Source organism: Canis lupus, chromosome 5, assembly GCF_048164855.1.
Source record: "Canis lupus baileyi chromosome 5, mCanLup2.hap1, whole genome shotgun sequence".
NCBI lineage: Eukaryota > Metazoa > Chordata > Mammalia > Carnivora > Canidae > Canis > Canis lupus.
In genome coordinates, this window is record NC_132842.1 from 21,859,340 (window position 1) to 22,089,643 (window position 230,304).

At 43.7% G+C, this 230,304-nt stretch overlaps 1 protein-coding gene and 4 long non-coding RNA genes across 11 annotated transcripts; 3 read left to right on the plus strand and 2 right to left on the minus strand.

Annotated features, from left to right (window-relative positions):
* Positions 1 to 309: 309 nt before the first annotated feature.
* LOC140633329 (uncharacterized) lies at positions 310 to 22,532 on the minus strand. 5 transcript variants are annotated; one of them, XR_012030954.1, is made up of 5 exons: positions 22,375 to 22,532; positions 21,952 to 22,103; positions 14,671 to 14,782; positions 12,145 to 12,247; positions 310 to 567 (listed from the first exon to the last, which is right to left on the minus strand). It is a non-coding gene; the product is annotated as an uncharacterized lncRNA (long non-coding RNA). The 5 variants fall into 5 exon arrangements; XR_012030956.1 differs by lacking the exon at positions 22,375 to 22,532 and adding an exon at positions 22,187 to 22,353 and having other exon boundaries at positions 311 to 567; positions 12,145 to 12,243; XR_012030952.1 differs by lacking the exon at positions 22,375 to 22,532 and adding an exon at positions 22,187 to 22,353 and having other exon boundaries at positions 313 to 567.
* Positions 22,533 to 69,912: 47,380 nt separating this feature from the next.
* FAM171A1 (family with sequence similarity 171 member A1) lies at positions 69,913 to 201,905 on the plus strand. 3 transcript variants are annotated; one of them, XM_072825692.1, is made up of 8 exons: positions 69,915 to 70,075; positions 141,815 to 142,042; positions 152,186 to 152,278; positions 167,045 to 167,203; positions 171,728 to 171,904; positions 194,986 to 195,102; positions 198,140 to 198,254; positions 198,887 to 201,905. In XM_072825692.1, exons 1-8 carry the CDS (start codon positions 69,979 to 69,981, stop codon positions 200,586 to 200,588), a joined length of 2,688 nt encoding a protein of 895 aa, XP_072681793.1. In that variant the 5' UTR covers positions 69,915 to 69,978; the 3' UTR covers positions 200,589 to 201,905. The 3 variants fall into 3 exon arrangements, with proteins under 3 accessions (XP_072681794.1, XP_072681795.1, XP_072681793.1); XM_072825693.1 differs by lacking the exon at positions 171,728 to 171,904 and having other exon boundaries at positions 69,913 to 70,075; XM_072825694.1 differs by lacking the exons at positions 167,045 to 167,203; positions 171,728 to 171,904 and having other exon boundaries at positions 69,913 to 70,075.
* Positions 175,711 to 179,976, minus strand: LOC140633331 (uncharacterized). Its single transcript, XR_012030957.1, has 3 exons — positions 179,878 to 179,976; positions 177,474 to 177,710; positions 175,711 to 176,067 (listed from the first exon to the last, which is right to left on the minus strand). It is a non-coding gene; the product is annotated as an uncharacterized lncRNA (long non-coding RNA).
* On the plus strand, positions 183,965 to 190,917 carry LOC140633333 (uncharacterized). Its single transcript, XR_012030958.1, has 2 exons — positions 183,965 to 187,666; positions 189,133 to 190,917. It is a non-coding gene; the product is annotated as an uncharacterized lncRNA (long non-coding RNA).
* A 4,687-nt stretch (positions 201,906 to 206,592) lies between the features above and the next one.
* On the plus strand, positions 206,593 to 212,648 carry LOC140632901 (uncharacterized). The gene is made up of 3 exons (XR_012030547.1): positions 206,593 to 206,696; positions 206,803 to 206,990; positions 212,034 to 212,648. It is a non-coding gene; the product is annotated as an uncharacterized lncRNA (long non-coding RNA).
* Positions 212,649 to 230,304: the final 17,656 nt, after the last annotated feature.

Below are 230,304 nucleotides of genomic sequence, written 5' to 3' on the forward strand. Positions count from 1 at the left end.
CTGCCTGTGTCTTTGCCTCTCTCTCTCTCTCTGTGTGTGTGTGACTATCATAAATAAATAAAAATTTATTTTAAAAAAAGTTTAGATGTTGACTTCATATCCAGATACTTTTACTTAAAGCAGATAAATGGTCTACAATGGAGATGCAATGAGTGCTAGGTTTGTAATACTTTTTTTTATAGTTACCAAGGATTAAGGAAGAGGGTCACCTAAATGTCTCACCTAAATGTTACACATTTTATCAAGTAAATATTAGATGTAAGATGCACTTATAGAGTACATATATTCATATGTATATTCCATATATTACTCAAATAAAAATGCAACGTTAGGAAGATTTAAATAATAATCATTATTTAAAACTAACAAAATGACCAAAATTTCATCAATAATCCTCCTAAACTCCTGAAATAATTTTACTTACAGGAATCATTCCCTTTACAATTGAAGGATCCCTTCAATTCCAACTGAGGTCAGCTTACTATGTGTTCAGTGATATGCATCTTCTTTGTTCAAGATAGAGAACCACGGGGGACAAATTCATTTAGCTGTATTTGCAGTGTCCACCTGTCAAGACACAGCAAAAGATCACCCAACCAAATTAGATCAGGAAGGGAGCAGCATAGACTTTCAAAGGTGTTTGAAAGGTCTCTAAATTTTATTTTTTTTTAAAGATTTTATTTATTCATGATAGACATAGAGAGGGGCAGAGACACAGGCAGAGGGAGAAGCAGGCTCCATACCAGGAGCCCGACACGGGACTCGATCTGGGACTAGATCCGGGACTAGATCCGGGACTAGATCCCGGGACTCCAGGATCGCGCCCCCGGTGGAAGGCAGGCACTAAACCGCTGAGCCACCCAGGGATCCCCAAGGTCTCTAAATTTTAAATCAGAGGTGAGGGGCAGCCCGGGTGGCTCAGTGGTTTGGCACCTGCCTTTGGCCCAAGGCCTGATCCTGGACCCAGGATCGAGTCCCACATCAGGCTCCCCGCATGGAGCCTGCTTCTCCCTCTGCCTGTGTCTCTGCCTCTCTCTCTCTCTGTCTCTATGAATAAATAAATAAAATCTTTAAATTTAGAAAAATAAATAAATAAATCAGACGTGAATGATGGGATGCAAAAGGCCTGTCCTAACACTATCCTGTGATAGCACGAATTTTCCAAACAAAGACATCATGAACTAGAATTAGGTATTTTGATTAGAATACCTAATCAAGTAGGTATTTGATCTAGAACTACCTAGAATTAGGTAGTTTGATTTCTGTCACAGAGAATGAACGAACAGACCTGGTCTAAAAGCAATGTGTCTGCTGCTCTGTATCCCCCCAAAGAGAAGGCAGTCCCATTCACTAATGAACAGTTGGCTCACTGAAGGCCAGGAGTTGGATTCCTTGATGCACCTGTAGGTGACTTCAGACCTACCCATGAGCAGCAGGTTACAGGGCTACCCTTTGCTCTGGGAGAAAGGCACAGAGGTTTTTCTGCTGATTTATATTAGGTTATGCTCTCAAAACAAGACAGAAGGCAGCTGCTTGGGAGAAAGCCCTATCCGAAGAGCATCCCTGATGCACAGTGTTGGTGTTGGCACTGCAAGGAATAAAACATGAATCCAGCGCAGTTATCATAACAAGCAGAGAATCAGGGACTGGAAACCACGCCAAGAGAAAGGCAAATCCTTTGATATCTGTCCACCCTTCCCCTAGCTGTCGCAAAATCTCATAAAAGTAATTCATCTTGGGTCGTGCAGCCTTCTTGAGAGTGTTTCTGGTCCCTATGAAAGATGACACTTGGGGATTCTGAAGCCTTTCAGAAGTGACTTCTTTTCTCACATGTTTAGATTTCTGCTCTCCTCAGCTCCATGGCATTACCTGCCCGGGTCTCAATGCTCGCCCTACTCCTTTGGGTTCCTCTAAAATAAATATGACTTGTCCTCATTCTGTCCTTCTCCTTCCTCCTGGGATATGGCTGGCTGCCATAAAGTCAAGGGTTGAGATCAAAGGGAGGCTGCTCCTACGCAAGAGAAAACATAGATTGTCAGCTGTACTCTCTCCTGATTTACCAGACCATGTGATTCAGAAGAAGGGGGCAGCGAGGATTTAGGGATATTTCCCACCTCTTAATGGTCTGAGTAAATGAAGCTGGCTGCCAACAGAGGGAAGGAAACTATTTTCTATTGAGATTTATGACCTGAGTCTAGCACAGCTTTCTGGAAAATTACTAAAACACTGGGTGTGAATCTCCCCCTCAGAGATTTCTGTATTTCCTTTTAGATAAGTTTTAAAAAAAATTAGAAATGCAAGCCTATAAAATACCCCTCATTACACCTTTGTAGCAAAACAAGAAGCAATAGAGTCACTCCAAAATAGTCTTTCCCAAAGCCACTGAGATTCCCAAACTTGTGTTTAACTACTAGAAAAAGTTTCCTTGTTTGTAGAAGTCACTTTCTGTAAAAGGACCTCACCCAGAGATCTCTTCTAAATCACATGTGCCTTAATTTGAGGAGCTGGGGAGACCATGCCCATTTTACCGAAAGAATAGTGTCCCCTGTCCTACGTCTAAGGCAAAGCATTTATTTCCCTCCTGCCCTCTTCGTTTCAAGAATCTTGAAGGAGGGAGAGAGAAAATCAGGGACAAAGGGAAGAAGGGAGAGAGATAGATTGTAGACAAATCAATATACAAAAAAAAAAAAAAAGAACAAAGATGATCCATGTCTACTCAAAATTGATCCAAATTTAAGAAGCCATACATGCCCACTGCAGAGAGACCCTGTTAAAACAAAGTACACATTTGAAGGCATGAAACAAAACCAACTCAGCTTCCAGTTCAATCTCTATAAACTACCTTCCTGTCTCTTACTGACTGACTTTATAGTCAATTGCCAAGTGTTTTTTTAAAGAAAAGCTGTGGGGAATCTTCATTGAAAAATAAGGAAGAAATAAGGAAAATAAGGAAGTACTGCTTCAAATAGGTCACTTGTCTCAGCTAAATAACGTAAGGATATCTGAGTATTTTCAATTGTTTAGCAGACAGCTGCCATACTCAGCATATCAGGGATATTGGTAATGCTGCTGTTGCTCTGACACATATGTGAAAGGACAGCTTATTCTCAGCTAAGTATCTCAAGCTATTCCTATCTTGAATAAACATATACAATTGGAATTGAAAATTGAAAATACAGCTTTATGCTAACAGACCAAACAACTATTGGCAACATTGATCCCTATATTCTTTAAAGCTTGAGTATATCAGTCAAAATTTTATATTCACTTCCAATTACGCATAAATATGTTGCTCTGTTCTATGCTCTGGTAACCATTCCTTTTTACATAGGAATGGCTTTTGTCCAGGGGTGCCTGAGTGGCTCAGTCAGTTAAACATCTGCCTTCAGCTCAGGTTGTGATTCCAGAGTCTTGGGATCAAGCCCCATGCCGGGCTCCTTGCTCAGTGGGGAATCTGCTTCTCTCTCTCCCTCTCCCCTGGCTTGTGTTCTCTCTCTCTCTCCCTCTCTAAAATAAATAAATAAAATCTTAAAAAAAAAAAAGGAATGGCTTTTGTCTAGAAAACAGGCTTATTCCACAGAACCAAATTTCTTATTTTCAGGCAAGGTTCTTCTTAAGCCACTCACGGGCTTTGTTTTTTAAGATGTGATTTATTGAGAGAGAGAGAGAGAGAATGCACACGAGCAGAGGGGAGGGGAGAATCTTAAGCAGACTCCATGCTGAGCACAGAGCCTGATGCAGGGCTTGATCCCACAACCCGGGGATCTTGACCTGAGCTGAACTCAAGAGTCAGATGTTTAACTAACTGATTGAGCCACCTAGATGCCCCTATTCATGGACTTCTTATTCTTAGGGCCTACCTTAGTCTTGGTGTATACAGGAAACTAATTTCATAATGACTGGTAGCCCTTGGGGCATAATACTTAAAGAATTGTCCAAAACAAATGGTATATTTGGTTTTTTTTTTATTTTCAGTAAAAAAATATTTTAAGTAAAAATGATCTGGGGGCAACTGAGTGGCTTAGTTGGTTAAGCATCTGCCTTCAGCTCAGGCCATGGTCCTGAGTACCTGGGATTGAGCCCTTATATCCTGCTTAGTGAGGAGTCCACTTCTTCTCCCTCTGCCCTTCCCCCCGCTCATGCTCTCTTTTACTCTCTCTCAAATAAATAAAATCTTTTAAAAAATGATCTGTTAACTGAAAATGTATTTTGTAAATAGCTACCCTTTAACTCATCTTAAAATGTGGAGAAAAACAATATTGAAGTTAAAGAAATTTTCAAATGTAACGAATTTATCTCATGAATAGGAATGCTTCTCTTTATTGCATCACTGCCACAAAATGCTCACTTCAGGTTTCTTTAAAATTTTATTTTGTTGTGATAAAACACATAAAATTTGCCATTTATTCATTATTTTAAGTGTACAATTCAGTGACATTTGGTACATTCACAATGTTGGACGACTATCACCACTATATAGTTCCAGAATATTCTCATCACCTCAAAAGGAAAGCCCATTCTCATTAAACAGTCACTCACCATCTCCTCCCACCCCTCAGGCCCTGGCAAACACTAATATGCTTTCTGTCTCTGTGTACTTGCTTATTCTGGACATTTCATCTAAATTTCATTCATTTTTATGCCTTCTGTGTCTGGCAGAAAAGCAAAATGTGCATATTTCAATCTTGACAGTGAGCATCAATATCATTTGTGCCTTCACATTGAAATTCTAGATTTGACTTCCTCTATGAATTAGTCTTTCCCTGATTCCTGATATTTAATCCAGAACCTAAAATTTTTGAAAAGTTTCCAATTCATACCAGAGCCAAGAACAATCTTGCTCAAGGTTTCAGAGCACCAGTAATATTACACTTAGACCTCGGCTTATATCTATTAGAATGTTTTTCAGTTGAAAGTTACAGAAAACCCAACTATTAGTACATTCAATAATAAGGGGCTTATTATCCTATATAACAAAAAAACTAAAGGGAAGGTAGTTTCAGGACTGTTCAGCACCTCAGTGAATGAGTTTCTTCTAACTTCCTGCTCTGTCCTCCTCAGCTTGTTGGGATGTCCCACCCAACCTTCTTCTCCCACCAATAGTGACCAGATGGCCACAGCAGCTGCCAAGGTCTCCTCTTCACAGAGCTTGTCCAGAAGCAGAAAAGGACAGTGATTCCTCTAGTCTCAATTTCTATTAGGGTGGAAGAACTTCCTCAAAATCTTCCCAGCAGATTCCCTCTCATGTCCCATTGACCAGTTATGTCACAAGACCATATTTATACCTGTGGTGGGCAAGAGCAGTGGACTCGCCATGTCAACACTCACTCCTGGGACAAGAGAGGACCCATGAAGCAAATGGCCACCAAAAACCTCAATATAATGGGGTTCAGTTAGTGAGGAAGGCTAGGGAAATAATAAACCGACAGGCTACCTACATTGTCTGCTTTGGCATTTGTGTTGGTTTTAAAAATTACTAATCTAATTCTAATCTCATAATCTGAATGGTTCCCTGAGGTTATATCATCTATGACATCAGATCTGAGCAACCCCATTAAAAAGGGTTGTTAAGAATGAACTCTTAAAACTCACATTTTACTTAGCCTGGTAGCTGGTTAACAGAAAATAATAGACATTTTGCTATATTGACTTGGCAGAAACAATACTAGAGTTGCTATGTGATAGCACTATATGGTGAAAAGGCAGTATTTTGAAAAGTCTCCTTTCCATGGAACATGTTCCCTGGATTATTTACTCACCATTCAGAGGTTACTCTGACAGGTTGTATTCAACTGATCAACAAATGAATCAATACTTCTCACTGCTCAGTTCACTACTTTTGTCAGGAACTAGAGCAAACCCGCCAGTTAGTGTCATGTACATAGAGTCCTAATTGAACCAATAAATCTAGAGACCCATCAGCTACAGTGATAGCTACGAGGGAGAAGAGCATAGATCACTCAAAACTCAAAGGAAAAAACAAAGCACGACGCAGAATGGGAGTTGTCCTTTTCCTCCTCATCCTGTGGGGAGAGGAAAGCCTTAGGAAATTTGAGGAACTCTTCACTCAGAGAATAATGAGGCATAAATCCTGCCAATAGATAGTGAGAAGCCTGGCTCAGGAAATAATGCCATTAACCAAGGGACCCTCCAGGGATGGGGACAGTGATTAATGGGCTAAACTTGACACCGTGACTTGGAAAGGGTTTGCACCGTTGGTTTCCACTCTTAGGGAGAATGATTTACAGGAATTGGAAACAATTTTGGTGGTCATTGTCACCATCTTGCCAGTTTTCTTTGCACAGCGGCTAGCTCAGGGAGAAAGAATAGAGTTGTTTATAACCTCTTCTCTCCAGGCTTGAGAACCTGAGACTGTTAATCTGTGTAGGTGGTGTGTATGCTGGCTTCTCTCTAAAACTGGAGGCTGGGTTCGTAATGTTACAATTTATGGAGTGCTTATCAACATACTTCAGCCAGCTTGCAGATGGCTCCAGGCAAAGAACTTCACTCTTATCGGAGACAATACTCTTCGGCTGTCCTGTGTTAGTCTTGAATATTAACATGGGCAGAGCACTGTTGTCACACACTTGCACTGAGAACAGCAAAAAATCTTGCTGCCTGCCTTGTGGACGCTGAGCTTCCATCACCTCTTTAGAAGTCTGTCATGTCTCTTTATCACTAAGCTTTACATCTCACATATTTCCCAGAACACAGGAGAATTAAACAGGAAGACCAGTAACTCTTCAAGACTCCCAGAGCCTTCAGTAAGGAATGTGGGAGTTTTTTCCCTCAGTCTAAAATAGAGAAGCACAAAAAGGGCAGGAATCCACTGGTTATTCAGTAACTGATTAGAGTACAGATAGGTAAGTCATTCAGCTGCGAGAAGAAGAAGCAAGAGGGAAAGCTGTCAACTGCTCCAGTGACACTGTCAATGGACACATTTTCTGCATTTTTGTGACTTTTTAAAAATAATCATCACAGACGTCCACTGTGTCCCAATGATTTCTTTAAATAGCTATCAAGGGGCACCTGGGTGACTCAGTAGTTGAGCATCTGCCTTCGGCTCAGGTCATGATCCCAGGGTCCTGGGATTGAGTCCTACATCAGGCTCCCCTCGAGGAGTCTGTTTCTCCCTCTGCCTATGTCTCTGCCTCTCTCTCTGTGTCTCTTACGGATGGATGGATGGATAGATAGATAGATAGATAGATAGATAGATAGATAGATACAAACAAACAAACAAACAAACAAACAACAGGCCCAAAATGCAGTTTCTTGTGCTAAGCCCCATGTCAGCAAACCAAGACTTAAGACTTAACCTCACTGCCCTTTCAGCTTCTCCCAGAGGTGGGACTTTAAACCAGTCTGGAATTTTCTGATCAACACAATAGTGAGATAGTCTACATGATAGACCTCAGCCCTCTCCCCAAAGGAAGGTGACACTGCCTAAAAAAATCCTTTCTTTTGTTTATGACTTCCTTGTCCCTGTCCCCTTCTGCCTATAAAAGCCTTCTATTTTGTACAACTTCTGATAGCTCCTTTCTACTTGCTAAATGAAAAGCCGTCCTGTTCATAAATCTTTGAATAAAGCCAATTAGATCTTCAAATTTACTCAGCTGAATTTTTTAGCAGATTAAAGACAAAGTGTTCATTTTTACATGTATTTTCTTAAAAATATTAATTCATTGCTATATTATGACATGATTAATATACTAATTGCTATTAAAATCACTACATCATACCTTTGAGACTACTATAACACTGTATGTTAACTAGAATTAAAATAAAAACTTTTTAAAAATATTTCTTTCTCACTGCTACCCATCACCAACCCCCCCATCAGAAACAAACCAAAGTCAAATATTTCTACATGTTGATGATACTGATGAAATCATTCTACTATTAGAATTATTCCCAGCTTCCTGCTTGTAGACGTCTTTACATTACTGAGAAACTTGTAAGTGCTAGGTGAAAACAGCATAACAAAGTTGAACCAGAGAAAGAAGTTATTAGGAAAACCACAAAAAGTCCATTGGTTTTAAGCATTTGTGTAAATATGCAGTATAGGCGGGTTGAGCCTTAGGAATCTACAAGTCAGACATTCAGTCCTAACTCTGTCACCTCTAGATGTGTAAACTGTGCCAAGTCACTAAGCCTCTCTAAGTGTTAATTTCCTCACCTACAAAATGGAAATAAAAAGCAAATAGTTCTCCCTATGTCATACTGGGAAGATTATGTGCAATAATGCACGTAGAGCCCCTAATCATCTGAGCACATGAATCCTCAAGAAATCTTAGTCATTATTCTATTGGTCCACAAAAAGCTAAGATTCTGAATGGAATATCCTTCTGATAAGATGACTTTTCCTTACTAACCTTATACTATGGTAAACTGAGTTATAAAATCAAAATTTAAGAAGTCTGGAAAGAGATTTTTGAATCTTGCTTAAGACCCAGTCTATGTTTTCCTCCTAGAAGTTCCCTTTCAACCAACTAAAGTAGTTGCCAGCACAAAACAGTACTTTCCTTGTATGCAATGCACCATTTGTCGTATCCATTTAATCTAAGAATCAGTCTAATTTATAACATGGATGGGTCAAATATCTGAAGATGAATCCATAGATGCATCTAATTTATAATAAAGAAATAGAGACATCACTTACTATGATGAATGGCTGCATAGATGCTACAGAAATCAAATAACACTGAAATAATATGACATTAAAATCTATTTGTGTTGAAATCACCATAGGAATATACATGGAATATGTGTTGCAAAAGAAAAGTGAGAGAGGATATTGTACTCACCAGCCAAAAGAATAACCACAGTATGCATCCATTCTACACCTAAAGTGTGGATATTTGGGTTAGGACATAGCTTTGGCAACAGTAATAAAGAGGTCCAAAACGACTGTGGCTTTAAAAAGCTAGCTTTTTAAAGGACTTTTTAGCTTTTTAAAGCTTTTTAGGACTGCCTGGGTGGCTCAGTAAGCTAAGCGTCCGACTCTTATTTTGGCTCAGGTCATGATCTCAAGGTCTTGAGATCAAACCCTGAGTCAAGATCTGCACTCAGCACTGGAATCAGCTTGGGATTCTTTCCCTTTCCCTGTACCCCTTCCTTGCCCACCTCCACCTCCACTCATGCATGCATTCTCCTCAAAATAATAATAATAATAACAATAATAAAAAGCTAGTAGGTTATTTCTCTCACACAGTGAGAGAAGGTCATCCAGGGCCAGAATCATCAAGGGTCCAACTTATTTCTTGTGCTCTGAGTCCTCAAAATGGTTTCCATCTCATGGTTCAAGTTGGTTGCTCTATCATGTCTACATTTTAGCTTACAGAAAAGAGGGCAAGAAAAGTCCATGCCCTTCCCTTTAAGGGAAAACCCAAGAGGTACAAAGGGGGATGTTGCACACCTGACTTCTATTTGTAAACCACCAGCCTGTACTGGTCACATGGCCACACTAGCTACAAGGTTTTGAGCTCAGCTAATAATTCATCAGCACAAAAGATGAGAAAAATCGGTGTTGGGAGATAACTAGCAGTCCCTGACACACTGGGGTGCACTTACTTAGTTGAGATGGGTTGGAAATTAACCATTCTTTAATGATATCATGAGTCACTGATTAATATGCTACTCTATGTGAAGTCCTATATAGGAAAGTCCCAGGCTTCATCATTTCTGTGCATTCTATAGTTTACCAAGCAGACACTAAACCAGAAATCATCTCTTATTTTAGGATAGTCTGGTTGCTGTGCATCTAGGTTGCATCCACACTTTCAATGCTCCCTCTGCAAATACTTTAACTGGAGCTTAATTTCCTCTGTCTTTTAAGTCAGGAGCCTCCAGGGGCTATTACAGGAAAGTCAACTTTGGCTAGGACAGCCCTCTGGGGTCCATCTGCATTTTTTTCATAGCAATCACTGGATCTTCAATAAAGATATTCATCATTGAATCATCCAAATGTACAAACCGTTCAGCCTTTAAAATCAATATTGAAAATTAAATCAATTTGAGTAATAGGAAGAGAATGCTATACCAAACTCACATGGAAGTTAGCACTTATTCTAGATATACATATACATGTATTCTTATTTTGATTCTTTTTTTGTTTAAACCCTGTTATTGGGATGTCTGAGTGGCAGCGACTGAGCATCAGCCTTCAGCTCAGGGCGTGATCCTGGAGTACTGGGATCAAGTCCTGCATGGGGCTCCCCACAGGGAGCCGGCTTCTCCCTCTGCCTGGGTCTCTGCTTTTCTCTCTGTGTTTCTCATGAATAAATAAATACAATCTTAAAAAAAATAAACTAATAAACCCTGTTATTTCTTTTTAAAACATTGACACCAGGACCCCCAAATACTGGTGAAGCCACAGTCTCACTTGTGAAGCCTCATGTGAGGCTTGCTCTCCTTTTTACCCACCTCAGTGTACCAGCTTATGCCCTGCCCTGGTTTCCATTTAATTTACTGCCCCTTGGGGTACCTGAGTAGCTCAGTGGGTTAAGTGTCCAACTCTTGATTTTGGCTCAGGTCATGATCTCAGGGTCGTGAGTTCAAGCCCCATATCAGGCTCCATGCTGAGTGTGGAGCCTGCTTGAGAATCCCCCCACCTCCTGCAACTCCCACTCACACTTGCTCGTGCATGCTCTCTCTCTCTCTCTCTCTAAAAATGAATTAACTCATTTTTAAAAAAGGATTCAAATCCAAATAACAGAGGCAAGAGATTCAAGGCATTGGAGGGATGTATAGGGATGGTGTGGGGGGGGGTAGATTTGACAGAAGGTAAAGCCTTTGGTAGGGGAGTGTGACCTAATATCCAAGAACAATTGCCTTTTCTAACTGTTATTTGGATAAGGTTGATTTCAAATACAGAAACATGATTCCAGGGAGGACTGACCCTAAGGTGACCTCCTTTTTCCACCCCTTGCCTGGACACTTTGGTCACCTGGGGAAACCCAGATGTCCTACAGACTTTGATGGAGAGAGCTCCTTGCATTCACATCGAAAAAATTACAGCAGTGGAACTAATAACACACCTTAGTACTACTCCAGCCCCGTAGTGCTGGAAAGAAAGGGTGAAGGGTGGCACTAGCCCAGATGCTCACCCTCAAGGGGGGTACAGGAAATCACATGAAATAATCTTTTAAATCCAACTTAAAATTCATGTCATCCTATTCCATAGTCCACAAGGGGAGGAGGGTGATCAGAGGACACCTTTTGTGCCCCCTTTCTCACAAGCTTCCCCTTCCCCCACCTCTTCAGCTGGAGTGCACAGTAAGAGGACTTGTCCCAACTCCCGGGGTACTGGTTCCCTGGGCAGCTCCTCTACCCTAGTAAGAGTATCTGTACCACTGCTATTGTTACTGCCACTGCTACTTCTACTATAAAGACTACTGTCTTCATAATTTACTCATATTCTGGTCCAGTCATGGTGCTAAGCACAGCCCTTACATTACCTCCTTTAATCTCACAAATCTCTGTGAGTTCTGTTAGTACCCCTATTTTTCACTTGAGGATATTGGTGCCAGAGGACCGAATGCACCTGCACCAGGTCATGCAGCTGGTAAGGGGCAGAGCTGGGCTATGGCAAATAGGAAGGGCTCCGGAAGCAGCCTGTAGGAGAGAAGCTGGGCTCACACTTGGCACATCAGATGTGCATTCATGGTTCTGCCATGGAAAACTGGCAGGATCGCCTGTCCCTGGTTTAAAACTCCTCCTTGTCACCAAGGCCTACATGACTGGACCGCTGCGGCTCCCAAACACTCCCTGCCTTGTCCTTGTGCTCTAGCTACGTTTGGGCAAATCTGCCAGAAATCCATTTGCCAGAGGCGCTGGCTGAACAGTTGGCTTTGCACTTTTTTTTTTTTTTTTTTTAAGTAGGCTCCATGCCCAGTGAGGAGCTCAACATGGGGCTTGAACTCACAACCCAGAGATCAAGACCTGGGCTAAGATCAAGAGTCAGATGCTGAACATGGAATGGATTGAGCCACCCAGGTGCCCCAGCTTTGCACTTTTTTTTTAAGATTTCATTATTTCTTTATTCATGAGACACACAGAAAGAGAGGCAGAGACACAGGCAGAGGGATGAGGGACTCGATCCCAAGACCCTGGGGATCACGACCTAAACCGAAGGCTGACACTCACCATAAAAGGAAATTTCATGCACTGTTCTAAAGTAAGGGAGGTATCCTTTTCAAATTGTCATTGTTTTTCTCATTCTGGACTCTCCTACGACAAATTCTTCTCCCTTAAAATGAAAGAACAGCAAGGTGTTATGTTCCTGTAAATGTCGGAACAAAAGAACTGCTCCCAAGAAAACAGAATCCCAATGGAAGAATTGAACCTGAAGTTATTTCTTTTTTTTTTTTTCTGAAGTTATTTCTTCAAGAATGTTCAACATGTGAGCATTCAGAACTCATAGTAAATGGTCAGTACCAAGTCTGAATAATTATCCACAACACGTGCTTTTACCAGGTGCATGTGAATCATGGAACATTTTACGTAACTACAATGTTAATTAAGATAAATTTTTATTTCTGTCGCAAATGTTTTAGGCCAGAATTAAGATAAAATTTTATTTCTATCACAAATATTTTAGGCTAGAATGAACCAAATTATTTGCTCTGATCATCACTTCAGATTCTTATTGTATACTTGAGGAAAGTATTTTAATTCTATTGTTGATATATCAAAAAAAATGCTCAAAAGTCATTTAAGACATTTGAGCATGTTGCCTTGCAATCGTTCTTCTTCCACAAAACTCTTTTTTCTGCATAATAAGCTTTTTGTCAGCAACAGTATCTACTGAGTACCTCTCTATACAGAGCCCCTTACTAAATACTTTCATCCCAGGTAACAATTATTCAGGTCAGGAGCCATGGAAGCCTCAACTTGCCATAAAAACCCCTTATGCATTGGGTTCTCTTGGTTTGTGTCTCAAAATATCTTATTTTGATTTATTTATATTGCACACGTTTGAAACACTAGATTTTCCCCAAAGCTTTAGCATGTCTCCAGTCTGGAATCCTTTCTCTATTTCCAAAGTGTTTTTAAATAACACAATAGAGACCACATTAAGAAATGCTAAAATTGTCAACATCCTTTCAAAATGGAGTAAATATTAAGCAATCATCCTCACCCCGATTCACAATATATAAATATAAAATATGAAAGTAAAAAAAAAAATAAATAAAATATGAAAGTTCCCTCACACTACATTTTTGAAATATCAGCATTTCATGAAAATATGTGTGTCTGGAGATCTTATACAACTGGGGCTTATTTAGATATCGCAATAACTTCACCTTTTCTTCTAAACTCATAGCAGCCTCAGCAAAGCTGCCATGTCAACACACAAGAGAATCATCATTTTGTTCAATCTTAGATTCTTTTCCTACTGAAATCATTTGCCAGCAAGAGATGAAAAGGAGTTGGCTCAGACAAACCATCCTGAAGGTTTCCATTTATCTTCACTTTGCAACCACGTGGCATGAATATTGGACATCTGATTCACCTACCACACTAATTTCTGGCACACATCCTGCACCAGCTGCTCACTGCTGCTTTTGGCGAGTGTACTGATGAGCTCTGTATACCCAGGGTTAAGACAGATACACAGACATATGAACAAATGCTTAACCATGCTTTAGATATGACCTCTTTAAACTCTGATCAGCAGAGTGTTCAAAACTATGATGATCGTAGACCAATTATTTGGAAAATAAAATAATTTTGAACTTTGGGATGAAAGAGGTATTTTAAGTGAGGAAAAAGAAAAACTAAGGAAGTGGAAATAGACACAATAAAATGAGAGATTTTTGCTTGCCATACATAAAATAAGTTTTCTTAGTTCTTTTGTACTATTTGAATTTCTTTGTATCACATGCATGTGTTCTCAGTGAAAAAGAACTAGAACTTTTAAGTCAACAATTTATCAATTTGAATTGTTTTGTTCAAGGTAAGCAAAACAGAGCACGTGTGTCTAAATGGGCCATGAGAAGATGCTGTTGGTGCAACCAAAGACCAGCACTGCCTTGGTTGTGAGGTCTAATTGTGTCACTGGAACCTTCCTAGTGACACTTTGTCCATACACTCCTGTCCTCTCAGGCACCACACCCCCTCACACTCCTCCATCTCTAGCCCAGATCTCCTTCTTGCTCCCAGCTGTCGACCAATCCCCGTAGAGGTGTTCAATGTTTCAAATATGTAAATATACCTTAAAAGCAATAGTTAATTCCAACAGCAAGTCAGGCCACTCCTCAGCCTCATGATCAGAGGCAGGGCAAGGAGAGCCAGGGGCCACACATGCGTGTATCAAAACAGAATAAGGATGACAAATAGAGTTCCTTACTATGATTTTGTTATTCATTTAATCAGCCAACAACATGCTCTGTGTCAGGCTAGCTAGTCAAGGGAAGAAGAAGAAAGAAGAAAGAAGAAGAAAGAAGGAAGAAGGAAGACGGAAGAAGGAAGAAAAGAAATTTTTTTTGAGGCAAGATGCCATCCTAGTGAAGTTCATATGCTTGTGTGAAAGGTAGGCTTATCAATGAATCACTGCTGTCCTGTGTGATAAATTGCTAAAATAGAGGCATGTACAAAATGCCACCAAATCCCTGAAGAGACTATGTCCTTGAAGGATTTTAAACAGGAAAGCTATGTAGTCATAAATACCTGCCTGGCAGCACTGTGGAAGACCAGAAACCAGGAGATCAGAGGGGATGCTGTGACACAGGCCATACCACAGCTGATGAGCACAGTGGGAACCGGCAGAAAAAGGCCAATCCTGCAACAGAGTAAATTATCTCAGGCATATCAAATAATGTCCATCCTGTATCAAGAAAAAGAGAGTGCATGTCACCCTCTGGTGGCTAACCCCCATAATGAAAGAATTCACATGATAAAGTATGTGTGTATTGGTATATCACTAACCACTATTCTAAAAGATGATTCTACTGAAAGTGCTATTAATCTTCCAGCATGCAACTGAAAAAGCAAGAAAACATTATCTTAATGCAAACTTTCATCTGGAATCTGTGTTCTGAGGCCATAAACACACTATCGTATTCATTTACAACCACCATTGTCTGGCTGTGACAAGTGGTTTTACTTGCTGTCCTTAATACTTAGTAAGTCACCAGAATGTATTGAAAAGGGTCTCAGAAGCAAGACTCCTTGGTTCTACTTCCAGCTCTGCCTCTACCGAGGTACCAGATATTAAACTGATCAGTTATCCCCTTACACCCTGGTTTTCCCAATGATAAATGATTCTAGGGTCCCTCTGAGTTCTAACTAGTTATATGTCAGCTGGAACATCCACCTGGTCTTCCTTTTCCTTCACCTAATGGAAATGGCCCACTCAGTAATTGTACCCTGTGTCTTTTTGTTTCTCCACATCTATCAATTGTGTGGAATATGGATTGCTTACAGGCTAGTGAGCCCGTTGTGTTCAAGGATGGTTCACAGCTACTATCTGTGAAGCTCTTCAACAATTTAGCAATTACAGCTTTAGAAAGCCCAACATCTAATTATAAAAAAAAAAAACTAATAATATTTGCTTTGTGTGTCCCCACATACTCTTTTATCAGTCTCAAAGTAAAAGACAGTGTATTTTAATCAATCAACTATCTATTTACTGATCAAAATTTAAATTTTCTGAGTTTTTTTAAGATTTTATTTATTTATTTATTTATTTATTTATTTATTTATTTGAGAGAGAAAGTGTGTGTGTGTGAGCAAGCGAGAAAGAACACAAGCAGGGTGAGGGAAGGAGCAGAGTGAGAAGCAGACTCCTTGCTGAGCAGGAAGCCCCACATGGGGCTTGATCCCAGGACTCCAGGATCATCACCTGAGCTGAAGGCAGACGCCCAATAGATTAAGCCACCCAGATGCCCCTTAAATTTTGTTTTTAATTTTTTAAACTTTTTTTTTTAAGATTTTATTTATTTATTCATGAGAGACACACAGAGAGAGAGGCAGAGACACAGGCAGAGGGAAGCAGGCTCCATGCAGAGAGCCCAATGCGGGACTCCATCCCAGAGTCCCAAATTTTGTTTTTAAAGGATATTTCCATCAACCAAATTTAAACAAGAATAATAAAGACAATCAAAATGATTATTTTTTTAAAGACTATGGCAAACAATGACTCAAATAACACTTGCCAGACCTCCAAAATGTATTTATATATAGGAAAACCTGCCATTATGGGGGCAAAAAACAAGAACTTTGCTGAGATTAACACATACCTCCCCTGATCAACCACACCTGGCTTTATGAAAGCAATTTGTGCTACACTGCGTGTTACTGCCCAAACACCAACCCAATATACATAATAGAAAGTTTTTCAGGACACCTGGGTGGCTCAGTGGTTGAGCGTCTGCCTTTGGCTCAGGGCATGATCCCGGTACCCTGGGATCGAGTCCCATATCAGGCTTCCCATAGGGACCCTGCTTCTCCCTCTGTTCATGTCTCTGTGTCTCTCATGAATAAATAAATAAAATCTAAAAAAAAAAAAAAACAGCTTTTCCCCTTCTCTGTTTCTGTTTGCAATGATCACTTGAAATCCCTTAGACACTTCGACTAAGCATGAAAAATGCCAAATTTCCCTTGAGGTGTATGACTCTGTATCAAATTAAGCCAGAAGCCCTTTCTTTTCTCTTTTTTGTTTTATTCAGTTTCTCAAATTCAGTTCCTCCATCCAGATTTTTTTTTATTTTCATTTTTTTAAGTAAGCTAGTAAGCTCCATGCCCAGCCTGGAGCCCAACCTGGGGCTTGAACTCACCACATGAGATGGAGATTTGAGCTGAGACCAAGAGGCCTGCGCTTAAACCACTGAGTCCCCAGGTGCCACATCTCCTTTCCAGAATTTTTTTTAAGGATTTTATTTATTTATTCATGAAAGACACAGAAAGAAGCAGAGACATAGGCAGAGGGAGAAGCAGGCTCCATGCAGGAAGCCTGATGTAGGACTCGATCCTGGATGCCAGGATCATACCCTGAGCCAAAGGTAGATGCTCAACCCCTGAGCCACCCAGGTGTCCCTCCCATCCAGAATTTAAAGAGAAAGGAGAATAAACAAGAAATTAAATTTCATCAAAATTATAAATCTCTTTTTCTCCCCATAACATAGTTCACCAAGACTGAACTTTAGAGACTAAGAATGCTCTACTCATTTGCTCTACTCATTTACTTTCACTCTACTTGTTTTGCCTTCTACTAACCCAGCCAAATAGCCTAAAAACATGGAAAGATATCTAGTTTACTTTTTAGTAATTAAATAGAACAAGAAAAGAGAATTTTTAAGTTTTTTGAACTCTAACTGAAAATACTGGATGGATGAAAAATAAAATTAGATTACCAATTGGAGGAGCAGGGATATGTAGGATCTGAAGTAAACGGGAAGTTGTTTGGGGTTAGAAGTTATATTTTTTTAAGATTTTATTTATTTATTTGAGAAAGAGAGAGAGGGTGAGCAAACAAGAGAGCAGGAGCAATGACGGGGGCAGGCAGAAAGAGGGAGAGAAGTAGACTCCCCACTGAACAGGGAGCCTAGCATGAGCTCAATCCTGGGACTCCAGGCACATGACCTGACTGAAGGCAGACACTTAACTGACTGAACCACCCAGGTACCCCAGAAATTATTATTTTGATGCAGTGTATGTTTCAATTGAATGACTCCCATCCAAGATTGTCATCAAATTTAGCTAAAGGGAAAAGAGAAAAATCATGTAGACTATGCCCCAGGAATGCTGCTTCTCATTTTGTGAGCTGTGACCTTAGCCTGTGCAAAGAAGCCCAATTCCTTGACTAGAAAGAGATCCTGAAAGGATGTACAGGGGTACTTTGCAAACTATGGGGCCAAAACACTTGAACATAAACCTGATCATGATGTGACATCAGTTTTCAGAAAATATGGAGACAAAGGAGCAAGTGACACAATCAGCAAAATCCAGACTGTGGGAAACTCTCTAAGAAACCCAATCCAATTGGGTGATAAAGACATGAGAAGGAATCCATAGATTAAAAGATATTTAAAAGACACACCAACAATCGAAGCTTATGCCTCTTACTTGGGATGGCAAGTCAAACAAAACATAAAGTAATGAGACAATTGTGAAAATTTGAATCCTGACTGGTTATTGATGTGCTTAAGGAATGGCTATTAATTTTTTTAAGCATAATCATGGTATCAAGATTATGGTCAAAAGAAAGAATCCTTACCTTTCAGAGTAATATTCTGGAATGATAAGATTTGCTTCAAATAATCAGGGAGGAGTGTGTGGGTGGATGAGGGTACAGGATCCAAGATAAACTATGAATTAGTAATTGTTGAAATTGAATGACAGGAACGTAAAAGTTCACTATTCTATTTTTGCAGATTTTTGAAATTTTTGATAAGAAAGTTTTTAAAAATCAACAGCAATGAGATTGATGGTGTTGGAGAGGATGACAAGCAGTTGGCGTTCCTGAACACAGTAGGAGTAGGAATGGTTGCTATGACTTTGAAGAGCTATTTGGCATTCTGAAGTAAAATGCAATGTGTAGCATTTCACACCTAGGTAGTTAGAAAACAAATTCAGAGAAGCTGAGTTACCCTCTAAACGGCTTTCTGATCCCTCATCCATTGCTTTCTAATATTTTTAAATCATTGACTCCTTTAAGAAATCACACAAACTACACTGAATGAGGGAACGTGAAGATCGGTGGGCTGCAATGACTGTAGGTATTCTTTATGTTTCGTTGTTGTTAAGGTGCATAAGACATATAGGTCTATTTTTTTAAGATTTTATTTATTTATTTATTTGAGAGAGAAAGAGAGAGGCAGAGACACAGGCAGAGGGAGACGCAGGCTCCCTGCAGGAATTCTGATGCGGTACTCGATCCCGGGACCGCAGCATCACACCCTGGGTCGAAGGCAGGCACTAAACTGCTGAGCCACCCAGGGATCCCAAACATAAAGGTTTAAAGGAATATCTCACACCTAAACAAGAATGTGTGTTGTCTGTAATAGTGGAAAACTGGCAGTGATATAAATATCATTAGATATTTAAAGCATCTTAAAGCATCGATGGATGGTTCAAACAAAGTGTGGAGAATTCACCCAACGTGTAAATGTAAAAACAAACTAGACATAAGCTTGGATAGTTTTCTAAAATACGGTGTCGAATGGAAAAAAAAGCAAGCTGCAAACAGACAAAGTCAGGATGATAGATGACAAAGACACGAATGGAAAAACAACTGAAGACCAAATACTAGGGAGGAGGGCAGTAAATGCAATTGGGAATAATACATAGAGGGTTCAAGTATGTGTTTGTTGATGATGTGTTGTGTTTGTTCTAAAGCTGATGTGTTTGTTCTAAAGCTGAGTGTAGGTAAATGTATGTTTGTTCTAAAGCTGAGTATAGGTAAATGTATGTTTGTTACATTATTACATATCCTATTTTGTATCCCTGAAATATTTCCAAGAAGAATAAATTGAACAATTGATGCCTATCAGCCAGCTCCAATGATGGGCATAGGGGTGGCAGGAAAGATACTGTAGCCAGTCAGCTTGTCACACATTCATTCATTATAGAGAGTTCATCTTACTTCTTATGGTGTTGGTGATTTTTTTAAAAAATTGAAAAGCAGTTTTCTGGGAGTGAAAGTCTAATTTTCAGGGTAATGTGACTTCTTTTACATATGAAAAGAACAGTAAAAGATTTGCCCTTTAGTGCATCCACACATCTGAATTTTAAGACCTGGAGAGAAGATCCTAGCAGGATATCTTTAGATTCTCAGATGAGTATTAAAGATAAATGCCCAATGAATGGATCTTTTCACAATATCCCTATTTATTCAAAGCACAGAATTTTAAAGGGTTTGAAAAAAATGACACTCAGAATCTTAGTTGGTACCTACCTAGGACTAGCTTAAGAGATCTGGGTTTCCCTCCCAACCTCTTCCATGCACATCACAAGTTTCTGATTAGTGTCCCAGAAATCAACAAGTCTGAAATCTGACTGAAAAGACAGTGTAGCAGCGCCATCTACTGAACCCTAGATCCTCTCACACAGCAACTTGGGAAATGTTCTAAGTGTAGCAAAAGTGGGCTTTAAATCAAACAGGACAACATTATATGGTCTCATTCCTTTGGGAAATATAAAAATTAGTGAAAGGGAAAAAAGGGAAAGGAGAGAAAATGAGTGAAAATATCAGTGAGGGTGACAAAACATGAGAGACACCTAACTCTGGGAAACGAACAAGGGGTAGTGGAAAGGGAGGAGGGCAGGGGGGTTGGGGTGACTGGGTGATGGGCACTGAGGGGGGCATTTGGTGGGATGAGCACTGGGTGTTATGCTATATGTTGGCAAAATGAACTCCAATAAAAAAAATTTTAAGATAAAAGAATGGAGTACCACAAAAGAAAAAAAAAATAGCAAACATGAGGGGCAGCCCAGGTGGCTCAGGGGTTTAGCACCGCCTTCAGCCCAGGGTGTGATCGTGGAGATCGAGTCCCATGTCGGGCTCCCTGCATGGAGTCTGCTTCTCCCTCTGCCTGTCTCTCTTCCCCTCTCTCTCTCTCTCTCTCTGTCTCTGTCTCTCATGAATAAATAAATAAAATCTTTAAAAATAAATAAATAAATAAATAAATAAATAAAACATGAGGTGTAGGGCACTGAGGGGGGCACCTGACCGGATGAGCACTGGGTGTTATGCTATATGTTGGCAAATCGAACTCCAATAAAACATATACAAAAAAATAATAATTAATAAAACATGAAATATATGTGTAATGCCTCAGAAGAACTTTTAAAATTAATGTATTTATTTTATTGTTTAACGCCAGTTGAAGTATTAAAGTGGAGCCTCGGTGTCCATCGAAAGATGAATGGATAAAGAAGATGTGGTCTATGTATACAATGGAATATTCCTCAGCCATCAGAAAGGACAAATACCCACCATTTGCTTCAACGTGGATGGAACTGGATGGACTTTTTTTTTTCTTTTTCTTTTTTTTTCCTAATTTTGAGAAAACCCAGAGGCAGCTAGCTGTCTCAGTTGCTACTTAAAGCTCAAGTGTTCAAAAATCACGTGTAGACACAAGGCTCACTTCATGTCAGGCACAAGACACAGCCAAAGCTGTTTTTTGTCAGGTGGGCTATGACAGGTTGGCTTATCCCTTAGGTAAGGGCACTTTGATCCATCTTTTTTTTTTTTTTCCTAGCAAGCAGTTTAAGAAAAATGGACTGGCCAACAGAATCTTGATGGCCCACGGTACATCTTAACAGACTTATTTTTGTTTTTCTTAATGGCTGCTTTAATCTTTTATGTTAACGCAACTAACATTTTTGACTCCTGCCCCAAACATTCCCTCAAACTCATTGTGTTCCCAGAAACTTGTCCATTTGACCAGTCACATGATTTGTTGGCTTGCAAAGGAAGTGAAATGCTGAGTGAAATGAGTCAATCGGAGAAGGACAAACATTGTATGTTCTCATTCATTTGAGGAATATAAATAATAGTGAAAGGGAATAGAAGGGAAGGGAGAAGAAATGGGTAAGAAATATCAGAAAGGGAGACAGAACATGAAGACTCCTAACTCTGGGAAATGAACTAGGGGTGGTGGAAGGGGAGGAGGGCGGGGGGTGGGGGTGACTGGGTGGGGGGCACTTGACGGGATGAAGCACTGGGTGTTATTCTGTATGTTGGCATATTGAACACCAATAAAAAATAAATTTATTATTTAAAAAAATAAAAATAAAAATAAAAAATAAAGTGGAACATATAACACAGCAAAGCTGTGCAAGTTTGCATTTCAAACGATGAGGGTTGGTCTTGTTTTTACCGACCACTGCTCTACTATTACCCACCAAAGGACGGTCTTAAAATACCTTTCACTGCACAACTGTGCAGCATAAAGTGGGATGTGGGGTGTCAGGTGGGGAGGTTCTGGAAAAGGCTCAACAACCCACCTTGCTGGGAGGAAAGGAGCCCTTGGAGGGTTGGCCCATCCCAGTAGCTCAGCTCTCCACCACAGCCCACGTCAACAGGGCACCGCCGGATGCATCGCAGGTCGGTTCTGGAAGCTGCTGCAGAAGCTCAGGCACCAGCACACCACTTGGTCCTGAAAGAGAAGGCGATGCTGAGGTGCCTCCTGGAAACGCATACCTCGGGATAAAGTTGCCCCAGGCCCTAACCTCTTTATACCTTCAGCCTGTTTCAAAAGGAAAGCTCTCCAAGTATCTACTCGTTTGCAGTGCCCTTTCCCGAGGCTTGCAGCCGCCTCGGGCCCTCGTGGCGCCGCCGCAAGGCCGCATCTCTCCAGAACCAGCTCCCAGGTGCAGGGGCACCCCAGGGCCTGGGGCCACAGGGCCCACCCCAGCTCCAGGACGCACCTCACCAGCGGTCTGCGCCTGCAAAATCCAGCCTAGACCAGTCGGAGCCACCACGGACCCCACCCCTCATCTTCCAGGGACTCTCCCCTTCAGGGCAACGCCCCGACTCACGCCCAGGGGTGGACGGTTCCCGCGCAAGCAAGCTGCAGCCTGGAGGAAGCAGCCTGTGCCGCCCACTGCGCCTGCGCACCTGCCTGTGCTCCCGCCCCCCTCCGCGTGCTTTGACGTCACCGCGCTCCCGCCCCGCCCCTTCCAACACTTTCCCGCGCTCTGCTGGGGACCCCCTGCCACGTCGCTCCCTAGGGCTGTCTCCCTCCGGCCCGGACCCGAGCTGGCAAGAAACGCCGGCCGCACCGCCCTGGGCCTCGCGTCGGTTTCCGCCCAGGGAGCCAAAGGACCCCCGGGTCGGTAACAGTCGTCAATGTGCCCGAGTGGGTCCCCGAACGGCAAGTCGCGTCACCTGTCCAATCAGCAAATCCTCCATCTCTGCGAAGGATGGTGAGGCCTCACGAAGACGTTTTCCGGCTTGCACGCGAGAATTGTAAGAAGGAAAACTCGGGCTCGGAATGTGAAGGCTGGGGGAGCAGCAGCAGCACGTGGTCCTGCACCCCCTTCCTGTCTCTGCCCAGGCCAGGAACAGAGGCTGCTGCTGCCGCTGCTGCGCTGGTGGTGGTGGTGGTGGTGGTGCCACCGCTGCTGTGCTGGTGCTGGTGCTGGTGGCGGTGGTGCTGCTGCTGCCGCTGCTGTGCTGGTGATGGCGTTGGTGGTGGTGGTGCTGCTGCCGCTGCTGTGCTGGTGCTGCTGCTGCTGCTGCGGTGGTGGTGCTGGTGGTGGTGGTGGTGGTGCTGCTGCTGCTGCTGCTGCTGTTGCTGCTGCCACTGCTGTGCTGGTGGCGGTGGTCGTGGTGGTGGTGCTGCTGCTGCTGCTCCTGCTGCTCCTGTTGCTGCTGCTCCTGCTGCTGTTACTGCTGCTGCTGCTGTTGCTTCTGCAGCTGCCGTTGCTGCTGTTGCTGCTGCTGCTGCTGTTGCTGCTGTTGCTGCTGTTGCTGCTGCTGCTGCTCCTACTGCTGCTGTTGCTGCTGCTACTGTTATTCCTGCTGCTGTTGCTGCTGCTGCTGCTGCTGCCGTTACTGCTGCTGCTGCTGCTGTTGCTGCTTACTGCTGTTGTTACTCCTGCTGCTGCTGATGATTTTGTTCCTAGCAAGTATTAGGGAAGGAGTCCTGGCCACAGTTGGGAAAGAGAATAGGAGTCATTTGGTGAGGAACATTTAAGTTGTCCCTTACAAGACTGTCCTGAGCCTTTTATTTACTAAGCTAATCAGTGGGGATACCAAAATGCTAAAAGCACAGCCCCAGCCCTCAGAGGACTGAAGCAGACGGTGACCTGGCCTGAGTCTCTCCAACAGCAGAATCAGAAGACCTGCATGGAGAAGGGAAACCACACCAGTCATTACTCTGAGAATTGTGTTCACCCTCAGCCTCGTGGCTACTGCTGCGTAGCCAGTCTTCAGCAGGAAGAAGAGTCTAGAAGAAGGCCTGGACCTCAGGGTTCTCAAACTGCCCAATAGCAGGTGTCAGCAGTGGGTCTTAGAGACTGAGGGAAGATTCCTTGGAAACGTGGTGATCCTAATATGCAGCCATCAGTAAAACCGTAATCTACTTATCCATTAAGTTTGACTGTTTGGCTGTTCCTAGTTCAGGGTCTTATAAACCATCTCCTATGAACATCTTTGCACATGTCTTATGTTGCTTATATGAACACATTTTGCAAAAAAAAAAAAGAACACATTTTGCATGGAACTATGCCTAGGAGTAGAATCCTGAGTCACAGATAGAGTGACCGTATATTGTGATCATCCAAACTGGGATACATTTGAAAGAAAAGATGATATTTAAAATATTAAAATGTATTTCCTGACCAACAAACTGGTTTAATAAATTGGTAAACCTATAAAAATTTTGATTCAAGGGAGATCCCTGGGTGGCTCAGCAGTTTAGCTCCTGCCTTTGGCCCAGGGTGTGATCCTGGAGTCTCAGGATCGAGTCCCAAGTCGGGCTCCCTGCATGGAGCCTGCTTCTCCCTCTGCCTCTCTCTGTCTCTCATGAATAAATAAAATCTTTTAAAAAAATTTTTTTATTCAAAACTGATTTTCAAAAATAAAGTCCCTTCTAAAATATTAAAATAACTCTAACTATATACATGAAAGTAGAGAATAACTATGCTTGGTAGATATGCACAGATAGAAATTAGCTTTAGCCACATTTAGTATTTTATGTACCAATATTTTTTTTAATTTAATATTTCATTTTTAAGTAATCTTTCCACCCCAGGTGGGGCTCGAATTTATAACCCCAAGATTAAGAGTCACAAACTCTTCCAACTGAACCAGCCAAGCACCACAGAACATTTTATTCTAATGTGGTCTTATTAATACACTTTGTAAAACTGCCTACCAAATTTTAATTGAAGTTGCGTTTAATGCTAAAATAACTGTGATGGTTGATACCTTCAACAGACTCTTCTCCATGGAATGTATCTGTAATGCAAATGATCTCTCTGCACCTTCTGAAGTAACTTGTAAGGTCAGAGCACAGTCTGCTAAATGAAGGATAATCTCAATTCTTGTTCTTGTCGTATTGAGCTGTGTAAATATTTATGCCCAGTATTTCCCACAGATGCTGCCTTTTTGTCTCTATTCAGAATAATTTTCTTCAAATATTTTTACAAGCAAAACTTATAAAGTAAGTTGTCTATTTAAACAATTTTCAGACATTTTGCCACATTTATTTGTTGGAAAATTAGAGGCCTTCTTAATGCCGTTCATTTCCAGTTAGAATGTAAATATATCTACTTAAGAATAAGAACTCTACCAAACATATCAACATGATTCAAAGTATAATTTTATTCTTTTAAAGATTTTATTTACTTATTTGAGAGAGAGAAAGGAAGAGCACAGAGGGAGAGTGAGAAGGAGAAGCAGACTCTCCCGCTGAGCAGGGAGCCCAAAGTGGGTCTTAATCCCAGAACCCTGAGATCATGACCTGAGCCCCAAGTTGGAGAGCTGGATCCTAGGACTCTAAGATCATGACCTGAGCAGAAATGAAGAGCCTGCGATCTAGCCGACTGAACCAGCCAGGTGCCCCTAATTTTTGAACATTATGATTAAGATTTTCAATAGGTTCTGGAAAAATTCAACCAAAATATAGAGGATCATTTTTCAATATCATGGAGGGGCATTGGGCCTATTAATGAAGTAACATTCAAATACTTAAATACTTATAAAACCTGACTAATAGTGGATAACAAATAAAAACAATATATATACACATGCATACAAAATTTAGATAAGCATGGCTTCTATTTAGGTTTGTAGAATAACACCTTTTTTATTGTGGTAAAATACACATAAAATAAAATTTACCATTTTAACTAAACAACTCAGTGGCAGGACACCTGAGTGGCTCAGTCCATTAAGCATCTGACTCTTGATTTCAGATCAGGCCAGGATCTCAGATCTCAAGGTCCTGAGAATGAGCCCTGTGGGGGGCTCCACACTGTGCCAGGAGCCTGCTTAACATTCTCTCTCCTTTTCCCTCTGCCTCTCCCCCCACTTGTGCCTCCTTTCTCTGTCTCTCTCTCTCTCTCTCTCTGTCTCTCTCTCTCTCCCTCCCTCTCTCTCTCAAAAAAAAAAAAAAAAAAAAAACAGTGGCATTAAGTACTTCCATAATGTGCAATCCTCAGGACTGGTCTCAAAACTTTTTCATTAAAAAAAAAAAAAAAAAGAAAAAAGAAAAAAAAAAAAAACCTTTTTCATCATCTCAAATAGAAATTCTGTACCAAAAAAAAAAAAAAAAGAAAGAAATTCTGTACCCATTAAATGATAACTCGCTAATTCTTCTCCCTCTTATACTTGGTAATTACCATTCTACTTTCTATCTATATGACTTTGCCTACTTTAGGTACCTCATATAAGTGGAATCATGCAAGATTTGTCCTTTTGTGTTTGGTTTATCTATGAATTTAATGCTAAGCTAATGTTTTCAAAGTTCATCCATGTTGTAGCATGTATCAAAATGTCATTCCTTTTTAAAGTGGAATAACACTCCATTGGGTATATAGATTAATCTATCTAGAGAGAGATATAGCTATAGATAAATAGATATCACACTTTATTCATCCATCCATCCATCCACTGATGAACATTTGGGTTGTTTCCACCTTTGACTATTATGAGTAATGCTGCTGAGTCCTTGCTTTCAGTTCTTTGGAGTACATACCTAGGAGGAGAATTGTTGGATCAGATGTTAATTGTGTACTTAATTTTTTGAGGAACTGCCATACTGTTTTCCATAGCAGCTGCACCATTTTTCAGGATTCCAATTTCTTCACGTCAACACTTGTTATTTTCTTCTTCTTTTTTCATAATAGCCATTCTAATGGGTGTGAAGTAGATCTCATTGTGGTTTTGATTTCCTTTTTTTAATGACCAGTGGTGTTGAGTATCTTTACATTTGCTTATTTGCCATTTATATACTTTCTTTGGAGAAATGTCAATATAAATCCCATTCTGCCCACTTTTGAATTGGGTTGTTTGTTGTTAAATTGTAAGAATTCTTCACATATTCTGGATATTAATCTTTCATCAGGTATATGATTTGCTCTGTGGGATGTCTTTTCACTCTTCTGATAGTGTCCTCTGATGTGCAAAAGAATAGCACATAAAAAAAAAAGAATAGCACATTTTTTGATATACTAACAAAATGTGTGTGCATCACCACCAATTCCAATTACATTTCTCCTCTTCAGGCTTCTTATTTTAAAAAGAATATTGTTTTAACCTCAACATAATACTCTACCAAAATTCATGTTTCTATCATCACTATAAAAATATTATCTTTGGGGATCCCTGGGTGGTGCAGCGGTTTGGCGCCTGCCTTTGGCCCAGGGCGCGATCCTGGAGACCTGGGATCAAATCCTATATCGGGCTCCCGGTGCATGGAGCCTGCTTCTCCCTCTGCCTATGTCTCTGCCTCTCTCTCTCTCTCTCTCTCTCTTTCTCTGACTATCATAAATAAGTTTTAAAAAATATTATCTTTGTTGAATGTTTTAAGTGAATCATAGTAGCATATACCATCATGTCACACATTTTCCATTTGAAGGAATCACTTTTAAAAGGTTAACTTTCACTCTAAGAATTATGGGTAAAAATTCAGCCATTATTAAAGTGATTTTCTATTTGAGGCATCAATATGCCAATTATGGCTATAAAACCATAATTTAGCTGTTTGAAAGTTCTTGTTCTGCTAATGGAGTGAACACATTGACAGCTATCACTTCACCTTTTGTGTTTGTAAAAAAAATTTGAAATTTAAAAATGAGCAAAATTAATTTTCAATGGTCACTTGAACTTAATAAAAAGGTGTGCTTCATGGAGTAATATGTAAGCCCACCTTTTATGGCTGCTTACAGCCTTCCTAAAGTTGCTATACCTTATTGCTTTGTGGACATTTCTTCAGTTCACTTGTGTCTTCTGCTTTTCAGGCACTTAGTGGTAACACTTTCCCCCATGATGAATAATAGTTCATGCCAAGAAATATTTTGTAAAAATAACACATTTATCATCACCTTCCTTAAGAAAATTAAACAGTAATTTTTCTATATATGAACCTCCAATAATTTCAGCTCATTGCTACTAAGAGAATTTATTGTGAAAAAGAAAAGCATTGCCAAATAATGACATAAATAATAAACAATTGTAGATTTACACCATGTAATACATAACAAAACTACTAAATTAGGAGCATTTAGACTAATCTTAATTCAATCTTTAACAGGACAACCCACCCTTATTTTCTGCACATATTTCAAATACATCTAACCTATAGTTCCTCAGCTTTCTCATTAACCATATCAGCTGGCAGCTTACTGGCTTCTTGCTTCTTGGAGGCCAATGCATAGTGGCCAAGCCACAATCGGCTGGTATTATACCAAATGGCCAGTAGGGGCAGCAGTGTCAAAAATTTCTTTTCAACACCGTTCCAAAACTAGAAAAAACTATCCTTATACTTTTTGTTCCAGAATATTTATTTTTAAATCAGTAAACACTCTGTATGCTCTCTATCAAAAGGAAATTTTAGTTAGGTGGCATCAGGAGATCATTGGGGAAAATGGAGTGTGTAATCTCTGGTTGCCTTTTAAGATTTAACAATTATGTTATGAGCTCATTCTATTTACTGCATATATGTCCCACATTACTTGACATGATCTTGGCAAACGCTGGAAGAATAAAGAAGTCCACCAAAACTTTCCTGCCTTATTTTTTTTTAAGATTCTATTAATTTATTTGAGAGAGCACACAAGCGAGAGAACACAGCGGGGGGAGCAGCAGAGGGAGAGGGAGAAGCAGATGCCCCACAGATCAGGGAGCAGGAAATGGGGCCCCACCTCAAGACCCTGGGATTGGGATCCCTGGGTGGCACAGCGGTTTGGCGCCTGCCTTTGGCCCAGGGCGCGATCCTGGAGATCTGAAATCGAATCCCACATTGGGCTCCCAGTGCATGGAGCCTGCTTCTCCCTCTGCCTGTGTCTCTGCCTCTCTCTCTCTCTCTCTCTCTCTCTCTCTCTGACTATCATAAATAAATTTTAAAAATTTAAAAAAAATTAAAAAAAAAAAGACCCTGGGATCATGACCTGAGCCAGAAGCAGCTGCTTAACAGAATGAGCCACCCAGGTGCCCCTTTTCTGCCTTATTTTCGTGCAACTGTTATGGCAAATTTTTGTTTAAAAGTGGAAAAGTTTAGGACAAGTGCATTTTTAATTAAATTTAAGACTAAAAGCATTTTGAGAAAATATGCATAAGTCAAAACTGTTCAGAGAAAAACAGGACATGGTCGCCTACTCGTAGAGAATGACCATGTTCTACTTTATTATTTTTTTAAAGATTGATTGATTGATTGGTTGATTGATTAGAGAGAGAGAGAGAGAAGCAGACTCCCCACTGAGCAGGGAGCCTGATGCGGGGCTCAATCCCAGGACCCTGAGATCATGACTGAGCTGAAGGCAGATGTTTAACAGACATCTCATTTTTTTTTTTGAGGTGCCTGCTTAAGCCCATTTGTCTTTTGGGTTCTGTGTATATGTGTGGGGTTTTTTTCTCATTGATTTGTAGTAGTTCTTAATATATTTGATATCAAATCACTCATTAGTTACATGTGTTGTAAATACTTGTGCTACTCTCAGGTGGCCTTTTTGGCCTCCAAATGGTTTCTTCTTCTGTCGAATAGATGTTCTTAATTTAAATGTAGGCCAATTTCCTACGTAATCTTTCTTTATTCAGAGATCATGAATATATTACCTTATGTTATTGTCCTAAAGCTTTTTTGTTTTTTAACCTGTCATACTGAGGTCTACAATCCTTCTAGAATTGATTTTGGGTTATAGTAAGAAATAGGGGTAATACCTTCTTATTTCCCATACTCATATCTACTTGATTATCATTTTTACAAAAGAGTTTCCTTTTCCTACTAAGTTTCAGTGAAGGTTCTGTCACAAATCAGAGGACTCTATGTTTAGATCTGTTTCTGGACTCTATTATGCACTCACCTGCTTGACTCTGCCTATGCCAAACGGCTTTCTGTCTCAGTACTATAACCTGGTAATAGTTTAGTTTTTGGTGGTATGAGTATTCATAAATGTATTTCTGTCTCAGTACTATATAACCTGGTGATAGTTTAGTTTTTGGTGGTATGAGTGTTCATAAATGTATTTCTTTTTAAAGACTGGCTTGGTGAGTCTGAGTCTAGGTTCTTTGCATTTCCATATATATGTTAGAATTAGCTTCTTAATTTTATCCAAAACCAAAAAAACTCTGCTCGGATTTTGATTGGGTTGCAGTACAGCTAAGGATTAAGTTGGGATGAATTGACAATAATATTGACTGTTCAAACCAGAACATGGCATATTCCTCTATTATTAAGGTCCTCTTTAATTTCTCTCAGCAATACTTTGTAGTTTTCAGTGCAGACATCTTGCACATCTTTTAGAGTTATTCCGATATATTTTACATTCTTTGTGTTATTATCAATTCTATTTTTAAATTTCATCTTCTAATTGTTCACTGCTAGCATATAGAAATGCAATTGATAGTTATATTCTGAATTTGTATACAGCAACCTTGTTAAAGTCACATAAGACCAATGTTTTGCTTATAGACTTTTAGATGTTTTATACCTGCTATCACATAATATGTGAATAATGGCAGTTTACTTCTTCCTTTATAATCTTTGTACCTGTATTTCTTCTTTATACTTTATATAAAGTATTTTGTTATATTGACCACGACCTCTATAGTACAATGCCAATAGAAATGGTATTAGCAGAAAGGTCACTACAGGGGGAAGACATTCACTATTTCACTGTTAAGTACAATGTTAGCTGTAAGGTTTTGTAGGTACCCTTTACCAAATTAAGGAAGTCTCCTTTTACTCTCGTTTTACTGAGAATTTTTAAATCATAAATGTTATCAAATGTTTTTTCTGCACATATTCAGATAATGATGTAGTTTTTCTATTTAATTCTGTAATGTTAGTGAATTACATAGTTGGATTTTTTTTTTAGTCTTATGCTAATTTTGCATCCAAGAATAAATCTCACTTGGTCAGGACTTATTCTTCTTCTTTCTATAATTGGTTTCAATTTGGATTTTTTCCGTCTATATTCATGAAAAGGATTAGTCTATAATTGTCTTTTCTTCTAATATCCTTGTCATATTTTGTATCAAAGTTATACTAGCCTCATAAAAAAGGCAAAACTCATTCCCTCTTTTTTCTGTTCTCTAATAGAGTTTGTATAACATTAGTATTATCTCTTCCTTAAATGTTTAGAATAAACCACCAGAAAAAAATATATGGCTTAGATTTTTCTTTGTTGGGAGATATTTTTTCAAGATTTTATTTATCTATTTATTTGAGAGAGAAAGAGAGAGCTGAGAGCATGAGCAAGAGGGAGGGCCAAAGAAAGAGAAAGAAGCAGATTCCCCGCTGAGTGGGGAGCATGATGCAGGACTCAATCCCCGGTCCCCAGGATCATGACCTGAGCCAAACGCAGACGCCCAACTGACTGAGCCACCCAGGTGCCCCTGTTGGGAGATTTTAAATGTTTTGTTCCAATCATTTAACATATATAATACTATTTAGTTTTTCTGTTGTTTCTCTGTCAGTTGGAATAAGCAACGTTTATCAAGGTATTTTATTTTATTTGTTGAAGTTTATCAGTAGAAAGTTGTTCATAATGTTCTCTTAGCATCTTTTTATTATTTATAAGACCTAGAGTGATGTTCTCTTTTTATTTCTGATATTGATTGTGCCTTCTCCTTCTCTCTGTCTCTCCCATTTTTACTTTTCTTGATCCATCTTGCCAAGGAGGAATACATTTTATTAGTCTTTTTATTTTAGTGAAGTTTTGCTGGTAATTTTCTATGAAAGTGTCTTTTTTCCTAACAATTTGAGAAGGATATTTTTACTGAATATAGTGTTCTAGGTTTTCAGTTCTTTTCTTTCATCACAAAGATGTCATTCCATTGAATTATGGCTTCATTGTTTCTGCTTTGAGGTCAGCTGTCAATCTTGTTGCTTCTTTGAGGGTATTATGTTTTATCATCCCCCAGCTGTTTTTTGGAATTTCCCTTTGGCTTTGTTTTTTCGGCAGTTTTACTATGTTATGCCTACATGTGGTTTCCTTTATATTTACCCTGATTGGGGATTATAATGCCTCTTGAGTCTTTTTTCAATAGGAACATAGAAATGTGTTTTGTTTTCTTTTAAATTATTGTGGCTTTAAGGGTGATAATTAATTTTTTTTCCATCTGTGAGTTTATAGAAAAATCCTGACTATATACAGTAATTAGAGACATAGAGATTAAATATTAACTTTATTCCTAGTAATTCTGCAATTGAAAAAAAAAAACTAATATCAGATTACAAGCAGATTTCTAATATTCCACCTGAAGTCTAAACCTCAAGGCAACTTTCCCAAGGGAAACTTTTCATTTGGAGACAAGGCAACCTGTGAATTGCTGCCTACCACTTTTTGTAACATAATAGTAAGGAAAGAGGGAAATGATCCTATAATCTGGAAGACAGATCATGTGTGCTTACCTCATAGCAAACTGAACCAGAAACCAATAAACTTACTTTGTAAAAAAAAAAAAAAAAAATACTTTGTGGGCAAATAAGCCAGAGAAAAAGAAGGAACTAAATTCCTACTTCCAGTGTCATCGATTAGATAAGTCACTCCCTCAGGTGAAGGGAGAGGTTCCTCCCATATTTTTTCTCCTAAGGGAGCAAGTTAAAATTCTCCCCACTCTATGGGAACAAACTGCCTGAGATCAACATTTTCCTTAAAGATAGGGAGACTAATGTTTTTTTGTTTTGGGGGGGTTGTTAGTTTTTTGTTTTTTGTTTTTTGTTTTTTGTTTTTTAGTCTGGTTCCCAATCTAAAAATTTAGTGAATTTTTTAGGGTATGCCTTAGATTGTGCAGAAATTCCTAAAGAGGTAAGTACACATACTTCTAAGTTTGTTTGTTTTTTTTTATAGTTTATTTATTTAAGCAATTTCTACTAGACACAACGTGGGGCTCAAACTCATGACCCCAAGATTGAGAGCCACATACTCCACTGACTGAGCCAGCCAGGTGCCCCTTCTTCTAATATATTTTATCTTCACTAAATCTCTATATATTTTCTTATGTATCTAAATTTAAACTTCTATAGACTTCTTCCACTCCTCTACACCTCTCTTTCCATGAGCATAACAAAAAACCATTAGTGAATGCAAGAATCCTTAAATCTTTTCTCCTTAAAAGCCAAGAAAGGATGGAGAATTTCTAACAGGTATAAATTAATATCTTCAATGTTTCTTTTGTTACAAATAAATAAATGTTATATCTTTTATAACAAGCCCATTTCAAACACACTGGAGTTTATGTTAATGTAATGATTTGCTGGTTGCCAGAAAAACCAACCATGAATAGAGGCTTGAAATTTTTCTATCCCATCTTCTGACTTCCAGGAGGGGAAAGGGGCTGAAGGTTGAATCAATCACCAATGGCCAATGATTGAATCAGTCTTGCCTATGTAATTAAGCCTCCATAAAAACCCCAAAGGAGTATGTCTAGAGAGCTTCCAGATTGATGGAGATTCCAGCATAGTGGCGCCCCTGGAGAGGGCATGGAAGCTCCGCACCCCTTCCTACATTCCTCACTCCATGCATCTCTTCTATTTGACTGTTCCTGAGTCCTTATCAGTGATCTAGTAAGTAAAATGTTTCTCTGACTTCTGTGAGCCACTCTAGCAAATTAATCAAACCCAAGGAAGGGGCCATTGGAATTTCCGGTTTATAGCCAATAGTCAATAACACAGGTGACAACCTAGACTTGTGACAGGCATCAAAAGGGGGTGGGGAGCAGTCTTAGAGGACCAAGCCCTTAACCTGTGAGGTCTGATGCTATCTCTAGGTGGGCATCTTCTTAATGCAGTTAAATTGCAGGACATCCAGTTGGTGTCTGAGAATTGTTTGAGAAGGGGACCCCTACATCAGAATTGGGTACAGAAACTTCTTCATGTACCATTTAGGAAAATTCAACATTGTTTGGAAAATTCAATATTGTTTAGAAAGTGAAAATTTCAAGAAACAAGGTTTGGGGGATAGCAGCATAAACTACAAAAAAAAAAAAAAAAAAAAAAAAAAAAAAAAAAAAAAACCTACCAAAACAACCATCTTGTGTTTTTTTGTTTTGTGTTTTCTAATTTGCTTTCTTTTATTCACAAACTACCAGTTGTGTGAGTAACTCAAAATAGGTTATTTTGATTTCATATACAAAGAACTCAATGTAAATATTGAATCATCCAACAACAAAACAGTCAATGCTACATTTTATAGTTAAATTATTCCATGAAAAAACTTGAGTAGGTTATTGTTTTAAGAGAAACACCCATGCTTTAATGTAGGAAATAACAGGAAATTCCCTGAAATAAAAACAGTGTTTTGAGGAGCATACTGAATTCCCATGAGTCAATGGAAACATTTAATGTTTTACAGTTTTCCAAAGATGAATTCTGTGGCAGACCCTGTTCTCTTTCTTAATACGTTGATGCCAAGAAGGAAGAGAATCAGCAATTCCCTTCCAACTGGAATAAAAAATTATTCTAATATTAACAAGTAATTTTGCTTATAGTAGACTCTCCAAAGGAAATAAAGATGGTTTACATAAGGAGAGCCATCAAAACAAAAGCATCCATTCAAGAGGAATCAGCAAGAATTTGAGCAGCTACTGAAAGTATCAGCCAATTCTAGCGGAAAGTGTAAACAGTATTTTCCACTTCAGAAAAATACATCTTATCTCAGTGATTATTCATCAAGACATGAAGCCAGCAACTGTTCAATATTCTGTTTTAGGATAGCACAAGGGAAGTTCCACTTACAAACCTGGACAAGAGACCAGTAATCACTGTCCCTGGCAGTTCAATTAAATGTTTAAACCATCACAGGAGCAATTTTCAGATAATAGAGGAAGTTTATGCACCTGGAAAATATAATATAAAACCTGGAGAGTTGAATGATCCTGTGTATGCCATCCTTAATTCGTTAAATTCCATTTGCATAAGAACCCTGTCAATTAACAATGGGGCAATTGTCTGAATGATTATATAGGGAAATCTAAATCCACATTGCCACCCTGCCAGACTCCTTGAGGACCAGGACCTTGTCTTATTCATCCCCAAGGACTCACACTACTAGGCCTTTCAATGTATTTCAATTAAAGTGCATTAAACCAAAATGGTGTTTATAAGCTAAGTTATGATTTAGAAAAGGACAAATTAATAATGATAATTTTCCAGTACTTTTTATTTGATCAAATTGAGAACCTTTTTTTGCATATTATTCCTTTATTCCTTTATTTACTTATTCCTTGTCTCTGCTTGATGCCAAGCATCTTGAGGAAAAGGAAGCTGTCTTATTTGTCTTCATACTATCAGCCTAGCATAGGAAGAGTTCAATAATTATTTTTTAAATGAATGAATGAGTGAATGAATGATTCTTTAAATTCTCTCATATTAGAAATTACAAATCTATACTCATGCAGAAAATCTGGGTAAAGATATTGTGATAGAGGAACACTGAAAAATACAACCCAAAATAGGATGTGATAACAACAAATAAAATTAACTAAGCATGAACAACTTGTATCCATCCAATATAAAGTTAAAATCTAAAACATAATCAACAAAGTTGCAAAGGACCTACCAATATAATAGTATCATTAGTCAACAACTGTTGCATTGATGCAACAGTATTTGCATCAATATAGGATCCAAACTCCATTAGTTCAAGTGTTAGGGGAAAGCATAAACCAGCTCAGAAAAAGCAGTCTAGATTCTCAGTGCAAAGCAAATGGCAAAGATAAGCAATAATAAAAAGGGACTTAAAATCAAAGTCATGATAATCTTACTATAGCTGCCATGCTACCCTCAATACCTCTCATTTTCATCATTGACTCTTGAATGTCCATCAACTTGGGAAAGATAATAACAAATCTTTTTATTTTCTTTTAAGATTTTATTCCTTTATTTGAAAGAGAGAGAGAAGGGAGGGGGCAGAGGGAGAGTGAGAAGCAGACTCTCCACTGAGCAGGGAGCCAAATGTGGGGCTCTATCCCAGGACCCCAGGATTGTAACCTGAACAGAAGGCAGATGCTTTACCAACTGAGCCACCCAAGTGCCCCCAACAAATCCTTCTTAAAAGTTATTAGCAATTTGGGATTGGATGTGAATCTTCCCAGTACCCTAAAAAAGGATGGTATCATTCAGTTTTACAGAGGAGCAAGTTGATGTTCAGGAATTAAATAACTTGAACCCAGGTCTGTCTGACTCCACAGCCCATGCTCCTTTTTTTTTTTTTTAATGGAGATATAATTACAGATAACATTGTATGAGTTTAAGGTGTACAACATGTTGAATTTATACATTTATATATTGCAATATGATTACCATTGTATTGTTTGCTAACCCCTCTATCACCTCACATAATTATAATTTCTTTTCTGGAGTGGGAACAATTAAGATCTAGTCTCCTAGCAACTTTGAAATTTATGATACAGTATTATTGACTATAATCACTATGCTATGCATTAGCTCTCCAGGACTACTAGTTGCAAGTAAGTACCCTTAAACAACATCTCCCTGATTCCTCCACCCCAAAACCCCTGGTTACCACCATTATACTCTGTTTTTGAGTTCAGCTTTTTAAATGTTCTTCATGTAAGTGATATCATACACTATTTGTCTTCTTCTGACTTATTTCATTTACTATAATGAAGTTCCATCCATGTTATTGAAAATGGCAGGGTTTCCTTTTTTCACATGGCTGAGCAATAGGCCATTATGTGTATATGTGAATATATATATAACATACATAATATACTAATATAATATATAATATATGTAGTAATATATATAGTAATATGCATTACATATATGTATATACACCAGATATTTTTATCCATCATCTCTTGGCAGATATGTAGGTTGTTTGTATATCTTGGCTATTGTGAAAAATACTACAATGAACATAGGAGTGTAGATATCTCTTTAATATTCTGTTTTCCTTTGGATACATACCCAGAAATGGCATTGCTGGATCATATTAAAAATTATATTTTTAATTTTTTGAAGAACCCCCATACTGTGTTCTATAGTTAAAGCCCATGTTCTTGATCACCATCCTAAAGTGCCCTATAGCCTAGGTTGCTTGTTGATATCTCAAGCTCAGTGTGCTTAATCCTATAAAAAATACTAATACCCTAAGAGTCAAAAGATTGGCCTATCTTCTGATACTGATGGCTTGCTTATCTTTGTCTCATTACTAAATCTAAAGAAAGAGAATACTGACAATCACCCTTCATCAAAATGTTGTGAGAGGGATCCCTGGGTGGCGCAGCGGTTTAGTGCCTGCCTTTGGCCCAGGGCACGATCCTGGAGACCTGGGATTGAATCCCACATCGGGCTACTGGTGCATGGATCCTGCTTCTCCCTCTGCCTATGTCTCTGCCTCTCTCTCTCTGTGACTATCATAAATAAATAAAAATTTTTAAAAATGCCCTAAAAAAATGTTGTGAGAGAAAAATGAAATAATATATGAAATTCCATCAGCCTAATTTTTTGTAGGATTTATTTATTTTACAGAGAGCATGCACTCACACACACACACACACACACACGTGGATAGGGGGAGAGGGAGAGGGAGAGAGCATCTCAAGCAGACTCCCCACTGAGCACAGAGCACAAAGTGGCACTCAATCTCAGGACCCTGAGATCATGACCCAAGCCACTGTCAGTAGTCAGATGCCCCCACATCACCCTGATTTTTATGGATACTGACTTAACACCATGGTGCAGGCAACTTGGGCATTACGAGTATGACCCATGACCCCAAATCTTAAAAATCTTTCATTCTAGCTAAGGAGGCCAGAAATCATTTAATAATTGCTAAGCAATTCAGTACAGCCCACAAATACTGTGTTCTTTCACCAGAAAGCCAGATCCATGAAAGCATGTTCACTGTGTATCCCCAACATCTAGAATGGAGCAAGGCATGTAATTAAGTCTCCATAAATATTTGTTAAATGAATAATAGTGAAGTAGCCTATTCATACTTGAGTTAATGCACTTTGGGGACAAAATGCTATTAACATTTATTTTTAGAATCTTAAAAAAAAGACATTCCCCTGTGCTTGACCCTTTCTGACCCAAGTACCCTCCTTGTATATATATATATCCTCAATCTCTAGGTCAGCATGTTAGGAAGTCCATGATGTCTATAATCATGCAACCCTCAGAATTTTATTTTTTTAAGATTTTATTTATTTATTCACGAGAGACACACAGAGAGGCAGAGACATAGGCAGAGGGAAAAGCAGGCTCCCTGCAGGGAGCCCGATGTGGGACTTGATCCTGGGACTCCAGGATCATGCCTTGAGCCTAAGGCAGACGCTCAACCACTGAACCACCCAGCCATCCCAACCCTCAGAATTTTAAAAAGAATATATCTACGGAATAGAATTTCAGCTTCTGGAAATATGATGTGGACAGGATGGCCTGAAACCTTCACACTAAAAATGCTAAGTCAGGAATTTTAAAATCACTCTTTTACGTGTATAAATGAACTTAAAAGATAGTGAAGTAAATTCTAAGACCAAGAACAAAGCAGGGACATAGGCCTATTTAGGGGAGGTGGACGCTGAGCCACCTGTTACCTTAAGGCACCAACTGATAACAGGTAACTCAGAGCATAGCAGATGAGTATCAAAGTCAGGAGCTCATGTAAGTCAGGAAATCAGATCACAACCTCCCCCTGTCCCTGCTTAAAGATTATGCAGTGCTGTAGCCTCAAAGAAAGCATCAGTGAGAAAAGGCATTGTGTTGGCGGGGCAATAGAGAGGAAACGTGACTGGTTGTAAGAAGGGAGATGACCCCCCCCAACCCCCCAGTCTGCCCCGATCATTGTGTCCACAGGAAGCCCTGCACAAAGGTCTGGGACATAAAATCACTCTATTTGCAGTCTGGGAAACCACATGCCAGGAATTTCCTTCTAAAAAGGCACCAGCAGAAGCAAGTGTAATTCCACTTGCTGGAGGGTTGGACCTTCAACCCATTTTGACACCCAAGAGATCACAATCTGAGATTCTATTTTACAAGCAGTTTAACTCATTTGAATGGATTAGGTCTTCCAATATGGCCTGAACCATAGCTGACCTCATTTGCCACGGCTGAGCACTCTAGATATCCTGGAAAAACGTAGAGGCAGTTGTATTCCATGCTGGAATGGATTTTCTTAATTCTTCAATTTCTAGAAGACTTGCTAGTAGCAACTGTTATTTTGGAGGCAAGTTGCTATCTCCTGAGGGATCCATAATTCTCTTCCATCCACAGGCAGATCCATTTACAATGAATGTTTTAAAAATCAAGTTATATCATTAATATGTCTTTTGTTTTAAATGTGTACCCCTCTCAGAGAGAGATTGATAAACCTCTGCTAAAGAGAAATGAGCCAAGGAAAACGCATGCCTTCTTCCTATGTCCTTTATCTTTTTCCTGGAAATCTGGATTGGGAAAGAAATTGTAGTTTTCGCTACATGATTATGATTTGTTATCTTATGCTAGTGAGGTTTTTTTTTTTTTTTACTTTTCCCCTTCATTTATAAGAGTAGATGTATCCTCTGTACAGTATTATAAGCAGGTTGAGCATTGTGATTTGGGATTCAGTAGCATCTGTTCCTCCAAAGGCTCTGACAGGACCTTTCAGGTCGCACATGGGTCAGTGACAATGATAAGCTTGGATACACCCTTGCGGATGGGGGTGGGGGGTGAGGCATGGCTTTAGTGCAGTCAAGTGGAATGAAAGAGCAAGAAGGACCTGGGCTAGTGGCCTGTTACATAACCACATTACAGGTGGGGGCCCAAGGTTTGACAAAATTTCTATGAACTGTGAAACAAAAGGCACAATTTCAAACACCAAATTTTAGATATTAGCTAATAAACATTCCTATATATTATAGGGTTTTTTTTTTTTTAAGTAGACACCACATCCAGCATGGACCCCAATGCAGTGCTCAAACTCATAACTCTGAGATCAAGACCTGAGCTGAGATCAAGAGTTGGATACTGAGCCACCCAGGATCCCCCACAGGATACTTTTTTTAAGATTTTATTTATTTATTCATGAGAGACACAGAGAGAGAGGCAGAGACACAGGCAGAGGGAAAAGCAGGCTTCTAGCAGAGAGTCTGATGTGGGACTCGATCCTAGGACCCCAGAATCACACCTTGAGCTGAAGGCAGATGCTCAACCACTGAATCACCCAGGTGTCCCCCCACAGAATATTTTTTAAAGAAACATCTTAGCGTTTTGTCTGGCTACAAAAGAGATTGGTGCTTACTGTAGAAAATTTAGAAAATTCAGAGAAAATACAAACGAAAATAATTGTGACCTAAGATGTACAGAATGGGATTGATTAATCCTTGGTTCCTGATATAGATACTCATCATTGGTCTAACACAGCCTGCTTATATTTATTATTTTTAATATTTTGTAATAATGTGATAACATGTTATGTGTATTATACATATATGTATATGTAAACATATACATACACACACACATTGTGATGGTTAATTTTATGTGTCAATTTGGCTGGACCACAGAGTGCCCAGATATTTAGTCAAACATTATTCTGGGGTGCTTCTATGAAAGTGTTTTTGGGTGAAATTAACATTTATAGTGGCAGATTTTGAGTAAAGCAGAATGCAATCCCTAATGTGGATGGCCCACATGTAATCAGTTGAGGGCCTGAATAGAACAAAAGCCTCACCCTCCCTCCAGGAAGAGGGAATTCTCCAGCAGACTGTCTTTAGCCTTGAACTTGAATCTTGGCTCTCCTGGGTCTCCAACCTGTGGTCCACCCTCCAGATTTTGAGCTTACTAGCCTTCATGATTACATGAACCAATTTCTTATAAATAAATCTTTTTCTATATATATAGATCTCTTGGTCCTGTAGAACCCTGAATAGATAAAATTATATACCACAGGAAGAATCATTTCCTTCCTTTTCTAAGATTCCTGCTTGTCCATAAAATAGGCAATTATTCCAAGACCCCCCCATCCTCACCAAGCCTCAACTTCCCAGGGAAATGGGGAGAAAGTTCCTGCCTGCTATTCACTTCTCATTGGCGCTTTACTCCGGCTAGTGAGGCAGGAGGAGACTAAGGTATTGCTTCACATTTGTTTCCTGAGGATGGACTCTACGAGTGTAGACCCTCAGAAAAGGCATGTCTCTTTGCCTTTTTCTTGAGCAGCTCTCCTCTGCAAGCTGTACTTAGACACCTATTAGTCCTGACTTTTCCTGATGCAATGCATCTTTGAGTACACCCACCCCTGTGGGCAGCTGCATGTCCCACCCTCTGCCCAGAATCCCATGAGTTTGTTCCACTTAGGGAAGTAACAGCAAGAAGCCCACAAGGCCAAAGGTTCAAGCACAGTGATAAAGCTCATGTACTGAGCCCTGCCCTTCTCATGTATATATTTTTAATTTCAGAACCCAGAGCAGAAACTGACATCATGAATTGGGTTCATCAACCCTATCCAGAGAAATAGCTAGCAACTGTAAATGGCAGAAAACATATGAACAGAATGTTTGTACTATGAGTGGAGGAAGAGGCAAAGCATGAGGGAGAGGAGAACAGTGAGTCCCTCAGGAAGACTGTCTTCTGGTGAATTCTTGTGGCTTTCCCAGGCTGGGCCAGAAGAAACTGCTTTGTGATAATTCGGTTCCTTCCCCCATCTTCCCTGCTTTTTCCCTCCTCCCCCAGATGCACAGAGAATTTCTCGAAGCTCTGGTTGTGATCATTTCTCCCTGGGAGATGCGGAAAGAGAACAAACATCCGTTTTTAAAATGTGTTTATATATTATGAGTCAAAAAGATGAAATTCAACCCAACTTTTCTGGTCATTGCTGACATGTTATATGTGTTAGTTCTCCGAATTATTACAGTCTATCTCTTAGTCAAGGTGAAGCAGGTGTTAAGTTTACTGCTATCAGTATTATTATTAAAGGAAGAGGATGAAGAAGAAGGTAAAAATTAAGTATGCCTTTGTTTTTAATATCGGAGACAAACCAAACTGGTAGCAAGCAGGCCCCAAATTCTGATATCATGGGTGAAATACTCAGAGCTTGAAACTGGTCACAGGCTAAGACTACAGTGGAAGACACACACCAGACTCTGGCTCTTGGTTTTCCCCTATATAACAAGCATGGAGCAGGGCCATCCTGGATACTACTCTGATCTAAACTGCTCATTGAGATCACCATGCTTACGTGGCTCCTGATGGCTACATGCATCCACTTGGCCTCTCTGATGTTTGCATCCCATCATCCCCATCATGTCAGAGAGCCCAGTTATTTTAAACCATCTTCTCCATTTGGCCTACATGTGCCTAAAGAGGACTACCAATCACAGACCTTTACAGTGATGCTGGGGCCACTCTGGGTAGTCAATTTCTTTCCACTTTGTTGAATGGACTGTCCCTCAGAATCTCCTATACAACTGGTTTGTCTGGTAGAGTTTCCATGGAGAAACACCAGAATAGACAGGAGTGGTCCACTTCAAACTCAGAGTGTCCAGAGAAAGATGAGGATTCAAGATTTGCAGGAGCATCAACACAGATGTTCCCATCCTATATGTCAGAGTCCCATTCCTCCACCAGGTAAGATGGTAATGATTCCACCAAAGTTGAGACTGCCACCAGGTGACTGGATTCCTTATGCCTCTGAATCAACAATGATGAAGTGGGTTATTGTTTGTCTGGGGTCATTGATCCTGATTACCAAGGAGAATTGACTTAACACTATGCAATGCAGGTAAAGAAGAGTATATCTAGGAAGAAGAGGTCCCTTAGGGTGTCTCTTAGTATCACCATATTAAGTGACAAAATTCAATTGAAAATTATAACAGTGTTTGTCCTTCTATGATTTTTTTGTTAAAAAAAAAAGGTTAAAAAGTGTGTTAGCTAATGCTAAGGTGGTAATCATATTGCAGTATATGAGTGTAACAAGTCAACATGTAGTGGACCTTAAAACTTATACAATGTTATGTCAAAATATATGTCAATTATAACTCAATAAACCTCAGAAGGGAAAGTGTAATGAGAACCAAAAAAGAAAAAAAAAAGAAAATTACAAAAGGAGGGAAAAGATGGAGGAGTAGAAGGACCCTAAGCTTGCCTCCCCACTTCCCCAGATACAACTGGATGACACTTGTATCGGTGTAAATAACCCAGAAAATGACCCAGTTCTGGTAGAATGAACTCCAGAACCAAAGGTAGAGAAAAGGCCACACTGAGGAAGATAGGAAAAACAGAGACACGGTCTGAGACCTAAATGGACTGTGGTGGTCTGTGGAGAGCAGGGATCCAGGAGTGCAATGAAGGGCAAGAGACAGATGATTGCACTGGGGACCCTACATGGGGAAGACAAACCCCCATAATATTTGAAAGTAAGAAGGGCTGAATTTCACGAAGTCTTACAACCAGCAGGATGTAGGGCCCGGAATTCTAGAGACCAGCAGGCCCTGCTCCAGGAAAGTCCCAAGGGCATTAGGAAGCTGAGTCTCCATCCTTCAAGAGGCAGTATGCCTAACAGCTTGAGCAGATACAGCACAGAAGCAGCAGTTTGGAGGATGCCTGGGGCACACAGAAAGGAGGGTGATTTGCTCATCACAGAGCATGCCCCAGAGAGATAGGGATCTCAGAGACACCTCTCCAGAAATAAAGGAGCTTGCCAGTGCCATTTTCTTCCTCCTAGCAGGAACGCACAACCAAGTATGGGAATCAGCACTGCCTAACTTGCTTACACCAAGCCCCACCCTCCCAGCACTTCAGGGGATCTGCCCTCCCCTGTCCTACTTGCCTTAGTCTCAGCACTATGGGGCCACTCCATGAAGATCAGCACAAATCTTGCCAGCACTGCATTTCCCAACCTGTACCTTTTGCAGGGTCTCCATCCTGGTGGCCAGAGCAGCAGACATTGCAGAAGTCTGAGGTGCATCTTTTAAAAGTACACACCCTGCTGCCACACACACATTGAAGATATACTTAGGCTGGCCCAATCCCGGCAGCAGTGGCTCCAGGTCTCATTTAGTAAGCAGACCAGCATGTATCCTGTTAAAAGGCACCCCACCCCCGCCAGACATCAAACATTGCCCACAACAGGCAGAGACCCACTGCAAAAAAATGGACTGGGTAAAGCAGCAAGACAACAACAGGGCACACACAACACACACAGGAGTCACTCCCTGAAACACCAGATGCTGGGGAACAAGGGACACTGCCCTGCAAGGCATTTCAAAACCTTTTCATAAGACCATTGCCTCCAAGAGCAGGAGATGTAGCTGATTTCCTAACACAGAGAAACAGACACAGAGATTTAGACCAAAGGAGGAGGCAGAGAAACACATCCCAAATGAAAGAACAGGACTAAACCACAGCAAGAGACCTAAGCAAAACAGATATGCCTGATAGAGAATTTAATGATCATAAATAATACTCACTGGACTTGAGAAGAGTGGAGGACATCAGTGAGACCCATAACAAAGAGATTTTTTTTTAAAAAGGAAACAAACAGAAATGAAGAACGCAATAAAGCAAATTAAAAATGCACTTCATGGAATAAATAGCAGGCTAGATGAAGCAGAGAAACAAATTAATGACCTGTAAGACAGAGTAATGGAAAGTAACCAAACTAAGCAAATGAGAGGGAAAAATTATGTAAATTGCGAATAGTCTTAGGGAACTCAGTGACTCCATCAAGCAAAATAACATTTGCATTATAGGAATCCCAGATGAAGGAGAGAGAGAAAAGGGAACAGAAAATTAATTTGAAGAAATAATAACTGAAAACTTACATAATCTGCAGAAGGAAATATATCCAGAACTAGGAGGCACAGAGATCCCCTGAAAAAACAACCAAAGGATTCCACACCAAGACATATAGTAATTAAAGTGGAAAAAAAAATTGGTTAAGAAAAACTTTAAAAGCACCAAAAGAAAACAGTTACATAGAAGGGAAAACCCCATAAAGCTATCAGTGGATTTTTCAGCAGAAACTTTGCAGGCTAGAAGAGACTGACATGATATATTCAAAGTGCTGAGAGGGAAAAATCTGCAGCCACAAATACTCTATCCAGCAAGGGTACCATTCACAATTGAAGGAGAGACAAATAGTTTCTTAGACAAAAAAAAAAAAAAAAAAACTAAAGGAATTAATGACCACTAAACCAGCCCTACAAGAAATATTAAAGGGGACTCTGAGTGGAAGAGAAAGACCATAAATGAGAATATGAAAAATAAGCATACCTGTAAAAATCAGCCAAGAGATTCATAAAATAAAAGGATGTAAAATATGACACCATATACCTAAAACATAGCAGCAAGAAGAGCAAAGAATCAGTTTAAACTTAAGTGACCATCAAATTAATATAGATGGTTGTATGCAGATGTTATATACAAACCTAATGGCAACCAAAAATTAAAAGTCAGTAATAGGTAGGCAAAGAATAAAGAGAAAGGAATCCAAGTATGTCACTAAAGAAAACCAGTAAGCCATAAAAGAAAGCAAGAGAAGAAAGAATCAGAGAGAAAACTATAGAAACAACCACAAAACAAGTAATAAAATGGCCATAAATACATATCCATCAATAATTACTTTGAATGTAAATGGATTAACACTCCAATCAAAGCACATAGGATTACAGAGTAGATAAAAAACAAGTTCCATCTATATGCTGCCTACAAGAGACTCATGTTAGACCTAAAGATACTTGCAGATTGAAAGTAAGGGGATAGAGAAATATTTATCTTGCAAATGGATGTCAAAAGAGAGCCAGGGTAGCAATATTTATGTTAGACAAAAGAGACTTTAAAACAAAGACTGTAACAAGAGACAAAGAAAGACATTACATAATAACAAAGTGGACAATCTAACAATAAGGTAATAATAATTGTAAATATTTGTGCATTCAACATGGGAGCACCCAAATTTATAAAGCAGTTAATAAGAAACATAAAGAAAATAATTGATAATAATACATTAATAGTAGAGAACTTTAATACCCCACTTACATCAATGGACAGGTTATCCAAACAGAAAGTCAACAAGGAAACAGTGACTTTGAATGATGCACTACACCAGACAGATTCAATGGTATTGAGAATATGCCATCCTAAAACAACAGAATAAATGTTCTTTTCAAGTACACATGGGAACATTCTCTAGACTAGATCACATACTGGCCACAAATCAGGTCTTAGAAACTTCAAAAAGATCAAAGTCATACCATGAATCTTTTCTGACCACAATGCTATAAAACTAGAAAAAGACCACAAGAAAAATCTGGAGAGATCACAGATACATGGAGGTTAAATAACGTACTACTAAACAATGAGTGGGTCAACAAAGAAATCAAAGAAGAAATAAAAAATTACATGGAAATAAGTGAAAATGAAAACACAGTGGTCCAAAAGCTTTGGGATGCAGCAAAAGCATTCTAATAGGGACGTTTGTAGCAATAGAGAACTGTCTCAAGAAGCAAGAAAAACTCCAATAAACAACCTAAACTTACAACTAAAGGGGCTAGAAAGAAACAACAAACAAAACCCAGCAGAAGAAAGGAAATAATAAAGAACAGAGGAGAAATAAATCATATAAAAATGAAAAACAAACAAAATAAAACAAAAACAATAGAAGAGATCAATGAAACCAGGAGCCTGTTATTTTTAAAAACCAACAAAATTGATAATCCTCCAGCCATATTCATGAAGAAAGATAAAGATCTCAAATAAACAAAAATCACAAATGAGAGAGGAAAATAACAACCAATACAATACCACAGAAATACAAATAATTGTAAGAGAATATTATGAAAACTTGAATGTCAACAAGTTAAACAACCTAGAGGAAATGGATAAATTCCTAGAAACATATAAATAATCAAAACTGAAGCAAGAACGAATAGAAAATTTGGACAGACAGATAACCAAAATGAAATTTAATTATTAATCAAAAAACTCCCAACAAACAAAAGTTCACAACCAGATGGCTTCACAGGCAAAGTCTGCCAAACATTTAAAGAAGAGTTAATACCTGTTCTTCTCAAACCATCGCAAAAAATAGAAGAGGGAAGAAACCTTCCAAATTCATTCTATGAAGCCAGCATTATCCTGATGCCAACACCAGATAAAAACACTCCACAGAAAGAGAACAAACCAATACCTCTGATGAACATAGATGCCAAAATCCTCAACAAAATACTAGCAAACCAAATCCAACAATACATTAAAAAAAAAAATCATTCACCACAGAGCACCAGGTGGCTCAGTTGGTTACACATCCAACTCTTGATCTCAGCTCAGGTCTTGATCTCAGGGCCGTGAGTTCAAGACCTGTGTTGGGCTCTGAGCCTACTTGAAAAAAATGATCATGGTGATCATTCACCACAATCAAGTGGGATTTATTCCCAGGATTGAAGGGTAGTTCAGAATTCACAAGTCAGTCAACATGATACATCACAAAAATAAGGGGATAAAAACCATAAGATTTCAATAGATGCCGAAAAAGCATATGACAAATACATCAACCATTTGTGATAAAAACCTCATCAAAATAGGTTTACACCAAAAAAAAAAAAAAATAGGTTTACAGGGAACATACCTCAATGTAATAAAGGCCAAATATGAAAAAAAGCTAACATCATCCTCAGTGGGAAAAACTGAGAGTTTTCCCCAGGTTGGGAACAAGACAAGGATATCTACTCTTATGACTTTTATTCAACATAGCACTGGCCACAGCAGTCAGACAACAAAAAGAAATAAAAGGCATCCAAACTAGTAAGGAAGAAGTAAAACTTTCACTATTTGCACAGGACATGATACTATATATAGAAAACCCTAAAGACCTCACGGAAAAACTACTAGAATTGGTAACAAATTCAGTAAGGTTGTAAGATACAAAATCAATATAGAGAAATCCATTGCATTTCTATACACTAATAATGAAGCAGCAGAAAGAGAAATTAAGATAACAATCCCATTTACAATTGCACCAAAAATAATAAAATACCTAGGAATAAATTTAATTAAGGAGGTGAAAGACCTGTACTCTGAAAACTATAAAACATTGATGAAAGAAATTGAAGATGACACAAAGAAATGAGAAAACATTCCATGCTCATGGATTGGAAGAGCAAATGTTAAAATGTCTATACTACCCAAAGCAATCTACATATTTAGTGCAATCCCTATCAAAATACCAACAGCATTTTTCACAGAGTTGGAACAAGCAATCCTAAAAATTGCGTGGAGCCACGAAAGACCCCAAGTAGCAAAAGACATCTGGAAAAAGAAAAAAACTGGAGGTATAACAATTCCAAACTTTAAGTTATACCACAAGGTGTTGTAATCAAAACAGTATGATACTGGCACAAAAACAGACATGTAGATCAATGGAACAAAATAGGGAGCCCGGAAATAAACATGATTATATGGTCAATTAATCTTCAACAAAGGGGGCAAGAATATACAATCTGAAAAAAACAGTCTTTTCAACAAATGGTGCTGGGAAAACTGGACAGCTACATGCAAAAGAATGAAACTAGACCCCTTTCGTATACAATACACAAAAATAAATTCTAAATGGATTAAAGAGTTAAATGTGAGACCTGAAACCATAAAAATTATAGAAGAGAGCACAGGTAGTAATTTCTCTGACATGGGTCTTAGCAACATTTTTATAAATTTATCTCCGAAGGCAAGGTAAATAAAAACAAAAATAAATTATTGGGACTACATCAAAAGAAAACCTTTTGCACAGTGAAGGAAATAATCAACAAAACTAAAAGGCAACCTATTGAATGGGAGAAGATATTTGCGAATGATATATCTGATCAAGGGTTAGTACCCAAAATATATAAAGAACTGATAAAACAACACCCAAACAATAAATAATCCAATTAAAAACTGGCAAAAGACAAGAACAGATATTTCTCCAAAGAAGACATCCAGTGGCCACAGACACAAGAAGAGATGCTCAACACTACTCATCATCAGGGAAATGTAAAACCACAACAAGGTATCACCTCACACCTGTAAGAATGGCTAAAATTAAAACACACACACACACACAAGAAACAATAAGTATTGGCAAGGATGTGGATAAAAAGGAACTCTTGTACACTTTTGCAAATCAGTACAACCTCTGTTGAAAACAGTATGGAAGGTCCTCAAACAGTTAAAAATAAAACTACCTTATAATCCAGTAATTGCCTTACTAGATATTTACCCCCCAAATATAAAAACATTAATTAGGGGATCCCTGGGTGGCGCAGCGGTTTGGCGCCTGCCTTTGGCCCAGGGTGCGATCCTAGAGACCCGGGATCGAATCCCATGTCAGGCTCCCGGTGCATGGAGCCTGCTTCTCCCTCTGCCTATGTCTCTGCCCCGCCCCCCTCTCTGTGACTATCATAAATAAAAAAATAAATAAATAAATAATGAAAAAAACATTAATTAAAAGGGATACATGCACCCCTATGTTTATAGCGGCATTATTTACAATAGCCAAATTATGGAAGCAATCCAAGTGTCCATGGATAGGTGAATGGATAAAGATGATGTGCTATATATATATATATATATATATATATATATATATATATTCAATGAAATATTATTCAGCCATAAAAAGAATGAAATCTTGCTGTTCACAACATGGGTGGAGCTAGAGAGTATAACCTGAAGCGAAATAAGTCAGTCAGAGAAAGATAAATACCATACGATTTAACTCATATGTGGGATTTAAGAAACAACAAATAAGCAAAGGAAAAAAAAAGAGAAAGACAAACCAATAAACAGACTCTTAACTATAGAGAACAAACTGATGGTTACCAGAGGGGAGGTGAGTGGGGGGGATGGGTAAAATAGATGATGAGGATGAAGGAGTGCAATTGTCATGAGCCCTGGCTGATGTATGGAAGTGTTGAATCCCTATATTGCACACCTGAAACTAATATAACACTATGTCAACTATACTGGAATTAAAAATAAAAAAATTTTTAAAAGATAAATTAAAAAAAATACAATTAAATTTTTTAAAATTAGAAATAGACATATTATACAATCCAGTAATTCCACTTCTGGATACTTACGCAAAAACAAAAATGCTAATTCAGAAAGATATGCATCCCTATGTTTATTGCAGCATTATTTACAATAGCCAAGATATGGAAGCAACCTATTGCTAGATGAATTAATAAAGAAGATGTGGTTTGTGTGCATATGTGTGTGTGTGATATATATATATATATATATATATATATATATATATATATCTCACACTGGAATATTGTTCAGCCATAAAAAAGAATGTTGCCATTTGCAACAACAGGGATGGACCTAGTGGGTATTATGCTAAGGGAAATAAGCCAGGCAGAGAAAGGCCAATACCATATGGTTCCACTTACATGTGAAATCTAAAAAACATAGCAGATGAACAAACAAGAAGAAAGAAACATTCATAAATATAAGGAACAAACTGGAGTTTGCCTAAGGGGAAGGGAGCAGAGGGATGGGCAAAATGGGTGAAGAGGACTAAGAGGTACAAATTTACAGTTACGAAGTTAGTCATGGGAATGACAAGTACAGCATAGGCAATATAGTCAATATTATGATACGCTTACTGTGGTGAGCATTTAATAATATGTATAATTGTTGAACCACTCTGTTACATGCCTGAAAGTAATTTATTCTTTTTAAACACTTCATTTATTTGAAAGAGAGAGAGAGCCCATGCGCACACATGAGTGGCAGGGAGGGGCAGAAGGAGAGGGAGCATCAGACTCCCTGTTGAGCAGGGAGCCTGATGCGGGGGTTCCATCCCAGGACCCCAAGATCAAGACCTGAACCAAAAGCAGATGCTTAACCAACTGAGCCACCCAGGCATCCTGGGAGAAATTTAATATTATATATCAACTACACTTCGATTAACCATTTAAGAGTTGCTTTTAAATGCGAAAAAAGAAAGAAAATTACAACAACCACCCAATTTAGGGAGTATTGCTAATGGTCCAGAGATTTTAGGAATGAACAATTCAGTCACTCCACCAGACCGTGACCCACTCAAGTGCTTGCTGTGACCACATGACCAGTCACAGAAACAGTGACAGTGATTATTGCATTTCTTCCTTATTTTGATATGGATGTGTTTGCATATATATTACCAAATACTCTTTTTCTTTTCTTTCCTTTCCCCTTTTCCCTTTATCATCTCACATGAGATGTATCAATAGCAGTTAACTTTATAAATCACAGTATTTAAGTTAGAGGGCATCAAAGCAGAGGAGTGAACACGTGTGACCCTGTCATCATCTTTATTTGGCGATTAAGTATGGCTTAAGGAGACGTGCGTGGGTGCCAGGTTGACAAAGGATAGACTGTAATGGGCAGTCTTCGGGTGTCAGCTTGGCTGTGCTACCATCCCAGTTACCCAAACACTAATCCAGATGTTGCTGTGAAGGTATTTTGTGGATATAATTCAAGTCCATAATCAGTTGACTCTAAGTAAGGAAGAGTATGTTTGATAGGTGTGTGTGACATGCTCAGCCAAAAGGCCCTCAGATCAGAGCTAAAGCTTTTCTGAGGAAGAAGAAAGTCTGCCTGTGGACAGAGCTTCAGCTGTCGCCCAAGATTTCAGTGGGCTTCTGACAGCCTGCCCTGTGGATTTCAGATCTCCCTGGAAGGCAGAGTCCCATGGAGTAGAGGATGAGACATTGGGGGTGCTCCTGGGTACCACACCTGCTAGGCAGGACAGGGAGCAACAATAAGTGGAATGGATGGGCCCACCAGCCTATGTCCTACCCCCCCACCTCTCAGAAAAGTCGGCCAGTGAAGCGAATTTGGACAGTAGAATACTTTGAGCTGCCGGCTGCTGAGTTTATGCAAAAGATTAAAATAAACCATGCAAAAGAAGACGTAAAGTAGAAAAGTTAGTTTAGGATAATTAAGCGAGTTACTGCACACTAGCTCCTATTCTCCTTTAGAACATAATTTTCGGGTCATCTGGGTGGCACAGTTGGCTAAGCGTCTGACTCTTGGTCTTAGCTCAGGTCACGATCTCGGGGTGGTGAGATAGAGCCCCACCTCGGGCTCTGTGCTCAGCAGGCAGCATGCTTCCCCTCTCCTTCTCCCTCTGCCCCTCCCCCTGCCCACTTGGTCTCTCTCTCTCTCTCAAATTAATCTTTAAAAAAAAGAAAAGAACATAATTTTCAATGGGGGGAGTGGGATTGGTTCTTGAGGATCAAAAAAATCACATACTTTTTATATATAAAGTGGATGTATGTAAAGTACATAAACATATACAATATAGTGTGGTATTAAAATTTCATGGCAGGGGTGCTTAGGGGAAAAAATGTCTGAAAAGGCTCTTCAGGGGGTGGTAATGAAAACAAGGTTGAGAAACACTGCCTTAGAAGGACTTCTTAAATAACACCATTGTGTGCTTTTTAAAAAAATCATGGAAATAGCATTGTTGCATTTTCATTCTACAGAAAAAATACATTCCCATTATAAAAATAAACATAAAAAAGATAAAAGCTTGTTAAACATCCCACCCGGAAATAACTACCGTTGCACATTTAGGGTTGCCTGTGGGTGGGTGTGTGCAGGCACACACGCTTTTTTTTTCTATAGTTATTTTTACTTCTACTAAGATGAAATTACACAATAACTACTATTTTGTAAAATTTTTTCTGCTTAATATTCCGCTTAATAATTAGCTCCCTATGCGGCAAAGATCAACGGAGAGCGTCGTTGTAATACCTGCATGGTATGCCGCTTTATAATGTATTTATCCAATCTCAATTAATAGAGCTTCGCATTACAGCGGTGTGTGTAACGCTTGACACTGGACAGTAAACATTACTGTGCTGAACATCCTGGAGTAGTTTTATTATCTTTTGAAGATAATATTCCTGAGAGAGGAAGAGGTAAAATCTCTGTACTTTCTTTGAAGCAATGAGACATGTTGCCAAGCTATCTGTTCAATAAATAGATTTCCACCATCATATTAATGCCTTCATAGTATTCCATCGTAGAGGATATCATAATTTTTTAAATCAATACAATATTTAAGGGATGAGCAATCCTTTGCCATTATAAGCAATGCTGCAAAAACATCCTGGGCTTGACTGATTATTTTTGCAAGCAAAACTCCTGGGTAGAATTACTGGACCAAGAGTAAACAATTTAAAAACACACAGGCACAACTTTTTAATGCCTTTGAAATGCTGTTCCAATTTACCCTCCCTTTGAAGGCAATGAACCGTTTGCGAATCACAGCATTTCTGGCCTCATGGCTTGTGACCCTACATCTCCTGGGATCAGCCTCTGGATGTATCCGAAGGACCCCAAAGCCTTCATGTTCTGTTTTCTTGTAGATCATACAGGAAGGCAAAGGTGTCTCCCCCTGCCCGTGCCAGAGGTCCCTGCAACAGGTATCACAGTGGAAGCCTGTATGTAGTTCAGCTCTAAAAAGTTACTTTCAAAAGAAGTATAGGGAAGTTTTCATACTGGCTTCCTGGTCTGCTGTTACCTTTGGTTTATTTTGTTTTCATTTTTTAGCTTTCGACCTGCCAGGATGACAATCTCGTGTTATACATTGCCTATTGACACAGGATTTGGGAAATTATTTCTGGCCAGGGTCCTTAATCCTGCTCCCAGAGTACTCACTTGCTTATTTTTGTTGCTTTTTAACAGTGAAACCATCAGTGGCAAGATATCCAACAAATGAGCCCCCGGAGTCTTTGTAAAATCATAATAAGTCTTCCTGTTAACCCAGAGATGTGTGGAAACCACTGCAAGTCACATCATTCTGCTGTGGGAACTAATGCTAGGTTATCTTTTATCTAGATTTCTTTTTTTAGATTTCTAAATGCCTTTTCTTTCTATTTCCCACCTTCACACAGAGCTAACCTGAGGCTACTAGCCCTGGACCAGAGATCTGAGTGGATGGCCTTGCTACAGAGGATCTGGTCACAGAAGCTGTGTTGGAGAGATCAATTGGGGGTGGGTGGGGGGAGAAAAACCCAGAAACATGTCTGCGTCCCGGTCACTGGCAGATCATTTGATTTCAGGACCTCGTCTCCCATCTTCTCAAACTCTTTCTTTGTGTTATCCCATCTTATTAATAAATGAATGTAGGAATCCAAGGTGATCCCAGGGGAGAGGGTGGGATTCATACTTTTAAAATTGTGGCATGGGATCCCTGGGTGGCGCAGCGGTTTGGCGCCTGCCTTTGGCCCAGGGCGTGATCCTGGGGACCCGGGATCGAATCCCACGTCGGGCTCCCTGCATGGAGCCTGCTTCTCCCTCTGCCTGTGTCTCTGCCTCTCTCTCTCTCTCTGTGACTATCATAAATAAATAAATAATTAAAAAAATATAAAATTGTGGCAAAGTTTACCATCACATAAAATTTACCATCTTAAATATTTTTAAGTATACAGGTCACTGTCATGAAGTACAGGCACATTGTTGCCCTACTGCTGCCACCACTCATCCACAGAATTTCCTTCCTCTTGCATAACTGAAACTCTATATCCCTGAAACAAAAAACTCCCATCGCTCTCCCTGTGGCTCATGGGTGTTTGGCGTGAGCAGCTAGGGGGATGATGGTGCCCACCACTGCCACTCATCTATGGATGACGTCCCCTTTGGCTTGCCCACATTGACCTTCAGTGCCTACTTTGACCTCATAGAGAGGTCTTCCAGTGCTGACCACCTAAAGACAGCCCATGGTGATTTACTTAGTTCCAGGGTTTTCTCCATGTCTAACTTTGGGGTGCCAGGGTTTCTAATCCCTCAGTGGCCAGTGTTTAGGGTCATCTAAGTGAGCACCCGAATTCACTGGAAACATCACAACCCAATGGAAGAACAAGGAAATTCAAAACATTAAGGCGTTTACCATCAATAACTGCATTTGTTGAGAGCTTTCAGGTAGAAAAGTTTTTTGTTTTCTTTTTTTAATATTTTATTTATTCATTCATGAGAGACACAGAAAGAGAGGCAGGACCCCTGGGATCACGACCTGAGCCAAAGGTAGATAATCACTGAGCCACCCAGATGCCCTGCTTTGTTTTCATACATGGTCACATTTCAGCATTTTGACCATCCCGTAAAGTAGCTGGAGTTACCATCCCATTTTTTCAGAGATGAGAAAGTTGAGTCTGAAGGAGAAAGCAACTTGGCAAAAGTCATGCCTCTGTCAGGGTCTCTGTCTCCAGCTCTCCTAGAAAAGAGAAATTCTTGAAGTTGTAGAAAATCCTAACTGTTGTAATTGCTTCCTTGGGGAAAAAAAAATCCCGTTGTACTAATTAGTTGAGCTTTGGCTACTCTTTTGATTTGGTTATGGGAGATTTAAACCTACACTTCCTGTGTTCGTTTTATTACCTTGGTTATTTGAATTCCTGCAATCTTGAAAACTTGCTTAAACATTCTCCTACGTTGTTTTCATTATGCTAACATAACTCAATATGTATCTTCGTCTTTATTCCTGTGCCTAAATTCAGCTGCTTGTGGCCCAGCCTTAGAAAACTGGATATTATTTTTCCTCTTAAATGGCCCTGGTTCCTTTAGGTCCTCTCCAGCCAACCTGCATCTTTCTACATTTCTGGCACAGCAATAAATAAATGTATCGCATGGTAGAGTGTATTGAAGTACCATCATCAAAGATTGAATTAAAATCTCATTCTGAACTTTTTTCTCTGCAGATTTTCCTTCAGCCCCTTTCTTTTCTCTTTATAACTGGTCTGCTTTCAGCTCTCAGGACCTCAGCACAAATCATTACCTTAGGGACAAGTCAAAATCATAGGAAAAATTTGTTTTTTTCCGCTCCTCCTGACTTATCCCTACTTTTGACATTGACCGACAGGGCGTGGGGAGGTTTTGCAGGGTTGGCTCAGCCTAAGCCGGGGCCTTGAGCGTGTTGTGGGGCTCCGTCTGCCGCAGTTCCTCAGCCACGAGGCCTCCCTTGTCTTTCCCAGGGACAGATGGTATGCTCGGTGGGGGAGGAACCGAGCAGATGTGAGCAGCTATCTTCAGGTTGTGGGGGAGAGGCACAAGGCCTGCGCTTCAGGAAAGCAGAAAACCATCCATTTGCAAATCGCAGCCTCTGTGCATGGAACCAGGGGCCACATTTCAAACGTCCTGGGATGCGTGGAATCCTAGAGAGCCATGGAGAGGGTGGTTCCCTTCTGGTTTCACGCTTGTCTCATCCATCAGTAACTTTGTGAGTCTGTATCAGAGAGAATGGCCTTGGGTCTTTGTAAAATCACACGGAAATCTTCTTCCACTTTATACTAAGTCTTCTTAAGTTACTACATCTCCGTACTGTTGAAGTCTTTGGACTGGCATCCAATTGCTTTTGGTTTCTTGATGAGTTGTCTTCAACCCTAATTCCAGAGGAAGAAGGCTTCTCTTCCTCAGTCTCCCCCTCCACCTTCTCCTCTTTGTCTACTCATCCCGCGCTCCCTCCGCATGACCTTCTTCTTCACTTCTTTGTAGTCCTCGAAGCTCTCTGGTGTGTGTTATCTTGTCACCAAAAAGTATTTTGGCACACCCACCTGCAAATCCCAGGTAACCATAAACTTCACCATTTTGTGTGATAAACTGTGCATAACTGATCTGCACAGTTAAAAATCCCCTGCCCCTTTCTGCATGCATGAACTAAAACTCCATGTTTGTGATTACATTTGTGACTTTGCTTTTCTCTGATGCCAAACACTCAGTCGCTGGTATGAACTCCCTATTCTTCTCGTATTCCTCATTAGCTCTTCCTTCTCCTATAATAGAAGCTTTGGAGACAGGAAAAATAGCTGTTTCCTGTTCCGCCTGAACTGTTTATTATGTTTAATTAGCTCCTCCATGGTGATTTCTATTTTTATTGGCCAGGATAACATTCATATTTGAAAACTTAAGTTTTCAGCAGCGGCTGACCTCTATTTACCAAGTTTACCAAGTCTGGCTTTCGTGACTTACCCACAAAAAAGACTGCTACTACCTTTGGGTTACTCAGAAGGCACTCACGGGTGGTGGTGGATCGTGAATACTTGGGCATAAAAGACATTTCAGCTCCCACCATGGAAGTGAAAAGGCAGATCTGTCACTGGTTACAGCTGTGATGCATATGCAGGTATGACAAACAAAAAGAGAAAAAGAGAGCAAGCAGGTAAAGTTTCAAAATGACAAGAATGTGGGATCCAGTAATACACAAAGAATTGTCATGCTTTTCGGGACTTTCTTCACGTGGCATGAAGTAAGATTTAAGGAAGTGGTTGGCCAGCACGTCCAGAGTTTCTAGTTTCACTGCTTTATGTCATATGCTCATCTATGTAGGAAATGCCCTCAAAGTACCTTCCCGAAAGAGTCTAGTCTTTCAGGAAGTTTTTCTTCACTGTGATAACAACCACAGTTGGTGGGCGTTGGGAGGTTAGGTAAATGCCACTTCATCTTGCAGGTGGCATTTGGAACCAGCAAACCATGGGCACCCACCATCTCTGATCTTCATCTACAGCGGCCAGATTCTTTTGGTTGTAGGTACAGAAAGTCCAATTCAAGATGGCTAAAGGATAAAGAAAAGTTTATTTGCTTGAAAAAGGAAAGTCGCGGGGAGGCTAGCTTCAGATACTGGCTGGATTCAGGAGCTCATCTCACTCTCTCCATCTCAGTTCTGCTTTGCTCCTTTGACGCCGTTCTTAGGTTCTTCCTCATGGTGGCAAGATGGCTGGCAAAGGTTGCTGGCTTTTATCCTTTCCTCTTATTAATTACAGTTGGAAAAGCCTGCCTACCTCTCTCTCTCTCTCTCTCGAGTTTCAAATATGCATAAGTTCTGGAATGGGGTCTGATTTAGACTCTGACAAGACCATGCTCGCACCTCAGAACTGTGGCTAGCCAGGGGGGCTTCTATGCTCACTGACTAGGCCTGGATCATGTGCCTACCCATGAAGCAGGCCCTGAACCACCTGGACTGAACAGAGAGGAAGAGTAGATCCTGTAGGAAAGTATTGGTTCCATTACCATTTGGTAATTGGTTCCAATACCAAATAAAGGGAGCTGGGGGCTCCGCACAGTCAAAACAATGAATGTTCACTATTCCCAAATCACATCCTCGGCTGCCTCAGTGGAGCAGGATGTCCAATAGTTTGCTCTAACACAGCTTTATTCTTGAACTTCGGAGACAGATTTGAAACTCCCCCAGGTGAGATGTCTCCCACTCACTCTCCTGGGTGGGAACACCTACTTTTGCTTCTTTGTAACTTGTGTGCAACTTCTCACCTGCAAGTGTTATTTCTGGTACTTGTGTACCAAATCACATGTGCACGGATCTCTGGCTTTCTCCTGACAACTTACATCTCCTCCAAATTGTTTCCGTCAAATGTATCTAACGCTGAGTGGGAAGTGGATCACCACCTCTCCCAGGCTTTAAAGGCTTTTTATACGTATGCAAGCTTTTTAAAAAGCTGGACCATAATTTTATTTGGTGTGCGCATGTGAGTGTTTGGGGACAAAGATCGATAGAAATGACTTTGAGGTTCCTGATTAGATACACGGTAGGAGTCACATTCAAGATTCTGTCCGCCGCAAGTACCTGCTTGGACTTCATACGGTTTCAAGGACACCGAGAAAATAGAACGCTTTATTCTCTCCCTTGTATTCCCGTGTTAAGTGGCAAAACACATTGTGTAATGATATTTATGAAAGAACCAATTCCAGATTATGTTTCACTCTTTGTGGCCTTGTTAGGAGGGAAATAATCCTCATGTTTTGACAACTCAGTTATTTTTAAAACTGTGAACTGGTAAGTAAATTAACATTAAAGACTCCAGATTGGGGGGCAAAAGTCCTCCCCACCTTATGACTTTCTTGGCTGGTGCTCAGGCCCCTTGCTACTGTCCTAAGCTCCTTGTCCTCACCTGGGGCTCTCCTAACCACATGACAGGCCCAGGGATTTCCAATTGCTGCCTTCCTCAAGGAGGCAACGGTCTTGGTTGGGGAAGCATCAGCTTCCTTCATTCCTGGCATCCAAGAGTCTTGCAGAGGCCACAGTCCAGCAGAAGGGATTGTGACCAAGATGTTGAGGCCCATGAGTGCTTGTTAGAGAAGGAACAGCTGTTAGAGCTGTCTCCACTTCATCTGAAGACTTGAAGCCCGTAGCACCCGAGGGAGACCCCAACAGCACCTTCCAGGGTGGATGTGAGGTGAAGTCAGCCACCCACCTCTGGCCAAGAACCTTGTGATCTTCAGACTAAGCCTACTTCTGCGGTGGAGTAAAGGCCATACAAAGTCAGCTGCTAATGCAAGCCAGGCCCTGTCCTTTCTCTCATTGGATCCACACCCTAAGAGAAGTGCTCTTTTCAACCCCATTTTACAAAGGAACAAACCAAGGCAAGGCATGATGAGCTAACTCACCACAGGCCACACAGCTGGGGTCCAAACCCAGTCAGCCTGGAGTCAGTGCCCGGGCATTTAACCACTTCCTGAACGTATAGAACGGATAGAAGGTTTGTTACTATAGGAGGATATGGAAGTGCTTCTGAGTAAGGCTCACAGCTGATGAATCATATTTTTAGTGAAACGTTGATTTCAGAGCAATTGAAGGAAAAGTCTCTGGGTTGTGGGATTTTTTTACTGTTTGTTTGATGCTTTTGTATGCTTAGGAATCTTACCTTTTATGCCACTACTATTGGATGATTTCCCTCAGGGACTCCTGAGAGTCAAATGTCTCTGGGCTCTTCTATGTGGCTTGTTCTCCATTCCTTTCCACTTTCAAGGACTGCTGTCTTCTGATTAAATTTCTCTAGGTTCCTGTTTTCCATCATCCCTTGCCACAACATACCATCCTTCTCAGGAATATACCCGGGATCACTATCCACTAACACCTTCATCCAAAGTAAGGGTGGATTCTTGGGAGGAGGACGAAGCCTAAATCTCATGAAATAGTGCTTCAAAAAATACATATTTGAAAAGAAAATATTTTTATTTAGACAAAAATGTGATGTCACTGTTATGCTATTTCTATTCTTTAGAAATAGGTGAAAGAATAATTTTTGAATCATATGTGCACCAAAATCTAGTATTCCTTGTAACAGCTTACATTCTTCTTTTTTTTTTTTTTTAAACCAGAAGAGACTCTTTTAGAGACTCTTTTTTTTTTTTAATTTTTATTTATTTATGATAGTCACACACAGAGAGAGAGAGAGGCAGAGACATAGGCAGAGGGAGAAGCAGGCTCCATGCACCGGGAGCCCGACGTGGGATTCGATCCCGGGTCCCCAGGATCGCGCCCTGGGCCAAAGGCAGGCACTGAACCGCTGCACCACCCAGGGATCCCCAGCTTACATTCTTCTGAATTATTTCCCATCAATCAAATCTATATATACACCTGCCAGTAGGTAAGTCGATGACATTGTTGAAAGTGAACTCTGAGCAAGGCATCGGTATCTTGAGGAACCATTAATATGTAGACAAGGAGGTTTCTTCAAAGAACTTGTACATGGGGAAGAAAAGGTATTGCTGTGGAAAAGATATCACAGATCTTGAGGTGTACTATTCTGAGTTTATTTTAAGTGATTGAGGATGCTCTCTTTTTTGAGGAGAAAATTCTGGAGTTTATTGCATACATACACCTTTACCCTAAATGCTGATGTCACAACTCACCACTTGTGTACTTTCAGAGGTCAAAAGTTTACACAAACATTCCCAGATAGCCATGCCAGATGTTACAGTTTTGACTGTTGCAGACACACTGGGCAATGCAGACCCAACTCACTTTAGAATCTGGCCATACATCTTTTTTATCCATGTTCTAACTTATATGTATAAAGCAGTTGTTTCCAGCACATGGTAACATGTAATTATAATGACTCCACAAAGTAGCTATTGAATGGAGTGAACCTGACCTGCCAGAGAGCTCTGAGGGCTGTGGAGGGATCACAGAGAAAATGTGAACTTGATGGGCAAATGTCCATCAAGGCTCAGGTTCAGCTCAGGGTCTGGGATCTGAAGTGGGATCTCTAAAGAGTAGTCAGAAAGAGAAGTTCAGAAAAGTGGGAAAGGGGAAGACAAGAGAGGGGTTTGAGTTACCTTCTTAAACTTTGGGCTCATGGAAAGGATTCAATAAATCCTTGCTAATTCATTAAGCAATCTGATGTAGCAGAGACTTATTTAGACTAATCGGAAGAAATCATTTCTTCAAGGTAAGACATGATTTTTCACTTTGGCCAATAATGATGGAGCACCTACTCTGTGCCAAACATATTTTCCAGATGCCAGGAATATGGCAGCAAGCTGGACAAAAGCCCTGTTCTAATGGAGCTTATATGTTAGCGAGAGGAGGGTAACAGCCGGTAAGCTGAGTAACTACATTAATATAAAAATCATGTTAGAAAGTGATAGGTGTTGGAAAGACAATAAAATGATGGTCAATAACTTGAGGGAACAAGGATACTTTGGATAATGTGGTTAGATGATCTTTGAGGAGATAATATGACCAAGCTGGTGCTTTGAAGGAACATTAAACACAGAATTGTTTCTACACATAAGAGTCCACAGGGACTCTTTTTATTCCTTTCCTCCTCTTTGAGGATCTTTTCAACCAAACTTTCAATGCTAGGCCTAGAGGTAACTCTTCCCTTGGACCTTCCTCACCTCTGCGAAGGTAGCCTGCCTTGCCCAGCCTAGTTTGGTGACCTCAGGTTGGCCCTGCATCCTGCTATAAATTTCCCCTTTCTTATCTGTGAAACAGATTTCTCTTCTTATCAATCGAGCCCTTATTTATGAAGCCTGTAACCTTTGTTCAGAAAAAGGAAAAGCTCTGGATTTCAGACCACAGTTATCAAAGTTTTAAATTTATTACCTCTTTATTTCCCAATCAGTAGGAGACCCATCGTTCCCAAATGCATGAGTCAAGGTTCTCCAAGAAATAGAAGCAGCTAGAGATGGTAGAAATAGAGACATTTATCGTGAGGGACTGGCTCACACAATTATGAAGGCTGAGAAGTCACGCAATCTGCCGGCTACAAGCTGGTTATCCAAGAAAGCTGGATGTAGGGTTCCAGTCCAAACCAAAGGCCCAAGAATCAGGAGTGCCAATGTCTGAGGACAGGAGAAGATGGACATCCCAGCTCAGAGAGAGCATAGTCAGCCTTCCTCTACGTTTTTGCTCTCCTCCAGCCCTCAAAGGATTCGTGATGTCTGCCCACACTGGAGAAGGCCATCATCTGCTTTAGTCAGTTCACCAGCTCAGTGGAGCTAATCTCTTAGGAGACACCTTCACAGACACACCCAGAAATAATGTTTATCAGTGTTCCCTGAACAGGAACGCAAGGGCAAAGGGCCTCCTGCCAAAGAAACCACCCTAAACTAAAGAAAAAAAAGACCAACATGTCCAGCTTGACAAGAAATGACTTAATTAAGGGGACTTACAGACTTATAGCCTGTCTTGGGCAGCCACAAGATGAGATCTCAGCAACCTCACCTCTCCCATCCCCTTTTTTAAAAAAGATTTTAGTTATTTATTTGAGAAAGAGAGCACAAGTGTGAGGAGTGGCAGAGGGAAAGAGAGAAGCAGACTCCCCGCTGAACAGGGAGCCCAGACACATAGCTCAATCCAGGACCTGGGAATCATAACCTGAGCCTAAGGCAGACGCTTAACCTGAGCCACCCAGGTGCCCCAATCTCACATCCCTTTTAGACCTGCTTTCATAGCCCTAGGGAATACCTACTGGGAGCCCACCTAAGAGGAGAATGTGTAGTAGGTGTGTGTCATTGTCATATCTTCTGGTCAGTTCAAGAACATTGTGCCCAGAGGATGTGCTTAATCAAATGAAAGAATTAAGAATGGTGGGCAGGGGGGGTGGTTGCTGCAATGCTTGCTCAAGAAGGTTTCAGGGCACAGGGCTGTCCTCCTGGCAGATTTGTTCAAGATAGAATCAGTGTAGGTCACACTTTCTGGGCACCCCTTAGTCCCACCAGGTTGACATGTAAAAGTAAACCATTGCACTGAGAACTACAGCCCCCCACATAGAAAACCTCTCTCTGTCTACTCCTTTCTCTCAGGAATAAATACTCCTTTAGCAAAAATATAAATAGGGTTCAAGCATATTTAGAATGAACTATTTGCCCTGTGTTCATACACATTACTGGGCAGAGGGCTTAACAACTGGAATTTTTAACACCGAGTGAGAAATGCCACTGACTTACAAATAGCCACTCGAGACACAATATCCATTTTTGAAACCAAGGACTCATATTTGGACATAAAACCAGACCTTTCAGGAACTATGAAAGAATAATTTTTTCCTTCCTCTTCCTTTTTTAAAAAAAGTATTTTATTTATTTATTCACGAGAGACACAGAGAGAGGCAGAGACACAGGCAGAGGGAGAAGCAGGATCCATTCAGGGAGCCCAATGTGGGACTCGACCCCAGGACCCCAGGATCACACCCTGGGCTGAACAAAGGCAGGCGCTAAACTGCTGAGCCACTCAGGGATTCCCCCGCCTCTTCTTTTTTTTTAAAGAAAACCATTGGTTTTCACCCAGTGCTTCCCAAATAGAAAAGTTAGGAGGTTAAGCTGATTATTTGTTCTTATTGTTTGTTTGTTTGTTTGTTTGTTTGTTTACTTTCTTAAAATGATTTCAGAAGAATATAACTAAACTGCAGTCAACACCAGGAAGACATTAGCTCCAAGAGTATCTCCAGGGGCACCTGGATGGCTCAGTGGTTGAGCATCTGCCTTTGGCTCAGGTCGTGATCCCAGAGTCCCGAGATTGAATCCCACTTCAGGCTCCCTGTGAGGAGCCTGCTTCTCCCTCTGCCTGTGTCTCTGCCTCTCTCTGTGTGTCTCTCATGGATAAATAAATAAAATCTTTTAAAAAGGGGGGGGGGCAGCCCCTGTGGCGCAGTGGTTTAGTGCCGCCTGCAGCCTGGGGTGTGATCCTGGAGACCCCGGATCGAGTCCCACGTCGGGCTCCCTGCATGGAGCCTGCTTCTCCCTCTGCCTGTGTCTCTGCCTCTCTCTCTCTCTCTGTGTGTGTGTGTGTGTGTGTGTCTCTATGAATAAATAAATAAAAATCTTTAAAAAAAAATGGGGGGGGGGCTGTCTCCAAAGTGCCGAGAATACCTCTAGGTCCATATAAGGAAAATGTGGGGCAGAGGTGGGTGGGTGCCTGCAGGTGGGCGGTAAAGGTCACTGCCTGAGAGTCATCTCACACAGGGTGTTGCTTGAGGGGGTAGTTTCAGTTCCTATAGGGATGCTTTGCTTTCAGGGTCTCCCCGCTGAGCCAAAAGACAAGCTGGAAAGAAGAACCCAACTAGAAAGTTTGAGGTCAAAATGGAGGCAGACAAAGTCCTCTTTCAAGAGGTGTTACAGGCCATTACAACCGTCCAAATCCTTTTGTTTTGTACAGAGAATGATCTCCTAAGGCCATATGCTTTCAAAGTTAACACATCTCAGCCTGTTGTATTATTTGCCCAGACAAATCCCATCCTCACCCCCATATCCACAACCATGGGACCTGTAAGAAAGGGAACTGCTGGAGGGAGAAACCCTTTGCTTAATAATTGGCCAGGATTAGGGCATTGTGAGAAATGTCCCCCGAAGGTAGCTTTGGATCAAAAGCTTCAAAATTAAACCGAGGGAAGTGAAGAGGATGGGGAAGGACAGGAAACGTGCCCCCCACAGCGTTGGCCTGAACACTGACCCACAGGAGGGGAATTTAGGTCCTTAAGCCCAGTGATGCCTTCCTCCCTGTTTTAGGCACAGAATGAGCCACAAAACAAGAATCAATTAGTGCTAATTATCTTCTCCATTTCCTCCATTATCTTCCCATCTTTTCCCAAACTCTTTATCTTTGAAAAAAAAAATTTTTTTTTAAAGATTTTATTTATTTATTCATGAGAGACACACAGGGAGAGGCAGAGACACAGGCAGAGGGAGAAGCAGGTTCCCTGTGGGGAGCCAGATGCAGGACTTGATCCAGGACCCTGGGATCACAACCTGAGCCAAAGGCACATGCTCAACCACTGAGCCACCCAGGTGCCCCTCTCTGAAAAAATTTTTGTTAAATTTTCTTCCTTCCTTCATGTCCCTTCTAAGTCTGTGAGGGCAGATCCAATAGTCACAGTTATGTGTCTTCCAGTGAGAACGTGGAAGCTCGCTTTCCTAGTCACCTTGAGCTCTCCTTGTCTCTGACAGTATTTCAGGGAGCCAGCAAAGACTTGAACTAGAAACTTCCCCTTCCCCTTGATGGAGCAGGCTCATCAAAACAGAGCATTCACCTCAAATGTATTGCTGAGCAACTGAATTCTCAGCCTCTAGCCTCCAAATATTCTTTCCAACAGTCAAGACCTATTGCTGCGTCCTGGACTCCTTTGGTCACCACTGGGGCATGCCAAGTGGAATAGGGGATCTGCAAGTCTCTCTTGTAGGCTAAGGCACATTTGCAACTTCTCATAGGAAGCTGACATCAGATATGTATCCACTGAATTAGTTCTTTAATGAGATACCTCTCCTGGCTGAGAACCTGCATGGAGAGAACAGAGGCTGTAGGAGAGAAAACATGTCGGAAAGAAAGCTCTTGTTGGAAAGTCTCATGGATTTGATACACGGGTGCTAAGCCACAAAAAGAGGGTAAAGGGGGAGTGCTGGGGTTAAGTCAGTAATTTTTACACCTTTTTCATATGGATGGCAAATGTGCCCTGAAAAAAAAATGCTGAGCCCTTGCAATTTCCACCCATGGCTACATTTTATCTAACTTTAATAAAAGCATCACCAAACAGAAGTCAGAATGTCCATGACACACTTCCTGATCTGTACAAACCTCATAATCAGTGTTTGTTCACAGGCAGTTTCTTACTCGGGGCAATGTGGGGCAGGGGGTGGCACGGGAGGAGAAAGGAGAGAAGGTAGGACAATGCCTCTTGAAGCAAACTCAGACAATTAAAATTCCACCGCGTGGGCACCAACATCAGGAAAGATTTCAATAGAATAAATAATCTGGGGCTAAGAAACCTTGACACAGAGCCTCTGAAATCAAGGTCTCTGGAAAATTCAGACAGGAAAAGTTCTGCATATAGCATCACTGCTTTTGGCAGAGGACTGGAAAATTGGAATCAAATGCTGCAGTCAGGCAACTTCTGAGCAATTTCAAATAAGTACAGTCATAATTCATCTCTAGTCAAACAATGTGAGATTTTAATAAGAGCAACAGGAAAAGTTCTAGAAGGAAAGAACACTCCTAATTTCCATTGTTCTGCAAACACTCCCTCTCAAGCAGTGATTTTCTTCCCCATGGTTACTAAGTGGGAATCTGATCATTAGAAAACGAGGCAAGGTAAACCATATTCTTTTATTCCAGTAGAGGAAAAAGTGTGATTATTTAACTCTTACATAATTCCGGGCAGTTGATATGTGAATGTGATTATTTATGTGATTTAGCAGAATCTGTGCTCCTTAGCCTCCCACCCAAGTAACTGAAAACATCCAAGTAATAGGGGAATGCTCTTGGGGGTCCCAGTTCTCTTCTTAGGTTTGAGACGGGCTTGCAGGGTACACTGTGCAAAACATCTTCTTCGTGCTTCACAAAATCGAGGGTGGTATTTCTGAAACTGTTTATTCAAGCCTCAGTGTTCCTGTAAAGGTGCATAAACTTCTAAAGTGCTATGTCATCCACAGAAATTTTCTTGCACAATAACACCAACCATTATACCCGAGCATCCACACTCATGAATGTGACTCAAACATGACTTGACAAACCACTTAGTGTTTACTAAAACTTCTCCCACTCTTTTTTTTTATTTTTTAAAGATTTTTTACTTATTCATTTGAGAGAGAGAGACCGAGACAGAGAGAGCACGAGCAAGGGGAGAGGCAGAGGAAGAGGGAGAAGCAGACTTCCCCTTGAACTGGGGGCCAGACATGGGACTTGATCCCAGGATCTGGAGATCATGACCTGAGCACAAGGCACACGCTTAACCATCGAGCCACCCAGGTGCCCCAAGACTTGTCCCACTCTTCAAAGATCTAGTCTATACTAGGGTCAGAAACACCAATGTTTTAAGGGAATAATAAAGCTCAGGAAAAGATGGCATAGTACAGATTTTTTTTTAACTTTTAATTTTTGGATAATTATAACTCACAAGAAAATATAAAAATACTACAGACAGGTCTAGTTGCAGCCTGCACCCAACGTCCCCCAGCAATCTGAATGTAACATCTTATATAACTATAGTACATTATCAAACCAGGAGATTGACACTGGCACCGTATTATTCCCTGGATACCATTAACTAGATTCAGACATTACTGGGATTACAGCAGGTTTTAAAACCATTTGGGGGTCGCCTGGGTGGCTCAATCCGTTAAGCATCTGCCTTCAGCTCAGGTCAAGATCCTGGAGTCCTAGGATCCAGCCCCACATGGGGCACCCTGCTCAGCAGAGTCAGCTTCTCCTTTTTCCTCTGCCCTTCACCCTGCCCATGCTCATGCTCTCTTTCTCTCTCAAATAAATAAAAAATCTTAAAAAAAAAAAAAAACCATTTGGACACAGCAGGAGGTAATTTGAATCATTTGCATGAAACTCATTCTTGGAGGTAACATTCCTATAGGGAATTTGAGTTTGCTATCATCAGAGCTGGATACTTTGAGCAAATTATTTGTCACTGAGCTTCAGTTTGTTCATCTATAACCTGGGAATCCTAATACTACCCAAGTAAGTTGTTATAAGTGAGAGCGGCATATATGAGGAAACCTCCCCCCCCCCCCCCATAATACTTTCCTTCATTCCCTCATCAGACTTCAGCTCCTGTGATTTTTTTTTAGAAGTCCCAGGTGATCTAATAGCCTGGGTAATGTGCCTCGTTTGTTTAGTTTTGGTTCAGGCTGGTCAAGGAATATCCTCAAGATACTTGAAGTGGGAAGTTTCAACCAGGATGGGGCTTGGTGCTACATCTCTTAGAAGCATCCCCCTACCCAAGACAGTGACCTGAAAGCTTCAGAACTGCCCTGCTGCATGAAGCCATGCTCTACCCAGCAATCTAAGGGGCTTGGGCTCTGGGCTCCCGCAGGCTGGTGACTAAGCTGCAGTTGAAGGCTCAGCTGAACTGTCATTCCAGTCGCTTCCCTGCTCCGGCTCTGAGGTGGACCCTGGAACAACCCTAAGGCTTTGACTCTGGGAGTCAGAAGGAGGAGGGATCAGGCCATCCTTAATTGCAGGTTTTCTTTCTGCCTTCCTGACTACCTGCCACCCTGTGCAGGTGTGCAATTTGCACTAATTGTAGCATTGGTCCTAAGGGTGACAATAAAACCCATGTGGGCTTCTCCACCTCCTCGTTTTCATTGTGTCTCACAATGATTTGTCTGTCACAAGCCAACTGGGCAAGTGCCATCCTTCATTCTCTTTTTGGTACACTGCCTGCCATGCCTTAATGCCCAATTAATAAAATTACAGAAATAACCCTCCTCTGGCCTGGTGTTCTGGAGGCAGCACTGGGCAGACAGTGAGACTCGTGTGGATCTCCTTAGAGCCTGGTGCCCCACAGGGGTCTGAAGGTCACTGCGGTGCTGGTTGGGAGATGGGGGGTGGACAGTCAGGAGAACAGGAAGGCTGCAAGGAGGAAGGCATATAGATAGGCGCCACCTGAAACAGGGAAATTGGGGTGGGGATGGGGTGGGTGTACCCAGGATCTTGCAAGGAGCTTTTTAAAGAAAAAAAAATTTTTTTTTAAATTTATTCATGAGAGACACGGGTGGGGAAGAGGCAGAGGGAGAAGCAGGCTCCATGCAGGGAGCCTGATGCAGGACTCGATACTGGGTCCCCAGGACCACATCCTGGGCGGAAGCAGGCCCTGAACAGCTGAGCCACCCAGGGATCCCCTTGCGAGGAGCTTTAACCTGAGGGCCAGACTGATGATTTTATTTCAGCCTTGGCTCTGCCACTGACCAGTATGGGCTTTGGACAGATTCTTACCCCTCCTTAGCCTCTATTTTCTAATCTGTAAATGGGGATAACACCGCAGATCTCTTAGATCATATATTGCGACGACAAAAGGTGGGGGGGGGGGGAGCATCTAGGCCCCGGACACATACATTTCTTCCCCACCCTGACCTTCTAGAAATAGCCTAGCACAAGGCCCGTGGAGCCGTCCGTCTGTGCACACTGAGGCACAGAGGGCCTCCCACAGTTTATGGGGGCGAGAGACGGATTCCGCTGACCCTCAATACTGGGTGTCTGTCAATCTTGGGGAGCTGAGTCGCCGCAGGTGACGTTATGCCGAGGAAACTGAGGCAGGCCACGCCCCGAGACACAAATGCGTCCTGGGGCCGCTCTGTTAACAGGTGCGAGGGCCTCAGCCCCGAAATGCAGGTGTTTTTTTTTTTTTTCGTCCAAAGCTTCGGGGCGCGGGGTGGGGGGCGCGCGGGCGAGCGGAGGGGCGTCGCCGCGGGGGGCTCGTGGGCGCGGGGCTCGTGGGCGCGGGGTGGGGGCGGGGGCGGGGCGGGGCGGGGCGCGGGCGGCCCCGGGGCCACGGCGCGGGGCGGAGCGGAGGGGCTCGTGGGCGCGCCGCCCCCTCCCCGCGCGGCCCGGCGGCCGCCAGGTGGCACCACGGCGGGGCCCGGGCGCGGCCCGCGGGCGGGGCGGGAGGCACGAAGGGGTTAAGGCGCCGGCGGAGCGGCGGCCGCGGCTCTCCGGGGAAGCCGGCCGGGGCGCGCGGAGGCGGGAGCGGCGGCGGCGGCGGGGCCGGGCCAATCGGGCGGCGGCCGGCGCGCGCGGAGCCAGCGCCATGGAGGGAGGCGCGGCGCCCGGCCGCCCCTGACGCGCCGCTCCGTGCCGGTGGTCGGCGAGCCGAGCCGAGCCGAGCCGAGCCGAGCCGAGCCGAGCCGCCCGGGGCCCCGCGGCGCGGAGATGAGCAGGTCGGCGGCGCTGCTGCTCTGCCTGCTGGGCTGCAACGTCTGGACGGCGGGGACCAAGGCGCCGCGGGAGCCCGGCGCCGGAGCCCAAGGTGGGTGCGCGGCGGCGGCGGCGGCCGCGGGGCTTTGTGTCGGCCGCGGGCCTCGGCGGCGGCGGCGGGCCTCCCGGGCCGCATTGTGTCGCGGCCGCCCGGCCCCAGCCCGGCCCCAGCCCGGCCCCAGCCCGAGCCGCAGCGGGGCCGCCGGCCTGCAGCCCCCGCGCCGCGCTCCGAGGGGGCGGCACCGCCGGGGGGCGCGGGGCGCGGGGGGCTCCGGCGGGGGCGGCGGCCGAGGGGAGCGCGCGGCCCCGCCTGCAGCCGCCCGGGGGGGCCTTGCCCTTCGGCCGCGACCCGGGCGCGAGGCTCCGTCCTCGCCCTCGCCCTCGCCCTCGCCCTCGCCCTGGGGCGACCGGGGGCTGCCCCGGGGTCGCCGCCGCCGCCGCCCGCTGCGCCCTCGGGGCCGCCGTCCTGGAGACCCGGGGCAGGGCGGGGGCCGAATTCGGCCCTTTGGCGGCGGCGCTGGAGGGAGGGGTGGCCGCCGCCTCCGGGGTGCCCCCCGGAGCCCGCAGCCCGCAGCCCGGAGCCCGAGGTCCGCGGCCGCTGCCCGCCGCCAGCCTGCCGCAGTTTGGGAAAGTTTCGGGGTCTCCTGTCCCTCCCTGTCCGACGTCCTCTCCAGGCCTCCAGGGATTTGCTCGGCGCCCCCAGGAATCGTCCCCGAGAAGGGGGAGATGGAATTAGAACTGGGAGGCCTTGAGCACTTTAAAAAAAAAAAAAAAAAATCATCGCTGGGTCTGTCTGTCGCCAGCTCATGCCTTTTGTCTAATCTTTGGCCTCTGCAAATCTGCTTTCCAGACCTGGGTGTCAAGGGGCCGCCTCTGAGAATGGCCACAAGCCTGTCTTTTGTTTTTAAAATAAGGATTTCTTGAGGGGGGCACCCAGGAGCTGCCTTTGCACGCGTGTGTGGGGACAGAATGGAGTGCTTCTCCGTTGCCTGCCTTTTCAAAAGGGTGAATGAGGCCGCGGCAGCTGAGCATCCGCATCCACCCTGGACATCGCAGTCGGGCCTCCCTCGGGCCGCCCGGGGCTCCCCAGAGACTGTTCCCCTGCAGCACTGTAGACCTCCACCCCCCTCCTGTTCCCCCCCCCGCCCCACCGGCTCCTGGCCGGTGCCTATTCCCGGGCCGAAGGATGCATGCATGCCCTGTAGGGTCGGCGTGTGGATGGTAGGAAGGAGGAGCACACCATCGCCTTGCACAGACCCTGACTTCCCCCCTTTTCTTCATGCTAACGTCCTCCCCCTGTGTTAGAAACATCCAGAGCCTAGATTGCCTGGGAGCAGAGAACCATGGGTGGACTTCCACCCGTGATGTTGTGACAGGCAAGGAGGCTTCTACCCATAGACGGCTGGGTTTAGCTTGTTACCTACATGTTGAATTAAAGGTTTTCCTCGTCGTCACTTGCTGTTATCATTTGCTGGCATCTCCTTCATGCGTTGCTTTTTCTATAGCTGTGAGAGAGAAGGGCTGTTAGGAACTGTGTATAAATTTAGTAATGTATATTGTGGAAAAGGGGGCATGGACAAGGTACAAAAAAGACCCATATGTCTCTTCGGTAGGAAATGAATGTTTAGAAGATTAGATCATCGGTGTAGAATTGTAGCCTCTTTCATTAATACCCCACTGCTCTTTGAATCAGCTATTTTAATGAATATGATATTTGTGTTTCAACGAGGCCATTAATTCCAAAGAACAGATTGAGTGTTTTGCACTTGAAATATGAATATATAGAAACATTAAGTTCATGCCTTTATAGAATAGAGGAAGGCATGGCCTCCATTGGGGGAAAAAAAAAAAGTCATGAACAAAACCTGCTAGGTTTAGGTTGAAGACCACACTTTACAGAAATCTTACTGCTAAAAATCAGATTGGGTAACTAAACTCTCAGAAATGGAATTTTCTATGAGGTGCGTGAGAAGTAGCCAACTAGTGGGGATATTTATACCATGTTTTGGAGGGTCTTAGTACATGGTTTGGCTTGAGTGGAAGACCAAGTGTCTTGGAATGTTTTTCCCCCAGGATTACTGCCTTGATTGAGTAGGATGGCTTATTAAAGTGTTGAGCCCAGGAGCTCCACCAGAAGTCATGGTCTCACTATCCGTCATCTAGGTTTTGCACTAGGACCTTTTTTTTTTTTTCTTAAAAAAGATTTATTTATTTTAGAGAGAGAGGATGCGCAGGGCTAGGGGGAAGGGCAGACTATACACTGAGCACAGTGGCCCAAGCCAGGTGTCACAGAGCCCAAGGAGGGGCTCAATCCCATGACTCTGATCAGGACCTGAGCTGAAACCAAGAGTCAGTCACTTAACTGACTGTGCCACCCAAGTGCCCTTCAGTGAGGGCCATTTTTAAGAAAACGGACAGTTGCTCCTTTGACATTGGCAGGTCTCCTTCCCCCCACTGATTTCTTCGAACCATCTTGACACCCAACTTGTAATGTAGTTTTTAAATTCACCTCTTCTCTTCTAGATCACATACACAAGGAAGGAAAATGTTACATCTGATTTCACTCTGCGATTCCACAGCAGGTTGTAGATTGTTTTGTGCATAGTTGGTATTTAGGTAGGGTTGATGGAGTGAAGGATTGAAGACCGCTAATACATAAATTATAGTGCAACGTGATGCATTTTTTTAGAGGAAAACTTAACTGTTTACCTTCTCTAAAACCTAACTTATAAGAGTTTTGCATTTATTGTAGAAATGGTTACTTGAATCATACTTTGAACATGTATTGTACACATACCTCATATACCAACAGAGTTTAGAAATGGCTTAAGCAAAACTATCTTAAAAACCTGGAACACACAGATACATACTGTATACTGTTGCAGTAACATCCGTGGGAATAAATGACACCTTCTTTATTAAATGAGTCTTTATTATTACTTCATCTAAGGAAATGAACATCTGCAAAATTTCTTGGCATTGCTTTGTTCTCCATATATTCAAGATAGAATTTAAAGTTTGGCTTCAGATTCTTCTCACCGTAGCTGCTTTGACCCAGCAAAGGGATTTCATTGGCAACAGTTGTCAAAGTGAAGTTTTGCTTTGCTAATCATGAATTTGAACCAGCTCTAGAATATGATTGCATGCTTTTATTGTTTTCATCTAAGTTTCTCCATAGTGTTTATGGCATCTACTTTTTTTCTGAGGAAAAAAAGAGGCTTATTCAGAAGTACTGGCTATTGTTTATTTTTTTCACCTCTTGGACAACTGTGCATTGCGGCTGGCTTACTAGGGGGAGCACGCCTTGAAGCGCAGTAAGCTGTGCAGATGCACTCCATAGAGACGTAGTTTTGAAGCCCAGCACTGTTTTTGCTTGCCAAAAGAAAGGTCAGAGCTAGGTTAAGGACTTCATGCTCAGACTTAAATTGTATGATCTTTAGTTTGCTGCTCAGTATCTAATAGTAAGGTATTTTGCAATGATGTGCTAACTTTATGTTCATCTCAGAAAAGCTACAATCTGTCATAACATTTGAGGTGAATGGTTGGCTGTCTTTCTTCTCTCTGAGAGGTCTATTCTTTGCCAAATTCAAATTTCAGTTATTAGAACACCAAGAAAGACCACGAAGCAATGTAAGACATCAGGAGGATCATCCGGCAAACATGACTTATGCTGCTATTATGTTAAGAACATAACATCTAAATAAAATTCATGGGCTCGCATCCTGGGAAACTATAGTATAGTACTTGGACTTGCAGAGGCCACTGGGCTTTATTGCACACCAGGTGTGGGAACTTTGCAAAAGCAACAGAAAAATCTAGGTGATTTCTGGCAAAGGCGTGGAAATGACTTTATGAGTTATTTTTGTATCCTGTTTGTACTTTTCCTATAACATTTTGTAACTTACAGCTTATTTGCTTAACACTCTAACCAAAAAGGGAAAATACTGTATAGATTTCTAAACTGAGCTTGCAAGTGAAAGTACCTGTTAAGTTTTAGTTAACTCGGGATCCCTGGGTGGCGCAGCGGTTTGGCGCCTGCCTTTGGCCCAGGGCGCGATCCTGGAGACCCAGGATCGAATCCCACGTCGGGCTCCTGGTGCGTGGAGCCTGCTTCTCCCTCTGCCTGTGTCTCTGCCTCTCTCTCTCTCTCTGTGACTATCATAAAAAAAAAAAAAAAAAAAAAAAGTTTTAGTTAACTCTTCATTGTAAAAAAAATTACTGATACCTCTGCAAATCTAACTGCACATTTTTATTGTAGTTGGGAAATATGCATTTAATAATTTAATGAATACTACACACTAAGAAGTCACATGGAAATAAATTAGATGAAACATAGGCATGTATAATACTATTGAAAGAAAAACTGTATAAAAATTTATCAGGAATCTAAATGGAAGAATACCTCTTGTACTTTTTTGTGCAACCTGTCTAATGGAAGTTATCAGGTACCCGAATAATGCTATTACAGTTTGATAAAGTTACAAAGAAATAATTGTGAACAAGTCATTTTCATTTGATTTCACTGAATTTAATTTAAGGACTTTTTAAAGACCTCAGCCCTGGCTAAATCATTCATTTCCACCGAACATGGAACTTAGTGTATTTTAAATGTTTTTTTTTTTTTTTTTAAGTTTCTTTATTTTTCTTAATTTCTACACCCAGTGTGGAGCTTGAACCCACAACCCTGAGCTCAGGAGTTGTTCACTCCTCCAAGTAGGCACCCAGAAATGGATTTTTAAAATTAAGCGTTAGCCCTGTAAGTAGACCAGTTAATTGTATGAAATAATTGTTTTTAAAGAAATTCTACAGTGTGACCCAATACTATGCCCTACATTAAAAAAGCTATTGTTTTCGTAAAGTCAAACTTGCAAATAGGCAAAATTTGAGGCAATTCACAACTTTAGAAAGACTTCATAATAAGTTCCCTAAAAGCAGTTATGTCAGCATGTTTCGGGTGATTCTCTCTTCCTCTGGTCAAGCCTCCATTTGAAATGATTTCTTCGCCAGCTCCTCTTCCTCCTGGATTCAAGTCAGGCTGCAAACTTTTGCTCTTTTTTTTTTTTTCTTTCTTTCAGTTACTCTTTACAGAATTTATTAATCCACACAGATTCCAGTAATGAAGTCCTTTTATGTGGATGATTCCATTTTTTCTCTTTCTTGCCTTGACATGATGTCTTAGCTCTATTTCTTTTTTTCCAACATGCTACTAAACCTCTCCCTTGCAGTGCACCGAGTCTGCCCCCAACTCTTCATCTTTCAACATGCAACCTAGCATACCCAAAGTTGTCTATTAACCAGACTCAAAATCTGGGTATCTCCTAAGATCACTTATCCACCTTGTAGTCCACACAGTCAGTAGCATTACAGGCGTATTTATATGGCACATTTATGTAGATATCTTTATTTTTTATTTATTTATTTTTATGTATGTAGATATCTTTAGATCAAGATAGATGAATTTATGAAGTACAGAAGGAACCTTGAGGTCAAACTCAGGCCAAGAGAATTAAGGTGACCTGAGCTCATGGCACTTTCTCATCACATGGACCCTTTGGAAGGCAGAAGAATGATCCCTAGAGATGTCCACGTCCTAAACCCTGGAACCTGTGGATATATTAGTTACATGGCAAGAGACACTTTGTAGAGCTCGTTAAGGATCTTCTGATGGGAAGATTATCCTGGATTTTCCAGGTAGGCCCAATATAATCACAAGGATTCTAACAAGAGCAAGGTGGGGAGATCATAGAGATGGAGATGTGACCATAGAAGCAGAGTGTCAGTGTCAGAGAGACAAGATATTTTTACTGCTGGCTGTGAGGATGGATGAAGCACCATGTGCCGTGGAATACAGGCAGCCTCTGGAAGCTGGAAAAGACAAGGAAATGGATTCTCCCCCACAATGGCCAGAAGAAATGCTTTCTTGCTGGCAATCTTCATTGTAGCCCAGCCGATACTGTTTGGGCTTCCAACCTATAGAACTGTAAGACAGTAAAATTATGTTGTTTTAAGCCACTGAATTGTGGTAATTTGTTATGGTAGCGATAGGAAACTGATACAGATACTGACCCCCAAGAACTACGAAAAGAAATGGGCACCCAGATAGGGTAATGGTACAGTGGCAATGGACCATTCTGGGGCACCAGAACTGCTGAAGATAACATTTGGAGAAGTGCATGGAATTTTTGCATTTTTTAACAAAATCCTGCCAAATGGGAGCCATGTTGAGAGAATCCTTGGGGAGTGCATTAAGGACCTCCCCCATCACTATTACCAAACGACTTTTTTTTCCAGATGAACTCAGGAGGCTGTGATTTGTTTATAAACAGAGTGCATCCAACCTTCTAGAGTTGGGATTAGCCATACCTACAGGGAGAATATGGAAACCCCCCAACCCCTGCCTGTTTGTTTATTTATTTATTTAGAGAGCACTCGTACACATGAGTGAGCAGGGGATGGGCAGAGGGTGAGGGAGAGAGAATCTCAAGCAGGCTCCACACTTAGTGCCGAGCCTAACTCGGGGCTTGATCTCAGGGTTGTGAGATCCAAGCCAGGGAATCTGCTTTCAATTCTTTCGCTCTTCCTTTCCCTCCCTGTCTGGCCCTCTCTCCACTTGCACATGCACGAGCGCACGCTCTCTCTCTCCTTCTCTCTCAAATAAATCTTTAAAAAGGAAGATAGAGTCAGACTCTTAACCACCTGAGCCATCCAGGTACCCCAGAAATGTTGGTTGCTTTTAAATTTTGGCCTAATTTTTATTAAAACATATCTCTTGGTAACTAAATGAGGTAAAAGAACCTTGTGATCAAATGTCACTGTAGGCCTCCCAATGCCTTTATATGATGAAAAGAAGAATCTTTCCCCCCCAAATTGGACTGGCCTCCCAGGCGCTTCTCAGGGGCTCAGCAGACGCTGTCTCGGGCTCAGCATACCACCTATAATATCTGTGCCTGTCTTAGGCAGATGACCCCACCCGCTCTCGGCCCTGGGCCCTGGTGCAGAGGGAGAGTGGAGTGAAACACCTGGACCGTGCACCTGTGGGGCAACACAGCAAGAGCAAAAACCGCTTGACCTCCTGCAGTTTCGATCTCACTGGGAACAAAGAGGTTCAGTGTAGCTGAGACAGGGAAGTTCCATGACATTTGGACAGGTCCCAGAAAAGCAGCTGATGGGTTCTCTGGACATTGACTCCAAGCAAGGGTATAGGATTCAGACCTCAGGGGCTGGGAGAAAAGAGAAGGGAAATGAAGTGCCCCAACTTGGGGCTTCTCCCAAGGAGGTGACCTTGAGAATGGAGAGAATCTTGATCTTGAGTTCAGGGCTTTGGTCAAAAAGTAAGTATAGAATGGAGGAAATGAGAGAATCACTCGGTTATTTTAAGGTTGAAGAAGACCTTGCTTCACATTAAAGTATCATACTTGCCTTCCCATTAGATCTCATAAACATTCATTCACTCATTTTCTCCTCATTTTCACAACCGCACATACCTCCCCTCATATGGTGCTTGCTGAAAGCATCCTGTCTTCCTCTCCCTGTTTTAATCTCTTCAGCCCAGGCTCTGTCCATGGGTCCCTCTTCAAATACCCCATTATTCACCTTTCTCTCCTGCAGAAAAACATTTAATACTTTCCTGTTGACTAACGTACAAAGTCTAAATTATTGAGTCTGGTCTTGACAACTTTCCCACCTTTCTTCATGTACTGATCCAACCTTTGCATCCATGTGTCATCAGTTTAAGTCATCTTCCCTAGCTAGAACGTTCCACTCATTACCCCTGGATGACCATCATTCCTCCTCACCCTCACTTCCCTTCACCTCCAGCTGGGCTCTTGTTGGTGCCCTTATAACCCCAAATACCGACTATATGCTGTATGAAGACACAGAAGTATGTGAAATATATACTAGACAAAAGACGGTGTTGTGGAAGGGAACACCTTATTTTGGGGTAAGCTTGATTATTTAGAAGTCCTTGCCTTCTAATATTTTATGATCCAACTGGAAGAGACCTGGAAAAATAAATTAGGGAAGATATCACTAAGGGACCTTTTTATAACTGGGCTAGAGTCTCTTAAATTAAGACGAAACCTAGTAACACTTGTCTGACTGAAACTCCACCTGTAAGTTGTGATATGTATTTCTGGGTATTTCAAGGATTTATTCACAGTGGGACCCAGGAAGTATAATTTTAGAGAGCATAAGCATGCGGGTATCACTCAGAGTGCCTAATGGTTATAAGTTTGGTTAAGAGATGTCCTTTAGGGGGCATCTGGGGGGCTCAGTGATTGGGCATCTGCCGTTGGCTCAGGTCATGATCCTGGGGTCCTGGGATCAAGTCCTGCATCGGGCTCCCCACAGGGAGCCTGCTTCTCCCTCTGCCTATGTCTCTGCCTCTCTCTGTGTATCTCTTATGAATAAATAAATAAAATCTTAAAATTAAAAAGAGGTGTTCTGTTGGTAATTAGATATTTAAACAGTGACAGCATTGATTGGAAATGTAGGTACTATGGTGATTTCCAACGTCCAAATAATAATTCCAGAACAATTAGGTAAAACTTATATTACTTAAGTTGAATTGGGAGATAAGATGATTAAATATAGATCTAATATGTTCAACTATTTTGAACCCTTCATTTTATGTAAAACACATAAACACATACTCAAATGTGAACACTGGCAAGGTCTTTTGGATTTGTGGGAAGGAGCAAGTGGTACAGGGAAAACTGCCATAGCGAAAGATACCTTTGAAGTGAGTGTTGAGTTTATAAAAGATGATTTTATCATTTTATTTGTTTTGCTTTAACTGCACCTCATAGGGACAAGGAAATGTGAGTTTAATGAGAAAAGTTAATTATTTCCAAGTCAGATGAGTATTTCCTTTGCTTCACTGTACTTTTTTTGAGCTCAGAATTTGAATGGAAGAATTACTGAATTTGTATTGAGGGAAAGCTTTCTAATGTAAAATTTTTGTGAAGATTTTTGTTTTACTTTATTTTTAAAGAGAGAAAGTGTACACACTTCCTCTCTTTAAAAATAAAGGGAGGGGCAGAGGAAGAGAGAAAATCCCAAGTAGGCTTCACATTCAGCACAGAGCCAGATGCAGGGCTCAAACTCATGACCCCAAGATCATGACCTGATCTGAAATCAAGAGTTGGACACTCAATTGACTGAGCTATCCAGGGACCCCTCTGATATAACTTTTAAAAAGATTTCATTTATCTATTTGACAGGGTAAAAAGAGCATAAGCAGGGAGAGCAGCAGATAGAGGGAGAGGGAAAAGCCGACTCCCTGCTGAACAGGGAGCCTCTTGCTGGGCTCAATCCCAGAACCCCAGGATCATGACCTGAGCTGAAGGCAGACACTTCACTGATTAAGCCATCCAGGCACCCCAAGATTCTGATTTTAAAACAATAATCGGTAGCATAGCCTTAGTGGATGAGGTGCTCGCTCCTCCTTTTTACCCTGGTAGTTCCTGGGTGTAGTGGTGGTGTGTGTCCTTTGTACCCCAGTCCATTTTGGAAGCTCTGGGGAATAATTTGCCTCCAAACTGATTCAAATTCTAGTCCAAATTCAGTCCCTTGCAGATAGATATCAGGGCAGGGTTCCTCTTTCTTTGCCAGCTGTCAGGCTGGAGCCTTTCTTTGCTCCTTAAGTCCACCTGCAGTCTGTCACCTGCCGCTTCCATGGCTAAGCCAGCAGTAGCACCCAGAGACCTTTTCATACCTCACCTCTCTCAGGCTTCTCCTGCTGCATCTTTCCAACCACAGCCAGAGACTTCTCTGCTTTTAAAAGGGGCTCATATAAAAATAAATAAATAAATAAATAAATAAATAAATAAATAAATAAATAAATAAAAGGGGCTCATGTGATTAGATTGAGCCCTCCAGATAATCCAGGAAAATTTCTCTATCATAAAGTCTGTAACCTTGATCACCTCTGCAGTCCTTTTGCCATTTAACATAACATATTCACATGTTCCAGGGGTACGGGTATAGACTTCCTCTGGGGCCTCCTTCTGCCTGCCACAGCTGTAATGTAGATGATGGGACAATGGCCACAGAGGATAGGAAGGCAGGTTTCCCTGCCAGAGAGGTCAATGAAAATGGGAAGGTGGATAGCAGAACATCTTCTCTTGGCAAGTTCCAGAAAGGGCTCTGGACAAGTAACTTCTCCATCCTTTGCTGCCCTGAGACCTTCTTTTTTTTTTTTAATTTTATTTTTTTAAATTTTTATTTATTTATGATAGTCACAGAGAGAGAGAGGCAGAGACACAGGCAGAGGAAGAAGCAGGCTCCATGCACCGGGAGCCCGACGTGGGATTCGATCCCGGGTCTCCAGGATCGCGCCCTGGGCCAAAGGCAGGTGCCAAACCGCTGCGCCACCCAGGGATCCCCTGCCCTGAGACCTTCTAAGTCAGACAGACTTGTGTACAAGGAGATCCTAGGACAGCTTATGGGATACCAACCATGATGCTTAATGTAGTCCCTAGTTTTTGCATTTTGATGCTGAGAACCTGAAAATGAAATTTATTTCTGTAACTGTGATTTACTGAATTCAGCAAATGGTATATATTTATGATACCTGTATTATATTAAATGTTAAATCAGTGTGATCGTGGCAGGCACGCTCTGCTTCATTCACAGAGACGTGAAAAATACTAATAATGAATAGCTAACATGCACTGGGTGCTTATTACCTGCCAGACGTGAGGCTACATCCTCGGTGGATTATCTTCTTTAATCTTCACGTTACTCCCGTGAAGTGTAAATATCAACCTCATTTTATAGAAAAGTAAAATAGTAAGATGCAAAAAGTTAAACCGTTGGCGCAAAGTCCCATAGTAAGTGGCGGAGTCCACTCTGTGACACTCAGCCGACTGTCTGTATCCTCAGATTGTGCTGCCATCATAAGATTTGGAGGATTAGATCATAATTTCACACAATTTTGATCCTATTGCATTTTTCCAATACAAATAAAGGGTTCTTCATGGGCCTGGTCGGTTTTACAAAGAAAGACGAATCTACTCCCTTGTGTGGTCCCTGTTTGCCTTTGAACCATGGAAACCAACCTTGAGCAGTTATTTACTGAGCAGCTCCTAAGAGCCAAGCTCTGTGCTTCATGTTGTGTGGGGTCCAGATGTGTAGAAGTGATAAGGATCTCATACAAGTAACTCCTGAGTTTTTGAGGGAGGTCCTGTCGAGCAGGGTGGGATTTGGTGTTACACCCAGCTGAGCTTGGGGGAATCTTCTGGCTTGTGTTCAGAGCCCATTAGTATTTGGCAGACAGTTTATATAACAAGAGAAACTTGTTAGGGCCCAACAACTGGAGAGATGGAGGTGGAAGGATGTGGTTATTTGTAAAACAGTTGTTCAGGTATATTTGGATCCATAGAGCATAATGAGAGGCCCTTGTTCTTATGGCATCAAGTGAGGGCTTTATTCATTCACTCTGAAGTAAGTGTGAAATACCAGTATTTATTTGGCATTTGAATTTACTTGCACAAGTTTAATCTTTTTCACTCTTTGAAAAAAAACTTTCTTCGTTCCTTTTTGCTTACACAATGATCCTGAAAATACATTTTTAAATGATGCTATTATGGAAGTATAACAGATTTTTTCTAGTTTATTTCATGAAAATGTTTAGCCATACAAAAAAAATGGAAAGAATTTTAATTTTACTCATACTCACCACTTAGATTCTACAATTACCATTTTACTGTATTTGTTTTATTACCTATCAGTCCGTCGATTAATCCATCTTATTTTTTGATGCATTTTAAAGTACGTTTCAAATATCAGTGCCCTTTCCTCCAAATACAGCAGCATTCATGTCATTAATTAGTATTCAACATTAGATTTTTCTCCCAAAGGAAAATTTACATATAAGGAAATATACCGATCTTGTGTTGACATATGCTTATACCTGTGCAAATCCCATCATGATACAGAATATTACCATCATTTCAGAGAGTTCCTTCATGCCGCCTCCAATAAATCTCTGCCTCTATGCCTTAGGGGCAACCACTGTTCAGATTTTTTCCACTATGGATACTTTCTTGCCTATCATAGAACTAAGTGGAATCATACCGTATGTACACTGGCTTCTTTGTTTGCCGTAACTATTTTTTTTTTTTTTTTTGGGGGGGGGATACATCCATCTGTTGCTTGTATCAATACATTGCTGAATAGTATTCCACTGGGTGAATATCCTACAGTATATCCATTCTCCTATTAATAGATATACAAGTTATTTCCGGTTTTGGGGCATTGTAAATATAGTTTCTATGAACATTTTTATGCAGTTGTTCTTTGGACATGTTTTTGTTGCTCTTGCAAAAAAAAAAAAGAATTGCTGGGTTATAGAGTAGGCGAATGTTTAGTTTCAAAACTAAAACATAACAACTTTACAAGACACTGCCACACCTTTTTCCAAATTGGTTGTATCTTTCTATACTCCCACCAAAAACCTGTGAGAATTTCTGTTGCTCCCCTTGCACACCATCATTTGGTGGTGTTAGTTTAATTTTAACCATTTTTGTGGGCAGGTTTACAATCCATTGTATACATTTCATTTTCCGGCTATAATTGGCTTTAGTTTTTGAAGAATGTTAGAGTACTTTTAGAAATCAAAGTTGAGGTTTCACCATTATGTTTATTTTTAACCATGTTTCTATGCAGATTTTTTTGATAATTTATTAAAATTTATCACATAACCAAATTATCTCCTTACTGAATATCCCATCTGATCATGTAGAACTACTTTATCATGGGACGCCTGGGTGGCTTCAGTGGTTGAGCGTCTGCCTTTGGCCCAGGGCGTTATCCTGGAGTCCCGGGATCGAGTCCCGCATCGGGCTCCCTGCATGGAGTCTACTTCTCCCTCTGCCTGTGTCTCTGCCTCTCTCTCTCTCTCTCTGTGTCTCATGAATAAATAAATAAAATCTTAAAAAAAAAGAACTACTTTATCACATACCTGCCAGATAAGCCATGGTACATGCATGTGCATCCGTGTGCATGAGTATGTGTGTGTGTCAGGGTAGAGAGGGAATAAGAAAAAATAAATATAACCCATCCAGAATGTAACATTTGCATACTGTGAGGTTATGTAGGTTATATATGACTTGAGATTAGATAGGACTGTTTCAATGCTTGTTCTCTTTTTTTGGAAGATTTTATTCATTCATTCATTCATTCATTCATTTATGGAGGAGAGAATCCACACGTACAGGGAGAGGGGCAGAGGGAGCAGGAGAAGCAGACTCAAGACTCAGAACAAGTGCAGAGATGACCTGAGGCAAAATCAAGAGTCAGATGCTTAACCAACTGAGCCAGGTGTCACTGTTGGTGATGTTTGTTCTCTTTAAGGGAGACCTCCAGGTGTATGCCAGTTGCACAATGTAAGAATCAATACACTCAAACAAGTGCCAGGATCTCTTAATAACCAGGCAGCTTCTAGAAATTACTCAGGACCCTTCATTAACCCTTTTGAGTCAAGAGTGTATATTGAGTCAATTCCTCAAAGTATTCTAATAGCCTCTTTTAAAAAGTTAAAATAATAAAGCTCTAACATCGATTCACAGAAGTCAGAAACTTTGAATCCGAGTTGGGCATACCAAGAGATCTACTGGAAAAAAATGAAATTCCTTGCGATTAAAAAAACCCTCCCTTAACAATTGGGTATATCCGTTAGAAATCTAGACGAGATATGGTTGTTTCCTTATTTCCTTTGCTTGTGCCATTAACCTATACACAGATATACATTTGACATTCCAAATGCTCTTGCCATGTCCACGTGCAGATTCTGTGGGACTGGGCTGTTCCAGAGATCCGTGTCTGGGATTAGGGAAGAAGTGGTATTTAAATCAGGTCCTCTATTTTTCAGTTCTATTTCCTCCTCCCGTGTGGCCTCTCCTAACTTTTATTCTATTTCAGAACTGCCTTTTAGAAACTGTATCCATGCCAAGAACAGTGACACCTGCAGCAGTGTCCCTGCTGTATATACTGTTGCCCTGTTAGTGGGGGTACTTTCCCCAAGCCCTTTGTCTGGTTTCTTTGGATTTCTACCCAGATAGAATTAGTGGCATAAATCACCCTTCTGTTGTTTAAATTAAAATAAAGATTTCATAAGAGGAGAAATTTTGTTTGCCGAACTTAGAATATTTTCTTGCTTCTGTGCTCATGAGATTCATTTGTTCCATCTGATTCCTGAATGTGGAACCTCAGAGCCCTATGATTATTCGGTGTTTAACGTGATAGAAAATCATTCTCTGGAAACTGCTAGCCCTTCTATTATTGTGTCTGTTTTTTTGATATTAAGGAAATCTGTGGTTATTCCAAGTTAGGAAAACAGATAGCATTAGATAAATGCAAGGCTATTATGGCAAATATCCCAATACAGAAGAGCAGTAGCTGTTTCCTAAGGATGGCACAAAAGAAGTTGCTTGTGTTTAATGTCATTTGATTATTAAAATATCCCCCTTTAATGGGAGGTTGGAGGTAAGTGGCTTTTAGAGGTCTCCTTTAGAACAAGATTTTTCCATTCTTGCTCGGCTGGTTGATCTCTTCCTTTGTTACCTATCATCTGCTGTGCATGTTTTTGAATGTGTGATAAAGCATATGGGAAAGGAATAGAAAAGTTAATGCATTCAACTGGTGAGGGTGGAGGACACAGTGTCTGCAGTCTGGTCAAGTTTACAGCCCATCTGCTGGAGCACAGGGAGCCCTTTTAAAATGCAGCTTTGCTCTCTAGGCTCTATGTGTGGAGCCCCCTCAGTCCACAGTTTGTCCAAATGTTACCAGTTTGGCTGCCGAAAAATTAAGTCTCTCCTTCCTAAACTATTTCACTTGGTGCATAGGGCATATACTCAGTGCACAGTTTTATGGGTACATTTTTTCCCTTTACCATAAACTTAGAGACTGTCTAGTGAAACTGAACTTAGAAAATGATCCTTTTATTTATTTAGCTCACTCACCTCTTGGCAGCACAAACTGTTAAAATGGTTTTTAATGCACACCTTGTGTTTTGATTCTTATGCTGTAACTTATGTTTTTAGTTAAAGATAAAAATGATAAAAGGTTCCTGTTGTGCACTTTCCCCACTACTGTTTGAAATAGTTTTGTCTTGTTTTGTTTTACCATCTTGAACCTCATCTGCCTTTTCAAATGTAAAAATAAAATCTTGGCTTATAATGATGTTTCTTTTAGTGGCTTGATGGAAATCTATTAGATGTTGCATTAAATATTAAACATAGGCCTTCTAAATCAATACATGTTAAAATACTACATAAATGCTAAGTAAACAAGAGAAGAGTTACTAGCTTTCGGACCGGGGATATATTTTATGCGCACTAATTAGATAACATTTTGCTAATTAGGTGGGACTATTCCCTACTCATATCTTTCCATTTCTAAATTCAGAATCCTTAAGGAGACATTTACATGAGACAATGGCCTGGCAAGATTTGAAATTGGGTACTTCTTTTCCTTTTAGCTCTTTTCATGACTAATGACCTACTATTCATCCATCCATCCATCTACTCATCTACTCATCCTCCCTCCAGCAACCCATCCATCCATCCATCTACCCATCCACCCTCCAGCCACTCATCCATCCATCTACCTATCCACGCATCCATGCACACAATAAAGTCTCAGCTTTCCTTACCTTTCACCACTGAAATTTTGATATTAATTTCTCAAATGATAGATTTTCAAGTGCTTTCAAGTCTATCATTGTTTTATTCCTCATAATCCTGAGAGGTATTTAGGAAAGAGATTATTCCTTTTTCTACGTGGTGGGGATGTGTGGCTTGTGGTACAGCATGGAGATGGTAGTCCTACATACATGCTCCTCCCCTCTCAGAGGGGAGCCCCTCACCCTCACTGTTTCAGTCATGATCTCTGGACAGTTTGAGCCACCCACTTCCTGGGCAGCAGTCATGCTACCCACCAAGCATAGCTCACATGTTTCTATTCAAAGTAGGCATTATAAGTCACTTCTTCTGGCTCCAAGCTCTGGGGATCCAGAAGTAATTAAGACCCAACCCCTGCTTTTCAGGAACTCAAGCTCCTATGGGAGAAGCACAGATAAACAAAAGCACTATAGGTAAAAGCAAAGCACATAGAAGTTCAGAGGAGGGTTTAACTACCTGGGTAGACAGGGAGGTGGCTTGGGAGCTAGGGCTTGAAGGCTAAGAATCATGTGGAGAAGGGGAGGAATGCAGTCCCAGGGCCATACCACCATTCATGTGAATTGTAGCTTTTTTTGTAGGTTATAAATCATTTGAAAAAGAGTCCATGTCCTCCCCCCTCCCTGCCAAATAATCAGTGGAGTGGCTGAGCTTGCTAATAAGCTCACATCTCATACTTACTGCAGGGACAATAATGAGTAGTGGGTTATTATTCTAAGGCTGTGAACCAGTTGCTATGTCTCATCTATCTTCCTCGCCCAAATTATCACACATCCCCTTTTCCCATTGATCCTGGCAGATTGGTTAATCTTTAACCAGATATTCCAGCATCAAAGGGTCTGGTTTTCCCAGCATCGCTACCCTCTGCTCCTGCCTCTGCTAATCTCATGGAATTTATTGAGGACTTAGTTAGTTGTCTTTGTTACTGAATTCCTTCACTTTCTTCAGTCTGGTCCTTCTCTTTTGGTAGAGTTAATAAAAAGTATCCACACTACAGCAGCCAGAAGGGTATGGAAAGCTTAGCCTCTTTAAAGTCAACTTCAGCAGCAGAAGAGACGGGAAAGTATTGAAAATCACTTTTTACACTCAGACTTTCCTTAGTATATCTGGGGTTATTGACTGTGCCCTGTTTATCTTTCCAGGTAGTAAAAATGTGCAAGATAAGAAAGCTGATGATAATTATTGTAGTGATGAGGTGGGAGTGATCTAGTGACCAGAGATGACCCCTCGTGGCCCTCATGGAAGCCCTGGTAAAGGCATCTCAGTGTGGGGAGAGGTTTCTTGGCAATCAGGAACCATTGGGAGATTCATTGAATTCTCTTGCTTTTGCAGGAATTGAAATGGAAGGGTCAGAGTGTGATAGGGAGAACCGATGGTTTAAGTGCTATTCATTTATTCACTCTCTCATTCATGGATATTTATTAAATCTGTCCTGTTATTTGTCAGGCAATATAAAATAGACTCATGATCCCCCCTTCCAGTTTGCAACCTAGTGGATACAGTGAACTCTTCAGTTAGTTAGTGGGACTGCCATTTGTGCTTAGGCCTGTTGCAAAACCCCCTTTGGCGTGGACTGTGTGCATGTGGTCTTGTTCTATGCTCTATACTGCAGCAGCCCTGGCTCCTTCTCTGTGGTTCTAATTAGGTATCATTATTCTAGGTAATGCTCTGAGTGACTCCTTAGCTGACTGTGAAACACTGGTCTGCTAAGCCAGTTGCAGTTGTCACCAAAAAGAAGAGAAAAGAAAAAATTTATATAATCATACCTAAATTTGAACTTGAGAAATATTTTCCTTTTCCTTCTAACCTATTACTGTACATAATTTCAAGTTAACATTACTTTAGATCGTATCATGAAGCCAAACTGCTTTGAAAAATGAAGGGTCTGGGACGCCCGGGTGGCTCAGTGGTTGAGTGTCTGCCTTCCAGTTCAGGGCATGATCCTGGAGTCCCGGGATCAAGTTCCACATTGGGCTCCCGGCATGAAGCCTGCTTCTCTCTCTGCCTCTCTCTCTCTCTGTCTCTAATGAATAAATAAATAAAATCTTTAAAAAAAAAAAAAAAAAAAAAAAAGAAAAGAAGGATAATGGACAAAGAAAAGGAAAACAACTCTGTTGCTTAAAGCAAAGTTTAAATAAAACTGGAAAACATTATAAAGTGAAATATATTAATGAAAGTTGTACTTGATAACTTTCTGAGCTACTTGCTTGGTCACCATGTCCCCTTTGGGTATGGGGTGACAATACAGAGTGCCAGATGATCTTGCTCTTCTAACCACTGCTTCCCAAACTTCAAAGCAGATATGAATCACTCACTGGTCTTGTTAAATGCAGATTCTGGGTCAGTGGGTCTGGTATGGCCACCAAGATGCTGGAACTCTTACCATGTTCCTGGTCACTGGACCACACGAGCTAGTGAGGCTGTTCACTGCATATCCTGTCCTAATGTTTAGACACAGACAGAGGCAGACCCATTGAATCTGGCTACTTTTTCCTTAGATTTTTAACTTTGCAGTTTCATAAAGCCACCTAGAAGATTTATTCTCACCTTATCTAAAGCCTAGCTTCAAGAGAGGAAACTAATTTAGTATATTCAACTGTTGGGGTGGAACCCAAATGACTTGGGAGGGATTGCAGGTCTTTTTCGAGTTAAGAATTCCCATTTGGGTACTTAATTCATATAATTAAAATATTCATTTATTATGTACTTCCTAGGTACATGATAAAAACCCTGCATAGCTCTTAGTGACTTTCGGTTTGGGTTTCTACGATCTGCCTGTAGCCCACCTCTAGTCATGCTACATGTATTTTTGGCCCAATAGAAAACTATTTCAGGGAGCAACAGAAATATAGTGTCTTGATAGTGTCTTGGTTCTAGGTTGTACTCGATATTGAGCTACCTTTTTAGACTTTCTTTTTAAATGGAGCACGGCTATTATAAACTGTAAAGCTTACACGCTTTTATCGTTTTATGTTCATATCATCTTTAGTTTTGCGCAGATGGCATCTTGAATAAGTCATTTTTTGCCTGCTGTTTGGGCTTGTTTAACTAAATAAGAGTTGACTATCATTACTCAGATATTGAGTCCCTGATTTTCTTCCCCATGATTTTTTTTTTTTAAGGACTAATAAATGACTAGACCTATGAGTCATTCTATTCAAGATATGGCTTTTGCCCGACACTCAGATACCAGCAGCAGGCTGTGCCAGCCACCCTGGCCACACCAGCTCCCTCGTCCCTGTGTGGAAGGCCTGCAGAGTCCCAGAAGACCTTAGAGGAGGCCGGCAAAATGATGATCTATGTGAGCGCTTGTCTTTCCAGATCACGGGTTTTTTACTTCTGTCTTGTGTTTTGAAATGACTGAGGTAGACTGGAGTGCCCGAGCGCATTTCGTCTTGAAATGTTCACTTCCTCACCTCCAGAAGAAGGACTACTTGGCAGATTAGAGCCAGGGGCTCAGGAGTGAGCCTGACACCCAGCTGGGCCCAGCTTGCTTATACCACAGGGAATCAGATGCATGGAGGGAGGTCGAAAGGGGGGGGGGTTAAAGGCACCCCTAGCCCTGGCCCATCACAGTCTGGAGTGCTGTAGTCAGCATGCCCCAGCCTGTGGCTCCCTCTCTGTCTCTTCTGCAGATCTCGAGGCTTCTCCTCAAGACATACCTGTGATAGCAGCCCCCCACTCTGGGCTCCAGAGCTCCCTCAAGCTATTCATTTCTTCCATCCCACTGCCAGAAAAGCTGCTGTCTACACTCAGTCTCTCCACTTGCTCTCCTCCAAACTCACCCCGCAACCCTCTGCTGTCCGTCCCATCTCCACTGCTCAACAGTAACCTCTTTTGCCAAAGGCAGTGCTCATTTCCCAGTCCGCTCTCCTTTGACAGCAGCACGTCCATCTCCGTGACATGCTGTCCCAGCTCCCATGCCAGTAGTGTCTCCTGGCTTGTCTCCTGCTAGAGCGACTCTTTCTCCACCCCTTTTGGGTCCCTCCTTTCATCTACCTCCTTTAAGAAAAAGCTGTGACCTAGGATTCCATCCCTGAACCCCTCCGAGCAACAGCTCTGCACTGGGGCCTCAATGTCCAGCTGTCATCTGATGCACCCCCAGATCTACTCTGGGAGAGGTCGCCCAGCCCCAGAGCAGTCCTCTCCCCTGATCACCACGTGGGTTTTAGGGTTTTAGTCTTGGGATGTCTTCATTCGTGGGAGTCCAGCATGCTCGCTTTGCTGAGCCTTCGTATGAGCCACTCTTGCCTGAGTGCTTTGGCCTGACTCATCTTCATGCCTCCTAGAGCATCAGCGTCATCCCCTTCAGGAGCCATCTCTGGTTCCCCCTGTCCCTCCCTAGGTCTGTGTGCCTACCTTTGCTGTGTATTCAACAAATATTTACTGAAAGCTTCAGTATTCGGGGCACTGTTCTAGGTGCTGAGGGCACAGCAGCAAACTCTTCCCGCCCCGCTTGGAGCAGTTGTGTGTACACCTCAGTCATCCGTCTGCCTCTTCCCGGAGGCCAGAACTGCCTCACCTCATCTGGTCCTCAGTCTGGGTTTGCTGAAAGAGCAAATCCGGTTACACCGATTTTCTTCTCTCCTCTTTCTACTGTGTCTTTCCTCCATCTCTCTCAGGAGCAAAAACAGGAAATAGAACTTCATAATTACAAGATTAGCCAGATAAAATTTCATCACTGTTTCTGGTTTCTATATACAGTTTGTTGAACTTTCGTGTGTGAGTGTGGTACAGAGTGTGAGTTGAATACTTCCTTTGTTTGATAAATTTGCTCAGCTGCAGCCAACAACAAAAGTTTCTCTTCTGCTGTGTCCTTTGTTCAGAGCTGAAGAACTCCATTCTTTGGAAAGCCACTGCGAGAGAGGCATATTCTGCTTATATCTTATTCTAGATAGCCCCTATGCCTACAACTACCCAAGCATTTGGCTGGGGGAAGAAACACAGGGTTTTCAAATATTTTTTTACCGTGTAGTAACCATCATCCCTTTTTTCCCAAAACAAAGTAACACAAAGTGAAAAAGCCAGACAATTTATTTGGGGGCCATTACCAGTGGAGTTGCCAGATAAAATACGGGACACTTGTTAAGTGGCATGTTAGACAAAAAATAAATTTTTAGCATCGGTACACCCAAATATTGCACAGGACATAATTACACTAGAAATTATTTGTTGCTCATCTGAAATTCAAGCGTAACTGGACATCTTGCATTTTTATTCACTAAATCTGGAAACCCTTATTGCTGGCAGAAGGCAGTTGTTAGGATTAACCATTTTGAGCTCTCATGGCGATTTTCAGGGGACTGTCTCAGTATTTGGTGAAGACTGCAGCCTTTGCCAATTTATTCTCAGCCCCACTTCTGGAACACTTCTCAACCCTAATTAAGCTGGAGAACAGTGAGAAGAAGCCTTACTCCTTCATCACGCCTCCTTCAGCCCAGAGGTAGGACACCAGGCGTTAAAATGTAGTTTGGTTGGAAAGGTGAGATCACCAATGTCAACCCAGCTTTCCATCCTTGAGGCTGCTTCCCTGTTGCAAAAGTAGAAATTGTCTGATATGTTAATATATTCAGTTTAGTTCAGCAGTAACTTATTAAGTATTCATTTGAAAGGCAGAGTTGGAGAACCTGTGTCTACCTTCAAGATGCTCACAGTCTTGAAAGGCACAAAAGCACTCCCAGTGGGGCTCAACCCAGGGTGGACATTATAATTACCTAGGAGCATTACCAGGACTCATGGGAGAGATTCTAAGTCTGAGGTCTAGTGGGGCCTGAATATGAGTAGTTTTCCAAAAGCCCTCTCTCTGATTCTAGTATCAGCCAGAGTTGAGACATGCTGAGTTTTCCACATTGTGTGTTGGCTTGGAATATTCTCTGAGGGCCAGTGTGGAGATAAGCCACAGAACCTCTTTGCTTATGGAATCAACACAGGGGAGGTTTAATTCTGGGCCATGACTCTAGGGCGAGGCTTTCAAGTGGCCCAAATGATGAGAAACCCATGCGCGTATCAACTACGTTTTAAAGATCGTGTATAAATGGGTCTGGAGAGGGTCAGACTTGGCATACTGGCGTGTCTCAAATTGGAGTTAAAAATTTTTTTGAAGATTTATTTGAGAGAAAGAGTGAGACAACTGGTGTGTGAGTGGTGGGGAGGGGCAGGGGAAGAGAATCTCCAGTAGACTCCTGGCTGAGCACAGAGTCCAACTCCGGGTTCCATGCCAAGGCCCTGAGATCACAACCTGAGCTGAAACCCAGAGTCAGATGCTTCACCGACTGAGCCACCCAGGTGCCCCGGAGTTAAAATTTTATGGGAGCCATATTCATGCTTATTTTCCATTCATTGTTCGCCCTTCATTCTGTGCAGTTTGCTGCTGTGTTTGGAGGGTTTGCTGCTGGGATGGGTAAGGTGCTGAGTGTGAAGCCGAATGTAATCGATGCCAACACTGACAGAGACCAGCTTGTCACAGGGACCTTTGCTAAAGGTGCACAACGAATGGCAGAGTCAGGCTGCCGATCAGTCCTTTTTCCTATCAGGGTGCCTCGTATTCAGGTTAACAAACTTATCCTGTTGCTATAAAAGTCTTGAGGGGCAGCTCCCAGGAAGAAGTGGGCTGGTTTGGTCAGCAGATCGCCTGCGGCTTGCACGCCTGGTCAGTGTGCCTCTGAGCCTCCTTGAGGACCTCCTGCATCTGAATCCTGGGATGCTCATTAAATATGCAGAGCCTGGGCCTCACAGCTGGGGAAGCAGGAGCTCCAGGAGTGGGTCTGCAGATCCAGAAAACAGGCCCTGTGGTTCTGATGCTGATGTCATGGGGTTAGCCCCAGCAGCATTTTGCCCATGGCAGACTCTGCAGTCAGACGGACAGAGAAGCTGGACGTTATTTTTTAATTTATTGTTATTATTACTATTAGTGATGTGCACCTCTGTTTGGAGCAGTCGTGTCTGACTCTCTCTTTGCCTTTGCAGAAGGGTCCCTTCGCCGCTGTGCTGTGCCTGAGGATCTCACGGGCGTCCTCAGGAGTACAGGTGTATCGGGGGCCGTCCCCAGCTCTGTGGAGTAGCTGACAACAGCTTGTCTTTGTCTTTCTGCCATGTGGCCATGGTAGTATCACTTGTTCCCCTTTGATTCTTTCTTCCTGTTACTTTGAAGGCAGATTGATTTTTTTTTTTTTTTACTATGAGCAGAGTCTTCCACATTTAATTTTTTTTTTATTTTTTTATTTTATTTACTTATGATAGTCACAGAGAGAGAGAGAGAGGCAGAGACACAGGCAGAGGGAGAAGCAGGCTCCATGCACCGGGAGCCTGACGTGGGATTCGATCCCGGGTCTCCAGGATCACGCCCTGGGCCAAAGGCAGGCGCCAAACCTCTGTACCACCCAGGGATCCCCCACATTTAGCTCACAAGTAATTCCATGTATCTTACCATAGATCTTCATTAATGCATGGTAGAGCTAAAAATAGGTTAGTGGCTCTTACCAGCAATCAAAAAAAATAAGGAAACTATTAAACTATTAAATAAAAATTTTTATTTTAATTTTTTTTTTAATTTTTATTTATTTATGATAGTCACAGAGAGAGAAAGAGAGGCAGAGACACAGGCAGAGAGAAGCAGGCTCCATGCACCGGGAGCCCGACGTGGGAATCGATCCTGGGTCTCCAGGATCACGCCCTAGGCCAAAGGCAGGCGCCAAACCGCTGCGCCACCCAGGGATCCCAAATAAAAATTTTTAAATGTATCTTGGGAAGCCTCTTTTTTTTTTTTAAGATTTTATTTATTTATTCATTAGAGACAGAGAGAGAGAGAAGCAGGGACACAGGGTGAGGGAGAAGCAGGCTTCCTGCCAGGAGCCCGATGTGGGACTTGATCCTGGGACTCCAGGATCCCACCCTAAGCCAAAGGCACACACTTAACCCCTGAGCGAACCAGGTGTCCCAAGATTTCTTTTTTTTTTCTTTTTTAAGTTCATGAGACACACAGAGAGGCAGAGACACAGGCAACGGGAGAAGCAGGCTCCCTGCAGGGAGACTGATGTGGGACTCGATCCTGGGTCTCCAGGATCACACCCTGAGCTGAAGGCACACGCTTAACCACTGAGCCACTGAGCTGTCCCATGAGCCTCCCAGGCATCCCGGGAAGCCTCTTTCTGCTGATTCAGATTTTGTAGTGACTTGGAGAACGGCTTCAAAGTATGCCCTTCAGTGAGCCAAAGACAAAGCGTTACACGAATTAGTTGCATAAACCAGCAGTTCTCAAATAGGACTTTTTGTGAGCTAAGCAGAGGTGTTTTGATACCGAAAATGGAATATTTGGGACTTTTTTCCAGGTTGTACTAGGAAATATCACAGTTTACTTTTTTTTTTTTTTTTTGAATTTTAAAATGCCGCTTACATCAATTAGAACCTTTTATAAGACGAATTCTCTCTTACCCTAAATTGTAAACTTACTTCAGGTGTGATGCACCTGGAAACCTGTGCAGATTCTGCTAGCACATCCAGGCGTTCTGCTGCCTGCAGAGTTTGTCATCCACTGGCGCAAGCAAGATGGCAAGTGTAAAAGCATGAGACTCTATCTTAGAGTGACTTCACTTATATTGAAAATGCTGATAAATGGTTGTAAAGTAGATCCACCCCTGTCCCTTCCCCATCTCACCCTCTTGCTTGTTCTGGCCCCATTATCCGCTGTCATCTCCTCGAATGACTTTACTGTAGGGTCACTAAGCACCTTGTACAGCCTCTATCGCATCACCTGCCGTGTTTCCTATGTAGGTGCCCCTCACTGCTCCGTTCCCACTCCCCGGATACACCCACTCTCAGGGCTGTGGAAATATTTGTGAATTCACTGTCCTGTTTACTGCATGCACTACCATGTATGCAAGTCTGTGCAAGAGGCTGTCATATGAGCAGTAGGTCGTAGCCATTCTCCGGATGGTATTCCGACTTGGGGTGTTTGCAAGCATCACGTGTGGGATTTGCTGTTGCCTGAATGTGTGGGGCGAGGATGAAGGCAAGGCTGGGTGCCGACATGGGCAGGGAGGTATTCAGCACGGTGGGTTGGGCATTTGCAGTTGGGTTACTCAGACTGAGCCCAAAGTTCTGCAACACATGGGATGTTGTGATATTCTTGAGGCAGGAAGCTCACTCCTTTCGGCCCTGAGACCGGTGTGTGTGTGTGGGGGGTCCTGGAGCAGCTCACCTGTGTGCATCCATGATCTTTCCCCTTCCTGGCCTTTGCGTATGCACAAATAACAAGATCCCTTCCTGCTCTGCCTAAAAATTACCTCTGAGTAGCCGAGAGTCCATACTAAAATAAACAAATGAAAGAATGATTGAATGAGTGAGTGAGTGGATAAAAGACAAATCCCCTCTATAGAAGAATCGCAGATTACTGATGTCAATGCTCTGCCATCGAGGAAGGGTAATAAAACCTCCAGCCCCTCAGTGTGGGCCCCTCAGTGTGGATCGTGCATAGTGAACTTCCTTTCAAAGAAGGTAGTGTGAGAAAGGAGAAGATAACTGTACACTGGAGAAACTTGAAAAACAGGCAGCAATGAAGGCTAACATCAGGGGCTCCTCAGTGGTTGAGCATCTGCCTTTGGCTTAGGTTGTGATCCCGGGGTTCTGGGATCGAGTCCCACATCGGACTCCCTGCAGGGAGCCTGCTTCTCCCCATGCCTCTCTCTCTGTGTCTCTCATGAATAAATAAATAAAATCTTTAAAAAAATAAATAAAGGTCAACATCAGTAGTAATAAGTTGATGATAAGTACCCTTGCCCTGATGTGACAAGAATGACACTTCACTTCTGGGGTCTTCCTCCCCAGACTCTTAGCCCCCATCAAACCGTGAGAAAAACATCTGGCAAACCCAAATGGAGAGAGATTTTACAAAATACCTACCAGTAGTCCTCAAAACTGTCCAGGTCATCACAAAATACCTACCAGTAGTCCTCAAAACTGTCCAGGTCATCAAGAACTAGGAAAGTCACAGCCAAGAGGAGCTGAAGGAGATTTGACAACCAAATGTCATGTGGTACCCTGGATACAAGCCTGGATCAGGAAATGGACGTTAGGGAGGAACTTAGGAATCTGAATGCAGTATGGGCTTTGGTTTATGAATTGTAACAAGTATATCATGCTAATACAAGATGTTAATAATCAGGGAAACTGGATAAGAGGTATATAGGAACTGTACTATCTTTACAGATTTTTCTGTAAACCTAAAACTGTTCTAAAATCAAAAGTGTCTTGGGACACCTGGATGGCTCTGTGGTTGAGTGTCTGCCTTCAGGTCAGGTCAGGTCATGATCCTGGGTCTAGGGATCGAGTCCTGCATCAGGCTCCCCGCAGGGAGCCTACTTCTTCCTCTGTGTCTGCCTCTTTCTCTCTGTGTCTCTCATAAGTAAATAAAGAAAATCTTTATGAATAAATAAAATCAAAAGTGTCTTAAAAAAATAATCCCCAAGGAAGAAGGTAACTGTTGGTGCTAAAGATGAAAGTGAAGCAGTTTTAGCAGGTGATGCTTATTAGCTAAAAATACTCATTTTATGGGAGAAAATATATACCATAATTGAATTTAGGGACTCAATGTTAGCAGAATATATTCCTCACAGATGTCATCAGCCTTGTTGGCTTTGATTTCAGGTAAAATGTATATAAAATATGAAGTCTCTGTTGTGAATTTATTTACTTATGGGCATTAACAAGTATAATAAAGGCTGAAAATGTCAACTCAGATCATGTGCAATGACAACAGAAGCGGAACCATAATTAATGACTTTGCTAATTACTCTTTCCTTTATTAGCTGACATTCGTTTTGTAGTCTGACATTACATCACAAGTATTATTTATTTTTATACCTCTTGGGAAGGAGCATGCAAAATAGTGACTTTTCTCCTCAGCTGTTCCAGGCCTGAATCGGAACAAGCTGAAATTGGCTAGTGTTGGGAGAGGGATGAGCTTTAGGACTGCAGAGCTGTTAGCATTTCCCCTGCACAAAATCTCTTGTTTGTATATGAGAGATCCAGGCAAACGCTTAGTTTCCGCAGCTCTGAAGCTTTCATGATCAGGTCACACTGATCAGACCTCAGAGTAAATTCCAAAACGAGTGTTCCAGTGAAGATGTTTAATTGGCCTCTTCCTATAGTACACTGGCTAAAAAGGGCATGTTGTCTTTTAAGTAGAAGTTTATTGAAAACCATGATAAGTGAGCCATAACAATCTTGAAAGAGGGTTTTCCTCTGCCTTTCCCAAAGGCCTTCTATGCATTTACACTAAAGGCACTTCATGGATCCTCTGTTCAATTGAAGTTGCCAAAAGGATCCAGCGATATGAACTGTAGTTCACACCAGAAAAGTTTCAGGTTCTGGTCTGAAGCTACAGGTAACATCTCATTTGCTTACATCTCTTCCTTTAAGAATACATCCTCCACTCATTTCTGCTGTGACTTTTTGACTTGAATTTTTTTGGTAAAGAGACTTCATCACATAATCTCACTGAGGGAAATACAGTGTATCAGGTAACTTTGGGTCTGGTAAAAGCTGAAAATGTACTAGTTTATGAATAAATTGATGTTTATTGGTAATTTATTAATAGCCAACATATATTGCGCTAAACATGTTGCACATAACCTTTCTCTTTAAATACAAATAAAAGTCTGTGCTGCCCCTCTTTTTGCTAACAGAACCCCAGTTTGTTCAGGTGTCAGAGTAGGTGGGCTCATCCTCAGGGCTGCACCCTGGCACAGGACCCAGTTCTGGGGTGTGACAGCGTGTCCCAGTCCACTTTTGCTTACTGACAAGTGGCAGGTGTGTGGGGGCAGGGAGCACCCTTTCCCTTCCTTTCTGCTGGACGCTGTTGTGATGACTCATGCTCCAGTGATGACGCTTTTGACTAAGAAGTGACAAAACGCCAATCTGCTGAGGGTGGTTCACTGGACCCCTGGAAAGAACCTATGTTTTTGGCAACACCACCGAGTGGCCAAGCTGGACCCACAACTACTGCCTCCAGACTTCTCTGTTCTTTGAGGAATGTAAACCCCTATTCATTTAAGCACCTGCTAGCGGGGTTTTCTACTGCTTGTAGCCAAAAGCATCCTTAACCAAAGCTGCCATCTTATCCCAGGTCTACATGTGAGAAAAGGAAGACTTATCCAGGTGAACCCCTTTCCTGGGATCACGTGACTCCCAAGTGGCAGAGCTGGGACTCGAACACAGACGCAGTCCCCAAGCCCTCATACTTTTACTCATTTATTAGCATGAGTGGGGAGAGGGGCAGAGAGAAGCAGACTCCCCAAGGAGCAGGGAGCCTGATGTGGGACTCGATCCCAGGACCCTGAGATCATGACCTGAGCCAAAGGCAGACGCTTATCCGACTAAGCCACCCAGCCACACCAATGAAGCTGTTTCTGAAGTGTTTGTGGTAGCTGTCTGCCACCAATCCTATTGGACTAGGACCCCACCCTGAAGACTTCAGTTAAATTTCATCACCTTTTAAAATCCTCATCTCAAAATACAGTCACGTTGGGAGTTGGGGCTTCAACATAAGAATTTGAGGGCAACGCAGATCAGTCCGTAGAACACACCCATATGGTGACGCTGGAGAAACAAGCTGCACGGAGTCTCGCCAAGCCCTGTGCTGGCAGGTTGTCTCTGAACTTAACACTTCGAAACCCAGCTGTGGTCCTGGCACCCAGACTCAGACCTGTACTAAGCAACCTGGCCACCCCTCTGGATCACCACTCCTCTGATTGCTCAGTGCCAAATTGAGAACCCCAGGATTTCAGGATTTCAGCTCTCAGGGTAGCTGGATATGAGGGGTTTTAAAAATGTTATCTTAATGGGGTGCTTGGGTGGCTCAGTCAGTTAAATGTTTGCTTTTTACTCAGATCATGATCCTGGGGTCCCGGGATCAAGCCCCCTGTCAGGCTCCCTACTCAGCATGGAGCCTGCTTTTCCCCCTCCTCCTGGCTCGTGCTCTCTCTCGCTGTCTCTCATAAATAAATAAATAAATAAATAAATAAATAAATAAGTAAGTAAATAAATAAATAAATAAATAAATAAATAAATAAATAAAACATTTTAAAAAATGTTATCTTCTTATAGAAAAGTCAAGGGGAGGTTTTATTTCCAGCACTGATTTCCTTCCTTGCCTGTGGGTGTTGGGCATAGACCTTTAGAGCAGTTTGAGCTTGTCCCTGGGAAAGACGGCATGTTCGCTTCAGACAGAACCATGACCCGAGCTCTCGTGTGTTGTAATAGTGGGAAAGTAGATGTGGTTCAGTCAATCTCCACAGTGTTTAGAAAATTGAGTGCCAGGCAGTGATCCCTAAATCCTTGAATTTGAGAGCCTATTACCTATCAAAACAGTTTGTAGTTCCCCCTCCATAACCGTTGCATACACAGTATCATTGGGCAGGGAGGCTATGTTGGTCATTTGAGTGTTCTCATCATTTGCATTCAATTTCATTTCAGTACCTGAAACCCTTGTACAGAGCTGAAAATAACGGCAGGCAATGTGCAGGATTTCCCTCATTCTGCCTAGATAGCACCACATCATAGGCCCACATTGATTATAAAACACAGCCCCATTTCAGAAATATTAGGATGGAATAGTAAAGTGACATCTTAACATCAAAGAATACAGATGGTGCAAGTTTTTTCAGTCCACAGAAAATGTTTCTGCAGGTGGCTTTGAACTCCTGCAAACTCCGCAGCCCCCCCAGTGCTGGTGACTGCTGGGCTTCAAGTGTTGGATCAGAAGCTTTGCCCCCAGGGCACCTGAGTGACTCCATTGGTTGAGTGTCCGACTCTTGATTTCAGCTCAGGTCGTGGTCTGGGTTGTGAGATCGAGCCCTGCATCTGGCTCTGCGGTCAGTGGGGAGTCTGCTTGAGACTCTCTCTCTCTCTCTCTCTCTGTCCCTGTGCCCCTCCCCCTGCTTGAGCGTGCACATTCTCTCCCTCAAATAAATAAACAAACAAACAAACAGGCTTTGCCCTCTTGCATGTGGAAGGCAAATTTACTGATTAAACTGCCCTATGTGGTCCTCCTTTTCCTTTAATTTCATGTGTACCTGTATGTGTCTTGTCTGTCTGTGTCTGGGTGTTCCTCAGCACATCCTTGCCTCAGGAGAGACACAGAGAAAACACCACAGTGACCCCAGTCAACCCGGGGTTACAGATGCCCCCCAGATGGTGGCCTTGAGTCCTGGTTTATGTCTGTAGGCTTCCGTCTCTCCCACCTCTGTTTTTGAGGGTACTGTGGCTCTGAATAACATCTTTTCATTACTGTTCCCTCCTCTCTCAAAATACTGCATTGTTGACTCAGGTATAAATTAAGGATTTCACAGTGGTCACTCAGAAGGAACCTCTGACACCAGATGCTGTATTAAGTTCCCAATTCTTGAGTAAGAATCTGAGGGCAATTGCAAAGATCAAAAGATTTCTCTGTATTATGAGTCAAGGTAAATAACGAAAGCTTAAATGAGTCAGAAACTTGACTCTAGTAGAAGATCAAATGTAGTAGAAGATAAAAATGAACCTAACTTGTATTATCAAGCTTCAGAATTTATTCCTACTTTGCCTTCACTTTTTAATCTATATTAGAGGAAAAAAGCAATATATCTCTATATACATACTTTTATTCCACTCTGATGGAAACAAAGATATAGTTGTACACTTTCAGGCTATGTCTCATGTTTAGCTTTTTTTTTTTTTTTTTAAGATTTTACTTATTTATTCATGAGAGACAGAGAGAGGCAGAGACACAGGCAGAGGGAGAAGCAGGCTCCATGCAGGGAGCCCGATGTGGGACTCAATCTCAGGACCCCGGGATCACAACTTGAGCTGAAAGCAGATGCTCAACCACAGAGCCACCCAGGTGCCCCAGCATTTTATTTTTTAAATCTCAACGTCATTGCTATATGGAAGTACATATCTTGTAAATGTGTAATTGCTTTTAAAATGTAATAATCTCATTTGGCCTGTGTTTTGTTTTCCTTCTGTTTGAAAATCCTGATGAGGTACTTTAGGATGATTTTTTTATTTGTGTTTTAGAAAAAACAACAACAAAAAAAACCTCTCCATAAAGAAAATAGGTTTTTTATAGCAGTATTTTTTTCATGTAAGTTTTTTCTTTAAAATTTTTTTTCTTTTACCTTTTGACCCCCTTCACTCATTTCTCTACCCCACCCCTGCTGCCTCTGTCAACTACCAATCTTCTCTCAGTATGTATGAGCTTGTTTTTGTTTGGAGGTGTTTTTGGTTATTTAGATTATATGGTATTTGTCATTCTCTGTCTGACTTACTTCATTTGGCACAATACCCTCGAGGTCCATCCATGTTGCAAATAGCAAGATTCCATTCTTTTTCCTGGCTGAATAATATTTTTCAGTGTGTGTGTGTGTGTGTGTGTGTGTGTGTGTGTGTTGAACATCCTATAAATGCATTGTTATATTTTGTTACTTTTAGTGAACCATTCCAACAGATTATAGACAAAAGTTAGGTTAGTAGCTGTAGTAGTTAACCAGCAAATGTTTCATTCATTGAGGTTTTTGTAAATTAGTTATTTAAAGTTTAAGAGAAGCCATCCTCATCTCCTGATTCCTAGAACAGCGTTGATGCTGGGAGTATTTACCAGCCAGTAAGTGGCATGCAAGGGGATGATCCTGTCTCCTCTTTGATCGCAGAGCCAGATTCTAAAATCCAAGGTCAGAGGATATATTCCATTTTTCCAGAGCTCTGTTTCTCATTAAAAAGGGGTGGACTGTAGAAAAACCTTACTGCCATTAAACCACTCCTCAAAAGGGTCTGTAAAGAGAAACCTTAGTCTTATTGAAATCAGAATAACAGAGCTGTAACATCTGGGTGAGTTCATTTGTATTGCTGCATTTAGGATTGGGAACACACAGGAAGATCAGGAGCTGTAGATCTGGGAGGAGGAATTTCCTGGGAGAAGAGGCTTTGGAATTTCAGGAGGCAGATTTGAAAACTGGGCTAGGGATCCCTGGGTGGCGCAGCAGTTTAGTGCCTGCCTTTGGCCCAGGGCGCGATCCTGGAGACCCGGGATCGAATCCCACATCGGGCTCCCGGTGCATGGAGCCTGCTTCTCCCTCTGCCTATGTCTCTGCCTCTCTCTCTCTCTCTCTCTCTCTCTTTCTCTGTGTGTGTGTGACTATCATAAATAAATTTTTAAAAAAATTAAAAAAAAAAAAACTGGGCTAGTGATTCTGGTAGGAAGGCTGCTGATGAGATCCTGAGCTTTGAAATAGATCCCCAGAGAGCAGGAAGACAGTGACCAGGAGGCTGAGAAGCTATATGGGGAGCAGGGAGGAGGGTAAGGGAATTTTAAGGCCATGAGTGGCCCCCAATCCCAGCCCCCAGGAGGGCCGAACCCCAAAAGGAATGTGATGCAAAGAATGGACAGACTTTCCCCAGGACCAGGTTTAGGGGCTGTAAGAAAGTAGCTGGGGCTGCCCGGAGCAGCGTTAGATGGTGACGTGCAGTTCATCTCATGGTGTGGTTGATGATAAAGTGAAAGTTGTTGTATGTGCTCCAGCTCCGTGCTCAGCTCTGCATTGGGGATGTTGAGTAGGGGTGGGGTGTGGGGGGCATTGATCATCTTGCTTGGAACATCCCTTAATAGATTCTGGTCACTTTTTCTTACCATCAATACCATAAGATTGCACAGTGATTCCAAACTGTTCCTTCCTACCTGGACCCAGACCCAGACCCAGACCCAGAGAAATTAGCTGAAATTCATTGCTCCCAGCCGGCCTGTTCCTCAGATGAACTTTGAAAGCAAGTGATCAGAAGTAGGGAACAGACAAGTCAAATCACAGAGGGTAAGGGAACAAAGGAGCAGCTGGGATGCTCAGGACCCACTGCAAGCCTGGGCTTTGAATCCCTGGGACTCGATTTGTGTTAGAAAGGCTACATTGATGAGTTGGTAGGTTCTGTCTTGCATATGAAGACTTTATATTTGAATCCTCACTTCCACAGGATAAGATTAGAAAAGCATTAATGTCTTTATCATACAAAAGTTTTGCGCAAGCAGCCCCCATATCAGAATCTGGCCTGTAGAAGAATGTAGCCCTATCTCTACTGGAATCCAGCCAGCACTGAGAAGTAGAAAAGCTTTATGGCTTAAAAAGAATAAAAGGGAGTCATGGGGCATCACTGAAACTGAGGAAATTCCAAGTAAACTAAATTTTGTTTCTCATGTCCTAGAAAGGAAAACATCAGATCGATGCTTGGTTGTATCTCTAAAAGGTTGAGCTTAAAATACAAATGCCTCCAAATGCTAGTACAAGTTCTAGATAATTATCATTGAGTTCTTAAATCTGATTTTTGTTTTTTTGAATATAAAATAAGTGCTGCTATCACCATATAGGAACATGTATTTGATTTTTGAGTGTGGGGTATTCAAGTAATTTCAACCAAAGCCTTGTGCCCAGTGGGGCTAAGACATGGCTGATGGAGCTGGGAGCATGATGAAGTGTGTTTTTCTTTTTAAGATTTTATTTATTTATTTGACAGAGGGCAGAAGCAGGGGGAGCAGCAGGCAGAGGCAGAGGGAGAGGGAGAAGCAGGCTCCCCGCCGAGCAAGGAGCCCGATGCTGGGTTCCACCCCAGGACCCTGAGCTCATGGTTTGAGCTGAAGGCAGACACAACAAACTGAGCCACCCAGGCGCCCAAGCAGTGTGTTTCTCGTGCTAATTTTAAATATGTAGTTGTTGACCATTCCATTTTTAGATTGTTTCTTAATCTTTTTCTCTTACATGATGCAAGAAGGAGATTTCTTTGGTGTCTGCCCACTCTGATAGGCAGAGGATACTTCCTAAACTGGGTGGGGGGACAGGGCAACAGATCCAGTAGAAGGGTCCTTTGGATTTGAAGTAGTTGCATCTCCTGGCTTCTTCAGCTCTTTTATTCCAATGAACTTAAGGGAAGTGCTCAACTTCTAGAGACCTCAGTTCCTTCGTTTGCAGTACAGAACTGATAACGCCTCCCAGGGCCCCAAGGAATGTCGTTAAGTTCCAGTGAGATCACGCATGTGGAAGCATGCTGCAGAGGCTCTGCGTGTCAGCACGGGTCTTCTTAATGAGCACTTCATAATGGGCAACGGGGAAGAAGGTTAATAAAAGACTGCCTGTGGGTGGCATTACATCTATGCCAGAAGGAATTAACTGAGAAGCTTTGATTGGTCTACTGCCTTTGTTTTATTAGGGTGATCTTATTAATAATGACTGGAAGAAGTTTTTGTGCTAATCGGTGGAATCTGAGTATGTGTCAGTGCTCTCCCCTGTACTATCACATAGAAGCTCTTCTGCTCTCTCATTTGTTTGCCCATTCCCTGGCTCCCAAAGAAATGGTTTTGTGTCACTGTAAAAATATCAGAGAATCTAGAGGAAAGTGATTTTCCAGAACAGGCTGAGGCTTATTGTTTTATACCGACCATCTTTGAGGAGGAAAATATTTACCAAGCAAATTAAACCTCTAGACAATGTTCTGTCATTTGCAGTGCGATTCTATGCAATAAAGAAAATGCTTTTCTTAAATGCCTCCTGCAACCAGGACTCTTTAGGTTGCAAGTAGAAAGAAATGCAACTCAAGGCAGGGAGTTTAATAGAGTTTGGTTTATGAGACTAAAAAGCCAAAAGGCACGGTGCTGGGGCAGGCAAATATTGACCTGCCACTAAATGTCCTCATTTCTTTTCTCCATCGGCTTTGCTTTCCATGGTGTCAACCTTATTCTAAGGGTCTCCCCTTGTGATTCTAGAAGTGGCTTCTGGTGGGTTGTGTAGTACCATTATGTACCACTGTTCCCAGCATCTGCAGAAGAAGCCCTGCCGTGCATTCTTACTGGATCTGCTCAGGTCTGTGCCCAGGACAGAGATCATGGGGATACAGGGGAATGCGCTGTGCCTGTTGCCAACATCCCGATCATGGCTATCACCCCTGGGGCCATACAGAGTCTCCACAGGATACTGGGGACTCCCAGTCAAGACAGGTCTCCCCGCAGTCCTTACCCGTTCATTCATTATGGATGGTTGGTCAGGATTCCCATTGATGAATTTGTAGTTACTAGATCGAGTTAGTATACATATTTTAAACTCAGAAATAAATATCTGTTAAAAAAAAAAAAAAAAAAAAGCATGTGGCACTTGGTTTTTCACATCCCTCTGTACTGTTGATTCTCAGCCCTTCTTCCCTTATCACCGTGCTCGGGGGCTTCCTTTCTCCCGAAACCACATCAGAATCTCTTGGTCGCAGTGACTCACGGCTGCAGTGGGGTCTTGCCAGTGCTCCCTGTTTATTGTATGACCAAGAGCGAATTACTTAACTGCTGAGCCACAGGTTCTTTATGAAATTTGCCCACTTTACGGGGTTGTTTTGAGTATTTTCTGAGATGATGTATCTGTCACAGGAGCAGCTCGGTGATGGACTTGTGGTTTCTGATCTCCACGCCGATAGTCAGAAGCCAAGTCTGCGGGTGCCCTGGGGAGCCCTGCTTTGCTAGATGCTAGAACCTGGGGTGGAGATGCTTGCCAGGGCCTGAGCTGTTTGAACACCAGTTTGCCAAATCCCTGGGGCTAGGTAGAGATTGGAGCAAAAATCAGTGAGGAAATCAAGGAAGCCGGTGAAGGACGAATATGACCTCAGCCAACCAGAAGCAGCCAGACTCCTATCCTGTTGCAGCACTAGAAGCCCCAAAGTTAGGCTAAGCCTGTTCCAGGAGAGGGGTGGGACACAAAAAGAGCAAGTAGCTCCAGTGGGTACCAGTGTTCCTTTATGTAATGGTTAAACTTCAGGGTACCTGCCTATTCCTGTTCAGAATAGCCCAGTTTCTGATGAAAACCAGTAATTTAACATTTATCTTTTAAAAAGATTTTTTCCTTAAAGGATACAAAAGTACTGGTAGATTTAAGCATTGGATGCATGGTTATATCCCTGTCAAGGCTATTGTGAGGCAAAGTTTCCTTCCCTAGAAAGAGAGAATGGCCAGTTTGGTAATCTTGTTATCCTCATCGAAATAATAATAGTGGCTAAGAGCTGGTGAGCACTTAGCACCTAGCAGGCCCTGTTCTAAGCATTGCCTGTGTACTGACCTGCTCTTCCTCTAACACCCTGTGGTCTGCTGAGAAGTGGTCTGAGAAGGACAGGTAGCTTGCTCCAGGTTACTCAGCTGGCGAGGGGTAGAGCTGGGATTTCCAGAGATTTTTGACCACCACACTATACCACTTCCTAGTGATTTGATCTCAGTCAATTTATTTTGAGGGAACTCTTCATCTGAAATTTAGAGTTTATATTGATTTTTGATTAGTACTTGATGGTTAATCATTTCAGATACATTGTTGCCACATTTTAGTGGTGAAAAACCACCACATGTGGCTGTGTCCTCCTGACCAAAAAACCAAGAATAGTAGGAAGCTGTCACTCCCACCAGAGGCAGCCATTTGAGACTTATTTTTACTCACTGAGCCTACTTCACAAACCAACTGTGCATGAAATTAGTGGGTTACATGAGAGGCAGGGAGAAGATATGTTGAGTCCAGTTGACTTGTACAAGTTATTAATAGACCATAAGATAGAAGAATCCAAACTTTCCCAACAGATAAAGTAGAGTATAATTAGCTAGAGTGGAAAATGATTCTTTTACTGGACAGTTCATCATACATTTCCTAATCCTGGGCGTCCTCAGACTATTTACAAGAGGGATTTGATGTAGATACGCTTCATCTGGATGACGTTGAAGACAGAAATGTAGCTAACAAGCAGGAGTCTGCAGTAATAACGGTTTAAAACGGAGTAGGAGAAGCTGGAGTGATGGAGTTGTCAGAGCAATTTCTCTGCACGGTTTATGACTCCTCTTCACCTGGTCGGAGTAAAACAGCTGTGACCTACAGCATTCACACTCTGCCTCTGCTTCTGTCATTCCACTGGAGGTGGGAGCCCAGCCCTGCCAGGAGGAAGACGAGCGTGTAGAAATGGGCTGCGTGTTCTGAGGTTCAGCCAGACTTAAAGCTTGATCCCGATGCCACAGAGCACAGCGAGCTTTTGGAAACCCTGAGTTCCAGCAGAACGTAAGCAGACTGGAGGGAAGTTAGAGGCACAGCACGTAACACATCTGTCTAATGGTCCATAACTAATAGGAGTAAACTGGGTGGAACCCTGATGTGGATCGGAGTGTCTGAGGTACGCAGTGGTTTGATTTTGGTGATTTCCCGCACCCATGACCCCGCCTCGGCTGGGCCCCCGCGGCTGCACCTGCACCGCTGCCAGGCGGGCTTATCATGTGCTAGGCTCAATATCATGTCATTTGTTCTACCTTATTTCCTGCCTGAGAATGTATTCACGTGGAAATCCACTGGACCGAGTTCTGCAGAGGCCCTGCCGATGGCTCTGTAACTCTAGAGCGAATGCTGTTCGTCACAGGAACTAGTAGTTCAGTCCAAGTAACCACCGATGACTTTTCAAACCCAATGAACCATTGCAGTTTACACAAAACCATACCACAGAGTTTTGTATTTAGCACTAATTTTTGCATGTTGATGTTGATTAGCTAATAAAATGTAAATGTAAAACCTGTTTAAAGAAAGGGGGGCAGAAGGGTCTGGAAAGGGGGCAGAGAAGATGGAACTGGGCCAGGCGTGGACAGGTGGTGGGGTTTGGGTGGACAGAGCTGAGAAGAAAGGCCAGGAGGTAAGTCTGGAGCAAAGGTGCAGCCATACCAGGGACAGTTGAAGGATCCGACCTGGAGGTGGAGGGACGGGGTACCCAAGAGAATTTGAGCCTAGCTGGGTCTGTGAGGCAAAGGAGGCAGTTTAGGTGCACAAGACCATCTGCTGCCCCTGCAGAAAAGTCTGGAGCAGAACTGGCAAGATCTCTTAAGAATGAGGCCTTTTACCTTACAAAGCAGGCAGTCAGGGACGCCTGGCTCTGCAGTTGAGTGTCTGCCTTCGGCTCAGGGCGTGATCCTGGAGTCCTGGGATCGAGTCCCACATTGGGCTCCGGAGGGGAGCCTGCTTCTCCTTCTGCCTCTGTCTCTGCCTCTTTCTCTCTGTCTCTCATGAATAAATAAATAAAATCTTAAAAAAAAAAAAAAAACCCACAAAAGCAGGCAGTGATCCTTCGCTTACCTGGTGGCAGAGCCGGGTGTCACGAGCACCCCAAGCTTGCTGGTTCACCAGAGCCCACATACAGAACGTGGGCTTGGGCCCATGGCGAGCTGATGCTTGGCCAGCTGACCCCCGAGTCTGGGGCCCTGCGCTGCCTTGGATGCCGAGGGTGGGTTTGGAGTCTTAGTTCACATGCTGGCATCACCAGGTCTTGTCTGTCATTAGCTGGCTTGAATTAAATATTCCATAAACCACGTCAGTGCAGGAGGAAAGTCATCTTTTCGTGAGATAAATTAAAGCTTTTGGAAAGATGTGGTTAAGGCCAGCCACTGAAGAAAGGTCTGGATGTAATAGCAACCCTAAGATTGGAGAGGGCGGTCCTTGAAAGCTGGAAGGATTCTGTGTGGGATTGCTTTTCAAGTGTCTACTTGGAAAGTGCTCTCTCCAAGACGAATCTGGAAGTGGCAGACGGTGTATAGATTTGTCAGGGAAGGAGGAGAGGAGGTCCGTGTTGCTCAGCTCCACCCGGCTCACTCCTCTCGGTTGTTGGTCACCAGACAGATGTGTGTGCTGTGCTGCTAACGTTTCTCCAGTCTCAGCCCTTTCCTTGCCTTTCCACTTTCTTCTGAGTCCTTGGATGCGCGGAACAAGTGCTGGAGGGAAGGCGTCGGTCCAGATGTTTTTACTCAGAGAGTGATTACAAGTGTAAAGGCCTTTCTTTAGTCCAGGTTGCTCTGCCTGCGATTTGTTATTAAATCTGTGACTGAGTTGGGCTTCCCATCATGACAGCAAGGATACTGACGGGCCGCTTGGGTGTTTAGTTCTTATTTATGGGCTCTTTCCCCTCCGCCTTGCATCTGAGGCTTGAATAGTCAGACAGACATGGGTGGTTGAATAGGTGGTAAGACTGTCATTAGGGGACCCCTTCACCATCCCTGGGGCAGATGGGTGCAATGCTGGTGCAGCCACCCCTGAAGACACACGGTGAATCCCAACGGAGTGTGCATGATGGACGGAGAGTGCATGAGGCCACAGGGTGTCTGGGGTTCCCGCCGCCAGAAGTGCTTTAGTGCCATCAGAGCGGTGACTGCCAGGAGGTAGGATTAAAATGTGGAATATTAGCAATCTATTACGTTCTGGGAATAAAAGAGATTACACTGTATAGGGAATGTTTCCCCCAAGGAGGGAAGAGGATGGAACTCTTGGAGAATGCATCCTTGGAAGACTGGGGGAGGATCTGGGCTGTACTGGCATGGCCTGCCATGTCTGCTTGCGTGGACTGCTTCTCTACGTAAATAACTTCATCTTCTCTGAGGAAAAGATGGAGAAGAGTAGGAAGTGTGGTCTCAGTTGGGCCTGTGACAAGTAGATGCCTAGGTGTTAGATTCCCTGTTCGTCGAATCAGACTGGTATGATGCATACCAGTTTCCAGCTCAAATCTTGCGCACTTGGGGTGGTGATTGGGACTCAGATTTGTCTTGCAGTCATTCGTTTCACCTGCCACCTAGCAAAGAGTTTCGAGAATTCTAACTAAAAGTTACATCATAGCACTCTTGGAAAATTGATTAACCACCAGCCTTCCCATTTTCAAAGCCCCACTTCGAAATGGTTTATGCTCTGTGTGGATTTTCTCACCACGATATATTCTTAGTAGTACTGAGAGTAGAAGCTTTTCCTGACAAGTAGAGGGCTATTGGTTTTAAAGTATCTGCAGTGTGTTTAAGGAATTTTTTTTTTAGTTTTTTTTACTTGTTGGAACTAGACAAGGTGCCATATCACACTGGAATCCTAATACCATGTTCTTTTCTACCATCTATATTATTCCCCACTTAACTTTAAGTAAAATCACAACACATAGGGTGGAAAATACTGTGGTCCCTTTCACAAGACCCTTTTGGTTGTGGAGTTGTGTGCATTGGGTTATTTTGGCTCGATGTTATACATTTGAACTGTTATACATTTGAACAATATGGTTCGCTCTCATTTTTCTAATTCGCTGTGGCCAAATAACGTTATGATTGTAAGTTGGCTTCTTTGATTGGCCTAGCTTTCAGGGGAGAGAAGGTACCAGTTACCCAGAGAGTATTGCCATCTTATAGAGAGGTGTGTTTTTCATTGCAAATTAAGACCTTGGGGTTTTGTTTTCATATATCAGTCTCTGTTAACCTGGTAAAGGTGAGTCCATCTGGGGGTTGCAAGGTCTCCACCAGGGTTGAAGACCAGACCTGGACACGGAGATGAATTTTCCAGAACAGCCCCACTCCATGAGTCCACTTGGTGGACAACTTACTTGCTACTCCTGGAAGAGCTCTGCCATCCTCATGCTTTTCTTTGAAACATTAATAGTTACTATTAAACAGTTTTGGTAATAGTGGCGAATACTGTCAAGTAAGGATCAGTGCATTTGAATGAGTGCTGTATCCTGTTGGAGATAACTTAATCAGCCATATCTCCACCTGTGTCCAGTGAGAGTTCAGATGCGTGGTGTAGCCTTAACCTTAAGGCCATTTCCTTTAAATCCAGTTTTATCTAACATGGGTGGAATGTGATGGAAGAAATTAAAATAAGAATCATCTTTTTTAAATGGACTTCAGATAAATAAGACTAGTTTGAGTGTTGGAAAGCATTCTGGAAAAGAAAACCTGGTAGCGAACCAAATAGAAATCTCTTGGCAGCTGACTCTCTCTCCAGATGTATTCAGTTATTGAACAGCTGTCAAAGAAAGCAAAGCATTATTTGTCCATTTAGAACAATTTCAGAAAGCTCTTTTTAACCCCCAGTGGTATTTTTCTGCAGCCTTCTAATCTCTGCAAAGGTTTTAAAAGATCTAACAACCCATGCTTGTATCAGGCCTGAGGTTACCACTGGAGCATAAAGAGAAACAGCTAGTGTTCGTGTGAAAGGAATTATAACCACTAGAGTTTTATTTCCTGCAAAATGTTGTGCCATGGCCCATAATCGTAGATAGCTGTCTTGGCTCATGGTCAACAACAATATCTACTGTTTGTTTCTCAACTATATGATGAATAATGTAAGATTAAAAATTAGGGCTGTATATATTCCTTTCATAGCTATGGATCTGGAAACAACTACCGAGTCAATTTCTTTACAGACATTTTAGCTTATAATGGGGCTGTGTCTAAGTAGTTTTATGAGCTCACAGTGACACAATATACAGTCAACATGGTCTGTCTTTTTGACTTGAGGCACAAACAGTTCCGATTTTGAAGCATCAATTGTTTCCACTTAGTTTTCATTATAAGGGTTTAGGTTTCTAACTGGGAATGCTAGTATTTGAGTATGTTGAAATTTTCAACTGAGAAAAATGCAAAATGTTTGTGTTTGGGTTTTCCTTTGTGGTTTACTGTTTGCCCCCCTCCCCCCCGAAACATCTTTACTTTAAGTAAAAGTTGTACAGAATTATACAACTATTTGTGCAAATGAGTTATAGTTTTAGTGGGAAAAAAAAGTAAAACAAACCTAGTAGGCAGCTTTTAAAGACTCAAAGCTGAAACTGTGGCTTTCTCAGCATTGGCAAGAGGTGACTCTGAGTGTCCTTTTAGAAATGTGAGTGAGAAGACAGACAGCCTACCTGAAAAGAAAAGCTGGTCTCTTGAGATGCCTGGAGACAGGTCTGTGTTTATTTTCATTAAAGCAGAGCTGGGGTTCTGCTGGAGCTCCGGATCACCCTCATTTTTCTAAGCAGAATCTCAGGAAAATCGTATGAGCTACCTTCTCACTTCTTAAAAGCATCTAGTATTGTATTTTGAATATTTGAAAGAGTATGTATGCATTATCTGGATTACCTTTCCTAGGAAGCAAACAAGCAAGGAAATTCTTTTGTATGGTGGCCACAAAATGCTTAAATATAAAATAAATCAATGTGATTCTGACAGTGATGTGACTTTGAATGCCAAGATCAACACAAAAATCTGATCACCTGCTGTTTTCATTTCTTTCATGAAAAGGCTACAGATGGTGAAGAACGTTATTAAAATTTGTTGTCCTGTGCCTTCCTTGAGTTCTTGGATTAAGGGATTGTTTTTGCTTTTGTTGGTTTCCCCACTCCCACTCTACTTTTTAAGAAAGAGTTATTCCTATGAGTCCAATATCCCTGGCCATGTCTTAGTTGTTAATGGTGGTGGTGGTGGGGAGCTGTGTGTTTTTCTTTTAGGTGAACATTCTGGAGCTCAGTTCCTCATAACTGCTATCCACAGGCTTGAATATAGAAATGGGCACATGTGCTGTGCTTCCAGAAGTCTCTTCTGGGTCTTCTATCCTCCTGAGTCTAGCTATATCCCTCCCGACATATTACTACACATCAACCTCCCTGGTTGTTCCCTGAACACCGTGATGGTCTCCTTGACACCGAAGTGGGGGTAGGAGTGGATGTCCCACTAATGACTTTGTGTTTCTTTTTGTTCTTCTTTTCCTTTAGTCTCCTCTGAAGACTTTTACCCCCCCCCCCCCCGCCTGAACCACTGAGAGGCTTCTAGAAAGTCTTAAAGGGATGGGAAGAAGATTAAAATATTAAGCACCCTTAAAGGACCTGAAGGAAATAAAATTAAGCATACTCTTTCACAGGAAAAATAAGATTATGTATGCCTCAAAACTCATAAACATAACTGACCAAGTTGATAATCTGAAACCTCTGAGAGGAATCGATTTTAGCACCTATTAGGGGATTTGGCCAGAGATTCCCACCTCTTACGGTCTAAAGGGGGGAGCATGTTGGGTGACACGGACTACATGGAAGCAGGTGAATGGATTTCTCTGCAAGAGGCTGTAGTTAACTGCCTTATTTCTGCTTCATCCTGCTACCCATGTAGATAGGCACCCAGTTTCTGGGTGGCAGTGGGATTTGGTCACTGATCTTAGAATAGCTGCTCTCATCCCAGAAGGGCTGAGCTGGACCTCAGCTTCTTCAGATCCCTTTCCTCTTCCAGATTCATTAGCTCCAGGCAGTAAGGAGTCAGAATCCTGAGCTCCGACCATCCTGCCTACCAACCAACCAGTGTAATCATGTCACTTCCCGCTAAGAAAGTTCCAGCGTCCCGTCACTGACATCATCTGTCTCTGCACTTCTTTGATTGTATACCTCTAGCCATAAAATGAAGCGTGTGCCTCTAATATGTGTAATATTCCTTTATAACATGTCACATGTATCTGTATAAACTGTCAATGCCACCAAGTTTCTTTTTTAGACTGAAATGTATATACATGGTTTTCATGTTTCCATTTAGTTTTCATGTTTCCTTATCAAAGGCATGGGGATCCCCTACTGCTGACTGCTGCCTCCACCCCTCTGACCATATGGTTTTGCTTTGTTCTCTGTCTCCAGATAGTCCCTGCAGCCTCTGCTCAGGCTTTCCTGGCACTGTCAGACATCCTGCTTCACGCATGCTTCTCTCTCTTGTCTGGCAGCATTTTCCTCTTTTCCTGCTTCCTTGAACCTTAAAGATCTGTTTTTCTCCCTTATCCAGCTATTGACACCTTTTGATTCTTCTGTCAGCTTCTCCAGAAGATAGCTGTTTAGACAATGTTCCTCCTAGACCCCTAGGATTTTCAAATGTTGGTTGGACATGCCCTCCCTGTGTCACCCAAACCTGCTGCAGGACCCAGATGGACAGAGCATCTCTTCTTTTACATCGTGTCAGAGAATGCATGAGTCTGTGTATGGAATAAATCCCTTGAAAGTAGAATCAGGGGATCCCTGGGTGGCTCAGCGGTTTAGCGCCTGCCTTTGGCCCAGGGTGCGATCCTGGAGTCCCGGGATGGAGTCCCACGTCGGGCTCCCGGCATGGAGCCTGCTTCTCCCTCCTCCTGTGTCTCTGCCTCTCTCTCTCTCTATCATAAATAAATAAATAAATCTTAAAAAAAAAAAAAAAAAAGAAAGTAGAATCACTTGCCAAAACGTATATGCCCTTGTGACTTTGATGGGTATTGCCAAATTGCCCTCGGAGGGGTTATGCTAATTCATGTGTCCACCAGGAATGAACATTGAGTCCCCATTTTGATGCAGTTATGCCAACACAGTGTATCATCAAACTCTGCCATTTTTGCCAGTCAGTTAGGTAAAAAGTGGTGTCAGACAGATGTAGCTCTTTCTGTGATTCTGCTTAAACCTCTGCCCTTGTTGAAGATTGGAAAAGAGAGTTACTGTGTCTTTAGAGGTAAAAAGGCCCCCTTTGGGTGGAGTTGTCCCTGCTGCCTCAATCACTAAGTCAGCATCTAAAAGGCTGATCCCAAAAGCTGGGATACCTTCTTAGAATTAAAGGAGCCAAATGCAGGGATCACTGAGAAAGATGCTCTCATTGTAAGAACAGGGCCACAGGAAGCCTTTTGCTTAGCACAAAGTAACTTTGCACCCAAGCGTGTCCTTCCAGCACATGGACAGTGAGGAAGGAAGATGAGATGATGCACGTGTTTGAGACGCAGCCCAGATGGTCTAAACAGAAAACATAGCTTCTCAATAAACCATGAAATGCTATTATTCAAAACAAGTAGATAATGCACAAGAGTTCTCAGAGCATTATTTATGGTAATGAAAAACTGGAGGCAACCTACAACTCCAAAATAGGGAATAATTGTACGGCATACCCATATAATGGAACGATCTGTAATCTTTAACATAAGTTTTTGGTGACAAGGGAAAATATTTATATGCTAAATTTAAGTCAAAAATGTAAAAAATGTTCATGTAATATAACCTTCCTGCTATGTAAAGAAAAATGGCAAAAAATCCAAACCAAAATAAAAACCTGAGAGGAAGTATGCCAAAGTGTCAGATTGAGTTGCCTCTGGGAGATGGAGTTGTATGTGTGCATTTCTTTCCCCTTTGTGCGTCTTTATATTTTTCCTATAATAATTTCCTACCTAACACTAAGCCACAGTCCCCTCCAGCCCCTACTCTTCCCCAATGAAAAGGACGTCAGACCTCCTTGAGGCCTGAGCTTGAGACGGAGGAGGGCACCAGGTCAGTTTCAGGGAAGTAGGAATGGTTAACCAGTGTGATCAAGGTCTCAGTAAACCTGATTCATTAGAATGTAAGTAAACCCTTTTAGTTGAAAAGAGTGTTTCCTGAGACCCTTGTGAATAAATCCATATTTACTGATGTACTTAGTCTATTAGAATAATGGGATAATGTGCTATCAAAAGGTGATTTCCCCCAGGCTCTGTCCAGAATTTATCTGTGGCAGGTAAGTTCAGTCACGGAGAAGGAAGCTCAGCTATTTTTTACAACAATGATGATTGCAGAATACCAGCCAACACGTGTGGAAGACTAGCCACACCATGGAATTCACACACAGAGGACACTGAAAAACTACTACTGTCCCCACTTTGCAGATGGATAAAGTGAGAGAAAGAACGATGAGATGACTTGCCCAGGCACACAGCTAATAGCTACAGAGCAGAAGCCATTCTGCCTTTCTCTCTTTTTCAAAGATTTTATTTATTTATTGGAGAGAGAGAGAGTATGTGCGCACCCCCAGGGGGTGAGAAAGGGAGCGGGGGAGAAGGACAAGCAGATTCTGTGCCGAGAACCACGCCTGACACAGGGCTCTATCCCAGGGCCCTGAGAGCATGACCTGAGTGGAAACCAAGAGTTGGTTGTTCAACAAGCAAGCCACCCAGGCATCCCCTGCCTTCCTTTATTAGATGGATCCAATGATCAGAACAGGCCGGAGGACAAGGGTGCTTTGACAGCAAATAGAAATGTTCCAGATCTATATGGTGGTGGTGGTTGTGGTGATTACACATGGGTATCCACATTTGTCAAAACTCATCCAGCTGCACACTGAAGATGGGTGGACTTTTTATATCTAAATTACACCTCAATAAAGTTGATTTTTAGAAGAGAAAGGCCTGAGGGTTAGCTCTTTCTCTCATGCCAAACTAGAGTCTGAGAATTTACCACTGGGATATGAGGAAAAGCAAGGCCAATCCAAACTCCAGAAGAAGAGAAGACCAAACGACATGGGCCCAGATGGAGCTGGTTCGGCCTCTTTCCCACTGCTGCAGCCATGCAGGCTTGGGCAGTGAGGCAGCCTTGGCAGGTTGCTTCTGTCCAGTCTTAACCTGGGATCCTTAGGGAGGAGAGAGAATCACTGTACCAGGTGCTCTCCAGGCACATGGGAAGGCAGGCCATTAGGGGCCATGCTTCCTCTCTGTAGAGTTGGGCTGAAATGCCTTGATCTGCCTCAAGGATGTGGAGGAGTATCAGGGTTCCTTGAACTCCTTTCCCAGAAATCACTTGATAATCACAGAGAATCCCCTGCCACGTTTAGCCTGTGGTGTTGGGTAGTTGGCCAGACGGACCCAATAACCGTCTTCCTTATACAGTGAGTACTGTTCACACCCCAGATGAATTATGGTTTCCCCCCACATTGCCAGCCTTATAAAAAGACTTCCAGATAGGCAAAACTAGAAAAGTTAAAATCTTCAAATGCCCAGGTCTGCTGTGTTTTTAAAACTGAATATTTGGGGAATCAGCTAAATTAAAGAATTCTAAAACGTGCCCAGTGGATTTCTCTTCCCTTCTCTTCCCTTCTCTTCCCTTCTCTCTCTTCTCTTCTCTTCTCTTCTCTTCTCTTCTCTTCTCTTCTCTTCTCTTCTCTTCTCTTCTTTCTCTTCTCTTCTCTTCTCTTCTCTTCTCTTCTCTTCTCTTCCTCTTTTTCTGTCTATCTCTCTCTGTCTTTGCTGATAATGTCAAGATCTGAGTGAAGATGATGGCAGGCATTCGGGCCTATGTTTTTATACCATTGTATGTGGCCTCCTGTTTTGAAATCCTTTCCAAAAAAGGGTGGCGGTTTGCCCTACCATATACTGTATGATCAGATTCTTGGCATACCACCCCTCCACATCATCGGCTTTGGCACTACAAGTTGGCTTCTCTGGGTCTGATCAGGGAAGCACATTGTCAACAGGAAATATCTGTCAGCAAGACAGAAGACTTCAGGAAAGATAATGAGAAGAGGAGCCAGATCCCTGTGTGTTGGTTGCATTCAGCTCTGGGGACCAAGGATATGGGACAGGAGTAGTTCCTACTCGTTCAGAGCGTGGACTCAATGAAGTTCTGATCTGTTCTAGCAGGAAATGAATCGCCTTTTTGAAGAAAGTGGAGGGTTGCTTTTTTCAGATTGCACGCTCCAGCAAATCCTCAGGTGGCTTCCATAATAAGTAATGATTTTATTTTTTTTTCCAAACAAAGGATGGACAGTGTCAATAGTATATGGAGTCCTCCACCGAGGAGGGCTATATTTTTCTTTACTCTTGGAATGTTTATCTAGGCACCTTAATTTTTCTTTTGGGTTGGATGTGGTTTACTTTAACAGACTTGGAAAAATGAAGAAACACAAAAGCTGTATCTGCAAGTGTCCAGGTCCTGTGCTTTAAAAATGGTCAATTCCTTTATTATAATAAAAGTTTGTGGAAGTCTATCTAAATGATTTGGGGGCAGTCTATGGTTTGGATGTCGTCATCTCTAAATTCTTGCAAGGCGGGTCTTCAGGAGGGAGGCTAAATAATCATTTTTGACTCCCTGAGGCTCCTATTTGGGATAGTGAAGAGCAAGAAGTTACAGAAAGGAAAAAGTTAGGTCAAGACAAGGAAGAATTTTCTCATATTAAGGGCTGTGCAGTTACGGGATGGGCTGCTGCCCAGGGCAGGGAATCTCTAGGGGCATTTCAGCCACAGATGCTGGAGTTCTCCCTCCTGACACTACTGGGATCTCCCGATGGCCTTTCTCTAGCTGTTGAGATCTGGGACAGAGAGAAGGTTCTGCTGCACAGCAGCAGGCCAGGAGATCCTCCCACTGTTCACGGTAGGACGAACACCAAACGCGTGTTCACAGAGGAAGAACCACATTCTAATCAAGTCCGGGACTCTCTGGGGCCAGTTGCCTAGAGCCGCACTCGGTTACTGGCATGCAGGCACCTGCAGAGCCCACGCCAGAATGAACTCCGTGCTCTGCTGCTTCATCGACAGCCTCTCCCTCGAAAATAAAAAAGTGCTAAACTCAGAACCATAGTTGAGTTACAATCGTCTGATGCCAGGTTTTTTTTGTTTTTTTTTTAAGTAACTTTCCAGTTTGCAGAGGGCCGTTCTGTGGACCTCTGCCCAAGTGGCACAGCATCCAGGTGTGGAGGGCCGGGTGGCACCTCGGGGAACGTGGAGCTCCAGGCCAGTGGCCCTCCCAGCCTCCCCGTGCTGGCTCCAACCACAGTGGACTCCAGGTGTACCTCACTTCAGCAGAGCATTTTGAGGAATGGGCTCTAAGGACCAAAATCATTGAAAAAAAAAAACCTCCACCACCTCCTCCTCCTCCTAAGACTAAGACTAAGACTAAGAAGTCTGTAACTTCTTGCTCTTCACTATCCCAAATGGGAGCCTTGGGGAGTCAAAGATGATTATTTAGCCTCCCTCCTGAATACCCCGCCTAGCAAGAATTTAAGAGATGATGACATCCAAACCATCCTTCTCCTCCTCCCCCTCCTCCTCCCCCTCCTCCTCCCCCTCCTCCTCCCCCCTCCTCCCCCCCTCCTCCTCCCCCTCCTCCTCTTCCTCCTCCTCAGATCTGAAAGGCAGTGTGTCTAGAGCTTAGATCACCAGCAACTTTGGTATAACAGAAAATGCACCAGGCTTAGCAGATGCAAGCCTAGATTTCAGTCTGCACACCACACACCCCGCACTGCTGCCGCCACAAAAGTGTTTTCGAATTTATTTAAGGGGAGTCCCAGGATGAATGGAGATTAAGCCATATTTACTACTCATTTTCAATGGCAGGAAGGAGATCACATCTGTGTAAAGGAGGAAACAAATGCATTTGCACACCGAAGGCAAAGGTTGCTTCAAGTAGCCTGGAGCCTTTGCCCCGTCACCTGCTTGTACGGCACCAGAGTAAAAAATTATTAGGAGGGAATATGGCTTAATAGTTTTCTCTTTACCTTCTCCCTCCATTCTAGTTTACCCAAATGTTAAATGCAAATGGAAAATTTTGAAATGATACATTGAGGTTATACCCGTGTTGGAGAAAGCTTGCTCATTGTCCCATAACGTGCTTATGAAAATACAAAAGCCTGCTTATTAGACTTTTGCAACAGAAATACTTAGACACAGTAACCCATTTTTGGAAAGGAAGGCAATCGTCGTAAACCTGTACTGTTGGGGGGAATAGGAAAGAGCCAAGTGGGCTATAACTGCGTGAGAAGCAGAACAAGGCTTCCAACAGAAGTATGTCAGGGCAGCCCTCCCACCGGTGCTTCCTTCCTGCATCCCTCAGGTCCCCAGGCCCAGTGCAACCAGACTCTGCTCTTCCTTTGGGACCCGTCCCCCCACCCTTGTCCCAGTGGTAAAGGTGCATCCTGCTTTCCAGGCACAGGGAGGTGGAGAGGGAGGGGGTATATCTCTGGAGGACTAATGTGGTGCTTAAACCCTACAGATCTTATACAAGAAGAAAGTTTTGTTTTAGAGACAGGCCAGTTGGGGAGAGTTTTTAGCCTAGGCTGCTTCTCTGCAGAGCGAGCCAGAGCTGGTTACAGTGCTCTGCCCTGCTGCACAAAGACCAGACCCATTTGCCTCTTGACTGCCATTTTTAGGGTATTTTTGAACATTTTAGGTTGTACTTCCCTTTACTATAAAAGGTGGACATTACCTGTTCTATATGATGGGATTACTTCTAAGATCAAGTAATAGGACCTATATGGTAGTTGTTTGGAAACTTATATCCTTTTTTTTTTTTTTTTTTTTTGAAACTTATATCCTATACATATACAAGGTTTTGGGTTTTTTAAAAGATCTTATTTGTTTGAGAGAGAAAGAGAGAGCAGGAGGAGAAGGAGAGAGAGAATCTCAAGCAGACTCCCTGCTGAGCATGGTCCCCTTTTTCCCTGAGCCAAAACTAAGGGTCGGGCGTTATATCATCTGAGCCACCCAGGCCCCCCTACAAGTTGGTTTTTTTTTTATTAATGAATTTTGTATTACACTTTCCCATCAAATTCCCCCCTCACCAAACTCTCTCTATCCAGCCACACCTGCCCCCATGCAGGCATGGCGACAGAAATTGGAAACTGATCATTCTCTTACATATATTTCATGGTTCCCGATCAGAAAAAAAAAATTTAACATCAAATATAATTGGCTAGTGAAGCTCATCTATCCTTTATTGCTGGAGGGTCCTAGACCCAGAAGACAACTTTTGTGTGTTGCTTAAGGACAAATCACAGACACCTGCCAAAGTTAGAGATCAGGGCTTAGAAATTAAACATACCTTTAACATTCTTTCCTCGTAAATGAAGATTTACTGTGTCATTAAGCAAATATAACTTACTGTTCATTGAACATTTTTTTACATTAAAACATTAGCAGCATTTTCCTGTGTTTTTAATTAATAAAGGCATAGAAAATGCAGATTTTCTTCAAGTCCTACAGTAAGTCTTTAGAAGCTAGATTCTTCACCTCCAAATATTTTGTTTACTTTGTGGATTTAAATTACATGCTCTTGAATATCTCATTTTAAACTTCGGCAGTTGGCAGACAAGACTATGAATATGGTGGTTTGCTTCGGGAGCTTTTAAATCGTGAGTTGTAAGCACATGTTCAGCTTACTTAAATATCAGTTATTTTGGTCAATATGTGCATTAGAAAAAGATAAACTTGGTTTCTGCTTGCTCTTAGCTTGTATTACATTCATGTTTAAGTTATCTGCATTCATTAATTTATTACTTACAAATTACATCATAATAAGAGATGGGCAAGAAGATGACAAAGTAAGCAGGACTTGGTTTGGGATAAGGAATAGTTGTTCATGTTAAGATTACTTTGTTTTTTTTTTTTTTTAAGTTGAAAAACTGGAGGGGGCACCTGGGTGGCTCAGTGGTTGAGTGTCTGCCTTTGGCTCAGGTCATGATCCCAGGGTCCTGGGATCAAGTCCTGCATCGGGCTCCCCACAGGGAGCCTGCTTCTCCCTCTGCCTACGTCTCTGCCTCTCTCTGTGTCTCTCATAAATAAATAAATAAATAAATAAATAAATAAATAAATAAATAAATAAAATCTTAAAAAAAAAAAACCCACAAACAACTGGAGGAGTTCTTTATGGAAATAATGATCAACATAGACTGTGTCAAGATAACATGTCTAAGCTATTCCGTATCTTTAACAGCTAACTTTGTCACAAACTTTTAAAAACTAAATATTAGCAGATGTTTGTCTATTTACCAGACTGTCTCTTTAGGACCTTGGCCCCAGCATTTATGAACTTTCACAATGAGGTAACAGTTTTCCCTTCTGTCTAATTACAGTACACGCCCTTCCCGAGTAAATCCTGTGTACTCTGATTGTATATTTGGACATGGAGGACAATGCTTGGCATTTGAGTTGTCTGCCTAACAACCAGTGATTTTGAAAGATTAATGCCATAATATGGACAGCATGAGAAAGACACAAGCGTTTAATCCTTTCTAATCATTAAAAGTTTTCCTTTCCTCCTGTTGCCTCCATGCTCCTAAATAAACTCTAGGGGCACCTCGGTGGCTCAGTCGGTGAAGCATCCAACTCTTGACTTCAGCTCAGGTCATGATCTCAGGGTCATGAGATCAAGCCCCACCTCAGTCTGTGTGCTGAGCATTGAGTCCGCTTGGGATTCTCTCTTTCTCTCTCCCTCTGCCTCTCCCTCTATTGCTCACATTCTCTCTCTCTCTCTCTCTCTCTCTCTCTCTCAAATAAATAAAGAAACTCTAAATACTGGTTGGTTTTGGAAAGGAGACATCAGTTGTGGAAGATATATTCATGTCTTTGTGGTGGCGAATGTTCATGTTTGGAGTTCTTCCTCAGTCATGTCTGCTTTAAGATGAAATCCTAACTCTGTAAACCTCTGTATGGCCTCTTGGCTCAGGCTTTTTAGAATCTGGTCTGTGCTCTGCCAAGGCGTGGTGGGTTCAGCCCTCGTGGCCCAAGGATATGGCATCCAACTGCAGCAGACAACTGAGTGGGATGTTGTTGGATTTGTGTTGATTCACAACTTCCTGAGAAACAAGTTAGGGTATTTGCCCTGTTGCGGATGTGGGGGTGGTGTCCTCCTTACGCTGCCAGGTCAGCACGTGGAAACAGGAAATAAGGCCACTCAACAGAGACCATCTCCACAGTGCCCTGGATCCAAGGACAAATCTGTACCCAGAAAATGTCACAACCCAAAGCCCCAGAAGGATCCCGAAGTTCACACCAGGGCTACTGTGGCGTGATGAAAAGCTTTGTTCTGGGAAGCTTGGCTTGGCAGAAGTGTTGGCCATGATGGATGTTTGCTGAATTCAGATGGGATGAGAAAGTGGCTCTGACCTAATTGAGCAGAAGAATGGGATCCAGAAGTAATTGCCGGTTCCGTGTGTGCAGACTGTCGTGTTTAGGATGCGGTTTCTGCCACTGCCCTCCTTTCCATTTGGGGGGTCACCCTTGAGAGTCTGCACCCTAAATTGGATGGTCTTGACAGTCAACTTCCAAAGAACATCTCGTTCTAAAAAAGCTAAATGAATTACTCTGAATTTACTGATCTTGATGACAGGATGATTTAAACATTTTTTTTTTCCTCTGCGTGCTTGCAGTACCTTAGTATGACTTTTGCGAAGGAGAGCCAGAAACGTTTTACGTGTCGTAGCCTCTGTGAAACACCTAAATTGAAATCCATAACTTAAAATCTTTTTGAGTCAAATGACTTGCATCAGTGTGTGTTGGTAGATGGCCAGCCCCGGCAAGAAATGTGCGGTCATAGTGCATATTAATGTGACACCCGTGATGCGTCTGTCTCTTTGCCACAGGACTGTGCTCTGTCCCTACAAGTTCCTTTGCAGGCTCATGTCCTCGCTGTCAGACTCTTCCTTCCTGATATTTTGGTACATTTTCCACTGAGAACCGCTGCCCAGGCCTCTCCTCTCCTGTCTGACGGGGTTGGTTCACATTCAAGTTCACTCTTCTTTCTGTTTCTGTTCCGCACCGTCCTGCACACACACAGGTGCACCAGCAAGCCTCTCTCTGTGATCTTGGGGACCCGCCTTCCACTGGAGGCTCCTCATTGTCCCTTCCACCTCTGGCCCCCCTTTCGTGGCAGTCCCTTTGCATGTTGTGTTAAGAGCCACCCTTCTACTGAAGTCTTCAGTGAATCTCTGCTGTTGAAAGTCTGTAATTTCTCACTCACCGCCCTGGTTCAGCTGACAGCTGTCAGGGTGTGGAAGGTAACCTAGAGCTTCATCTGGGGCCAGTACGGAGTCCTCTCTCACACCTCCCTGACGAGTCAGCAGCTCCTCTCGCTGCTTCAGTAAGCACTGTGATTGGGAATGCACTGTTTATTCATGCAGCTGAGACTTTCACAAAGTTCTTCCTCATGGCAAGTGCTAACTGTAACTAGTTCTGTACCCTCTGCTCTGGCTTAGCTTCAGCCAGAACAATCTTGAGTCATCTCCTGTTTTAAAACATAGACAGTAGGTAGGGATGCCAAGGTGGCTCAGCTGGTTATGCATCTGACTCTTGGTTTCAGCTCGGGTCATGATCTTGTGTGTCTGCTTGAAGATTTCTCCCTCTCCCTCTGCCCCTCCTCCCACTTGCATGCACACATTCATTCTCTCTCTCTCTCTCTCTCTCAAATAAATAAATTTTAAGACCCATAGATTGTATTATTCTTCAGGTATTATGCGGTCAGGAGATGATTGCCAAAGAGGAAGGGGCGTGGCATGACATTGTTGGAGTTCACATGGGGAAGCAGCAGGTTGGTCAGGAGTCAAAGAGAGTGAGGGGAAATGTGGGCAAGAGCCTTCTTGTGGTTCTCTTGGGAAGGAATGAGTGGAGCAGAGTAAGCAGAAAAGGCAGGGCCAGGGGCACCTGGGTGGCTCAGTCAGTTAAGTATCTGCCTTTGGCTCAGGTCATGATCCTGGAGTCCTGGGATCAAGTCCCACATCCAACTCCCTGCTCATCCGGAAGTCTGCTTCTCCCTCTGATCTTCCCCCCTGCTCATGAGCTCTTTCTCACTCTCTATCTCTCTCAAATAAATAAAATCTTTTGAAAGAAAGAAAGAAAAGGCAGGGCCAGGATAGGCTAGTTTGAATAATTTCAGCAGACTCTGGTACAGGGGCTGTCCCTCATTGCCTGATATCTGGCCCTGGGGGCAGTAGGGGTGGGGATAGTGGCCTGAAATGTGAGAGGCCCATAAAGGAGGTGGCTGAGGTAGTGGATTCTAGATGGGTTTGTTTGCATATGCAGGCATGCTCACAAATGTAGTTTGCTCTCTCTATAGGAATTAGCCAGCCCTGGGACAGGTAGGTAGTCCCCACAGGAGGACAGCAAAACCTCATTTAAGATGTCAGAGTTCAAGGCACCTCCTCACCTTTACAGCCCCATCTCAGTTACAGGATAGCCTTGTAACCTGGACTGAGAAGCTCAATCTTCATCCGTAAAGTGAAGGGTTAAAAGTTCTAACAGAGCCAAGAGCCCTCTGTTTCTTCTTTGTGGGGATGAAGCCTCTGACACTCCCCACCACTTCTCCCCCATTCCAGGTGGTTTGCTTCAGATTCCCAGTGGGAGGGTGCACCAACTAGCACTCTCTCCCTGGCTAGTGGGCAGGAAAGGCCAGTTAGCAGCTGGCCACCTTGAAACTTCATTCTAACCTCTTTCGTAGGTGGACTTTCCTGCCTACAATTGTGTTCCTAACTCCTTTGGCCAAACAGGCGCTCTTGGGGGATGTGATCATTGGCCCTGCCTCTCCAATAACTTTTGAATTCTACATCTGAGCCAAGTGTTTTTTCAGTGAATATACACGTGTGACCCATTTGACAGGTGACATTTAACATTGCCTTTGTGAAGAAGAGCTAATAATAGCATCAACTTCCAAGTGTAAGACAAAATATGGCAGACCTTCTGTACTGAAGCTTGGAAAAATAAATCTCCCATTTTATGTTGCAGAATTATTAATCGAGTTGGCAGTGAAGAGGAGTGTGGAACTCTTATTTTTCAAGGCAAGAGCGGAAAATAAAATCCCTTTATTGACACTGATGCCAGTATATGAGCTATAAAGGCTAGAAAGTGAGATGTTAATCCATTTGGCACAAAGTAAGAACCATTCTATAAACCTTAAACCGTGTGGAAAATATTGTATATTGGTGCTGCTCACCACGGAAAAAAGATCACAAAGACCAGTACTTTGTTGTTCAGAATAGGCACGTTTTTTCCCCTCAGATGGAGCAGGAAATTTAAGTTGGTTGTGAAACGTTTTAAATTTCTCATATGACCCCAATAAATTGAATTTCATAAATATTGGTGTTAACCAGAACATTAATACGGTTCTAAAACATGTAGAAGTGAACACAGTTTACAGTGCTGTCTCATTAATACAGGATTTATTCAGACGTGTGAAAAGCGGAGATGGTATTTCACTAAGCAAATGTACATTTTCAAATGTTAAATGCATAGCAACTAATGAGCATAGGTTTTTAATCCCATTTATCATTATTGCTTGTGATGACCTAACTGGGGCTTTTCAACTCTTAAAGTTGAAAAGGGAACTAAAATGCTCAATACTTTATTTTTATTTTTTTCAAGATTTTATTTATTTATTCATGAGAGACACAGAAAGAGAGGCAGAGACACAGGCAGAGGGAGAAGCAGGCTCCACACAGGGAGCCTGATGTGGGACTAGATCCCAGGACTCCAGGATCACGCCCTAGGCCAAAGGCGGCGCTAAACCACTGAGCCACCCAGGGATCCCCATGATCGGTGCTTTAAAAACAAACAGAACACACACTAATGCTTGGAGTGGAAAACCCATGGATTCTGCTGCTTCTCCCTGTGTTCCTGTGGGGGAGGCGGGGCCCATGTGGAACATCCTGGAGTTGAAGGGCCACATTAAACCAGTGGAGCAGGGTGACTAGCAGGGGGCTAGGTGTGATAGGAGGAGTGGGAGAGGTTAGAATTTGCCAAGAGAACAGGGTAAGCTGGGTCATCCCTGATAGAGAATTATTTAAGAATTTGAAGGTCGCCTGGGTGGCTGAGTCAGTTAGGTGTCCCACTCTTGGTTTCAGCTCAGGTCATGATCTTAGGGTCATGGGATGGGGTCCTGAGTCAGACTCCTTGCTCAGTGGAAAGCTGGCTTGAAACTCTTTCTCTCCTACTCCCTCTGCCCCTCCCTCTGCTCACATGCATGTGCTCTCTTTCTCTCTCTCTCTCTCTTTAAAAATAAATGAATAAATCTTAAAAAAAAAAAAAAAAAAAAAGAGGGATCCCTGGGTGGCGCAGTGGTTTAGCGCCTGCCTTTGGCCCAGGGCGCGATCCTGGTGACCTGGGATCGAATCCCACGTTGGGCTCCCAGTGCATGGAGCCTGCTTCTCCCTCTGCCTGTGTCTCTGCCTCTCTCTCTCTCTCTGTATGACTATCATAAATAAATAAAAATTAAAAAAAATAAAAAAAAAGAAAAAAAAGAATGTGAAACTTCACTGGTGAAAAAGAACCTTCATAAGCCAAAAGGTGTTCATTCCCCCAAACTTGGGACTGTCTTATCTCTTGTTTTTTCCTGAGTCTCCCAGGACTCTCACCCACTCCTTTCCTGCCTCAGTGCCTTCATAAATCCAGGACTCCCCTGGGTTCCTAACAGGCTGTCCAGAACCATGAAGGGTCTGTATTTCACCCTACCTGTTGTAAGAAGAGCCACCCATGGCCTGATAGACTCAGGCATAAGACACAACACTTGTGGGTCAGAGATGAAGGACTAGTTATCCCTCACAGCAGTAGCAACAGCTAGAATATTGATGTTCTTGCCCCGATTTCCTGAACCCCCTTTCCCAAAGAGCTGGAAGATACCTGCACACTCAGTGGGTTGCATTACAGAAGCTAAGGGAACTGCAAAGGCCATGCCTGTCCTTCGTGGACAGGGAGACACATCTATCTTGCATGGCTGTTCTCTAAACATCCTTGAAGACATAGTCTAGGACGAAGAGTAATCTGTGCCTTACAACATGTTCAGAAATATGAGAGACCCAGGTGGAGCTCTCTCCTAGCAGAGGCAGCTCCTTGTGTCCTTGGGACTTGTCGGGGTGAGTGTGAAATGAAGGAAGAATCTTCCATGAACCTTTTCAGGAAGTATTTCATAAACTTTCTAAAGGTCCTTGGTGATCCTCATGTAAGAATCAGATGTTGGAAAACAATTATAGAAATGGCTAGGCTGGGTGGCTCAGTGGTTGAGCATCTGCCTTTAAAAAAAAAAAAAAAGATTTTATTTATTTATTCATGAGAGACACAGAGAGAGAGGCAGAGACACAGGCAGAGGGAGAAGCAGGCTCCACACAGGGAGCCGGACGTGGGACTCGATCCCGGGTCTCCAGGTTCACACCTGGGCTGAAGGCAGGCGCTAAACCACTGAGCCACCCGGGCTGCCCAAGCGTCTGCCTTTGGCTCAAGTTGTGATCCTGGGATCGAGTCCCACATCAGGCTCCCCATAGGGAGCCTGCTTCACTCTCTGCCTGTGTCTCGGCCTCTCTTTCTGCGTCTCTCATGAATAAATAAAATTTTAAAAAATCTTTTAAAAAGAGAAATGGCTAACAGTTATTAAACCCTCATCAGGTGCTGCTATATTATATATACTAAGCACTTTTACTACATCGCTGTAGCTCTATGAGATGATCATGGGGTGCAATGTTACCTCCTTTTTTACAGAGTAGAAAACTAATTAAGAGCATTAAGGAATCAGTGGGGAGATGAGACTCAAATACAGGTTGTCAGAGTCCTCCAGCCCCATGCTCAGAAAAGCACACTATCTTCCTTTTCTGATTACTCTTTCATTGAGAAGCTTTTGGAGGTGGAGGGAGAGGAAGCCCTGAGGTCTTGTTTCACGGGGGAAGTTAGAGGAATGCAGGTGAGGAGGTGAGGAATTAGCTCGCGCTGGCAGACACTTCCAGAACATCATTGCTGGTCCTTCAGCAAATCCTAGGAGGTCTTCAAGGCAGTCGGTATCCATGTTTTGTGGATGAAGACATGGAAGCTCAAGGAGGCTGTGAGCTTGACCGGGACTACATAGCTCCTGAGTGAGGAGGAGCCGGAAGCCAACTGTGCACGCTGTGGCCATGAAACACGCCTTCTGTATACACTTGGCAGTATTCGTGGACGTTCACATCAAGGACCTCAAAGTGCCCTAAGATAGCTAAGCTTCTTTCTGAAACAGAAAGGAACATTTTAATAATACGTTCACTGTAGCTTTTCACTATCTCCATTCCCTTGGAAAGATAAGCACATATGGGTGATTTAATCACTGCATTGACTAAACCAGCTGCTCCTAGGACCTTTATCTTTCTTTCATAGAAGAACAAGTGCCAGAGAGCCTTGGACACTTGGGTTATTCACAGCCTTCCAGCAGGCCACTTCAGCTCGTGTTTTTGCCCCTTCTGTCAATTCTAAAAGTAATTAATGAATCCGCTTCTTCACTACTAGCTCCCACTTAGCACTTTCTGTTTTCTTCCTAGAGAGAGAAACGACTTGCTAAAAAAACGAAAAGAAAAAACGAAAAATAAAACCTACACTTCTTAATAATAAACATCTGTAGGCTTCTTTATTCAAAATAGTCATGTCATGTTGCTCTCGACCTAGACAAAAACTATGAAAAGTGTGTATCCATAGATATAAGGAGATCTGGAAACACACGTGCATGCCCCCCCCCACACACACACACAGTTTTTCCTCCACCAAGTTCCCTTGGCAACCATCCACTAGCATCTTCCAGCAGATCTTTAAAGCTTGGCGAAGGTGTGTGTGTTAATTTTATTGACATGCTTAATATTGCTCATTACCTTCACAGTTCCCAGATTCTTCCAAACTCTCCTGAGGGAACCTTGTGCCTTGGTGAAAATTTTAAAACACCAACAGAACAGAAGCCTTTTAAAGTGGTTCCTTCCAGTGATTTCCTTAAAAACACTGGATTCTCTGGCCACTGTAGTGTTACATTGTCATAATTCTCTCTTTCAGTGTGGAAGGATGCTCTGTGAGCTCATACATGTATTTACCATATTGACATTGCCATGTTAGAGTCATCATGTACTTTGCCATATCTGACTAAAATGAGTATGTTGTTGGGTTTTTATATACACATTGATTTCTATGGAAAAGGTCTCTAGAGTTGGAGACACGGCTTTTTAAAAAGCTGTATTTAGCACCAGCTTGATGTCCAGTAACTATTTCAGTTCTTCTGTCTTCTGAACAGCTGGAGCATCTTTCACTTTAAACTGGTTTGAACTTTTTGGAGAAGTTTTCCCCAAGGTAACTAATCGTACCTTCACATAGTACTTTAAAGCTCCATCTGAGTGATTCCTGTTACCATGTAAAAGGATTGGGATTATGTCAATTCAGTTTATTGTCAGATCACTTTTATGGTGGGATCGATCATAGGAACATTCTGAAATCATTTTGCTTGAGAATACTTGGTTATTCCTGTAAGTTGTTGAGTTGAATCAGATCAATCCAGTAACAGTTTCAAGATTACCCTGAGATATTTACCGAAATAACCCCTTGATCAGTCTCAAGAATGTAGTCACTTTATAGTTGCTTTTATAGCATAAAACCCATATGGGACCAGCCCCAGAAAGCTTCATTTTGTACCAGGTGCAGCAACAGAGAATGACTTCTGCCGTTTAACTTATTTGTAAATGGCAAGACTTAACAGGATCCTTATCCAGTACGCTTCAGTAGATGGTTGGTATTCGAGTATTATATTTTTCTATTTCCATTATAGAGTGTTTCGGGTAGGAGGGAAAAAGCCATCCTGTTGCTGTAAAAAATAGAAAGTCAGTATCATACATGTTATACATGTATAGCTCATGTATTCTCTCTATCAGCTTTTTTAATAGCTGTGTTTTTGTGAATGTTTATTGTGTATTTCAACATTCTTGGCAACTTGGTGATGATGGGTAGAAAGTTGTTAATGGGATAATCATTGGTTTGACTCTCATGCGTATTTCTTATGGGAGGGGGGATCCCACTGATTTATGGCCCAGAGATACCCTGGCAGCCTTGCCAAGATGGAAGTAATATAGAGAGAGGGACAGTTAGATGGGGCATGGGAATGGAGGTGGGTGGGTGAGAGAATGTGTTGTATGTAGACAGAGCCTGTTGAGTCTGTGATGAGAAATAAGCTCAAAACACATGCCGTGCAGAGGTGAGTAGCCAGCAGAAGCCACTCGTGTAAACAGCACTCAGTGGATGCCTGCACAGATCTCTCATAATCCCAACAGAAGCTGTAACTGTGAGTCTACCGTGGAGCAGCCTTTTCATGAAGTTCCGAGCACGAGTTACTTGCCAGAGATTGTAAAACACAAAAAGGCACAAAATGGGATTCTAACTTCCCAAGGGGGGGCTGCAGCAGCAAATTTATCTCTTACATACTTTTTCAAGTAAATAGAAATTCAAACGGAAATACACAAATCATATTCCTCTGCTGATAATTTGCAGGGATTTTCCTCCCAAAATGAGGGAGGAATTCTGCAGCAGATATTGTGAGCACAGTGTCAGGGCAGCTCCTGATTCAATCGAGAGTAAAAGGTGTCTTAAGTACAGAATGACACTGCCAAGACCAAGAGGGAGGGAGGGACCAGGAGGGACCAGCAGATTTGTCCCTCTGAAGCATGCCTGCATTGTCCTTCTCTTCTGAGGACAGATTGGAAGTGTTGGCCTTTGCAGAAGAATGCCATACTGAATATTACTTTAAAAAAAAAGATTTTATTTATTTATTCATGATAGACAGAGAGAGGGAGAGAGAGAGAGAGGTAGAGACACAGGCAGAGGGAGAAGCAGGCTCCATGCCGGGAGCCCGATGCGGGACTCGATCCCAGGACTCCAGGATCGCACCCTGGGCTGAAGGCAGGCTCTAAACCACTGAGCCACCCAGGGATCCCCTGAATATTACTTTTATAATCAAACACTCACAAGGTTTGCCAAATGCTTTAAGTGCAGCTAAAATTGGAATAAGGGAATCCTAGGATATACAATTACAGCAGATTTTTATTGACTTGTATATTATATGTACTGTATATACGTATTATATGCTATATATTATGTAACATACATCTTAATATATAGCATGTTATTTATCTGTAATGTATATTTTAACAATTATATATCACTAATATAGTATATGTTAATAGATCATGCAAGATATTTTATACAATATATATTATATATAGGTCTCAAAAGATAACATGTATAGATAATTTGCTTGAAAGACATGATTCATTAAATTTTGAGAGCAAATAAAATTGAATGATCAGGTGCATATGTGCTATGCAAAACTGGAGAAAATACAAGAAAACTCTAGTACAAAGTGCATTCTAATTTTGCCAGATTGCAAAGTAAAATAAACCTTTCCTATTTATAAAAGAAATAAAGTAGATGGAAAGTTTCCTCTTCGCATATCGGGCATCCTAGGATGTGCCTATAATTGCTGCATAATTGCTCACAGGGAAGTCCTGTGAGTCTCCTGACACTGTAAAAACGCCAGCACCAAGTCACACGGGGCAAAGTCTCTTAGAGCAAAGGTCTGGTAACGTTTTAAAGATAAGTTCCCATTTGGAAAATGTTTTTTTAAATGATTGCGTAATTTTTTATTGTTTTAGGTAAGACATGAAAAGCCGGCACAACTGCCCTGAATTTGGGTTAAATCTAATCATAGTGCTGGCGGCTAAAGACAGAGGTCCTTTTCCACCAGTTGGCCTGGGGTGAGGCAACCACAAGGGTTCCAGGCAACTTGGGACAGAAGCCTTTGCTGAGTCTGCTGGTGGAAAAGGACCTCCTCTCTGCGAGGCCACTGTGGCCAACCTGGCAAGTGCGGCATTCCCACTCCGGTGGGTTGCTGTGGAGACCAACCCAGCCCTAAAAAGCAAAAGGAAAGAAAAAATGAAAATCCCAAAATAAAGGCTAATTTCAGAGGATATAAAAGGGCAATGAAAAACAGCCAGAGGGAGCCAGAAACTTCACAGAAACAAAAACAAAACCAAACAAAAAAAAGATGGGAGTGCACAAACTTCATTTTCCCTTCCAGATGAATCTGGAGTTTGTGAGGCTACGTTGATCTGAAAGGCGAGAAGCTTCGGCTGTTCAAGAGCAGGTGAAAGTTGTCGCCTAGCTCCGTCCCCAGCGAAAACAGCAAAGAACTTCACCATCCGATCTGGAGTCTGGAGTCTTGCGTGTTAGCAGGTCAACGGAACAGAGAGCTTGAGGTGTTGGTCTTGGAGTTCGGATGAGAGATTATAAAATGATGCATCCCATCACTTGTTGGAAAATAATAGGGTATGAAGTGTTTGAAGAAGAAGGGGGAGAAGGAAAAACAAGACCCCTCAGTGTTTGCGGGCAGTGTGTTAAAATTGCGCTGAGGGCGCCTGGGTGGCTCAGTGGGTTGGGTGTCTGCCTTCAGCTCAGGTCATGACCCCGGGGTCCTGGGATTGAGCCCCCTGCCAGGCTCCCTGCTCAGTAAGGAGCCTGCCTATACCACTGCCGTGCACACACACCCCTAGCTCTCTCTCACTCACTTTCTCTATCTCAAATAAATAAATAAAATCTTTGGGAAGAAAAAAACTGATTGGATTCCCTTCCGTGTATCTGAAAAGTGTGTACCATCTTCCCTGCCTCTTGCCCCTACCATTATCTTTGCTCAACTTGCTGCTTAACTGGTAGCTTCTCTGAAGCCAACAATTTGAAACAGCCTGGTTGCATTGAGTTCTAAATCTGTGGCAGAAGAAAGGAAATGACTAAAAGATAATGTTTCATTTTCTACCCACAAAGCAGATGTTCTTTGTACTACTTCAAATGGACTCACTGGTGCCCACAGAGCCAAACTCTGTGTTTGCCAAGAGCAAAAGAACCCTGAATCATGGTGGAAGGATTCCTGAGTAGTTGTTGCTTCCTTCTTGATTCTCTCACTGGCTGATGAAACTTTGAGAAGAGTGCTCCAGAGGCAGTGGCTAAATTCCTGATCCTGAATAATTCTCTGAGTAAGAGTGTGTAGCAAGAAGAGACCTAAGCACACATTCCAGGGGTCCACCCACCTGAGCAGACAGGATTGGAACACAGGATGGATATTATGTTAGTCAGGGTTCTCCAGGGAGACAGAAGCAATAGGATGTATGTTTGTGTAGAACGAGATTTATCATACAGAATTGACTCATGTGATTATGGAGGCCGACAGGTCCCAAGATCTGCAGCATGATTCATCAAGCTGGAGACCCAGAAGACCCGATGGTGTGGTTTCCATGCAAAGCCTGGCAGACCTGAGACCGCGACAGAGCCCGTATTTCAGCTCAAGTCAGAAAGCAGGAAAAGCCAATGTGCCAGTTCAAAGGCTGTCAGGCAGGAGGAATTTCAGGGAGGGTCAGCCTTTTTGTTCTATCCAGGCCTTCAACTGATTGGGTGAGGCCCACTCACATTAAGGAAAACAATCTGTTTTACTCAGTCTCATTTATTTTTTTTAAAGATTTTATTTATTTATTCATGAGAGACAGAGAGAGTGAGAGAGGCAGAGACACAGGCAGAGGGAGAAGCAGGCTCCATGCAGAGAGCCTGATGTGGGACTCGATCTCCGGTCTCCGGGATCACACCCTGGGCTGCAGGTGGAGCTAAACCACTGCGCCACCGGGGCTGCCCTATTCAGTCTCATTTAAATGTTAATCTCATCCAGAAGCACCCCAGAATAACAATGACCACATATCAGGGCACCCTGTGGCCCAGTGATGTAGACACATAAAATTAACTATCATGCATACTGAGAAGTTAGGCCAGAGCTTGGGAGGAGACCCTGGTGGGTGCAGCTTCAAGGAGATGGTCCTCAGCCATATGGTGTCCTGCTAGGATAGTACAGAAGCTGAGGTGTGCAGACACCACTACCCGCTCTGGCTAGTTTAACTAGATGTATATCATTAAAGCTTTTAGTTAGGCTACCTGGGTGGCTCAGTCAGTTAAGCGTCTGCCTTCAGCTCAGGTCATGATCCCAGGGTCCTGGGATTGAGTCTCACATTGGGCTCCCCACTCCGTGGGTAGTCTGCTTCTCCCTCTGCCTGCCACTCCCCCTGCTTGTGCTTTCTCTCTCTCTCTCTCCCTGTCAAATAAATAAAAATAAAATAAAATAAAATAAAATAAAGCTTTTAGGTAGCTCACAGAAGTTCGGGGAGGATGAGGCTCACAGCCAGAACCATGCCCAGAACTTGCCCATATGGCAAGACTGAGCCAGGGCCACCTCGTCTCCCTCCTGCACTGAGGCAGGGCGGCGGCTTGCGCTGCTGGCCCCAAACCAGGTGCATCCTGCTTTGGTCAGAAAAAGCACCTGCTTTTTTATGTTGCTGCTTTCTAAATCAAAACCCAGCATGAGGACTTCAGATTAGCGGAGTCCAAGTCCATCCTCCATCCCTCCTCCTTAGCTACCTAGGAGGCTGGCAAACGGATGTTTCTGGCATCTGCCTGAGGCCGAATGCATGATGTGGGAACAGAGTCAAGAAGGGAAGGCTGTTCAGGAGATGCGGGTCACCTTCCCACACTTATCCTTCCTTCCAGCCTCCCTTCAACTCTTAGCTCTTCCAGAAGCATCCCACACTGAACTCCATAAACCATAATCATTGGGCCAGTATTCATGCAGGATTTGCCTGTAAAACCAATGCCTGGTCCAGGTCACAGTATGCTCAAGGGCACCCCATTTGTTTTAGTTTATTTATTTGTTTTAGTTAGTTTGTTTATTTATTTATTTGATAGAGCACACAAGCAAGGGGAGTGGCAGGCAGGGAGAGAGGGAGAAGCAGGCTCTCTGCTGAGCAGGGCTCCATCCCAGGACCCTGGGATCATGACCTTAGCCAAAGGCAGGTGCTTAATCCACTGAGCCACTCAGGCACCCTGGCCACCCCCTTTGTAAGTCTTCTCCTGTCACCCCTACATCACCTCTACATCTACAGAGCTTTGAGGTCTTTTTCCTTGGTTTTTGTTTGTAACCTCCAGACCTCATTAGTCTCATCTTTGCCATATTTTTGCTCTGTCTTACCCGGTTTCATCCTTTTTGTTCTCTGTAGCGAAAACCCCTAAACTTCTCAAAAACAGGGGCTGTATCCTTTTTCTTCTTTTTTATCTCCCACAGAACCTAATGTCATGCTAAGCATACAGTAAATATTTTCTGATTATTACAGTTCATTAGCTATCTGAATCAGTGCTTTTCAAATGAATTTCAGTAGTGTCTATTGAAAATCATAATGAATAGGAAATTAATGGAACAACAACAACAAAAAAATCACACGAAGGATATTTAGGCTATGCACCAGATGATATCTAGAAATGCCTGTTAGTTTTAGTGACTCATTCAGCATACATATTGAGTGCCTACTATGTGCCAGACGTTATTCTGTGAGCTTAGAATATATGAATGAAAAAGAAAAAAAAAGAAACACATAATAGCTCTCTCGAAGCTTACATTCTGGAAGAACCAGACAGTTAATAAACATGTAAGTTATAAACACGTTAGGATTGATAAGTGGAGACACTCAGGTGGTTCGGTCAGTTAAACACCTGCCTTTGGTTCGGGTCATGACTTCAGGGTCCTGGGATGGAGCCCTGCTCAGCGGGGAGCTTCTCCCTCTCTGTCTGCCCCTCCCCTTGCTTGTGCACTCGCATGCGTTTGCACTCTCTCTCTGTGTCAAATAAATAAACCCTTTAAAAAAAAGAGAGAATTGACAAGTGTTATGCATAAAAGAAGAAGCAGAGCAGAATAGTATCAGATGCACAGGGTGGAGTTGGGATTGGCATTTTAGATAGGACAGTCAAAATTGTGAAAAAAAATTTGGTTTTAGATAAGCAGAGAAAACTGAATTTTTGCTGGATATGAGATAATATAAAGAGGTTTCCATGAATTGGGTATGATAATGGCATTTTGATTATTTTATTTTTAAAGATTTTATTTATTCATTCACGAGAGACACACACACACAGAGAGGCAGACACACAGGGAGAGAGAGAGGCAGGCTTCATGCAGGCAGCCTGATGTGGGACTCGATCCTGGGACTCCAGGATAACGCCCTGGGCTGAAAGCAGACGCTAATCACTGAGCCACCCAGGTGTCCCATTTTGGTTATTTTTAATCTTTTGTTTTGGGGGTTTTCTTAGAGAGGGAACAGGGAAGGGGAAGAGGGGGAAAGAGAATCTTAAGGAGGCTCCATGCTTATCCCCCAACTTGGGGCTCGATCCCACCACCCTGAGATCGTGACCTCAGCCAAAATCAAGAGCCAGATACTTAACCGACTAAGCCACCCAGGAGCCCCAAGTCTTTATCTGTTGTAAACGGAAATATTAATGGGGAAGTAATGTGACCTAATATCATTGTCTGGGATTTGCCTCAGAATGTTCCAGCAAAAAAGTGAAAAGGAAGGAAAAGTTGAATCGGGAGAATAGATGAAAGAAGAATGGTAGAAAGTTGGTATTTGAAACTTGAGTAGTACAGAGGGTTTCCTCATACTATTCTTCCTATTTGTATAGACGTTTTAAAATTTCCAAGATAAAAGCTATATAAGACTGATAAATCATTGAACTCTACCTCTGAAACTAATAGTTGATGTTAATTGAATTTAAATTTTAAAAATAAAATTTAAAAAATTTTAGGGCAGCCCAGGTGGCTCAGCGGTTTAGCACCGCCTTCATCCCAGGGCATGATCCTGGAGACCAGGGATCAAGTCCTGTGTCGGGCTCCCTGCTTGGAGATTGCTTCTCCCTCTGCCTGTGTCTCTGTGCCTGCCTCTGTGTGTGTGTGTGTGTGTGTGTGTGTGTGTGTGTGTATGTGTCTCATGAATAAGTACATAAGATCTTAAAAAAAAAAGTTAAAAAAAAAACTTTAAACAGAAAAAAGAACTGGTGGGCATTCAGGAGGTGACCTTTTTATTTAGAAAAAGAGTGAGGGAGTAGAGGGAGGGGCGGGGGGGGGAGAGAGAAAGAATCTCTGCTGAGCACAGAGGGCTGAGCTGAGCACTCAGGGCTCAATCCCATGACCTTGAGATCATGACCTGAGCCCAAACCAAGAATCAGATGCTTCACCAACTCAGCCACCCAGGTGCCCCAGGAGGTGACATTTAAGCAGATGAGGAGGAGAAAGATGCATGGAAGAATGTTAGGGAAACGCGTGCCATGCAAAGAAAGTTCGGCACAAAGCATGTTCCCAGAACCCTGGCCTCCTTCTTACTCCTCGATTGGGGGATGGTGTGGGGGACGAGGGCTGGCAGATACTTGGGGGGTGGAATAGAGAACACAGAGCCTTGTAAGTCACTGTCAGGATTTCAAGTGCAGGTCAAACCCATGAGGCCTGCTAAGGAGCTGCTTCAGAGTCGTGCTCAGATGTATTTTCTTCATCGAACCATTTGGGCACCTGCGTTTCTTTGCTCAGATCCTGAGATGGAGTTTGTAGTTAGTGATCAGTGCTATCCAATAGAATTTTCTGCAATGCTGGTGTCCAATGTGGGAACTACACCCCTAGCCACAGATGCTCGTGGAGTACTTGAAATGTGCCTAGCGAGATCCAGGAGCTCAATTTCTGATTTAATTTTATTTTGATTAATTTAAACTTAAATTTCAATGCCCACATATGGCTGGTAGCCCCTGAATCGGAAAGTGCAGTATTAGGATGGTTGGTTGCACTCGTGCATTTCTCTCCACGCTGACTTTTATTCATTTCCAGCATCCCAGTGATTCTCACCTCAGGACATTTGCACCTCTGCCTGGTTGGTTCCTGGGTGTCCTTCAGGCCTGAGCTTACACAACACCTGCCTTCCCTGACCGCCCTGTTGGGGGTAGGCTCCCCCTCATCATGGTATCCTGTGGTTCCCAGTTCATAATTACACTTGGTATTTATTTAATGTCTAAAGCCAAAAGTTCCTCAAGGTCAGGGGTTTGATCGTCTTGTCTACCCGCGTCGTGGGCCTGCTGTAAACACTGAAGTGAAAACAGAAGCAGTTTCAGTGTTGTGTACAGCTTTGGGGATGGACATAAGGGGCCTTTAACCCAGTTTGGGGAGGGGTTGGTGAGTCAGGAGCAGCTTCTCAAACCTTAGGTAGAACTTTTAAAGAATGAGTAGGAATGAGGAACATGAAAGTAACATTGTAGAAAGGCCTTTCCTACAAAGATGAGAAGCAGCAGGAAGGAGAGCACAGGGGATGGTGTCTGCGGGCCTGTGGACAATATGTGGGAATCAGGGGTCCTGACCGTGGAGGCCCTCAGGTGCCTTGAAATGTATCCTGTAGGTCGGGGGCTGGCAGATTCATTTTAAGAACCAGAAGTAAATAATAGCTCAGGCTTTGCAAACCATGAGGTCAAAACTTCTGAGCTCTGCCACTGAAACGCAAGAACAGCCTTAGACAATATGCAAATGGCCGTGGCTGTGTTCCAATAAAACTTTATTTATGGACACAGATTCACATTCTAGATAATCTTGGTATGACATGAACTATCCTTTTGATTTTTTTTTCCCCCAACCATTTGAAAGGGTAGAAACCATTCTTAGCTCATGGACCATTCAAAAACAAGCCGCTGGCCCCATTTGTCACCTGGCCATGTTTAGGGGAGGTCAGCTAGCTCCCTCTGGCTTCACTGTGATCTCAGAGGCAGGTGTGAAGGCAGTGGTGGTTTCTGTGAAGAGGCCAGGCAGCAGGCTGGGCGAGTGATGGCAAGGTCTGAAACAGGACGGCGTTAACAAGGATGGGAAAGAAGGACCTGCCTTGTGACATATATCCTGCAGTCAAAATCAGTAGGACTCAGTGATGGGTGTGCAGGGTAAGGAGTCCAGAACGGTGCCCCAGCTGAGCAGGACCCACCAGCTCTCACTGACCAACGGCGATACGGAGTGCATCTTAATGTGTGTTTAGGTTTGGACCATTTATAGGGTCTTCCTTTATTTTTTAAAGATTTTATTTATTTATGAGAGAGAGAGAGAGAGAAGCAGAAACATGGGTAGAGGGAGAATCAAGCTCCAGCAGGGAGCCTGATGTGGGACTCGATCCCGGATCCCCAGGATCACTCCCTGGGCTGAAGGCAGCGCTAAACCGCTGAGCTACCCGGGCTGCCCTATAGGGTCTTCCTTTAAACTGCAAAATTCAGAGTAGTTTCAGTAAATAGAGCCTAACCTAGTCCTAGGATTACTCTCCTGGGGAGACCAATTTTGTTTGCTGTTGAATGGATAACCTAGTTCTAGATGTTACTCTAGGAAAATGATATCCCAGCAGGCTGTGATAATCACCTAACCGTGCTGACATTTCCCCCCATCCTATCATACCGAAAGAAGTAGCTAAACGATCTCTTTCAAAGTATGTAATTGCAGAACGTCAAGTCGGTTTCTGGTGTTAGAAGAAATCCCAATAGTAGAATCTAGGACGTTGATTTTTAGTAAAAACTCCTTTCGCTGTTGGTTCAGGAAAGCTTTAGCTTTTTCGAAATCTTAGCTGCTCTTGCGAAGCAGCAAACAAGAGAGAGCAGGAACCTCGTAATCCCAATTATTAATAAATGTTTCATCATCATAAAATTACATAAATTATCACTGCAGCCCTACAAAGCTACCTTCCCACTTGCCCTGTTCTGGGGGATTTCTGCTGTGTGAGTATTAATGAAAGCAGAGTTAATTTACGTTATAATTTCACCTGCCACCTGGGAGCACAAAGACACAAAGTTAAATAAGAAAACTCGTGTGTGGCGTACATCCTGTGAATCTGCGTCAAGGTAACTGATGAGATTCGAGATTAACTCAGTGTGTTTTGTAACGTCATATCCTTGCTTTTCATGATGCTGGTTTTATCTCTCTCTGGACATTAGTTTTCTCTCTGAATCAAGTAGCCATGTTCAGCTTCTCTAGCATGTGTTTCTCTAGGAGGTTTGGAGAGATTTGTTTGGTGCACATCTTTAACACCTAGGTCTAGGATTCTTCAGCTGCTCTTTATGGTTTTCTAGTCAAGAACTAAATTAAGCCACTCAGTGAAAAAAAAAAAGGGTGATTGACTAAGTGAAATTTGCAATATTTAGAAGGTTTAGTATCATAAGGTCAGTGACCAAGGCAGCGGTCCTTGAACCAAAAGACAATCTTCTCACTGTGATTGCAAAGGGCCTGGGGTATAAAGTCATTACTTACTTCAGTTATTACTGAAGAAGGATGCCTCCATCCCTGCACTTTGCTTTATCCCTCTCTCCCCTCTGGCACCCTTCTCTGCACCCCATCCAGGCCCCCCCACCCCGGATGCTATGCTGAGTGCTTTCAAGCACAGTGATTGGACTAACGTAATGGTAACCGCTGTGTTTATGCTCACCTGTGAGGCATGACGCTGAATGTTTCCATCCTCTGCTGAGCTAGGTGGTGGTGTCCCCTCCACTTTATAGAGGAGGAAACAGCCCAGGTGAGGGTAAGTGCCTTGCCCCAAGCTCCATGGCTAGAACTGGGTGGAGCTCAGATTCAAACCCAGTGGGAGCTTCCACAGAGCTCTGGAGCTTGTGCCCCAGGCCAGTTCCCAGGGGACCAGCTCTGCCGAGCCTCCCTCCCCCTCCGTGTCCGGCACTCCGCTGGGCCAGACTGCAGTGGTTCTGCAAACATGAGCCTCCCTCCCTGGTCACCTGGAGAGTCTTTGCTTGTCCTCACCCCCTCATCTTTATCCAAAGGCATCAATAGGGCTTTCAGATCTGACACAGCTCAGGATGTATGGCAAGGAATGCCTTAGGAGTGGACCAGTGGACCTATGACACCTGAACAAAAACGGGTTTATCGGAGCAGGGAACACTTCTGATTGTTCTGGAGTGCCATGCTGGCATCTTGTAATCGACATCCACCATGGTGCTAGAGTCTGGTCCCCCTCATCTCTTCCTGGGTGATTACCGAAGCCTCTTAACTGGATGCTCAAGTCTCCTGTCTTGCCTCTTCCCCACAGCCAGGTGTTTCTATAACACGTTTGACTGCCATTCCCTTGTTTAAAATCTTTGTGCCTCTCCATTGCTCTTGGGATCAAGAATGATCCTTTTAGGTCCCTTCTAAAGCCCTGAGTGGTCTGGCCCCTACTCACCTCTGCAGACTCGTCTCGCACTGGACCTCATGCCCCTCACACTGTCTGTTCTCCTTCAGAATCTGTTTGTTTTTCTCTAAGAAGCATGTTTTTTCCTTGCCTCTGAGCCTTTGCATATGCTGTTCCATCAGTGCCCGCTTCGTGCCTGCACCGCACATCCCCCAGCAGATTTCCTTCACTGCTGTGGTTCACACAACTACAGTCCCAGCCACAGAGTAGCAGCTCAGTAAAACATCTCCAGCATGAATAGATGAAAACTATCCATTGCATCTTAGGTTTTTAACGTGACTTTTGATCTGTATGTCTCCTCGATTCGTAATCTGGGTTTGCCAATATTACTCTACTTCATCTCTCTTTTCAAATGTTTACTTTTTATTTTTTTCCTTCTTGTAAGCTTCTCTCTTCCCACTCTTCAGGTCCTCCTTTTTAAAGACATTTTGGACTGCTTTTTGGGCTGGTCTTCGTGATAACCAGCACGGATATCCTAGGTAGCTCTCGTCCACACTCAGCAGGTCTTCGGAGACTCTGGATGCACTTCTTTGAGCCTGCTCCTTCTGTAGTATCGCAGGCCCTGGTTGGGCCCCAACTGCCAGCTACCCTGGGAAGGATAAAACAGTATTGTGTTTGTCACACAATGTCTTAAAGGGATAGAATTCTTCCCTTACTTACCTGTTGGGGTGAGCAGCCAGGAGCAAAGAGGAAGGCAGTTTATGATGGGCAGTGGTTTGGGGGAGGGGGAGAAAAAAAGGAAATCGTGTAAAGTCAAAAAGGAATCTCTCTAACAAGAAAATGTTTCCTGGTTGCAACAATTAATATTTTGGATGTAGATCTAGATTTGCTTCGTGCAGCCCACTCTCCACTCCTATTAGCTACAGCAGAATTGTTGTTGAGGTGGGCCAGGTACTAGCAGTTGTTCTTTGTTGCTTTGTCTTCGCTCCAGAGGTGACCCTGAAGGTCCACATCAGCGACGCCAGCACCCACCAGCCCGTCCCAGATGCGCTTATCGAGATTTTCACCAACCAGGTGTCTGTTGCTTCTGGTACCTCGGGGACAGATGGCGTCGCCTTCATCAAGTTCCAGTATAAGCTGGGCAGTCAGCTGATCGTCACCGCCACGAAGCACGCCTACGTGCCAAACTCTGCCCCCTGGAAGCCAATCCGATTACCTGGTAAGGCCATCCTAACCCTTCCCTAAAGCAGAGCACATGGGACAGAAGCGATTTTGAGAGTGGAAGGCAGATGATCAGAAAAATAAGGGTTTCATCTCTGCTTTACTTTTGGGGGCTTCTGATGGGAAGGAAAGGTGGGGTCCTGTATGAAGCAGGTGGGGGCTCTCCCTCAGTTGACATACATGAGGGAATTGAAAAGCCTTAGAGTCTCTGCCCATTTCCCCAGCGTCCTCTTTTGTACCTTGTTGGTTATGGCTGGCAGGATGGCACTGGGGCAGTGCTCTGGGACGGAGCTTCTTCGTTCTGCCTCACGGGGCCAGAGAGAAGAGCGCTGGCCAGAGAGGCAGGGGGTGATGGGACATGGTCTTTCTCTTTCCCCCCTTCTCACCTGCTACGGGAAAACCCACTCCTCTGTGTTTTCTCGGGACTCTTCTCAGTCCCTACGCTTCTGATCACCAAATGTGTGGAGCTTTTTTCCATACATCACGCAGTTCTCAGATTCTCAGACACCAGCTGGGTGTCCTGCAGTTTAACTCACTTCTGACACTCTCCACCTGGAGGCAGCACCCAATCCCACAGGTGAAGTGCCCAGTCCCACATGCCTGGCCTCTCCCCCAGCCTCAGACACAAGTCACAAGTCCAGGCTGTCCCCTGGGGCTGTTGACCCACTGGCTATAATAAATCAGATGTTCCCAGCCCCCTCCTGGGGTTCAACTCATTAGCCACAGTGGCTCACGGAACTCAGGGAAATGGTTGTTAAAGAACAAAAGTCATTCAATTAAATTTGAAGGTCTGTTTGGCTTTATTAAAAGTGATCCATGAATTGGGCAGCATCCATCTCACAAGTAGAGGTGAGCTTCAAGGAGTTGCACAAAAGGGAAGGTTTTTTTTTTTTTTAAGATTGATTGATTGATTGATTGATTTATGATAGACACAGAGAGAGAGAGAGAGAGAGAGAGAGAGAGAGGGAGGCAGAGACACAGGAGGAGGGAGAAGCAGGCTCCATGCAGGGAGCCCGACACAGGACTCGATCCCGGGACTCCAGGATCGCGCCCTGGGCCGAAGGCAGGCGCCAAACCACTGAGCCATCCAGGGATCCCCAAAAGGGAAGGTTTTTACAGAAAGGAGAGTGGGGTGATGAGTTACTAGCAAAAGGACTATTTCCAGCAAAGTTACTATTCCTTAGAGGAGCAGGCAGGGGATCTTAGGTGGATCACCTCATCTTCTCTTGAGGGGGAATGGAGAGGGCCCGTGTGTCGGATTACCTCACTGATGCTGATCCAAAAATTCTTGACTGACCCAATTAAAACTGTATTTCTGGGGAAGGTTGAAACTGCATTTAGGTTAGATGAGGTTAGCGTATGAAGTTCCAGTCTGGTGACTTGGCCTAAGTGACACCAGTTGGGGCCCTGGGGTTTTTTTGTTTTTTATTTTGAACACAGTTTACTTACTAGATCACTGGCTTCTTATGAAGGCTAATAAAGGGACATCCAGGTGGAGGAGATCATATGGGCAAGGTATGGAGGACGGTGTGCAGAGCTTCCATGCCTCCTCTGGGCATACCACCCTCCTGGCACCTCCCTGTGTACACCTGTACACCTGCCCAGAGGCCCTCTAACCTCCATCCTGTTGGGTTTGTATAGAGGGGTCATTACATCATTAGGACTGATGAATTCATTGGCCATTGGTGATCGACTACACCTCCAGCCCCTCTTCCCTCCCATGGTCAAGGGGCTGGGGCTGAAAGTTCCAACTTGGTTGGTTCTTCTGACAACCAGCCCCCATCCTTAGGTTCTAGAGGCTTTCTAAAAGTCACCTCATTAGCTAACCCTGCACTGGAAGAGACATGTTACGAATAACACATCACCTTTATGGCTCTTACCACTTAGGAAATTCCATGGGTTTAGGAACTCTGGTCCAGAAACCAGACCAAGACTGGATACATATTTCTTCTTATAAATCACAGTATTATGTCACCATTCACCACTTGGTAACGGTGGTCTCCCACAGGGGTCAGGATGGTGCCTGACACAGATTCAGCTTGGGATGGGGTAGGTGGGGAGTTGGACATGACCTGCCTTCTGTTCCCTCACCTCAGGCTCCCGTTAGCACCTGGACCACATTATCTGTTGGCATCAAGATGAGATGAAGGATGAGGATGGACTGAGGGCTGCAGGGAGATGTTGCCAGGGTAGCGTTTGAAACTGGCTGACCTGATTCTGGTGCTCAATCTGAGCTTGAGCCCCACTAGCTTCCTTGCCAATCTCTGCAAAGTGGACCTAATACCACCTGGTAGGGTTGTTCTGATTAAAAAGCAGTTAACATTCATAAACACCCTTACAGTGCCTAAAACACAGTAGGGGCTCAGTAAATGGCACAGCAGCTGGCAAAATACCAATGTCACTGTTCATCTCTGTGCCACTGCACCACTGGACACACTCCACCAGGGTCCTCGTTGCCTCTGGGGAACGTGGGAGCCAAATGTGGATATATCTGCCTCCTAAAGCCCTGGCATCTACCCTCATGCACAAAATTCTCTTTATATTTATTAAGTACCTACTATGTGCCAGGCACTGCCCTGGCCACTGGGAAGACATATCTAGAGACACAGAACTTGCTCCTCGGGAGTTTGATACTTAGTTTGGGAGTTACATAGTCAGCCACCACCAAAGCCACTTCCATCTAATGGGTATGTTCATGCCTATATATGCGTAGGGGATGCTGGAGGAGGAAAGTTCAGCCTAGGTGAGGGAATAAATGCTTCCTGGAGGCGGTAGGAGGGGAGCTAAGCCTGGAGGATGAATAGATATTAGCATTAGAAGGTGCTTGTTGGAGGCACCTGGGTGGCACAGTTGGTTAAGCATCCAAATCTTGATTTCAGCCCAGGTCATGATCTCAGGGTCATGGGATAGAGCCCTGCATTAGGCCCCATGCTGACTGTGGAGTCTGCTGAAGTTTCTCTCTCTGTCCCTACTCTCTGCTCCTCCCACCCCTTTGTATATGCATGTTCTTTCTCTCTCAAATAAATACATAAATCTTAAAAAAAAAAAAAAAAGAAGGTGCTTATAAAAAACACAGATTCCAGGGCTCATCCATTCAGTCTGGAGACACTGAACCAGAAGTCTGCGATTGAATAAGTAACTCCCCACCCCCCAACTCCACTTCTGGATAAAAGCACTCACTGAAGTTGGAGACCACTGCTTTGTGAGCCTTGGAAAGTGGATTTGATATAGGGGATAACCTGAGAAATATTTGTTAAAAAGGATAAACCTGAGAAATATTTAGCAGACAAATGCAGAATATCTCTGGGAACAGGGGAGACTTACGGGAAAGGATAAAACAGAAGATATGTAAATTGAATCTTGGATTTCTAGCTGATGATAAAGTGGATAGAACAGGTGGACAATGGGGTTGGGAGACCCACCACTCCATGGTTCCCTAAAGTTGACTGAGTTGATACAGTGGGTTAAAAGAAGCCTCCTTCTTCCCCATTGCCCTATGCATCCTCTCCCCAGGCTGGGCTCAGGCAGAGATGCATACAGGTGCTAGTGGAGATGGGAGGGCAGGAATGAGTGTTGGGAGTCAGAGCTGATGATAAGTTTAGTGGAGGGAATATTGCTTTTGAACTGCCTCTCGGACACAAGTGTGTTCAGCCTGTAGTTTGAAATGATTTGAGGGCTCAAGGGGTTTGGAGATAGTGTAATTTGGGCGTCATTAGCATTGTTGAGATAAAGAGTCAAAACCATGAACTCACCACAGTGTCGGGGGAAGACCAGGGACAGAACCCTGAGAGGTCCCACAAAATAGGGAGGTGATCTTCATTAGCTTATATATGAAGAAAATTGTCTGATTGTCTCCATTTTTCACATGAAAAAAATTACTGGAAACAACCCAGGGAAGTTTTTTTTTTTTTTTCAAGATTTTATTTATTTATTCATGAGAGACACACATACACACACACACACACAGAGTCAGAGACACAGGCAGAGGGAGAAGCAGGCTCCATGCAGGGACTCGATCCCAGGACTCCAGGATCACGCCCTGGACCAAAGGCAGGTGCTAAACTGCTGAGCCACCCAGGGATCCCCCAACCCAGCGAAGTTTAAATGTTATCCAGACACCACAACTCCACCTTTGCTTGGAGAACACCTGCACCAAGAAACAGTAGTATATTCTATAAAGTCACCTTGGATCCTGGGGTAGTCAATACTGAGCCATGGCTTATAGGGAAATTCAGGATTAGGATCCTACGATCCTCCTCTCATAACATTTTCATCAGCCAAGCAGTACATCACCTTGGATTATGTATGTTTAGGTATGTTTTGAATTATATTTTAGGGTGTTTAAAGACATACGACTTAGGAGCACCTGGGTGGCTCAGTTGGTGAAGTATCTGCCTTTGGCTCAGGTCATGATCTCGGGGTCCTGGGATCCAGCCCTGGGTCAGGCTCCCTGCCGACAGAGGAGTCTGCTTTTCCTTCTCCCTCTGCCCCTCACCCCCTGCTTATGCACCCTCTCTCAAATAAATTAATAAACTTAAAAAAAAAAGACACATGATTTAATCTATAATGTTGCTTCATAAACATGGAACTCACAGCCAACAGCTCCATAACTCATGCTTCAACAAAGCTTATCTAATATGTGTCTTTCCCAGAAGCACCTCCCCGCCTTCCTGCAGTTAGGAACAGGAAGCACTGTGCCTCGGAGTCATTTTAAACAGTGAAATCACCAAAGGAAGCACAAGAATGTGAAAAACTTGGCACTAAATAGATTGCCAGAGGACACTTTGAGTTTGCAAGCTGAAAGGAGAAGGCTGAGCGTCCCCTTGGTTGACCTCAGCTGGGAACGTTTGTGTCCAAGACTTAGAGTCTTGACCACTCAGTACTTGACACATAAAGCATCATGAGGATTGACTGTGGTGTCAGAAATGAATTTTAGCGAGCAGGCACATTTGCGAACCCTGAATCCACGAATCATGAGGATTCAGTGTACTGTAATTACACTTGTTTTGACTTTGACATGATCATTTGAGAAAAAGCAACCATTTCCATAACATCCATTTTCTTAAATGAGTCAGAAAATGGGAAGGATGTGGTTTAATTGGAAGGGTCTGGGATGAGGCATGAAGACACCTGGGTTCTCACCCCACCGGCCCCTGGCTACTCTTCACACATGGGGGCCCACACGGCTTTCAGAACCAACGTTTCTCATTTCTAAAACTAAATCAATTAGACTGAATAATTTTCAAGGATCCACCTGTGTCTTTGATTATTTTTCTTTGCTTGCCTTGTTAGCATAATATACTCTTTTTTTTTTTTTTAAGATTTCATTTATCTATTTGATGGAGAGAGAGAGCACAAGCAGGGGGAGCAGCAGAGGGAGAGGGGGAAGCCGACTGCCCACTGAGCAGGGAGCCCAATGTGGGGCTCAATCCGAGAACCCCGGGATCATGACCTGAGCTGAAGGCAGACACTTAGCCGACTAAGCCACCCAGGTGCCCCCATCATAAAGATACTCTTAACTAGAATCTGACAGAACAGGTTGACCAAACCTTGGTCTTGTCTATTGCAAAAGGCAGAGTAAACGCTTATTTCCATGCATGCCTTTGGAAGTCAGGATAATACTGTTGGTACTGCTGACAAGTGGGCAAGGAGTAGAGAAAAGTTGGGAGGCTCTCCTAAAACGTGGCAAAAATTCAAAACTAGAAAATGCTTTCTTCACTACGCGTGCACACATGGTTTCATTTGCATGTGCATTCTTCAGAGACTTTGGAATGGATTTCAAATCCTTGACAGTCATTCCTGGAGAGTGTGTTGGTTTTACCCTTTCAAGGAAGGAGATGTAGATTGGAGAGGGGGAATTCTAGCACCCTTAGGGAAAGTACCCCTTACACTTGGCGAACAGGTAAAACAAACTCAGTTATACAAAATGCCATCCATCCACAAAAGACTGTAAGTCAACATCTTCATTATCCCCATCTCTATAGTTGTCTCTCTACCAGGCCTGTTGCAGGAGCTTCAGACCTGATCCATCTGCCCCTTCAACCACCTATATCAAGTCAGCAATCCTGTCTTAAAATACATATATAACATATATATATATATGTATATATAGGCAGACACACAACATGTATTATATATGGCTCAGTCGGTTAAGCATCTGCCTTCAGCTCAGGTCATGATCTCAGGGGCGTGGGATCAAGCCCCACATTGGGGGTTGGGGGCTCTCCCTCTGCTTTTGTTCTACTCTCTCTTCCTCAAATAAATAATCTTAAAAAAATATATATTATATATAAAATATATAAGTACATTGTATATTATATATTAAAAATATAAGTTTATTATATATTTTATATGTATATAAAATATATAAGTATTATATATATTTTATAAACACACACACACACACTACATGTCTGCCTAAAGGGCTTCAGTGTCCTGAGGATGAACTAGACACTTATCCCCTAGCCACTTCTCCCTTACATATCTTACGGTCTAGACGCCTGGACAATTTCTTATTCTCTTTATGTATCTGACATTTTGTCCGCACTGTTATTCCTTTACCCATGCTCTCGAGCTCGTCTTACGTCTTCAGCCTGTTTTCTGCTTCCTGACTCTCCCAGGTAGAGTTAGACATTCCTTTCTCTCTGCTTACCAAAACACAAACATCTGCCTATCTGCGTGGTATGACAGGAACCTCCAGACATCAGTCAGCATCAGCTCTATGATCAGCATCTGATCTTGAGGCATCCTGTCCCATTTGAGGTGGGCAGTCCCTTCCCTCCTGCTCCAGGAAGAGCCAGGGCTGCCTCTGCTGCCACACAACTCAATCATTAAAAGAAGTCACTCTTCTCTCCTGGAAATAAGGTTTGAGACAGTTTCCTAGAGCAGACACCTTATTTATAGAAGTACCAAATGTTTTAGGTTAGAAATGCTTACAGAACACCCTGTGATGGTCACACACATCTCGAGAGACTGATCACAGGTGGCTTCAGAGCTCAGAGTCCCCACGCCAGTCAGCACAGGGCTTCTCAAGGCCCCGGAAGTGCCACTCAGGATGTGTGTGAGCTCTCTGATGGGGCAGGGTGTCCAGACAGGCAGCATCACTACAATGACCCTTTCTTCTGGGCCATTAGGTACCCAGTACCATTGGGTGAAGGGGTCATTGCTAAGGAAGGCTAAATGTACCTTTAAAGTGGTTATGAAGGATTTTTCCAAGTTAGGGCTCCTGGTTCACACGCATTCCCCAATCCTCCCTCCCCCAACCTGATATGGGCTTTTCTCCCAACTTTCAACCGTCAAGATGAATTCTTTTTTTTCTGATTTCTTCTTTTGTTTTGTTTTTGTATTTTAGATGATAATTCATGTACCATCAAATTCACCATTTTAAAGTGTGCATTTCACAAGATTATACAACCATCACCACTGACTAATCTCAGAGTATTTTCTGTACCCCCCCCCCAAAAAAAACCCATACCCATTAGCAATGACCCACTGTTGCCCACTGCCCCCAGGCCCTGGCAACCACTGATCTCCTTTCTGTCTCTGTGGTTGGCCCATTCTGAACATTGCAGATAAATGGAATTCTATAATATGTAACCTTTTGTGTCTGGCATTGTTCGCCTCGAATAGCATTTTCACGGTCCAACCATGTTATAGCTTAAATCAGTATGTTTTTCCTTTTTATGGATGAATGATGTTCATTTTATCGATGGACCCCATTTTGTTTATCTGCTCATTGGTTGGTAGATATTGGGTTGTTTACACTTTTTGGCTAATATGATTCATGCTGCCATGGATATTGACATGTAAGTTATTGTGTGAACTTACATTCTCACTTCTCTTGGGTCTATCCCTAGAAGTGGAATTGCTGGACCATATGGTAACTCTGTGTGTGATATTTTGAGGAACCACCAGATTATTTCTGTAGCACCAAGGTACATTCTTGGGTTCCTCATGGCAATGACCACCTTTCACTTATTGTGTGCCCTAGACCCCTTCAAATGGAGAACCTCGCAGTCACAGATTGCGTCTAGCATTAATCTGTCCCATGCATCAAGCACTGGGCCTTGTATAATGGCAGCTCAATAATTTGACTGTGGAGGGGATATGAAAAGAGAGGTCATGTCCAAGGCCAACTCACTGGTCCCCTCCTGGCACTATTAAGAGCCAGTAGTGCTAAGTAATGGATATTCTTAGTGGTTGATATTTCTGGTCCCTGATATTTTCCCAGAAAGTCACTTTATACTTCTCTAGACCTTGCTTTCCTCATCTTTAAACTTGAACTGGATAAAGTGCAGGGCATCTCTGAACTTGAATCTGGGCAGCATAGCAGTTGAAGACAGACTCCAGAGCTAAGTCCGGACTCCAGTATTTACCAGCTGTGGCATCTTAGAAAAGTTAATTCCTTATCTATAAGCCTGTTTCCTCACCTGTCAAATAGACAAGTTAATAATATCGATTTCATAGAGCTGGGTTGTTTTTTTTTTTTTTTAAGATTCACTTATTTGAGAGAGACAGACAGTGTGTGTGTGTAGGCACATGCGCAAGCCAGGGGAGGGACGGAGAGGGAGAGGGAGAGAGACTCTCAAGCAGACTCCATGCTGAGCATGGAGCCCAAGTGGGGGCTCAATTGCATGACCCTGAAATCATGACCTGATCCAAAACCAGGAGTTGGAGACTTAACCAACTGCACTACCCAGGCACCCCATAGAGTTGTGAGCTTTAAATAAATTACCAAAATTTATTTATGTATTACTTAGAATAATGTCTGACATGTTACTAAGGGTTCAGTGACCTTAGTGAGTATTATTTTTCCATTTGTTTTCTCTTAGATTCATATTCCATCCAGAAACATGTAGGCTTTTTGAATTTTTTAGTTGGAAGTCTAGATACTTAAGAAGAATTTTAAAAATAGCACGAGTGCTGTTATCATATAAGTTTCCAGAATACGGGGGCATGTTCTTCTATCAGGTGGCATATGTTAACCTAAGCACATATTTTTAAAGTCTTTTTTTAATGTTAACATCTAACTTTATATATTTTACATTCGTATAATGTGTAGTGTAATAGATTCCTAATGTGAAGAGACTCGCATACTTTACTAAGAAGTTCTAGAAAATAAAAACTCATTGACTATTGTAGCGGAAGCAGTTGTTATATGAGAGATTGCAGTACTCTTGTGGCATTTTGAAAGTCTTGCTATTCAGACTTAAATGAAAAAATATGTTAACTTTCTCTCCACTCACAACACTTCTGACACCAAATGAATGGAGTTCTTTCTCAAACCGACCAATTCTCCAACTCTCTGGATACCACCTGGGTGTCCTACAGTTCAGTTCAAGTCTAACATTACCCAGAGTTAGTGCAAATGCCACAGGCTAAGGGCTCAGTCCCACAAGACCGACCCCCTACTTCACACACATCTTCCAGCATGTCCCCTGGGCTTCTGGCAACTGGCTATAAGTCAGGAGTGCTCGTAATTCCTTCTCACGTTCGATATTTGCTATCATGGCTCACAGAACTCAGGGAAACATTCATTTACATTTGCCAACTTATTATAAGGGATATGGTAAAGGATACAGATGAACAGCCAGATAAAGAGGTACACAGATGAGTCTGGAAGAGTCCTGAATGTGGCAGCTTCTGTCTCTATGGAGTTGAGGTTATGCCACCCTCCTGGCACATAGATGCACTCACCAATCTGGAAGACTCCGCAAACCCTATACTTTTGGAATTTTCATGCAGGTTTCATCATGTAGGCATAATAGATTATGAGTTTAATCTCAAACCCTCTCTTGCCTCCCTGGAGGTGGAAGGGTGAGGCTGAAAGTTCCAAGCTTCTAGTTACAGCTTTCTGGTGACGAGCCCCCCACCCCCATCCAGGAGCCCACCCAGCATCACCTCATTAGAGCAAAAGATCCTCCTACCACCCAGGAAATAATAAGGGATTTAGGAGCTCTGTGTCAGGAACCAGGGCCGGACACCAGATAATATATATCTCATCATATCACAGTACTAAAAATCAATATTGTGGATTGACTTGAAATCAGACAATACAAAGAAGTCAGAGTACCCCCAAAATTAGAGTGGATGTCTTGATTTAAATGTCAGAATTCCCTTATGTCTGTTTTTGTTTTTGCAGTATTTTCTTCACTGAGCCTGGGCCTGCTTCCAGAACGATCTGCTACTCTAATGGTTTATGAAGATGTTGTCCAAATAGTCTCAGGATTCCAAGGTATGTTGCATATTGAAAAAGAGAAGTGACAATAACTTTTGGGCCAACTACTAAGATCTCATGAGAGACAGCTTCTTGTCAGATGGTGATGGCAATGAATTTATCCAGAGCTGGACACAGTATGTGCCATCCATGTGAGTGCACAAACGCACCTGATTTTTTATTAAATTATCTGCTGGCTGCGATCTTGTTTGTTTAGGGCCAGCCTTTAACTGTGTGAGAGAATAGAAGGGACCCCGCCACTCTGTCCATAATGCATCTCTCTCTTCTCCAGAGTTGAGAATATTCACCTTGTAGGTTCCAAGCCCAGGACCCGACCGGAGCCTTGTGAGCAAAGGCTCATAAGTATTCAAGGGGGTAGAGTGCCGGTTTTTTGCACAACAAACAGGCTCTAGAGATTTGTTGCACAATATAATGTATGTAATACGACTGTACTGTACATTTAAAAATGATTAAGGTGATAAATTTAATGGTTTATGTTTTTTAACACAATAAAACAAAATCCCCCCTTAAAAAAAAAAAAAAAGAAAGTTCACAAGCTTTCAAGTGTGGTCTTTTTCTCTCTCTTTTCCCTCATTTTCTTAACCCATCTGACATGCAGTGAGGTGTGTAAATGTGACCTCGCACCTTCTAGCTTCTCTTGCAGAGACACTAGTACAGAAAGCTTCGGGATTTCCCTGAGGTAGTAGTGGGGTTAAATTGAGAATAACACTTATGTCAAATGTATTTGTGCCGAGATGAGTTTCTTTCATCTAAATCATGGGCCAGAGAGTGATGTTTCCTGCCTTTAAATGTTCCTTCAGATTAATTTTTTATTTACTTCATTTTAATACCATTTGATACAAATCATTCTCTACCTAACCACATTCACACGCCATTTGCAAATGCGGTGAACTCATTCATTCCTTTTTTATTGAGCGGCCATGGGGAACACGCAGAGGTGAACGTACACTCACTCTAATTAAAACATAAAACATGATATTCCTTTGAGGCATGCAACATATGATTTGATATGTGTATATTGCAAAATGATCACCACAGTAAGGCTTGTTAACATCCATCACTCCACGTAGCTACAAATTTTTCTTCTTGTGATGAGAACTTTTAAGACCTACTCTCCTAGCAGCTTTCAAAGATTTTATTTATTTATTTATTTATTTATTTATTTATTTATTTATTTATTTATGTTATTTATTCACAAGAGACAGAGAGAGAGAGAGGCAGAGACACAGGCAGAGAGAGAAGCAGATTCCAAGCAGGAAGCCCGACATGGGACTTGATCCCTGGTCTCCAGGATCAGGCCCTAGACTGAAGGCGGCGCTAAACCGCTGGACCACCAGGGCTGCCCACCTAGCAACTTTCAAATATACGATATAGTATTAACTGTAGTCACCAGGTTGTACATTCCATCCCCAGGACTTAGTAACTGGAATTTTGTGCCTTTTGAGGCCATTCACCCATGTCCTCCACCCCCCACCTCTGGCAACCAACCACCAGTGGGTTCTCTTACTGTGAATTCATTTTGTTTTGTTTTGCTTTAGATTCCACGTATAAGTGAGATCATGCAGTATTTGTCTTTGTCTGGCTTATTTCACTTAGCGTAATATCCTCCAGGTTCAGCCAAGTTGTCACAAATGGGAGCATCCTTAGCACCTTGCTCTCATTTCGACTGGACTAAATCCTGATGAAGACCAAAATGATTGTTATAGGAATGTGGGTCTATATCAGAATTTAGCCCAGTGGAAAATGATAGCAAGAGTCGAATGGTTGTAATGAACAAGGCTGTGCTCACCCGTTACATCATGGCACAGGTTAGGATCGTCAGAGTATAATTTAGAGCTGAGTGCGGCTCTTCAAATACCAAATGGAAACTAGGAATCCCCTGGACCAGACTCCTTGAGCTTTGGAGTTTGACACCTACTTTGCATTTCCTGAGAATAGGAGCACATGCAGCCTTCCAGCTACTGAGACCCAGCCTGGTTGGGACTCTGCTGATTCTGATCCGGGCTGTCGTTGCTGTGCCGTGTGCCCACGTGGCAGGAGCCTGGCACAAAGCAGTTGAACAGGGAGTGCGACCAACACGTCACAGAAGCTGTGGATTTTCTTTGTAGATAGGCCTTTAGACCCATTGTGTTCTTTTGTAGCCTTGAATGCTTTGATTTTTTAATTTAAAAAACTGACCATGGGGCGCCTGGGTGGCTCAGTCGGTTAGACATCTGCCTTCGGCTCAGGTCATGATCTCGGGGTCCTGGGATCCAGTCTCTCATTGGGCTCCCTGCTCAGTAGGGAGCTTGCTTCTCCCTCTCCCTCGGCCTCTCCCCCTGCTCATGCTCCTGCACACTCTCTCTCTCTCTCTCTCTCAAATAAATAAATAAAATTAACCCTAAAAAAATAAATAAAAATTAAAACCTGACCACCTACCATATGTTACACAGTGTTCTTAGGGCACCAGGCACCATAATTTTCATCACCTGCACTTCCTCTTAAGTGGCCCATCCCCCACCCTTTTCCCAGAGTAGGTCTTCATCTCCTCTCTTACCAGCTGTTCTCATTCTTTGTTCTAGTTTTCTTATGCTTTCTCTGAACTGCCCATTCTTTCCCTGAGATGTTGGTCCACTGGCATACCGTCTGGTAGAAAGTTCTCAAGTAGCCAGGCAGCTGGGCTTCTGGCAGTGTGGACCGGCCAGTGGGCCTTTATAAATGGAGAGGAGCCAGGCTGGAGGATACAGACCAGAAAAGGACATTGGCTCATAGAGCCCACCCCACCCCACCTTCCCCAGCCCTCACCCTGTGTCCTCGGCACAAATATGGCTGCAGCATATTTGCAGCCCTTCTTGGAGTACCACTCCCCTTCCTGGTCTGAAATGTCCCTGAGTTCACAGCCTTCCCTGCAGCCTTCTCAGGTGGGTGCTGAGCTTACATTACTTACCTCTTTCCTCCTTCCATCACCGCAGCTCCTTGGAGGCTGGCTAGACCCCTCGCCACCAGTGTCTTGGTCAACTTTCCTCCTGGACGGTGACATTAGCTCCTAGTTCTCAGGTTCATGATGCTCTTATAATTGTTTCCTGGGAACGTTAGCATACATATGGATGATGCCCACCTGGTATCCGAGCTGCTATTCCACCCAGGGTGCTTCCCCTCCACCCCACCTCAATCACCCATGTCCGTGTGGGTGATGCCCACCTGCTACGCCAGGTCCTGTTCCATTCCTGGGTGCTTCCCATCCTCCCAACCTTGGTCATCCACATCCATATAGATGACATGCACATGGTACCCCAGCTGCTGTTTCATTCCCGGGGTGTTTCCCTCTACCCCAGCTTGGTCACCACATCCATGTGGATGATGGATGATGCCCACCCGATACCCTAGCTGCTGTTCCACTCCTGGGGTGCTTCTCCACCCCACCTCAGTCACACACATCTACAGTCATGCCTTAGGCCTCATTATTCCAGCACATGCCCCACCTCTGAGCTCAGCCACCACATTCCCCCTCTACCCTGCAGCAGCAGCTCACACACCACTGAGGGCTCCAGTGCCTTAACGCACTGTGTCCTCACCCACAGGATTGCCTCCCTCCCCAGTCTACATGCCAGCAGTGTTGCTCCCCTCTCCCTCTGCCATCTTGGCCTGACTATATAACTTCCGACCCTTGTTGACCTGGGCCGCTTATGGCCACCCCAGCACAGCCACACATGACTGGACAGAACCTCATAGTTGCCCTCATAGTTGCCCCCACTGGTTGCACATCTGGTTCATCTGGTTGCACACTGGTTGCCCCCACTGGTTGCACACTGATGCCCACAGGCCTCAAATGGGCATCAGTCCTGCAAGACAGGGGCCACTCACTTCCCAGTCATTTGTTTCCTGAATCTCCGTGATGACTGTCACACCCTCTTCTCTGTCTCCTGGCTTCCTCTGTGCACACTCACATTCACATCTGCACTCTCAGCTCATGACTTCACCGAGAAACTGAAATCACTTGCCTGCCCACCAGCAAACCCACAGAGCTGCCCACTGCTCCCTCCTGCGCTGGAAGGAGTGTCCTTGTTCAAGTTCATATCGGTCCTTCTGTTTGGGCTCTGCATCCTGTCTCGTCTCTTCTGCAGGGATTCCATAAGTGTTCCTTCTCGCTCCCGCCCCACCATTTTCTCCCACTCTGTAGTGGACAAATATTAAAGTTGTGCGCCTCTGTACAATGCTCCCACAACCATGCCTGGCATTAGCCACTGCCCTGTGTCTTGGCATATCCATCTTTCCCTGTTCACCACACTGCTAACCACTGCCCTGCCTCATCACTTCATACCAATTGCTTTGTCAGAGTCTCTTACAAGCCCTGTGTGGCCAAACCCAAGGACATTTCTCTCTGCATCTCCCTGGATGTCCCCACAGCATCCCACAGAGATGACTGGTCACTCTTTCTTGAGACTTTTCTCTCTTCACTTCCATAACATCATGCCTTGATTTTCTTTCTCCTCTTAGTCACTTCTGTGGATGCTCCAGTGACCATCCTGGGCCTACATTCTCCTTTCCAGTACTCTCCCTGGAAGATCTCATGGGCCCATACTTTAATGGTCCCTAGACATAACAAACTCTCAGTGTCTCACCTCCAGCCCAGACTCCCTGTAATGGAGGCCCAGAGCTGGCTGCTTATTTGACACCTCCACCTGGCTGTCCACTAGGCATCTCAGACTTGACGTGTGCACCCGGAACTCTGGCTGTTTTACTTTCCATCTCAGTAGATGGTTCGAACATACCTAAGTGGTCAGGCCAAACCCTCGGAATATCCCTGACTCATCTGTCCTCACAGCTAGCTGGTTTCCTGGCTGAGCTGCTTCTGCCCATCTGTGTTACCGCCATATGAATCCAAGGCACCATTTTCCCCCTGGAGAGCTACAGTAGGTTTTTAATTGGCATCTCATTCCTACCCTCACCAACCCATAATCTAGTCTTCACACAGTTAAAGCGATCAAGACCCCTTGCTTCCACTCTTCAGTGGTTTTCCTGTTGTACTTGGAATAAAACCCCAAATGCTGAGGGGCTTCTCAAAAGATCTCCAATTCCTGTCATATGCCTTTTGTATGCAGTCACCTTCTTCCCATGTACCAGCTGTGTGTGACCTCCATCTTACCTTCTTAGACCCCATAAGGCAAATACTATTACAGTGGGCCTTATACCCTGAATGATTTCACGTGATGCTCCTGTGCTTGCACACACCTGCATTGTTTCTGCTGCTCATGTATCAGCCACTTGCCTTGCCACAGCCTGCGCCCTGATCTAGGCCCTGGTCAATCTCTACTTGGACCATGCACTAGCCACCCAACTGGTGTACTTCTATCTAGCCTTTGACTTAGGATTGGGGCTGGGCCTAAGATTAACCAGACTTCCCACCTCGTGTGTCTCCTTTCCAGTACACCTTACACTAAACTGCCAGAGGCATCTCCTGGGAGGAGAGCTCCAGTTCTTTCACTCCTCCAGTGCCTCCCACCCTACCTTGCCCTAGAATAAAATCTGGTCTCCTTGCAGAGCACATACCAGCCTTGTGGTCTAGCCTTAGCCTCCCTTCTATGGATTCTTCTCTTCCAGGTATTGTGTTCTAGCCTAATTGAATTTCCTTTTCTGTTTTCCATCTGGGGTGTCCCTTCCAATCTGTCTTCACACCCTCCTTGGACTTCAAGGCCAGCTGAGGCCACATCCTCCAAGAGGTCTTTTCTACATCTTCCCTAGAGGTACGATTCGTGCGAGTACCTTGCCCTCCAAGCTCAGCTGCCCCCAATCATGTAACCCCCAATGCAGGGGTAACCAGTTCACAGTGTGGCCAGGGGCTGGGACCCAGCTGGAAGGGAAAGTCTGAAGCCATCAGTTATCTCCTTTTACTGGGATTGAGCTAAGAACGCAGAAGTAAGAATCTCAGCTGAGTGCTTATGAGGTGCAGAGGGTCTGTGATCATGCCAGGAACCCTGCGAGCCCAGGTTAGAAGAGAAGAGAAAGTGTGACCAGTTGGTAGCAGGTCAGACAGAAGCAGATCGGGGATTAGTGGAGTCATGTTGATGACAGTGCATTTGAGTGAAATCTACAGACCCCTGCCATGTTGCCCAGAGCTGTCCTGAGCCCAGAACCAGGCACTCCTGCAGCCTCCATGCCCTCTGGCTCCCATCCTTGCATTCTGATACATCCCTATCTCCCACATTGCCCTTCATGACCTTATCAGTAACCACAAGAGTGGATTAAAACAACCCTCCAGCTGGGGGTTGTGTATCTTTTTATGATAACGCCCTTTCCCATATTTGGTAGTATACCTTATTTCCCCAACTAAAATTTTAAAATCTGAAAGTAAGAAGCATGTCCTCTTCATCTTAAAACCTTCCACAGCCTGGCCCTACGCCTCCCTTATGATAGGTTCAATGAGCAATTCATTGAATGATTGAATACATAAAAAATTTTAAAGTGTAAATAACAAGTGCACTTTGCAACTTTCTATATAGATTGCCCACACCCTGATCAATTATTTCCTTTGTTGTGGCTTTAAGAAAAATGTAGTTCAAACACACACACACACACGTGCCATAAGAGTACTTGAAGAGCTCTTTCTAAGGGGCAAGAGGCATGGTCCTATTATAGGGGTATAAATCATTCAGGTTTTTTTTTTTAAAGATTTTATTTATTTATTCATGAGAAACACAGAAGCAGAGACACAGGCAGAGGGAAAGAAGCAGACTCCCTATGGGGAACCCGATGTGGGACTCGATCCCAGGATCCCGGGATCACGACCTGAGCCAAAGGCATATGTTCAGTCACTGAGCCACACAGGCACCCCATTCAGTCAGTTTTTGTTATAGTTAATCTATTCAGTCTCACTCCCTCCTGTATGTATATAACCAAAAACTGAAAACCATTGCTCCTTTCCTAAAATCTCATTTGCATTCCAGCTTTTTAAAATTACAAAATTTTGCTCATTTTTTTTAAGTAGGCTTCACATCCAACATGGAGCTCAATGCCAGGCTTAAACTCACTCACAAACCTGAGATCAAGACCTGGGCTGAGATGAAGAGTCTGATGCTTAACCAACTGAGCGTTTCCTCATTCATGAGTGTAATAATCGCTACTCGTGCTTTTCCTTGTAGACACGACAGTAATAACACTGCATGATGTTTCATGTTTTCTTACCTGTGGAAGGAAAGCCATATGTAGATAATTTTTGGTCTTTGCAGTTCTGTTCTATAAAATTAATATAAAACTGAGTTTATAAAGACTATATTAAATTTTTGTTCTCAGATTGGTCAAGTGTAGGTGAATTTATAATTTTTTTAGTGGATTTAGAGGAGAAAAATCAATTCTTACTTGATCAGAAATGTAAGTACTATAAGTCTTTGAATTTTAGCTGTTGCTCAGATGTTATAATGTGTCAAACGCTCCTGAGGAAAGGTAGGTAGTATGATGACAGTTCAGTGATGAAGCTTCACACTTTACATGCATAGTCTTAGGTGATAACGCCCCATTGTTCGGTTTTATGTGACATTCAAGTAAAAGCTTTCAAAGACTGAAGGCCACTGCATGAAGAGGGGAAGGAGCCCATTGTTCTCATTAGTTAGATGCTTCATGCTTCAGGGGTCATTTTTCTTTTGAAATATTTTCAACCAAGTAAAATAGAATAAACTCATGGAAAATGAGAGTTTTCCTAGGAAAATCAAAAGATTGCCCACTTGTTTTCTTCTCTGTAGATATGGTATTTAAATTTTGATTATACACACCCAAAACCCATTCTCTCATCTAAGTGGAATAATGTAGAATCCTTTCAGACACAGCAGGTGCATGATACACACATTTTTCCAATGGAACTGGCCTTCATGGTCAACTTAAGTCTCAAGATTATTAATTATAAGGTATAGGTGGTGATGCTGGGGTTGTTGGAATTTAGGGACGAGACTGGCAGTTGGCCTGCAGCTCTAGCTCCCAGAGAGTCCAACAAACCTTCATGGGTCTCAGAAGTGGTGCATCTTGTTGACTCCGGAAGTGAGGACATAAATAAGAAGGTACCATGTGATACACACACACACACACACACACACACACACACAGACATACACACACACTGGAATATTACTTAGCCATTGAAAAGAATGAAATCTTGCCATTTGCAATGATGTGGATAGAACTAGAGGGTATTATGCTAAGTAAAATAAGTCCATAAGAGGAAAACAAATACCATATGATTTCACTCATATGTGCAATTTAAGAAACAAAACAGATGAACATAGGGGAAGGGAAGAAAAAATAAAATAAGATAAAAACAAAGAGGGAGGCAAACCATAAGAGACTCTTAACTCTAGGAAACAAACTGAGGGTCGCTGCAGGGGAGGGGGTTGGAGGAATGGGGTAACTGGGGGATGGGCATGAAGGAGGGCACTTGAGGTAAGGACCACTGGGTGTTGTACGGCGACTGATGAATCACTGAATTCTACCCCTGAAACTAATAATACACTATATGTTAACTAAATTGAAGTTAAATTTTAAAAAATTAAGAAAGAAGAAAGTACCATGAAGATGCCCCACTGTCAGCGCCCACTCCCTTCTGGTCCCCAGGGCGCCGCTGTAAGCCCGCCCATCTTGCCCCGTGCCACGCCCACCACGCCCGAAGCCCCGCCCCGCCCGAAGCCACGCCCACCTCCGTGTCCCTCTTAGCAAAGACCTCGCGGCCTTTCACCGAGCAGAGAGGATGGCTTGGCGGCTTCTCCCTGGCCTTGCGAGGGCCCTGCCGGGGTCCCTCCTCCACCTTGCGCCCCTCTTCTCACCCCGTATCGCCTCCGCACGCCTCCCTCAGCTCCCTCAGCTCGCCAAAGGGCAGCCTGCCGTTCCAGAAGCCCTTCGGAGCCCTCCTTCCTCCCAAAGATTCCACGCAATTCCACACGCATTTCCATCCTCTCCCAAACCGCAGGCGTCCGCCCTCGCCGCTAGCACGCCCCGGTTTTCCTTTGACTCACGCCGTTCTGGAAATTTCCCCCACGGAGCACTTGTGGCCGCGAGGGGCCGCTGCAGGGCCCTCCCGGGGCCTGGGGCCTGGTCGTCGGGGGTGGGGATGGAGGGCCCCGCGCTGCGCAGACCCAGGCGTCCTGGCTCATCAGCTCCCTGCCCCGCAGGCCTCTTCCCGCCCTTGCTGCCCGCCACCTCCGGGCTCCATCCTGAGGCCGCTGTCCCCTCGTTTCCCATGACAGCCTCCCGGCACACCTCTCACCCCTTCAACCCCCCCCTTCACCCCCACCCCTGCACCCACCGTGAGAGCTGGGTGACAGCCAAAGCCACCCTTTCGGGCCCATCCCTGCAGCGCCTGGCTCTGGGCCCTCCCGGCTCGCTGACCCCTGCCCTGCCTCCAGCGGGGGTCGCGGATGCCACCCACCGGGCTCTCTCCTGAAGCTCCCTCTGGGCTTTTCCGCATAGATCTGCGGTTTTGGCCCTCCAAGCACTGTGGTAACTAAGCCATTCCCATGATGCCTTCCCTAACCCCTGTGCCCCCGGGTTTGTGGAGCCTTGGTCCCTGTATTCTTCACATGCCCAGTGCCCCTTGCGGAGGAGACTCTGTAGGTGTCTGGATCATGGTGAGGATGCTCAGTGTGTCTTGTGCAGTGGTTCCCAGTCTGGGGCAACTTTTGTTCCCCAGGGATATTGGGCAATGTCTGGTGACTACTCTGGCGGCCACAACTTGGGAGCTGCTACTGGCATCTGGCCGATGGAAGCCAAGGATGTTGCCAGACATGCCGCGGTACACAGACAGCTCCCCTCCCCCAACAAAGAATTACCTGGCCTGAGATGTTCAATAGCGCCAAGATTGAGGAATCCTGACCCAGTCAGAATTAAGACAGATCACTCTTTGGACCTAGTGAGCTGCCCAGTACAGCTCATTTTTACATGTAGTTCTGTAAATATTGTGGAGCACCAGACGTGTATAGGACACGGTACGATGTGTTCTACAGAACACCTGCTTCCATCTAAAAGGGGAGAGGAGATGGGAAATTAATGTTTACCCTGCACCTATGATGTCCCGGGAGGCACTGCTAGGCATCAGACATGTGTGCTCTGAGCTAGTATCACAGCAACCACATTATGAGACAGGTGTGATTCCTACCTGTTTTAAAGATCTGAAGCCAAAGTCACTCAAAAAGAAGATTGTAAAAAAAAAAGATTTAAATGTAGAACTAAGTGATTCCCCTGCTCCGTGTTCTCTTCCCATAGTGCCTCAGATTAGGGAGATGCACATTTCCAAATAACATAAAACAAGGCACAGTAAAATCCCTGCTGGAGGGACGTCTGGGTGGCTCAGTCGGTTAAGAGGCTCAGGTCATGATCCCAGGGTACTAAGATCAAGCCCTGTGTCTGCTTCTCCTGCTCCCTCTGCTCCTCCCCACTGCTCATGCTTTCTCTTGCTCAAATAAATAAATAGAATACTTTTTTTAAAAAAGTCAGTGTGGGAGAAAGATACAAATAGCATTTAGAGGTTGGGGTGGGATCAAGGACATCTCCGTAGAGGAAGTAACACTTAAGGCACATCTGGGATTATGTGTAGGTTGTGCAGATAGAGCCTGGGGGAAAGGCATGAAAATATGTGTGGAGGTACAGAGCTGTGCAGTCCTGCTTGGCCAGAGGGTGAGAGCCAATTGGCAGTGAGCAGAGCATGTCTTCTGAGGTAGGTATGATGTACTAGGAGAGGAAACAAGTTAGGAGTGAAAGAACTCCTTTCTGCCTCAGTAACAGAATGACTATAGACAGGTCCCTTAACCTCTCTGGGCTTCCACTTCCTCACTTGTAAAGAGGAGAGTTGTTTCTTCACAAGATTGTTGTGAATATTAAGTGAAATGACATGTATATAAGAATGTTGTAGGGGCACCTGTGTGACTCAGTTGGCTAAGCACCTGATTCTTGGTTTCAGCTCAGGTTGTGATCTCAGGGTTATGGGATCGAGCCCCACATTGGGCTCGGTGCTCAGTGCAGTCTGCTTGTCCCTCCCCGTCCTCTCCTCCTGCCACTCACACTCTCTCTCAAATAAATAAATAATATCCTAAAAAGAACTGTAAATTCTAAAGCACTGAACTGCACCTCTCACAGGATGGGGATTGTAGTAGTTGGGGTTTGTACTGGTCTGTAATTGTCACTGCCATTATTAATTTGCTAAGTGGTAGCGATCCATTGAAGTTCTCTGAGCAAAGAAGGGATGTGACCAGAATGACTTTGGAAAAGTCAGTGTGTCAGCAGGTGAAGTGGCAAAGGGGGAAAGGCTGGGGACACAGTTAAGGGAAGGGGTAATACAGGGTAACGTAGGGTGGAGGCAGAAAAGAAGAAGATGATTCCAGAAAAGGAAACGTTGATGAGAGGAGATTGGCAGTCCTGGCAGTGAGTGGATGCTCAGAATAATAGAAAGGGAAAATGATGGTGGCTTGGAACCAAAGCCGAGTGGGCGTTGGGCAGAATGGGGGTGTGGTTAAGTGGGGAGAAAGTAGAGGATGGTGTTGGAGTACCTGTGAGGCATCCAGGTGGTGATGTCTGGAAGGCAGAGGAAATGCAGGCATGAGGCTCTGAAGAGCACTGGGGTGAACAGGAAGGCCACCATGGTGGGGGGTCAGTAAGGTAAGAGCCAGAAACCGTGGAGGCAGCTCAAGGCAGCCCCTTAGGAACTGTTTCATCCGGAGGTGGGAGGAGAAAAAACATACTTGCAGAGGAAAAAGCCGGCCAACTCGAGAGACCAGAGCGCAGGACTGTGAATGCCAAGCAGGAGGGGTTCCTGGGCGGGGGCGGTGAACAGTGTTGACCATTGTGAAGAGGTCAGTGAGGAGGAAGGTCAAGAAATAGTCACGGGTTTGCAGATTATACAGTCATCCATTGACATTTCCGAGGGTGGTGTGTGTTGTGGGTAAAAGCCAGATCGCTGGGGCTTGGGGGAAAGGAGAGGAGGCATTCACTTATGGGGATAACAGCATGAAAGTCATGTTTTTCTAGATGAGGAAGAAATGGTATATTTGTTGGTTGTGTAGGAAAAGCCTTGTAGAGAAAGATGATTGACAAAGGCAAGAATAGTTGGTGGGGCCGAGTCTTGCAGTATGACTAGCAGAAGTTTAGGATAGAGGTTTGGGTTGACCCTGGATGACAGCAGGGACAGAAGGGACAAGAGAAGAGGGAAGACAAAGATTTTGAAGTACGGAGGCAGGAGGTGGTAAACCGATGGTTTCAGGAACGGAGAACCTGAACATCTAGGCACGGAGATGGAGCCGAGTGTGAGAAGAACAGAGAAAGTTTGAAAACCCACTGTGATGGGGAATGTGGGACAGGCATCCAGAGAGGATCTAGCTAGGCCTGTCCTCTCGGTCCCCCCATCCCCAGGGGCCAATCACACCCCGTCCCGGAATTGAGGAAATCCAGCAAGCAGCACTGATCTAGGAAGCTAGGCCTGAGGACATAACCGCTCCCCAGCCCCACTCGGGCACTTTGGATTTCATTCACACCGAGGCTTGGCATAGCTTCGACCCTTACATAACTCCTCAGAGATTTCTTTGGTCATTTCAGCAGGCAGAGAGGCCTTGCCTTTGTTCTGTGTCTGGGAGTGTGTTTGGCCCCATACCAGACAGGGATCCATGTGCTGCTGGTCCCAGCATGTGTCCAATGGGCTGGACAGGCCACATCCCCTGCTAGCGAACCTGCCCCAGGCATCGCCCCTCTGTGCCCCCCGCCCACCAGCCACAGCAGATAGACCCCAGATGTCTGGCTCGTGACCAAGTTCTCCATAAAAAATGGAAGGGGAGGCAGCAGAGGGAGGGTGGGGAGCAGGGGTGGGGAGTTGGGGTGGGGAGAGGAGAGAGATGCATCTCTCACTGCAATGCATGATATGCTGGAGAATAAGAGAAGGCTGCATGCCTCTTAGAGAGAGGGGTGAGGGAGAGGGGAAGGAGGGATACCCAGTGGCCCCTGAGAGCTGGGGAGCAGCTGGGTCTGGGGTCTCCACGTTCCAGGCCAAACTTGGTGAGGGGGTCAATGTGATTCCCCCTTCACCTGTCAGCCCTCTGGTCTGTTCCTTCCAGCCACAGGAGCCTTGGCAAAGATCTCAGACTTCCCATCTCACAGGGGTGGAAAAGAAAAGGTTGGCTTTGACTCTCCATCTCCGAGCACAGTAGGGAGGAGACTGCTCCTCGCATGGGGCGCTCCTGGGGGGCGGGGCACGAGGTGTCCAGATTCTGTGCAGACCAAGGAGGTGACAGGAGGAAGACATCAGTCTTCTGTGAAATCAAAGGAAAAGACCAGACTGAGCAGAGCTGGGAGTGAACCGAGATGGATCCTTGGATGCTAGTGCACCCAAGGTGTTGTTTTTGGGGTACAGATTAGCACTGGTTTAAGACAGTACCACGTGTTCCTCCAGTTAATCTCCATGGAGGCAACAGAAGACATGACTTTGGGCATCTGGCTCCCCGGGGCCCGAAAGTGGAGCCTGTGTCATCTGGGAACTCTAACCAGGAGATTTTCAGGTGTAGGGGGAGCGTCTGACTCTCTGCCACCTCAATTGTACACAGTCCAGCCAGCCTCCCCCAAACTTCACGTCTGTTGGGTGTCTGTGGCCTCACTTGTAGGAAGAGAAATCGTATGAGCCCTTAAACTCCCTTATGCTTATGGATGAGCTTATTCCCCTCTAAAAAGTTTCTGATCCCGGGTTAAAAGGAACCCCAGGGCAGGCATAAAGACCGGCAGCTCGGGGCTGCCCGTTGCGCCCAGACAGCCACAGCCTGGGGGCAGGGAGCCTCCAGCTGACCACGAGGGAAACCACAACCCCTCGGGGCAGGATATGCAGTGACCAGAGCACCAGGGCGGATCCTTGCTTTTCAGGAACCACAGTTTTCATTCACAGAAGTGTGTGAGTGCTACGACTTCTACTTCTACTAATTTTTGTCCAAAGGATGTTTTTGCTGGGTTTGTGCAAAGTGACTTAGCACCGTTACGCCTTGCGACTGTCGCCATAGCATTCGGTACAAACAGGTCCGGGTTTTGCAGTCCAAACAACAATGTAGAGCACAAACTCAAACTGCAGGCACGGGATGACTGCCTGAATGGGCCCAGCCTGTCCTTCTGCATGCAGCGTGCGGTGAAGGGAACATTTCTGCGTCATTTCAGGAGTCTCATCTTAAAATGCGCAACATAATCTGGGACGAATAGCGTGCACCCCACCAGAGAGCCTGGATGCCACGTGGCAGGTTCTTCCGAGGGAAGAGTGTTCGTTACTGTCGGGCACTTGCTTACAATTCTTGTCCAGGCCGCACATTTATTTCCCATGCTTGGCTTCACTTTTGGTCTGTGGAGTTAAACCAGATTTTGCCAGAAGATGAAAGAGGTGTTTGTAACAGTCTCAAAGGGTATCTCTTGCTTTGTTTTTGTAAAGAGATGAATTGTCATCGGCTCCGTTTGCTTATGCGGACGCCCTTTCCTAAAATGGTACCCCCCCCCCCACCATGGGCGAATGCTGGGCAGTGAAAAGCTTGCTCACAAATAGGACTCGGAAAGCTTTTTGTTAAAAACCTAAATAACATTCTGTGTCAAAACAAATGTGACAATGGGCTATTATTTCTATCCCCATAATAGCATGTTGTCACATCTTTGTGCCCTGCGTGACTGGGGGCCGGGCGGAGATGGGGGGGCCAGAGGGAGGGGGTGGGGAGGCATGCTGAACCAGGGAGACTCGCTTCCTGGTTGCCTTAGATTTACTGCTCCTTCAGGAGGTAACTCAGAAGTTAATCTCTGCAGGTGCCCGGCCACAGCCTCGGGTCCACTTCCAGAGACGAGCTCTGCGGCTGCCTGAGAACACCAGCTACAGTGACCTGACGGCTTTCCTCACCGCCGCCAGCTCCCCGTCCGAGGTGGACAGTTTTCCTTATTTGCGAGGATTGGATGGAAATGGAACAGGTAATTGGAGTGTGTTTTCTTCTCAGTTGGGGCTTCGGTGTGTGGATCTTTGTTCGTGGCTGGAAGCGTGAGTCCTCCTTGGAAGAACCGGAGTTGTGAAGTGCAAGTGCGTTGGAACTGTGTTCACGAAGGATTCCGGTCTACACCACCACGGAGGGGCATCTGAGTGCATTCGTCTCCTTCAGCCCTTCTGCCTTATGTACCATCTGAGATCCCCTTTGGTAGACTAAATATATTTAATTCAGAGAAATGCTTCTAATTGAAGTTGGGATGGATTTTTTTCCCCCAAGCATAAGGCTCTCTGCCCTTCGCCCCACTTGGCCCTGAAGTGGGTTTGATGGAGCTGCTGTGTGGCTGCCCTCACAGCCTGCACAGCCCCACCCAAGTGTCAACAGCTGGGTGGGGACGTCGGGGATGTCATTTCTAGGAATCAGAGTAATTAGGAGTGGGAGGCTCTGCTCTCGATCATCTGTGCCCATCCAGCGTGTTCCCACATCTTCCCATTCTCTGTGCTGTTCTCTCTGCCTCGACTTGGCAAACAGTGGTCAGGCTTCGATGTTGATTTGAATCCTCTCCTGATGGACCTCTATTCAGCTCAGTCGGTGTCACCCTATCCTGGCATGACACATAGAGCTTAAAAATCAGAGAAACTAAAAGCCAGCAGCCAGAAAATACATACAATCCCTTATCAGTAAAAACTGGTTTGCAGCCAACAGTGCACTTGGCACTACCGGTGGTCCCTGGTCTTAGGGACTGGAAAGTGGCAGATGCTGAAGCCCTGAGTCATTTCTTGTCTCCCCTCTTCTTTTTCCAACACTTCTGACTAGTCACAACATAAGCTGGAAAACCAGAAGCTGTTCTGGGCTAAATCCTGCTGGATGAGGAGGTGACCGCATCTCCCCAGAAACGCTTTTATTGCATTTCCCTGACTTGTCCGGAGCTTTGCATAAACGGACCTTGGATCCTTCTGGAAAAACTTTTACACCTGCAGCACCTGATCCATTTTGTAGAATGCTGATGAATTTCTGGTGACCAATCAAGGTGATCTGGTGATTTAAAGTTACTCACTTTTCATCCATCTGTAGCACCTGCTTTCAGAAATGTTTCTTCTTACTTCAGTTTTTGCGTGATGAAGATGCAATTAATAAATCGGTAATGGGCCGTCAGAGAAAAAAAATGCTTGGTAGTCACTTTAAGTAAACATGATTGGGGGAAAATATTGACTTTTACTTTAAAAGTACAGGCCTAGGAGAAAAGTTCTATTTCAGGGAATAGGAAAAAGTACATTTTGAGACCATCATGCAACTAACTGCTACCCAGTCTCCCCAGCAAATGGTACACAACCCTAAAACCCTAACTAGGAGGGACAATCTTATTCCTCAGGGCTCATTAATTTTTGTGTGCCCCACTTCCAAGAGCTCTTGAATAAATTATGACATCCGAGATGATGGAGAAGAGAGAACCAAAGACCTAGAACTATTGATTTTAGAGGAGTTTGTTTTATTTTAAAATCACTCTGTTATTTCAGAGGGAAGAAGGAAGGTCTTTAGAAGGTTATGTGCAGCTTCTTGCCTGCTGAAATAACTGACAGCTGATGTGGGAAGAAGACTCAGACCTCCCTTGAGTGCTGCCAGGAGAGGTGGCCACCCTGCGGCGTGTTGGCTCACACCCATGAGGGCTCTGGGACCATGGGCTCCACCCCCGACATCTCATCCAGTTTCACATGGTGCACACCCTCCGTCCTGCCCCACACCCGCTTGCTTGCCTCTCGTTTTATAAAATGCATCTAAGAGATTTCAGTTTTGCATGATGGCCTGGCCCGCACATACCAGTGTGAGATGGCAGGCCATAACTAGAGCCCAACAAAAATGAATGGAGACCACAGATGGAATTGGAAAGGGCTGTGAAGGCCGGTTTCCTTGGAGTATTCTTGGTTATGTCCAGTTCAGAGGAGTTTCCAGAGTTGTAAATAGAGCAATTCAGCCAGCTGGAGATTTGGGCCACTTTCTCATTTGTTCACCTGCGTCCAACCTGCTCCATAGTTTCCTGGTGTCACACGGGTCCACCTCCTCATACACACACAGGCATCACAGCATCACACTCCCCACTCTAGTTGCTCAGAAAGCATACAACCGTCCTCTGGCATTCCCAAGGGGTTTACAAGAAAGGACTTCTGCTGGTAACTCCAGGAAGACAGAGATGAGTCTGCAAAATGAGTAACATCCAGCGAAGTCGGTAACAGAATGCAAAGCCAAGTGGAAGCCTAGATGCTACGTGAGCAAAACCCCTCATGTTACAAGGGCAGTCAGAGGCCTCCTAAGCTTGGTCCAGGGGCGCTCCCCCCTCACCCAGCTACCTTTGCCTTGACACCTGTCTTCATCTGAACATGACAGGAGCCTGGTAACATCGAGAGGGAACAAGAGGAAAAGACCTCATTATATACAGAACTCAGTGCTTTGTGTAGAGTTGCAGTCTTCTAACCAGGGCTGGAGGGGAAACAATTGAGCCCTTCAAAGTATGACTCGTTGCAGAATAATGAAAGTGGGAGGGTAGAGCGAAAGTGTTTTGGAAGGCATAGAGTAGGAGTGGGCCCTGCGAAAGAGAAAAGAAGCCTCAAGAAAGGAGGTATCACTGCCTGCTGTGTCTTCCAACGGAGAGCTTTTCAAAGAACATTAAACCAGGTGAACCTAATGTATATTGTGTTAAATTAATAAGTCCTTTTCTGCAAGGCTGTGACTTACTTCTGAATGTTTATAGCTGAGTCTGTTTCTTTCCATAGGCTCATAGGAAAGCATCTAGTCCAGATAATGCAGATAAGAAAAACAAATCCCAGAGGGGCAAAGTAACTTGCCTGAGGCCATGTATGCAGCTAGCGGTGCATCTGGCTGGTACTGGAACCCGGGCTGCCCGGGCCAGGAATGTGCAAGAAAAAAGAAAAAAACAAATAGCAAGGGACAATTGATGAGTGGAAATCTGGAGACAGAGCTAAGTGGGAGGCAAGGATGGATGATGAGTCTGGAATGCTTTCCTAGTCTACCTGCTGCTTCCCTCTGCGGACATCCTGTCCTGGGTTTGCTGAAATCTGCAGCACCCTCCGCGGCTGAGAACGTTATCTCTGAGTTCTTTATACAAAGTCTAGTGAGTTGCTTAATTTCTCTTGGTTTTCAGTTCTGTCTCATCCAGAGAGTCTGACAGAAGAACCTAGAGAGGTAGATGATAGACCTGGCTTTACTTCTGTGTGCCCTTTGGATAGTTGGCAGGTTCAGCTCTCAATCCAGAAGATGGTTTGGCCAGAAATATGGTAAATACTGGGTTTGGGTTTTCTTTGTCCTAAAGTGAAATGACCAGACTAAAAGATTTCAGAACTTGAGCCTGTGATTCCAACGTGGACCTTTTGATGGAATTCCCATTACCATGTGTTTTCCTGCAATGACAGATGATGAGTATTCAAAGATGAGTATGAATTGTAAAAGGTAGTGCTGTCATGACGTATGTGTAAATTGCTCTGTGAAGCAAATTGCTCTGTGAAATAACTCGTGTTGAAACTCTAAAAGTCGCTAGATTTTCTTTAAATGTTTACATCTAGCCCTAAGTGGAGGTTCACTGTTAGCTCAGGTAGTTGATGGGTAGGTAAGTATATAAGTAGCTTAATAAGAAATCCTATAGATTATGTTCTAATGGAGCTTAAATTTTTTTTATCACTGTGCTTTTGTCATTGTGCTCAAGTTTTAAAATTATAACAGATGACATTTTGTGTGATATTATATTTCACTGGAGAAAAATTGTTCTAAAATGGATTACTTAAGTATATAAATATAATATCGCTGTCATAAGCATTCCCTCATCTATCTATAAAGTAGGCAGTCATTAAAGCATCAACTTGGATAAAAGGCCTCTAATGTAGAATAATTGATGTATTAAATTCCTTTTAAACAGATCAAAATAACAATGGCAACTAAAATAACTCATAAATATTTCAAGTCCAAGTTTTCAGTAGTGTACTTTTAGTAGAAGTAAGCTAGGATTGTGAAGTACTCCTTGAAAAAAATTCTCTTTTTCTTTTAAAGCAGCCTCTAATATAAAACATTTGGTTTCATGATGGGGATCTACCAAGTTATTAATATGTGCATGGGGTTCACTGTGTCTCAGAGTTGATTGCAGAGATTTCTACACATACCCTCCTCTCACATTATAGATGAGTCTTTTCCTTTTGAGCCCCTTTATGAAAGCAAAGCACCATCGTGTAGCTGGAGTTGGCAAACCTGAGCTTGGATCCCAGACAGACCACCATGCCCTTGGGGCCAGCTCCCATTACCACCCTTTTTGAGCCTTTTTCTTTTACGTGTAAGATGTGGATTTTACCTACCTTACAAAGGGCGTGGTGAGGATTTTATATATGTAAAGTGCTGACTACAGTGCCCGGCATGGAGGTACCGTACTCAGTGGATGGTAGCTGCAGACGGTGGCAGGAGCCCCACGCGGGTCCCTTTTGCGCGTGTGATGGAGAATCCCTCTTGCTTCCAGGAAACGGCACCAGGTATGACCTGACCCCAGTCACAGCTGTCAGCGTCCACTTGCTCAGCAGCGATGGAACGCCAGTGCTGGTGGATGGTCCCATTTATGTCACCGTGCCCCTGGCCACACAGAGCAGTCTGAGGCACAATGCCTATGTCGCGGCGTGGCGGTTTGACCAGAAGCTGGGTAAGCAAGACTCCTGTGATTGGCTAGCAGAAGACTTCATTACTGTTTGATTTTCCTTTGAAGAAGTCCATGCAAGTCTCCCTTCCTGGAAAGATCCTGAATGCTGCTGCACACAGCGCATTGCATGGTTTCTGGCAGGTGAAGCTCAGGCCACTGCCAAGCAGGCAGGCTCTCTGGAGGGTTGTTTTTTTTTTTTTTTTTTTTTTTTTCGTTTTTGGTTTTGTTGTTACCTTTAAACTCATTTACTTGAATCTTTAAAGGTTATGAGAGCTACAGTCGGCTCCCCTAATCTTTATCCTTTTATTCTTTAGGTCTATGATCTCTCTTGGTCATGTGGTTTTTAAGTTTAATGAAAAAAAAAAAAAAACGTGGCCAACAAGGTACCAAAAGAGAAACAAAAATTACCCATAATCCCCCCCGACTAGAGGAAACCATTTATAGTATTTTGTACTATATCCTTCCAGTCATTTCGCTATGCACATATGCATTAGTTATCTATTTCTGCGTAACAAATTTCCCCGAAACTCAGCAGCTTTAAACAACAGTGAGCATCTCTTATCTAATATTTTCTGGAAGGTCAGGACACCACCTACCTGGGTGATTTCTGGGTCAGGTCCTCCAGCAAGGTTGCAGTTGGGCTGCCAGCCAGGGCTGTGTTCATCTTAAAATCCACTGGGGGTTGGTGACCACACTTCCAATCCTACAAAGCTATTGCAGGCCTCAGTTCCTTACTAGCTATTGGTGGGAGGCTTCCCTTCCTTGCCATTAGGGGTCTCTCCATGGGGCTGCTCACATCATGGCAGCTTTCACCAAAGCAAATGACCCAAGAGAAAAATAATAAAATAAAATAAAATACAGAAGCACAAGTGAGCAAAATGGAAGTCACAGTCCTTTATAATCTAATGTCAGAGTGACAGACCATCGCTTCTTTCCATATGCTCTTGGTCACAGGGCCCAACACAGGTACAGGGCGGGGTGGACTGCACACAAGTGTGAACACCAGTGCATGGGAATCCCTGGGGCCCTCTTATAAAGGCTGCCTTCCAAAAAATATATTTTTAACAGGAATGGGATTATATGCCATGTGCTGTTCTAACTTTGTTTTAAAAATCACTTGCATATCATAAACGTCCTTACATAGCATCAACTGTGAGTCTGCAATGTCAAAATTAATGATTGCATAGTATTTAATTATGTGGAAGTGTCATAATTTGGTTGCTCTGTTCCCTATAATTAGAGCAAAACATTACTATTCTTACCAGTGCTGTGATAAATATCTTTGCAGCTAAATCTTTAGGTGCAGCCATACTTACTTACTTAGAATAAAATTTTATATGAAGTGGACCTGCTGGATTAAAAAATATGAAATTCTGAAGCTTTTAATACGTCTTTCTAAATTATTCTCTAGGAAGTTTTATTGTTGATGTTCATCACAACAATATGGGCGCATATGCTTGTGTGCTTAGATTTTCATACCACCTTCATTCCCTCTTCCGTACTCCATAACCTTGAAAGTCAAGCTTAAAAATTCTGTTTTCAAGGGTTCCAGGGTGGCCCAATTGGTTAAGCATCTGCCTTCAGCTCAGGTCATGATCTTAGGGTCCTGGGATCGAGCCCCACGTCGAGCCCACGCTGGGCTCCTGGCGCAGTGAAAAGCTTGCTTCTTCCTCTCTGCCCTGCTCGTGCTCTCTCTATATATATCTTTCTCTCTCACTAAATAAATAAAAACTTAAAAGAGAAAAAAAAAGAATATACTGGCTTTCAGATCCCCTAGCCCAGAATTTTAGAGTATTAGACTGTGCATAAAGATTATTGGGAGATGTGTAGTGTCAAATGTATTTTCAAAGATACCTATATTCCTTGAGTAGTCAAATCATAGTTCTGGAAATTTATATTTGAAAATAAATGACTGTTGTTGGGTGTCTGGGGTTTGGTGGGGTTTTGTTTTGTTTTGCTTTGGTTCATTTTGCTTTTCAAATAATTACTAGTAGAAGCCATAATTCTTTGTGTGGAATTCACTGATTTTACTAGACGTACTAAACTTGATATTGATGGATGGACAGTGTCACTGTATTAACATATCCCACACTAAGATAGACAGGCTATCACTGACGTGTGCCCTCTACAACCTAGTCAGGACATGAGGAGCCCTACACTTCCCAGGAGAAGATAGATTGAGAGGGGCGTGACTGGTAGAATCGCAGAAGAACACGGGAAAAAGTAGGAAGAAGGGAGACAGCTTGCATTCTGTATCTTGAAAACCTGGGTCTGCTCCTTGTAAAGCTGTAAGTCCCACCTTGGGCCAATCACCGTGCCTGTTTTCTCATTCATATAAGTCGTGCATTTGTTGAGGCTCTTATTCCTTTTATATTCTGCTTCTCTCCCTTCAGCCTCCCAGTTGGCCCCAAATGTGCCCAGGTCCGTGCTCTTGAGCAGCAGCATGGCATGTGGTTAAGAGCAAGGGGTCTGGGGGCACACTGGATTGGAATTCCAGCTCTGCTACGCACTGGCTATGTGGCCCTGGGCAAATTTGTGCCAGTTTTCTCAACTATGAAATGGGGGTGATAATAATAATAATAATATGTAATATTGTTACAAAGAAGATACTAGACGAAGTTCTCCAGAGAAACAGAACCACAGAACCAATAGGGTGTGTGTGTTGGGGGAGGCGGGGGTGTATTTTATTTTAAGGAATTGGCTTATACATGTGTGGAAGCTGGCAAATACAAAATCTGCAGGGTCAGCCAGCAGCCTGGAGACCCAGAGAGGAGTTGATGTTTCAGCTTGGGCTCAAAGGTAGGCTGTTGGCAGAATTTTCTCTTCCTTGGGGGCAGTCTTTTTCTTGGTGCCTTCAACTGACTAGATGAGGCCCACCCAGATTATGAAGAGAAATCTATTTTACTCAGCCTACTGATTTATATGTTAATCTCATTTTAAAAATACCTTCACAGGAACATCTGTACATGTTTGACCAAATATCTGGGAACCATGACCTAGCTCAATTGAGACAAAAAATGAACCATGCCAAGGAAAAATGAATTAATGCTTATAAGAGGCTAAGTGTAGCACCTAGCACAGAGCAAGTACACCCTAAGAGTATATAAACAGAGAAAAGAGAAAAAAAAAAGTAAACAGAAGTCTCCCCGTCCTGTAGAAGGCTTTCACAGACCGTGCCCTCGAAACCACTTCCCAGATTCCCCTCAGCCAGATCTCTTGAAAGATTGTTCTCCATGTGCTGCTTCCATTTCTTAGCCCGCTACGATCTTGCTTCCTGCCACCCACTCTTCAGAAGAGTTAAGGGGTGTCCCCTATTAGACCATCCAAGTAGAAACCTCAGAGTTCTCCCCACTTTATTCTTTTGCTTCACCTTCCTGCCTGCAGCCACATCTGGTTCCCTGCAAAGACATGTTGCTGTCAGAGCAGGATTTCTCAGGTGTCCCCTCTCCCCTCCTTCTCTATGTTACCTCTTGCCTTGGTTCAGACGCTTCCCTCTTTTCTGGCCAGTTCCAGCAGTCCACACTCCTCAGGCACACAGATGTCTTCAGAGCCAGCCACTGCCTGTCACTCTGCCTCATATCCAGCCACTTGTCTTCTGCGCCACCACCATTGCTCCCACACCAAACTGCCTACCCATCCCTTTCCCCGTCTATGCTAAGGTGTCCCCGAAGCTTGTCCCATTATGTGAGCGGGATCTCTCTTTTCAAATCCCTTTCTCCATCCCCAAAACCATAATGTAACCCCTCTCACTTACATTGTACATATTGCAGTGATACCAGAAATATAAACGGACCTTGCAGTTTCTTAGTTACCTGGACAGTTTATTGTGAAGTAACATTTGTACTTAAAAATGATTATATACGCAGAAGACAATCGTATACATACGTACAGAGAGAGAGGCACAAACTGTGATCACGAGGGCCCTTGTGAAGGAGACGGGAGGAATCAGAACCAGAGGAGATGCAACAGGGAGGTGGAGGCAGAGACTAGAGCCGTGTACTTTGAATATATGGAGGAAGGAGCCACAACCAAGGAACAGAGGCAGCCACGAGAAGCTGAAAAAGGCAAAGCAACAGAGGCTCCCCGGAGCCTCCAGAAGGAACCAATCCTGCTGACACCTTGACTTCAGCTCGGCGGAACTGACTTCAGAACTCTGACTTCCAGAACTATAAGAGAATACAGGTGGATTGATTTAAGCCTTCTAAGTCCATGGTCATTTATGACAGAAGCAACGAGAAATTAAAATGATACAGAAGTCCGTGAAAACAAAGAAATGTGCATTGCGATGAAGCCTCTGAAATGTAAGTTATCCGATTCTCCATCTCTTCCCTGGAAATAATCCCCACGACATCGAGCCTTTTGTCATCAGGAACCTTGTCCACAATCTATTTTCACTTAAATGGTCTCTTTAACCTAGCATCAACTGTGAGAAATGTAGCTGCCAAACTCCTGGCTATAACAACTTGTATGTGAACACAGAAAAGCCAACATTTGGATAGTCATTCAAAAATAATCAAATGACTTAAAGTATGTTTTGTGAGAACTTTAAGATTGATGGATATGTCAAAGAAACCGTATGTTCTTGAACTTCCTAAACTCAATAGAAGCCTACATATTTCATAAGGGTTTTTTTTTTACTATTTTTTTTATTACTAAGGTTCTTATTTTGTTATAGTTAATCAATATAATACCATTATTTCAGTAGAAACTAAGTTATCTTGTTTAAATAAAAAGTTCCAAGGCAGTATTATCAGATCAGGAGAAGAGTAGGAACACATCTTAAGCTTAAAACACTGCTTACTAATTAGCAGCTCTTTATGATTAACTCAAACACAATAATCACTTCAAACCATTTTAACACTTTAAATTATCTGCTTTTGAGGCAAATCAAAGTAATGGTAGTTCCAAACTGTTTAACAGCCAGATACAGCAATCTGTGAATCCATTAAGAATTGTTCACCTAAATCGGGATTGGCAAACTACAGCAAAGCTAAGAATGGTGTTTACATTTTTAAATGATTGAAGAAAGAATCAAAAGAAGAATATCTCATGGGAAATGAAAATTAAATGAAATTCAAATGTAAACACCCCCAAATAAAATTGTATTGAATGCTATGGACTGAATGTTTGCATCCCCCCCCCCTTCAAAATTCATATGTTTGAAATCCTAACCCCATTGTGTTTGGAGGTAGGGCCTTTGGGGGATGTTTAGGTGATGAAGGTGGAGCCCTTATGAATGGGATTAGCACCCATGTAAAAGAGACCCCAGAGAGCTCCCACCCATGTGAGGACAGAGAGAAGATGCCATCTGAGAACCAAGAAGTGGGATTTCATGAGACATTGATTCTGATGGCACTTCCAGCCTCCGGAGCTATGAGCAATGAATATCTGTAATTCATAAACCACCTAGTACGTTATTATTTTTATAGCAACCCAAAGAGACTAAGACACGAACACAACCATACCCATTTGTGTATGGTCTCCATGAGTGCTGTCTCATTACATCGGTGAGGTTGAGTGGCTGAAACAGAGACCGGGTGTCCCCACAAACTGAAAATACTTGCTGTCTCACCTCATACAGAAGAATTCTGTGATCCTTGATCTAGAAGACATTCAACAGGGAAGCTCTTGCCACTCTAGTACTAGAACGTAGATTCTGCGCTCATGCTCTGCAAGGCTGAAGCGGGGGTGCCTGGCACAGCCACAGTGTGCTACTTCCTGCCACCTGGGTAGCCCTCAGCATTTTGCTAGGAGTGAGTATTGATGCTCAGACGGGTAACGCCTTTGTTATAGGGCAAGACTTCAAACTCTGTAAAGAAAGATGAAATTGCTTTTAGTTCCATGGGACTTTTATTTGAAAAATAAATCCACATTTTAACACTACCTCAAATACTTCAATCCATGACTGCCAGATGACTGAAAGTTTATTCTGATGAGAGGGACCTAGAGATGCTCCCTTTTAAACACCATCAGAATGGAATCAATATTTGATGCTGCCATTTATCACCATTGTCTTCTTTTCCTTTTTCTTATTCTTTTTTTAATGGCTACAGTTGTCTTTTTTTTTCTTTCCTTTTTGAACAAGCCAAAAATTTTCCATTATGAAAATTAGCATCTCTATACTTCAACCCACATGTTCATCAGAGGATGACCTAATAGATTAGCACTCCCTTAGAACATAAGTAAAGAAAGTTGGATTTCGTTTAGTGTGTTACAGCAATTTGAACTGACTCATTGTTATGTGCACTCTCCATAAAAAGAATTTTTTTTTAAGAAGTGCAGCTTGCATATCCTAGAATTCAAACCTCTGCTGCATGTCAGTACCGTGTTAAAGTGCCACTTGATTTGTGCCCTTGATTTGCACGGGAGGACTCTGTTTAGTGAGCACAAGTCTTTACTTTTGAGGAATGAGCAGATTTCTTGAACTTGCAGTCTTCTAACTGTGCTCTTTTGGAAAGTAGAAGCATGCCAGTGCCTGGATCATGGGTGGAGGCCGGGGGCAGGGGATGGGCTAATGTGGACAGACACACGTTCTCATCACTCATGTGCAGGGGTGCAGTTTGAAGGAAGCAGTTTTCCTTCCCCCGTCTGGCACACGAAATTTCACTGGTCATGGTGAATGCATCTTAGCTGAGGCTTTCTGGGCAGTAGGAGATGATTAGGTCAGCTTGCTTTTACAGGCATTTGCCCTCTCGCCTAGAACTGGGGCAGCAGATGGTTGTCCAATGTTTCGGGTTGTCAGACTGTGATCTGACTCGTTGCCCTGGGGAATGGTCACTTCTGAGCATGCAAACCAGGTCAGTGGTTTGGATTTAAAGTGACCAACTAACTGGCAAATCAGCATTTCGGTTCCTGGACGTGATAAGTTTCTGCTGTTTGAAGAGGACTTGGGTTATTACTGGATTTGAATACTCTCATCCTAACGAGATGACAGAAATAAAAGCATCTTCTAAGTGAAGCTACATTGTAGAATCCAGTTTTAACTGCCTTCCCAAAACACAGCCTGTGGAGTGTGTGTGGGTTGCTATAGAAATGGCAGTTACTAAACCACCTCTTGTCATGCACGTATGGTGCATATGTACCAGGCACTCGGGATCCCCACTCTCAACTGGCCTGGAGTGGATTGGTCTCCGCTTCAGATGGTGAACAGTACTGCTCAGGCCGTGCTCTTTGAACTAGTGCATTTAGGTAAGTCTCGGCCAGCCTGCCCATGAAGGTGGGGCCTGATTCAAATTATAGATCTGGATGTTTTTTCCATTTCATTGTTTTCTGGAGGGGAGGAAGGGATGGGAGTTCTTAAAGCACTAAATTATGCTTGGAACTTTCCAGAAATGAACATAATATCACTGCCTTATCGTTTTTCTCTCTATGCCCTGAGCACACGTCAGAAGGGAAGGTGACAGATGGAATACTGAGATGCAGAGATGGAATTAAGGATGGGGGGGGGGCAAAAAGTTAGAACAAAAGAAGGAAGTTCAGGTTTCTAGCAAGTAAGTGTGTACTTACATGTGTGATGTTAATTTTAGAACCATACATGCCGTCGTTTATTTTTTTCAAAAAGAACAGACTCCATAGTTAAGAGTATTGCGAAGAAAGCTTACTATCTTAAGTGTGATGCCACTTTGTCCTTAAGAAAGGTGACATGAAGTAGGCCTTCTCCCAGTGCAGGCTGTTTCTCAGAAACAAAGAAATAACTCTCAGGAAAGGAGTCTCCACTTTCCCAGATTTTAAAATTGCCCATAAAAGTGAATTCAGGCTTCTGCTAGGTACGTAGGAGAAGCCAAGGTAAAGGAAGTCGATTGAAATGATGTATTAAAGGACAGAAAGGAACACTTGGAGGGAGATACAGGACTTCATTTAGGTAAAATGGTGGCAATCCCGTAGAACTTTAGTTGACCAGAAATCTTGGCTGCCACATGGCCAACAAACTGGTGTGGTTTTGAGACACAGATTGCCATCTTTTGGCCACTACCCACCATGAGCATCACAGCTGCGTGGTCCGAGGGGAGTGTGCTCAGGCTGCCCACGGGGAGAACGGAAGCACAGTGATCTCAGAACATGGACATTTGTTTTTCAGTTGTTGCCTAGCAACTCAAAAAAAAAAAAAAAACATTCTTGTGCTATCAGCCCATTCCTAGGAGTCATTAAGCCGTTTGTGTTTGTAGCCACCCCCTAACCCCAAAATGAGAATTTTCAGAGAATAATGAATGCCATCACATTAGCCACATTGTAGTTGTGATTCAAGGCCAGTTTTGTTTTGAGACCTTATTGTTACAGACTTAATCTTTCCTAAAGTGTCATTTTATACAGAACTAGAACTCCCCATGCTTGAGTATGACCTAAACAGTTTTTGGCAAGCTTTGCAAATGACTGTTGCCCACTTTGTGGTCTTAGAGTGTATAGAGATCAGTATGATTCTCCTGAAAGGAAATGTATTTTACTGACAACTCTTAATTCCCACTGACGGAATATTCACATTGTGAACTTTCCATGGCAAATATGTATCCCCCAGCCGGCCTCCCCATCACCTGGACGCCTCCAAGCCCCTTGCTTTGCTGCTGCCCCTTGGCCTGCATTTTAAGCAATGTGTCTGACATTGCTCGTTCTACTAGCAGCCTGGGTGATAAATAAGAAGGTTGAAGCTGCCATAATTTTCTTTAAAACCAAATAATCTTAAAATGTCTTCTGTTTTCAGTTCTCTCCACTGAAATGGATAATTAAAGGGAAAGGTATTTTTGATAGAATATTGTCCTGGTAGTACCATTATAGCAGGAGTCCATAGAATATAGGCAGCATGAAGCCCAGAAATTGAGACAGCTTAGACTTGGATACTGGCTCATCCTAGTAACCAACTAGGCTACCTAGTTTTGTATGTTGAACAAATCCCTTAACCTCCCTGGGCCATAAAATGGGAACAGCACCTGGCACTCGGTAGAGAGCTCTGTGCATGTTAGCTATCATTATTATAATCATCACTGCTAGGATGCAGCCCATATTTAGTTTGTGAATTTTTGGTGAAGCATGATGTAAAAAAGGACAGGTATGGTGAAGTCCTGGCATCTTTAAATTTAATATCCATTCTCAGCCAAGGCTGCCGAGTGGCTCTTAGGCAGGTATCCGGTTTGATTGGTTGGTTCCCTTGTTCCATATTTATACCGGTTGCTCCATGTTTTGACTGTCATTGCTGTTTCCCTTTTCAAATAGCTGTTAAAGTTCAAAGTAGGTTTTAATCTGAGCAAAGCAGGCACATAAGTCCCCTGGTGGGCTGAGCAAGTGTTTGCCCGGTGTCTGAACTCCAGACCAGCCCTGCTCTGCCTTCCCACAACTCCACACCCTTGGTCTTTACAGCATCCCATGTTGTCCTCACAATGCTGAGGAGGAGGACTTGGGGTGGATGAAGATCCCAATGTCCAGGCTTTCCAGAGTCAGACTGCAAGTTTTTCAAACTGGAACCTGTTGACCCAAAGAGCTTCTTTGGTGTATGGGAATTATCCAGAAGGATTTTAAAATCTGAGGTTTGGGGTTTGATAATAATCTTGTAAAACTTGGGATGCCTGAGTGGCTCAGTCAGTTAAGCATCTGCCTTCGGCTCAGGTCATGATCTCGGGGTCCTGGGATCAAGCCCCGCATCGGGCTCCCTGCTTAGTCGGGGGGAGTCTGCTTCTCCCTCTGCCTTGTGCACCTCCCCCCACTTGTGCTCGCTCTCTCTCTCTTTCCCTTTCTCAAATAAATAAATAAAATCTTTTTGAAAAATCTTAGAAAACTTAACATGAAAATATTCAGCAGCATCAAGATTTGATACAGAATTTAAAGTCACCAGATACTCTCATTGCCTGAATATACACTTAGGAATAGACTATTATTGGATAGAATAGAATCTCAGAGAGAGAACTGAACTGGGGTGGGTTGCTGTCGTTTGTCAAGGATCCCCACTGTGTTAAGCAAAAGTATGATCAAAGTATGTTTAAAGAGGAAAATTTCTTGGCAAGTTCAGCCAGAAAGAAGGTAACAAGAGAACGAAATCTTAGGCACACCAGGCTCAAAAGAAGCCTCACCCTACGTCTCTATCATGTTTATGTTGCAAGTGATGAGTGCCCTAGAGTCATCAGATACTACATTATGTTGCTGGGTTTTATTTTAATTTTATTTTGAAATTGGATAGTCTTTTCTCTGTTTCTTCTTTAAACTTGTTTTGGTTTCAAACTTTTGTACGAGCTACACTCTTTTATATTAAGATATTTTTAACACATAATGACTTTTTAAATAAGTTGAACACATTGCACAAGGATTTTGTTTCCATTCTAAATTAATTTTGTGCATTAATCAGGTCTGGAAATCATCAGAAGGAAAGATAGTCCTGGCCTGGTGTCTATTTTAGGCAAAGCTTCATCAACACTCCAGATTTAATCTTGGAAATATGTGCATTACTGAGAAAACCTTTTAAATAGGTCATTTTATCTCTTGACATTTTTTTTAAGATTTACTTATTTGAGAGAGAGAGAGAGAGAGAGCACGAGCAGGAGGGGCAGAGAGAGAGAGAGGCAGAGAGAATCCCAAACAGACACCGAGCTGAGTGCAGAGCCCAACTCAGGGCTCGATCCCGTGGTCCTGAGCTGAAACTGAGAGTCAGACACTTCACCTACTGTGCCACTCAGGCGCCCCCATTTTATGTTTTGGAATAAAATCCTACCTCTTAGTCACTCTGCCCTTCAAGCAGTACCAACCTTAGACTGAGCAAGAATGACGGCTGCTCTGACCCCCCCACCCCACTTTAGAGGACCTCACTCTGATCCTCATCCAGCTGTGCCCTCTCCTCATGGGATAAGCATCCACTGACCCAAAGGGATGTGGTCAACTAGAATCTGAGACTCCTTTCTAGAACACCCTCCTGATACTCTAGACTCCAGGGTCCCCTGCCCACACAGGCCTAAAGTGGTTTCCAGGTGCTCTACCCCCAAGGCCTTCTCCCAAGGGCAGACCTCTCCACCCATATACATGGGCCATGTGCATACCCTTAGGCCAAAAGGGTGGCCAAGGAGTGACTGCTGTTTGGGTCATGAACTTGGACATGGAGTAGGGATCCACATCCATGTGCACGAGGGTTGGGGAGTGAGTTGAGAAGGGATATGGGTCTCAGACCAACTCTCCTCCTGCCATTTGTCCCGGCATGTACTCTGAAGCATGTAAGAATTCCACGTTGAATCCTAGACTTTAAGTTCTATAAAATGATGGCTGAGAGGGTAGGACATCTTCCTATGTTGATTCTTTTTGGCCCTTGTCTGGAGTCACTCCATTCAAATTCTTTGTGTTTACACACGTACACATGCCTATATGGAACACACACACACAGCAAACCCAGCCTACGCAGAATGCACTCCATTCAAGGTATCCACAGAAGCACCCTTGCTTGTTCTGCAGCATGACAAGTGGACGCAGTTGTACCTGGCAGCCCAGGCATCTCCAATGTGCAATTCGAAGTTGTGCCTAAATTGTAGGGAAAGAAAAAATAGGATCATGTGGGGAACACTCTCTTCCCCCTACTCATTCTCAGCTGAGCTTATCCATTCGCAAAGCAGGCATTGCTATAAACCAACATTTTTCATCACTGTTCTCAGAGCAGCCGTGGAGGTTGAGAGCTACCATCTTTCTTAGAAAGACGCCAAAACTTGGTACATGCACAGCATCCCAGGGAACACAGGAGACACACAAAAACATGCTTTCCCTCAGACTTCAGGTCCCTTCCTTTTTTAGTGCATCAGATTTTTGTGCATTCCTGCCCCTATGCCAAGACTTGATGTGGCTTAATAGTATAATGGGCTAAATCTGGGAATGCAAAACAGCCCAATCCCAGGTGTGTTTGATTTGGCCCATACAGTTGGTTTGGGGGCAGTTGTTTGTTTACTGTGTTTTAATTTACTGCCAACATTTAAAAATGAAAGATTGTCATTGGAGTTCTTTTCTTGGCTTCTCTTTTCTTAGAATTAAACAGTTCATTCATTCCAGCATATATTTATCGAACAGCTTCTTTGCGCCATACTTCTTACTCCACTGTTGGCTCTTGGGATAAAGCAATGACAAAACAAGTCCAGGAAGGACCCTATGGTTATGAAGCTTTTGTTCTAAATGAAGGAGACAGAAAGTGAGCCAGTTTGCTTCATAAGGCCTAAGTACCGTAAGACTGTTGGGTAGAGTGATGTCAGAGAGAATGATTGGCTGACCAGAGCCTTTGGAGAAGTGACATTAGAGCTGAGATCCTCTAGACCCCTAAGAGACTCATGGGAATATCTTGGGGGCCGAACATTCCAGACAGAAAACACTCAATAGTCAATGCAGAGGTCTTAAGGTTGGGATCGATTTGGCCACATTTGCAGTAGCCAGTTGCATGAGCAGCACTGCCCCTTCAAGCAAGGGCACGACAGCATCTGTAGGCATTTGAGTTTGCCAGCTCCTGCCTGGTAGTCTGACAAGTGACTGGGTTATTTTTTAAGTATTAGTTGAAATATTTCTGAAGTTGTTTCAAGCACTGGCTTCCCAGGTGATGCGCCCTGGCAACATGTTAGGAAATGGCATCAGGATTTTGTGAAAGAATCGCTATCCCCACAAAGGTGCCAGTAAGTTAGAGCTTTGCTACTCAAAATGTGGTCCAGAGATGGGGAGCTTGTTGGAACCTCAGACCCACTAAATCAGAATCTGCATTTTGACAAGATCTCCATTGTAATAGGCTCTTCAGCAAGCACTGGTTTGGAACATCTTTCCGTATTCCATACAGATGTTGTCAACTCTGTTGTGCTCCCCTCATTGTGCAGAAGTTTTCTAATGCTGAGAATTAGTGGCTGTGCCTCCCACAGTCCTGGTCAGCTCCCTCCACCCAGTCCCTTCGGACTTATAATTGCAAGAGGGATATTGGACTTCGTGTGTAATGAACAAAATTCCTCTCCATATGGGCCTAATTAGCCTGTACTCTATTGACATACAGTATCAGAATAGAAATAGCGACTTTCTAGAAATTTATATATACCTATTATAAATCCAAAATTTTCTCATTAAATTTTATTAATTCTATGATGTATCCTAATACTTCTGACTACCTATTTAAGTCCTATGCTTTCTCTAACTTTGCCAGAATCTTTATGGTTTCCCATTACTCTTTCTAAACCTTGGTACAATAAGGTTTCTGATGGCTCATCTACAGCTTAAAGGAAAAAAAAAAAAAAAAAAGAAGAGTCACTTACTTGGATTAAAGTTATTTTTAAGAACCTACTTCTCAAAAATTTGCCTAAAAATACCCAGGGAACATGTTGTAGCTGAATACAGATTCATTTCTTGTTTCAATTTCTAATAATTCAGCATATCTCTGATTTTATGCTTCAAACAAAAGGTCATTGGTTGTAATGAGTTGCCCTTAATTTTATTATTTAAATCAGCCCTGAATTGTACTTGCCCGAAGCCATAAGAATCCAACCATCTATACTAAACTTTTGCTCTTCCATTCAATTGCTTTCAACAAGAATGGTTGAATAATTGACACCAGGTAAATACTTTGCTATGTAATTAACAAGAAATGTTTCCCCCTCACAGATTTCATGGAAAAATAATTCCAAAGAAGGAAGCGTAGCTACTCAAAGGCATGGACTTGAATTTGGGGGAAAACACGAAGGCTACCCCACAATGGCATCAAAGTAGAAATTGTCGCTGTTTCTGCTAGGGCTTAGGGTGATAAATGTGACTTAGGGCTGATGGAGTCCTATGTTCTGATTTTAGTGAGGGGTCCTGGCACAGATTTGTTAGAGCACGCAGAAAAATAGACTTTGGCCTTGATACTTGTGTATGCACAGCTGACAGAAAAGTATAGAAGAAGTTATACCCTTTGATAATGCAAATGAAAGCCCTGAAAAGTAAGTCATCTAGATTCTAGAGAAATCCAGCATATTCAGGAAGTAAGAGAGACTCTGTGATTAAAACTAGCGATGAGAGGGGCGCCTGGGTGCCTCAGTAGGTTAAGCATCTGCATGACTTGGGTCGTTATCTTATGGTCCTGGGATGGAGCCCCACATTGTGCATCACTTCAAGCTCTGTGTTCAGCGGGGAATCTGCTTCTTCCTCTCCCTCTACTCGTGCATGGACTCTCTCTTTCTCTCTCTAAAATAAATAAATACAATCTAAAAAAAAAATAGTGATAAGCAGTAGCAGCACTTGTCTACTTCTTAAGAAATTGGTTCTCAAGAAAAAAAAAAAAAAAGAAAGATTGTTCTCAGAAGAGCCAGTGCCCACACTGTGCTAATTACTGAGCAAGAGTCGCTAGAGCTAGAGTGAGGAGATGGTTACTGGCTGTGGCCAGAGCTGAGAGGCAAGCCAGCCGTGTGTTCCTACCAGCAAGTTCATGTCTAGATCACACATGTGTGTGTCCCACCTCTCACCATCCATGTTCCCAAGTATCTCGCAGTAAAAATGTAGGTGTAGGAGTAGAAATAGCTATATTTCACAGTATGGCTCTTCAATACTCACCCTTTGACTGATGGAACTTCTTGGAGATGGGTTTTCTGAGTGGCTGTGGAATTTCTTCATGAGTCCCAGCGTCTAGACCTAGTAGAATTCACTCCAGTTCTCTCACAAGAGAAATGCATCAATTCGAATATGTTAGCTGCACGAAGTAGGACACCCAACTGCAAGTACCTAACTGCTGAGGTATTTATTGGTTACATGACAAAAGCCACATGAACCAGCTCCAAGATTGCTCCCAGGGGTCCGGGACATCGGCCCAGAGGTCCTCTCCTGTGCCATCCTCAGCGTCCCCAGCGTTCACACAGCTAGAAAGTGACAGAGCTGGAATTCACATTCAGGCTTATCTTATGCTGGGGAAGCCGTCCATGCAGTCAGTTGGCCCTTTATAATGCTGGGCTTTTATCTGGCCCGAGTTGCGACGCCTGATGTGGTGACATCTCTCACTGCAGTACAGTGGCTTGTGCCTCTGTGCATTGCCTAAGACCCAAGGTGTCAGCTTCAGCTTGTAATTAAAGTGTGGGTTGTCACTTACAGTTTCCTTTTCAAAATCAGTAGTGCTCCTGATACCGGGGTTTTCTGCTTGTTATCAAATGCTGAGATGAGTTAGCAGGGCCGCTAGAATAGGGACTTAACCGGCAGAATAAATGTGGCAGCCAAGAACAGCAAGGTGCCCTACAGGGCGTATTCAAGTTAGACTTGTGTTATGAGAATTTTTCGTATTTGAGAGTTTTGATAGCCATTTGTTAGGTTTTTATTTAATGCACTTTTCTTTATATTTTGCAAATAAAGGCTGGTTTCATTACTGCTTGGTGACACAGCAAGAAGGTGGCACTCTTGGAGATTGCTAGGAGAGTCCATCAGATCTTACAGACCAGCAGAAGGCATGTCTTTTTCTGCCTGTCAATTACTGTGTGTAATAATCTTTGTGGTTAAGCGTAGCTTCCAAATTGAGAACTCCTGGTGCTTTATGCACCACGAACCTTGCCAGCTGAATACAGAACTGATTCATTTTCCAAAGATTAGGACGACTTCTCAACAAAGTATGTATTCTTGAAAAAAAAAAAAAAAAAAGCCCTAAATCTTTCTGTTGGATAAGGTTTAACTCCAGAAAATTATAATCCAGACAAAAACTGATGTGAGGGAGGATGTGTGGAAGGAAAGAAACACTGAGCTTGGATTCAGAACATCACGGTTAGATAACTGGTTTTGTTCCTCATTCCCTCACACTGCCTGAGGACACGACACTGACACGGTTTTAAGAAGGTGGGTCATCTAGTTGCCGGTGGCAGGCTGCCCTGGGCATGAGAGTAGGGGGTGTTGGTAGCGAGGGAGCAGGGTTGATAACAGCAACATTGATAACAGCATATAGGAAAGGAAGGAGGGAGGAAGGAAGGGAAGGAGGAAGCAGGGGAGAGAGGGAGGGAGGGGGAGGGAGGGAGGGGGAACAAGCATGGTGTGGGAAGCAGTGTCTAATGTAGGAGGAAACAACTACTTTCCTCAGTAGGGACCTGAGGGCATCTATATTTTCGAAGCCAGCATTGTAGTGGATCATGATCATAGCCCCGAGTTATCCTGAAAAATCAAAATTATATTCAATTTCATAAGGCAGGAGTAAATGATACTTTTTAGAGTATTTGTTAAATCTTCCATTTTGAGTTTTGGTGAAGAAAACCCGAGCTGTATAGAAGAAGAGCTTCCAAATCATGTTCCGGAGATGTCCTTGGGGTCGCTGTGGCGGCCAGGTTTGGGGGTGGGGAGGTATTCTCTTCAACTTCATGCAGAGAAGCTGATCTTTAATCTTTTTTATATATTAATTTCTGCTTAAGATTTCATTAAAGGGAGAGCGTTCAAATGCTTTAGGAAAGGATTTGAGGGGCCCCTGGGGGGCTCAGTGGTTGAGCATCTGCCTTTGGCTCAGGTCGTGAACCTGGGGTCCTGGAATCGAGTCCCACATCAGGCTCCCTGCAGGGAGCCTGCTTCTCCTGCCTTATGTCTCTGCCTCTCTCTCTGTGTCTCTCATGGATAAATTTAAAAAAGAAGAAAAACACACATATGCAGCTGACAAAGTTTACATTACCACCCTGTCCCAATAGGACAGTTACTTTTTTCTGTTTCATATTAAGGTTTTCCTTAAATGTCTGGCAGTCTTGGCTGTTTGATCAGGTTTAGCAGGATTACAGGGTGTTAGAAGCTGAGCACATCTAAGGAGATCTGGCTGGGAGGTTTCCTTGGGGAAGCCCCACATCAGAAACTTTAAATCTTGGGGCATTTGGGGGGCATTAGTTGAGCATCTGCCTTTGGCTCAGGGCATGATCCCGGAGTCCCGGGATCAAGTCCTGCATCGGGCTCCTTGCAGGGAGCCTACTTCTCCCTCTGCCTCTCTCTCTGTGTGTCTCTCATGAATAAATAAATAAAATATTTTAAAAAGGAAAAAAGAAATAAAAAAGAAAATGATTTGAAAAGTCCTGATCTAGAAATTTCAGTAATGCAGAATTTCTTTCCTTGGTGATGCCAGAGGGGTCCTGTATGACCTTCATGCACACACAGTGCCAGGTAACAGGCGTGCCACAGACCTTGGTCAGAGCACAGGAGCCACCGGCCTGCCCCCTGCAGACCCCTCAGCAGCTGGCCAGCTGCTGGGCACAGTAGCCGCTGGGCCGGAAGGACGTGGGGCCTGCCTGCACCCCTCCGCTAGGTGACCCACCGTGACACTCCGTGCATCCCAGCAGCTGCCTCAACCACCCACCGGTGAGGAGGACCCCGAGAGAGTCTGGCAAGGCCTCCACGGGAAGGGATGGGAGGAGGATAGAAGGAGTCGGCTGGGCCAAGGAGAAGCTGAATCGCAGGCCTGCAGCGGGCCTAAGGATGTAGCCGCGCCGGGCTGCCTGGAGGACGCTGGGGCCTTCTCCACGGCTGGGCCACAGAGGAGACCAGCCTACCCGGGCAGCGCGGAGGTAACGGGCCGGAGCTTGCATCTGTCCACGGGCAGGTGCGAGCCCGGCCTGGAGGAGAGGGACCCCCAGCCCTGGCCCCCTGGCCGCGTGCTGTGCCCAGCGAGGCTTACCCAGCAGAAGAGACTTCACAGAGGTGTGTTTGTCCTGCGGGCCGGCCCCCCCAGTGACGCCCCCTGGCTCCAGCTCCCTAATGGGGAGCACAGGATCAATTCTCTTGGTGTGCGCTGGCTCCTCAGGTGGGGAAGTCGCCCTCATCCCGCCGCACCAGGCTCTCCCTAATGAGAAGCATATGTCCTTGCACACAATTCATTAATTCTCCTATTCCCCGTAGCCTCTTTCCTCCCACAGAACGCGGAAAGCTTGGAAATGGCTTTTGCCAATAACAGCATGACTGTTTGAATCCTGAGATAGTGTCACCCTTGATTCACTGAAGATGTGTGCATTTTGCAGAAAACTTAGGCCAAAATAAATGCCTCTTTCCCGGCTGGCTTTGTTCCCTTCAGTCTGAATTTTACCCACACTTCTGTAAGGAGCTCTTTCCTGACAACCACACCCAGCTTTTCACAGAAGGTCATCTGCTAGTTTTGGGGTTGCATGTCGAACCTGCAGTCATTCTCAAATACTATTGAGCTCCTATGCCAAGGATATTTCTTGGTGCTGGGAAGAAGATGAAAGGAAGATAGGACCCGGGCCCCAACTCCTGGAGCCTACAGGCAGAGAGAGGAGGCAAGAGGTCTGCCAACACGTTAGCCACTGACGTAACGTCTTTTCTGGAAAAGTAACACAGTGACATGCCCTAGGAGTGCCGAGGCATGGGGAGATCCTGGAGTTCTGGAGACACTCAAGATGAGCACATGACGGGACTTGAATCTTGAAAGATTCTTGAAAGAAGTAGGTTTTTGGAAGAGAGAAGCAGCGTGGGAGAGGAGAGCACCAGTGGCCCTGCAAAGCCACAGACTTAGGTCAAATGTACACTGTGTGAGCGGATGTTCGAGAAGCTGAGGGTCTGAGGGAGGTGCTAGAGGGCACAGGTGGGGACAGGAGCTCTGAGAGCACCGTGCCTCCACTTCCAGGGCCCATTTTTTTCTTTTTTTAAATTAAGCTTATTATTTTAATTCCAGCTGGTTAACATCCAGTGTTATCTTAGTTTCAAGTATGCAACGTAGTGACTCAACAATTCTCTATGTTACCCAGTGGTCATCCTGATAAGTGTACTTTTAATCCCCTTTATCTGTTTTACCCATCGCCCCCACCCACCGCCCCTCTGGTGACCAGCAGTTTGTTCACTATAATTAAGAGTCTGTTTCTTGATTTGTGTCTCTCTTTCTTCTTTTTTTCCTTTGCTCATTTGTTTGGTTTCTTAAATTCCACGTATGAGTGAAATCATATGGTATTTGTCTTTCTCTGGTTTATTTCACTTCCCATTATACGCTCTAGCTCCATCCGTGTCAGTGCAAATGGCAAGGTTTCATTCTTTTTGTGACTAATATTCCATTGTAGATAGATTTACACCATCTGCTTTATCCACTCATCTATCAATAAACACTTGGGCTGTTTGCATGATTTGGCCACTGTAAATAATGCTGCAATAAACATGGGGGTGAATGTATCCCTTTGAATTAGTGTTTTTTAGGGGGTAAATACCCAGTAGTGCAATTACTGGATCACAGAGTAGTTCTATTTTTGACTTTTTAAGGAACCTTCATACCATTTGTAATGGCATCCAAAGCCCTTCCCAGCCCTTCCCAGGCAGACAGTAGACTCCTTTCCAGCCTGTCCCTCCCTGCCTCCATCGCATCCCCAGGCATCTTCCAAGCTGCGCTTCCCTTGCCTTCCTGCACACCTCTTCCTCCTCCTCTTCCTCCTGGTGTCCTCTCCTCCCCCAGCCCCAGCTGCTGGTTCTTCAAAACCTGACTCATCCAGAAGCCTCCTCCGCCCTCCCTGTCCTCCCAAAGCAGGCGTGCAAAGCAGCGGCCCATTCGCCAGTCACTGGCCTTTCTGGCTCCTGCTGGCACCACCGCCACCGCTGCCGAGCTGGGACCCTCCAGGCTGGCCGGGGAGGACGTATTAGCTGGGGAGTGAGAGTGGGGGGCTCCATTCACCAGGCCGCCACTGTTTGGCTGGGAGATATTTTAGAAGTGTTTTTCTAGGGACACCTGGGTGGCTCAGCAGTTGAGCATCTGCCTTTGGCTCAGGGCATGATCCTGGAGTCCCAGGATCGAGTCCCGCATCGGGCTCCCTGCATGGAGCCTGCTTCTCCCTCTGCCTGTCTCTGCATCTCTCTGTGTGTCTCTTGTGAATAAATAAATAAAATCTTAAAAAACAAAACAAAACAAAAAAGTAAGTGTTTTTCCAGTCGATGTGCTTGTGTTGTAGAAGGCGGAGGCAACTTAGCAAGTTAGGTTTGAATGAACAGCAATTAGGACCCATGAGCTCCAGGTCTTTCTGTCTGGGTCCCTTCAGCCTTAACCTGGTATCCACTGAGTTTGCAGAGCGTTGACTCAAGAATCCACCCTGGGAAAAACTGCAAACCAAAGAGTGCATGCCACCCTCCTAGCCGAGGTGGAGACCCTGGCAGGGCTGCGTTGGGGGAGAGCGCCAGGGGGCACGGGGTGGGGTGTGGAAGTCGGGGACCTCCGGCATGGGATCCCCAAGCAGAAAACCAGAAACGGCCGCCAACACTCAGCCCTCTACCTTTAGGGAAGCTTTCTTCCCAAACCTGGAAAGCCTTAGCCAGCGCCAAAGTTCCCGTGTTTCCATTTCCTCGGGGAGCTCTCGTTAAAAAACAAAATTCAGTGGCGCAAACTTGAAGATCTAATTGGCTTTATTAAATGATTCATGAATTGGGCAGCATCCCATCTAGCAAGGAGAGGGGAGGAGCCCTGCTGAGCTGAACAGGAGAAAGGCTTTTAAAGACCGAGAGGGCATCAATCAAAGAAGGAAGGACTTTAAAAAAGAAGAAGGACTTTATTAGCAAGAAATGCACTGTTGAGGCAAGGTTGCCCCCCTAAGGGGAGCAGCAGGGGTCTATCAGGAGCTTCCCTGGTATTGACCAGGAAATTCTGGGTTGACTGGTTCAAGGTTACATACCTGCAGAGTTGCAAGTACAGTTAGGTTAGGTATGAAGCCTTGGTTTACGGGCTTGGGGCCCTATCTTAAGTGAAGCCATTGTCGGCCTGCCTTGTGTTTCTAACGCTCCACAGGACTGAGTGATGCTCCGAGTAGCTCAATCATCTCCGGGTTGGTGTTTTTCAGCAAATTAATCTGAATCAGGCCTCCTTGTTCTCATACTCATTTGAGAGACTTCCTAGTTTGTGTTCTCGCCTAATGTGAATGGCAATCCTCTCCAGCCACGATTCAGCCTGTTGCACGGGAAAGTCTGACCCTGCCAGGTGCCGGCTGACACCTAGCCTCTCCTGCAGTCCTCCTTTGTTTGCCTTCTGAACTGAGGAGGAGGTGAGCGAGATTGGAGGCTTTGCCACAGGCACCTTTCCACCCACCCACCGCATTTGAATGTTGCTATGGCAACTGATAGGCCCTAGCCACAGCACCAAGTACTGTCTCTTGGGTGGGGAGAAGTGTCCAGTGTTGCCATCTCCTAGGAAAGGCAAGGATCTGGAGACCAGAGGGGAGAAGTGGTTGGGGCAGGTTTGGTGCATTTAGGCCTGGAAGGGACACGGTTGCACCTGTGGCCATTTCAGGTAGTGGGAGATTATCGGAGCAGGCTGCCTGGGCATTGAGGTGGGAACCTGGTGGGCTGGGGTGGGGGGCCCTGCTGCAGGGCTCCACCAGCCCTCTCCCTTGCCTGATGCCGCTAGCCACCATCACGGGCTTCCAAGCAACATTCTCTGCCGGTGAGACAGGTATCAGCCAAACGACCTTGGACATCGGGTCTGTATCTAGAAAACTTAAGAAGGGAGAAAGTCATCAAACGTTGGGAAGGTTTATAGGAGATTCAGCAGGAAGGGGATCCCTGGGTGGCGCAGCGGTTTGGCGCCTGCCTTTGGCCCAGGGCGCGATCCTGGAGACCCGGGATCGAATCCCACGTCGGGCTCCCGGTGCATGGAGCCTGCTTCTCCCTCTGCCTGTGTCTCTGCCTCTCTTTCTCTCTCTCTCTCTCTGTGACTATCATAAATAAATAAAAAATTAAAAAAAAAAAAAAAAGGAGATTCAGCAGGGTAGATCAGAAGAAATAGCACTGGCCCTGAGGATGGACAGACAGTCTGTTCTGTACCCCGAGGGACCTTAGAAGAGTTCCATACCACCCCAGTCTCCAGTGTCCTCATCCGAAAGGAGAAAATAAGTCCTATTCTGTATAGAGTTGCTGTGGGGTTATAGACAATGCATATAAAACATATCTGTTATGATCGGCCTGTATGTAGTAGGTGCACATTAATGTTAAATACTTATTAATAATTGAAAGCAGCACAGCGTTACAGCACAGCACAGGACATACCGGTGTTTCCCAGCACTGGAATCAACTGGAAGCTTTTTAAAATGCTCATCTAAGAGGGAACACCTGGGTGGCTCAGCGGTTGAGCGTCTGCCTTTAGCTCAGGGCATGATCCTGGGGTCCAGGATCAAGTCCCACATCGGGCTCCCTGCATGGAGCCTGCTTCTCCCTCTGCCTGTGTCTCTGTCTCTCTTTCTCTCTCTCTCATGAATAAATAAATAAAATATTTAAAAAAAAACAAAAACAAAAACCTAAGGGGCGCCAGGGTGGCTCGGTCAGTTGAGTGTCCAACTCTTCATTTTGGCTCAGGTCATGATCTCAGGGTGGTGAGATCAAGCCCCAGGTCAGGCTCTGCACTCAGCAGGAAGTCTGCTGGGATTCTGACCTGCTCCCCCCCTCCCACCACACATGCTCGCTCTGTCTCTCTCAAAATAAATAAGATCTTTAAAAAAATAAAATACTCACCTAAACCAGGTTTACTGGGTTAGAATTTGCAAAAATGAGACCAAGAAATCTATATGTATTTTTTTAAACTTCCCTAAGTAATTCTGATGTAACCAGTGTGTAATTTTGGATAGGAAATTTGCTTATTTTCTTGAGATTGAAGAATATAAACAGTGCTAGATTCCCCCCTCCTCCTTTTTTCTACTCCCACCAGCCCTTGTCTTGCCACCTTCATTCTACTTCTAAACTCCAAAGCTTTCTGTTAGAATTATCTGTGTTTGGAAGCAGGGATGTCTGAGAAAGTGGTTGAAAGTAATTTAATCAGAATGGTGAAGGAAAAACTAAAGTTTCCGTCTTCCCTGAAAATAGTTGAAAAGAGGGGCACCTGGATGGCTCAGTCTGTTAGGCATCTGCCTTCAGCTCAGGTCATGATCCCAGGGTTCTGGGATCGAGTCCCGCATGGGCTCCCAGCTCAGCAAGGAATCTGCCTCTCCCTCTGTCCCTCCCCCCACTTGTGCTCTCCCCGTCTGTCTCAAGTAAATAAATAAAATCTTGAAAAAAAAATTGAAAAGAATCTACAGAAAGCTTATGCCATCCCTTGATGACATTTGGACTGTCTTGGCTACCTGATGGGTTACAAACGTGACGTTTAAGGTTATTGGTACAATATGTGTAAGCCTAAAATAGGAGTTTAGTGTGTGTACAGCTGAAGTTTTCTCTGCATCCCACAGGAACGTGGCTGAAGAGCGGTCTAGGCCTTGTGCACCAGGAAGGTAGTCAGCGGACGTGGACATACATTGCCCCCCAGTTGGGGTACTGGGTGGCAGCCATGTCTCCTCCCAACCCAGGTAACATGAAGCCAATACCCGTGGTGGTGGGCATTGGGTTTTTTTTGTTGTTTTTTTTTTTGAGGGTTCCAGCTAAGTATGCTTTTGAAAATTACATCAGGAGGGAGATCACATCTTACTCAGAAATGGTTGAAAAAGGCACTTGGCTGGCCCAGTTGGCGGAGCATGTGACCCTTGATCTCCGGATCACGAATTCAAGCCCCACACATTGGGCAGAGCGATTACTTTTTAAAAAGTTGAAAGTCTGAAAATCAAATGAGAACTAAGGTATTTTGTGGGGGTGGGGGAGTTCTGGTTGCAACTCTCCCATCTAGAATAAGCATAATGCACAGAACATACTCCTGTCTAGTCTCTGTTTTGCTCAGACAGCTGCCATAGGGAATTCCTCATCTGAAGCCCACAGAGGCGGTTTAGACCTCCTCCCTAATTCCAGAAACAGCTGTGGCCTGTTGTAAGAACATGTGGGGAAGGGCACTCCTCAGAATGGCCAGCAGTCACCGTTGGAGCCTTCTTGGGGCAAAAAGCTTGATTTGGCATTTCCTAAAGGCCTAAAAACAATCCAGTTGAAAACAATCCAGTTGCTTTGTGTCCTAGAGTAGTATCCATTTCCATTTAGGGTATGTGCATTAACTCATATTTTTTAAAGTGTGACTAAAAAAAACAATTTTTTGACCTATATGCCCACAGTTATCCCAATGAATATTCTAGAATTGTTTCTTAAAATAGTCATCTTTGGAGAATTCTTTCCAGTGATGGCTTCTGTTGCTCAGAATGACTTTAGAGTCTGTATCACTTGGACTGCCTTCCCTAGTGAAACATTTCATTGGTGGCAAATCTTTATGCTCAGAGGGTCCCTTTGATTTTTCTTTAGACATATCTAAAAGTCATGCACAGCCAAGACTGGTGAATAAAGTAGGTATTCGGGCTAGGTCAAAATGTGCAATGATGAAGTGTCTCCCATGATGAAGGAGTCCAAAATATCTTAGCAGTGGAATTATTGCTGGAATGAACACTCAGACTCCCAAAGTAACTGATTTGTTGGAGGTGTTGAAAAATCTGTCCCATTTACTTTATGTTCCTGTACTGAGAAAATGTCCATTTCATTTCTGTGTTTTAAGCATCTGCATTTCCCTTTGTGATAGTATTCTTGTAGCAGGAGAGGTGTGAACCAGGCACAGAAATGCTTCAGTCTCCAAATCTGAAATATCTAGGATATGACTAAGAGGAAGGAAGGAAAGAAAATAAATTCCTAAATTACCCAAGAAGAGGCCACAAAGCCCATACATTACAGTTAACTTTCATTTGAGATCTATTTCAGACAACTGTGGTGTTCAGTTTGTCCATCACACCACCGATTAATAGATACTTTGAAAAGAGGGGAGAAAGAACTGCTTGCTGTAGGTCCACCAACCCTTCCTAGCAATGAAGGAAGAGACAAAAATCTATAAAAAGCATACATAACAGCCCCTGGTGGCATTTAATGTAAAAACACATATAATAGTAACCTTACAGCCATCCCTCTTATTAAAACAAATTACAGTGAGGCTGTGCCTTCATGAGCCCAAAACCAACAGGAAAATAATTAGGGCTTTTTCTTTCATTCTCCAGTTAAGAAGGAAATTAAGTACGGCTGTGAATTTTCTAGAGACTTCCATTGGCAGAAGTTAAGATAATAACATGTTTTAAGTACTTAAAGGATTGAGCTTGAGTTCTTTGGGAATGATTTTTATGTGTACATTGGATTTCTTGGTGGCTCCTGCCAGGGCATTGCCATGTCTCTGGGGGTCATCTCCAGGGGGAAAAAAAATGTTTCTCTGAACGATTAAGACAGTATATAGTTGTAAATTATTTTTCCGACTTGTGTTCATATTAACTCCACTTACCCCATTGAAGTGAATTATGTTTGGGAGAGAATAGTGGTACCTTTTGAACTTAAGTAATGTCACTATTTTCAAAAATTTGTACACCTCCTTGGGTTTATCTAGCTCTGTAATGGTCTCCTTCCAAAGATTTTTGAAGGAATCTATCCCTTAAGATATCAAGAATCAGTAAGTAAATGGGTGTTTATGGTGCACAGTGATCATAACCATACTGATCTGGAAAATATAATGAAAAATATATTGAAAAACCACATAATAAAAAACCACATTCCTTCCTTCCCATCTATGGATGAACTGCCTGAGTGCCTGGACACCAATATGTCTCTCAAATATTAGAACTTGGGAAGGTTTTCATTGTTGCTGTCGATCTGTTGTCAATGCCATTAAGATAGATTCTTACTGTTATTTATTGAACATAAAGAGTAAGTTAAACTCCCTTTTGGGATTCTTTATAACGTAAATTAAGAAGAAAATATGTTTATCTCTGGTTCCTCGTCTGTAAATTCCGAAGAGCTCAGTGGCCACGTCAGGTTAGCCATTTTGAAAAGGCACTGTAGGGGAAAATTTTATTTTTAAAAATGGAAGGCATTTTAGAAACACTTGACAACCCATAATAAGCTGTAGATTTTTTTTTTAAGTCACAGCCGATTTGTTTCATACATTTCAACTGATTCCTTTAGGCAAAGGACCCTCCACGCAGGAATAATTATCCAAGGAGAATGAGAATAAAATCTTGTGATTTTTTTTTTCTCCTGCAGTACAAAATCCCCAGATATTCAGGCCGTCTCTCTAAGCGTCCCACTCATTATATTATCATGCATCCTTTTACTTTTATTAAAAGATCATGTCTTTAGAATGCTGAGCATGCTACCGAATGCGGCTCTCTTCCGGGGCAAGGGGACACCCTTGACACTGCATTTAGGATTTGAGTATTCAGGCTCTCCTGGCCACAGCTGCTCCAGGGATCATCCTGGTAATCCCTTTTCATCGAGTGAAATTATGGTGATCTGTAAGCACGTCATCTAAAGGGTGTTTGCATCTGGTCCCCACTCCCCGCCCCACCCAGGAAGAGTAGGGAAAACATGCTCTCAGATTAGTGTCCCTCTTATCCTAAAAAGGTGTTCTCCAATCTAAAATACCCTTTTCTGACCTTCTAGGTCCCGTTGTCACACAGGACATTACCACGTATCACACGGTGTTTCTTTTGGCCATTTTAGGAGGAATGGCTTTCATACTTTTGGTTTTGCTGTGTCTCCTTTTATATTATTGCAGGTAAAGTTTTACCTTTTGGGCAATATCTTTTTTAATTTGGAATTTCTTGGGCAAGCACTGATATGAAGGCCTTTTTTTTTTTTTTTTTTTTTTTTTTTTTCTTCTTTCTCTCTCTGAATCAAGGTCCTTTTTTTCCTCATGGAAAAAATACCTAAGAACTGAACATTTGTCCTTAAAGTGTGAACAAGTGAACATGATGTGGGGGGCATGCTGTTTTATAAGGTTGCTCAGAAGGGGGGTTTTGTTTGTTTTTTTACTTTTTTTTTTAAGTTTGACAGTGTCACGATTCATTCAGAATATTCCTGAACCCTGATTAAGAGATGATATTCTCAAGGACAAAGCAGAGCTAAAAATCTTATTTTGATGCCTCTGGCTGTTGCATTTCTGAGCATGTTTGTTGTCGACTGTTGGGTGACCGCTTGTGAATGCGGAACTTGGTTGAACATATAACAGCCTGCAGGTGATGCTGTTCTGAATCAAAATAAGGCGGAGGGTGTGGGGGGAGAAGGCCTCTGGTTGCTGGTTAGTTGTTTTGTTTCTTCCTGTGGGAGCTGAGAATTGGGATTTTGCATGGAACTCTACTGCTATGAGATGCTTTAATCTTTGCATTTGGATTTTATCTCTGGTCGCAGGCGGAAGTGCTTGAAACCTCGTCAGCACCACAGAAAACTACAACTTCCGGCAGCCCTGGAGAGTTCCAAAAGGGATCAGTCGACTTCCATGTCTCACATCAACTTGCTGTTTTCTCGTCGGGAGTCCGAGTTCCCTGGCCCGCTGGCGGTCACCAGCCACGGCCGCCCGGACGCCCCAGGGCCCAAGGAGCTGATGAGCGGGGTCCACTTAGAGATGATGTCTTCCAACGGAGAAGTGGACATGCACACCCCCATGCTGAAGCTTTCCTACAGCACCTCGCAAGAATTCAGCTCTCGGGAGGAGCTTCTCTCTCACAAGGAAGAGGACAAAAGCCAAATCTCCTTTGATAACCTGACACCAAGTGGGACGTTGGGAAAAGAGTACCATAAGTCTGTGGAGATTTTCCCCTTGAAGCCCAGGAAATCTGTGGAAAGAGAGGGCTGTGAGTCCCCCGGCAACAGCGAATACAGGAGGAGCTACAACGCCATGCTTTCCCAGCCTTTGTTTGAAAAGCAGGACAGAGACGCTCAGGCCTCTGTGAACCATATTCCCACCGGCAGCAAGCTCACCATTCAGGAACATATGTACCCCGCGCCTTCATCTCCCGAAAAGGAGCAGCTGCTGGACCGCAGGCCCACAGAGTGCATGATGTCGCGATCAGTAGACCACCTGGAGAGACCCACGTCCTTCCCCAGGCCCGGCCAGTTGATCTGCTGTAGTTCGGTTGACCAGGTCAATGACAGCGTTTACAGAAAGGTATTACCTGCCTTGGTCATCCCCGCTCACTACATGAAACTCCCGGGGGACCATACCTATGTGGGCCAGCCCCTGGTCGTTCCGGCTGACCAGCAGCTGGAGATTGAAAGACTGCAGGCTGAGCTCTCCAGTCCCCACGCAGGGATCTTCCCGCACCCCTCCTCTCAGATCCAGGCGCAGCCCCTGTCCTGCCAGGCGATCTCCCAGCAGCACTTGCAGGACGCAGGCACCCGGGAGTGGACGCCGCAAGGTGCGTCCATGTCAGAGTCTCTCTCCATCCCAGCATCCCTGAACGATGCAGCCTTGGCTCAGATGAACAGCGAGGTCCAGCTCCTGACCGAGAAGGCTCTGATGGAACTTGGGGGCGGGAAGCCACTCCCACACCCCCGGGCCTGGTTCGTCTCCCTGGACGGCAGGTCCAACGCGCACGTCAGACATTCGTACATTGATCTCCAAAGAGCTGGGAGGAACGGAAGCAATGATGCCAGCTTGGATTCTGGCGTGGATATGAATGAACCAAAATCTGCCCGGAAGGGAAGAGGAGACCCCTTGTCTCTTGCGCAGAACCACCCAGCTGTCCAGGAGCACCCGCAGAAGGAGCCGAGGGCCGCGGACAGCGCCTCCTACACGCAGCTCGTGTACCTAGACGACATGGACCAAAGCGGCAGTGAGTGTGGCACCACCGTCTGTACCCCGGAGGACAGTGCCCTGCGCTGCTTGCTGGATGGCTCTGGCCGGCGGAGCGGCGGCCAGCTGCCCAGCCTGCAGGAGGAGACGACAAAACGAACTTCGGACGTGCCCCCGGAGCCACTAGCCAGTCCCGAACAGAGGAGATCTGCTCAGGAGGACGACGAAGAGGAGGACGAGGAGGACCAAGGAGAAGACAAGAAGAGCCCGTGGCAGAAACGGGAGGAGAGGCCCCTGATGGCGTTCAACATTAAATGAGCCACCGCAGAGCCACCCGACGGCGGAATAGGATACAGTTGCCAAAAAATTCTTTCTTACCCAAGCGTTGACCTGATTGTGGAAGGCGTCAGACGGCGGCATCCGGGGACGTGGACTTTCACTGCATCACGGTCCACCGTGCCCACGAGAGAAAGGAATTCAAGTTATTACTCAGAATAAGGGATGATGCTAACGGGCGCCTCGCCTCCAGGGAGGTGGCTGACCGCGGCGGCCGAGTGTTGCTCGGCGTCTCGGACGCGTCCACCCCCGCGGAGAAACCACAGGTGATGTTGCTAGGTTCTGCTGATAACCTCGGCTCTCCCTCAGATCCTGGGGGCAGATGAAACTCTTCACATTGCTTGAATCCATTTTATCACGATAAGGCTCCTGTGAAGTTATTATTGAGAAATTAGCTTAGCACTTAGTGTCTCGAGGTATGCATTATCTCAAAGGAAAGCTATGCATCGCTGCTTCGTGCTCTTATTTTGCTTAGGTGTCTTGCGTTGGTTAGGTTTCGTTTCGGGTTTGCTTTTTTTTTTTTTTTAACAACAACAACAAAAAACCCACACGACTTGGTTGTAAAGATTTTATTCATTTTCATCTGTTCTGCTTCTCGGTGGTTTATTTCGGCGTCTCCTTTCGGGAACTCCTGAGTGTCATCTCTTAACATCCAAGCCTTTTAAATGAAATCGTACTGAAGTTTTTATCAGCTGAGAGTCCTTCAAATTCTGGTCCCATTAACTCCAAGTGCCTTTTTTACAGTGACAACAACAGTCCCTCACCTTTCTTCTTCTCCTCCTCCTCCTCCTCTTCCTCCTCCTCCTCTTCTTCTTCTTCTTCTTCTTTTTCTTTCTCAACTCCTTTAATTGAACTGCCTGGATTTTATAAAGTTATTAAATGATACCCCTTTTCTTTAAACTGCATGCTGCCAAGTGCCCGTTTGTGCTCCGAATTCTCATTTCACCGCAGTGTTCTCTCTAGTTCCCATGTGTGGTGTGGATTCTGTTGAGCTAAGATAGACTAGAGGACACTTTAGAGATTCCCCCTTCCTTCCTCCATCCCTTCGGCCACTAGCCACCATTATGGTTTCATTGGCTGTTTGTATATACGGTTATGTATTAACTCGGGAATCCTATGGGCTGATCTTGCTCACCAGACGTGGAGTATGGACTGAGCAAGTGAATGTGACTATTACAGAAATCGTATGTACTATCCAAAAGTGCCAGAATGACTCTTCTGTGCATTCTCCTTACAGAGCTGCTTGGTTATCCAAAAAATGAAAATTCAAAATAAATGCTGAAGAAAAAAAAAAAACTATTTTGTGGTCCTTTTCATTCATTCTGAGCCATTATTTGTTGTTTCAGAATTGCTATGAAGAATTTGCTCTTCATTCCCTGGTAGTCTGAAATGCTGGTTGTTGAACTTCTAATCAAAGACTCCAGAGTAGACACCTAGGAATTTACACTGTGGTTAAAATCCACCTTGTGTTTATTTAGTTTTATTCAAGAACACAAGGGAACATTTTGTTGTGTTTCAGTCAGGGAGAAATGTCTACACTCTACAAAAACAAACAAACAAACAAACAAACTGGCGTTTTCTATCATGTTCAATATTGATCCACTTGGAATAGCTTCGAAAGGTTTCATTAAAATGACCAGAACCATCCCAGATGGGTGAAACTATTGGTAAAAACCATTAATGGAGACATCAGAGCATAGAACACATTAAGCTAGCTATGTTTACAGTAACAGCTTCATTACAAAATCTTTATTCCTGAATCCGCATGGACAGAAAACTAATCAAGCTGATTTTTATCACTTTAATTCTCAAAGGTTGATGTATTTTGCTTTTTGTGGGGGTCAGGGCAGGGGGAACATTTGAGATTTCCTGAAAGTGCTGGGGCATCTAAAGAGATAGGAGTCTGTGGTTTAACACGTGAGGAACTGTTTGGGGGTGACCATTCTCACCAGTAGGTGGCAGGTGAGCCCATGCAGACTTCACTCCTAAAAGCCATTTGTCAATTGCTTTCCAAAGAAGTGGCCTCTCCAAGAATACCCAGGGCCAGGACATAGATGATGGAGAAAATGCTGGAAGACTGAGCCCTTTCCAACCCTGCTAAACGTTGCTGCCAATGCAGTCACCTCCTTATTAAAGCATCGGTTTCCAGAAAGGCCTGATTTACAATGCATGTTACCTGTGAAAAGCAGGTAACAGGTTACCGCCAGAACAGAGTATGGGAGCTTTGGTGGGAAGGTTGGAGGGAGAGGGGCTTTTCTGACTCCTCCTCATTAGGCTGGACATACCTGGTCCCACCACCGTGATGGAGGTAGCAGCCAGCTGTGGTCACGAGACACTGTGTGCCTAGGAAGACGAGGCAGTGCGTTCGTTGAAAGAAAATTGGCTATGCCAAAAGTGAAGCTTAATTCATTTTATGCTTGTCCAAAACAGGCTCAGAGAATAACGTTTTTGCTCGGGGTGCCAACACCGATCAGCAGACTAGAGCTGTCTAGACAGAGCACTGGGGCTGTGCACTTTAAACATTTCACTTATTTTCATTCTAGCCTGGTAAGGGTAAAATACGTCTCATTATTACGAATCAATTATAATGCCCGAAGAACGAAAAGCCCTCAAGGATGTCTTGCTATGCCACCTAGTGGTGAGTTTTCACCTCCTTGGTACAGACACAGACAGACAGCTGGCTGTCCAGGGCAGCCCCGGAACGTGGTGCAGGTGTGCACAGCGATGGCTCGGACACTGGCTCTGTTCTCCCGACAAGGTGAGCCAAGAGGTGGGGCGGACGTGTGTGGAGTCCCCACACTAGAAACCGTATGTCAGAGACAACCATACAATCATTTCTCAAAACCTTGTGAGGAATTTATGTTCGCCCTCTATTTTACCCCCACTACCCAATAGATTGGGGCTTGGGAGTTAAATAGTTGAGGCCACTTGGCTAGAATCAGTGGGACGTTGCTTAAGCAACCAGCTCTCTGGAAATAAATGCATTTAAAGTCATAAATGTTCCTCATAAAGGATGTAAGGGACACGACTTGCAAATCACAATCAAATACATAACTGTAAGTTGCATCTCACACGTGATTCCCACAGAATGCTTTCGTTGATTTTTGTCACAGCCAACCTGTTGCAGTTGTTAAGAGGATGTACTTCTGACATGAACATCTATTTATGTGTGTTTTTATATTAATGATTAACATGGAACTAAAACAAGGAAGAGAAACATGTCAGAACTTCACTTGTTCATCGATCACTGAGTGACTTCTTTGCTGAAGCAGCTAAAAGTGACCGCTGGAGTAGTATTTCCTTTGTTTTGGGGCTATTCTCAATGTAATGGTTCCAGACATGGTATGTTACAAGTTTAATCTGCATTATTAACATTTTCTCCATCTCTTTCTTAAATTTAGACAATCAGCAGGTGAAGCTTCTACTTGGAGCATTTACCAGTTTCCATGGTGTAAATGCTCCCATGTGGCCAATTTCAAACAACAGGGTGATATCACCGCACACAAGAGGTGGAAAGAGATGCACAGTAGCCAGGGTTGTATTTCCACCAAAAAGACACAGTAAAGGGAAACAACCCCAAGAGCATGGTCAGATGTACATGGTCAGGAGCCTCATCTGGGGATTCCATAGTTGCAAATCTGCCCACTTGCTAAAACTTACTTGTAACCCCGAAATCAATCCTCACTGTGCTCTCGCAGTCATTCGCAGACACGCAGAGTGATGAGAAATTTGAGAATACGAGAAATTTGAGATTAGCGTTGTTCACGCATGAGTCATTGGGACGTTGGCTATGAGTTCAACGTTAATGTATCAACAATATTTATTAAATAAGACGTCTTTGAACAGAAACACAAACAAAACGAGGTGGTGTTTTGATCATTAGTGAAAATGTGACCAGAGACTCCCAGGATCCTAACCCTGTAATTCCCCTGATGACAGTGGTTCTAATATTGTACTCAAATTCAGTGTTCGGGGCAGTTTTACAGAACATGACTACCACTGATAACAGGAATGGACTGTAAATAGGACAGGATGTGCTTTAAGTAATTAGTACCTTTGTTTTTTATGTCATGTTTAATTAAATTATTCGTGTATTATATTTTTAAATTAAATTATTTGTAAACCTGAATATAATTTTTAAGAATGGTTTTATCTAACACTGACTTGCAAAATTCCTGACATTTCGAGTCCTCTCTCGAAAGTGTGCCCCAGGGTTGCCTAGGTGGCTCAGTCAACCTTTGTCTTTGGCTTGGGTTATGATCTCTGGGTCCTGGCATCAAGCCCCACGTCGGACTCCTTGCTCAGCAGGGGTCTGCTGCTTGCTCTCTCCCTCTGCCTCTCCCCACTGCTTTTTTTCTCTGTCTCTCTGCTTCTCAAATAAATAAATAAAACTGGGATCCCTGGGTGGTACAGCGGTTTGGCACCTGCCTTTGGCCCAGGGCGCGATCCTGGAGACCCGGGATCGAATCCCACGTTGGGCTCCCGGTGCATGGGGCCTGCTTCTCCCTCTGCCTATGTCTCTGCCTCTCTCTCTCTCTCTCTCTGTGTGACTATCATAAATAAATAAAAATTAAAAATAAATAAATAAAACCTTTTTTAAAAAGGAAAAGAAAGAAAATGTGCCCTAGCATGCCACTAGCTAGAAGGTGGCAGCCTATGAGCAAAGGTCTGCCTGACTCCATCACCTGGTCTCTTGCTTTTCAAAGCTCACATGAAAGCCTCTACTTGGGATAAAAAGTAAAAAACTAGGTGCAATTGCTTTCCAGGCTCTAGTCCGACTTTAGTGTGAGTTGGTAGTGTTCACTAGAAAAAAAAGACCACATTCCTTGTCCTGGTGCAGGTCGCTGCAGGACTTGGGAAGACTTAATGAAAGAGTGTGTCCTAAACCACGCTAGGAGATACACAACACTATTTAAATAGCACAGACCCTGTGCCTTTCGAACCTTATTTAGTATAAACTAGCACAGTTAAATGCTAAAATAGTGAAGCAAAGCACCCAGAAAATAGACCAGAACCAGAAAGGAAATAGCCCACAAACCTAAAAATAAACAGGCCAACAAGTCTGATAAACTTTATATGATGTGTTTATACTCTTATTTTTTTAAAGATTTATTTATATATTTGGGGAGAGAGGGAAAGTAGGGGGAGGGGGAAAAAGAATCTTAAGCAGGCACCATGATCAGTGCAAAACCCAATGTGGGGCTTGATCCCAGGACCCTGAGATCATGACCTGAGCTGAAATCAAGATTCAGACACTTAACCGACTGAGCCACCTAGGTGCCCCATCCTCTTTTAAATTTTGTTCTTGCTGACTTCTGTATTTGGAGGACGAGGGGATTAAAAATGAGTATAGCTACAGATAGAAATGTGTGATGAGTTTTCTTTTTTTTTTTTTTAAGATTTTTATTTATTTATTCCTGAGAGACACAGAGAGAGAGGCAGAGACACAGGCAGAGGGAGAAGCAGACCCCATGCAGAGAAGCTGATGTGGGACTCCATCCTGGGACTCCAGGATCAGGCCCTGGGCTGAAGGCGGCGCTAAACCAACTGAGCCACCCAGGGATCCCCGATGAGTTTTCAACTATTTTGCAATTGCATAATTTCTTTTGTCTTTAGATTTTTTTTTTTGAGGTGTAACTGACTTAGAACATTATATTAGTTGCACAGCATGATTTCTGTATTTGTGCCTATTGTGAAGTAATCGGGATGTTAATCTCGTTAACACCCATCACCGCACATAGTTACCGAATACTTTTTCTTGTGGCAGAGAACTTTTAAGATCTACACTCTTGGCAACTTTCAGAAACACTATTCAGTATTAACTGTAGTCACTGGGCTCTTCCTTACATCCCCAGGACTGACTTAATTTTTAACTGGAAGTTTGTGCCTTTGCCGTGACTTCTTGTTGGCTATTTTGACATAATAATTAAAGCAAGTTGCAAGTATGTTTGAGGACTTTTATGACAACCCTTGACATCATGGAGAACCTGTTGAAGCAGGTTGATTTTCAGGATCCAGGGAATAGGAAGGTGGGCAGTGGAGGAGCAGTTGACGTAACAGCTGTGGGAGAGATCCAGCGAAGCTCTTTAGGTGAAGTAGACATCACAAGCCTCCCCCTCTCCCTGAAAACTGTATTTTCAAAGCTCTGGACATAAATACCCAAATCCCTGCTTAATATTTTTGTCATTCTGTACAGTGATTGTGACTTGTTTGGTGTAAGTGTTCTCATACCTGCTAGCTGGCTAAGAATTCCCATAAGACCTTTAACACTTCAGCACAGTGAACAGAAGTGAGAGCACCGGAGGCTGTGGACCATGCAAGAGCCTGGATCATCTCACGTGGGAGGACTTGGAGCCGAAAGCGTTGAGATGACCGCTCCACGCAGTGAGTGACCACACGGGGCGTCTCGGTCCATTCCGGGGTCTCTATAAGAAACACACATTGACTAGGTGGCTTATGAACAGCAAACATTTATTTCTCTCAGTTTGGAGGCCAAAAGACCTGAGATCAGGACACCAGCCTGGTCCGGTGAGATCTGAGATCAGGACACCAGCCTGGACACACTTTTCCTGGCTCACAGCTGGCATCTTCTCTGGTGCTCACATGGCAGGAGGGGTAGGGAGCTCTGTGGGGCCTCTCTTATAAAGGCACGAACCCCATTCGTGAGGGTTCTACTGTCATGACCTAAGCACCTCCCAAGGCTCCACCTCCTGACGCCACTACCTTGGGCATTAGGATTCCAACGTAGCAATTTGAGGAGGACACAGACATTCAGGCCCAAGCACAGGACAGGGTCCCATCCTGATACCAGGCCCTGTGTGCATCCACCTCCTCGGGCCACTTCTCCATCCCCTGCCCTCTCTGGCCAGCTCTTCCACACGCTCTGCCATCTGTTCACATCCTGTGTACAATACATATTTCATTATCGGAGCAGAAGGCATTGTAAGCCGTGCCAATTAATATTTTAAGGCTGTGGGAAAAACCGTGACTTGGACTCAGGGCATCTGGGCATCAGACCTGGCTCTGGGATCAGACAGGTGACTGACCTCTGCGGCTGTAGAAGGGGACAGTGTACCTGTTACGTAAGCAGCAGAGCTGAGTGGGTGGTGTTCAAGTGAGACGATAAATATTAAAGTTCCTTGTAAACTGAAAATTGCAGTAAAATGGAAGTTGTTACTCTTCCTTTTTTTAAGATTTTATTTATTTATGCATAAGAGACACAGAGAGAGAGGCAGAGACACAGGCAGAGACACAGGCAGAGGGAAAACAGGCTCCCTGCAGGGAGCCCGATGTGGGACTCGATTCCGGGTCTCCAGGATCATGCCCTGGGCTGAAGGCAGACGCTCAACCACTGAGCTACCCACGCGTCCCACTTTTTTTTTTTTTTTTTTTTAAGTAGAATGGGGGCTTGAACTCACGACCCTGAGACCAAGACCTGAGCTGAGATCAAGCATTGGCCACTTAATTGACTGAGTCCCCAGGTGCCCCAGAAGTTCTTATTCCTCTTAATGATTCTTTGAATCTTCCAGTTCCCTAATCCTGTTGCTACCATGTAACAATGATCATTTTTTGGTTATACCAGCTGCTTCCCAGCTGCTTTTTAGGAAAATGGTAGACCAAACAGCAAGATCTCTCTCCTTTCCCATGCTTATCACTCTCTGCATGCTTCAGCTGAGCAACCTCTCCCTTTGTGCAAGTACGATGATTTTCTCAGTGTTTGTTGTTAACCAGGGGGCTCAGCAAAGGTGCTAACTCCTTACACATCAGTCTAGAAATATGTATGAGCGCACTGCTTCCATAGCAGTAAGTTTGAGACAGATGCCCAGTACTCATAATTTATTTGCTACTGGCTACAAAGACTAATTCCTTTGTAATACATGGCAGCACCCTCTCCATACCATAATTAAGTGGCTCTTGTAGGAAGATCCTGTGCTTGTAACTTCAGAACTCGAATCCCGATGCACATCAGTATCACCTACAGGCAGGAAAAGCTGACGCATTCAGGCCCCACCATAGAGCAGACTCAGAACCTCTCCAGGTAAATAAAACCTAGTGCTGGTGTTTCTTTAAACTCACTTCCCCAGCTGTTGCTGAAAACATAGGCTTGTAAACCACTGCTTTGGAAAAAAAAAATTTTTTTTAATTAGAGAGAGTGAGCATGAGCAGAGGAGGGGCAGAGGGAAAAGCAGACTCCTCACCCAGCAGAGAGCCTGACATGGGGCTCCATCCCAGTACCCCGGGATCATGACCTGAGCTGAAGGCAGATGCTTCACCGACTGAGCCACCCAGGTAGCCCTGCTTTGGGGAATTCTGAAGATATATAACAGTTTGCTAGCAGCTTCCATCAGCCTCAGGGAATGATGGATTTCTGCTTCATTTCTCGCCCTAGATTCACAGCTGGGTGAGCAGACCTGTTCGATAACAGTCCGCACGCCGAGTGGCATGGGCCCAGCAGTTGAAGGTCCCTGCTCTGCACTGTGCACACTGCTTGTTGAAACCCGGATGTCGACCAACTCTGGGTTCTGTCCTCTGTCCTTTATACTACACATTGCCCTTGCAGTCATACCCACGGCCGTCTCACAGCACTGCCTATGAAGGACCCCCACTGCCATATCCACAGCCCAGATCTGCTGTTGAAATTCAGCCCAACTGCTGGCCAGGCATCTCCATCTGGATGACCCTCTAGCATCTCAGACTCAACTTGTCCCATGATGAAGTCATCATACACCACTCCGTGAACCTCCCCGCTTACCCCCTCAAAACAGCCCTGTTCTCCTAGCTTTCCTCCATATCTTCTACCCCAGTAGAGAGCTTCACCATACAGAAACTCCCTAGCCAGAAATCTTAGGGTCAACCTCACCACCTAAATTCAGGCACCAAGTCCTATCAGTTCCACCTGCTTGGGATGCCTGGGTGGCTCAGGGTTAAGCATCTGCCTTCAGCTCATGGCATGAAGGGGGGGTCCTGGGATCAAGTCTCATATCCGGCTCCCCATGAGGAGCCTGCTTCTCTCTCTCCCTATGTCTCTGCCTCTCTCTGTGTGTCTCTCATGAATAAATAAATAAAATCTTTTTTAAAAATTCCACCTGCTATCAGGAAACAATGTGAATACTTCATGTTTCTGACTGGCCAGGGCTTTCTGAGCAAACTTTACTGGTATCCTAGGTTTAAGGAGTGTCACCATTCCTTGGAAGACAGAGATAGTGAATTATTTCAGAGAGAGATACAGGCTCATCTTCCCTCAAGCCATTTGTTTGCCATTCATTTATTTTCATGTATGTGTGTTGTAATACATAGGGACCATCTGCCCCTTCTCTCCCCAGAGAGGATTTGTTTCTGTTAAGTTAGTTTCTCTCCCTCCCTGAAGGGGAAGGGGTAGGTATGCAGTAGATCCTATAAAGCACCAAAATTTATAATTTGGGGATTCCTCTCCTATAGAGTAGATCCCCTTTAAAGATTTATTTATTTTGAGAGAGAGAGAAAGATTGCGTGCACGAGTGGGGGGAGGGGCCGAGGGAGAGGGAGAGAGAGAATCTCAAGCAAACTCCCCACTGAGTGTGGAGCCCAAAGTGGGGCTCGATCTCATAACCCTAAGATCATGACCTGAGCTGAAATCAAGAGTCAGACTCCCAACCCACTGAGCCACCCAGACACCCCCAGATCCCCTTTATGTTTGCAATGTGACACTCACCTTACTGTATTGGGGTAAAATGGGACAGAGGGTAAAGATGTTTTTTTTAAGTAAATAGTCAGTCTGCCTCTGATCCAGAAACCCTGTTTCTGCTGTCAGGATAAAATAAATATGATAAAGACTTAACAGATGCTGAGTATCTCCCAGACCTGTTCTTGGGGTTGCAAATGATAGAAAACAAACTCAAACTAGCATAAGTTAAATGAGGGACTTCGTCATTAAGGGAGATTTGGGAGCCAATGACAAGGTATAATATTGTGATTTAAAGCAAGAAATAAATATTTGGTCTTTGTCCTTCTTTCTGGCAGAGCTCCTGAAACCCTTATTATTTCTTAAGTGATAAGAGCAATAAGGACATCTTGTTATTCATAACAAATCCTTTCGGCCACTCCTGAGCATGTTCATGAGGTGACTTTTAGACTGTATCTAAGGATGGGGCCTGGTAGGGGCACCTGGGTGGCTCAGTCGGTTATGGGCCTACCTTCAGCTAAGGTTGTGATCCTGGAGTCCTGGGATGGAGCATCTTGCTCATTAGGGAGCCTGCTTATCCCTCTCCCTCTGCCTGTCTATCCTCCCTGCTTGTGCATGCGCTCTCTCTCTTTCTCTCTCTCTCTCTCTGTCAAATTAAAAAAAAAAAAAAAAAAAAGCACAGGGCCTGGTTGCCAGGAAAACCAACCATGTGACCTGGGGAGAAGGAAGAGGGCTGGAAGTTGATTCATTTGCCAGTAGTCAGTGATTTAATCAATCATGCCTATGTAATGAAGCCTCCATAAAAACCCAAAAGATGGGGTTCAGAGAACTTCTGGGTAGGTGAACGTGGAGATTTGGGGAGAATGGCACACTCAGAGAGCATGGAAGCTCCACACCCTCCGCCTCCCCCGTTCCTTGCCCTACGCATCTCTTCCATCTGGCTCTTCTGAATTCTGTCCTTTTATAAGCAACCAGTAAGTAAAATGTTTCTCTGGGATCGGAGAGCCACACTAGCAAATTAATGGAATGTTGGGGGGGCAGTCATAGGAACCTCTGATTTCTAGGTTACTTGGTCAGAAGAGCAGGTGAGAACCTGGAGTTGTGATTGGCATCTGAAGTGGGGATAGGGGGCGGGCACTCATGAGCCCTTCACCCGTGGGATCTGATGCTTCCTCCAGAGAGTGTAAAATTGAGTTAAACTGTGGGACACCCAGCTGGTGTTGGAGAATTTCTTGGTGGCATTGGAAAAGCCAGAATTAGTGTCAGAGTTGTACAAGGACACCAAATCACAGATGACAAGGAGTAATAATAAGGGTTTCGTGTTTATAGACTACTTTCATAGGCCATTATCTTTTTTTTGACCCTCGCAACTCCCCTGTCCTATCGCTAGAGCAGGTGATGTTATTGCCACGTTTATATCCAAAGACACTGAAATTAAGTGTGTTGCCCAAACAGTGGTAAATGCTTTGCCCAGAGGCAGATGCTTTGCCCAGAGGCTCAGTATTCTCCTGGGGGCACCCAGCTACTGCACAGAGATGAACTCTAGGCATAGTCACAGCACTAACACCGAGCACTTCCTAGGTTTCCAGCAGGTTCCAAGCCCCTTCCGTGGATCAGCTCACTGAATCCTCACCAGCATAGCCTGTGAGATCAGTTCTTCTGTTATTTCACAGACCAGGAGACTAGAGAAGCAAAGTGACTGGCCTTATGGACCCGTGCTCGCTGCCGTTCTGCAGTGCTCCTGAAAAAATGTTCCTTTCTTACAGAAAGCTAAACATGATGTTTCCCAGCACGCTAACACTCTGATAAAGAGTTAAAACAGCTATCGATTCTCTCGGGAGTGTGGTGGTGGTTACTGAGGTCCTAAGTGATCCCACGAACACCTTACAAAGACAACTTGATCCTTACTCGCCGAGGTGAGAACTTTTGGAGTCCTGTGACCTGAGTCACTCCTTAGCAGCCACGCAAGGTAGGAAAGTCGGGTAGGCGAGGTCAAGTGCCCTGTGGTGAAAAATTTCACATTTGATATTGGGAGACACACAAAAGGGGTGGAAGGATGACAAATGTTAAAAAAAAAAGAAACCGCTTGGAATTAGATAATGGGTCAAATTGCATTGGGGTTCAGCTACATTTTTCCTTAAAAGAGGCCAGAAAGATAGATTTTCCTTTTCTTGAGTGAGAGAGGAGGAATGTAAGCTGTTTCTAGAGGAGGAGGTTGGCCTTTTTCTGGGTTGGAGGGTGAAAGAAAGCCAGAGAGGGGCATCTTCAGAGAAGCAGCACAGAGCAGAGAGGATTGTTGGCCAGAGTCTTGCAAAGACTTGCAAGACTTGCAGAGCGTCGTGTGAAAGATGGTTGTCCTTTAAGAGGTTGTTAGTCTATAATACTGAAGCTAGCTCCTTTCCAATCAGCATTGGTATCAACCAATAAATAGGTAAGGGTGTCATCGTGAACTACAACAAAACATTTTTTGTTGTTTTTAAGAGCAAGAGAGAGAGGGGGAGAGAGAGAACATGCAGTGGAGGGGCAGAGGCAGAGGGAGAGAGAGAATCAGTCTCCACGCCCAGCATTGAGCCCAGCACGTGGGCCTCAATCTCATGACCCTGAAATCATGACCTGAGCTACAAGCAAGAACCGGATACTTAACCATCTGAGCCACTCTGGCGCCCCTGCAGTGAAATGTTTTCTGTATCTACTATTCCTTAATGTGGCAAGATATTGTGGTTCCTTCCGCTCTATTAAGAATACAACACACTGGACCGAAGGAATAACACTTGGACCTTCAGGAAGACCTTATAGTTGGAAAAAGCAAGTGTACTTGCAGCGACACATGTATTGCATTAACATGATGAGCTATTCAACTAGAATTTTCGTGCAGCAGAGGTGAACATCAAGAGGGAAAGAGGACACATAATTGCTGCTCAGAACAGAAACCTCATCTTTTATTTTGTATCCTGAGACTTGCACAATGGTGTGTTAGAGAGAGTGTGTGTGTGTGTAAAGGAAGAGAGACAGTGTATGTAAGAGCTGAAAAGAAACATTAGCCAACAGATGAATTTATTTAAAAATTATAAAAACAATGTTTCTGAACCCTATAGTGACTTTTGGTGTTTCCTCTCTTTATAAAACAAGTTATTTGGGGCATCTGGGAGGCTCAGCGGTTGAGCATCTGGGATCATCAGGGCATGATCCCAGGGTCCTAGGATCGAGTCCCACATTGTGCTCCCTGCTCAGTGGGGAGTCTGCTTCTCCCTCTGCCTGTGTCTCTGCCTCTCTCTCTGCCTCTCATGAATAAATAAATAAAATATTTTTTAAAAAAGTTATTTGGTGTATGAAAAGCTATTTGCCAAGTTTTCACAATATCCTTTTTCCTCTATGTTCTTAGAGTACCAAAAGGGCATTTCTTCTCATGTGTTGAGAGATATTTTCTATGCCTCTTTCTGACTAATGATTCCTTCTTCTCTGGACATGATGCCCCGTGGACAGCCTGGAACTGAATGCTCTCCCTCTACTGTGGAAATATAGTGATTGGTCCACATCCACAGTGATTGGTCCAGATAGGGGCAATCAGAATTCTTCTCTGCCCCTTTTCAACCAGAGCTAGGAGAGGTGGGGCTAGTGGTAGAGCTACATATGTGAATCCCTGAAGTTGTTTATAGTCATGTTCCTTTAACTATTTGAGCCACCTCACTAACTTTACATTAAAGTCCTCGTTTGGCCCAAGGCAACCAGGCCACAGTAAGATCACAGGAACTGGACACAGAGGGAAAGGCTGAGAGAAGAGCCGTGGCAACTTCAAGACTCCAGTTCTAGTTGCTTCCAAGACTCAAGGGGAATCACTTCCATTCCTTTAATTTTATTATTCATTCCCTGCTTTCCGTTATTTAAAATATTCCAGGGGTGCCTGGGTGGTTCAGTGGGTTGAGCGTCTGCCTTTGGCTCAGGTCATGATCCTGGGGTCCTGGGATCAAGTCTCACGTGGGGCTCCCTGCTCAGCGGGGAGTCTGCTTCTCTGTCTCCTCCCCCACTCTATCTCTCCCTATCTCTCTCTCTCTCAAATAAGTAAAATCTTTTTTTGATTTTTTTTTAATTTTTATTTATTTATTCAGAGAGAGAGAGAGAGAGGCAGAGACACAGGCAGAGGGAGAAGCAGGCTCCATGCAGGGAGCCCGACGTGGGTGGGACTTGATCCCGGGTCTCCAGGATCACACCCCAGGCTGCAGGGGACGCTAAACCACTGCACCACCGGGGCTGCCCAGTAAAATCTTTTTTTAAAAAGTAAAGTATAGGGACGCCTGGGTGGCTCAGTGGTTGAGCATCTGCCTTTGGCTCAGGGTGTGTTCCTGGAGTCCCAGGATTCAGGATCAAGTCCCACGTCGGGCTCCCTGCACAGAACCTACTTCTCCCTTTGCCTGTGTCTCTGCCTCTCTCTCTCTCTCTGTGTCACTCATGAATAAATAAATAAAATCTTTAAAGAATAAAAATAAAAATAAAAAAATAAAAAGTAAAATATTCCAATACCCTTGAGATCAATTCCCCTTTGTTTTCAGCTAGCTCAAGTTTGTTTGTCACTCGTACCTAACAGAGCCCAAAAATAAAACATCCTACTGGCCAGACCTAGTCGAATAAACTGAGGAGTCCTATGTGTGATTTTTTTCAGGCCCAACAGAAGGCATTTACAATGTTTTGCCTGAACAGGGGTTTGGGGGGAAGCTGCCTTCCCACAAAAGACTTGCTGTGGGCCCAGGGCACACCGCAATCTCTGAGGGGCCTTGAGCCAAGGACTCGGGCGCCACCTGCCCCTGGTCCCATGAAATGGCAGGAGCCTATTGTTCAGGCCTCCTCTGCAGTGAGATGACCCCCTCTCCTGCTGATCCCCTGACCCTCAGCAGGCATCTGCCTTGGGGAGAGGAACACTGGGTGAGCCACTTTTACCAGTCTTTCACTTTGACATCTTGTCTTAATTGAGCACCTCCACACCTGGCTCTCAGCCTTTGAGATAAACCAGTCAGGGAAAATGGGGTATCTGTTTGCATTAAGTTATGTAAACACATTGCAACTTAGATATTAGAAAACATGCTTGTGCTTGAAAAGATCAATAAGCTAGAATACATACTTCTGGAATTTTTTAACCTGACTTTTATGAAAGTACAGCTGACCCTTGAACAACATGGGTTACGGACACCCACCCCCAGACAGTGGAAAATCCACATATAACTTTTGACTTTCCAGCAACTTAGCTACTAATAGCCTATCGTTGGGCACCTGGGTGGCTCAGTGGTTGAGCATCTGCTTTTAGCTCAGGCTGTGATCCCAGGGTCCTGGGATTGAGTCCTAAATCAGGCTCCCCACAGAGAGCCTGCTTCTCCCTCTGTCTGTGTCTCTACCTCTCTCTATGTGTCTCTCATGAATAAATAAATTTAAAAAAAATAGCCTACCATTGACCGAAAGCCTTACCAATAACATAAACATTTGATTATCACATATTTCATAGGTCACATATGTTATATACTATATTCTTACAATAAAGTAAGCTAGAGAAAAAAAATAATAATGAAGAGAAAATAAATATAAAATCCTGGATTTATCAAAAAAAAAAATCCACATATAAGTGGACCCCTGCCATTCAGACCGTGTTGCCCAAGAGGCAACTGTATATGGAAATTCTCATCAGATACTCCTAGACAACTCATACTACCCAATTATTAGACTCATAAGTCACCATAATAGCAATAATAAGTCACCATGACAAAACAAATTCTCATTTTGGTGCATTTTAGGTGCTCTTCATTCTTTCAATGAGAACTACAAGATTCTTAACTCTTCCTGCCTCTGTGTCATAGAATTTTCCCATTAGAGATATGAAGGTACCTAAGAATCCTGAATTTTGTGAATGAGAATCAAAACCCTTCTGTTGACACGATCTCTGCCTTTGATATTAAGGAGAGAGTGAGAACAAAGATTGTCATCAGAGCTGAGACTCAGAAATTGGCAGAATGGATTTTTAAGTTAACCTACTTGTCTTTTATATCCCCTTTTTGTGTTGATACAACCTTTTAATTCGTTTAAAAAATCTTCTCTACTTCCTTTTTTTCTTGACTAACTCAGCATCAAACCTTCCAACCTTGGCAGACAAGGACAAATCCACTTGTGATTGACTTTATGATTGCACGTTGCCTTAACATACACCCATACTATAAGCCCAGAGCACATAAAACAAACATATGACCAACTCACGTGACTGAGGCCCCTATGTCAAATGTCGATTTAGAAATAGATGCCTCTTCTGCTGAGACAAGCCCAGAATGACAACCAAAAATCATAGATAAAATAGGTAAGGATTAAGATGATACAGAGAGTCTGGAGGGCTAGCCTGGCAAGGTCCAAGGCGGAGATGAAGCTTGTACTGAGTTTAGAGAGTCAAGAGAGTTTTCCAAGAAAGGAGGATAGGAGGCAACAAGAACCAAAGGAAGGCTGAGGTCGGCTTGCAATCCTATTTACCAGGACTCAGCTATCCAGCTCCCAAGTTGCATTTCTCTGCATGTTTATTCTTTGTGCTGAATCGAGGTACCCAGAAGATGTAGAACTGAACAGACTACCCCCATAACATCTTGAATTTTTCAACTGTGGCTCAATTATTTATTTTAATTGAATAAAAAAAGTTTTTAATCCTGCCATTTGCAGCCATACAGGCAGACTTTGAGGGCATTATGCTAAGTGAAGTTCCCAAGACAAATGCTGAATGGCATCACTTATATGTGAATCTAGTTTTTTAAAAAGTCAAACTCGAAATCAGAGAGGGAGACAAACCATAAAACACTCTAATTCTAGAAAACAAACAGGATTGCTGGAGGGGAGAAGGTGGGTGAATAGGGTAACTGGGTGATGGGCACGTGATAGAATGAGCAACTGGGTGTTCCATGCAACTGATGAATCACTGAACTCCACCTCTGAAACTCATCTACACTCTATGCTAATTGAATTTAACTAAAATAAAATTCAAATTTAAAAAAAAAATAAAGTCTAATAAAAACAGACAGTAAAAAAGTGGTTGGAACCCCGGGGTTAGAGGCCTGGAGGGATATAGGGAAATGGTGGTAAAAGGGTACAAGCCGTCAGCTACAAGATGAATAAGGTCTGAGGATCTTATGTAACGCAGGGCGACTATAATTGATATCACTGTGTTACATAATTGAAATTTGCTAACAGAGTAGAGCCTAAATGTTCTCATCCACACACAAAGAGATAAACATGTGAGGTGATGGATGTGTTAATTAAGTAAATGGTAGGAATCCTTTCACAAAAAGATTTCTTTAACTTTATCCTTGGGGACGTTAGCTGTCAGATGATGGCATCTATTATGAGTCAAAATCTCTTGGTTTTCTGGAATACCATAGTAACAATTTTTTTTTTTTTTTTTTTTTTTGCCATCGGAGAATAACCTTTGGAATAATGAGAAAATTGCCTTCGTATGACTCATTATTTTTTCTCCCTCTGTCCTCAGAGGCCTGTAACATTGACCTTCCCTAGGAATTCTGGATTCCAGAAACCCTCGGTGGGTGAAGTCAACCCATTGTCGATGAGATTACTCACCAGTGTGATTATCTGTTATCTGTTTCCTTTAAGAAAGTCACTCCCAATTGTTGCAGTGTGTGGATCTACTGATAAAGCCATTACACTCTGTCATCTATATTCATACCCTAGTCTGCTGCTCACTGGGATGACAAGAGTGGCGGCTCTATCTGACTTACTCCTAAGAGTAAGCAGCCCAAGGATAAACGTTCTTAAATTGTTTAAAATGGGTATGAACAGGAAGTTCACATTTTTGCTTCAGGTTGTGGAACTCTTGAGCAATCCAAGGACTCCAAGCCCTAGAGCCTCAATGTTTGCTTCCATAGAAGGTGCTCCAAACCCTTTTATCTGTGACACTGCTGTGACCCAAAAGGAGCAGGCTCCTTCCCTGTGGAATGCAGGGCTGTCCCCCTTGCTTCTCCTAATAATAAACTTGCAATTTTGCTGAGGAAACAAATACACATACTGGAGAAATTAACAGTGCGAATAGACAGGATTTAAGACTTTCTTTAATAATAAATTTATTTTTTATTGGTGTTCAATTTGCCAACATACAGAATAACACCCAGTGCTCATCCCGTCAAGTGCCCCCCCTCAGTGCCCGTCACCCAGTCACCCCCACCCCCCGCCCTCCTCCCCTTCCACCACCCCTAGTTCGTTTCCCAGAGTTAGGAGTCTTCCATGTTCGGTCTCCCTTTCTGATATTTCCCACACACTTCTCCCTTCCCTTATATTCCCTTTCACTATAACTCTCCCACCTGGAGAATGGCTGAGACAGGCTAATTCACCCAGAAAAATGAAGGGAAAGAGTCGCACATGTTCCATGCAGGACTGAGGCACAGGAGCCCCAGAAGACTGTGGGAATAGTTTGTAGATTAATAGGTATAGTCACCAGCCAGGTGTCTCTTTCTGAAAATCATCAAAATCTTAAAGTCGTGATCAGAGCCAGCATCTTTGAAAGACAAACTCTGACAGAGAAAAGGAGGCCGTGGAATTACCTGAAGGTGAACATCAACTGCCTCTATGTGGATGTGACCACACAGCACAGAGTAGGGACCCCCTTTTGCTAAATGGTGTCGCAGCCACACATGGCAGAGGGAAGAGACTTCAGGAAGGCCAGGCGCAATTACTCCACAAAGTTCAACCTTCGCTTTTTTTTTTTTTAAAGATCTTATTTATTTATTTATTCATGAGAGACACAGAGAGAGAGAGGCAGAGACACAGGCAGAAGGAGAAGCCGGCTCCATGCAGGGAGCCCGATGTGGGGCTCGGTCCCAAGACCCCGGGATCATGACCTGAGCCAAAGGCAGCTGCTCAACCACTGAGCCACCCAGGTGGCCCGCCTTCACTCTCAAGAATGAATTCCCCTTGCGAAGGATCCGTTGAGTGAATCAGTAAGAGGAGGGACTTCACCCCAAGTTGATGCTGGGGGTGCAGAGCATCATGTGCCGAACTTTCAACGGAAATGTCTAGAAACTGGTCCCACAACACTTAGCCCATTTCCAAAAGGGTCAGAGAGAGAGTGGGAGCATTTGGGAAGATGCCTTCAGATAAAACAATGCTGTGAACTCCGGGCACAGGGCCAGACCCTGGGGAGGGAGCCGAAACCTCTGGGCAGAGAGGCTAGGGTCACAGGAGGGGCGCTGACCACAGCCTCCTCTGGCTCCCTGGCCAAGTGCTCTGCGGTATGGCCAGCCCCATGGGGAAGAAAAGACTGAATGCCAAAACAAGCAGAGGTTCTGCTTATTTACAGGACTGAGCATTCTGATTAATAAATTGAGGCACACTTTGGCATCCAGTGGTCCGTAAGACTGTTGTTCCTCTAGAGAGTGACCAGAAATGACACCCAACTTGACAGTTTTTAGTGGATGGACAGAGGAAACATCCCCCTGCCCCCAGCAAAGGCCAGCGGGAGAGAAAACCAGGTTTAAGTTGTGTTCAGTTATGTAACAAGTTTAAGTAACTTAAGCCTGGTGTTCTCTATTTTCTCCTCCATTCTCTTCTAAGCATGTAGCAGAAGCTGTTCCATTTCTTTAGAGCACCTGGCTTCACAGCTCATGTAAAAGATTCAGGTAATTTAAAGAAATTGTGTTAAGGGGCTCCTGGGTGGTTCAGTCAGTTGGGCAGCTGACCCTTGATTTCAGTTCAGATCGTGTTCTCAGGGTCCTGGGATCAAGCCCTGCATTGGGTTCTATACTCAGTACTGAGTCCGCTTGAGGATTCTCTCTCTCTCTCTCTCTCCTTTTCTCCCCCTCTTCCTCTGTCCTCTACCCCATAAAATAAATAAATAAATATTTAAGGAGATTGTGTTAAGAGTGCTTTTGGCAAATAAATTATTGGGACTTCATCAAGATAAAAAACTTCTGCACAGCAAAAGAAACAGTCAACAAAACTCAAAGACAACCTACAGAATGGGAGAAGATATTTGCAAATGACATATCAGATAAAGGGCTAGTTTCCAAGATCTATAAAGAACTTATTAAACTCAACACCAAAGAAACAAACAATCCAATCATGAAATGGGCAAAAGACATGAACAGAAATCTCACAGAGGAAGACACAGACATGGCCAACATGCACATGAGAAAATGCTCTGCATCACTTGCCATCAGGGAAATACAAATCAAAACCACAATGAGATACCACCTCACACCAGTGAGAATGGGGAAAATTAACAAGGCAGGAAACCACAAATGTTGGAGAGGATGCGGAGAAAAGGGAACCCTCTTGCACTGTTGGTGGGAATGTGAACTGGTGCAGCCACTCTGGAAAACTGTGTGGAGGTTCCTCAAAGAGTTAAAAATAGACCTGCCCTACGACCCAGCAATTGCACTGCTGGGGATTTACCCCAAAGATTCAGATGCAATGAAACGCCGGGACACCTGCACCCCAATGTTTATAGCAGCAATGTCCACAATAGCCAAACTGTGGAAGGAGCCTCGGTGTCCATCGAAAGATGAATGGATAAAGAAGATGTGGTCTATGTATACAATGGAATATTCCTCAGCCATTAGAAACGACAAATACCCACCATTTGCTTTGACGTGGATGGAACTGGAGGGTATGATGCTGAGTGAAATAAGTCAATCGGAAAAGGACAAACATTATGTGGTCTCATTCATTTGGGGAATATAAAAATTAGTGAAAGGGAATAAAGGGAAAGGAGAGAAGATGAGTGAAAATATCAGTGAGGGTGACAAAACATGAGAGACCCCCTAACTCTAGGAAATGAACAAGGAGTCATGAAGGGGGAAGTGGGCGGGGGGTTGGGGTGACTGGGTGATGGGCACTGAGGGGGCACTTGGTGGGATGAGCACTGGGTGTTATGCTGCTATATGTTGGCAAACTGAACTCCAATAAAAAAATTTTTAATTTAAAAAATAAAAAAAAAGTGTTTTTGTCAGTTGTGAGGAAGAAGGATTATATATTTAGGGACTAAAAAAGGAACATCCATTTCCTTATTTTTGAGATCTGAATCTGAGGCACATGGATTATTAGGAAATTCAATCTGAGGCATAGTTGGACCACTTCCCCTCCCTCAAAATTGTACGAAGATGCCCACTGGTCTTAACTGGCCCTTAAAGTGCACTTGAGAGTGTCTTTCCTTGGGGCTTCTGCTGGACAATTGTGATCCAGGTCTATATGGCTCCTCTCCATCCAGCGGCTCTACTCTAACCCTTAAATCTTGTTAGGGTAGGAGCATCTTGGGCAAGACTGGCTACTTGGTGCCTGGGTCCAGCATCCTTCCAGGTACCACCAGCCAGCTCTGTCAAAATCTGGAGTCTGATATGGTTTAAAACAGCCAAACTCTTTACTTCAAGTCAACAAAGGAAAATCTTGCAGGAGAGATGAGCAGGGTCCAAGGGAGGCATGATTCTCTCTGCCAAACACAGAGACAGTGACTCTAGTTGCACAGATGGGTTGCAGCAGAGCAGCAGGGGACAGAGTAAGTGTCCCTCCCATCCTAACTCATTATTCTGAATTTTCCTGGGGGCAGAAAGAAGCCTAAACAGAGCATGGTCATTAACCGAAGGCTAAGAATGGGTGAAGTAGGGCTAGCAGAAAGACAGTTCCAGATCTAAAGGCTATCTGGCTTTGGGTACAAGACCATGACGTTGACTATGTTCTTCTTATACTTAAATAGAGTTTCTCTAAACGCAACCTCATGCTATGATGTTGAACATTTCCTGTTCACCGTTCTTTTAATTGGATCTACTTCTGCTAAAGAGAGTTCTGTGTGACTCACAGTCTTTGACTTCTTGCTCCCAATATATTTTTTCTTTATTTGGTTGACCCGGGTCATAATGCCAACTAATACAAATGGAAAAATGAAAGATCCCCCAAAAAAGATTCTCTTAAAAGTTGGTCTAATTTGGTATTCTTTCTTTTTGCCGTACATTTGTAACAGCTAAGGAAGCAAGTAGAGTGTTTTCACTGAGGCTTATTTTTTTCCCCATAATCTCAGTCTCTTCAGTATCCCAAGCGTGTATCTACATCCCTGGTTTTTAGATTATTCTCAAGTGTACTGGGGATCCATGCAGTAGGAAGCCAAGAGAGGCTCTTTCAATCTTAGCTAATTTATATATTATGGGTCTAGTGTAATTACTTTTTCTACACTTGATCTTAGCCAAAAGGCCAAGTACTGATGTGATTACCTTTTCTAAGGTGATTTCTTAAAAACAAAAACAATAGTAATATATGAGGACTATTGTCCTGGGCACTGGCCACAAGGGTCTGGTCTTTGCTAGTTGTTGTGTTGTTATGCTTTAAAATAAATAAAATAAGTAAATATATAAGTAAACGGAAAGAAATGGGTGGAAGGAAGAAGTGGGGGCATCAAAACAGAGAAGGCTGTATCCCTGCAGGGGGGGTTCACACCCAGAAGAAAATTAGCCCTCGTGGACTCCACATCATGCTAAAACTGAGCCATTTAAGGGATTTAAAAAATTAACCCCACAACTGACCTCAACGCTGTAAGTCAGAGGAAGAGCAGAAAAACATGCAGAGAGGGTCGCTGCTTCCAGAGCTCATTGGATGGTTTGATGTCATCACAGAACAAGTTGCAAAATTCCCTCAGTGGTCACCTGGTCCAGTCTCCTCATTTGCAGATTTAATGAAAGGCTGGACTGAGGGAGGTTTCAATGTTTATGCGTAGGCGACCTGCAGCTATTAAAGGTGAGGGGCACCTGGGTGGCTCAGTGGTTGAGCATCTGCCTTCGGCTCAGGGCGTGATCCTGGGGTCCTGGGATCGAGTCCCACATCGGGCTCCCATCAAGGAGCCTGCTTCTCCCTCTGCCTGTGCCTTTGCCTCTCTCTGTGTCTCTCATGAATAAATAAATAAAATCTTTATAAAAAAAAAAAAAAAAGGCTGTGGTGCAGGCCAGCCCTTTACAAATGGCTGTCCCACTCTAAAGATAGAAAATTATTTGAGGACCTTCAAAGATAGCACATAGGGAACCTGATATAACTGGTGAATTTCTTCCCATGCTCTCTGCACTATGTGGGTTCCCTGGGCCACCTCGCTGAAGCATCCAGCAGCAAAGTTATTTGAGGCAGTGATGGCTGAAAAATACCTATGCATACATTACCCATTGCTATTTTTAAAGTGAATTTGCATTAACTATTCCACGTTCCCTTCTTCATTGGAGAAGGTGGGTGAATTCCATTAAGCAATACTTTCCTGTTGAGTGAGAGTTAGATAGAGCCCATCTATATCTTTCCAGTTTTTCTAATGATTCTTCTCGCATATGTCTACATCCCTGAAGGCTGGAGCAATGGGGGAGAGATTCTCTAATAATTGTGTATTGTGCTTTAGTTTACACAATATCCCTTCATGTTTAGCGTCGTTTCTCAAGTACCAACTATGCAATGAGCACTAAACAAAATCCTGTGGGAACAGAATGGTCGCAATGGGTTCTGTCCACAAAGCTTGCTCAATCATAGTTGTCAAAGCCTAAAGAGTTGTTTTTAAGTTCTGTTGGTGATCATCTCACCTTGTTAGAACCATAAGAGGTGAGCAGTTTTCCCGTGGGTTGGGGCTTTCCCTGTTGTACATGTGACATGGCTGTTCAGGGCTCAGAGAGACGTTTCAAGGCATTCCATGGCACAGATTGATCCACCCAAGACATACAGAGAAATGGATTGGGGTCTGGTATCCATCGGTATTGTGCTCCTATATAAAAATCATCGTGGCAATAAAAGACAAGCCAGTTCTGGGGCTGGGGTTGGACAAGCCTTGGGGATAGAGGACCAAAGAGATGCTCTGAAGGATCTGGGCTGAGAGAAGAGTCCTGTAAGAGGGCTGAGCCCACACAGGGGGTGCCGCAGTGATGACTGGCTTACTCACATGAAATCTTGACCTTCCATAAGAACAAAAAATGCCACTGCGTGGGGGCCCAGGGCCAGCCAAGTCCTGGCTTAAGAATCATTGGTGCATTTGCTTCCCCTTCTCGCCAAATCTCTCCCGAGGAAAACTGTCCAGCCTTTGAAGAGATCCTACTGTGGGACCAAGGGTTATAACATTAGAATGGGACTGATGTTTTCATTTGCAATTTTTATCTTGTCCTTTTGTTCATGTGTGCATAAATAGGGTTTCTCGGCTTCTAAAGCCCGGTGCTGCAGGACATTTCTTTTGATTCAGGGGCCTGGTGTATGAGGGAGAATTGAGATCGGCTGTCTCATGGCTATTCACGTGAGCCCCCAGAAGACACCCCCGGTGCATTGCAAGGCTGAGAGGTGCCACCAGAGAGGCGTGCAGAATGTGCTGTGCTGAACAAGAAGCTGAGCTGTGATTAAAGCTATCAGCCCAACAGGTCATTCAGAAAATTGTGATGAAAGTAAATCTCCTTCCCTCATCTCTACCCACTGCACAAAGGATTTATTCTCACAGGCAGACATGAAGATGACTCTCTAGCTCGTAAAAGGGAGAGGCATTGAAAAGAAGAGGTAGGAATATAAAGCTCGTGGGTGCTGGAGAGGAGATGGACAGCCCTGGCCTGGTCATCGGCACAACCAAAGGCATCATGGCCAAATGTTCTGGAGGCTGAACCTGCCATTTACATGCCCTGCTTATAGGGAGTAAAGGTAGAGACTCCCCTAGATGTTTTTAATTCTTAGAAGAATCATTTAATTTGCATCAAGGGAAGGTAAGCAGCATCCACTGACTTGGGATAAGGTCTAGTAGGACCTTGCATCTCTGGCTTGGCAACATTGTCTCCCTGGGGAATGACCCCATCTTCTTCACGTACTAAGGCCGTTTGAGAGTGAAGACTCGCACCCCAATCCCTTCTCTGCAGTATCTGAAGTTAGGGAAACCGGCAGAGGGGTCTGTTAGCTAAGGAAAACACACACACACACACACACACACACACACACAGCGATAAAGGTCTAGAAGATCCTTGAAATAAAATGACCATAAAGATTGAAAGAAACGAGACCAGTGAGTAGGACAATGCTCTGAGTCAGGAGGGAGAAATCAAGGCAGGAGTGGTTCTGTCCATGAGGAAGCAGAGCCTCTTCTGGGGGCAGGCTGACATCCCAGGGGAGGGGTTGACCGAGAGAATCCCAGGTATAGACCCTTCCTGTCCACACAGCCTTGGGGAACAGAGTCCCCTCAGGGAGCTGTGGGAGCAGGGAGGAGCGATCCAAGGGATCCAGCTTCTGGGAGGCTTGAAACATTGTCCAGCTCCCTGTTTGAACATCCCTTAGGGCGTGAGGGGTGGGGCAGCCAAAGGCAGGCCCTGACATCCCCAGCTACAGTGAGTCATACGAGGCCTTGGAGGGCAGGCCGGGTTAGACCTTGTCTTGCTTATCATGTCATGTGGGGGTAGAAACGGACCGTGGGGACCCCAAGCAGGTGGAGGCCACTATTTTGTAAATCTGAGCTGAAATAAACAGCTTCTGGGACTCTTGAGATTTGAGGGGTGGTGGTATACTGTCTCTGATGGAACACAAAGATGGAAATGTAGGATGCCAAGGGAAGAGGCCAAGGCAGGCTCAAGCGGGTCCCTGTACATAAGTGTAAGCCCAGGGGGCACAAGAAGAAGAGCCAATCATTTATAATGCTTGATGCCAACCCGGAAGCAGGAAGGTGACCTTCACAGCAGATGCCACCAGGCAGGCTGTGGACATTATATCACGCCCTTGACACTTGCTCTCTGCCCAGGCTTCTGCATATTGTGCTGGACCTTTAAGTCCCCACCAAAGTGGGGCATCTGGCTGGCCCAGTCAGTGGAGCATGCGTTTCTTGATCTCAGGGTTGTAAGTTCCAGCCCCCCATTGCATGTAGAGATTACTTAAAATCTTTAAAATGTAAAAATAAATAAAATAAAATCAGTCCCCACCAAGGGCTCATTTGAGACCTTATACATCCAGCCTGTGACCAAGTCCAGCCACTCTTGGGGTGACTCCCCCAAAGGACCCAAGGAGACTGGCATCTAAGAGCCTAACTGCATTTGCTTGGGTGTGTCCTACAGCTGGTTGCACAACAAACTGAGGCCCAGCAATGTTCCCCATCCCCAGCTTGTCAGAAAACAAGGCAGAGAACACAGGACAGCAGCGGGGGACAAATCTAGGCTAGAAGAGCAGAAGCAAGGAAGCAGTGTCAGGTTCTGAAATCCTGGAGCGAAACCAGATGCAAGACGCCAGCAGTTCAGAGCCAGGAATTAAATGGACCTGACTTCACAGTCCAGATTCAAGGTGTCAGGTCAGAGGCAGGCCCTGGTGAGGAAGTGTGAATGCTCAGGCAAGAGGCAACAGGCAGCGGGGGGGGGAGGGGGCGCTGTCAATGCGAGCCAGTACTTTCATCTCCCCTCATCTGCTCAGGATCTTTACTCTTTCCTTCCAAGAATGAAAGATGGCTTAACCAAAAGTTTGAAAGGGAGCTAGAAACTCAAGCCTTCCTGAAACCCACACGTGCCCTTCTTCGTCCCTGCCATCGGGCTAGTCTGTGCTGACAGCAGTAGCAGGACTTGGAAGCACCAGCCTGTTCTTCCTCTGCTCAAAGCCAGAGCAATCAAAGTCCTTCTAGGCCACAATTGAAGAACCCACAGGAGAGCCAAACAAAAGGCTGAGCGTCACCATAGTCAACTTGACCTTCACTTTCTGTTATACTATGTTTGCACTTCAGGGACATCTGATTCCTGAAAAATCTCCAAAATGTAGAATGACACCTGTCATCATTTCTTTTTTACGTAACCCAAGGAGGAAGCTAAGGGCAGAGACTGGCAGAGCAACTATGGGCTGATTTGCAGAAGAGTGAAAGCCAGAGAGAGCGTAATGTGAAATAGTGGGATATGGAACATTCGATCCAAAATTGACTGTTAAACTTAACTTTGAGGGGGATGTAGCTTGACTCTCACGGTCTCAATAGTTATTCTCCTAAGCCCCAAATATATTCTAACAAAGTTGAGGTGATGGTGCCCATTTAACCGTTGAGAAAATATATAGAAGAACAAATGTACCAACCAATCCACTAAATATGGAAAATTGTGTGACATCATTTAAAGGGATGATCTTAAAGCAATGTAGAATTAAAACGCTGACTTCTCTTAATGTCATACTACTGAAAAGAGTCACAGACACACACACACCCATATAGGATGGAGCTTTCTCAAATGACCACACTTCCCCCAAAGCTTCCAGCTTACTGAAATTTGTATGGAAGACTCTAAATGTCTCCACAATAATTTTCAAACCTTCACTGTCTGCATAGGCCAACCCTAGGAGGGCTGTCTGGGGACAGATATGATGACACATTGTAGATAGTGGAGAATGGGAGTGTAGTGGCCTTCAAGCTTTGAATTTCTTAACATTTAGAGAGCAGTTCATTTTATCACACTATCTGAATATTTTCCCAAGAGTTGGCCTGGTTTTCAATTGCTATGGAATTGCACGTGGTTGATCGTGCAACCTGGTGTGTTATTCTGTTTTGAAAAATACGGTATTTTTAGCATTTTCTCCCCAAAACTCTGAAAAATAAATATAAGAAAATTCTCAAGTTGGGCTTCTTTCCGAAAGATTTCCGTGAGTTCGCTTGTACCAGACAATAAATAATTTTTGAAAAACAAAGTAGAAATTAAAGCATGAAGCATGACTGTGGGTATTATACAATCTGATATACTGGTTGAAAAAATATATGAAATGCCATACTTAGTCGTATAAAGAATTCACTTAAAATTTCATCATGAATATTAGATGACTGTAAAATGGTAGCTTCTGCACAACCACATCAATAATCCATAGCAAAAAAAATGTTATTTCCTAAACTGTTCACCATTAATTATCATAGCCATGAGATAATTCCTTTTACTGAGGAAACGATTACACTTTCTAGTAACTTTTTTTTTAAAGATTTCATTTTTTTAATTTTTTAAATTTATTTATGATAGTCACACACACACAGAGAGAGAGAGAGAGAGAGAGAAAGGCAGAGACATAGGCAGAGGGAGAAGCAGGCTCCATGCACCGGAAGCCCAACATGGGATTCGATCCCAGGTCTCCAGGATGGCGCCCTGGGCCAAAGGCAGGCGCTAAACCGCTGCGCCACCCAGGGATCCCCAAAGATTTCATTTTTAAGTAATCTCTACACCTCATGTGGGACTCAAACTCACAACCCCAAGATCAAGAGTCGCATGCTCTACCAATGGCATCAGTCAGGCACCCCTTTCCAGTAACTTTCAAATGATTGGTTAAAATGTCAGAACTAATGCTCTAAGTGGAGAGTTTACTTTAGACTTTGAGATGTCATCTTCTCATTGAGAATGTTCCAGAGCTCTCCAGATTTCATCCAGCTGTCCAGTCTCTCCCACACTTCTTTTCAAGCCCAACTGGTCTCCTGACTGCATCCCAGACCATCAAGTTGACTCCCAGACCCCAATCTCAGGTCTCAGACACCAAGATTTTCTGGCTGGAGATCCCTTCTTTTCCCTGCCCTCTACTCCCTAAAGTCCCGAAGCAAACCAGCCTCTCAGACAACTCATGCACTTCCCCTTCTGGAACCCGTCCTGTACCTCCCAACCAGCCCACCCACCACGGTGTGCAGCCTCACGGTATCATTTATTTCGGTTGCGTGGCTTGCTACCACGACAAGATGAAGCTCCTGGAAGGCCAGCCAAGTCTTATTTTTCCTTCAACGCCCCCCGGGTGTCCAGCTAGGAAGCCCAGAATTCGATTTGGTGCTTAGAAGGCCTGCGTTAAAATCCCAGCCCTCCCCATCATCTCCTTCATGACTCCCCTGAACTAGCAATTACGCCACTGTGCTATGTCAGTCTGGGTTCCGTGGGGGAATTAAGGCCGAATCAGGCATGGGGACCACTTTCTAGGTGCTCTGGACCGAGGTGCATCCTCTCCATCTCCCACCACCAGATTCATACACTGAAGCTTTAATGTCCCATAGGGTTGCAGATGGAGATGGGGGCCCTAGGGAGGTAATCAAGGTTACGTGCAGTCTTAAGGTTGGGCCAAGGCAAGGGAGTGGTCCTGTTGCTAGAGAGGAAGGCCAAGGCTGCTCTGAGTTCTCAGAGCCCCTGGCCTGGGATGTAGGGATCTCAGCATCAAGCACATCTCAGGGGTTTTCCTAGAACCCCCCCATCTGTCTTCCTAAACTCTCCAATGCTTCGGGAGCAAACAGCAGAGCTAACCTGCGTAGACAACACTCTCAGCAGAGGCTCACTTAGCCTCCTCCCCCCTCAACACTTCTCCCCAGAAACTAAAAGTGAAATTGAGAACAGGGGATGATTAAACAGTAGCATTCAGCTGCGGGAGGCCTGAGGCCTCAAGCTTATTCTGTAGAACGTGGAGCAAACCAGAAGCAACGGGCCTGCCATGACCCCCTGCCTCTGGTTATCCTACCCTCCTCTGGGCACTGGGAATTCATGGGGGGGTTCACCGGAGCGCACCCCCTGCCTTAACGTGACTCAGCTTTCCTCTTAGCCTCCAGGGGTTTGGTCTTGTCTTGTCTTATCTTTTCAATTTTCCACCCCCTGCTAAATGAAAAACTGTCTTCCTCAACCTCCAGTTCAAATTCCCATTTGATTTTCAGACTCCCTTTGGAAGGCCACGCTCATGCAGGGTGTCCTGATGTCCCTCCATCCGTCCGTAGGCAGGCTGCCCTCGTCCCCCTGGCCGAGACCTGTGGGCAGGACCCTCTCCCTCGAAGCGAGGGGTGAGCATCCAGGCCTCTGGGGGGCCAGCCTGCCCTGCCCATTGGGAGTGGAATGCTCTCAGCTGCCAATTCCAGAATCTCCAAGTACAAGGGTACAAGGGAACCTAAACACTAAGAGATTATTTTGCTCCCCTAGCAGGAAGCCTGCAGGAGCTGGAGCTCAGAGGCTCGGTGACCCCATGGAGAACAAGGCTCTTCACGTCTGTCCCCTCTGTCAAGTGGCTGGACTGCAGTTGAATCAGTTCAAGGAATACATGACACGTTGGGATCTCCCAGGGGTTGAGCCACCTGGGTGGCTCAGTGGT

Coding starts and splice junctions, on each gene's coding strand:
- FAM171A1 (XM_072825692.1), top strand. CDS start 69,979: ATGAGCAGGTCGGCGGCGCTGCTGCTCTGCCTGCTGGGCTGCAACGTC. Junction 152,279..167,044: donor AATAGTCTCAGGATTCCAAG/GTATGTTGCATA, acceptor TAATCTCTGCAG/GTGCCCGGCCACAGCCTCGG. Junction 167,204..171,727: donor ATTGGATGGAAATGGAACAG/GTAATTGGAGTG, acceptor TCTTGCTTCCAG/GAAACGGCACCAGGTATGAC.